The 248,028-nt window shown below is 39.9% G+C and overlaps 1 protein-coding gene across 3 annotated transcripts; it reads right to left on the reverse strand.

Annotated features, from left to right (window-relative positions):
• Positions 1–21,871: 21,871 nt before the first annotated feature.
• tafa3a (TAFA chemokine like family member 3a) lies at positions 21,872–241,602 on the reverse strand. 3 transcript variants are annotated; one of them, XM_057847170.1, is made up of 5 exons: positions 241,162–241,602; positions 144,917–145,029; positions 86,333–86,482; positions 85,736–85,860; positions 21,872–22,376 (listed from the first exon to the last, which is right to left on the reverse strand). In XM_057847170.1, exons 2-5 carry the CDS (start codon positions 145,026–145,028, stop codon positions 22,323–22,325), a joined length of 441 nt encoding a protein of 146 aa, XP_057703153.1. In that variant the 5' UTR covers position 145,029; positions 241,162–241,602; the 3' UTR covers positions 21,872–22,322. The 3 variants fall into 3 exon arrangements, with proteins under 3 accessions (XP_057703153.1, XP_057703152.1, XP_057703154.1); XM_057847169.1 differs by having other exon boundaries at positions 21,880–22,376; positions 144,917–145,032; XM_057847171.1 differs by lacking the exon at positions 21,872–22,376 and adding an exon at positions 66,675–67,772 and having other exon boundaries at positions 144,917–145,032; positions 241,162–241,597.
• Between the last annotated feature and the right edge of the window lie 6,426 nt (positions 241,603–248,028).

The raw sequence follows: 248,028 nt of genomic DNA on the forward strand, positions 1-248,028 counted from the left end.
CACTTCTTGCACCTCCCAAACTATATTTTATGCCACCGGAGTTTTTTGTCATTTCCATGCCCCTGCTTGGAGAGCATAAACAAACCAGGAGGCATGACAGCTAACCGACATGCTAACCCAAACCAAGTGCTGTTTCAGTCTTATTCTCGGCTTTCGAAGCAAAAAAATCACACAAAACTACCCAGGACATGTCACACGGCGGCGGGGTTGTCGATTGTTTTCGCCGATTGGCAACCCACCCGGCGGCAGGCAAGTTACAGCTCGTCGGACTCGTTCCCCTGCTGCAAGCAAGAGAGCTCGTTTGCCGGGGAAGCAGCTGCAGAATGACCGCCGGACAAACCGGCCGACATCGGAGGAGCGCATAGCTGTCACAATGTCAACACGAATATGGCGTAAAATAATGCTTTACTACACGGCGAAGGACGTAAACAGTGTGAGAGCGGCATGCAGTTGTGGTGCAGCTAACATTGCAGGATGTGTCAGAGGAGAGCTTTTCTACATGTCTGTCCATGATCAAACGTAAGTAAATATTCCTTTTTTTAAAGAAAATTTGTAGTGTTTACTTTGTAATCGCTGTACTCGCAGCCATTTTTAACACAAAGTTGCCATTTCTGATGGGGTGGAAAAATTGACAGAACACCGGGCACACGAAGAGGCAATAAGCCGAGTATAGCACTTTCTCGGCGGTGGGGGGGTGTGACAAGCCACTGGTCGTTGGCCGAGTGTCATTCTTGGTGGACAAGGAGCATGTCAGCCACAAAATGCAAGCTACCTTCGTATTAAAACGTGTCCCATGATCCCAGTATTTGACATAATACAAAACATGATATTTACTCACTTCCTCGTAAGTCCAATGGTCCCATAGTTGTCGCACACTTGTTTTGGCCGATCTCGGGGTGAACGAGAACTTTCTGAAACCCAAAAGGCTCATACGCCTCTCCCTGGTGCAGCTACAAAAGCCTGCAGCCATTTGGCTGGCGTGCTGCGAAAAATAAACGAACTAATCCGCAAAATCAGCTGGATCCGCAGTCCATCTGCATGCTATAAAGCAAGGCTGTATTGTGAGAAGCTGACCCGGGTGACGTCACATTCGCATTTGTCCTAAAACCGAGACTGGAGCCGAAGGTAACTCATTTTCATGCCGCGGGATTCAAAAATTGAATATAGAAAACGTTACACACATCCAAGCGGTCTATTTCACTCAGGAGCATAAAACACTGCGTGAAATATGAAATAAACATGCTTTTTGGTGTCATACGCACTTTAAGATAGCTGGGCTAAGCTTGAGCTCTCACACAATCCTAATGAGGACTTGGGCCATAGTAAATAGATGGATTGTAAACATTAATAGTTTTAAAACTGCTTAAAAAAACTGCTATCCATGCAACAGTCAAAATCCAAATCATTGAACCCACTTTAAAGTAATTTCTTCTCTCCAGTGCAATCAAAGTGAGAAGACATAGAAATGTTGTTATAGCAAGGAGACTACAACAATGTAGACTTTACAGTGTGTAGACTTTACAGTGTGTACTAAAGACGTGATGAAGTAAAATGTGTCTCTGTTCCACTGACCAGCAGAGCTGGGTGTGCAGAGGTGATGTGTTAGTGTTTTGTGTGTACTTGTGTCTTTCGCCCATCAGCCAAATTTCCTGACAGTGTGCTTTCCTCCCCTTCCCCATTAGAAGGGGGTACAGCGACACAGTGCTCTTTCCCAGTAAATTTCTTCTAGTGATTTTTTTTGTTGTTGCCGTATTTGTTTTGTTTTCAGCCAGACAGCCGAAGAGAGAAGCAGCGGCAGGTCATCATTCTTTACTGGTGGGCCTTTGTGCTTGTTGGTCCTGCAGTAGCTGCTTTGTTATGAGGGCCAGAGGGGGGGTTAGTGTCAGAGGCCAGTTGGAGTGTTGAGCTGGAACTCCCAGATTCATGGCTTGTTGCTGCAGCCTCTGCGACCTGCATTGTAAGGCTGCATAGGGATAGACAGGGTGCCCAAGGATAGGTAAGGGTTGGACAGGCCACAGTGGAAAAGGTCTCAATACGCACATGCATACATGTGCACTGTGCAGTGCTGGACAGGGATTGACAGTATATTCTGGCGGAGACACACTCCAGGTGAACTGAATGAACAGGACATGCAAGGATAGACTGAGATGGATGTGCAGCACCTGGATGGAAAGGATTCCTAGGAATGGATTGGGTCTAGTAGTATATAGATGAATGGACAGGTTATGCAAGGATGGAGAAGGGTTGACAGACACCAGTACCAGGAAGGAGTGAGAGAAGGAGTGTTAGAGAGAGCTGGAGAGGCTTCACAGATATGGAAACAGTATCCATGGATTGATTAGGTGTACTAAGATGAACAAGGACAGAGTATTCATTGGATGATGTACAAGAAGGGTATGCAGGGATAGGCTCCAGGTACACCAGAATCAAAAAACACAAAAGCAAAGATGGACAGGGATTTACAGGGTGCACTGGGACTGACAAGAATTTACTGGGTGTGGATGGAAAGCTGGACATTTGCAGAGAGGACAGGGCCACAGGTATTGAAAGGGTACGCATGGGTTTACAAAGTATGCAGGACTAGACCGGGTGCACAGGGATTGATCTGTTGTGCTGGGATAGACGAGGATCTACAGCAGGGGTCCCCAAACTTTTTCCTGTGAGGGCCACATAACTTTTCCCTTCTCTGATGAGGGGCCGGAGTCAATTTGTAACAGAAAAAGTGTGACGATTGCAGGAGTGCCTAAATGTAAAAAAATTATTGTTTTTCAGAAAGCCACAATCAAATAACCCTTTCTGGATTCTTCACGGAACAAAAGTAAATAAAATAAAAATAATAATATAATTAGGGGTGTCAAACGATTAAAATTTTTAATCGAGTTAATTACAGCTCAAAAATTTATTAATCGTAATTAATCGCAATTAATCGTAATTCAAACCATCTATAAAATATGCCATATTTTTCTGTAAATTATTGTTGGAATGGAAAGATAAGACCGAGATGGATAATTACATTCAACATATGGTACATAAGTACTGTATTTCTTTATTATAACAGTAAATCAACAAGATGGCATTACCATTATTAACATTCTGTTAAAGCGATCCATGGATAGAAAGACTTGTAGTTCTTAAAAGATGAATAAAAATAATAAATAAAATATATATTTATAAAAATTTATAAAAAATAAATAAAATATAATAACTAGTACAAGTTATAGAAATTTTATATAAAAACCCCTCTTCATCTTTTCGTTTTATTAAAATTTGTAAAAGTTTCAATCAAAAAATAAACTAGTAGCCCGCCATTGTTGATGTCAATAATTACTTACACAATGCTCATCATGGGTGCTGAAGCCTATAAAATCAGTTGCACCCAAGCGCCAGCAGAGGGCGGCAAAACTCCGAAAAACACAACAAGTACACCATTCACTTTGCTGTCCTTTTAATATGTTTGAGCGGGGCATTTGTGCGTTAATTGTGTCAAATATTTTAACAGGATTAATTTAAAAAATTAATTACCGCTCGTTAACACGTTAATTTTCACAGCCTTAAATAAATATAATATAATATAATATAATATAATATAATATAATATAATATAATATAATATAATATAATATAATATAATATAATCACTATTAATTAGATAATAACCAAATAACCCTCTCTGAGTTCTTCACAGAAAAGGCCAGGAAATAAATCACACTATTGAGAAAAAAAAAAATTCAAAATGCTCTCTGGTATTGTTCAGGGGGCCGGACCAAATGTGGAGGCGGGCCGTATTCGGCCCGCGGGCCGTAGTTTGGGGACCCCTGATCTACAGACTAGAAATGGAAAAATAAGGGTTTCCAAGAATGGACAGGGACCAGAGGGACAGACTTGTTGTGTAGGTTTAGCCAGAAATGAACAGACTACACAAGGAAGTAAAGGGTTCCCAGGGATGTACCGGGATAGATAGAATAAGCAGAGATGTACAGACTGTACAGATGTACAGTCGTTGTTGAAACTTTCGAGGGTTCTTTTAACTTTTCTCTAGAAAAAGGGTAAAATAAAAGGGTAGAAATTTTTGACTGCTAGAGCCTTGGCAATGTAAACATGCCACTGCCATTTAAAAGCAATACCTTTCTGGAACCTTGAAGAAGAATAACAATAACGGTAGATGATTGGTGCATTCAAAGCAATGCTTGCATCGTGTGCACCGTGAAGGACGTCCCAGGCTTTTGGGATGGTGACATTTACAAGGTGCCAGGTTCAACCTTTAGAGAGCAGCTGTGGTCGCTTTGAATTCACGTCAGATACCATTTACTGCTACATTTCCAGTCATTACTGCAGGGAAACAAGGCAACCTTGTGGGACCGTCTTTATTTCGCCTCATGCTCTGGTCACAAAAGAATATACCACTAGACGATAGCCTGATTGTATACATGTCGCAGAATAAAATGACAGCTGGTTAAGTATTAACACCTGCATCTCTAACAATGCCCACCACTGCACGGTTACACGGCTACATCACCGCGGATTGAAGGCCCTTGTAATGAATAATTATGACACTGTGGAAAGGACACACACAGCACAATAGAAAACAAAGAGGTGGGTGCGCGGGTGGCTAAGCATGGTAAAAAAAACAGGTGTGCGTCATGAATTATGCATGGAAAAAACTCCACTATCTCCGATGAGCTGGGGAAAAAAGACAAGAAAGGATGTTTTCGAGAAATAAGTTGGATTTAGTGAGGCAGTCCTACCTTAAAGGTGTTTCTTTAGTCATGCTTAGCAGAGATTAATTACCTAGGCTCATGTGCACACACGCACACTCACTCGTGGAGGATTAGCATGCATTCCATTGTCTGTTCACCCTGTCCACTAGTGTTCTACAATCAAGTACGGTCTTGGTTTAAGACTCAGTCTTGGTTTTGTTCTTTTGTCTCTGTCTTGACTCTCTAAAGTCTTGACCTAGACTGGGTCTCAGCAATTTCTAGTTTTGTGCAAGTCTCATCCTGGTCTTGGTCATAGTAATGAGCATAAAAATAACACCATTGTCCAATACAATAACTGAATGGAAGTATTATCTGTAGAAATCTGTTTTCACTTTGACATTAAAAAGGCTTTTCCAATATTTGTTTGTGTTAAAAATGCCAAATTGTTTTGACCATCATTGATTTATGAATGCAATAAAAGGGGAAAACATCCAAGTAGGTGAATACTTATTATAGGCACTTTATTTTTCCTCAGCTGTTTCTTCTTTCGCATCTCCTTCTTTGGTAGCATTCGTAATCGGTGGCCATCTTGGGAAGGGTGACAAGCCCGGCTCCTTTTCAAGCGGAGTTTGTAATTTGTGGCCATCTTGGGAAGAGCCACCAGTGGTTGGAAACTAAATCTCGAAGAGTACCTGTTGTACAGCATTGGCGCATTATTTCTTAGTACTAGTCAATACCGATGCCTTTATTTTCTAGCCGTATCGGGCCCCCTTCTGATACTAGTAGCGGTACACCATACCCAGCACAGGGTCAAGTCTTTTTTTTGCTCCCAAAATTATGACTTTACTCTGTGACGTATTGATTTTGAATAAAATGATCCCTCATACTTAGCCTGGGCTCTATTCAAGGCCAACATGCGCAAAAGAGCCGTACCATGGAAAGTTGGGTAGGGTGTATAGTCGCTATACAAAAATACTATACGTGGGAGCTGTTTTACATGAGTAAAAACAAAGGCACAATATTCTCTTTTAAACTGTATTTGTACCTTCTACTATCTAGAACTGTAATATTTACTGCAAACATTCCACAGTCGCCGCACGACCAAAGCCTCACATTATTGGAATTCAGTACGCCGCTGCCGGGGACATTCCTCCCGCGCACCGCATCTCATCGACCATGAAAATAAACCATCAATTTGATTGACTGATTGAAATTAGTCCTGTAGGCAATTAGAGCCGCTGACACACACTCGGCGATCTGTTTATGAACTCTTACATTAAAAGACGTCCAGCAACTTGTCGTGCAGCCTCCGGTGCCGCAGAATAATTGCGCTGTGCTGCAATGTCACACGCCATTGAAGTGTCGCCTCATCCTCACGCACACCGCAGGAATCGTCAAATGTGTCCGAAGTGAGTTTTTTTACTCACCTCCTCCTCTCGGTAAGTGAACGTGAAAGGTAATGAGTGGTCAATTTAAGGGTTCAGGACATGTAGGAGGATGATCTGTATTCTCTGCAGGCGGCCTAGGCCAGAGACCCTCACAACCACCTTGCCCCCTAACTCTTGGGGGGGGGGGGGGGGGGGGGGGGGGTGTCACATAGATCGCAATCCGCGCTGAGGCTGGAGCATCACTATTAGGTAGGAAAGTGGCGAGGTAGAAGAGTACTAATGTTGTGAAGGCTTTATATAAAAGCTCCATTAACAGGCGGAATTTCTCATCGGGGTGGTTTGCTTGGGAGGAAATGGGCGAGGAAGCTGAAATCATGGCTAAGCATAATGTTCGAGGGAATGGGGCAAAGGAGACAGAAGCTAAATCAATGTAGTTGCTCTGCGCCTCCGAACTAATGCTTGTGTCCCAGCTCCCAGCCACAATAAGTCTAAATACCTTACCTAACGTGACCTGTGGGAGTCTCAGCAGCCTGCAAGTCAACATCCAAAGGAGATTCTTTCACAGTGCCCTGAACAAACTTGACTACGACCCATACATTATTACAAATAACACTTTCAAACTAGAACATGCAATTTCTGGAGAAATTGCGTGAGGTTGCTTTGTTGTATGTATAATTTCCAGTAGATTTTCGGTCACTTCTCATTAATTTTGTGGCGTTTTTGGGTATTTTACTTGTAAACCGGGAGGGCAAATTAATTTGGTCATTCACCCCTCCCAGTCTAAATGGTTTGGACCTCCAGTGGCGTCAATAACACTGAAAGATGACCGTTCATATACAGTTTTTTAAATGAATTGAATGTCTATGGCTGTCAATGAGGTAATTATAGTTGCCTTTTGTACATTTTGCATCGTTTCCTTTTGATTTTGATTGTTTATTTCTGTAAATTTGGGGCTTTTTTAGGTTACTCCCTGTTGATATCGGATCTTTATTTTTTCCCCACAGGAAATGAATAGGGCAGGGTTGTCAAACCGATCTTCAAAGGGCCGCAGTGGGTAATGGGTTTCATTCCAACCAAACGAGATGAATACCTTTTCACCAATCTGGTGTCTTACAAGTGTAATCAGTTGATTGCAGTCAGGTGCCGCTTGCTTTTTGCAGAAACCTAATTGGTTGAACTGTCTGTGCTGGATCTGTTGAAACAAAGACCAGGACCCACTGTAGCCCTTTGTGAAATCGGTTTGACACTCCTGGAATAGGACCATTGAAAATAAAGGGAATGTTTTTTGTCGAATTTTAGTGGAATTGTACATTTTTGGCAAAAAACTTTCGTGAGTCTTAATTTCCCTTTTTTTTTTTTTTTTTTTTTTTTTCCAACGTGTAATTTATCTGGCGTGCCAATCGCAGCCAATGAGTTAACAAGGAAGTGACGCAAAAATGCCCTAAAATTAATAGGAAGTGACCGGAAATCATGGGAGAGCAAAGCATCCCTGCACACTTTCTCCATAAATTGCCCTTTTCTAGTTTAGATATGAATTCATACATTGAGGTGGGACTCTTTAATCACGCGGAATGAGAATGAACGCACAAAAATTACTGCTTTGTCCTATAGGCTTATTTATTGCCTACAATTATTTTTGACCTAACGTTAGTACTACGTTACCATAGGTCGGGGGTTGGCAACAGGTATCTCTAGAGCCGTATGTGGCTCTTTAGCGCTGCCCTAGTGGGTCCCTGGAGCTTTTTCAAAAATGTTTGAAAATGGAAAAAGATGGGGTAGGGTAAGATATTTATATTTTTTTTAATATGGTTTCTGTAGGAGGACAAACATGACACAAACATTATTAACATTTTCCAATGCTGTAAAAATGTGCAGAATAAATTTTAACATTTCAATATTTCTGTCAACGAAGATATGCGTCCTAGCCTGCGACACACGTTTATATCAGCTGGGCGGCTTTTGTAAACAAACCGGCGACTATGTGATGGGCCATGGATCCCAAAGGAGAAAAAGGAAAAATAATCGAGGAGAACAAAGGACTTAATGTTTCTTGGGCCGAATCGATTGCATTCATTGCCAACGGGGAAGGATTTTCTGAATGTTTGCTCTGTAGCGAGAAGTTGTCAAATCACAAAAAGAGTTATGTGGAAAGACATTTCCAAGGAAGGCATACTACTTTTGTAGCAGAGTACCGAGTAAGTGTGCTTGCATTACTTCTGGAGAAATTAGAGGAGCGCAAAAATAAATTTAAGAACGTGCACTGCATGTCCAAACTCCACTACTGCTGCAAGTTTTGTTGCAACCTGGCAGATAATAAAGCGTGGAAAACCGTTCACGGATGGTGACTATTAAATGAAAGAGTCATTCATCAACATATCAGAACACTTATTTGCAGACTTCAAAACCAAAGTTGAGATAATACAGAAAATCAAAGACATGCCTCTCTCCGCTAAGACAGTGAAGGAAAGGGCCATAAAAATGGCAGGCAACATCACCGATCAGCAAATCAAGGACATTAATTCAGCGCGTATGGCGTGATGGATATCGAACGCCCTGAGCTTTTACGCAGGTACGTGAACTCCGATTATATACTTTATCTTTTCAAAAGGCTGCTGACTTATTTTTTTATAAATCAAGGTTGCGTTTTGTTGCACTGTTTGTTCTGCACATTCTATTTTGTTGTTGTTTTTTCAAATCTTCAAAATAAAAATGACATCAAAATTCAGATTCCTTTTTTGCATTTCTTTAATTTCATCAAAGCAATCAAAGTTAAACTTGAGGTGGCATCATACCAGAGTAGTCACGTGGTGCATCATTATCTATAGAATGCACTACAGTGAAAATATACTGGACTGTCTCAGAAAATTAGAATACACAATATTCTAATTTTTTGAGACAGTCCTGTGTATATATACAGGACTGTCTCAGGAAATTAGAATACACAATATTCTAATTTCCTGAGACAGTCAGGAAATTAGAATATTGTGTATTCTAATTTTTATGTCTCTTTCAACATTTGGGTTGCTGACCCCTGCCATAGGTTATGGACTAGATTTCCAAATGAATCTGTGCTACTTTACTGCTGTTGGAAGAGAAACCCACCTTAACCAGAGGACCCCCGTTAAGCACGCGTGTTTCTTAGTTCTTAGGTACAAGGTTCAGATTTTTGCTGTGGAATTTGATCTGGCACTCTTGCATCCTTATTCCAGACATATAAAAACATATTAAAAGACTCTTAAATATCCACAGTACTGAATGTAAGTGCTAAAGTTTTTAAGTTGATACACTAAAAATTATCTGGCAATCAGTCAGGTTTCAAAGTGACCTAAGATAAACTCCACCTCACCGATGATCATAATGAGGAGAAGTGCTGTCAAAAACGGATGGAAGGTTGCTCTGATTTGACCTCTTGGTGTTGGTAATAATCCAAAATCAATACAGCTTCTGACTAAATGCTGTATCACAAGTCTTAAAAGTTTGAAGGAAATCCCTTTGAAATGGAAACTGGCCAAGGTGTAAGAATGTAATTATATATATATATATATATATATATATATATATATATATATATATATATATATATATATATATATATATTTTTTTTTTTTTGGTCATGCATACTAGTTAAAGTAAATCATGTTCTTATTTTCAGTACACTTCCATCACTGAATAAAGCTGAGTGTCAAAACATAATTTGATGACACAAACAAATTTTAATGATCCATGAAGATGATTTAATGAGAGAACAAAATTGTATTAAATCTAGGTAAAGTGCGTTAGAGATATGCGAAACAAACAGAATCTGGAATTTGGTTTTTCACAGGATTTTTCTGCCACCGATGGACAAACGGACCCCCCCATCTGGCTTTGTTGACTTTTTATTACTTTGGCCTCATGGTGAGAAAACATCATCTTACTGAGTTGGTAGACTATTAAATCCGTGGCAGCGTGTTCTCGGGGTCCCCCTTTCATCAGATTTCGTTGATGCTTCACACGCACGTGCCCCTTGATTGAAGAAATTAAATCGAATATATCAGTGTTCAAACGGCAGTGAGATAAAGGAGAATTGATTAAAAAGGGATGGCTGGAATTACTTCGAAAGGCAGGGTGGTGGTTTGGGGGACCTTTGAGGGGCACGCTTAGCATATAAATAGTCAAACGAGCAAGGAACAGGAGCTTAAGTTATCGGTGCAATTATTCAACCCTTCTGGGTTTTGTGGTCTCCAACTTGGTTATCTGTCACTTCGACCATCATGATGATTCCAGGCCACGCCCTCCTATAGCAGACGTTCAACAATGGTTGTCACAATACATCGATATCGCAATACTTTGTATTCCAATAGGTTACTGACATGGTTCCGCGAAGAATTGTTGTTTAAAATATATAATGTATAGTATGTCACTGTTTCATAAATGTCTGGATACCAAAACTTTCTACTAGACCAGGTGTCGGCAACCCAAAATGTTGAAAGAGCCCTATTGGACCAAAACAAAAACAAAAAACAAATATGTCTGGTGTCGCAAATAATTAAAAGCCTTACATAAGCCTTATAATGAAGGCAACACATGCTTTATGTATCTGTATTAGCTATATTAGCTTACTATCAAAATGACTAAGTTGCCTAAAAATACATAATGAGCCTTAATGATTTAGTGTTTATTTTTCCTTCAGTGTATCCAACGCACCACATGACTACTCTGTTGTATCATGCCACCTCCAGTTTAACTTCATTACAATATTAATGAATTGTTTCATTGCTTTTATTAAAATAAAGAAATGCAATAAAGAAAGATTTTTGATGTCATTTTATTTTGAGGTTTTGTAAGGGTTCCTGGATGGGAGAGGATCCCAAAGCAGACAACGGGACGACGGTCTGAGAACACTATATGTTTTTGTTTATTGTTCGAGCATTGCTGGCGAAATCCAGACTGACGAGAGGCAGGCAATGCTCAAGGGGGGAATCAGGCATGGAGAGCCGACAAGGGGCGTGCACAAACAAGTCCTCGGACGAAAGCAAAAACGAGAGCCGAGAATTGTAGACAAAATGTAAGTAAGGCAGGATACAACTGACAGCAGAACTAGACGAGTTGATCTGGCGACGAGGTGAGGCGTCTACAGGCTTTTTAAGGCTGCTCATGGAGATAGCCTGCACCTGTGGCCACTCCACTCATCTGGCATTCAACCTGCAATCAGAAAAATCACGCACATCTGCCCTAGGTGGGCCAAGTCTCAGCATGGAGGGGCAGAAGCCCTAACAGTTTTCGAAAAACAACAAAATGGAACGTGCATAACATGCCCCTTATCTGGGCATGTCTTTGATTTTCTGTACTATCTCGGTTTTGTATTTGAAGTCTGCAAATAGGTGTTCTGATATGTTGATGAATGTCTCCTTCATGTACTCCCTATCTGTGAAAGGTTTTCCATGCTTTATTGTCTCCCGGGTTGCAACAAAACTTGCAGCGGTTGCAGAGTTTGGCGAAGCGATCCACTTCTTAAATCTATTTTGGCGCTCCTCTAAGTTCTTGAGAAGTAATGCAATCACACTTTTTCTCTCACTCACAACTGGGTATTTGGCTGAAAATGTAGCATGCCTTCCCTGGAAATGTCTTTCCACATTACTCTTTTTGTTATTTGACAACTTCTCACCACAGAGTAAACATTCAGGCAATCCTTCTGCATTGGCAATGAATGCAAATGATTCGGTCCAAGAAACGTTGAATCATCAGAAATTTGAATCCTCAGAAATTGTTCTCTTTTTCACTTTCAGATCCATGGCTCATCACACATCCGCCGGTTTGTTTGCAATAGCCACCTGCCTGGCCATCTACCCGCCCTGCTGATAGAAATGTGTGTCGCAGGCTATGACGCAACTCTTTGTTGCCAGAAATGTTGAAATGATAATATTTATTCTACACATTTTTACAGAATTGGAAAATGATAATAATGTTTGTGTCATTTTTGTCCTACAGAAACCATATTAAAAAAAAATCCTTCCCTTTCTTTTTCAATTTTCAAACATTTTTGAAAATGCTCCAGGGAGCTACGAGGGCAGCGCTAAAGAGCCGCATGGGGATCTTAAAACATGGGTTGCTGACCCCTGTACTAGATGAACATTTTCCATTAGAGTAGTGTCTATGTTAACTCATTGGCTCTCATTGCCGGCACTAGATGTCCAATTCATTTTGACCTGGAGGGGGCAAATGAACATTCAGTCTTTCAACACACACAAAAAAAAAAACGTCCTCAATCAGCCCCAAAATTAACCGGAAGTGACCTAAAAAGTACAGGAAGTCTCCCGGTAATGCCCCCAAATCACCAGAAAGTGACTCAAAATCGATGGGAGGTGACCCAGAAATTCCTCAAAATCAATATCTCTCTGCCGAAATGGATTGGACGTATTTAGCCTTCAATGGCAGTCAATGAGTTAATATTTAAAAATAGATATATATTTTTTAAAATGATCTTTTAAACCCGATTCTGATCCTCTGAATTTACCGTATTGGCCTGAATATAAGACGGCCCTGATTATAAGACGACCCCTTCTTTTTCAAGACTCAAGTGTGAAAAAAGACTTTTTGAACACCAAATTAATTTTTAGACAGAAAATAATTACAGTACATCCGAAACAAATGATTATAACAATATATTTGAGAGAAAAAGCATGTTATTTTGCCTCGTTCAAATCTTAATATCTGAACATTTAAATATGTAAACTAAAGTGCAATCACATTCGTAAATGAATGGCTTCTGGTTTTTGAAATGTAAATAAACCACTCTATCGTGATAAAACAACAAAATTGCAATAACTGCATTAACCATCAAAGTGAAGTCTAACTGTAACTGTAGTCTTGAAACAAATCTGAATAAGGAGAAGCATTGCAATAAAATAATGCAAACTGGTTAAACTATAAAGAGTAGCTGAGATCTGTCATGACAGAACATCGCTTCAATGATATCTGGCGCCATCTAGCGTTGTGAATGGGTATAATGTCTAGACCGCGAATATAAGACAACCCCCTCTTTTTCAGTGTTATTTCAATGCAAAAAACACTGTCTTATATTCGGGCCAATACTGTAAATGAGCAGGCCCAATTTCCGATCACGCGATCCGATCGGGGACCAAAACAGGACTATTCTAAGCTTCGACTGCCAACCCTCCTGACTCAAATGGATTGGACATTTACATTAGGCTTTCTTGTCCTTACGGATCTTTGTTAGAACTGTGATGGAATATCCAGTTCCAGAAAAACATGTGACCTAAGTTCAAAGGATTCAAGTGCTTTAGTCTTTAGTGTGTCAAAGGAATCCAAAATCCAAAACACGCACGCAAGAAATAACGCTGCTTCCTTCCCATGTCTGCATCCCCACAGCACATATTGGCCACCATGACACTTTTAAAGGTCCACTGACAACTTATGTTAAGCATGATTTAGCCTCCGGTGTCGGATGTACCACAGAACTCACGCCGCCTTCATCTCTGCTGCTTTCTTGTCCACGCTGGTCCTCAAGATAAATAGATGAGAGTTGCTGATGTAAATTTCAAGCCAGCTCTGTTTTATTCTGGGATTTTTTACCCCCTGCTATTTTAATAGCAGCGAAACGCTTTCATCTTGACATCTCTGCCCGCGTCGCCTCTCTCTCAAAGCAGCTTGCTTGATATAATGCTTCATAGCACCGCCTTGTTTTTCTCACCTCTACCCAAGCCCGCGTACTACATTGGGGTGCCGTGATGGTGTTCCCCCCTCGTCTAACCTCCTCACCGCCAACACAACATCAGCAGTACACAACGTTTTTGCTTTCAAAGTTGATGTTGAGCTTCAGAAATTCATTGGAGTGCAAAAATCTCCACCAAGGCCAAACAAACAATCAAGCACCGAGTTTATCTGACTTATCTCAAAATCACGAGATGCTCTTCCACATCGCCTTGTTGCCTGAAATTAAAACTGCAAAGTGATGAGCTGGTGGATCACAATGCACCAACAGCTACAATATACAGTGGTACCTCTACATATGAAGTTCATTTGTTCCAGGACCTTGTTTGTAAGTCAAAATAGTCGAATGTCGAGCACAATTTTCCCATATGAATACATTATCATTCCATGAATTCATTCCACAGCCCGAAAACCTACACTAAATTCTTAATAAATACTTCTTGTACTATTGCAAATAGCAATTACACAGAGCAAAACAAATACATTATGAATAAAAATTGGAATAATGATATACAGTGGGGCAAATAAGCATTTAGTCAACCACCAATTGTGCAAGTTCTCCTACTTGAAAAGATTAGAGAGGCCTGTAATTGTCAACATGGGTAAACCTCAACCATGAGAGACGTGGGAAAAAAAACAACAGAAAATCACATTGTTTGATTTTTAAAGAATTTATTTCCAAATTAGAGTGGAAAATAAGTATTTGGCCACCTACAAACAAGCACGATTTCTGGCTGTTAGAGAGGTCTAACTTCTTCTAATGAGGTCTAACGAGGCTCCACTCGTTACCTGTATTAATGGCACCTGTTACAACTCATTATCGGTATAAAAGACACCTGTCCACAATCTCCGTCAGTCACACTCCAAACTCCACTATGGCCAAGACCAAAGACCTGTCGAAGGACACCAGAGACAAAATTGTAGACCTGCACCAGGCTGGGAAGATTGAATCTGCAAAAGGTAAAACTCTTGGTGTAAAGAAATCAACTGTGGGAGCAATTATTAGAAAATGGAAGACATACAAGATCACTGATAATCTCCCTCGATCTGGGGCTCCATGCAAGATCTCCCCCCGTGGCGTCAAAATGATAACAAGAACGGTGAGCAAAAATCCAAGAACGGCACGGGGGGACCTAGTGAATGACCTACAGAGAGCTGGTACCACAGTAACAAAGGCTACTATCAGTAACACAATGCGCCGCCAGGGACTCAAATCTTGCACTGCCAGACGTGTCCCTCTGCTGAGGAAAGTACACGCCCAGGCCCGTCTGCGGTTCGCTAGAGAGCATTTGGATGATCCAGAAGAGGACTGGGAGAATGTGCTATGGTCAGAGGCAACCAAAATAGAACTTTTTGGTAGAAACGCAGGTTCTCGTGTTTGGAGGAGAAAGAATACTGAATTGCATCCAAAGAACACCATACCCACTGTGAAGCATGGGGGTGGAAACATCATGCTTTGGGGATGTTTTTCTGCAAAGGGACCAGGACGACTGATCTGTGTAAAGGAAAGAATGAATGGAGCCATGTATCGAGAGATTTTGAGTGAAATTCTCCTTCCATCAGCAAGGGCATTGAAGATGAGACGTGGCTGGGTCTTCCAGCATGACAATGATCCCAAACACACAGCCAGGGCAACAAAGTAGTGGCTTCGTAAGAAGCATTTCAAGGCTCTGGAGTGGTCTCCAGATCTCAACCCCATAGAAAATCTGTGGAGGGAGTTGAAAGTCCGTGTTGCCCAACAACAGCCCAGGAGAGCTGCATGGAGGAATGGGCCAAAATACCAGAAACAGTGTGTGAAAAGCTTGTGAAGAGTTACAGAAAACGTTTGGCCTCTGTTTTTGCCAAAAAAGGGTACATAACAAAGTATTGAGATGAACTTTTGGTATTGACCAGATACTTATTTTCCAAAAATCAAACAATGTGATTTTCTGTTTTTTTTCCCCCACATTCTGTCTCTCATGGTTGAGGTTTACCCATGTTGACAATTACAGGCCTCTCTAATATTTTCAAGCGGGAGAACTTGCACAATTAGTGGTTGACTGAATACTTATTTGCCCCTACTGTATATTAAAAAAATCTAATATCATAAGCAGTGTACTCACAATGTTAAACATTACTTGTGTATTCTTTTCAACAACTACTTTTTACCTGTACTTGAATACATTTTTGGATAACTACTTTTACTTTACTTGAGTAATATTATTTTAAAGTAACACTACTCTTACTTGAGAAATTTTTTTTGCTACTCTACCCACCTGTGTCCGTCGTGTTGCCGCATCGAACGCACCAATTATGTGCATGTGCGAAATGTGCATTATACATTAAAAAAAAAAAATCAAACTCCATAAGCAGTTACTCACAATATTACTCATTACTCGTGTATTCTTTTTACCAAGTATTTTTTTAATTATACTTGAGTACATTTTTGGATGCCTACTTTTATTTTACTTGAGTAATATTATTTTTAAGTAACGCTACTCGAGTAAATTTTTTGGCTACTCTACCCACCTCTGTAATGCCACAATCGAGTCTTAATTATTAAATTTTTACCTGACTTGATATGTGAATCATTCCCATAGTTACGATCGGAGCATTTTGCAACAAATTGCTGAAGGTTTCCTCTAACTTCACCATCAGACCAACCTTTACTGATTTCTTTCTGCTTTTCTTGTTCACCCTTTCAAAACCACACACAATTTATTACATTTACTGAAGGATCTTTTTTAATATTATGTTATAGCTTTTATATTTATTTATTTTACGAACCGTCCACCTTGATGTCACTCTGGAGGAGAGCTTCACTTTAAAGCTGCAGTGTGTCTTTGAGGACGCACCAAGGACGAAACACAAACAACACATCAAAAAGTTAGCATCAACGACTGCACAAAATGCAGGTACTGCATCACCATATGACACCAAAGGGCAAATTGATAAGACTTCCAGGTTACCGAAAACACATGTGCTCTAAAACTTGACCCTTGAGGCAATGGGTTCTCCGTAAGCGTTCAGACATTTGCTGACACTATGCAGAGCTCCGCACCCATAAAGGCCTACCAAGATCGAGTTCGATAGAGTGAGTCGTGTCACCTTAAACAAATAAGAGCTTCTTCCACAGACCGAGCGCTGCCTCCGAGCAAACGAAGCCAGCAAAATGTCATGCAAATGAAGCCGACGCGTGGTGACATCGCACATGCAGCCAAGCGACTGTCACTGAAAAGGCAAGGCCGCATGCGACAAAACATTTTCATTGAAATGTACAGTGTTTAAAACCCTCTAAAATGAATTCAGAGATTTGGTTTGAAATAAAATTGTACATGTTTGAAAATGATTGCTGAATGCATATGTTGCACCGATACCATTTTTTGGCTCCTGATACCAAACCCAGCTGTGTGCTATCGGCTGATACCAGGGTTTTTTTGTTGTTTTTTTGTTTTGTTTTGTTTTGAATATACAACTTAAAAAGTTATTGCTTATTGCTGTCATGGCTTGGTCAGACAATGCTTACCTCATTGCCTGCCAATCTATTTGAAGGAGGAGGGTGGCGAACATTTTTTCTTGAACGTCTATTAGTGATAAACTAATTAGTGAGAAGGTGAGTCTTGTCCAGCATGCGAACATTTTAAAAAAAATTTTTCTGTCATTTGCTGCCATTGACAGTGCTAGTAGTCCAATCCATTTGAAGTGGGAGAGTTGGCAGTGAATGAAAGTTCATTCACTGCCAACCTCCCACTTCAAGTGGATTGGAAGTCTACTAGTGATGAACACATTTAAATTCACACTAGAAGGATGATTGGATATCTCATGATTGGACATGTGTTCTTAGGAAGCACTCCTTTTCTTTACATCGGAGTGCGTAGCTGGCGGCCATCTTGGGTATGGTAACCAGGGACTGGAAACTAGATCTTGAGTGTACAAAATGCGCAACATTAGCATGTTATTTCTTAGATCTCCCCAATAGATACAACGTCATTTAGTGCCGTATCAATGCAAAACTACTGAAAACACATGCAAAGGTCGACCTATGTAGGACTAAATTGTTGCTGCTACTCAAGAGTTTAGGGTTTGGATTGAGCATATATGGCAGTGAATAACAGGCATTGACTTAATTTGTTTTTCAATGTTTCAGTTTTCCTGATGATTTTAAGTATTTTTCATTTCTTCGAGGAAGTGGTTCAGAAGTGTTCAGACCAATTGTACTATTGACCCAAAGATAGGGCGAATCGGCTTAATTTTAGTGGACTGTGTGTGACGTCACCTCCTGCTTTCCTACATATTATAGTACACAGTGTTGTTGAGGTTAATGGCGTTAGAGTATAACAGCGTCACTAACGCCGTTATTTTTTTAAATTAGTGAGTAATCTAATTAATTTTCTCATCTTGGCAACGCCGTTACTGTTACTGAGGATGTAAAGGTGTGCGTTACTATGTGTTACTACGTTGGTTGAATGATGCGAGAAAAGTCTGAGAGACACAGACTCACAAAGACGAGAGCAGAGTGGGAATGGGGAGAAGGGAAGGGAGTTGTGACGCCGTTGCAAACGCGATGCTGGGTGGCTCCAATGATACCTGACTGTAGCCGATAGCCTAGAAACTATGCCCACATGATGCTACGGTAGATATCCAATGTATATAGAACTAGATACAAAATGACAGACACGACGGCATAAGCACATGTATAGAGAACTAGATGCGAAATGACAGACTCGTCAGCGTTAGTAAACAGCCGCCCTCTTAAAGCAGAAGACTTCTCAGGAAGGCTCTGTTGTAGAGAACCTTCCTACCAAACCTAAGTGACTTTTTATCTAAAATAATCCTAAATCAGCAACATCTTGACGTCAAACTATCTTTAAATAGTGAAACAGTTTTAAAACTTTCACTTGTCGAAAGTAAACAGAAGGAAACTTATGGAATAACGGGAGCAATTTTAACAACTTTAATGGTTGATTCACAACATTAAATGACTTCCAAGCATAACAAAGGTTACTGTTTTTTTTTTTTCATTGGAAATAAAAAACATGAAAGGTAACACCAGTTACTTGGCCAAGTAACTAATTACTCTTACATTCAGGTAACTGAGTTACAAACTCAATTACTTTTTGGGAGAAATAATTTGTAATTGTAATTAATTACTTTCTTAAAGTAAAATTAACAACACTGACAGTACATGAACAAATAGGCAAGGAAGGCATTTTACACTCCAAAATTTACAGCATATGTATAGATTTAGCAACAATATTGATTGTGGTAGTTAGCAAGAAGAATGTGTGTGTCATTAAAGCGAAACGTACAGCTGAATACAATTTAGGCTACGGTATATTCACGCTGTAGTGGCAGCTGATTTGACGCAATTTTATATTTTAGCCAACTGTATTTACTGTATATGTGATTGTTGATTATGTCAATTTGCATTGCTTAGCAACACCGAAATAGCGGGTGCTGGGTGAAGTAGTGGGAAATCACAAGAAACATGGAGGACGTAATGAACACAGAGGGAAAGCAAAGCACTACAACTACTACTCTACTACACTACTACAATTAGCACTGTTCTATGTGTGCGTGACACTTTTCGGGCCACTATAGAAAACTAGTCACACAAAAAGATTGGATATGACAAAAAATTATAGTGATGGATTTTTTTCCATTAAGACCTGTGGCCAAATCGTAACCTTAGTCCTAGCTGTGTCTTCCTGCCTACAAGCCATCAAGTAACTTCCATCAGCATCCGGACATGCATCAGTCCCAAAACAACATGACCGTCATCAACAACGACTAATGAATGAATGACTGCAGGGACGGAGAAAAGGATCGAAGAGATCGATCCGCGCCTCGCTATCTCAGCCCCGTTTTTAGCCTCTGTCAAACAGGTGCCGAGGGGAGACAGATTTGGTCTGCCGGTGGAGTGGATTAATGGTGTCGAAGGGGAGTCTGGATGCAGTGGAGGGGCACTCGGCAGGGGTGTCAGAGGTATTATTGACAAGACTCTGAAAGGGGAGGAGATGGGAGGAACTGGGGAGAAACGCTTACTGGAGCTCGTGTGGTCGCATGCCAGAACATGTGCACATCCAGTGTACAAGACTGTATTATAGCAAGCAGTGGAGTAAAAGATTGAAGTGGATTGTATATCAGTAGTTCTTTTGGCAATTTTACATTTAAAAAAAAGGATTGGATTGATTGAACTATCCCTGACAGCAGTCCTAGTTGAAATGGATTTGATGTATATCGCCATCAGTAGCAGCCAGTGAGTAAAACTTAAAAATAAAAATAATTAAATTGATTTTAAATAGCCGTTTCTTTTTCCACCACACCAATTTATCAAACTTGAGAGTGAGATACAACATTGTCTAACTTTGACATGCCACAGAAGTTTTTAGAAGAACCAGTCAAATTTAAATAATTTAAAAAAAGAGAAACGAATATAAAAAATGAGGTTTCAAAATCATACTGAATGTATGAATGGTCATACTTTATTTAGCTCACAGTGAGAAAAGTCATCTTTTCAGTTCGAACACACTCAGAAACAAAAGAACATTTCACTATAGGAGCCCTGGCCCTGGAAAACAAAAGGGTTGATGAAGAAAACAACAACTCCCAACTATGGGTAGGGGTGGCAGACTGTAGAATTGGGAGGAAAAAACACCTCAACAGTTAAACAACGTAATAAAACTATACCCTAAACCTAGTTGAAAATTGGCTCGGTAACTCACAATGGAATGAATTACCACTAGTCTATTTTTTACCCAAGTATCTGTACTACTTTTGAATTACCTTTGCCAGCTCTGTGTAATTGATAACTGCGACCGCACTCCCCGAGCATCTCTCACAGGCACAATGATGGATGGTTGGAGGGCTCAGCCTCCCGTTCACCTTTGTTGGCACTTGCCGTTCTGTGAATTGAGCCTCCTCACTCATGAATATGCATGAATTTCTGATGATGTTCACAAAAGCTCGACACCGGGCATGTAAATTGCCAATTTGCGCGGAGTTAATGACACCAACACAACCCTGTTGTTTAATTCCCGTCGACTTTACGCGCAAGAATTAATCGTGAACCGGCAGATTAGAGCGGACATCATTGCCGTACGAAGATGTTTTCTCGAAATACATTTTGCATTACTCTAATTGAGCGATGGGAAAATGTGTCCAGATGATTGCTGATTGTGTGATGTTTGAGCGAGTGCAGCATACTTGCTTTATTTTCTTCCCACATCAGCTCAATTAGCCACAAGTCAGAGACAGAAAACGCGTAAGTGTAAGTCAATCAAGATCTTAACCACGGTTGAGTACACTTGTTTCTATTTATGTTTTATCTTGTAATCTGTAATGGAGTGTTCTAAGCAGAATGTACAAATAGAGATGTAACTTGACTCATAAGAAGAACTATTGTTGCACTGATACTTTTACTGGTACTTGTACTGGTACTAGAAGGGGCCCCGAATCTTCACTAAAATGTAGGCATCGGTATTAGCGAGTACTTAAAGTAACGCAACGATGCTGTGCACAATATGTACTCTTGGAGATTTAGTTTCCAACCACCGGTCACCTTTCCCAGGATGGCCGCCAATTACAAACGCCGCCTTAAGAGAGAAGAAGAAGAGCTAGGAGTTTTTATTCTAGTAAGTGTAGTTGATTGTGGTCATTTAGCAGTCATATTTTCAACTTATGTTCCTTTACTTTAAATAGTGGATAAATGTACTAGTACATGTCAAATGGGAATACCAGCTAGGAGTTGAGGTTTTATGAACACTGACATTGAACATCTAGAAAGATATTAGCTTTGTTAGAAGGAGGGGGAAACAGGAAGCAGTAGGCTAGTGATCATGTGTCCTCTGCTAGCATAAGTGATTAGCACACGAGCTAAGCTAATTTACCAAATTGATACAAAATTGTAAAAACATGAAATAAAACAACATTTGGGCATTTGAGGGCACCATCCTTTAAGTCCCAAATTGAAAAATAAACTAAAATGATGAAAAAAAAAGTTTTCCAAAAAACGTATCGGTACAGTTCCGGTATCGGCCAATACCACACAGCTAACCACACAGCTACCACAATGTTTATTTCTTGCACCTGTCATGGACAATCTGTCAAAAATTTGGTCTTCCTCACAGACTAGAAGAATATTTCAGTGCAGCATTTCTGTAAATAATCACAGCAACATAATGACATTTAATATTTTTTTCTACAATTGTCTTTTTTAACTCAGTGTCTGTCATTGACAACGATTGATATCCAATTCATTTTGACTGGGAAGGGCGAATGTGCAACCAATGAGTTAACAAAGACATAATTGTAGTAGAAAACACTCAAACACATGCAGTTTACTCACTACTCTTGGCACCACAGTATATTTCAATTAGACATAATAAACTGACATTCAACGTTGAAGCGCTCACACACAATTGGTATTCAAGATAAACTTTGAAGGTCACAGGTCTGGTAGCAGCTTGTGGCTCGTGCACAGCTAGCAACTCTTCTGAATTCACTGGGTGGAGGTGAGGAGGAGGCCCGCAGGCTTGAGAGCAGCTCAGTATGCTGAAGACGTCCATCCTTCCATCTCTGGCTTTGGGGCACTTTCCTCCTGTGAAACATCGCTGATCATTTCTCAGGACGGTAAAAAGTGCTGATTCCCCACCGCCCGACCCCCTCCTTGTTTCGTTTTGTGTGTTTCACAAAAGATGCTCAACAAGACACCTCAGATTAATGAGCAGGCAGATGTAAACAGGCAGCGGTGGAATTAACAAAGTTGCTTTTTTGTTCTCTGAAGACTGATAACTCGTTAAAGAAAACAATTACAAAAATATGTGCCTTTGTGTCTGCTAAGTAGTGGCAATTAAACACACCTTACAAAACAGTCTTGCTGGTGTTTACAAGAGCTATTGTCTATATGAAGTCTGATTATCAAGCGAAGTAATTAATAGTGTTTTTATTCTATGCATATGTGGTTTACAATCCAGATACAGAGGATACTTTACCTCCGAGATTTTAAGCCAATGGTGGTAGAAGCGCGAACATTAGCATACACAGTTAGAAGAACTCATGGGACAAATACGAAATACTTTCAGACAGACTTGGTTCCGACCTCTGGAACCGTTTAATAATTATCTGGTTTCCCACTTGATCAAACACTTTGAATTCAGTAGCAGGTTAACCAGCATCCTGCCTGAAGACACTTTCATTTATGTTCCGGTATTAACTGGTACACTCTCATGTGTAAATGTAATGTGCAGGCTTAGTTGAATCAGACATTAGCCGAAACTTTACCGGCTCTCTACCTAGTCACGAGTCCTGAACATTCCCAGGTTGCGTTATGTCTGAATGTAGCTCAATTGGCTCGGATGTTAGCCAAAACCTTACCAGCTTGTGATCTAGCCACAAGTCCGGAACATTCCCAGGTCACATTCAGTGTTGTCAGTAATGCGTTACTTTTACTGTAACCTGACTACTTTCTTTCAGTAACAAGCAAACTAACGCGTTCATTTTTCTTAACCATTAATCTGATTAAAGGTAGTTTTCTTAGTAACTGTGCGTTACTGTTTTGTTATTGCCTCATTATGTATGTAAAATAAAGCAGTGTTTTTCAACCGGTGTGCTGCGGCACACTAGTGTGTCGTGAGAGATCGTCAGGTGTGCCGCGAGATGTTATCCAATAACGCATTTTTTTTTTTTACGTCGTTGAGCGGAGTTTGTAACAGTCACCTCCTTAAATGGTGTTCCTCCCGACATCCACCACGCAGTGGTGCTGCGTTATTTATTTTGAATATGTTCTTCTTCTGTTGCTGCTTACTTTTATGTTTGAGTTCTGCGAACGCGTGTGTGCGAATCGCTGAGCTCCCGAGTGACGAGTGGTCAAGGTGGATTTGTTATTTTTTTTGTGAATAAATGTGCAGAAGTGGAAGCTTCTCCCCTTTTTGTTACTTTTATGCATACATCCTACTTACCACTCGTTACAAGTTGCAATAGGAAAGGAGGAGGAGGTAGAATCTTGCGGTCGTGTGCAAATGAGCAATATATTGCTCGTGTCGCGTTCAAGAACTGCTCAGATTTTTAGCCATCAGCGACCTTGCTGTCCGCAAAAATGTGGACCCCAGCACGTCTACTGTACATCATTTAATCAGTCGTCAAATGTCAATATACACGGAAGTGTCCTTTCCATTTCATTCATATTTGAGACCGTCAATCCTCCCCCTGTGTTTTATTCCAGCACATTTTTGAGGACAGCAAAGTAGCTGATGGCTAAAAATCAGAGCAGTTTTTGAATGTAACGCGAGCAGTTGCATTTGCTCTCTTTTCAAACCAAGTCGATTGACTATTTTGTTCACCTCCATGAAAACACAGAGTGAAAAAGGCAACTTTTTTTTTTTTTTGAAACACTACAAAGGTAAATGAGAAAGCCCTCAAAGCCAGTTACCTTGTTGCTGAACTTGTTGCTGAATCCAAAAAGAGGCAAGACTACCTGCCTGCAAAGCCATTGTCAGTGAGATGCTTGCGATTAAAGACATTTCTAAAGTCCCTGTCCGACAATTCTGAGCTTTTCAAGCCTAACTGCTATAAAAATAAAAACAGAGAGAAATTAAGGGCTGTTGATGAAGATTCCTGCAAGGATATCGGCTTCATCCATACAGGCACAAGTTATACACTGAGTGAGTATAAATATTTAGAAATTATTTCATAATTAAATATGCTGTACAGAAAGTAATTTTGGAACATTTTTGGTTTGTGGTGTGCCGTGAGAGTTTTTCCAATGTAAAAACGTGCCGTGACACAGAAAAGATTGAAAAACACTGGAATAAAGAATACTGTAGTCATGTACGAAGAGCATTTCGAATAGAAACGTTGCTCTTGAGTTTGGGAGTGACATCACATGTCACGTTTTCTGATCGGGGGGGGGGATGGGTCACGTGTATTACCATTCTGTGTGAGCCATGCCGCTGAGAGTCTCTGGCCAACACAATATAGCCTAGCTACCTTGTCAGGACGCAAACAATGAAAGAGTCAGGAAAGATAACACAAACGGCTGCATTTGCTCACTGATAATACAACCATTACTTCACATATTTGTCCAGTAAAGATAAAAAAAATATCTCCGCGCGTTACAAACCTTGCGCTGGCTCAAGAAGACTGTCGACCGCTAAAAACTCCACATCCAATTCAAGAAACCACTTGGAATTACAGCACAACGTGACAAAACCCGAAATAAAGCCTACAGGTAATGAGACAGCCAGCTCTTCTACTTCTACAGTTTGTAACCAGCCTTTGCGTACATTTTATAGTTACAGTTTGTAACCATAGGCGGAGTTTGACTTTTGTGGGAGGGGGTGAAAAACATGTTGATGACCCTAAAACAAAGTCAAAAGTTTGGACACACTTCATCATTTGTGCTTTTTCTATATTTGCACTACTATTTACATTATTCTTGTTCATTTTGTTAATTTTTGTTGTTCATTTAATTACTGTACAACTTTTATAGACAGCATTTTAATGGCTATATTAATGGCAGTATTTAATGGTCTTAATTTTAAAGGGAAAATTCAGAATATTTAAAATTAGTCTTAATCTTCGAATTAGTGGGGGTTCAATTAGTCGTTTGAGTTGATTTGAACAAATTCTGTGCAGTTTGTCAGTTATTTGTTAGTTTCAGGGCTCCGGAGTAGCTAGCCTATTGCGAGTCAATGGTGTTTGTTCTTTAGTACACCTCTAGGTGCTACTTGGACACATAATCAGTAACGAATCGGAGGTCCTAGGGTCTTTCGTGTGTTTGATCATCAGACACCATCACTCCGGCAACCCAGTCGGGGGTGATCAGCCCCCCGCTTGTGTCCAAGCGGCCTGCTACCCCAAGGAAATATTCAGTTATATGGGATGAAATTTTTCTGTTGTCATTCTTATGTTGAGGCCGCAAAGGGAGAAAAAAATGGTTAAAAAAATTAACGATAAATTAATTTTAAAGTCATTTAGTCACTTTTATAATAAAGTAATCAGTAAAGTAACTAGATCATTTTATTGAGGCCTAATTAGTAATCAGTAATTAAATTAGTTTTTCAAGTAATCTGTGACAACACTGGTCACAGTATGTCTGAATGTAGGGCGTAATGTTCCGCTTCAGAGCGCAGATGTTGATGACCTAGCTATCACGTGACTACATTACAGTTCCTCATTCTTCTTTACAGTAAGATGAAATAAAAACATATGACAAGCAGTAAACAAAGAACTTTAAAGCTATTTTGATGGCAAAAATAGGTTGGACAACTGTTTATCGATCTTAGGGCTAAGGAGAGACTGTTAACTTTTGAAAAGGATGTTGGTTTTATTTTGTAATAAAACTTGTGATTGAGAATGTGTCGTTGTTCAGTCTGGTCTCTTACAAATGAATGGGTCAGATTAGTACAGCAAATTAACCTATATTTTCTGTGGAATCTGTAATTAAAAAAGTAAATAGGTGTGATGTCATGTGCTGGTGGTGTCAGTCAATACGCTGAATGTTTAAAAGCGGCTGAGTAATTTCCACTTCATAGCTTTATGTCTGAAAGCCACAATGCGGGTGGACTGTGGCCAGGGGCGGACTGGTAATCTGTGGGTTCTGGAGGATCACAGAACGGCCGGTGCCCTGGACGGCCGGCGGCCGCCATTCATTATACATCACTGTTTTTGTCCCCCCTTGCCTCTGATTATCTACAGTTCGCATCCAATCCAACAGGTGGCAGCAATGCGCCTGGCTGTTCATCGCCAGTCTAATAGAAGAACGAAAGAAGCACAAAGTTGCCTTCATTGGTTCCTTGTGGAAGCAAAATGGCGACGAGCGTTAATGCACAATATGGATGGTGGTGGCAAAAAAAGAAAAGAGAAGGGTGGCGCGAAGAAGGTTAGGAAGAAAAAAATTAAAGAAACTGGAGAGCGAAGCATCAAAATGTCATAAGTTGACAAATATTTTCGCAAGCAGCAGTCTGGCTGCAACGGCCACGTCGGGTAACAACAGCCCACTCCCGGCGTGAGAGGGGGAGCGGCAGCCGCTCTGACGCGCAGCCGGTTCAGGGAGAGAGAAAAAAAGAGGGAGGGGGTAATGATAAGCTGGTGGAAGTTCGAGAGGGAAGTTCCCCAGACAAGCGCAGAGCAAGTAAAAATGGATGAAGAGGGTCACTTGTTCGGTATACTGGCAATTGTTATCCACCAGGTAGGTACATTTTAAATGAAATAAATGACAATTAAAGGGTTAGTGCCAGCTAGTCGATGTACCCGTTGGCAATCGTGTCAAGTTACAATATGCTAGTCCTACTATCACTCTCCTAAGAAAAAATATTTTAGCTGTAAAACAACGTATGCACACGCAGTAGCAATATTAATTCAGAAGAAATATAACAAAATATTAATAAAATGAATGGTTTTACTTTACAGTTTAGGTAGTTAAATTGATATATATTTTTAATCATTTATATATCGTTTTGTTTTCTGGTTAATACTTTCCAATGAAGGTTATGTATACAGGATTTGTCTTGAAATGTTTATTGTATTTTCATTGAAATTTATTATTTGTATGGCAAGATTAATTATGGCAGGGGTCTCCAAACCGGTCCTCAAGGGCCACTGTGGGGGCTGGTTTTTCTTTCAACCGATCGAGTACCGACAGTTTAACCAATGAAGTTTCTGCTAAAACAAGCAGCACCTGACTGCAATCAACTGATTACACTTGTAAGACACCAGATTGGTGCATAGGTGTTGTCTTGTTTTGTTGGAATGAAATCCTGTGCCCGCTGCGGCCCTATGTGGAATAGTTTGGAGACCACTGAATTATGGCATAAACAATGAAATTGTTTTATAGACAGAGATATATAGAGATATATTATAATCAATCGGATACATGAATGAATGAATTTATTGTCATTGTCATCATCATCATAATCATTGACAGTTTCAGAATGTGGAATTTGCCCGAATACTTAAAACTTGCTTTGAAAAATACATTCTTTCATTTGTTTATTTAGGTCTATCATAGAGCTAGTACAGAAAATGAACCCAACTCCAGTTCAGCCTTGCAGTACTTTGAGCGCCCCAAGTCAGACAGTGACATTCATTCATTCATTTTCCATGCCGCTTTTCCTCACGAGGGTCACGGAGGTGCTGGAGCCTATCCCAGCCAACTACGGGCAGTAGGCAGGGGACACCCTGAACTGGTTGCCAGCCAATCACAGGGCACAAGGAGACATACAACCATTCACGCACACACTCATACCTACGGACAATTTAGAGTGTTCAATCAGCCTACCATGCATGTTTTTGGGATGTGGGAGGAAACCGGAGTTCCCGGAGGAAACCCACGCAGGCACGGGGAGAACATGCAAACTCCACACAGGAAGGCCGAAGCCCGGGATTGAACCCTTGATCTCAGAACTGTGAGGCAGATGTGCTAACCACTAAGCCACCCAGACAGTGACAGTCTAGACATATTTTCTTCATTTTCTCTTAAAGTGCAAGAAATTGATGCATTTTACAATAAAATGTAAAAAAATAAATAAATAAAAATTCTCCCCGGGGTTGGGGGGTTGGGCGGTATGCCCCCGGACACCCCTAGGGGGTCTGTTTCCCTTCGTAAAGCGATTCTTGTGGGCTGGGCTGAGTCAAAGTCCAGGGCTGCTTTTTAGTCCCAGTCCGCCCCTGACTGTGGCTCATATCACATGGTATGTTGCGGTGTATCTGAAAGCAGCTTTAGAGTAGGCCTACCGAGATCTAGATGGTGACTGTTGTTAACATTACCAGTATATAGTCAAATAATAAATGTGAAAAATGCATTAGCATTATGTAGATACGCTACATGAAAAAAAAAAAACAGCAATAAAAGCATTGTTTAGGTGCTTACCACTCTATTGTTGTGGCCAATAAATGAATAAATGATGAACAATGCTTCAATCCCTGCTGCGGTTATCATCAGTTTCATTATTTACGGCATCACAGTCGATGTGGATCAGGCAGAAAAAGACACAGGAAATACACTTTGAATGTTGTTATGAAATCAAACCTATTAAAAGTCTTGCGTGTAGAAAAAAGCTGAGTCTTTAAATGGAACATATGCCGGCTACACCTTCTGTTAGTCACAGCCTGAAAGTGGCCAGCTGGGATGCGACAGGAGTTATGAATATTGATCATTAGCATGCAAAGTAATGCGAGATCAATTTGCAGTGCTAAAGAAGGACCAGCTGCCTGCTGGACGTAATGTAAACTGCTTGAACTCTATTTTAAAGTGACAGACAGAGGTTTTGCCAATTTAGTGATTTAGGATGCGTCCAGACTTGGACGTGGAGTGCCGCCGTGAGCAGGGAAGAGGCAGGAATAAAGTCAGGAGAGACGCGTGGGCGGAACTGGCATTTGAGCACTTGAACACAAGGCGGAGGCGGCGGGGTCAATGGGCGCGCCTGATGGATCGCCTTATCCGAACTGGCGAGAGGACGAGGAGTACTTTTTCTGCCATCCCAGATTGTCCCATTTGTCAGTGTCTCAGCCAAATACAGATGTGCGCGACTGTAAGACAGCAGTTCATTTTGTGAGGAGCACTGGTTGGAGGCACCGCCCCGAAATGAGTGCTTCGATCTGCTGCTTCAATTCCAAGTTCATTGCCGGCTTCACCAGAGGAAAGTTCTTTTGTTTGATTAGAAGACAATCCGTAGTGGAACAATCACTGGTATATTATAACACCAAGGTTTGAAGTTTGGGCTTTTCTGTGTGGGCGTTTTCTTCCACAGTCTATTGAAGGTTTATTAAAGACTCTAAATAAATTCCCTGTAGTGTGTTTCTCAAGGCCGGAGTTGCACTGCAAGTCCATCTATCCGTGTTCTAAGTAGAGGTTAATCCCGGCAGACTTTTAGAAAAAGCCAAGTGGAGTATATCCTGGAATGGTCGCCAGCCATGTGAGAGAACATATAGGAGGATCTTTGAACATCTATCTTGGACGTCTTTCGCTGTCAATGCCAGTAAATACAGTGGGGTAAATAAGTATTTAGTCAACCACTAATTGTGCAAGTTCTCCCACTTGAAAATATTAGAGAGGCCTGTAATCTTCAACATGGGTAAACCTCAACCATGAGAGACAGAATGTGGAAAAAAAAGAAAAAGAAAATCACATTGTTTGATTTTTAAAGAATTTATTTGCAATTCATGGTGGAAAATAAGTATTTGGTCAATACCAAAAGTTCATCTCAATACTTTGTTATGTACCCTTTGTTGGCAATAACAGAGGCCAAACATTTTCTGTAACTCTTCACAAGCTTCTCACACACTGTTGCTGGTATTTTGGCCCATTCCTCCATGAGATCTCCTCTAGAGCAGTGATGTTTTGGGGCTGTCGTTGGGCAACACGGACTTTCAACTCCTTCCGCAGATTTTCTATAGGGTTGAGATCTGAAGACTGGCTAGGCCACTCCAGGACCTTGGAATGCTTCTTGCAAAGCCACTCCTTTGTTGCCCTGGCTGTGTGGGATCATTGTCATGCTGAAAGACCTAGCCACATCTCATCTTCAATGCCCTTGCTGATGGAAGGAGATTTTCACTCAAAATCTCTCGATACATGGCCCCATTCATTCTTTCCTTAACACAGATCAGTCGTCCTGGTCCCTTTGCAGAAAAAAAGCCCCAAAGCATGATGTTTCCACCCCCATGCTTAACAGTGGGTATGGTGTTCTTCGGATGCAATTCAGTATTCTTTGTCCTCCAAACACGAGAACCTGTGTTTCTACCAAATAGTTCTATTTTGGTTTCATCTGACCATAACACATTCTCCCGGTCCTCTTCTGGATCATCCAAATGCTCTCTAGCAAACCGCAGACGGGCCTGGACGTGTACTTTCTTCAGCACGGGGACACGTCTGGCAGTGCAGGATTTGAGTCTCTGGCGGCGCATTGTGTTGCTGATTCTTGTTATCATTTTGACGCCACGGGGTGAGATCTTGCATAGAGCCCCAGATCGAGGGAGATTATCAGTGGTCTTGTATGTCTTTCATTTTCTAATAATTGCTCCCACAGTTGATTTCTTTACACCAAGCGTTTTACCTATTGCAGATTCAGTCTTCCCAGCCTGGTGCAGTTCTACAATTTTGTCTCTGGTGTCCTTCGACAGCTCTTTGGTCTTGGCCATAGTGGAGTTTGGAGTGTGACTGACTGAGGTTGTGGACAGTGGTCTTTAATACCGATAATAAGTTAAAACAGGTGCCATTAATACAGGTAATGAGTGGAGCTTCGTTAGACCTCGTTAGAAGAAGTTAAACCTATTTGACAGCCAGAAATCTTGTTTTTTTTTGTAGGTGACCAAATACTTATTTTCCACTAATTTGGGAATAAATTCTTTAAAAATCAAACAATGTGATTTTCTTTTTTTTTTTTTTTTTTTTTTTTTTTTTTTTTCCTTTCACATTCTGTCCCTCATGGTCTCACGGTTTACCCATGTTGACAATTACAGTCCTTTCTAATCTTTTCAAGAAGGAGAACTTGCACAATTGCTGGTTGACTAAATACTTATTTCCCCCACTGTATATAAGCATTAAAAAGTGCAACAGTAAAGAAAAGTGGAAAATAAGAATTTAAAAGTCGTGACCACAAACCCAAACTTTTTGGGAAACAGAAGTGTTTTTATATGTCAATGCAACAAAACAAACTAGGAACTACCACTTAGAACTTGGGAACAAAATATGTTATAGGCTACATAGCGTTAGCTTTAATATATTACCACAGGTAGGTAAGTCAAGGAAATCTAGACATTCTCTGGAAAAACAATATTGTAGTTGTGCAAAAAGAAAAACCTAAATCATCTTGCATTTCAATGTAAAAGTCGATTTCCCGTGCTCATGCTAACAGAAACATACAGGACAAACATATGGGAAAGTTCCCTTTTGCCTTACAGTTTATATAGTTTTCAGTTGTCGCCTGACCACTCCAAATGTAAAACTAGCACTTACATATATGTCATAATGCAATGACATAATCAAAGAAGTACTTCGATACGTGATTTAATCAATTATTCCATAAATGTCGCAATTACCGCTGTCAGTTCAACTGCAAGCTACTACACCGCTACTTGTGCTTGGAACTACTCACGCGCTACATGAACCACGTGACCACCCGCAGCGAGAACAAAGAGTGTCGTAACCCTATTTCCATGGTGCTGAGATAAATGTAATCCTAGCAGATTTAATAAGCCACACCCAGTTTCAGTCTCCGCTCCTCCCGCTGCTCGTGTGTGTGTGTGTAATATTTTGATTGCAGGATTGGACAGACAAGGGAACCTGGAACGAAGTGCAGACAATCATCAGCCACAGCATATTTAAACTGCTGTTGGTGTGTTCTCCATAGCAACTTGACGCTCCTATTAGTGTGTTCGCGGGCCTAAAGACGTATGGGTCAACTTACAATTCGACTGTAAATAGTTTTGCATATAAATAGGTAGAGTGTGTTTGGTTGAATAAAAGGTGAGTAAAAAGTGAGCCTTATTACTGTGCTTATTTAAGGGATGCGAATTGTTACCTCTCACGAGTTCCACAGCTAGGTACAACTGCTAATTTGCCCCCCTTTGTACGCTCTGGTCCCCTGCCTTGATGACATCACAACGAATATTCAAAATTAATACTCCTATTGTAAGAAAACAACAATTTAGTATTAAAAATGCACTTTCATGTGTCATAAAACAAGAGAGTGAAAAGGAGTATCACAATTTAGTGTTAAAAGTACACTTTAAAGTGTAATTAAACAACACTGACAGTGTCAGATATTTAACACTATTAATGAGTTAAAATATTAGCGCTCTCCAAAGTGTAACTCCGAATCCGTGAGAATTATATAAACGCAGAAAAGTGTTGATTTTAACTCTGAGTAAATTAACATTCATGATTTTGCTGTGTAAATATAAACAAAATCATTGGATGAGACACACCTGAACAACATGAACAGGGCCGACTAGAACAGGTTGAAATGATAAGCTAATCAATAATACTAATTAGATAAAACATTTCCTAGCAACACTATTGCTCTGCCATCTGTAAATGTCGCAGTGCATCTCTTTTGTTTTGCTTAGTTTCCTTGTGTCACTTTGATAAGCTGGTATTGAGCTTCAAACGAAGACTGTGCACCCTTACCAATAATAATAGCATTTACCCTTGGGAGTGCATACCACATTGCTTCTGAGAGCTTGGATTGTGCCACTTGGGAGTGAAACTGTGTCACTTGAGCCGTGTAGTGTAAATCCGCCCAACGAGAGCCCGTGTGTCACTCATACAATTGACTCATGGGCTGTCACCCAAAGGTTGAGGCGTTATGGTCGCATAATGGAGCGCTGTATTTACTCTTAACAGCCTTTCATTTGCGATTCAATGAATCAGTTCACAAATGTGCTTTTGACACTTGACAGCTGAATTGCGCTGCTTGGGAAATGACTTCAATCAGAAGCTAGGGCGGTAATTTGATGCGCAATTTCAACATTCCTATAGCTTGTATATCTACCATTCACACTAAAACGTGTCAATGCCACACACTCTGAAATCCAAGGGAAATATGTCATCTGTTTGTCAAAAGATACCAATGTACTCCTAATATGGTATTACGGCTGTGCAATTTTCAATTTTGTTCCACTCTTCCTTCCCTTCCTTCCACAAACTGGAGGGCTTCATTTTGAAATTCATCTGGAAAAAGAAGGTCCGTAAGCTTCATAAATATTTGCCAAGACAAAGGCCAGTGGTTGGCCTGTCTCTGCCAAACGTTAAGTTGATGTAATATTGGGATACTTTAATATTAGCTTCAATAGGTGGTCTTTAACCTCATTGATGCCTGAATTTACATTTAAATCTTTCAGTACCATTCTTGATACTATATGTCCAATCATGTAGCGTACAATCCTTATGCTGTGAATTAAAATGAGTGTTACGAGTAGATTTCCAATCCATTTGAGCTGTGACTGTATTTTCAATTCGCAAAGCTTGTCACAGTTAACCAATAGAAGAGTATAGGTACTTCTACGGTACAATTATGGTTGTCAAGTTGAGACTGACACACCAAGCACGCGCCAGCAAGAGATCTAAGCATCTAATCAAACCGCAGAAAGGCAACAACGCACACACAAATGCATGGATCTAATGTATTTGCATGCAAACATGCCGCAGTATGTGTCAGAATCATCGCTCCCTAATGTAACCATCTGTTCTTCTCTTCACTGTGTTATTTCTCGAATGCATTAAATGCCCAAGCAAACCTTGGCAAGGGGAACCTTGCTTCTCGCCACCGTACGTACATCAGCGCAGATTAATGAGTTACCTGAGCGCGGACAGCTTTTGTGGGTCTAATGGGAAATTAAAATGGCTAACTACCCTGAATCAGCCAAACTAATAGGGAGTGCAGCAGAGACCTTTTGCGGAATGACGGTGGGGCGGCCCCGTGCGAAATGAATGCAAGTATGGCCTTATTGCTTGGAATTCAAGTTCGTAATGTGTAGTAAGGCAGGGAAAAAAAACAAAAGATGGTACTGAAGGATGATTATTTTTGGCCAGTCCTCCCAGATTAAATAAATTGGATGTCAATCACTAATGGTAGGGAATGAGTTAGTTTTTGGTCACTTCTTTGTTAATTTTAGGGTACTTATGGGTCATTTCCTGTTGATTTTGGCTTACTTCTGTTCATTTTGCAACTTTTCTTTGTCACTTTCTGTTCATTTTTGGTAACTTTCTGTTGATTTTGGAGACGATTTTCATCAAAAATGCATTTTTTTTTGTGGATGTTGTTATGTGCCTTTGGAAATGAATGGACAGTTGAAAATGCCCTGGAATGTTTCTGTCAAATTTGGGAGGAACTGCAGAGTTTTTCCAAAAACCGGTTGATAACGTTTGGGTGACTTAATTTTTGCAATTTTTTTAATGAATTATGTGAATCGGACACAAAAATGTGGGACAATTTTGGAGCATTCCTGAGTCACTTCTTGACATTTTGGATCATATCCTTTTTATTGTATAGAATTTCCGGGTCACTTCCTATAAATTTTGGGGCTTTTTTCATGTCACTTCCTGTTGATATCGAATTGGAATGATTTGGGCCATTGTATATAAATTGGGATGTGTTTGTCAAATTTTGGTGAAACTGAAGACAATACAGCTTTAGTGTTTCTTGATTTTTATTAATTTTTCAATGTGTGAATTATTTAAAAGGCATAGGAATTGTAGGACGAGATACAATTTGGAAATTTTAAATTTTTAAATATTTTTGCCATTGGAAATGAATGGGGCTTTTTTTTGTTGAGTAGCTGGACCTTTCTTTTTTGTTGACTGATAGAAAGCAAGTGGAAACAAAAACCTATCAAGTAGACGTGACATGAAAAAATGCATTGCAAACATATGACATGAAACCAAACTAAATCTAATTGAAACAAAGTAAAAAAACATAAATCTTTCCATTTCTTACTTTCAAGGGGATCAGAATGATAAAATACATACATTTTAACTAGGACTTATGAAAGTTTAAAATCAAGAAAGAACGAAGACATGTTTTAAAACCACAAAATAATTCAAATGTGACTAATGCTATTCAGTAGGTTCTCCTATTAAGGAACATTTCTTCTCTCTCGTAGTTTCCCCTTTACACCTTCTTCCATCTTTTCTATCAGCCAACATGTTTTAATCAGAAACACGGCCTCGGGTTGTAAAAGTCAGTGCGCATTACATCAGGACAACAGTTTTGACTGCGGCCGTGACCTTCCCGTCCCGCATGGCCCCGATCACTGGGTTGTAATCCACTCCAGTTTCCATTCCAAGGTGCCGCCTGAAGTTCTTTTTGAGATCAAGTGCATTATGGTCCGGAAGGGAGGTGCGAGTGACATATGTAGGACAGTCTAGACATAAGCAAGATTATTTTTTAATGTCGTTCTTTGTCATTTTTTTTTATTTTTTTAAAAAATCTTTTTCATTCGGTTCTACATGGATGCTTGTTATAAACTTCTAAATGCAACATAATTTACAGACTAGTACCTGGACACATTTTTTAAATTAAAAAAAAACATGTAAGATTTGGACATTCATTAAATGGCCTTAATATTTCAATAGACATTAAAGAAAAAATTTTTGGGGGAAATTCTACTAAAACGGATCTCAATGGTTACGCTGAGATTTTCCCATTCTAAAAGACAATTTGCGACCCAAAATGCAGTTTTTTTTTTTTTTTTTTTTTTTTTTTTTTTTTAAATTATGTTTTTTCAATTACGAGATCTTTGTCTTCATCTACGTAGGTTGCCACCGCTCTGTAGGCTATGTAAATTGCTACCATGTTCTCAGTCAGAATTAACAATCTCATGTCCACATAGAGCATAAACATCTAGTTTCGAATGTCAAATCAGTCTAATGACAAATTCAGAAACAAAGCAAGGATATGCATTGTAGATGCCTTCGAACACTAGAGACAGATGATGAGGGAAAAATTGACAACGGACGCCAATGTTGCCCGACTTCTCCTCGAAAAATGATGTACTTTTGAGTTTTCCTGTATTACTCTCCTGTATGGCAAACTGGCAATAGTATTATGAGAAGAGTTGGCATCAGTACAAATTGCATAGCATCTAGGTCCATTGACCATGGCAAAGATAGCATGTTTACGCATGCACGGAACAAAATCATTTTTGTGGATGCTATCAATACATTAATAAAATGAAATATTAATTGGCATTGTGCTGATATCTAGACTCCAGATGAACAATTCTTACACTAAATGCCTCCCAAAATGTCCCACACGTCAATTTTAGACAGTTTAGCCTCTTGGACTATGCCACTTTAACAGAAATTGTATCAAAATTAAAGCCCAAACATGCTGCCTTGACACCCTTCCTTCAAACTTTTTCAAAACTGTTTTTAATTGCATAGCCCCAGACATACTTCAGATTATAAATACTTCTCTCCAAACAGGAGAGTTTCCACAGACTTTAAAAACTGCAGTAATAAAACCTCTTCTAAAAAAAACACTAATCTGGATGCCTCAACTATTAGTAATTATAGGCCAATATCAAATCTGACATTCCTGGCGAAAATGATCAAGAGTGTTGTGTTCGAACAGATCCAGGTTTTTATGATGCAAAAGAGCCTTAAAAGTTAAGTTAAATGTGAAGAAGACAGAAGTGATCATTTTTGGGCCAAAAAAGGAAAGGTCAAAGATAAGCAGGCACCTTAGCACAATGTCACTTACAGCTACAAATCAAGTCAGAAACCTTGGCATAATTATTGAGTCAGACCTAAAATTTGATAGCCATCTAAAGTTCATCACTAAATCTGCTTATTACCACCTAAACAAATATAGCCAGAATTAAGGGGCTTCTGACTCAACAAGACATGGAAAAACTTATGCATGCATTCATTTTCAGCAGATTGGTCTATTGCAACGGTACATTTACAGGTCTTGATAAAAAATCAGTCAGGAAGCTCCAGCTAGTACAGAATGCTGCAGCCAGACTCCTCACAAATACAAGGAAACTGGACCACATTACACCGGTTTTGAAAATCATTACACTGGCTTCCAGTGAGTCAAAGGATAGACTATAAAATACAATGCTTGTCTACAAAACACGTAATGGCCTTGGACCAAAATACATGCTTGATTTGTTAGATTCCTATAAAACATCTACACCCCTAAGATCATCTGGAACCGGTCTCCTGTATGTTTCCAAGAACAAGAACCAAGTACAATGAGGCAGCATTTAGTTATCATGCTCCTCACCTCTGGAACAAGTTACCTGAAGGTCTGAAGTATTCAAACTGTTAGCTCCTTGAAATCAGGGCTAAAAACGCTTTTTTTTTTTAGCACTGCATATCCATAACTGTCTATATATTTCAATCTATTTGCGTTCGATTCCTCTTGTGCTTTATCTCCATTGCTGATATCAATTATTATCAGTAGTCGAAGTATGTAGTAGTATTTCTTTTTTTAAAATTATTATTATTATTCTTTTTTTTAATTATCATTATTATTATTATTTTTTTTTTTTGTATTCGTGATTAAATGTGATTTTTATGTATAACTTTATTTCCTGTTTCGATTGTATTTGTTTTTACGTTCTATTGATTTAATGTGATTTCTTTATGATCTTCATGTGATATAAAGCAATTTGAATTGCCTTGTGTTGAATTTTGCTATATAAATAAATTTGCCTCTGTCTCTGATATGTTGTTGAGGTAAGCACTGTAAATCTTGTCCTGTAATTTGTCCTTCTGTCGTGTGGCGTAAGAAACAAGTTGTGTGGAGCTCGTACCTTGGCTCTCTAACTGTATCTTTGTGTTAATATGGTAAACTTACATTTGAAATATTAATAAACGTTGTGTAGCGTCTGGGTCCATTGACCAGGGCAAAGGCAGGCCTGTACACTAAGCTTTTTCACCAGTATGTAATGATGGGATTACGCGGGTGTGCCAATTTTAGGGTTCGCTCATTTGACCATGGGAACACGAACCTCTGCTGCCTTGACCACAGGTTTCTTCTGCCCTTTGCAATATTTATAGAACGTAAGATTGTCTTGTAGCGTTAGCCAAGGGAAGAGTTTGAGCCAATCTGATCGGAATTTGTATATCTTGCCAGTAGTGTCGCTGCAAACATTGGCTGTCGGCAAATCTTCGGACTCGATTAGGGTGACCACTTCCATAAGTTCAAAATGGAGGACATATTTTTAAAAAAAACTAATAATACATCAGCATTGCGGTGTATTTTTTATCAACAATAAAGATTTGCATGGTTTATAGATCATATTTGTCTAACTAAATAGTAAAAAAATACCATATAAAGGTCAAACTTTTGTTGACAATTTATTGAGTTTACAGTATCGTGTTTTCAAATTGCAACGTGTCCACAAACAAATCTTATTTTGAAATGGTGTTTTGCCAAAATATTCTACATGTCGAAATGTGCTACCACTACACTACACCAAGGGCGTAGGTTTGCATAGGGATGGTAGCGACATAATGTAGCGTACTGGAGGGGGCGTTGCGGACAAGTGTCTGAACTTTTCCCCCCAGGTGCTCCCAATCATCTTGATGAACACTTGGCCGCTATAAATACGGCCTTGGGAGCGCACACGGGGAGGACTCGTTTTGCGGACGGACGCCGCACCAAGGGAAGAGTACTAGAGGAGGGGTGGATGCATTTTTATTCTTCTTTTAATCCAGTTTTATCACTGTTTTTAACTTTTTAGAGACACTTTGAGGGGTGGCCCAGCAGGGCCTTGGGAGGTTCAATCCCTTGGAGGCCTGCTCAGGGGTATCGATTTTGTTTTGGTGGTTTGCAGTGACTTTTCCTCGTTTTGTTTGTTCCGTTGCTGTGCATGCCGAACCATGGAGCAGTGTCCTCCGTCCAGGGGTGAGATGAACGCCACACCACCCTGCCCTAGCTGGGACCGAGGCAACCCTCTTTTAACCTGTGTTTAGCTTGTTTTATTGTGTTTTAAATAAACTCTGGTGTGAACCGAAAAGCCTCGTCGAGCGTCCTCCTTGCCGCTGTCTCAGGGGTGGAACGAATTTCCGCGTTCCTTACAATAACACTACCAACATTTCAGAATGCACCAACTTTTAAGCAACCTTATTTGCATTATATAATGAGTTCAGTTATATAGTTAATTTATATTGTCTTCCTATATGCTGCAAGGATAGAATTGACCCTACCATTATTAAGTGAATTATTTTCATTATGTTCAGACTTTCACCCTCGTTCACTTGCTGAATGTACTGGTCCATTTTTTTCCTACATCGGACATTTGACTGGCTAATGACTTGGTACCCCCCCCCCCCCCCCCCCACACACACACACACACACACATACCCAAACATACCGCACAGACACACAAGCACACACGCATTCACAGTCCAAACAGAAATACTGTACAACATGCCGCCTCCTCCGCCCCCTTTAAAGACAAGGGATAATAGAAGGTTTTTTTTCCAGCTGCAGCCACTGTAAGTAATGTAAAAAGACAATGTTGTGGAGGCGAGGAACACATCACTAATTTTGCTACTGAAAGTCCGACCTGCATCAGAGTTAGCATAACATTAATCGTAGTTCAATTTTCTTTTATCACAGACAAATGTCTTGGTCTGATGAAGGTGGAAGCACAAGCCGAAACATGTCAGGTCAATAGAACAAACCAAAACATTGTCTGTGATAAAGAAAAAATGAATCTATAAATGTAGACAAAATGAATTTACTATAACAATAATCTGTGTGAATTTCTCTAACTTGAGTAGGAAGCTGCTTGGACAGAATTATCCTCTTGTATGTTTTCCATTGTTAACAATAATTAAACTGTGAGAAATGTTGTGAACCGAGGTTTAATAAGTGAAAATATCTGTCAGTGCTTCAAGTAAATTTTACTCAGTTTTCTTGAATTAACAAAATTGCTATCTGAAAATAATCTTAACACTTATTTTTAGGAAAAAGTATATTTAAAAAAAAACAAAAACAAAAAAAAACACTTTTTTCGTCATTAATGCTCTTAATTCAAGAATAGATATTGTTCAAAACATTATTTGAAAGCAATTTTTTCTTTATTTAGGCGAAAAATAACCAACTTTTAGATTTATGGGCTTGATAAGAACAAATGGTAATATTTACCTGTGGAATAATCTGACCCATTAACTATTGTTAACTAGTCTTTAACACTCAAAAGAAGATGGAGAAAATTATTTGCCCAGATTTGAGAAAAATGATGAGATTAAGGGTTTATAAACAGTGTGAACGTTAGTATAAATCAATACAGATTTATTTTGCATTGATCATTTAGCTTATACAGTGCCTTGCAAAAGTATTCGGCCCCCTTGAATCTTGCAACCTTTCGCCACATTTCAGGCTTCAAACATAAAGATATGAAATTTAATTTTTTTTTTCAAGAATCAACAACAAGTGGGACACAATCGTGAAGTGGAACAACATTTATTGGATAATTTAAACTTTTTTAACAAATAAAAACTGAAAAGTGGGGCGTGCAATATTATTCGGCCCCTTTACTTTCAGTGCAGCAAACTCACTCCAGAAGTTCAGCAAGGATCTCTGAATGATCCAATGTTGTCCTAAATGACCGATGATGATAAATAGAATCCACCTGTGTGTAATCAAGTCTCCGTATAAATGCACCTGCTCTGTGATAGTCTCAGGGTTCTGTTTAAAGTGCAGAGAGCATTATGAAAATCAAGGAACACACTAGGTAGGTCCGAGATACTGTTGTGGAGAAGTTTAAAGCCGGATTTGGATACCAAAAGATTTCCCAAGCTTTAAACATCTCAAGGAGCACTGTGCAAGCCATCATATTGAAATGGAAGGAGCATCAGACCACTGCAAATCTACCAAGACCCGGCCGTCCTTCCAAACTTTCTTCTCAAACAAGGAGAAAACTGATCAGAGATGCAGCCAAGAGGCCCATGATCACTCTGGATAAACTGCAGAGATCTACAGCTGAGGTGGGAGAGTCTGTCCATAGGACAACAATCAGTCGTACACTGCACAAATTTGGCCTTTATGGAAGAGTGGCAAGAAGGAAGCCATTTCTCAAAGAGATCCATAAAAAGTCTCGTTTAAAGTTTGCCACAAGCCACCTGGGACACACACCAAACATGTGGAAGAAGGTGCTCTGGTCAGATGAAACCAAAATTGGAACTTTTTGGCCACAATGCAAAACGATATGTTTGGCGTAAAAGCAACACAGCTCATCACCCTGAACACACCATCCCCACTGTCAAACATGGTGGTGGCAGCATCATGGTTTGGGCCTGCTTTTCTTCAGCAGGGACAGGGAAGATGGTTAAAATTGACGGGAAGATGGATGCAGCCAAATACAGGAACATTCTGGAAGAAAACCTGTTGATATCTGCACAAGACCTGAGACTGGGACGGAGATTTATCTTCCAACAGGACAATGATCCAAAACATAAAGCCAAATCTACAATGAAATGGTTCAAAAATAAACGTATTCAGCAGTGTTGTTAATCTTACTGAAAAAAAGTAATTAATTATAGTTACAAATTACTTCTCCCAAAAAGTAATTGCATTAGTAACTCAATTACCTGAATGTAAGAGTAATTAGTTACTTGGCAAAGTAATTGTTGATAATTACTTTTTTTTTTTTTTCCTCAAAAAGAAAAAAAAAAAAAAAACATTGACCACACAAGTTTTTTGTGGAGGTTTTTGGTACAATTGGCCCGAGCCCAATTCTTTACCCTAATTTACCCTTTACCCTGAATCAACTGTTAAAAGTTGTTAAAATTGCTCCCATTATTGCATTAGTTCCCTTCTCTCTACTTTCGACATATGAAAGTTTTAAAACTGTTTCATCATTTAAAGATAGATTCAAGTCAAGATTTTGCCGATTTAGAAGTATTTTAGATAAAAAGTTACTTAGGTTCGCTAGGAAGGTTTTCTACAACAGAGCCGTCCTAAAAAGCCTACTGCTTTAAGATGGCGGCTGTCTACTAACGCATTTAGTGCCATGTCTGTCATTTTGCATCTAGTTATATCTATATACAGTACATGTGATATCTACCATGTCTACCATATCTACCATAACAAGCGGGCGTAGTTTGTCGGCTATCGGCTACAACATGTATTATTGGAGCTACCTAGCATCGCGTTTGCTTGGCGTCACAACTTTCTTGCTTCCTCCCCGCTCCTGCTCTGCTCTGTCGTCTCGGTGAGTCCGTCTCCCTCTGACTTTTCGACCAATATAGTAACGCATAGTAACACATGCCTTTCCGTCCTCAGTAACGGTAACGGCGTTGCCAAGATGAGAAAAGTAATTAATTAGATTACCCACTACTGAAAAAAATAACGCCGTTAGTAACGCCGTTATATTGTAACACCGTTATTAACAACACTGGTATCCAGGTGTTAGAATGGCCAAGTCAAAGTCCAGACCTGAATCCAATCGAGAATCTGTGGAAAGAGCTGAAGACTGCTGTTCACTAACACTCTCCATCCAACCTCACTGAACTCGAGCTGTTTTGCAAGGAAGAATGGGCAAGAATGTCAGTCTCTCGATGTGCGAAACTGATAGAAACATACCCCAAGCGACTTGCAGCTGTAATTGGAGCAAAAGGTGGCGCTACAAAGTATTAACGCAAGGGGGCCGAATCATATTGCACGCCCCACTTTTCAGTTTTTTAATTGTTAAAAAAAGTTTAAATTATCCAATAAATTTTGTTCCACTTCATGATTGTGTCCCACTTGTTGTTGATTCTTGACAAAAAATTAAAATTTTATATCTTTATGTTTGAAGCCTGAAATGTGGCGAAAGGTTGCAAGGTTCAAGGGGGCCGAATACTTTTGCAAGGCACTGTAAATTAATTAGGTTCATATTTGTGAGAAATGTAGCTCTGCTCTTGACCCACGTTACCCAATCTGTTGGGTCTTATTAATGTCCTGTCCTCAGTAAAAAGTGTACATGCAGGTTATGCCGTTATATCGTCCCTACCAATATTGAGACCAAACCTACGCCCTTGCACTACACCGCTTGCGCACACAAGCGCACATCAGTCAAAAGCAGCGAGTACTTATTATTTTTGTTTTTATTGAGTGTTTTCTTAACTTTCCATTGCCTCAAAATCCTTTTGGCGTGTTTTTTCCTCTGATAGCTCTCAAGCATTGTATTTTCATGTAGTAGCTTTAAAGCAGAGTGTTTATCTATTGACCACATTTGTCATGTTGTGTGTTTAAATCACCCTTATTTAATATTCATGCGTTTAAATATTTTCTTAAGGCATTTTTTAGTACGTTCTTCCTGTATGCATCCAAACAAAACAAGCTGAAAGAGCACTGTAGTATTTAGGGTGTCAAATTCGCCATTGGTAGACGTTTGGTAGGTCTAGGAAATTTTGGCAGAACTACGGTATTAACAAGGAACATTTATAGCAAAGAGAATTCTTAACAACAAGATGTATTTTGTGCAAAAACAATGGGAGCATTGAACTGCTCAAAAGAAGTGAATGAATGAATGAATGAATGAATGAATGAATGAATGAATGAATTTATTTTCATTGTCATCATCATCATAATCATTGACAGTTTCAGAGTGTGGAATTTGCCCGAAAGAAAGACGATGACAGACAAAGGAAAGACGGGAAAAAGCAAATGCTTATCGATACCTGTCCCCCAACAGCCCGGGACGCACAGTCAAGCATGTTTGTGTTACAGTCCAATTATTATCAGTTTTTTTTTTGTGTTTTTTTTTTACTCACATATGATTCAAAAGTCATTGATTGCCATGGAATTTCACATATTGTCAATTTGAGTGAACCCTTTATTCGAAGAACTTTTCAAATTTCAGCTGCAATTATCTTTTTAGAACTGCAGGATTCCATTGTCTCCAAATCTGCTAGGCGATCTGAATACAGTAAATATCTCAAATTGTAAAGCCCGTCTTCTACTGGCAAGTTTAACAGTAGCCAAAAAACAATATTGCTGAATTGGAAAAACAAACAAAATATTAACGTGAACCAATGGCTAAATCTAATCATTGAATAGATAACAGTAGAGAAAATATCTGCAAAACAGACAAATAAAATGGACAACTACGAACAACAGTGGGAAACAGTTGCTAGAATGATGAACATACAATAAGGATTCTCTCAAACCTGCGAAGGAATGCCACAACAATAATAAAAATGTATACATGAATTGATATATGTGGGGTGTCCCAGGAAGTTGTATACATCCTACAGCTAAGAACTAGACATGTTCACACCTGAACCGCATTTTCACACTCCATGTAGTCTTTGATATAGTAATAATTTTCTTCCTTCTAAGTTTAGTCAGGTTGCTATCATTGATTCAATGGGTTTAATCTACAAAGAAACCCATAGACAATCTAGTTGCCAGCTGCTGGGAAATGTATGCATTTATCTGTGACACCCTATACTGGTATATAAATTTCCAGATTCAGAGCAATTAAGGAACTATGTTTAAATAATACACTACACTAATAATTCACTGGTCATTGGCACACATCTAAGGGTGTTTGATAAATCTCTTCTTCTGTCAGCTTCACAGGTGCTGGGTGGAGTTTGTTGGCGTCCTGCCCTGTGCTGTCCCATCGCTGGTCCTGGTGCCTAGGTTTTCTGCTTGGGCTTGTCTAGTTGCATCTGGTGGTGCATGGGTCCCTTCGGGCATGTGGTGGTCCCGCGGGCGGGTTGCGGTGCCGCGCGGGTGGTGACCCGGGGCTGCGTCGGCCACAGTTCCCTCCCGGCTCGGCATGATCCGCGTCTCCTCGCACCGGGTACCCGGAGGTGCTCCCTGGTGTCATACCGCGCAACCCTACTGGCCCGGGGGTGGATTGGGGGGTCTCAGCTCCATCCCCTTGGTCTGTCTCCGCCCCTGTCTGCAGGGGCAGAGACGAGTGTCCAGATGGCAGCGGCTGCCGCTGCCCTCCTGTCGGCGGGGTCGGCGGCGGAGCCTCTTGGGGCCTTTGGTGGGGCTTGTTGTCCCCTGCCAGTGGGGTGGATATCCCCTGGTCTCCGCTGCTTGGCGTAGCGCCTGTTCGGGGTGGGGGGCGGGTGCTTCCTCACGGCCGTCTCCGCTCGTCTGCAGGGCTGTCGCATGTTTGATGGGGCTCGCTTATGGCTGGATGTGATTGGGAGCGCTCGGGTGGGGGGTCTCGGTGCCGGGATTGGCGATGGGGCAGCGTAGGGTCGGTTGCCAATGAGCTTACACTCACAAGGGATTCACATGATTGCTGGTTTCTAGATAGCTGATTTGTGTACACTCCACCCCTCCCAATCAGTTGTCTTATAGACCCCTCCCCCTACCCTGGCCAACAGACCTCCCACATGGTGTCAACCGGAAATACATCTAGCTGACAATAGCACCAACATTTTCATAGTTAGTGTAGGCGTTCAATGTATTTCTTGTTGTTGTTTGTGTTTTTCTTTCTTTTCTTCTGTTTTTCTTTTCTTGTGTTCCCCCATTACCCCTTCCTGTTCGGTGCTTTGTCTTAATAAACGAGGTATGTTGAATGATCACAATGTGAGTATGTCATACTCCAATGTGAAACATTAAAACTGTTCAGACCAACCGGACACTTAGACTTCCATTCTTTCTCTGTGTCAAGCAGCTGAACAGGACAGGTTTAAAAAAAAAAAAAAAAAAAAACATCCAAAGGCAATGAGGGTTTTCGTCGACGCTCCTTGCTCGCCTAATTCTTTTGTTTTGCGCTGTCCACGTGAGGTTCTACAGCTGTTTTGCCCCTGCTGCACACATCCATACCGGCAAAGCTTGCAGAAACCCTGGAACGAGTCTCGACTACTTTTGGCGAGGAAATTGTGCTCTTTTGTCCATTCAATGTTAAGAGACGTCTGCCATTTTGGCATGTTTGTTAGCACTGTTGTAAAATCTCCGCAAGGAAATAATTTCCTCAGACAGCCACACGTGAAGCTTTGCTTAAACTTTATTGAACCAATGATAAAGGAGGTTTGTAACTGAAGCCACTTTTGGCTAATCACAGACCAGTTGTGACAACCGCGTGGCTGAGTTGCGTCGGATAAACTGAACAGCGGCCAATTTTCTTTAAAAGCCAGACAATAGACAATGGCTAATAGGTTGTGCACTGAAAAGGCTGGGTGTTCGTCCTAAAACCGGACAGGTGGTCGCCCTGAACTCGATATTTTTGCATTTCTCTCGCTAATTTCCTGTCCCTTCTTGGTTAAAATCATTTGAAAATAGCACTCAATTTTCTTTATTGCCACTGTGCTGCGATTGAAAGCCCGCTGTTTTATATGCTACAAGTGACCAGGCACAGTTGAATTTGCCTCCGTGAATACTTCGTGTATCGTTGTTTATGTTTTAGGCCACGTTTTATTGGCCAAGCCGCCAATCATCAGCCCCATCGGAAGTTTGCAGCATCTGAAGAAATTGTCAGCTCTAAAATAACTAATGATTTGTTGTAAGCTTAAAAAAAAAAAAGGGGGGGGGGGGTCGAAACAGATCTCTTTTATTTTCCAGGAGCAAAATGCGAATTAATGGGGTAAAATTTGTGCTCTCACTCTGGCTTCCATTGTTTTCCCTCTACTCGCGACAAATTATTTTTTGAAAACGCTTGCACTGTACAGCCCTTAAACGTATCGTCGTTACGCATGCACATGTTTTTTTGTAATTTAAGTGGATAGAGGAATATAATGGTCTTTGTGGATGCTATCAATGCATTACTAAATGAAATATTATTTGTCAGTGTCTGATATGCTTTTGAGAAACGCACAGTAGTTTTCTCGTCGTGAGGAAAGAAACAGGTTACGTGGAGATTGTAACTCGCACTTTTTTTGGGGGGGGGGGCTACTTCTCTTTTGTTTTAACCAACCTCAAAAAAGTTTTTTTTTTTTGCGTGTGTGTTCACAAATTTCACCTCAGTGCAATTTGAAACCCTTATGTCTGAAAACCACAGCGTCATGTACTCATTTATTGTTTGGTATGTAACATACAGTACATAGGTTATAGACTAAACATGGTGTATTTTCAAATGATCATTGCAAACGTTAATGTGTCTTATAAAAGTGCAAAATTGATAGGATAATGCAGCATGAATGTCTATAGCAACGCGCATTTCTGTCAAACCGAAAGATGAGAGAGTGGTGAGCGCTCAATATTTTGATCTGGTTGCAGTACCGTTCTAGGCCACCCCTCTTATATAATGCTCCTTTAACTACGAATCATTTGGAATCATAAATCTTTATCCAAGAAGACTTTTTAAACAGACAATCAATGTGTGCATGGATGAGAGTGTTGTGGAAGATCTTTATCAATAACCCTGATCTCTAACCCATCAAACATCTTTTGGATAAATGATGCTCAGATATTGAAGCATGCAGGTGAAAATCTAAGTATTGACATCCCCGGAAAAATGTGTTATCAATTATGTTATCAAAATATCAAAAGAATCAAAATCAGCAATCAAGAAATTGAGGAAATATCATGCAGGTAACTTGGTGGTTAAAATTTTGTGGAATTTTCTTGGTCTACCTTTGATCTTTATTTTCAATTGTAGGTTTGTCAATTTCTGAATTCCGAACTACCGACTTTTTTTAACTTCAACTCATCAATATGAACACAATGTTAAAAGAAAATACTGGCCCAATCTTAATGGGCTTTCTTTAAGACCATAAACATGCACACAGATTTGTCTTATTGTCAGCTTCAATATTTGATATTCACAAGATTTGTCTTTTGATTGGCATTCCTGCAGGTCATGGTCATTCACAAAGGTTAAATAAAGATGACCAGACTGTTCAAATTTATTGAAGATGTTTTCCTTTTTTCAATTCTAATTATGTCTCTGTGGTTCCAGGGGCTCATAAATCCATCACTTCATTTCATTTTGACTCGCTCCACATGACCTCAACCTTCCTGTTGGGCTAAGACAGCACAGCAGCTGTATACTGACAGCGCACCTGGTGATTGCTTCTTACATTTCTCCCTCCCTTCGCATATGGCAAGGTGTGCCCCCAAGTGAAGCCCGGGACAAGGATGTAAAAAAGAAATGACCGGCATCTCTACGGAAGACGCCCGAAGAACTCAGTGCATACTACAACGGATCATTAGTAGAGAACATCTGCTGGAGGAGGTTGTCTTGTAACTTGTTGGTCCTACACATCTTTAATCACTTGTTGGCTCGTGATAGGAAGTGATCCACTTTGATAAGTCATTATTTTTAATCACAGCGGCCCACTTGACGATAGTCCCACAACGCTGACGAACTTCGATGTGCTCAATAAAACACTGTTCACTTCTTGCATCTAAACCCTTCAGGTATTTACCATTTTCTCTGGTGTTGGTCCTGTTTAATGTCAGAGCCTGAAGTCTAAAACCAGGTGTATGCATATCGAAAACCAGCCCCAGATGAAAGTCACTAAAAGCTCATTTATTCACTGTCCAGAAAGATTGTCCTGAGTGATGATGCTGCAGCGTGTTATTGATTTTTTTCCCCCTCTCTCAGATTTGCTCACAAAATGTTCGGTTAGTTGAATGTTCATCATGACATTACGGGTCATAAATCTGTATAACAACATTTCTCTGACCTTATGGCATCATATGTAAATTCATCATACTTCCTGATTTATCTTTCTTAGCAAACAAAATTGTTTTTTATAAAACTGGTTTGTAGTTCTAACCAGGCTAACATTGTTTCATGCTTACAACAATGGCGTATTTATGGATGATTTTTCATCCTAAAACCGTCAACGATCTTAAATGTTTAACATGTTCAATGTTTCAGTAAAAAAAAAAAAAAAAAAAAAAAAAAAAAAACATCTTAACATCGAGTGGTATATGGCACAATTTAAGTAAAATATATGAACCAATATGGGTAAGGTTAAACTTATTAGGGATCAAAAACTTTCTGCCCTTCGGTGTTTTGACATCAGTTGAAATAAATCAACATTATCTTTTAGAAAAGAGCATTTCTATTACCTTAAAGTTATTAAACTTTCAACTAAAATGTTCATGGTAGGTGAGGCAATCTAAAAAAAACAATCCAGAAATCACAGCATATGATTTTTTAAAACAATTTGTATGTATTAAGCTGCTGAAAATAATTATTTTAACACCTGAGAAAAATAAATGTCAATATTTGTTAATGTCAATATTTGGTACAGTAGCCTTTGTTTGCAATCAGAGGTCAAACATTTCCTGTAACATTTCACCAGATTTGTGCAGACAGCAGCAGGGATTTTTTGCACCACTGCTCCACACAGATTTTCTCTAGATCAATCAGGTTTCTGGACTGTCGCTGAGAACATCTGAGTTTGAGCTTCTTCTAAAGATTTTCTATTGGGTTTAGGTTCTGGAGACTGGCTAGGCCCTCCAAAACCTTGATAGGCTTTTTACAAAGCAACTCCTTGGTTATTCTGGCTGTCTGCTTCGGGCCATTGTCATGCTGGAAGACCCAGTCACGATCCCATTTCCATGCTCTAACTGAGGGAAGAGGTTATTCTCCAAAATCTCACAATACACACAATAGCCCTGGTCTTCGTCTCCTTAATACAGTTCAGTCGTCCAGTCCCATGTGCAGAAAAACATCCCCAAAGCATGATGCTACTGCTTGACAATAGGGATGGTGTTCTTGGGATGGTACTCATCATTCTTCTTCCTTCAAACACTATGAGTGGAATCAAGACCAAAAAGTTCCATTTTGATCTCACGTGACCACATTACTTTCTCCCATGAATCCTTTGGATGATCCAAATGGTCGTTGGCTAACTTAAAGCAGGCCTGGACATGTGCTGGTTTAAGCAAGGGAACCTTCCGTGCCATGCATGTTTTTAAACAATGATGTCTTAGTCTATTACCAACAGTTACCTTGTAAATGGTGGTCTCAGCTCTTTTCAGCTTATTGACCAGCTTCCTCCTGTGTAGTTCTTGGCTAATTCCTCACCATTCTTAGGATCATTGAGACCCTACGAAGTAAATCTTGCATGGAGCCCCAGTTCGAGAGAGATTGACAGTCATGTTTAGCTCTCGTTCATTTTCTAATAATTGCTCCAACAGTGGATCTTATATCACCAAGCTGCTTGGCAATTGCCCTGTAAATCTTTCCAACTTTGTAGAGGTCTACAATTCTGTCTTTGATGTCTTTGGAGAGCTCTTTCAGGGTGTGTGGGGTGGACAGGTGTTTATATGCAGCTAACCGGCTCAAACAGGTTAAAAAGTCACACCTATTTAGGAGAATAAGTGGAGTGGAGGTGGACTTTTTAAAGGCAACTAACAGGTCTTTGAAGCTCACAATTCTAGCTAATAGACATTTGTTCAAATACTTATTTACAGCAGTACAATTAGGATTGGGCTCATTTGAAATTGAACGATTCCGGTTTCATGTTTCAATTCCGGTTCGGAATAATTCTCGATTACGATTCTTTTAAGAGGCAGGGTCAAAAAAAAAAAAAAAAGGCAGGGTCAAAAAATCTATAGTTTAAACATTTATTAGTTCATATTAATGTCTTAACTTCTTGATTTTTAAAATATTATATGGATTTAAAATGTATTATTATTATTTATTATTAATACAATTAATATGAAATTTATGAATTATATGAACTTCTCTCAGGGTTATTTTTAAATTGTATATAAATATCAGTCTTTAAACTTGAATGACGTTTCTTTCCACAGCAGTGCACTTTCATAAAGATGTTTGTTTTTCAAAAGGTCACGTAGAAAACACCGTATTTACCGTATTTTTCGGACTACAAGTCGGACCTGAATATAAGTCCTACCAGCCATAAAATGCCCAACGAAGAGAAAAAAAACATGCATAAGTCGCACCGGAGTATAAGTCGCATTTTAGGGAAAATTTACTTGATAAAATCCAACACATAGAAGATGTCATCTTGAAAGGCAATTTAATATAAAAATACAATGGAGAACAACATGATGAATAAGTGTACAGTGTACAGTGCGTGAACAATGAAATCCGAATATACTGTCCTCACCAGGATGCTACGGTTCGGTCCTGGCTATACAGCGAGCTAAACTCCCAAATCACGATGCTTGACGTCCGTATAATTTGCTGAATCAATTTCACCCACGATACCAAACCGGTTCGCATCAATGTAAATAAATCATAATTAGGTGCTATTACAGCCATGACAAAAACGGTTAGCATGGATTAGCACATCGTTCAAACAACCACACAACTGGCTCTAAGTGTCCGATCACGGGTGGAAAACACACAACAACAACAGAAAAGATGATACACACAGGCGTTCCCTCTGTAGAGTTATTTTACAAGCATAAACAATGAACGTACGTTCACAGCCGTGTCTCTCTCTCTCTCTCTCTCTCTCTCACCCACTCACTCAGAGACAATGAGTAGCTGTCCATCTTCTTCTGCCGTTTGAGCGCTCTTCTTCGCGTAAATAAGTGCAAGTGCGCCCCCATGTGGGAGTGAAAGCGCCACAAACTAAAAGCATGCATTTCAATTTAAAAAAAGTCAATAATACAATTGAACACACATTGCCAAAGGCAGAACGCGAACGTGGCCATAGCTATTGAGAGTTATTCAGATAACTATAGCATAAAGAACATGCTAACAAGTTTACCAAACCATCTGTGTCACTCCAAAACACCAAAATAACATGTGAAATGATATCATAATGTGTTAATAATTTCACACATAAGTCGCTCCTGAGTATAAGTCGCACCCCCAGCCAAACTATGAAAAAAACTGCGATTTATAGTCCGAAAAATATGGTACTTATATTCTTTTGTCATACATGTACCTCAGCTGGGAGCTACAACGAAGCATTAGTATAAATTCCTCTATTTATTATAATTTGATGTAGATGAGGCAAAATAATAAGTTTTCCTTATTTGTAAAACTGATTCTGTTGTGTTTACAGACACATGCAATGTTTATGTTGTGACAATACCAGTTAGGCCAGTGAGTGGCGCTGTAGGAGTGTGTACGTATAATGCGGAGAAGAAGAGATCTGTCATATTTGTGTGTGTTCTCAGTTCTTTTTTCTTTATGCAGCACCTGATTGAGCCAGATTGGCGGGGTAATGCGACACACCTGTGCTTGATTAGGAAAGCTCAGTATTTAAGGAAGCCTGTCACCATATGCAGGTGTCGGACTATTGCTTGCTACTTGCCTTGCTTACCGCCTCGTCAGCCTTCGAGTTTCCCGACGTTCTACGGTCGTATTTTGGTTTGGTCATCTTTACGTTAGTGCTCTTTTGGGCTTTGTAGTTAGATTCTTGTACTCTGTTATATTCATGCATTCTAGCGTGCTCTCTTAGTTGTACTTGTTAAACTCGCGTTTGTTAGCGTGCTCTCTTAGTTGTACTTGTTAAACTCGCGTTTTTTTAGCGTGCTCTCTTAGTTGTACTTGTTAAACTCGCGTTTGTTAGCGTGCTCTCTTAGTTGTACTTGTTAAACTCGCGTTTGTTAGCGTGCTCTCTTAGTTGTACTTGTTAAACTCGCGTTTGTTAGCGTGCTCCCTTTGTTGTACTTGTTAAACTTGCGTTTGTTAGCGTGCTCCCTTTGTTGTACTTTTTAAATACAAACATTTACTCTACTGATCTCCTGGTCTGTGTTTTGGATCCACATTAACGGCTTGCCGTTCATAACAAGATCAGAGCATCTGGGTAGGATGCTTTGTGATGTGATTTCACTGCTACGAGTTCATTAAAAAAGTAATCGAATGCTTTATATGGTTGCCTCTTTCTAAATAAACAACACAACAGATTCAAAAACAAAAATCCTTTTAATACTGTTGATTTTAACGGTGGCGTCTACTGCTTTAAGATGGCAGTTGTTTACTAAACACAGCGAGTCTGTCATTTAGCATCTAGTTCTATATACCTGATATCGACTATAGCCCGACGTAATAATACGACTTATTCTCGTTCTATTTTCTATCCATCTATCCAACATCTACTGCTTAATCCGAGGTCGGTTCACGGGAACAGCAGAAGACAGACCTAATGTATTGTTTTACTTACCTGGTTCTGACGGTGCAGCGTGTCAACTACGTAGCACTCAGCTAGCTTTGCACTTGGCACTTAGGCTTTATTGCATGAAGCCGGTCGTGCATAATTGGTCGTGCAGCCATCTTTGCATGATATAGTTGTTTCAAATGCTGCACTGAGCTGACTGGTCTTTTTTTTTTTGGAAAGTTAAGCCAAACTTTCGAGCGCCCCAGCACCGTGTCCGTGGTTGTAATCAAGTTGCAGTGCACAAACATGCGCTTCTTGTGGCTTTTTCTTCGTGGTTTTCGGCAGCATTTGTTTTCCGCTCGGCGGTCAGGGCATCGAAACATGGAATCGAAATTTTAAAATTCAAACGGTTCCAGGAGAACCGGAGTCTTGGAACCGGGTCCCATCGGTGCTCAATGCTCGATGCCCAACCCTAAGTATAATACAAATACATTGTGAAAAACTCATACACTGTGATTTTGGGATTTTTTATTTTAGAGTGTCCCTCACATTTGACAAGCACCTATCATGAAAATTTAAAACCCACCCATCATTTTTAAGTGGGAGAACTGTGTACCACAGTGTGTATATATATATATATATATATATATATGTATACATATATAGCCCTGCAACATGAAGCAATTGTCAGAGAATCCCAAAATTTGAAAAATAAGGTCTCAATGGAACCTTTTTTTTTTTTTTTTTGTGTAAAAATGAAAAATCAAAATGAATATGTGTAATAAGCGCTCTAATATCTATAACCCTTGCTAAATGTTGCATAAAAGTTGCATTATTACGTAGGGCTAATTTAGCTGAAGAAGCATCTACGTACTTTATCTAAGAGCGTTGCCGCCTCCGTTGGGCTAATATAGATGAATAAGCAGCTACGTACTTTACGTAAGAGCGTTGCCACCTCTGTTAAAATCAACAATAATGAAGGCATCTTGTGAATTAAAATCGGTTTTACAAATAAGGAAATCCTTAATATTTTGCCTCATCTGCATCAAATTATTATCCATAGAATTATTTATACTAATGATTCGTAAAGTAAAGTGAGTAGCGGTTTACAGCTTCATTACCCCTACGTTATATAACGACTTCTTTCTCGTAGCAATAGTACGACTTTAATCTCGTAGTCCTTTTATTTTATTTTATTTTTTATTCGGCCCTTATACCCCATCATAAATGTAGACCGTACGTCCCGAAATATTCCATTAGCCTCGTTAATTAAATATTTCAAATAGATCTTTGTTATGATTCTTCCTGGAAAAAACAGATGTTGTTAAAAAGAATTCTCATTTGTAATGAAATGAAGCAATTTTGCTGCGGCACGGCATGGTGGGGCTGTCAAACTCAGATGCAGCCCAACAGCACCACAGCTTAAAAAAATCCTAGGGGGAACCCCGATCATTTGATACATTTGGCAATAAAAGGGTTAAATATATGCATGGTGGTTTTAAGTGGGGTCATATGCCGTCTCCGTCCTTTGATTTTTGCCTGTTCATTGATTTTGTTTGTTGTTTTGAGAAGTTAGAAAAAAAAATGGTAGAATACATGCTAATGAAAACACGGGTCATAAACTCAAACTGTTTCTTCCACTATTGTTTGGCAGTCATACTGGTGCATCATGGGTCATGAATAAATCACTTTATTATTCATTAATCATTCAGTAACCATTCCGCCATTTGATTTTTTTCTTTTTTTTTTACAAGAGGGGTCATTACCATCAGCTGCATATTCTTTTTTTTTGTTCATACTGTTGCATCGTGGGTCATAAAGCAACCATGACATTTACTTTGGAAATTTGCAATAATTTTACCATTGTGAGTTATTAATCCTTCTCCCATTTTATCTTTTGACATCAGGGTCATCAAATCCAGATATACAGGACAATTTACACTTGGTTTTATAGTGGGTCATAAATTAATAATCACATTCAATTTGAATATACACTCTCTTTGCCCACAGAAAAACACATTTGTCAGCTCTCACCTGCATACTAGCCAATCAGAAGTCCACACTTTTTATTTTTTATTTTTAACCATTTTAGTATGACTATCAGCCGCCCACTTTGCAGAGGACGCGTTGCAAATGCTGGCGAAAGTACACTATGTCCCGTCGCTGTTGTCGTCAGAAATGTAACTGTGGATATGTGAGTGACTTGGCCGAAGCAGCTGGCGTACCCACGTCATCATTCACGGGCTAATTGCCCCTCGGGCCGAGCCTAGCGTGGAAAAACACGGCGAATTGAAGGCGTCAGGTACACTAGGAAAACTTTGATAGGAGAATTTCCGAGCATCCGTGCTTTAGCCGTGAGCGGGATAATCCCATTATGCCTTAGGATACTGGGAGAGCGGCACAACTCACTTGAAAATAAACTGTTTGGTGAGGCGTAACATTTCAAGCTGCAAGACATAACATCCCGACTCTAACACCAAATGAATTAGAACATTTTTCGGGCCACACAACACATAGAATATTGCACGTTACGTCCAATAATTTTCTTGCCGGGCTCTTGCAGCTCATCTCGGGTGTTTTGGAGATTATGCTGTTTTTCATTAGTCTGTCAGCTTTCATTATGACATGAGAAAATCAAATTAGTTTGGTGTATCTGACAGTTTTTCCAAACTAATTTATTCTGTCAAGATAAATGCAGCAGATGGTGTTTGTGGGAGAGCTTGCTCTTCCATCTGAGTACTTAGGTAAAGTCGAGATCCTTCATGTTTTGGATTAAAATGCTCATTGTTGATTTTTACTGTCTTGTTTTAAAAGGTTATTACCGTAATTCCCCGAATACAACGCACACCCTTGTATAACGCGCACCCAAAATTTACCTGTAAAATCTAGGGAAAATTCTTGTACTCGTGTATAATGCGCACCCTAATTTTACCACCATTTTCTGTGGTAAAATTGCTCATAGTATAATAATTTCCACAAAGTAAGCAGTCAACGTTTTGTTACCGGCATCCCCAAGGGGCCGCCGTCCCGTTTGAATATGACCGGCATTGCCAATTTAGCGTGGAAGAAGCGGGCGAGCAAAGGGGCAGAGAGACAGAGCAGGTGTTGCAGAGAGTTGCGCGGAGAGCATGGTGTTAATCGGCTGTGTCCCCCACTGGTTTCATTTTGTTGTCAATAAAGTATCCGGCAAAGCCATCCAACACGTCTTAAGTGTTTTTATACAACTCGCCTGCACCTGCACTGGACGAAACGACGACGAACGAGCCACATAAATCACCGGTCCACTCCCAACTACGGTCCGGAGTTGAAAGCACCGTAACTTACCAAAACTGCAGAATGGTAACAATTTATACGAAACAGATCGCCGTATAAGTTCTCTTCGAGACAACATGGCCGTGTCACTAAGCCGGCATGTTGCGATAACAAGGTAAGAAAAATGTAAATAATAGACAAATAGTACAACAAAAGCATTTTAATTTTATTAGATGTGAAAAATATCATGAAAACAATTGTTTACAACATTAAAGTTGATTATTATATCACTGTCCTTCAGATCAGGTAATATTGTGCTGCTCCATGCTGACATTGGAACATGAATCATGATGAATCTTTCTGTTTCCATCCCCGTACCTGTGTATTACACGCACCCCATGATTTTACAAATGCATTTTGGGAGGAAAAGTGCGCGTTATAGTTGGGGAATTACGGTAAACTGATTTTTTTTTTTGTCTTTAATTTTTCCTAAAATGTTTGGAAGTCAGAAACCACTACCTTGTGGGACTCCACTGTTCAAGAAAAATGCCCGAAAAATGAATGAATTGTGGGGATTCATCGCAATGGATTTTTTTCATCCACACAGCACAGCCCACACGCTTTGACCGATTCACAATTTTCCAACTTTTAAACAATAAAAAAAATCACGTGATGTGTGCTCTCTTTGGATTCCGCCCCTTATGATCTTATCAAAAACGGTGTCCAGTGTCACATAAAATATCAGCAAAAAGTGTTTTTGTAAAAAAAAAAAAAAAAAAAAAAAAAAAAAAACGGAATTGCCCCAAAATCAACAGGAACTGACCAGAAACGAAGAGGAAGTGGTTAAGAAATGCCCTGAAATGAACAGAAGTGACCCAAAATCAACAAGAAGTGACTGAGAAATGCCCCAAAATCATCAGGAAGTGACCCAAAGTCAATATGATGTGACACATAAGTACTCTAAAATTAACAAGGAAGTGATCCAAAATTAAAGCATTGCCTGTCATTGAAGAAAGATATTCATTTCGTTTAAAGTGGGAGGAATGGCTATGAATGCTCATCTTTTAATGACATTGACCGCGCTAGACGTCCAATTCAGTTTGACCGTGAGGGGCAAATTAACACATTCTTATTCGTACCTATAACGCCCCGTCTAATGGTGTCAATGGAACCCAATGGGTTAAAAGGACGTGACCTGAAAATGCCCCAAGATCAATAAAATGTGACTGAAAATCATTGGATTTAAAAAGATAAACTTCACATCTTACACAAAGTCAAAAAAGTCACCCACATACAATAAAAACTACAAGAAGAATTTTCATCATTTTATTTCCCAATCCACTCTATTTAGTCTGCCATGGAATTCATTTTGGGGCAGGAGGAGTGGGAGGATTTTAATCAACAGCTTGAGAGGCGTCCGTGTATAAAAGCTGCAGTGACACCAGCCATAAACTAATGACCTACACACAGTATCAGAAAGCATGGCAAAGACTTTCATTATCTGGAGCAATACAACACTAGTTGACTGAGTGCTGGTGATTGAAATCCAGTCACTGAATGAGTTTTGGGCACAACATTTGACAGAAGTGGCTGAATAGTGACAACACTGCATCCAATCTGGAGTGTTTTATTGTAAAATAATACAAACAGATTGAACACAAAAACTTGAGTCCTAGTCCATCTTGTGCCTGATATGATTTGTGTAGTTAGTGTTGGATGATTATCCCGCGCCTGAATTGTGATGTCATACTTCAATATTAACCCAAACAAAGCCATTTAATAGATTATTTGATAATAAACCCCTAAAGACCTGCAACATGAAGCAATCATCAGAGAATCCCAAAACTTGAAAAATAAGGTCTTAATGAAATAATGAATAAAAAGAAATGTCAAAATGAATATGTGTAATAAGCGCTCTAATATCTATAACCCTAGCTTAATCCTGTTTTTTTTTTCCTCATGGAACCTGCAGATGCATGTGTTGACTTGCATTCATATTTTTTTTTTTTCCAAAGAGAAATATCAAAATTCTGAATTACTCTCAAAATCATGAAATTTTAGGTGTATCAAATGTGATACATTTGGCAATAGGTTGTTTTTTAGGGGGAGGGACTTACACAGCTTTACTATGAAATTTGACTTTGAAAAACGATAAGGGGGTTAATTTTCATTTATTTAAGACAAAGCATTAAGTAAGAGTCTGTGACTGGCCATCAAGACGTCCGTCAAAATGGACTATGACATGCAGTCAATGCTAACCTCTGGTCCGCACATGAGGTTCTGGGAGAAATTGCGGTTTTCTGTTAAAACTACCTGTGTCATTTTACTGATCTTACTTTAAAAAAGTAATTAATTACAGTTACAAATTACTTCTCCCAAAAAGTAATTTAGTGACTCAGTCACCTGAATGTAAGAGTAATTAGTTACCTGGCAAAGTAACTGGTGTTACTTTTCTTTTGTTGTTGTTGTTGTTGTTTTTTCATTCCCAAAAACAAAACAAACAAAAAAAACATAGGTCACACTATGTAAAGTTCAAAAGGTTTTTAGGACAATTGGCTCTAGGCCAATTCTTTACCCTAAACTTAACCAGACACAGGGGTATTGCGGATCTTGCGATAACTTGATAGTAAACTTTGCTATGTTTGGAAGTCATTTAATAGTGTGAATCAACCATTAAAGTTGTTAAAATTGCTCCCGCTATTGCATTAGTTCCCTTCTGTCTACTTTCGACATGTAAAAGTTTTAAAACGGTTTCATCCTTTAAAAATAGATTCAAGTCAAGATTTTACCAATTTAGCATTATTTTTAGATAAAAAGTTACTTAGGTTCGCTAGGAAAGTTCTCTACAACAGAGCCTTCTTGAGAAGTCTACTGCTTTAAGATGGTGGCTGTTTATTAATGCCGACGAGTCTATCATTTCACATCTCGTTCTCTATACATGTGCTAACGCCGTGGAGTCTGTCATTTCGCATCTAGTTCTATATACATGTGATATGTACCTTAGCATCATGTGGGCGTAGTTTCTAGGCTATCGGCTACAGTCAGGTATTATTAGAGCCACCTAGCATCGCGTTTGCAACGGCGTGACGACTCTCTTCCCTCCTCCCCACTCACGCTCTACTCTCTCCATGAGTCTGTGTCTCTCAGACTTTTCTCGCGTCATTCAACCAACGTAGTAACGCATTGTAACGCACGCCTATACATTCTCAGTAAAGGTAAGGGCTTTGCAAAGTTGAGAAAAGTAATTAATTAGATTACTCACTCCTGAGAAAAATAACGCCGTTAGTAATGCGGTTATACTCTAACGTCGTTATTAAAAACATTGCTGCCAGCCCTCCATCTAGCGCCGCTAGTGGAACTAAAAGATGAGCAATCAAAGCCAGTCCTCCCATTAAATTTGATGTCTATTGCTGTCAATGGCAGTGAATGAGTTAAAGAATGGGGGAAAAAGTAGAAGCAAACTTTTGTTTCTGTCTATTTGTGCTTTTACTTATTTTTTCTTAGTCTTTTATTTTTTTTACATGGTAATGTGCACTTTCAGATTTGTTTTTCAAATGTAATGTGCGTTATAAACAGGGGTGCACTTATTTTTTTGCCCAGGTTCTCAGAGGAGGACCTGGAGACGTGACTTGGTCCTCATTGAGCTTGAGGGCCGACCCGCCTGATGCGATAAAATTATGACAAGCTTTACTTAGAGCCAATTACCTTTCATTAATTATATTAACAATTAATGCTTGATTATCAAATGGCACAACAAAATTGCCATTACTCTGAAGTGAAATGTAAAGAAATAAACATAAAAGCACTAATTCAAAGTAAAGGGCATTATGCAGCTCCCACATTAACTCCAAGCCTTTGTAAAAGTGGGATGTCCTCCTCATAAGAGCTCATTGAACGTGCATGTTAACTTTGTGAAATGCGAGCAAAAACATGTTTTTCAGTGCATGGCGCTGTTCTTCATTAACTTTATTCCGCCACTTGTCCATAGGGCGAGTGGGGTCCTGATAGTTTGCTAAATTGCCACACGCTGTTTTTTTTCATGCTTTTCAAAGTTTGGATGGCTGGAATTCTTTGACCCTACAAAAAATGCGCTGCTCTTATCAGCAACATTGGGATTGTCACGGCAAATTTTGTACCACATTTCCGTGCGAGCATCATTTGCTTCTAGCCATGGTACCTCCTGAAGCCACTTTTCAGCAAAAGTCCTTTTTTCGGTAGCTCCGGGGATGTCTCTGTCGTCTGTCTGTCTTTTGACAGGGGTGGGGGAACACGGAAATAATTACTCAGTGGGGCCTGCCTCTTTGACATTTTGAGAAGTGATTTTCTCGTGTCCGCCGCAAATACAGTGGTCAGCCATCGGTACGCAAAAGCGTATGGAAACCGTTGAGGGCCAGCGCGTTTGTTTATGTCCAGTACGCATGCGCGCATGCGGACCACTTATGTGCACCCCTGGTTATAAATGTATTAACATTAGAGATGTCCCAAGCCGATATTTGGATCGGATCGGACGCCAATATGGGCAAAAAACGCATCGGTATTGGATTGGCCAACACAGAAAAATCCCGATCCAGACTTCCGATCCAGTTTTTTCTAAAGGCCGGTCCGGGTTTTCCAGTGCACCGATTTACATTATCCATTCCAGTTTTTGCTTTGGTTTCCCTAAAATCCGGTCCGCATTTTACGGCACACCTTCAACACACTACATTTACAACACCGTCTCCCAATTTACCGAGAGACTTTATCGGTAAAAATGTCAGCTGTGTGGGATCATTTCACCTTAAAGGACAACAAAGACGAAGAGGCAGAGTGCAACATATGCCACAATAAAGTCAAGTGTCGTGGTAAAGCTGTAAGAAGTTTTAATACAACCAACCTAATCAAGCATTTAGCGAAAAGTATGTTAAGAAAACCGAAGACAAAAAGAAAAGGTCCTACGCAACTAACACTGGCAGAAACTTTTGCTATGCGTGACAAACTGGCACTCGACAGTCCCAAAGCCCAGGGAATAACATGAGTCATTGCCGAAGAATTCATTCTGGATGACGAGCCATTATCTCTCGTGAGTAAAGACGCACCATCCAACACAGGAAATTATGGAATAACGGGAGCAATTTTAACAACTTTAACAGTTGATTCGCAAAATTAAATGAATTGAATGTAGTTTAAAGCTGCTGATACAGAATGGGGACTTGAGTATTTTATTTACTGTTTTAAAATGTTAACTTGATATTGAAATAGTCGTTTATTTAAACCTGAGAGGCTATTTATACAATTTTTGTAACTCATGCATGAAACATTAAAAGCATCTAATAGCTTGGGGGGTTTGTGGGATTTTCCACTGACGTTGTTTGTGTGTTTTGCTTTTTTAAGACAGTTTACAATATTATTTGCACGTTTTACTGACTGACTATGCCATTTCTGTTTGTTATTTATAATGTTTTGTGTTTGTCACTGAATAAACAGGTCAGTTTCTTGTTACCAACCGTTGTGTGTTATTCAAACTCACCTAATTCACCTGGCTAGTTGTTATCTAGAGTACTAAAACCTTTTTCAATATGAGTCTGACAACTAAGTAAGGAGGCTAAATAACTTTAAACTTTAACACATGCTAAGATAGGCCGGTATCTGTATCGGCCAGTATCGGATCGGAAGTGCAAAACAATATCGGTATCGGATCGGAAGTGCAAAAACCTGGATCGGGACATCCCTAATTAATATTGTTATTATTATTCTGATACATATTCAGCAGATACGCCACAGAAGCAACCATTCAATAATATATGTTTATTATCCATCAGAGTCTTACTCGCACTAGCACTGTTATTGGCTAACAGACAATCCATGTTACAAACTATGTCCTGATTTGAGTTTTGCCTCGTTATGTTGTCTCGGAAACCAATAAAAATTGAGTCAATATTTTTAGGACCGTTGGCTCATCAGTCAAAGTGAAAGCAAGGCAATTTCAGACTTACCCGGACTGCACAATCTCCAAACTCAAGTACTCATTTGACTATAGAGGAGCAAATTACTGGAGTCAACAGCATGGCGCGGCATTACAATCAGCCAATTCTCCAAACGCAGCGGATACGTTTCCATTCAAGGTCTTTTATGACAAAGAAACACAACCCAGAGGAGCTTTGCTATGAAGAGGTCTTTCATCATTAATAGAATATTAGCCCACATAAAGGTAAATGAAGGAAGGATTGTGTTTTCCCCGCCATAGGGCCTGTAAAGTGCACAGAGGTTAATTGTCAGATCCAAGGGTAGATTTGCATCAGTATTTGCCAAGAGAAAAGGTTTCTTTCCAGGGGATGGATCACTATCTTCTTACTGTTTCCCCCGCTCTGATTAATCTTAATGAATTATGCAAATAACCTTTATCTCAAATGATTTAGCGATGTTTCTGTATTGTTTTATTAATGCACTTTTGAATTACTCTGTATAATCATCAAGCCTTTCCCGCCGCCTGTTTGTAATTCATCGCCGGCTCTTTATTAAATCCGTAGCGGTCTCGGGTGGCTCGCATGCAGGAATGAGAAATTAGTCATTACTGTAATTTAATGATTTCTAACCAAACAAGCTGGATCGCTAAACACCATCCCGTGCTCCCTCGCTCCCACCCTCACTCCTCCTCTTCAGCGCAGTCCAGTGGGTTGGATTTTTGGGAGTGAGCGTTCATACATTTTTTTTACCTAATTAATTATGTTTGAAATCAGGATCTTTCTGCAGTGAATGTTCATGTTTCAATTACAGATAGAAAGTTAAAGCGGTTCTTCGAGAGTTGAGACTTAATGAAGCTTACCTAAGCATGAGTTGGGGGTCCAAATTTGATATTTTGGCAAGATGTGTTGCACATTTGGGGGATTCGGATACAGTATGCTTGTCTTGAAAGATATACGCTGGATGGGTGGATGGATGGATGAATGGATGAGGCAGTTACCATGGCAACTTGACTTGCGATGGTGTGGAAACGCAGTCCTCAGCAATGAGTCAAAAGAGTGACATCAGGTTTTCATTAGATTCTTTTGCTATCTGGAAATGAGATTAGGAGGAATTCTTGGTCTGATTTTCATGTTAGTTAGTTGTTCACATAACAATAGAACTTATTAAGTCACCCACGACTACTCTTAATCCATTGTCACTCCAACCATTCATCCAGATACTGTATGTTCTTTCATTAGATCAAGCACTAACATTAACTAATCCAGGGGTTTTCAACCCAGTCCTCAAGGCACACTGTGGGTCCTGGTTTTTGTTCCAGCCGATCCAGCAGAGACAGTTGAACCAATGAGGCTTCTGCTAAAACAAGCCACACCTGACTGCAATCAACTGATTGCACTTGTAAAACACCAGATTGGGGAAAAAGTGTTGTCATCTTGTTTGGTAAGAATGAAATCCTGCACCCACAGTGTGCCTTAGTGGAATAGGTTGGGGACCCCTGACAATCCATCCATGCTTATTTTCCATTGATTATTTTTCTATTGATCTCCAACCATCAGAGCATTCTGTTGTTTCAGCTCATTTGTCAGTCTTAGTTTAAAACAATTATTTACTCAATTATATGTTTCTCCCCTTCCCCATTCATCCATCCATCTGTCCATCCAACCACTCATGTGCTTATAGATCTATTGCCCTACATTTTGTCTGTCAATTAATCCGTCCACCATTTTCTCTGTTCATCCATCCACCGGTCTGTTAGATGATCTATCCATCCATCCGTCTACCCACCCAAACATCCATATTTCATCTAGACATCTAATCAATAGAATCTATTCATATTTTCCCTCCAGTCCATCCAAAATCCAACCATCCACTTATAAATCACTTACACTTGGCAATTTTTCCACTAACTCTTCCATCTATCCATTCATCCAGTTGATCACTAATCAATAATTTCTGTTTGTTGCTTTCCTCCAGTTCTTTGAAAATCCATCCTTCCATGAGTACATTTTCCATCCAGTCTACTTTATTATCCACCCATTGATATGGGTGGTTAGAAATCCATTTCGTTTTGACCAGTCAGAATGAATTGATCGTCTCGCGCCGTCAGTGGCAGCCAATGAGTTAACATAGACACTATTCTATTGTAAAATTGTAGTCTAGCAAAAATTGTGGTTGGAACCTGTTGGTTCCATTATAAAACAGCGACAAATATTTCAAACAATATCTTGATTCTTGGTGGGAGCATATCGATAACCTGGCACCCAAAGTATCGTGATAAATCACTACATCGATATGTATATTGTCACACTCCTACCCACTTACCAGTCCAGTTTTTCCTCAGCAAATCCATTCATCCATCCACCAACTCATCAACATACTTTTCCTTCAGTCCATCATCATACATCCACACATCTGTCCCACAAATTCCTTCTTTTCCTCCAGTCCATTTTTTAAATCTACTCTACCACTACATCAGTCCATTCATCCCTATATTTAAATCACCATGCAACCATTCATCATAATCTCTTCATATGTTAGTTTAGTAATCCGGCTAGCCATTCATCACATTTTCATAATCAGAAAAACTATCCATCCGTTTTATAACTATTCTTTCTTCATACAGTACATTTATCTGTTTGCTCATTATAGCCAAACATCTTCCCAATGTTCGCATCCCATCCAACCATTTTCTTCCTATCATGGTGGTATGAAAAAGTATCTGAACCTTATGGAATTTCTCACATTTCTTCATAAAATCACCATCAAATGTGATCTGATCTTTGTCAAAATCATACAGATGAAAAAACAGTGTCCGCCCAAACATTTATAGGTTTTCATATTTGAATGAGAATAGTATGCAAACAATGACAGATGGAGGAAAAATAAGTAAGTGAACCATCACAGTTAATATTTTGTGGCCCCCCCTTTGGCAGCAATAACTTCAACCAGACGCTTCCTATAGCTGCAGATCAGTCGCACATCGACCAGGACTAATCTTGGCCTATTCTTCTCTTCAAAACTGCTGTAATCCAGTCAGATTCCAGGGGTGTGTGACATGAGTTCCTGTTTTAAGGTCATGCCACAGCATCTCGATGGGGTTCTAGTATGGACTTTGACTTGGCCACTCCAGAACGTGTATTTTGTTCCTCTGATACCATTCTGAAACTGATTTACTTCTGTGTTTTGGATCATTGTCTTGTTTCAGCATCCATCCTCTTTTTAGCTTCAACTGTCTGACAGACGGCCTCAGGTTTTCCTGCAAAACATCCTGATAAACTTTTGAATTCATTCTTCCATTAATGATTGCAAGTTGTCCAGGCCCTAAGGCAGCAAAACAGCCCCAAATCATGATCCTCGCTCCACCGTGCTTCACGGTGGGGATGAGGTGTTGATGCTGGTGAGCTGTTCCATTTTTACTCCACACATAACGTTTTGTGTTACTCCCAAACAATTCGAACTTTGTTTCATCAGTTTACGAAATATTTTGCCAAAATCTCTGTGTGGAGTGTCCTAGTGCCTTTTTGCAGACATTTAATGAGCAACAATGCTTTTTTAGACATCAGTGGTTTCCTCCGTGGAGTCCTCCCATGAACACCATTCTTGGCCATAGTTTTACATGTAGTTAATGTGTGCACATAGATATTGGACCTTGCCAGTGATTTCTTCAAGTCTTTAAAAGTCACTCTAGGGTCCTTTTTTACCTCTCTGAGTATTCTGCGCTGAACTCTTGGCGTCATCCTTGGTAGATGAGACACTCCTTGAGAGAGAAGCAACAGTGCCAAACTCTCTCCATTTGTAGACAACTTCTCCGACTGCCGATTGATGAACATCCAGACTTTTAGAGATGGTTTTGTATCCTTTCCCAGCTTTATACAAATCAACAATCCTTGACCGCAGGTTTTCAGACAGCTCTTTTGACTGAGCCATGATGCATGTCAGACAATGCTTTTCATCAAGCCAATTCTTACCATGTGTGTGTTTTATAGTGAGCAGGGCAGCTTTAAACCACCCATCAGTGACTGGGCACACACCTGACTTAAATTGTTAGGTAAAAATTGTTTTACATTGCTCTTTAAGTCTCCTTAGGCAAAGAGTTCACTTACTCATCCCCCCCCCCCCCCCCTTGTGTCATTGTTTGCATGCTGTCCTCATGAAAATATGAAAACCTATAAATATTTGGGTGGTAGTTAAAGCAGACACAGTTTTTTCATCTGTGTGATTTTGACAAAGATCAGATCACATTTGATGGAGATTTTATGCAGAAATGTGAGAAATTCCAAAAGGTTCAGATACTTTTTCATACCACTGTATCGTTCTTGCCCACCAGTCGCTCCCATCGATCGATCTGGTCGTTCATCCATCATTCAACTCACTTGTCCTACACCTCCAAGCTGACACTTTTATTGTCTTTGGACCGACAACTTTTGGCGATGGTGAGACGCAGCGCCCGTTGGGAAATCATTTGGATCCAAAACAACAAAGACGAAAAACCTCTTTGTAGACATCCGGATGAATTATTTCAACTACAGCTCAAAACAAACACAAGGCTTATGAGATGAAGACTACTGGTTGGAAGCTAATCAAATAGGAATCGAGGTGTTTCAGGGTGAGAAATAATTATCACTCTCTCTCTGGGCCGGATTTGGGATGGATTTCTCCCTATTTACTTTTCAGTAGAGAAAAACATAACCTTCAAAAAGTGCTTGAAATGTGGCGACCAAATCCAAACATCATCCATTAAGTTTTTATTTATTGATATAATACTGACATTTGTAATCGATGGTGGTTGTCAGGCTTTCAAAACAACAGGTACATTTCGTTTACGTTTTGGCAAAAAAACAAAAACAATGTTTTTATCGTAGCGCTGCCACCATTTCTACAAGTCTTTGCAAAGACGACTTGATCTCCTAACAACTGGATGAAACATAATGTAGCGTCTTCATAAGGCTAAAAGGAATGAAAATGCTTATCTCACTTGATCTTCAACACAAATATGCATTGAGAGTCTTGGGATCTCTACGCGGTGAGAAGAAACACAAAGGTAATCACATCACATTTTTCTTCTGACGTTTTTTTTCTTTCCTTTTTTTTTTTGTCTGCGTCATTATAATCCACAGTCTTTTCAGCTAATAAATATCTTCATGTTGGAGTCCTCTGGTCCACAGGCGTCAAACTATATTACAAAGAGACATTTGGTGGAGAGTCAAGTTACTGATGACGCTAAAATTGGGAAACACTGCCTTATTTGAAGCCCCATTTCACTGTCCTTTTTTCAGGGACTGGCCGTGACCAAAGTTCTTATTGGTCTCTCGTCTCTGACAATGCTAAGAAAAAAGAAAGTTATATCCGAGTGTCCTACTGTGAAATTAACGACGTCTGGCCCCAAACAGACGACTATCGTGTGACCTAGAAAGAGAGTGAAAGGAGAGAAGAGTTAGAAGGGATTGCTCATAAACAACAGTCCATAAAATGTATAATAAAGTGTGTCTCTGCACCATCAATCATATGTGAAAGTGAACACTGCCTTCTTCAAATGGAAGCTGCTTGTATCGATTGTGTTCGGCTTTGTTTGTTTGTTTGTTTCGTTTTGCTCTAACACCAATATTTAACCCTGAGGCAATCGTTTTAAAATCACACAAATAAATATACAGTTGTTACATGTCTGTTTTTTAATTGATTCAGAATGTAGCCTAGCTTCACGTAATTTACTAGTGCTGCTTTTGGATAGATTCCCTCCAGCCATGTTGCCCACAGGAGAAATGTTTAGCTAATTTTCCATTGAACATTGCTGACTCAGTTTGGGATAGGCAGTTTTCTACTCCAGAATAACACTGCTTGAAGCAAGTTATGCTCAAGCTAATCATGAAATTTGAGCAATGGTTCCCCACTTACGGTCAAAGTCAGCTAAAGACTCATTATCAGATCTCTAAACGGTTATGCTTAGCAATTACCTTCTGTTGTGAGGTTTGTTTCAAATGATTTTTCCACAGCATTCTGGTCGGAAAATCGGAAAAACTATTAAACGTGCAATATTTATAATGGCCAATACTGTTCAATACTAGTTTATAGTTTTGACAGGAAACTGAGAAAAGGGCGGTTAAATACCTGATAAATTGCTTGGTTCATAAAATGTTTTAGCCTGTATCCTTCATTTTCTGAACATGATCTAATCACCTGTTTTCACTGTGAATTTAGTTCAACATTGCGAAACCGCTAACAAACATTTTTAAGGGCTTTTGAAAAAGCTTCCATGTTTTATTCATTTTTTTTCCTCATGAAAATAATATGACCTAGCAGCCCTAAAATAACCCAAAGGCCCAAAGGCAATCAGTTTGCAATCATCGTAAGGGAGAAGAAAAAAAATCCACTTGACATTTGACTAGACTGGAATGGAGAGATACTCCGGAACATTTGATATCATGATGTTTGGCGGAGGAGGAATTTGTGATTTATGCAACAAATTGCGTTGACTAGTGAGTTTATGATCAGTTCAATATCATTATCCTAAAACTGCCATCAACTAATTTTATTAATTAAAAGAAGTTGTTATCTTTGATGAACAGAAACCTTTCATGGAAGGGTATGGTGTAACGTGTCATGATCTGCGTTTGTAGACTTTTGCATTGCTTTGAATTTACAGTGGGGCAAATAAGTATTTAGTCAACCACTAATTGTGCAAGTTCTCCCACTTGAAAATATTAAGACAGGCCTGTAATTGTCAACATGGTTAAACCTCAACCATGACAGACAGAATGTGGAAAAAAAAACAGAAAATCACATTGTTTGGTTTTTAAATAATTTATTTGCAAATTGTGGTGGAAAATAAGTATTTGGTCAATACCAAAAGTTAATCTCAATACTTTGTTATGTACCCTTTGTTGGCAATAACGGAGGCCAAACGTTTTCTGTAACTCTTCACAAGCTTTTCACATACTGTTGCTGGTATTTTGGCCCATTCCTCCATGCAGATCTCCTCCAGAGCATTGATGTTTTGGGGCTGTCGTTGGCCAACACGGACTTTCAACTCCCTCCACAGATTTTCTATGGGGTTGAGATCTGGAGACTGGCTAGGCCACTCCAGGACCTTGAAATGCTTGTTACGAAGCCACTCCTTTGTTGCCCTGGCTGTGTGTTTGGGATCATTGTCATGCTGAAAGATCCAGCCACGTCTCATCTTCAATGACCTTGCTGATGGAAGGAGATTTTCATTCAAAATCTCTCGATACATGGTCCCATTCATTCTTTCCTTTACACAGATCAGTTGTCCTGGTCCCTTTGCAGAAAACAGCCCCAAATCATGATGCTTCCACCCCCACGCTTCACAGTGGGTGTGGTGCAATTCAGTATTATTTTCGTCCAAACAAGAGAACCTGTGTTTCTACAAAAAAGTTCTATTTTGGTTTCGTCTGACCATAACACATTCTACTAGTCCTCTTCTGGATCATCCAAATGCTCTCTAGTGAACCGCAGACGGGCCTGGACGTGTACTTTCTTCAGCAGGGGAACATGTCCGGCAGTGCAGGATTTGAGTCCCTGGCGGCGCATTGTGTTACTGATAGTAGCCTGTGTAACTGTGGTCCCAGCTCTCTGTAGGTCATTCACTAGGTCCCCGCGTATGGTTCTGAGATTTTTGCTCCCCGTTCTTGTTATCATTTTGACGCCACGGGGTGAGGAGGGAGTTGAAAGTCTGTGTTGCCCAACGACAGCCCCAAATTATCACTGCTCTAGAGGAGATCTGCATGGAGGAATGGGCCAAAATACCAACAACAGTGTGTGAAAAGCTTGTGAAGAGGTACATAAAACGTTTGGCCGCCGTTATTGCCAACAAAGGGTACACAACAATGTATTGAGATAAACTTTTGGTATAGACGAAATACTTATTTTCCACCATGATTTGTGAATAAATTCTTTAAAAATTAAACAATGTGATTTTCTGTTTTTTTTCTTCCACATTCTGTCTCTCATAGTTGAGGTTTACCCATGTTGACAATTACAGGCCTCTCTAATATTTTCAAGTGGGAGAACTTGCACAATTAGTGGTTGACTAAATACTTATTTGCCCCACTGTACTTTTGTTTTATGTTATGTCTGGTTTCCCAATGGCTCCTGTTCCTGTCTTGTCAACTCGTTAACATCTCCACCTGCTCTGTGTCAGCCACTCAAACTCCCTTCAGCCAACTGTCCCCTGGGTGATTATTCACTGCCGTCTTCCTCCCAGTCAAAATGGATTGGACGCCTAGCGCCAGCAATGGCAGCCAATGAGTTAAGTTGGCAGAAATGTGATAATTATGACTGTAAGGCTTTTATTAACAATACTTAAATACAAAAAGGCACAGTTTTGGAATATAGTTTTAACAGCAAAAAAAAAAAAAACAACAACAACAAAAAAACTAAATAAAAAAACAAAAATACAATGCGATTAGTGCAATGGTAGCGAGTTTGGACAGCTTTGTTCACATATTGACCATAAGATGTCGACACTGTGTTTTCAACTGAACCTGGTTAATACTTTCATTAAAATATCTCAATTTTCTATACTTCCTTTTGTAGCACTGATTTAGCCTGGTGGGGGCAAGAAAAGCCGGCGACCCACTAGGCTTATAAAGTACTAATTGAAACCCTGCAACCATTTATAGGGCAAGTTAATATTTTTGGTAAATAAAAAGAACTTAAATATGATCAATTATAATTAATTATATTTATTATGAATCTGTATTGTGTATTTTTTTTTATTATTTATGTGTATATTTTTTTGAATAAATACATTTATGAATTAATGAAATGTTACTAAATAAAGGCCTCAAACACTAGTGAGTTTTATGTCATAGTAATTAACTCATTGCCTACCATTAACAAGAATAGACATCCAATGCATTTATCTGATTCGCTGCCAACCCTCCCAGTCAAAATAGATTGGAACATGCCGTAAATGACAGCCTAGAGTTAAATGTATAAGGGTTAAGGGACCCAAGGTTACTTCCATGTCATGATGTTCAAAATTTTTGATAACCAATCCTTCAATACAGCAAACCCGTTTCACGCAGGACTGACATTCCAGACCCATCTGCGAAGAAAATCCACAATTACGGGGGAGGGCGGGGGGCACATTGTAGCATGACCATGATAGGCGAACCTCTGCTTCATTCCACAGATTTGATCCTTTTGCTGCATTCACAGTGCACACAAGAAACACCTGCCAAACGTGGGCCCTTTCCAAGGTGCATTCTCCGCCATCTGGCACCTCCGGATGTCTTTTGCTGTATAAGGATTCATTTGGCAGCCAGAGAAAGCAGACATAATACCACAGTTTATACCTTCCATACATAAGCAAGGGGGATTATCGGGATTCATGAAGGTTTTTACGAGGCTGCTGTTTGTACTGCTCTTAAACCTTACATAAATATTAAAATTCAACCTGTTTTGATATACATTTCAAACACACTAAAATGTGACACATACACTAAAAAAACATTTTTTAAAAATTAATATATAATTAAAGTAAATTTATGTTTGTGTACACTGAGGCTGTTTAAGATCAAATTTTATTTGTGTCAACTGAAACATATTTCTATCACATCAACCTATGGCGAAAAACACACACATGGCTGAAAAAGCAGTTTCTGCTCTTGCACCCCTCTTTAAAATATACTGGTGTACTTTACTTGGCCAAAATAACTGTTGTGTTTGATAGAACAATATGCCTATATGCTGCCATAGCAGTTTCATGGCTCATTATGCCCCCGGACTATTTTTAATTTGTCTTTATCCTGGAGATCCGCTTTTGCAGACACTGTGCAACCACTTTTATTTCAACCCAGCCTTAAAAAGGTAAATAATTAAATTTATTGTTCGAAATATCTATCATTTTTAGCTTAAAATCATTAATTTGTGTCTAATATTTAGTTAAAAAAAAAATTCACTCGTATATTTTAAACTTTTAAACAAATTACGTCACAATAAAAAACAATAGTGTCTGTAAATAGGTCACGGATATCTACCTCATAACTATCGCTTAACTGTATGTTTTTTGTTACTGTCGCATTTTCCCCGATATTTTGTAGGATAGACTGTATAACCGATCCAAACAAAGAAATAAAAATGTATAAAAGGGTCAATATTTGAAAAAGAAAATCTCGACTACTCCTGTTTGTCTGCGACCCTTGTCATATTACCCATAAAATCCCCACAAAGTCTCTCTGCGGCCATTCAAAGCTATGTCTTGACACTCGGTGATACATGCTAGATGGGGTTTTTGGATCGAAACGAAGTAGGTACGCGATAATATCTCATTAAAATCAGCGTGTCTTTAATGATGCTGGCTCATGCTCGCACCTCGAGTTACCCGAAAGCCACAAAAAGACGTACATTGCAGTCCAACGCTAGCGCAAGAATTATGGACATAGCATACTAACTGACTAGCGTGTGATCCATTATCTTTTCGACCGTTGTTGCTGTTTGGATTGCTTATTATGGGATGATATTGATGTATTAGATACATTAGATGCTTAAATCATAAAGCCTAGGCTTAGAGGCTAAATACAATAAATAGATAGTGTTATGTACTCACATTTATATGTCCCCCTTATGCATATGGAGCCTTTTATTCTCAGTATCTCTCATTCACATTCTTTAATCATAATTGATAAAGTATTTTAAAAGCCCACTTCAAAAATGAAAATATTATGGGATTGGAATTTAACCCCTAAAATTCCCATGGATTTTTTTTTTTCTTTGCACTGATTAAAATCAAGCCAAATTAAAAAAAACTGTAGTAAAGTTATCATTAACTATACAGCTAACTCCCCATTTAGCCATGTTTATTTACAAAATAAAACTCAGGGCTAAATTAAATCTTCATTTACTCCCACACCAATTTCCTTTATAGTTGTACATCAGACCACATGTCTGAGTGCGTGCATATTGATTATCAAAGACTTGAGTTGACAAAGGGGTATCATCTTGAAGTGTTGGTTATTTATTATGTACCGGGATGGGTGTCATCTTGAAGTGTTGGTTATTTATTATGTACCAGGATGGGTGTCCAAAACCTTTTTTTACTCACCTGATTTGACCTACTTTTAAGGTGTAAAAAAATGCCCTGTTAGAAAAAAATTTCTTCCCCCAGAAAATAGAGATTTTAAGCTTACCAATTATATATATATATATATATATATATATATATATATATATATATATATATATATATATATATATATATATATATATATATATATATATATATATATATATATATATATACTAGTGGTGTCAAACGATTAAAATTTTTAATCGAGTTAATTACAGCTTAAAAATTAATTAATCGTAATTAATCGCAATTAATCACAATTCAAACCATCTATAAAATATGCCATATTTTTCTGTAAATTATTGTTGGAATGGAAAGATAAGACACAAGATGGATATATACATTCAACATACGGTACATAAGTATTGTATTTCTTTATTAAAACAATAAATCAACAAGATGGCATTACCATTATTAACATTCTGTTAAAGTGATCCATGGATAGAAAGACTTGTAGTTCTTAAAAGACAAGTTATAGAAATTTTATATCAAAACACTTCTTCATGTTTTCGTTTTAATAAAATTTGTAAACTTTTCAATCAAAAAATAAACTAGTAGCCCGCCATTGTTGATGTCAATAATTACTTACACAATGTTCATGGGTGCTGAAGCCTATAAAATCAGTCGCACCCAAGTGCCAGCAGAGGGCGGCAAAACTCCGAAAAACACAACAAGTACACCTTTCACTGTGCTCTCATTTTAATCTGTTTGAGCGGGGCATTTGTGCGTTAATTGCGTCAAATATTTTAACGGGATTAATTTAAAAAATTAATTACCGCTCGTTAACGCGATAATTTTGACAGCCCTAATATATACTAGTATATATAGGACAATTTTGAAATTTGGCCAAAGTGGGGGTCTTAGAGCGGAACTTCAAGTCACCTGAGTGTTTTCCGCTCTAAATATAATCAAAGCCTTACTTGTTGAAGGCAATGCATGAAATTAGCTCTGCAGTTCCGGCTGTGTAAATATTTATTGTTGTTACAGTAACAGATGCTGCCCTTCTGAAGGCAATGCATGTTTCTGCCGTAGTGTGATCATCCAAAGCACAAGACAGAGATTGCTGTGTTGGGAGGCGCCATCTCATTTTCACTTTGGGAACGGTGCGAAAAAAAAAAGAGATGATTTTTTTTTTTCTCCTCCAGCTACACTTGCGACAGAAGGCGGGAGACGCAGCAGAGGCGAGACCCGGCGCGATGGGGGTGTCGTGGGTGTCGCTGTGAGGGTTATCGGTGAGTAATCACACAAAGGGGAAGGGCTGAGAAGACGAAAAAGCTCTTCAGGGTTTGACGCGTCTAAGCTGCTTTGGGAGCACACAAAACACTTTGGACCAGTGGAGATTCAAAGTCTTGACAAACGTCCAACTCAGCATAGGTGACAAAAGTACTGACACTTCTACTGAAGTACAGATAACTGTGTAAGAAAATCAGAATCTAAAATATGCGGGTTCCAAGTCTTGTTGACAAACACCCAACTCACCAGCAGTGACACTGTCTTTTAATACTGTTAAATATTGTCTGAACGTCTCAATTTATATCGCCAATATAAGCCTCCAGCTAAGACTTAATAGGCTATAAAAAGAATCAATGGTGAAAACAAGTATTTTCACTAGCAATTCATCATATGAATGTCACCTCCAAACATGCACACATGAGATCCATTTATTTATTTTATTTTAAAGCGAGACAGATAGAAGAAAAACAATTGCACATTGTGGGATGGTCACAGTCTTTACCTGGTGAGATCATTCAATACCAGCGTAACATTCCAAATGGATTAGGATGATTAATGTCGCCATTGACAGTGAATTAGTTAATCAGAGTTTGTTTTCAGAAAATTGAGTGAAGATAAGACAAACACATTTGTGTTAAACAAGCAGAGGATCTAAGATTGAACCCTGTGGAACACATTTGATATTCTTTAGTCATTAACTAAACTACACTTGGAAAAAAATAATCATGTTAACTAAAGGTTTTAAGTAGACTTAAGTGGAATTCTTACGTTCTATTGAGTAACTTGTTATTTTGTAGTATTCCTAGCTCGTGTTATCAAGTTAATATTGTGAAGTTGATTAGATGAATTAATTTGCATGATCAAGAATATAAGTAAAGTAAGTAAACTGAAATTGAAACGATAAGCTACATGAACTTCACCTTAGACTCCCTCCTGATGCCTTCAAAAGAGCAATCAGTGAGGTTGTTTAGCTCAGTTATCTGTGCACTCCGCTGCTATAGTGGTGACCTGCATTCAATTCCTGGTTGGAGTAACTTATACAGTATTATACTGTATATATATATATAAAAGAATAACATTTCTTAGTAATAAATTTTTAATGTAATTTTTTACTAATTATATTTTATACAGTGATACCTCGACATACTTCGACACATTAGCTTTTCGACATCTGACGTATAATTTAAATCACCATTTGTGTCTACATCCGACGACATGCTCGAAATACGACGATTTATGACAGCAGCAGTTTCTTTGTTTTCCCGCAAGACGGTCTCACGGCAGATTTTCTTGTGAAAGAAATCAACATGGGTTCCAAGAATGTTAGTGCAGGTGGTGAAAAAAGGAAAAGGTGAGGCTTACCATTGAAATATATGAGCATGGTGTGTGCATCCGTGAACAGGTTTGACAATACGGTCGTAGAATGTCTAAAATTTCAATGGTCCTCCTCTGACCTATGTTCGGCAGTCTTTAAAAATTAAGGTCCATCCATCGATCCATCCATCATCTACCGGCTACTCCGGATTCGGGTGACAATTATTATTATTGTAACAAAATAAAAATCACCAGCTTTGTCAGGTTTTTAATAATTTATTTTAGAACTTGTGCAACACAATACGCCTACTGTCCGCCGCAGCTCAACAAAGTGAAGGTAAAAAGTCCTCCCTCACTCACTGGTACGTCAGCCACGCTGTGTGTTCAGGTACACCACGCAAAACACATCCGCCACATTAGAACCCGATTCGTTACATTATTATAGGTATTATTATTATTACTATGTGTCATTGCTATTTGCAATAGTACCAGCAGTATTTATTAAGGATTTAGGGTAGGTTTTCTGGCTGTGGAATGAATTAATGGAATTATAATGTATTCATTCATTCATTCATTCATCTTCCATGCCGCTTTTCCTCACGAGGGTCGCGGAGGTGCTGGAGCCTATCCCAGCTAACTACGGGCAGTAGGTTTCTTATGGCAAAATCCTGCTCGACATAAGACCATTTTGACTTATAAACAAGATCCTGGAAAGAATTAACTTCGTTTGAAGAGGTACCACTATATATAATTAAATAAATACATTTAAAAAATAAAAGAGGAATTTATTAATAATGTCCTTTTTTTTTATTCTTATCCCCCCAACCCCCAGTTTTCCTCTATTCCTTTTCATTTCATTTGGTGTATTTTTATGTTTTTTCAAATTAGGATTTTTCCATTTCGAGTTGTAATTTTTCAGTTTGAGTTTGAATTTTCCATTAATTATAATTATTTTTATGTGATTATGTGTTTCCCCCAATGCATTTTGATGAATATTTTTCATTCACTAACACTAATGACAACAGAAGTCAAAATGGATTTGATGTCTATTGCTGTCAATGGCAGCCAGTGAATTAAATTTAAATTCAGGCATCAAAGGGTTAACCGATAACTTATGTTCTTTAATTATTATTTTTTTAGTTTTAGCTTTTGATCAAAACTTGTAAATTCATGTGTAATTGGTTGACTTGAAATATCAAGTTCTGCCATTTTATTTTATTTCTTCTTACAGAGTAAACCTAAAATGTGGGTTTCTTCAACTGGAACTCATTAGCATCCATTGACTGCAGCACACATCCAATCCATTCACTGCCATCCCTCCCAGTTCATCACGTGCAAGCACATTTGTTTATGAAATAAAACCAGAAAGTTTCAACATGAAAAGTCACCTAAGCTCAGGATGATCTTGCTTCCAAGGTGTGAGCGCGTGCACCAAAAAGGCCCCTAGTTGCCTTCACTTCTTGTTAATATTCCTTCCGAACCCAAGGCAGGTGTGAGAGTGTTGGGGGCACTATTTTTTTTTTTCATCACTTAATAGCGAAAAGCAATCATTTGGGAGCATCCACACTCGGTGAGCGTCATCATTGCAGTTGTCAAGTGGGAAGAACTTGAAACGTCTTTGGCCTTCTGTGCTCTGATTGATAGGGAGCGAGCAGTAGGACATGACATCATTGCCGGCGGGACTGAGAATGATGCACAAAGCAGGCGGGAAGAAGGAAAATGTTGCTTTGAGAACATTCCATAGTGATTCTTTTACATTAGGTAAACGGTTAATTTTGGGCGAGCCCTTCACTCTAACATCCGAGCCTAACAGAGACTACATTTACAAGGAGATTTTTTTTTTAAACCTTATTTAGTTTTTTACTAATTGGTGGAAAAACGTAGGTTTGTTTCACAGACAAAAATAGAGGGAATGGCAGGACATATATATTTTATGCACAATGGTGACTTTGACAAAAATATTTTATATTTACAGAAAGTGATACCTAAAACATCTTATCACCGCATTTCTTAAAAAAAAAAATGATAAAGTAATTAATCAATGGTGTGTCACATTTTCACACTGGATGCAACAAACACTAATCAGAGGACTACAGCGTCAGCTTTCAGTCAAGCAGCAACAGTGTTTTAATCATCAAATTTATGACGCCACACCATTTTCTATTCCTCTTTTTCTGAAAATATCCAAAACAGAACCAATGCTAGTGGTAGTTGTGTATCATTTCAAAACCTTCCTAGTCTTGTTGACAGAAAATTTATTCACTTGTACCTAGGCCTGAAACACATAGGGAAAAAAACTATTGTTGCGGTTTTTCGGGGGTTTTATTGCAATATTACCGTATTGCCCCGAATATAAGATGGCCCTGATTATAAGATGACCCCTTCTTTTTCAAGACTTTTCAAGAAAAGAAGTTTGAAAAAAGAATTTTTGAACACCAAATTATTTTTTATACACAAAATAATTACAGTACATCAGAAACAAATGTTTATAACAACATATTTGAGAGAAAAACCGTGTTATTTTGCCTCATTCAAATCTTAATATCTGAACATTCAAATATGTAAACTAAAGTGCAATGCACATTCGTAAATGAATAGCTTCTGGTTTTTGAAATGTAAATAAACCAATCTATTGTGATAGAACAACAAATTTGCAATAACTGCATTAACCATCAAAGTGAAGTCTACCTGTAACTGTAGTCTTGAAACAAATCTGAATAAGGAAAAACATTGCAATAAAATAATGAGAGTAACTGAGATCTATCATGACAGAACATTGCTTCAATGATATCTGATGCCATCTAGCGTCGTGAGTGGGGAGAGTAGCTGAGATCTGTCATGACAGAACATCGCTTCAATGATACCTGGCGCCATCCAGCGTCGTGAATGGGTATACTGTCTAGACCGCGAATATAAGACGCTTATTCAGGCTTATTTCAATGCAAAAAACACTGTCTTATATTCGGGCCAATACGGTATATTGCGATATTAAATTAGAATAATTTTCACCAGATAACCTGAATAGCTCTCTTAGGGATAAGCCTGAACGATATTGTAAAAATTTAACATTGCGATATATGTACGTATATTGCCAAGGCTCCGCACTTGCTTTTTGCATTGGTTAAATGTTAGTATGAGTTATAATAATTTGATATTAAAACCCCTCTTAATGTTTTCTTTTTAATGCAATGCACTCCGGGCGATGAAGTCACTGGGCTTCCACAATGTCACTCTTTAGCTACATAAACATGTCGTCGGTCCTGCCCTTCCAATTTGAACCCTAGCGGAAAAGTGATGAGCAGGAAAGCACTATCGGTCATTCACAAGACGAGCAGCAAAGGCAAAATGCAGAGCAGGAAAGACAGGATGAGACAAGAGTTGGGCAAAACTGGTGTAGTACTTGCGGCAAGTGCGTCTCAATGACAACAAGCAAGAGTGTGGTGTCGAGAACTCCGGTTTTTATTGGCAGATCTTTACGTTAAGCTTTTGTGTAATTAAACTTATTCCAATATAGTTATGGAGATTGTTAGTATCTAGAGCTGTTGTGTGCTTTACATACTGTACGTACTGTATGAGTAGGATATACAGTGAAAAGCAGCAGTTTTATTATTTTTGCAGATATCCTGTGCAACACAGCACACGAAAACTTTGATGCAGTTTGCTTGCCTGGTATACCAGACTCACCGCTGTTCCAGCTATTGAGTCTGGCCACCATTCAGCGGATACAATTTCCAGGGCGGAGCAAGCCACAGCAAACAGAGAGCGGAGTGGACCAATCAGCGACAGGCAGACGTGACGTTAGTAAAATGACGAGGGCAGGACGAGGGACTTGCGCGCGGAAGTAAACATTTGCCTAGCACGGCCAGACTGTTCTCCCTGTATTTTTCAAACACTGAGAGAAAAGTCTGGGAACCAGCCCATTGACGGCCTCTCGAGCAGATACAAAATGAATCGACAAATCAGATTCGTTAATTTACGTGACGTGTTCTTAACGAGCAATGTCACTCTTGCGCGTCGGAAGTCGTCTCCACAACAACACAGATGGTGAACAGGAGAGCCGAGAATATGTTCCAATCCACGGTAAAATCAGTTTTAAATTACCAAAAACACATCGACACGATTCATTGACAACAGTCTGTCTCGCGCTAGCCATGTTGAATAAACTCCGCTCTCCTCGTATGTTTACTTCCGCGTGCAAGTCCCTCATCCTGCCCTCGTCGTTTTACTAACATCACGTCTGCCCGTTGCTGATTGGTTCACTCCGCTGTCTGTTTGCTGTGGCTTGCTCCGCCCTGGAAATTTTATCCGCTGAATGGTGGCCAGACGCAATAGCTGGAACAGCGGTGAGTCTGGTGTACCAGGCAAGTAAACATACGAAGAGAGCGGAGTTTATTCAACATGGCTAGCGCGAGACAGACTGTTGTCAATGACTCGTGTCGATGTGTTTTTGGTAATTTAAAACTGATTTTACCGTGGATTGGAACATATTCTCGGCTCTTCCGTTCACCATCTGTTTTGTTGTGGAGACGACTTTCGACGCGCAAGAGTGACGTTGCCAGGCAAGCAGTTTGCCTCTACTGAGACATCTAATGGGCTCCGCCTCCATGACAAAGAGAATGCTACGCTACCCGATCGGAAACAGTGTTCAGCAATTCCTTCCTACGGGTCACCAACCATCGTATTTTTGACACGTAAAAACGCAGTCCAGATTGATGAACGTCCTGCCGGTGTTCAGATTTTGCACCCTAATCCGATGTTTCTCTCGAAGCTTTCATGACGGTGAATAAGCCCTTTTTACATTCAGTTGGACTCTCACCCAAAAGGTGATAAATAAACAAGTTGCATCATAAACATAGCTATGCAACATGACTACGGCGTAAATAAATGCTGAAGACTGATTAGCGACACAGGAAATCGAATGAATAAATCTATTAAACTTCGTTTGATTGCTGGCTATTTGTATAATTTTCTGCCCAACATATTATAATGATGCCTTATTTTGCACATTGAGATATAAGAGGACTGTTGTGTACTTTATTTGTACTTAAAGCATGTTTGCTGCATGCAGAGAGCGTTTAAGACCACACTGTTTAGTAACATTAACGAACATCACAAGTACTAGGAGTGGGAATACTCTTGGTACCTCACGATACAATATGGTTTGCGATACAAAGCTCACGATAACGATGATCTGACGATACGACGATACAGCGATTATCGATACATTGTTCAGGAAATCATTCTACGATATTCTACAAACAACTAATAAACAGAAAAACAAGCTTCTGCTGTGAATTGGAATGAGTTTATCACTAGTAGACGTCCAATCCATTTGAACTAGGAGGGTGGCAGCTGCCATCTCTCCCACTTAAAATGGATTGAACGTCTATGGCCGTCAGTAGCAGCCAATGCCAGGCAATGTGGTAATTTTGGGCCATTTAAGGTCATTTACCTGTTGATTTTCAGTTACTTCCTGATGATTTGGGGGTATTTTATGGGTCACATCCTGTTCATTTTGTGCTACAAAACAGGAAGTGACCTGGCAATCACCCATATCAATTGGCAGTGACTCAAACTCAACAGGAAATAACCTGGAAATGGCCTAAAATGAACATCAAGTGATATATAAATGCCCCGAAAATCTGACGGAATGAATGTGAATGCTTTGGTTTCGAATGAACGAACGTTCCCAGTCTAAATGGATTGGTTGGGTGTCGAGCACCGTCAAAGCAGCCTTAGAGTTAACTGTGACACTATTATGGTGGAAGATTTTGGTAGCAATTTGTTGGTTCCTTTTTCTTTTTAAGAAACTGACACCTTGTTAAAATGAGATCTCGATTCTTGCAGGAGCATATCGATAATCTTTTATGGATACAAAGTATCACGATATATCACTATTTCGATATTTTGTCATATCCCTAACAAGGACCATGTTATTATTTTTTTTTCTACATCGATAGTATTTGTATTGTTTATCGATCTATTAGCTGCAATCAGAAACTGAAGTCCTCAGATGAAAATCAACAAATATGTTACTGTCCGCGAATGCTGAAGCAAGATTGAACCCTCAAAACAGACAACAATAACACGGGATTGCATACAAGGGTTTATTGAAAACACACAAAAAACACGCGATCGTGAAAAATGGAGACAAAAAAAGGGTTTGTGACAACAGGTCAGGAACAAAACAAACAAAAAAAACGCCGCAAAAGCAGGGTGAAAACAAATAATGCATTTAAATATCTGCACAAGGTAGAGGATTCCAAAAATGAGGGCAGCAGATGAACGAAAAAACCAAGGCAAGGATGCCACGAGCAACGAAGGGATCGAGAATACAAACTGTCAAATAGCAGCACGTCAATATCTCGGCAGCCCGCCTATGATCAGTTTAAAGACACTGCTGATGAGCTGAAATTGGATGCAGGCACGATGTAGGGAACTCATCCCACAGCTTTGTGACAAAAAAATCTGACCAGTAGCAGAATGTGACAAAATCATGCAAGTCGTCATTCTAGCTTCGCTAGTATAATGCACAGCTATTCTCCCAGCACCGCCCAACCGCGTCATTACCCCAAGCGTACATTGCGTGCGTAAAACATGGCGCCCTCCGTAGGTCAAAACATGTACTAAATATGATAGATTTTTAAATCAATAGCAATATTTTATGTGTTTCTAATAACATATTTTAGTAAAAAAGGACAATGGTGTCTTATTAGAGCTTACAAGTCTTTAAGTCCGTGGTTCTCTAAAAGCTACTGTCACGGAAAGAATTAAAAGAAGTTGTAGTCAGGTGTTGCCTTCATTTCACATTTTTTCTCGTCAGTATTAGACCACCTTAGTATTGTTTTGAAAACCTTTTGAAAAGTACTGTAACGATTTCGTACTGTATTTTTTTTTTTTTTTTTTAAACAATGAAAATGGTTCTTCAATTTCAGATAGGCTTTAACGAACAACCACTCCCTTTAGTAGGCCGATAAATTGAGGTCTGTCTGCACGTGGGTCTGGAATGTATCAGCCACATAAAACAGGCATCAATAGTTTACATACTGTACTGTTGATCAAAGTTGGATTTGGCCAATAAACATAAAAAAAAGCCTTGATTTGGACCATTGTAAAGTTCTCGTCTCTTGATCAGTCCTTGAAAATCCTAAGTAATAATTCAGTCATTCGTTCATCTGCTGGAATCTATCCCATGTAGGTAACAATGGGCAGGAGGCAGGGAACACCCTGAACTGGTTGCCAGCCACTCACATGGCACATAGAGACAACCAACCATTCACATTCACACTCAGTCAGCCTACCATTCATGTTTCTTGGAATGTCGAGGAAACTGCAAAACCCATGCAGGCACAGGGAGAACATGCAAACTCCACACAGGGAAGCTGGAGCTGGGATTTGAACGAACAATCTCAGAATTATGAGGCGGTCCTGAAAATGTCAAATCAACGGCATTTCTGTCTGCCATTTTTGAAAAATGTCCAGCACGCTCACTAAGTCATTGTACTTGTGATGAGTTCTTCTCGGGCCACCTTGCTTGTCTCCACCTGTGTTTCTGCTTTCCCCCCGTGGCGGTGTGGGCGAGCCTGAATTATTAACCCGGCTAAAATAAAAGACTCGGCTTCGTCCGGGTCTCCTGTAGACATGAATAATGGACGAGGCGGCTTGGTGACACAGCGTTTGGCGAGTCAAACACGGAGCGGAGCAGTGTGGGAGGGGTGACGAATTGCTAACACCAGCCTGGCCCTCAATCTCCGTCCTAATTCCACTCCAAGTCTCAGTCGCACCCTCGAGTGCTTCCTGATACGTGATAATTGCCTTTCCGTTTAGGAACTTCTCGAGTGTCGCGTGCTTCCACATCTCATTTAACACTCAAAACACCTTGTAAAAGTTGTGATGGGGTCGGAAACAACTCAATTTCCACTCTTCTTTTCGATTTTGTAAAATTATACACTGCACTCCTCCATTGCAAAGGTTATGCTATTTTTGATGGGTGAGGCGAGGTGTGCCTTGGTGCCTTCAGTGAGAAACTATCAATGTTAGGCGTTTAATGATGCATCAATCTGGACAACGATCAAATCCGCTCAATCGAAATACAAAACATCAATCATGTCTATAGCTATCTGATGCCTCTGCAATATGACATACAATATGGTAACACTATCCATAGCCATCCAATCTATACGTCATCAACTAGTAAAATATGTCACCATTGTTCAACAAAACTGTTGACACTGCTAGAGTGTCCCCGTGATTGCCCATTGATTTCACCTGTTCTGCCTGCTCCTTGTGTATCCTCCAAACTGCACCATCCTGTGTCATCCATCTGTTCCTCGTTGCCTCATTACCCCTTGTCTCTGTGTGTATATAAAATCCAAATTTCTGTTCACTACTTGTTGAGTCATTGTCAGTGTTGATGTCCTGTCCAAGCCCTCGTGTACCAGTCCCTCTGATTAAGTAAGTTTTGCTTTAACATTGCCTTTTTGATCCACAGTCCTATTGGTCGTACTTTGTGTTTTTGTTAGTTATTATTAAAACATTTTTTGAGTTCACCGCCACCTGCCTTGCTGCGTTTTTGTTTACCTACCTTTGGGTCCACACCACCTGCCTGCCCGTGTTTTCCGTGACAGCATGGGTTGTTGCGTCATTAAAAAATAAACAGATGTGATTGCGCAAAAGTGGCCGAAGGCATAGAAAATACCTTTTCTTTATATCACATGCTATCAACTATTAGGTTAAGAAAACATTAGTTTTGTTAGCTTAAGATCCTTAAATTTGCAACAAAAATGTGATGGTGATGGGACCATATCTGTTTCTGTAAACTCTGAGATGTTATAATATGCGTATCAGGTCATGGATGCATTCTGTTCCCCTAGAAGTCACATTTGTGTTTGCTATATGAGCGGCTACACACACAAAAAAATCTGAAATACGAAAAAAAAAAAAAAAAATGAATTGGGCATCACTCCCTGTGATGTGAATGTAAATTTATTATACAGTTTTGTTTAAAATAATGTTTCTGATTCAAATGTTTGAAATGATTCAGCAACAAAATTGTCAAAAACATAACAATTGCATTGTATGTTTAAATGCTCTATGTTGTGTACTTAATATCTTATTAAATTGACTGAAGTAATCAAGTTGTGGCAAACTTCGATCATTGAACATCGTATTGTTTTGTATGTTATGAAATTGATGATTTCATAATATACAATACAATAGAAATACAATACTATTGTATTGTAATGCCTTTCAATAGCAATACAATACAATAAGCAATACAATACAATAGCAATTGAGCAACAAAATTGTCAAAAACATAAACATTGGGTTGTATGCTTAAATGCTTTATGTTGTGTACTTAATATCTTATTAAATCGACTGAAATACGGTAATCAAATTGTGACAAACTTCGATCATTCAATATCGTATCGTATGTTATGAAATTGCAGATTTTATAACATACAATACAATAGCAATACAATGCTAATGTATTGTATTGCCTCTCAATAGCAATACAACACAATACAATACAGTACAATACAATAGCAATTCAGCAACAAAATTGTCAAAAAACATAATAATTGTGTTGTATGTTTGAGTGCTTTATGTTGTGTACTTAATATCTCATTAAACTGACTGAAGTAATCAAATTGTGGCAAACTTCAATAGCAGTGAATAAGTTAATGTTTGCAGAAAATTCTTTAATGCTTATATACAGTCCACACAAAAAGCTCACCTTGGTGGTCTTCACTTTGTTGCCCGTACTGCAGCTCCATCCTTTAAAGTCTGGCAGCACTTTGCACTCTTCACCATCCATGCAGGGATGCATCTGGCACCACCACTTCTGTGCAACAATGGACGCTGGACCGAAAAACGTCAGATGTAAAGCTTTTTTCAATAGCTTTCTTGGCCAACACATTGTCAGGCACATAATTTTTTTGGGTCAAATTTATTTAAATGTGCAGCAAGGGTCGTAAAGGAAAGCAAGCCATGTTGGCTGCAAGCCTCCAAGCCTGTCAAAGTGCTTCCCAGAGCGACTAGACAAGTGTCAACACGGAGGAAGCTGCTGTCATAGGCAAGTTGAGTTATAGATTGATTCAGTTGCAACAGAGGCCACAATTGACGTGATATTAAATGACCCAGTCTGGGTGCTGTCTCCTCCGGTGGACCGCTTGAGTTTCAACGAGCCAGTGCTGAGTGAATCAACTGATTTGATCTCTATTTATGGCCCAAGGCCCAAATAATCAAATCAAACTGCATCACTGCACAGAGTTTTTTTCCCCATTCCAAACCTTATTTTTCAGCAAGAGCTAGAAAATAGTCTGGCTCTTACCATCCACACAAGACGGAGCCGCCCTCGTGGTTCCAGCCACTTGTCCCGGGAAACAGGAGCATTTGACGGTCTGCGACCGCTCCTCAATCTTGTTCTTGTTGCAGCATCGGTGTGCCGCGATCACCTCACAGGTTCCTGCCTTCACGTGAACTAGAAGTATGACAAAAACACGTCACGTATGTTAGGATTCATGTTACAAAGCCAAAAAATAGGGAGCATGTCAGCAGTCAGAGGTCATTTTTTAATGTAAAAAAAATCTCTTGCAAACCCATGTTTTTTTTGTTTTTTTTTTTAATCAAAGAAAGTATACAATTTCACACATACATTCACATGCACATTCAACCTGGCATACATTCACATGCACATTCAACCTGGCATATTGACAATGCTTATTTAGTTCTCATTGTCACACATTATTAAGAATTTTTACATTCACTCTGACTGACTTACTACTCGGGACCACCCAAAAAAAAATCTCCATTGGTGGACCCACAAAAATCTGGTAGTTGTCATTTTTTTTTTTTTTTACCCAAAAAATCAACAGGAAATGACCCAGAAATGACCCAAAATCAACATGAATAGACCTAGAAATGCCCTAAAATTAATAGAGAGCAACCTAGAAAATGCCCCGAAATAACAGGAAGTGACCTGGAATTGCCCCAAAATCAACAGTAAATCACCCGAAGTTCATGGTAGTCTACTGACAGAAATAAAAACATTTCAATGCAATTTACAGTATTTGGACATTCATTTGTAGTCAACCCTTTAGGAAACAGTGGTCACTAAAGTGAATAGCTATTCAAAAGTTGACGGTTGAGATAATTAATCTTTTACAGAGCGAGTGACTATTTTTGGTCATAAAAAATTTTAAATTTCGAAATTTACATATTTTTTAATCATTATTTATAATCATATCATTAGTCAATATTGTATTTTTTACATTACAGTATTTTCATATAATACGCATACAGTGCCTTGCAAAAGTATTCGGCCCCCTTGAACCTTGCAACCTTTCGCCACATTTCAGGCTTCAAACATAAAGATATAAAATTTTAATTTTTTGTCAAGAATCAACAACAAGTGGGACACAATCGTGAAGTGGAACAAAATTTATTGGATAATTTAAACTTTTTTAACAAATAAAAAACTGAAAAGTGGGGCGTGCAATATTATTCGGCCCCCTTGCGTTAATACTTTGTAGCGCCACCTTTTGCTCCAATTACAGCTGCAAGTCGCTTGGGCTATGTTTCTATCAGTTTTGCACATCGAGAGACTGACATTCTTGCCCATTCTTCCTTGCAAAACAGCTCGAGCTCAGTGAGGTTGGATGGAGAGTGTTTGTGAACAGCAGTCTTCAGCTCTTTCCACAGATTCTCGATTGGATTCAGGTCTGGACTTTGACTTGGCCATTCTAACACCTGGATACGTTTATTTTTTAACCATTCCATTGTAGATTTGGCTTTATGTTTTGCATCATTGTCCTGTTGGAAGATAAATCTCCGTCCCAGTCTCAGGTCTTGTGCAGATACCAACAGGTTTTCTTCCAGAATGTTCCTGTATTTGGCTGCATCCATCTTCCCGTCAATTTTAACCATCTTCCCTGTCCCTGCTGAAGAAAAGCAGGCCCAAACCATGATGCCGCCACCACCATGTTTGACAGTGGGGATGGTGTGTTCAGGGTGATGAGCTGTGTTGCTTTTACGCCAAACATATCGTTTTGCATTGTGGCCAAAAAGTTCAATTTTGGTTTCATCTGACCAGAGCACCTTCTTCCACATGTTTGGTGTGTCTCCCAGGTGGCTTGTGGCAAACTTTAAACGAGACTTTTTATGGATATCTTTGAGAAATGGCTTTCTTCTTGCCACTCTTCCATAAAGGCCAGATTTGTGCAGTGTACGACTGATTGTTGTCCTATGGACAGACTCTCCCACCTCAGCTGTAGATCTCTGCAGTTCATCCAGAGTGATCATGGGCCTCTTGGCTGCATCTCTGATCAGTTTTCTCCTTGTTTGAGAAGAAAGTTTGGAAGGACGGCTGGGTCTTGGTAGATTTGCAGTGGTCTGATGCTCCTTCCATTTCAATATGATGGCTTGCACAGTGCTCCTTGAGATGTTTAAAGCTTGGGAAATCTTTTTGTATCCAAATCCGGCTTTAAACTTCTCCACAACAGTATCTCGGACCTGCCTGGTGTGTTCCTTGGTTTTCATAATGCTCTCTGCACTTTAAACAGAACCCTGAGACTATCACAGAGCGGGTGCATTTATACGGAGACTTGATTACACACAGGTGGATTCTATTTATCATCATCGGTCATTTAGGACAACATTGGATCATTCAGAGATCCTCACTGAACTTCTGGAGTGAGTTTGCTGCACTGAAAGTAAAGGGGCCGAATAATATTGCACGCCCCACTTTTCAGTTTTTTATTTGTTAAAAAAGTTTAAATTATCCAATAAATATTGTTCCACTTCACGATTGTGTCCCACTTGTTGTTGATTCTTGACAAAAAAATTAAATTTCATATCTTTATGTTTGAAGCCTGAAATGTGGCGAAAGGTTGCAAGATTCAAGGGGGCCGAATACTTTTGCAAGGCACTGTACATTTACAAATTGATCTAGTATTTTTTTTAAATGAATTAATATGAATAAAAACATAAATATGCACTGGTTACGGCCACAAATGCGTTTTGTGTTTTTTTCCCCAACTTATTTCATGCCATTGACGGCTATACACATCCAATTCATTTAAACTGGGAGGATGCTTGAACTGGCCGTTGATTCTCATTTTCCAGTGCCGTTGACGGTGTTAGACGTCCAGTCCATTTGAACTGGGCGAGGATAATGAACAAACGTTTATTCGCCTCTCACAGTATAAACGGATAGGATATCTAGCGCTGTCCTGAATGCCCCGTCAGGGTTAAAAAAAGAAAAAAGAAAAAAAAACATGATTTGTGCATGAAAGAGTTAACGAAGGGAATTGCATAAGTATGATAGGAAAAATAAAATATTTGACATTTTCATTAAGCAAACAAATACAAAATTATCAGTCACATCAAACTAGCAGTTCTTGTTGTAATAGTCTTAATAATTACAGCAATAGTATAAAAGTTGTGGTTATAGAAGAAGTTGTAATAATTTAAATAAATGTTGTATTAGCAGTAGTATTGGTGCCTTGAAAAAAATACAAAAGCACTAGTAGCAATGGCAATATCAACAGTTGTAGTGGTATTGGTATAGGGAACTGGTGGCAATAAAAATAACATTAGGAGTAGTTATATTACTTGCAGAATTATTAGCAATAGTAATCATAGCAGCAGTATTTGTAATGACAGTCATGGTATTAAAAAAAAAAAAAAAAAAAAAAATGCATTAGTTGTAATAATACTTATAGAAGTAATAGTAACATTGATAATCGTACCAATTGTAGTACTGCATTAGTAGTGGTAGTATAATTGTATTTATAATTGTACTAGAGATTATACTAGCAAGGGTAATAGTAATGGCAAAAATAGTGCATGGTAAGAATAGGATTGGTGCAGGTTCTGAGGTCAACAATAATTTTGCAATGCAATAGTAAATTGAAACAACTCCTCTTTCTACATTATCAAAAGTATCTTTTGTATGTATCATTTCTTGAACACGGCAGTTTTAGTATGAAAGGTGTTATCTTGCCCCCGCCCAGAATTGGAGATTAGTGTTGGCTTTGTCGTCATATACTGTACGTATTATCCTGCCAGAGCACCTCTGCTATCAAATCACACTGAGATGCTGACCAAGCAGCAGCATTTGGATCAAGAATAAAAAGAACTGACTGTAGTGCTCATCTCCCACATGACTGTGCAATGCTTTCATTGTTGAATACACAGAACCTTGCTCAGCAAGGCCTCATGTATTATGCATGCGCACCTGAGGAGTTCACACGGTGCACCGCAAACACACGTCGAGGAAATGTTCAATACAATTGCACCATTGAGGACCGATTTGTCTGTCGACGAGCAGCTGGCACTACTTTAATCCGGTCTTGTGAAGTGAAGGAAGGTCGAACTCCGACCCCTTTTGGTATAGAGACACTCCATTGAGGGCCTCCAAGTAATTTCTCAGTACAGTTTCGCCTCAAACATCCGAACATCACAACTGGTTGGAATCCAGGTCATCCCCCGGGCGGGAGAACCCGGTCCGGTCCCGCTTGGCACGGTATCCTTGATGCCGGCTACTCGACTGACCCTGCAACCCTTCCAGCGGACGAGATGTACACTCTCCCCTTTGAGGGAACACACCAAGACGTTAGATGCACCTGCATGGTCTAATTAGATCCATTACAAGAGCTGTATTCACCAGGAAGGCATGACCTTCACCAACTGGGTTATCCAGGACTGGACTGCACAGTACTCCACTTTATATTTGAGACATTTGACTGAAATTAGACACTTGGGTCAAAAATTGAAAGACTAGATCTGTACTTGTCTTGTGCGTTTGTAGAGCTTTACAGAACTGCAAAAAGATTTGAAAACGACTTGGAACTGGTGATGCAATCATATTTTTTCTCTTTCAAACATGAAATTCAACAGGATGAATTTTGAGAAAATGTACAAGGAAGCTATTGAAAGTACTTAGCGACAATCTTCAGTTTTAAAAACGAACTTTGCCACCTGGTTATTGCATTTAGTAGCTGTTGTCGTGAAAGCCTCTAAAAAAATGGCAACTTTGTGTTGTTTTTTTTTTTTTTCTCAGCTGATTTCTCAATGTTTATATTGAATCTGCTTACCCGAGGACGCTCAGCCACAACATTAGGATAAAACATTTATTTGAAGGTTTATCAGGTGAGTGTCGATTCAAAATTCATTTGAAAATATCCCCCAAAGTCTTAACAAAATGTTATACATTTCCTCTAGAGCGGTGGTGTCCAAACTACGGCTCTTCAGCCACTGTCTGTCTTTTATTGGCCCGCAGCAAATTACGAAAATATCATTGAAAGTGATCCGCACAAGAAGCTTAAATTCAGCCAACAATCTGTTGCACTTCCCAGCTTTAACACTAGATGGAGCTAGTCAAACAGTGTCTCTCCATTATTTCCAATCAATAGAGGAAACTGTAGAATTTCAGTATTTGTTTTACATAAATAAATGTCATAATTTGAGTTATCTTGTTGTATTTTACTTAACTCTTGATGTTGCTGGACATTTTCTCTTTGTTCTGCAAAGTTTGTTTCAGTTTGCAATACTCCAATACCTCTAGATTATTTTGTTGCTTGTACACCTTAACTCATTCATTGCTGCTGACAGTTATAGACATAAAATCCATTTCAACCGGGAAAGCTAGCATTGAGTGATCATGTTTCACTGTCTTTGACGTCAATAGACGTCCAATCCAATTTGACTGGGGGGTTGGCAGCGGTCGATCGATTGCTGTCATCCATCCTAGTCAAAATGGATTGGATCTCTGTCGCCGTCAATGACAGCAAATGAGTTGCCATGAGATACGAGTCATAAATGTGTCTTGCTTGAGAATAGCAGATCCTCACCAAGCCTTGTCATGGGTGGGAAAACAGGGTGTAAATGAGCCAACCTGTTTCGTGACAGTCCATCAAAAGTCTGAACAGCTGGCTCACAGACACATTTTTAGGCACAGGCAGCTCACAAAAGATTTACTTCCTTGTTTAATTTCACACTTCAAGGGTGGTCATGCACTCCAGAGACACAACTATTTATATACAAGCAATTAAAAAGTCAATTTTCCATGATATGTTCCCTCTAAAGTTTGCAGCTATGCACAACTTCACTCCATCATACTGAAAACTATTCCAGATGTTTTGTATGATTATATTTGTGATGAAGTGTAGTTTTACATCACTGAAAACAACAGCAAAAACTAGATATCTGGAAATATTTCATGGGATGCTTTTGATGTCATTTCCTGTTTACATCCTGATTATTTTTTAAAGCATTTCTAAGCAACTGTCTATTTTGAGGCATGTCCATGTCATTTTTCTGTTTGTATTTTTTATTTGGAGCATTTCGTTCTTGTCAGTACTGACAGGGCTCACTTCCTAAATGATATTTGGTTACTTCCTGTATTTTTCAGAGCATTTGAATTGTCCAAGTCACTTGCTGTTGATTTTGAGGCATTACCAGCTCACTTCCTTTTGATATTGGTTTAACTCCCTGTTGATTTTGGGGCCTTTATGGGTCACGTGCCATTGAATTTGAGTCACTTTCTGTTGACTTTGGCCCACTTTCTATTTATTTTGGTGTATTTCTGGTTTGACGGACATATCAGTCAATTGGAAAACCCCAAATTCTGATTTTACTGGGTCCATGTTCAAAATCAATAAGAATGAATAGCAAAAAAAGAAAAAAAAAAATTGTGCTAAACGTGTCATTGGAAATGAATGGGAATAAACTGATAAATCATTATGAATAGTGTTCTCTAGATCGTACTGTTTTTTTGTTTTTTGTTTTTTTTTTCACAGTAGGTTGAGTTGATGCCAAATAAGTGAACTTTGCTTTCATCTGACCACAGCACTTTCTCTCGGAGTAATTTAGATGTTCACTGGCAAACTTAAGGCCGACCTGTCCAGAATTTATACATTAAGTTCAAATTTATAACCACATCTCTTCCAGTGGACTAACTGCTGTAGGTGAAATAGCATTACGGTGTCAGTAAGACAAACCTACTCAATGCTGTGTGTGAAATCAAATATCAATACAGCTGTTTTATATTCATTGCAACCCAAGTTTGTTTCCATACGTTGGCACAAAAGGGTAAAGCAAGTCTAAAAAATGTATCTTTGAGACGTTATTCAAACAGTTTAGAGGTTCTTTTTCAGAGGAAACTTAATTACACTTGTAAAGATTTTCAATCGGGATCCTGATTTGAAAGCAAGATTGCGGCGCGTCTCCCGTCTTCCCATTAGCCGCCAATCGCAAGATCTCATTTGCAACATTAAAAACATTTCGCCTCCGATCGATACGCCGCCGTTCACATTCACGCAAAAGGCGGGCGCCTTTCCACCTCGTCGGCCAAGTTGCTGATGCGAAAATAAGTCTGTAAATAAATAAATAAACACCAGGTCAGACTGTTTGCCCTTGCTGTGATTATCTTTCAGCCACTGGCACACCCTCTGGTCAAAGTTAATTTGCCAAAAGTCGCGACGCCATGGAGGGAATATTCAAATGTGATTCAGGGGACCGAGGCAAACGGACGACAGGTGCAGGGAGCAGAGATCGGCGTTGTAAATCACTCGCTGGGGAAAGAAAACAAATGCTGTCATAATGAATTCTTGACATAGACAAAAGAGCCCACTGCAGTAGAATAATAGATCTAGATATGTACTGAAAAAAAGAGAAGGGAGTTGTGAAGACACACTGAGTAAAGCACAGCAGAGGATTAAAAAAAAAACTTGTAAAAGATAAGAGATTCATTAAAAAGCATGAAGACAAATCTGTGATAGTGTAGAATGCTGTGCCGTATCGTTTTGTGGAGTCAAATAGCTAGTGGGAAGTGCCATTTATTTAAATATTCACACATAAAATTCAAATCACTGAAGGCAATTTTGGAGGAAGAAAAGGCTGAGAGAAAGCGAAATAAGATTAATGTTATGTTCTAAAATGAAAGCTATTTGCATTTGCTTTGAGTTTTATGATAGTAAACTTCTTTTGGCTGGAATGAATAAGGGTAAAGTTTGAGCGTGGCAAGAACAGACTATACGAGACCAGGAATTGCCCAGGACCATAACTTGCAGAGACCATGACTTTGTGAAGTCAAGACTGAGACAAGACCAAGACCGCATAAATGCAATTCGTATAACGTTGAAAAGTCAAAGAATTTGATCGTCTTTCCTACTAAATCATGGTGAAAACAATTAATTATTGGATATATTTAATGTGAGATCGTCAGTTTTATATTGTGTTGTTTAGGCTATTGTCAGGGAAATTCAACTTTGAACTCAAAGACGTGTTAACTCGATAGCTCGATTAGAGAAATGAATACGACCCCAACCATGGATTGCTTTTCTTCGAAGGCTTTATGAACAAAAGCTCTCGGGTACAAACCGATGTGACCCAGCCAGGAGCTGTGATCACCAAGAAAGCACAACGAAGTACGGTAGAGGCTGGATATTTATACTGTTGAAAGGGCAGTGCTGAAGCCCACCGTGAAACGAAACTTACTAGGAAACGAAACTCATCATCTCACAAACCTGGGTATTTTTCCATACAAAAACATCTTTGGGCTGAGACCTTGAACACTGGTCCCGGCATGAACGATGATAAGAAACCAGTCCTCCCTTGTATTCATTCAGGGCATATTGAAAAACATAGGAACATAACAGTCCATATTTGGGCATATTGTGATACAGTCTACTATCGTCAAGGCCATGGGAAGGCACACTCAAACAGATTAACAATGACGCTCTATGCTGCAACGTTCTCATGCAAGCATAACAAAAGCATACAAAATATAATGTATGTTGGTTGTGTTTTAAGCATGAATAAAATTCTCTCACAGCTATGGTTATCTGAGTAACTGTTAATATGTTAAAGGGTATGAAAACGCAAAGGGGGTGTGAGATATCAATAGAACCGTTATGTGCCAAGATAACAAATATTGATAAAGTTAACAAAAAAATCAATCAAATTAATGAGAAATTATCGAAAATAGATCGAAAATGACGAACATTTCCGAAAGTGTTCCGGAAACAGCCAAATGGGGCGGCGACGTCACGACAAGTGAATGAAAGTCGAGGCGGAGCCAGGTGCCATTGTTTTTATCGATGAGAGAGTAGCGTTCGGGTTTGTTTGACCAAAACATAACTAAAATGGTTCACAACTGCTGTGCTATGTGGTGTACAAATAGCTATTTATCGGAATACAGTATCCATGAGTTCCCGAACGCGAAAAAAAGAGCTGGACTACGCAGACAATGGGTAAAGTTCGTCCGTGCAAAGAGAGCTAATTTTCCAGACCCGGCCTCCGGCACGGTTTTGTGTGGTGCGCATTTTCCACCTGAAAGCTTCTCGAACTATGGACAAGTGAAATCGGGTTTTGCTAAAAGATTGCTGCTCAAAGCAGATGGGGTGCCCACCATACACGCACAGCCACCTAAATGTCCCAAGACACGAAGGAAGAGGACGAAGGCTGCCACTGATGAGACCACCTCACCATCCCAGGCAAAGCAAAGGAGGGTAGTTGCTAAGCTGGAAATGGCCAGAGTGAGTACTCTTCCATAATAAAAAACATATCATATCCGATGTTTCTTCAGTGTCATTGCTCCACTAATTGACCGTTGCATTACGCTGCATTTGCGTTTGTTTGGGCTGAAATTGGTAACCTAAAACACCAATTAAAGCTTCGTAACTCTCCTCATCACCATTAGATGAACATTCGTTACGTCCTTCCACGTCGGATTCGTCACTGGAACTAGAAACGAAATTGTCTGCCATCATCGCCGCCATTCAGTATTAAAGCACTGAGCCTTTTTCTTGTTGAAGAAACACCCCTCACTGTCAATTCTGAATTCTCTTTAATTGACAACGAGGGGTCTTTCTTCATGAGGGAACCTGGAATATGTGCAGAGCAGGACGAACACAATGCAACAGCATAAACAGCTCAAAACACCCCTAATTCTCCCATCACTAGAAGGAATTATATTGATGCAGACAGGCGCTGCCCCCCTAGTGGCCGGTGGCACTCTCTTCACTTGTAATGACGTCACGCACACAATCTGCCAGATCTCGGGCGCCAGTCGTTTTAGCGTGACAATCGATCCAAATTTCTCTCATTTTCTTGTGTGTAATTACACGAAGTGGTAATATATGAATAGAAAAGGCATGCGTTTATGGATAAATGATGGAATGTTAACATTTCCCCAGGGGTTGACATACCCTTTAAGCGGACAGATTTAGCCTGTTGTTTTCCATTTCATTGTTGTTACCTTAAATTCTTGGTCTCTGATAAAACAATATCCTCCCTCAAAATGTGACTTTTTTTTTTTTTTTTAATCGAAACCAAAAACCAAATAAAAGTAAAAAAAAGGAGCGGGAAACTGAAGCTAATTCTAATTCAAAATATTATCATGTATTTTTTATATTGCTGTCAAATTTATCGCGTTAAAGGGCGGTAATTAAATTTTTTAATTAATCACGTTAAAATATTTGATGCATTTAACATATGCGCGGAATGACCCTCTCATGCATTGCCTCAAACAGATTACAATGATGCCTTTTATTGCATATTGAGAGCTAAGAGGCAGAGAAAGGCGAGTGGACACAGGCGTTCATTGGACCGCGCCGTTTGTTGGCATAAGCTTCGGCAAAGCCTTCACAACAAACATAAGTATCATTTAGTGAAAGCACAACAAAAATAATGTTCCTATCTCTCAAATAAATAATGTTCACAAAAAGAAAAGCACTTCAAACGTTTAGCTTAACAAATACACTGGATGTCAATATTTAGTCACAATATACAAACTATCAGCGGTCTCGTACGTTGTGAAGCCAGCACTCAAATGACCATGAAGTACAATGGAAACAGGGAACTACGGCGTCAGTCGAGGGACAAATCACACTCATTGGCTTGATTTCTAAGTACCTTGTTGTGTATTTCAATCACTACCTTACATAGTTATAGAGTAGAGATGTCCCGATCCGATATTTGGATCGGATCAGACGCCGATATGGGCAAAAAAAATGCGCATCGGTATCGGATCGGAACACGGAAAAATTCCGATCCAGACTTCTGATCCAGTTTTTTTTCAAAATCCTGTCCGGGTTTTCCAGCGCATCGATTTACCTAATCCATTCCAGTTTTTGCTAAGGTTTCCCTAAAATCTGGTCCGCATTTTATGGCACACCTTCAACACACTACATTTACATTACCGTCTCCCAATTTACCGAGAGACTTTATCGGTAAAAATGTCAGTTGTGTGGGATCATTTCACCTTAAAGGACGACAAAGACGAAGAGGCAGAGTGCAACATATGCCACAATAAAGTCCAGCGTAGTGGTAAAGCTGTAAGCAGTTTTAGTACAACCAGCCTACGCAACTAACACTGGCAGAAACTTTTGCTATGCGTGACAAACTGGCACTCGACAGTCCCAAAGCCCAGGGAATAACAAGAGTTATTGCCGAAGAATTCTTTCTGGATGAAGAGCCATTATCTCTCGTGAGTAAAGACGCACCATCCAACACTTATGCTGCATTCCAGAGAAGTGGGAAGTCGGATTTATCCCACTCGGATGGTACCAGTTCCGACCTCAAAGCGTTCCAAGCAAATGTAAACAACAAAGATGGCTGATCGCGACAAGGTGTTTTTTATTTTGGCCATCCAAAGACATTTTGACCTCCAGCGAACCTGCCTTCCTATAAGCGATCAAATGGTAGAGGAAAAACGACGGCTGCGTTATAGCACACACTGTAAACTGCCTTTTTTAGTTACATCCTTTGCTGATAGTCAATATAAAAACATAGCACAACAAAGATAATTCGCTGTATGAGAAAAAAATACATGGCGTCTCAAATAAACTTGATTTACTTCATTAGTGTGTATCATTTAATACGTTTTCATGAGCGCCATTTTGTCCAGTGACGTCAGATTGAAACAACATGGAAGTCGGGGTAGTTATTTATTCTCCTACTTCGCGACTTGGACCTCCCAGTTCGAGTGGCGTTCCAATGATATTTGCCTAGTCGGAGGTCGGAAAAGTCCGACTTTTCTGGAACGCAGCAATAGACCCGGGTAATGCCAATGCTCAACTCACGACTTTAGCTCAACTCATGCCGCTGGATAAAAAACACAAGAATACCTGACTGCTGCTGACAGCCACTACAAACTACGTCAACGTCGTTTTACTGGAGATAATAGATATCATATGTATATAGAACTAGATGCAAAACGACAGACTCGACTGCGTTAGCAACATTGAAGTATTTAAAACAAGATGCGTTAGTAAACAGCCGCCATCTTAAAGCAGAAGGCTTCCCTTGTAGGCTGTTGTGAACCTTCCAAGCGAACCTAATTAACTTTTTATCTAAAATACCCCTAAATCGGCAAAATCTTGACTTGAATCTATCTGCAAAACAGTTTTAAAACTTTCACATGTCGAAAGTAGACAGAAGGGAAATTATGGAATAACGGGAGCAATTTTAACAACTTTTAACACTTGATTTGCAAAATTAAATGAATTGAATGCAGTTTAAAGCTGCTGATACAGAATGGGGACTTGAGTATTTTATTTACTGTTTTAAAAACGTTAACTTGATCCTGAAATAGTCGTTTATTTAAACCTGAGAGGCTTTTTATACAATTTTTGTAACTAATGCATGAAACATTAAAAGCATCTAATAGCTTGGGGGATTTGTGGGATTTTCCATTGAGGTTGTTGGTGTGTTTTGCTTTTTTAAGACAGTTTACAATATTATTTGCACGTTTTACTGACTGACTATGCCATTTCTGTTTGTTATTTATAATGTTTTGTGTTTGTCACTGAATAAACAGGTCAGTTTCTTGTTACCAACTGTTGTGTGTTATTCAAACTCGCCTAATTCAGCTGGCTAGTTGTTCTCAAGAGTATTAAAACCTTTTTCAACATGAGTCTGACAACTAAGTAAGGAGGCTAAATAACTTTAAACTTTAACACATGCTCAGATAGGTCGGTATCGGTATCGGCCAGTATCGGTATCGGATCGGAAGTGCAAAACAATATCGGTATCGGATCGGAAGTGCAAAAACCTGGATCGGGACATCCCTATTATAGACACTGTGGAAGAACGGCAGGGAGTCCATGTGACAACAATGGCGAGCTACTAGATTATTTTTTTTATTGAAAATTTGACAAATTTTATTGAAACGAAAACAGTAAGAGGGGTTTTAATATAAAATTACTATAACTTGTACTAACATTTATCTTTTCAGAACTACAAGTCTTTCTATCCGTGGATCCCTTTAACAGAAAGAATGTAATAATGTTAATGCCATTTTGTGGATTTATTGTTATAATAAAAAATACAATACTTATGTATAGTATGTTGAATGTATATATCAGTCTTGTGTCTTATGTTTCCATTCCAACAATAATTTACAGAAAAATATGGCATATTTTAGAGATGGTTTGAATTGCAATTAATTACGATTTATTAATTTTTAAGCTTCGATTAACTCGATCAATAATTTTAATCATTTGACAGCCCTAATTTTTTATATTGATATAAAAAAAACACAATTGCAACAGTTATTGTTCAGATTTTTATCCAATCCTTCATTCATCTCCTGAACTGCTTATCCTCACGAGGGTTGCGGAGCATCCTGAACCGGTTGCCAGCCAGTCGCAGAGCACTAAGACTACGTTCATACTGCAGGTCTTAATGCACAAATCCGATTGTTTGTCATATCGGATTTTTTTGGTGTGCCCGTTCAGGGCCTTTGTCCATTGAGACCGTTCAAGTATTACGCATGCACACTAATTCGTAGTCCGACACACACTGAGCAAGAAGACCCGCATGCGCAGAAGCATCAAAACAAATGACTACACATGCTGGCTGTCATCTGTCATTCCAGGGCGCTCATATTTTGATTTCCAAAAAGACATAACAGACATAAATAATCCCCGTTTAGGCTTACATATAAAGTTTCCGTGGATCGATAGCATGCACGCACTGTCCGTGCATTTCACACACACATATGGGCAGTTTGCCCTGACTCTCGGCCGTGTAAGCAATCTTGAAATATTGCTCACATAGAGATGGGAGAAAACCAATCATTCTCAGGCTTGTCCTCAACCCATTTTTGTTTTTTATATGACTGTTGCCAAGCCCGACCCTTCCCCAAAAGCCTGTCCAAGGCAAGCTAGGCGCTAACGGACTGTAGCGCGCCGTCTCTCTCGCTCTCTGATGACGTAATTGCTCCATGAATTCCGATTCAGGAGACTTGCCAGTTCAGACCGCTGCGACGTTCTGAAAAAATGTGGCCCAGATCGGATTTTAACCACACAGATCGTATTTGAAATGGTTCACTTCAATGCGGCTGGTCCCATTCAGACCGTCAAGTTAAAGCCTCACTTGAGTCGGAAAAACACGAAAAAATCGGATTTGTGCATTAAGACCTGTAGTATGAACGTAGCCTAAGACCTTTTACGCACACACTCACACTTACGGACAATTTGGCGTGTTCAATCAGCCCACCCCATGCATATTTTTTGGGATGTGGGAGGAAACCACAGTACGGGAGAAAACCAACACAGGCACGGGTATAACATGCAAACTCCACAAAGGGTGACCAGAGCCGCGAATGAACCAGCAATCACAGAACAGTCAGGCCAACTGCTCTGCCACTCTGCCGCAGATTTTTCTGTCTCTATGTTATTATTATACTTTTAAATTATTATACTGTATAAAACCAATTCAAGGTGCCCGTAGTTAGCTGGGATAGGCTCCAGCACTCTTGCGACCCTTGTGAGGATAAGCGGCATGGAAAATGAATGAATGAACGAATGAATGAATGAATGAATGAATGAATGAATGAATGAATGAATGTACTGTATAATTGTACTGTATACACTGCCGGCCAAAAGTAATGGCACCCCTGCAATTCTGTCAGATAATGCTCAATTTCTCCCAAAAAATGATTGCAATTACAAATGCTTTGGTAGTAATATCTTCATTTATTTTGCTTGCAATGAAAAAACACATGATCATTTTACACAAAACTCCACAAATGGGCCGAACAAAGTATTGGCACCCTTTAAAAAAATCAAGTGATGCTTCTCTAATTTGTGTAATTAACAGTACCTGTTACTTACCTGTGGCACATAACAGGTGGTGGCAATAACTTAATCACACTTGCAGCCAGTTAAAACGGATTCAAGTTGACACAACCTCTGTCCTGTATCCTTGTGTGTACCACATTGAGCATGTAGTAAAGAAAGAAGACAAAAGACCTGTCTGAGGACTTGCGATGCAACATTGTGAGGAAGCATGGGCAATCGTAAGGCTACAAGTCCATCTCCAAAGACCTGAATGTTCCTGTGTTTACCGTGCTCAGTGTCATCAATAAGTGTAAAGCCCATGGCACTGTGGCTAACCTCCCTAGATGTGGACGGAAAAGAAAAATTGACAAGAGATTTCAACGAAAGATTGTGCGGACGGTGATTAAAGAACCTTGACTAACCTCCAAACAAGTTCAAGCTATCCCGTAGTCCGAGGGTACAACAGTGTCAACCCGTACTATCCGTTGGCGTCTGAATGAAAAGGGACTCTACGGTAGGATACCCAGGAAGACCCCACTTCTGACTGAGAGACATAAAAAGCCAGGCTTACCTGAGAAAGCCAAAAACGTTTTGGAACAATGTTCTCTGGTCAGATGAGACAAAAGTAGAGCTTTTTGGGAAAAGGCATCAACATACAGTTTACAGGGAAAAAGAGGCTTTCAAAGAAAAGAGCATGGTCCCCACAATCAAACATGGCAGTGGTTCCCTGATGTTTTGGGGTTGCTTTACTGCCTCTGGCACTGGACTGCTTGACCGTGTGCATTACATTATGAAGTCTAAAGACTACCAACAAATTTTGCAGCATAATGTAGTGCCCAGTGTGAGAAACCTGGCTCTCCCTCAGAGGTCATGGGTCTTCCAGCAGGACAATGACCCAAAACACACTTCAAATTTTACATATAATATATAAATTATATTTAAATGTTAATTATAGCGCAACATTACACAACATAAACTAAGAATAAACACATTATTAAGTCATTAGCTGCGATAGACAGCGCTAGTCATCCAATCTATTTGAACTTGGAGGGCTGACAGCGAATGAATAAATGTTCATTTGCTGCCAACCTTTCCAGTTCAAATGGATTGGTATTCACAGCATAAGGATGAAAAAAAATGATTGAGCGTCTGGAATCGTCAATGGCACAATTTTTAAACTTGATCTACTGTAGAGTAAATATCAAGTTCAAAATGTTGATAATAATCTTGTTTTTGAGTCAAAGACCTCCACTTTGTATTTTTTTTTCCCACTATTTGTATTATATCCTGGTGTTCAGTCCCTTTCATTTACTTCTTGATGGTAATTTAAGGCATCATTTTGAAACAGGTTCCTCTGAGTTGCTCTTTGATGGCACCCTGTAATGCAATCAAATCACTGTGATAAAAGAAAGCTTGCCTGCACACGGGAATAAGAGCAAAACAAGTTTCCAAAGCTGGAAAGACAACATGGTATCCCCATTTTAGCTGCTCAAAAGGGGGAAAAAAAGAGATGATCTAAAAGTGGGATGTGAATGCTATGGGCGCTGTTCCACTGTAAGTGCTAATTCCCAACACACATGCTCTCACCTTTCACATTTTTAGTACCGTTTTGAAAGAAAATTTTCCACGCATCCGTTTTTTTCTTCATTGTGCATTTTTTAGCCGGCATGACCTATACTCAGGTGCGAGTTATTGTCAGAAAATAGTGTTTTTTTGGCAGAATGAATTTGTAGCCAACACAATCTAACAAAATGAGAGCATCACATGCAACAGCATTTTGCATCCTTGTCAATATTTACTGTCACAAGGCCCTTGCGACAATGTTCGACTACAAGAGGCATCAATTATTGACACGTCTCCCTTGTTTCACATACACATCTTTTGTTCCTTTTTCACATGACCTTCCGTGAAACATGCATGCAAGACAACATACGCTCATCGCTAAGCTCCATAAGGAAACTGATAGGTCAATGTATTCTTCAAGGACACTTTGACAAAGCATGGAAGAAAGGTGTGTGTGCCTCAAAGCGCCACGGTGACCCTGTCAAACTGATAAAGAACAAAGTGCCTTCATTCGCTATCAAGTGTGAACGTATAGCACCAGGAGTGTAGATGGGTGAAAGGTCTGGTGTGTGTGCGAGTGTGCGTGATCAATACATTTCTATTAAAGCACTTAGGCCTGCCGTGAGTTAGAATCACATCAGCAGGAAGGAGATGGGACACCACGTAAGGCGAAAGGACAGAGACCACTAACGAGGACTGGCGTGACGCCCAGCGCCCCCTTCAGACGATCGATAGCACTCACTGCTGCAAAGTGCGTGTTTGGAAACGCTGATTAATGAACGCAACGAGCTGCGTGCGACTGGGCCTCGTTCATTTCGAACCTCATTATAAACTTTAACGAAACTGGTACAACTGGACAATAATAATACCGAGTAATTAATTTAATTTGTATGGTGCCATTAAAGGCAATGTAAGTTCAATCCATTTTGAGGGAATAATCGTTGCCAAACTTCCCAGTCAAAATGGATTGGACGTCCATCACTGCCAATGGCAAACAATGTGTTATTCATTCACTACCAGCTATTAAAGTTTTATGGAAATTATGCCAGTTTTTTTTTTCTTTTTTTTTAATAGTACAACAGCAAAATCCTTCTCCATACATAGTCGTGTGACTATTTTCCTTTAACTACACATGTTTTCCCTTTTCCACCTAAAGAATCGGGGCCCCACTGAAAGCAAATGTGAATGGCAGTATTTTCTGTAATAATACAAGAGCAAAAATATTGCTCCATACATAGTCATCTTTTATTTTCTTCTTTTTTTTCTATTTTTAAACTTCATCCACCATCTTGTTTTCCCTTTTCAACCTAAAGCAGAAGTTCAGGATTTTTGACATTAGGCTTAATCTTCGAGTTAGCAGGGGTTTAGTTGGTTGGTGGAGTTGATTTCAACAAATTCCGTTCCATTTGCAAGTTATTTGTTAGTTTCAGGGCTCCGGAGTGGGTAAACCTCAACCATGAGAGACAGAATGTGGAAACCCCCCCAGAAAATCACATTCTTTGTGTTGCCCAATGACAGCCCCAAAACATCACTGCTCTAGAGGAGATCTGCATGGAGGAATGGGCCAAAATACCAGCAACAGTGTGTGAAAAGCTTGTGAAGAGTTACAGAAATTGTTTGGCCTCCGTTATTGCCAACAAAGGGTACATAACAAAGTACTGAGATGAACTTTTGGTATTGACCAAATACTTATTTTCCACCATGATTTGCAAATAAATTCTTTAAAAATCAACAATGTGATTTTCTGTTTTTTTTTTTCACATTCTGTCTCTCATGGTTGAGGCTTACCCATGTTGAGAATTACAGGCCTCTCTAATATTTTCAAGTGGGAGAACTTGCACAATTAGTGGTTGACTAAATACTTATTTGCCCCACTATATGCAAACATGAAAATCATTGATGACCCAATAGTGTTGGCTATGTTTTCAGGATAAAGTTATTGAAACTTACTGTTGCATGTCAATAATTGCAGTATGAACAGCAACATTTGTAATCCAGAAGCATTGCAGAGGAGCGGGGCGGAGAGATATCTTTTTTTTTTTTTTTTCACCGCTGAATTGTTATGTTGTAGCCAGCAGCAAGTGACCAGTTTATATGTTTTTATTTCTTCATAGTGAATTTGTGGAAACTTTCCTTTGCCCGTTTCTTCTGTATATTTCCACAGCCTCTAAATGTACATTTCCCCATGTTTTGCCGGCCGTCAGTTAACCCAGCAGACTGATGCTGCATTCGAGGAAGGTGGGACGACAGAGTTTCCAACCTCTGATCTGGGAAAACATCATCCTCCACTATTTGATCGCTTATGAGAAGTCAGGTTTGCTGGAGGTCAAAAAGTCTTTTAAAGGCCAAAATAAAAAACAACTTGTGGCGATCAGCCATCTTTGCTGTTTACATTGACTTGGAATCCTTTAAGGTCGCAATTGGTACCCTCCAAGCAGGATAAGTCCGACTTCCCACCTTCCTCAAAAGCAGCGTGAGAACGAGTGACCGAAGCAATCCTCTTTATTGGGGTCGTATTACGCATCTAAAAAAATAGTCCTGCAGTATGAAATGTATTTCGGCAGTTTGGTGTGACATTGTTTTGGCCGCATGGGTGTTTTGAAACAATAATCTGTGTTTTGAATTTATTTGACTATGTTGGATCTGTTAGTAGATCTGTATCTTATTTCTTCTTTTTTTTTTTTTTTTTTTTTTTTATTGGCATGCCTTTGACTCGCGCTAGCTCAGCCACTCCGGAGCCCTGAAACTAACAAATAACTTGCAAACGAAACAGAATTTGTTGAAATCAACTCCACCAACTAACTAAACCCCTGCTAACTCGAATATTAAACCTAATGTCAAAAATCCTGAACTTCCACTTTAAGTCGGATTGCAGATTGTGAATCTTGATAGAAGCCAATGAGATACTTGAAGTTTTATAGAAATTATGCAGGTGTTTTCTATTTGTTCTGTTTGTTTACTTCCTTGATACACCATCTTGTTTTCATTTTTCTACCTTATGAATATCGGTGACGACGGTGAAAGTTGATGTCGGGCCTGTCTCTTAGGAAAGTAAAATTATTTTAGTATTTTCGGTAAGGTAAATTGTTATAGTTCCCCCCGCCATCTACCTTTCTGTCTGCCCTTTCCACCTGAGAAATCATGAAAGCTGATAGTGTGTTACACAGCAAATAAAGCTGCATTTGGGTTTAAAAAGCAGATTTCAAATTAGACAAATGTGTCAGCCTTCTGTGTCACTGTTAAACTAACAAGGGTCAATTTGACCTGCAACATAACAGAAGGGTTTTAATAGGGTTCTGGTGTTGGAAAGCTTTACTGGATCAACTCCCCTGTGCGTCGTCCTCTACTAAATGAGGTCTCAGATGGCACTGGCGACGGGCACTGTTGTTTTGATTGCCATTCCACGGCTGTATCTTTTTCCCGTAGTGGCCAGGTGAGGCTGACAGATTCAGTTGTGCGACTGACAGCTGGGACACGCTTGTTAGCGATACCTCCCCACCTGCATGTTCAATCAATTGTTTGATTGTAACCCTTGCGATTAGCGCAGACAATAGGAGCTGGGCGAGTAGGAAGAATATAATGATATAATCAAGGATATACTGCCCCCTCAATACTGAGCCCCAGGAGAGCTGGACTTGGATTTATTGTGGGTCAGGATGATTTGCATCCTAATTAGAATGCATGTGTAGTCTGAGAAAGACGCTGACAAACGTTAAGCGCGGGGGTGTGCGACAACCAAGTTGGGATGAATTCCGCAATTGCATCAAACTTCTTTGTTGTTCAGTGAACTCTCCATTGAATTCAAAGATGTGCCTTGTCTTACTTCATGACAGAAAAAAGGAAATATAAGGCATATCATAGAAATAAATTCCCTATCAAAAGCATTATTCACCCACTAGACTATATTAACAACTTATGTTTTTCCCCTTGTCTTGTATCATATTGGTTCTGTGAAAAGTGAGCACAATCAAAGAAAGTATGACAGCTACAGTACGAATAAGTGGGTAAAATGAAAGTAATACATTTCTTCACTTGTATGCTTCAGTTTAAAAGACTTCTAGTGGAATGCAGCAGTTTAAGTAAAAATATTTCATTCGATGCTATTTTTTTTTTAGTTATCTGTACTTTTATTGTGTTTTCCCTATTTTTGATTTTGAAACGTCATCTTTGTTTATATCTCTCTACTCCAATATTTTACAAGATATTCTTCGTATCTAAGTATTTTTTCCCCAATTGCTAAATAAATTGGATGGTCATCATGAGAAATAACAGTCTTGTGCTAAATGGAATGTGAAATATTAAAAATGCATTTATTCAGTACGACAGGGCTAAATTACTGCAAAATGGTCAAAACTGCTGACTTTGTAAACCTCCGGAATAGTATTTTGTGCCTCCGGAGTTAGTCCGGCTCTTCTCATTTCCCTGCGGGGACTCGGAGACTTGGAGCTAGGCCACATGCTAACCCGAACTGAGTGGCTCTTCCAAGTCTCTTACTTTTCTTTCGAACACGAAAACTCACACAAAACTACCCCGACTCATGTCACACAAGGCAGCGGGTGTGACTGTCTTCAACGATCGGCCAGCCCCCGCTGGCGAGCAAGTTTCGGCTCGTTGTTCCTCTGCTGTGGCCCCGGCAGGCAGGCAGTGCTCGTCGCCGGGGAAGCAGCAGGGGAATGAACGCCTAAAATGGCGCATTGCGGAGCGTGTGGCTGCCCGAGCCCAAGCTGAGTATAGTGCTCTCTAGGCGGGCACGTGAGGAGGGCCGAGGAGGGTGGAAGTTTCGATACAATCGAGAACCGGAGACGAGAGCGGGGGGCTCCCCAGGCCCAACCTGAGGATAGCGCTCTATATGCAGGTAGCAAAGAGGGCCGAGGGGGGTGGAAGTCTCAACACAATTCAGAACCGGAGACGAGAGTGGGTGCTCCCCGGGCCCAAGCCGAGAATAGCGTTCTATACACAGGCACGAGAAGAGGGCCGAGGGAGGTGGAAGTCTCGACACAATCAAGAATTGGAGACGACAGCGCGTGGCTGCCCGAGCATGGACGCTCCCGCCTACATCTGCCAGTGACCATGGTGTGCGGCAAGCCAGCGGTCGTCGGCCGAGTGAGGCGGCCACTCCCGCCTTCTAGGTGGACAAGGACCATTGTCACCCACAAAATGCAAGCTACCTTCTTATGAAAACGTGTGCCATGATCCCAGTATTTGACATAATATAAAACACGAAGCTTACTCACTTCCTCGTCCGTCCAGTGGTCCCTCGGTTGTCGGACTTGTTTTGTCCATTCTTTACGGTGAACAGGATCTTTTGGAAATCCAAAAAGGAAACCCAAAAAGGCTCACACCACTCTTCCTGGTGTAGCAACAAAAGCCTGCAGCACATTTGGGCTGGCGTGACGTGTAAAATAAATTAATTAATCTGCAAAATCAGATGAATCCGCAGTCCATGTTTATGCAGTAGTATGGCTGTAAGGTGAATATGATGTCTCCCGTTAACGTCACATCCGCCTTCTTCCTCAATCAGAGACCGTGGCCGGAAGTCTCTCATTTTCATAGTTCGGGATTCAAAAGATTGAATAAATATATCGATCACTCCTGCACACATCCAAGTGGTCCATTTCATTCAGGAGCATAAAATAAGGCGTGTAATATTAAATACACATGCTTTTTTGTGTCACAGGCACTTTAAGTGAAAAAGGGAAAACAAGTCGGTGGATGAGAGGGAAAAAACAGCACTACAGTACTTCATGACACTTTTCAGCTCCAACTGTTAGGTTTTGTGTTGGTTCCCTCCTAGTGTGTCCTTGTAATTGCCATTGATTTCACCTGGTGTACCGCTTATTGTGTATCCTCCAATCTGCGTCCACCTGTGTCACCCATCTGTTCCTCATTGTCTCGTTACCCTTTGTCTGCGTGTGTATATAATCTCCCAGTTTCTTTTCAGTCCTTGTTGCGTCATTGTCAATGTCAATGCCCATGTGCTTGTCAATGTCAGTCTCCGTCAATGTCTATGTCAACGCCACTTTCAAGTCCTGTCCAAGCCCTCGTGTTCGTCTCCGTAAGTTTTTGATATCCAGCCTTTGTTAGTGACCTGAGTTTCGTTTGCTGCATTTTTTGGGATCTCCACATTATTTGTCGATACTTTGTTTTTGCTAGCCTTAATTAAATCGTTTTTGCATCGTCTACCTGCCTCCTCTCACTTTCCCTGCATTTGGGTCCACACACCACCTGCCTGCACCGCACTACCTGACACCAACCTACCCAACAAAACATAAAAAGAGTGACACATATGGTGGAGACAGCCTTTCACTAACAGTGTCCCAGTTACTTAGGTGGAAAAGGGAAAACAAGAGGGTGGATAATGGAAAAAAAAGACACTTGACTATGTATTTAACCAGAAATACTGGGATATTTTTAAGTAAAGTTTCAAAAACTGGCAGTACATAATCGGCTACCACTGATAACAGTAGATGTCCATTTGAACTAGTGTTACAGTGAATGGTTAAATTTTTTTTTTGCATGTGAAAATTATGACATTTAGGAATAGCAAATTTCTCTTTAGTATGTGCAATGGCGTATGATTATGCTTCCATTCTAAAAATATTGCACTTTATGAAATTCTTGATGGTTATACATGATACAAGAGAAATGAAGAAACAGTATCATGACGTTTGAAATGTAGATATCCCCCCCCAAAAAACGAGCTTAGAGACAAGAGTCACATCAAAGACAGTGGTGAAACCACCCGTAATGACGTTCAAGTGACAGACGACAACCAAGTCAGCGTGACAAATATGACCACAAGGGAAATCAGATAACATCAATACGCCAGGCGAGTCCTTATTAAGGAAACGAAAGATGACGAAAAGATGAAGGAGCGACGAAACGGCGATCTCTCATGTTAAGTCACAGTAATTGGTATTCTTTGGATGAGACTGCATTCAAATCTACGGCATAAAATTAGAAACTGAAGACGTCGTGAAAGTCAGGCCTGAATATCAATAGACCAGTTATATAACATGACACGGGAAGATCGCGCTCGCATTAGTCTGTTTTATGGCTACATAACGACACTACTGGGATGCTGAGTCATGCACATCCAAGCAACAAAAGGCCAAAAAAGGCTCTCTCCTTTTTCTCGTCTTATAATGAAAGGAGCGAATTTAGACGCATACACACTCAGATGAACTCATCATCTAAGGACTCCTTGTAAAAAGAAGAAAACGACTATTTTATGAATCTTTATTTACAAATACTGATTTGAACCTACAATAATCTGCAGAATTATCAAAAGAACTGCTGTAATAATACAGATTGGGTACAAATACAAAGTTGCAACAGCATTCTTGTTTTGTTTATTTCAGACAAAAAAAATAATTCATTCATAATTTGCCTTGAGCTACAGGTTCCATTCATGTCATCCCATAATCACATTCATAACTCAAAACAACTGTAATCTAAGTTTTTTTTTCCCATCTTTTCTCATTGATGTGACTGGAAATGCTATTATTTTTTATGCAAATACTGTAAATTAGTAATGTATATATCGATACTAGTGTCAGTACCGATGCGGCACTAAGATGATGTCATCGGTATCAAGAAGTACTAAGAATGATGTTGCGCAACATGTACTTTTTGCGATCTATTTTCCAAATGTGGCTGTTCTATCCAAGGCGGCCGCCAGTTACATATACCGGCGCAAAAAAAGGAGCACAGTGTGTCCAAGCTGTGAATTTCAATGACTTTATCATTTAATCCATTTGAAGTGAGATGATGACAGCGAACAAACGTTCATTCCCTCCCCCTTCAAATGGATTGGACATCTAGTGCCGTCAATGGCCTTAAAATAGTTAAATAGTGTCTTACCACACCATGACAACAATTACTTTATAGCAGTGGTTCTCAACTGGGGTTTGACAGAACCCCAGGGGTTCGGTGAGTAATTCTCAGGGGTTCTGTGAAGCTTAAGAAATGCGAAGTCCTATTTTGTACGCTGACTAAATCTAGGCAAAGTGGAGTTTTAAACCAGGTTTTGGACAGGTTTGCCCTCAATTTACAGGCTATATTCCATTTCTTTCAACTGCTAGCCCTCTATCTAATGCAGTACTTCTCAAATAGAGCGATGCCAGGGGTGGCGCATGTGACCTTGGGGAACATTCTTTTTTTTTTTTTTGCCGTACTAGAAAGTGTACTTGCACATCCTCTCAGTGGGTGGCAGTGGCGCTCTCATTTTCAAAGTGCGCGCAGTATTTTTGAAGTAAGCAAGAGCAAACAGAAGAGAGATATGAAGAGCTGTGCGCCGTTTTCGAAAGCCGTTTTCCGGCCGGACTCACGCAGCGACCCACTGTCTTCTCCGTTTCTCTCGTGTCCGCCCGAGAAGTGCCATTTTCGGCTTGGGATCGTCACGACGACTGCCCTCACCTACGGTTCTCCCTCGGCCGCCGTGAACGCGCTTTTATTTTTTGGGCCGTTTGCCTTTTGGCTTTGACATTTAATACAGTGGTAGATGAAGAAAGACCACTGTTTACTGTGTCTAAAAATGACCACAGCGGACAGCCGGAAGCCAAATCAATTAAGACGCCACTTAAGGACATTAGACCCCAATCTCATTGATAAGCCGCTTGGTTGTTTTTCAGCGAAAACGTGCCGAATATTGCCAACAATCGTCCCGCTTTGTCAGTGTTATATCAGTAAACCAGTGAGCACTGTTAGCATGCTCAGTGCAAAATAACCCCACACCATCACAAACTGGAGGTGATACTGTGAGCAGCGAGCAGCGAAAACAAAAACTGTGCTGTCCAAAGAGACTTTTTTTTTTTTTTTTTTTCTTCAGTTTTGGTTTTTCGGTCAAATTTTTTGGCATATTGTCCTCATGAGTTAATGTTTCTAATCAATTTGAATTTGTTATTATTTACTGATTTTATTTTTCATTATCAAATGGTCAAAAATGTACCTTGAGTGTATTTTTACAGTTTGGATGTGACTTTTTTTTTTTTTAATTCAGGTAAATTGATGCACGTTAAGTCTTTTCTGTTACAAACAAAACAATGTTAATGAAGTGATACTTTATAAGTTGATCTCTGTTATTTTCTCTAAAAGAAAAAAAGGACACAATGTGAGGCAGCGGCGTACTTGTAATAGTAATATTATAGACAAATGATACTATTTACAGTGGCGGCAGAGTTTGGAGGGGCGCAAAACATTTACGTCTTTCTTGGGGGGGCGTAACAGAATATAATTGAGAAGCACTGATCTAATGGGAGGAGAAATCGGTTTGCTCAGTGGAAGGTTGACTGGCAGTTGGTATGAAGAAGTATAACAGACCTACAGACAATATAAACTGCGTAATTAAAAAACAACATTTGCTTTATTTTACGCCATGAAAATCGTATGTGATGCAAGGATGCGACAATAAAATGAGAACGTAGACATGAAAACACAAAAAGGAACAGTGTAAAATGAAATGAGTTTCATTTTCCAATGTGAAAATCAACATCAGAAGGCGAAATGAATTTTAGTAAATTCGAAGTCGGGAAGAAATTTCAACAGGATTTCACTTAGATGTTAGCGCGCTCGGTTTTGAATTCGTAAAAAAAAAAAAAAAATGGCTTTATTATGAAATTCCGAAGGGTTCGGTGAATGCAAGCGTGAAACTCGTGGGGTTCTGTACCTTTAGCAAGGTTAAGAACCACTGCTTTACAGTCAAGTGAGTATCCAGTAATTTAGTATTGAAAGAAACAAAAGAATCAACAAAACATATTGATCAGTACAGTATCGGCATTGGCTGATACCACACAGAATTGGAATTGGTGTTGGGAGCCAAAAAAATGTTATCGGTGCAACACTAATATATATCAGTGTTGTCAAGTTAAATATTAGTGCAGACAAATTTTAAAGATTTATGAATATACAGTAATTAAATAGAATGTATGTAAGTTTTTACTCCAATTCAGTAGACCATCTCAACTCTCCAACTATGGTTCGAATCTGCATCGTCACCGTGGCAGTTGAGCGTGCCGAGTAGTGAGCCAACAGTCCAGTTAAGTTTCAGCTTTGAAGTTCTTATTGAGCAAGTTTTTGCTAACCTTTTATAATCAAAGCACTCCGTCCAGACAATGTTCATTTGCTTGCTAGTCAGGATGCTTGACTGCCAAGATATGTGAGTGGGTTAAATCCCGGTTGTAAAGGAGGGACAACAAGAAAAGTAGCAAATTCATGTCACCACCACAATCAAGACCAGTTACTTAAGGAGCAGGGTATAAAAGAATTACAATATGATAATTTCTTTCTACTATGTTTTTCTGCTCAGAAAATTCTACCGTAAAATTTGCAGTTACTTGTGTATTTTATGATTTTCAGTTTTTTAGCGCAACCACAGCTGCCAATATTTTACCGTAAATTCTACTTTTTTTTTTTTTTTTTATCTTATCTTTATCATTGTTGCAATACACCAGAAGGATCTCTGAGGTGTAAGGCCAGAAGAAGCATCTCTTTTTCATTCACACTGTAGCGGAGAGGGGAAAAAAAGTTGTTATATCTGAGATATTTATGTATTGGTGAGACATCACACCTAATCAGGGAATTTTCCATCCAACAAAGGAAAGGTAATTCTACAACACGTATATACAGTATACAGTAAATGAGCTTTTCTTGTCTTTATTATTATTCTTTATCACTTAACAACCAGCATATAGAAGAGACTGGCCAAAGACTTCGCAAACTGACTATAAAAGCTTCTGTCTGAACAAGAACAGGCACAGGCAGCAAACTTGTTCATCCTCTGAGGCATGAAGTAATTGCTTTGGCACTCCAACAGCCCGATATAGCGCGAATCCTCAATTCAGTTAGACGCGGCGCACCAAAAATCGTCCTTTTTCCAGGCGGCACATGGAGAACTACATCAAAACGTGAAATACTGAGTGTGGCAGACATAAATCCAGGAGGTCCAGGCCCCTATGAAATTCCAATGATTCATACAGTTTGCTCCACATTTGGGTAATCCACTTAGGTTCAAAGGCGCTATGCTGATCGCAGCTCATAAAAAAGTATATTCCTCAGTTAAAAGCCTCCCAGTGATACTAAAAGAAGCGTAACTGCGGGAGTTAAAAACGCGGGGGTGCATGTCAGGTGGTATTAAATAAAACAGACAGGTAAAACAATTCGCGAAACATTCAAAAGAAAGATGGAACAAAGGCGCTCGCCGTTGTCGACTGCTGAGAATCCAGGCAGACAAATCAGCTTTTAATTGAATTAAAGTTTTCAGAAAAGACTAATTTTGGAGGCTGTAAACCTGCTGAGCCGACAATCAGGTGTGAAATATAAAAAAGAGGCTTCATGAATATTGGCGCAGGGTGAAAAAAAAGTCTCGGACTCCTTTGCATTCAACTTGATAAGCTTTTCTTTATTAGTGTGCAAATTTGGAGTAGAAACTAGGTAGTTTATCAGTAGGAGACGTCCAATCCATTTGAAGTGGGAGCAGGGGCGCTGCCAGGGATTTTGGGCCCCATGAAAAGATATCACTTTGGGCCCCACCACCAGTGCCGGGACACACACACACATTTAGAGTATCAACTACGTAATTTCCTGCATTCTGGTGAATCTTTACACACTAATTTGTGCATTTTCTGCATTCATTTAAGATGAAAATATATTTACGTAAACATACAGCATATAGAGCAATAATGAATAGACTGATAGCATCTTTAAGAAATGTACTGAAGCCCATCTTTTACAATCTAAATATATTTTTATTAGAAATATTCTCAAATACCACAATGAATGACTTAAGTGAAAACAAAACTTTTATTCTAACAATACTACAGCATACATTAACGCCAATCAAAAAAACAATCTTTAGAATGATATAACAAACAAAGCGAACACCACATATACACACACACGCACACACACACACACACACACACACACACACACACACAAGCAATCACACTCACAATTACAAACAAAGCGAGCAGATTGCAGGTTGCTCAGCCTTAAGCCTGAGTTATACTCCCGCGTTGCGGTGACGGCGTAGCGACTACGGCGTCATTCGACATTCGATAGTTCTGCGGTGAGGGAACGCGTTGTTCTGTAATTCACCGCCAAGCCACTAGAGGGATGTGGCGTTATGTTTGTACGGTTTTGGGGCATGCTTGGTTACTTCCGCTAGTCGGAGAAAAAATAAACAATGCAAGATGGAACTCTTGAAAGTAAATATTCTGCTCATCAACACTGAATAAATATTGAACATACAAATGTTGACGGGCAGGCGACGCAGAAGACGGTTTCGAAGTGGTCTGGCCGACTTTTGATGCCGCACAGAGAGTTTTAAAGACTCGGGTGGAGAGAGCTAGCTGTGGCGGCTAGATTCAAACTGGCGTCGAGCACTGCGTTCAAGGTCTGCAAAGCCCTCCAGCCTGATTTGTTTGCCGTGTCCTACAACCAGCCACTGGGAAGCCATAGCAGATTTCTGGCGTCTAGGGAACTTCCCAAACTGTGTTGGGAGGCTTGCTCATAAAAAGCACCGAGGCACTCTCAATCAGTGATGATGTATTGTGTGTGTGAACTGTCTGTTATTGAAAATTAAAGATCAAAACAACTCTTTTGACACCAAATCTGTGCTTTATTCTTCATATACTTGAAACATATGTACACAGTAAATGATGAAGTGCACCAACCAAAAATACGACATAAAGTGATAAAAAGTTGGCAGTTTTTGGCCGACTGGGTCACCGCTTCGTGTGGCCACTCGATTCCGAACACCCACGTCTCAGTGGTTCTTCCATTTTTTTTTCCGATCGCCGACCTTGCCATTTGGCAATCACAATAATAATGTCTTGACGAGACTTGCTCTTCGATGATACTCCCGTCGGCTTGGTGCATTTTTGCGTGTAGAAAATAATGTGTGATTCTATTCTACAATGGCGGTGTTTTCGCGGTAAACCGGAAACAACAGTCTGAGCGGACCAATCACAGTCCGTTTTCGCTACGTCATACGCGTCTACGCGACGCGAAGGTTAGAAAAATCGAGAGGCGCGCGTCAGGCTACGGCGTAGGGTCGTAACTCGATTCTTCCTTGACGGCGTAGGTCTGACACGGAAGTATAGTCACCAAGAGCCCAGCGCCCAGCCTTCTTGATAGCAAAGTCAGTGATCAAATCATTAAAGTCTAGCTTCCTAGCCAACTGACTTTCAATGGACAACATGGCAAGACTAGAAAGCCTGTCCTGACACATAGTGGACCTCATATAATTTTTTATGAGTTTTAGCTTACTAAAAGCTCTCTCGCCGCCTGCAACCGTTACGGGGAGTGTGCAAAATATTCGTAAAGCGATGCACACTTCTCCAAAAATGCTTTGCAGCTGCATCTTAAAAATTGCATTCAGGAGACCAAGAGAGGACAAGTTAGGGGGGAATGTTCCAGTATAAACAGAGTTCAGGTGTCTTACTGAAGATGGTCCTGGCTCTGTGGGAGGGATGACAGGAATAAACGAGTATTCCTCTAGCGCCATCAATAGCAGACAATGAGTTAAGCAGTGTTGGACCAAGCCATGATAGCAATTTACGTTACACACAGTGGTATGAAAAAGTATCTGAACCTTTTGGAATTTCTCACATTTCTGCATAAAATCACAATTAAATGTTATCTGAGCTCTGTTAAAATCACACAGATGAAAAAAAAAACTGTGTCTGCCTTAACTAAGACCACCCAAATATTTATAGGTTTTCATATTTTCATGAGGATAGTATGCAAACAATGACAGAAGCAGGAAAAATAAGTCAGTGAACCAACACATTTAATATTTTGTGGGCCCCACATTTGGCAGCAATAACTTCAACCAGACGCTTCCTGTAACTGCAGCTCAGTCTGGCACATTGATCAGGATTAATATTGGCCCATCTCTACAAAATTGCTGTAGTTCAGTGAGAATCCTGGGATGAATCGCTGTCTTCAGGTCATGCCACAGCATCTCAATGGGGTTCAAGTTTGGACTTTGACTTGGCCACTCCAGAACGTGTATTTTGTTCTTCTGAAACCATTCTGAAGTTGATTTAATTTTGTGTTTTGGATCATTGTCTCTGCAGCATCCATCCTCTTTTTAGCTTCAACTGTCGGACAGACGGCCTCAGGTTTTCCTGCAAAACATCCTGATTAACTTTTGAATTTATTCTTCCATTAATGATTGCAAGTTGTCCAGGCCCTAAGACAACAAAACAGCCCCAAATCATGAAGCTCCCTCACTTATTAGTCCTCCTTCTGTCATTGTTTGCATGCTATCCTCATTAAAATATGAAAACCTATAAATGTTTGGGTGGTTTTAGTTAAAGCAAACACTGTATCTTCATCTGTGTGATTTTGACAAAGATCAGATCACATTTGATGGTGATTTTTTTGCACAAATGTGAGAAATTCCAAAAGGTTCAGATACTTTTTCATACCACTGCACAAGTGAGTATGCAGAAATTTAGTATTAAAATATTTTTTTTAAATAAATGTGGTACCGGAACAGTATCAGCATCGGCCGAGATATATACAGTATATACATACAGGTAGTCCCCGGGTTACAGACAAGTTCCGTTGCTATGCTGGCGACTTAACCCAAATTTCCGCGTAAATTGGAATAAAACCTTTAAGTACCCTTAATTACCACCTAAATTTCAAAATAACTATCCAAAACCATGTACTATACGTCATTGTACTGTACTTGCCAAGATGTTGGAGCCAAGTCCTACCTAGACTGCGAGCTAAGCTCATAAATGACAATGTCAGACATCCGTGTGGTTTGCTGACTTTATTCAGCTGCTCATGACATAGACACATACAGAATGAATAAACATGAAATTAAATCAGTTTAAGCTTCAATAACAACTATTCAAATTTGCATTTATAACCAGTGTTGTTAATAACGGCGTTATTTTTTTCAGTAGTGAGTAATCTAATTAATCACTTTTCTAATCTTGGCAACACTGTTACCATTACTGAGGAGGGAAAGGCATGCGTTACTATGCGTTACTATGTTGGTTGAATGACGCGAGAAAACTCTGAGGGAGACGGACTTACCGAGACGACAGAGCAGAACACGAGTGGGGAGGAGACAAAGGAGTTGTGACGCCGAGCAAACGCGATGCTAGGTGGCTCCAATAATACCTGACTGTAGCCGATACTCTACAAACTACGCCCACATGATATGGTACATATGGTAGACATGGTAGATCTCACATATATATAGAACTACATGCGAAATTACATACACGGCGGCGTTAGCAACATGTACAGTATACTAACTAGATGCATTAGTAAACAGCCGCCATTTTAAAGCAGTAGATTTCTTAGGAAGTCTTTGTTGTAGAGAACCTTCCAAGCGAACCTAAGTAACTTCTTATCTAAAATACTCCTAAATCGGCAAAATCTTGACTTGAATCTATCTTTAAATTTTGAAACAGTTTTAAAACTTACACATGTCAAAAGTAGACAGAAGGTGGTGGTGGTGGTGGTGGTGTTATACTTATGTAGCGCTTTTCCACCTTTTCAAGGCGCTCAAAGCGCTTTACACTATCGGAACTAATGCAAAAATGGGAGCAGTTTTAACAACTTATAACGGTTGATTCAGGGTAAAGGGTAAATTAGGGTAAAGAATTGGGCTAGGGCCAATTGTCCCAAAAACCTTTTAAACTTCACATTGTGTGACCTATGTTTTTTCTTTCTTTCTTTCTTTTTTTTTTTTTTTTTTTTTTTTTTTTTTTTGAGGAAAAAAACAAAACAAAACATGAAAATTATCACCTGTTACTTTGCCAAGTAACTAATTACTCTTACATTCAGGTAACTGAATTACTAACGCAATTACTTTTTGGAAGATTTAATTTGTAACTGTAATTAATTACTTTTTTAAAAGTAAGATGAACAACACTGTTTATAACTAGCTGCTGATACAGCAATAACAATTCACACAAATGATAAGCATGTATCAGTTAGCGTCTGCACATCAACAAAAATAATCACATCAACAATCACATAAACTTGCCCCAAGAATAAACAGTACAAAATGTGTTATACACAGATGTTGTCTCTATGGATGCTTCACAAGCAACAAATGTGAGCACATGCTTGCAGGCTTTCCCCTCTCTCTCTTACTCCGCTGCGCAACTTTTTCATGTGCCACTAGTATGGCTTGCTCAACACTTCCTGTGACAAGATGAAAGCATGCATCACAGAGGTCAAAAAAAGAGAGAGAGAGAGACTCTGGCATTGTAAAGTCGAAATCACGTAAGTCAGGTACGTCGTAACCTGGGGACTGCCTGTATTATAAAAAAAGAAAGAAAATAAGACAAATGAAAAGTGAATAGGAAAATATTTAATATTACAAGGCTCAAAAAAGAGGATTCGGATGATTTTTGGAATAATAATGTTTATCAAAAACTTCTGTTATTTCCTGACTTTAAGCTGCTACCTTTTCCCCTTGTTTTAAATCCTGCGGTTTATGTACTGCATCTATTCCTGGATTTATACCGGCTAATATTTTTTGGTTTGAGTATCACATGATACAATGTGGACAGCTGCGGTTTATAATCCAGTGGGCCAAATTTTTCAGTTTTCTGTGTGAAATTTTGTGGGTGCCACTTTTTATAGTCATGTTGGCCCTTCTGTCCGAAAACAATCATAATCGATTCTCAAAATAGTTGTTGATACATTTGATTATCGATTAGGTTTGTCAATAAATCTTGGCAGCTGCAATTGGCAGTTGTGCCCCCCGACAAAAACGAGTTTTACACGCAATAATGTTAAGAACTATTAACTCATTGGCTACCTCTATCTCCATCAATGGTAGCCAATGAGTTACTGAAACCACTCGACGTGAGTCTTATTTTCCCTTTGAGGGAGACAAATAATAGTTTGCGAGTACTGCTGGCTCATCAGGCTGCTTATCCTCCCAGGTCAGATTGCTGGTTGACAGAGCTGAAATTAGTTTTCTTGTTTCGCCCGCTTAAGATGATCTTTAGAGAGGCAGCGTATAAAAACAGATAAGTATGCTCTCCCATCCTGCCATGCATTCGCACTCTTGACAAACTGGTCATCTAGCCATTCAGCGATCCAATACAAGGACGAGTGCGCTGTCCAGGCTCTTTAAACGTAGTACTTGTGTTCACAAAAGCACCCCTGTGTGTTTTTCCTTTTGTTCACATGCAATTTCCCCCTCTTAACAGTGTGAGACACCGGCGGCGTTTGTCACCATCTCATTTTCTACTGAGCGCACTTGCAGGCATGTTAGTCGTTTTGCTGCTGATTTACTGAAGGTACTTGAATGACTACTCTTGACTGTTTCATACTTGCCATAGTCTAACAAGTCCAATTCTGATGAAAATTGGTTGTAAGCCATTTAGTTGTCGTTCAGCAATGGTGTCAAGGGAGAGAGAGAAAAAAAAAAAAACAACAACAAAAAAGAAAATAATTCAAGCCTTCACATCCTGTTTTACTGTATATTCCAAATCTCGGAAATATTCATCAAACTTTGAAACCACATCTGTCAGTTAAGAAGATGATTGCCAAAGTACGAACCCTGAAATTCACCCAAAATCGCTGCTTCTGACAAAAATGTTGTCTTAGATAAATCTACCAAATGCTGTTGATCATTAAAACTGGTATCTAGTTTCATTTTTTTCTTCTAACTGTAGAATTATCTAAAAACTTTCATAAATTATACTTTACCAGAATACACTCGCTAGACTTGGGGAAACTAAACATTAGAGTTATTTCTACGTGAAACCTTTTCTTTATCCAGCTTTTCTAGGAACGCTACTGAAGAGGCAATTTGACTGCTGGAGTGGCAGCGATCGAACGATGATTTTAGGGCATTCCAGTGTCAGCTCCAGTTGATTTTTGGTCACTTCTGTTCATTTGAGGATGATTCCTGGTCACAAGTGTTTTGGTCAAAACCGTGAATGTTACGGGTAAAATCATAGGTCCAGGCATGCAGGCTTGTCGTAAGTCAAAAAGTGGAGAGAACAGAAATATGTTACCGTATTTTTCGGACTGTAAGTCGCATCTGAGTATAAGTCGCACCAGCCCAACGTGTGCGCAACGAAGAGGAAAAGAAACATATAAGTTGCACGGGAGTATAAGTCGCATTTTTGGGGGAAATTTACTTGATAAAATCCAACACATAGAACAGATATGTCATCTTGAAAGGCAATTTAAAATAAAAATACAATAGACAACAACATGCTTAATAAGTGTACAATATGATAATGTTACATGATACATGAACAACGAAATGCGAACTTGGCCGGTATGTTAACGTAACATAGCTATTAAGAGTTATTCAGATAACTATAGCATAAAGAACATGCTAACAAGTTTACCAAACAGGGGATGGCGTGGCTCAGTGGTAATGTGTTAATAATTTCACACATAAGTCGCTCCAGAGTATAAATCGCACCCCCAGTCAGACTATGAAAAAAAAAAGCGATTTATAGTCCGGAAAATACGTTATATGTGGGAAGCTTTGTTTTTCAGCAAAATATCGAGTTTTTTTTTTTGTTTTTTTTAACAAAAAGAAAGTCCCATTCATTTTCAATGGCAAAAATATATAAAATTTCACATTTTAAAAATACAACTAATCCTATATATTTTTTGTCCCATTCATATAATTTATACATCAGAAAGGCACATAAAAAGCCCCTTTCACAAATCCCGTTAAATTCCCGAGTAAGGTGACGTGGGATTTACTCGCGTCATTGCTTTTCATGCTTGCAGAGCAATGACGCAGGTGGGACACTTTCACAGGCTTGTTCCATGTTGCCCTCTGGCGCTCTCTGTGCAGGGAGGGCTGCTGGAGCGATTTTATAACCCGGACATTACGTCATTTTTGGTCGGCATCGGCTGTCACAATGTTGGTCAAATCGTGTTTTTTTTTTTTTTTTTTCGACAGAGGCGTTTGTGGGAGCGTTCCCGACGTCATAACTGCAACCAATTTAATCTAATCAAGGCTGCATTCAAGCCCAGACGATCCAAGAGAAGGGTGTCGAGATATTAACTTGCTGGACTCAATTCGACACCTCTGCCACCCTTATTTTGAAATCCCCTACATTGTGCTGGTATTTGAGTGTATTAGTTTTGTTGTCTTATCGGCTCTCTGCCTACTGCTTAGTTTAGTATTATCGATCCTCATCGACCTATTGTCATGGACCCAGTGTGTTATTCCTCCTTTTCCGCGATCGCGTGTATTTTTTTTGTATTTAATAAACTTTTGAACGCATCACTCCGTTGTTTTCTGCTTTGAGGTATGACCTTGTTTCCGCAATTGCAGACCCTAATGTCGGCAACAAAATAAACCACACATTTGCAAAAATGGACGATGGACTCTCTTTCTCGGCTCTACGATCCAGTAGCAATTTAATTTCATTGTTTTCAGTTTAATTTAGCTATTTCCAGCTTGCTATGTTGATAATTACGATGTTTGTTTGCCGCTTTTCGTGTCACTGTATAGAAAAATGAAGTTGAATCGGCCTGCCATGATATTTACATCATCAGCCATCGTGCTGTGACCCGGAAACTTAACACTTGCTTTCACATAAAGCCTCATCGCGGGACTTTCCCGGGAATTACACTAAGACGCGACCCGTGAAATTTCCGCTTAATCTCCGTGTCAGTCGACCCGGGAAATTGTGTTCACATACAAGGCCTGCCCGTTTAAATCCCGGGATTTTCCCGGTGTTTCTACATGTGTGAAAGGGGCTTAAGTTATCAGCCAAGTTTTTGGGAAAAAAAACCTGCAATTCTGCCAAAATTTGACAAAAACTTCCCCATACATTTTCAATGGCCCCATTCATTTCAAATGGCACATTTAACTCCCGCAAAACATGTGAATGTGACCTGAAATCAACAGGAAATGATGCGGAAATCCCCTAGAATTGACAGGAATAGACCTAGAAATGCCCTAAAATCTATACGAAATGATCCAAAATGTACCAGAAGTGACCCCAGACATCGAAATTCATTTAAAATTAGAGGAATGACTGTTAATGTTCATCTTTAAGTGCCATTGATGGCAAAAGATGTCCAATTCCTACAAAAAGATGACCTAAAAATGTCCCAAATTTAATAGGAAGTCACCGAAAATCAACAGGAAGTAACCCAAGGGTTTGCAACTTCTCCAGAAATTGCATTTTCCATTTTTATGTGTAGTACCTAAATGTTTGTACAGTACATTTGAGTGATTTATGCATGCTTGGTGAGCGCAGCTGAGTTGTGGCTCCCAGCCAGTAGAACACCGCTAACGAGTGTGTTCTTGAAAGGCTGTTCAAGGCACGATCGATAGGCCACCACGCAGGGCCTAGCCACACGCGTGCCGGCCTCAAACCGCAGAGCGGGATGCCTCAGTCCGCCGCTCTTTTGATCTTGACACGATTGCGTATAGCGCTTATCTGTCATGTCTGGTCCGTAACGGCTGCCGTCGCCGCACGCCAACTCCATGGCCGAGTTCTTCATCTTTCAACTCCTGCTGGTTTGACTGAGTGACTGACAGAAAGACAGCGTGGGCAGAACGCAAAGACTCTGAGGATGTTAGTTATTGTAGTTGAGAAGCAGGAATGTACCTTAATTTTTCTGCAACTTGGGTATTAATTAACTATAGCCTACATTCATTGCATTTACAGTAGTGTGACTATAGTGCCTTATATCCAAGATGTTTTCAGCATATTTGACGAGCTATAAGTTTGGCTGACCCTACGACTTATAGTCAACGGCGAAATGTATTTTTTTGAAGTTACGTTATGTAGGTTAGGCTATAGTTACTGTATCTGAATTTAGAAACAAATGACACATTTTGTTTTTCTTATAGTCCAAATTGTTTTTTTTCCACAATTTTTTAAAACTTTAAACTAGCTCTTATACAATAGTCTACCATTGTATATTAGCATCAACAGTGTACAACAGTTCTGGCTGCAGGGAACGAAGAAACTCTCGTCCCTCTTGAATTGCATGATTCCATTGTCTCACCATCTTTACCTGCTTGGCAGTCTAAATGCCAATTCGTTACATTACTGTGCTAATTTTTACATTACATGAACCAGAAGTTGTTTGGTTTTGTGGACTTCAACTGTGAACACAAAACCACTTTTAGCGACAAGCAAGGCATTTCCACGCGATGGTTTTAAAGAATGGTAAATGGACAATACTTATATAGAGCATTTATCTGCATGGTTACCATGCCCAAAGCGCTTTACATTAGCACACATTTACCCGTTCACGCAAACATTTACACACCAATGGGGCTGCTGCAAGGAGCTGTCAACCCATTGGAGGCAAATCAGGGTTCAGTGACTTGCCCAAGGGCACTTCGACAGTGGGTAGTCGTAACCGGGAATCGAACCAGTGACCCTTCAGTCCAAGAACAACTCCAGCTACCAACTTTACCACGGCCGAAAGCAGCATATCTTTACCAATGTTCGTCAGTCTTCCCTTTCTCCAATAATTTAATGATGTTAAGCTTTGTTTCCATGGTAATTACTTGTAAAAGCTAGAAAACCCAGCTTTCTTCTTTGGGTCCATCATGTGAAAAAAGGAAGGCGAAATAAAGGTAATGATCCTCCTGGCAGGCCACAAACACAGACAAGCCTATGCACTAGCAAAGCAGAAACATGTGCTGAGGACTAAATGGTGGACAAGGGACTCTTAGTGCGAACTATTCTCAGGTAGTATTGTCCGTATAATATGTTACTTTGTAGCAAATGGCATCGGCATTTTAAAGTGATGAGTACAATTAATTCTCATTAATAACATCTAACCTGAGCAAATGTTTAAAATTTTTAACGGTGTATTAAATCTGGGAGCAATTTGGTAACATTTTCCTCTTCATACTTACTGTTTCACTGTTAAGAAAAAAGGGTTTATCACAATCATGTCAGTGCCTTTCTTTTAAAAGCCTGCGTTTGTCTTCTACTTCTATCACGTAAATCCTAACAGACATTTACGATCGCTCATTTGTATTCAGCGTACGTTTGTCAGCAACTCTGCATCAGGTAGTTTCCTAACTAATCGCGCTCTATCTACGGGCTGATAATTCCTCACCGGAGGTAAGCTGTTGAGCGAAATAAGTGAAATAAAAGCACAGCCTGTGAAACGCTAGCCTCCATCTTTTTCACGCTGCGCTCCATGACTTCCTTGAGAACGGAGCGCAGTGGCAACTTGTCCACACTCGGACCATAAAGTCAACGACCAAGGCGGAGCATCGACTTTATGAGAATGGAGTGCCGGAGAAAATGTAATAGGTTGAACTGCCAGAGTTCTCTTGGAATGACCTTTTTTTTTTTTTTTTTTTAAATCCAAGGTTTGTCGATGTACTTTTTTTCTTAGATAGCCTGTTAAAACGAGGGGCGGGGACCAGTCGCATTGACTTTTGATGGTGGCCTGAGGTGGCTAGCAAATGCATTCAGAGTGTAATTAGAATAAATATTTAACTCGCTGGCTGCCATTGACGGTGCTAGACGTCCAATCCTTTTTGACTGGGAGTAGGTGAATGAACATTCATTCTTGAGTTCCAAGGCTGCCACGAGTGATCGAGCAATCAATTATCAAATAATTCGTCTACTATTTTGATTTAGACATATTGTTGACCTCAAAATTAATAGAAACTATTTTCCTATTCATTTATTGTTTTAATGTGTTTACATATTTTAATACAAATCAAAAACGAAAAAAAAAAAAACATTTTCTTGTTTTTTATTTGTTGAATAGTTAAACAAAAAGAGGAGGGACACATTCGCTTTTTTATATATTTTTTAAATGTTTTATTCATTTTAAAATTAAATTTTTTCAGTTTCATGAGAGATTTCTCTTTATTATTTTCTTGTCTTTAGTGATCTATACAATTCATTATTTCCTCAGTGTTTTAATGTTTGCTAATAGGTATTTGTATGTGAAGCTCTTTGGATTTTTTTGTTTGTTTTTTGATTGAAGGCTTATAAATAAATCAGACTTGACATGTTTTCAAATAATTTTATCAAAATTTTATTTTAGCATGAAACATGAAGTCGATGCATATAATTTACTTTCGTGGGCTACTCAAAATCAACATACCGAGCCGGATTCAGCCCCAAGTCCACGGATTTGACACTTGTGATAATGGACTTGATTTATTTAATCTTGGCTGATCGTAACAGCAAACAAAAATATTAGGAAATATCGATGACGTGTGTTGGTAGCGGCCCTTCTTCCAGATAACTAACACCCGAAAATTAACAAGTCTTGAGCACTGCGGAGGAATTAAGCTATTATGGTCATTTTGAAAAGGGGGCAGCCTTGAATCTCCTCCTAGTGCTCGCTTCCAACCAAGCATGGCCCATTAACAGCACTACAATTGACTAACTTTAAAGGAGGCTTCTCTAATTGGAAGATAAAGGAAGGCTTTTAGTGTGTAAGACCCAATTACTGCCACGCTGTTAGCACTTCTCCGCTGATTGCATTCATTTGCCCGAATCGCTATCATCCTCCTCTCCTTTGGTTTCTATCAAAATCCTCCTCTCCCCCCTAAAAAAACACCTTACGTTCCAGAATAGCTGCAAGTAACTCATAAAGTGTCGAGGGCTAATGGGTCTGCATTTGAATTGCGATTAGAGACTCAGCGCTGGGATTACGGCTAACAGCGGATTTTCTCAGTAACACAGTTCACGTCTAACCAGACACAATAAAACGTGAAAGAATAATAAGTACGGCAGCACTCACCTGAAAACACAATAAAGGCTTGCAGAGTAAACATACTTCATTTCAGGCATGATTGGGTTGAAAATAATTTAAGTAATTCCTTACCATTGACAAGTGAGTTAATCATGTTAAAGGCATTCCACTGGGCTCAATCTTAGAGCCCCTGTTGGTTAAAAATGATCACGTTGTCTAATCATTCAGAAATTTTCTCCAAACTTAAACTCTGATAAACTCATTCACCCAAATGGAGAGAAGCATTAGGATTCCATCCACATCTACACCGTCCCTTCTCGCTCCGTTTCACAAGCGCACACAAAAAGCATCCAAGGCCACACACGGCCACTCTGCACTCATCTATACAGCTGCCATTCACACGCTGCTCGCCCCGGACGTTTGACGGTTTTCTAATCTAGGGAGCTGCCACGGCGAGACGGGGGCCTGCCTCACCTCTGTCAACCCTCCACGGTGCATCTCAAGCAGCATCCGCATCTCAATCTCCGGCCGCTCGTCGTCGCGCCGACACTCGGCAAACAGCCGACTCACTCAGTATAAAATGTCAGGCTGAAGCTGAATGAGGCTTCTTAAACATTCGCCACCATTGACGGTGATGCACGTTGAATCGTGTGGCTCTGTCCATCCTTCTGCTATGAATTTAATTGAGTTTATCCCTGGTTTATCACTAGTAGGCGCCCAATCCAAAACTGGGAGGGTGCGAATGAACGCTTATTCAGTTGTTGGAGGGTGCGTGACGTCATTACTCGAAATTAATATCTCAAAAACGATAGCAGCACAAACAAAAAATTTTACAGCGCAAACCAGCACGAACCAAACATAAATTATTGACACCATTTTTCACAATTTTTAATAAAAATTGGAGACTGGTTGAGCTCAGACTGACCTACAAAAGTAATGTAAATATCTCAAAAAACGATAGCAGCACACACGAAACTTTTTATAGCACAAACTTAGCACAAAAGATAACATCATTGAAATATATAAATTTGCGTTTGATTGGGGGGATTCATCGAGGTGAAGTCTCGTGCCGACAATAGCAGTCAATGAATGAATGCCCTGTAAAGGTTAAAATAACATGATTTGTGTTTGAAGGGCTCAAGTAATTGATTTCTTCCCCCAAAATGGATCCTTCAGTTAATTCATTCATTTTATTTAAAAGTTTTTATATACTTTTTTATTGCCCATCGTAAAATGGGCAACAATAATACTACAATTTGATGTCAAATGGGGCTCGAAAAAAATTGTCCCGTGGGCAGCATTTGACCCCTGGGCCGTGAGTTTGAGACAGCTGTTTAATATGAATGTAATAAAACATTTAAGAAAAAAAGAAAACTAAATCATATTCTGTGCATGAAAGGGTTAAGAAGCCAACGACACGTCCACTGGTGCTTGCTTTTAAACAAGATCAAGCATATAATGTTGGATCCCGCCATTAATTTGGGCTCTGGAGGATCTCTCTTTTCATGCGTTAACACTTTAAAATGAATAAGAGGGCAAAGCAGTCCAATGACATTTGCATATGAAAGCTGAAAAAAGGAGACAAAAGCTCCATGAAGCAAAAAATCTAGCAGGAGCGAAAGCCATTAGGGTGCATCACACACTTTCACAAAGCTTACACCATAAGCAAATATGGAAATATTGCACTGAATTTCAAATGAGAGCTTGTGCACAGTTGCGTGCTATTAATAAGGCCGCTTGGCCCTCGCATGTCTGAGGGTGTGCGCGTCTATGTGCATGTGTGTGTACCTCAATATCAACCTGACAAGTCATTTTGATCACAATTTGCAGGAGCAACCAAGAGCTGCGCTGCCTAATGACTTGTATTTAAAACTGTAACGCGGTTCACGACCTGCAAACGGCTCTGCCGCACATGTATTCCTCTTTTTTTCCTACCCCAGACGCCTCTCGATGCATCACACAACCTCGCCGGGAAAATGTTTTTCTCCTGTCAACATTTCAACGTTTGCCCTCTCAGTCAAAACAAGCTTGAACGCTGTATTTTTTTTTTTTCTTTCTAAATACACACATACAGTACATTCTCGCTGTTCAGGAAAAGAACAACATCCAAGTACAGTTGGCCAGAGTGAAATACCCAAAATTGCACTTTGTTATTTTGTAAAAATATGGCTCAAAATTACGACTGCAATCTTATGAAAATATACTGTACATAACCAGTCTAACATAACCAAATAATCACAAGGTGGCTTTTTAGGTACTGTATAAGCTACTGTATTCTACATTTAGTAGGTCCACATCCATTTCAGTAAGTAATATCTGTGTGTTAAATATGTCTTTAAGAGGCAGGCTTATTGGGGAAATTTTGGCTAATGAGTGATTCATGGTTTCACAGATGTACATTCACTTCTTTTTATGAACATGTACTGTTTGACATTATTGTTTATGTAAGCTATTTCACTAAAAGCAGACATGTGGGCCGAAAATTGAGAAATTATATATTTAACCCTTTTATTCACAAATTATGATTAAAAAAAAAAGAAATTTGTCCTAACTTTTTTTTTTCAAGGGTCTGAAACTTACGGCCTGCGGGACAATATTTTGCGGCCCCCAATTGCCATCCAATTGTAGTACAGTGGTACCTCTACTTACGAACGTCTCTACATGAGGAATCCTTAGGTTAAGACTAAAGTTGCACCGATACCGATACCAGTATCGGCAGGGGGCTCCGATCCGGGCCAAATTGGTGGTATCGGTATCGACGAGTACCAACATTTAGGGCGGCGATACCATCTACTGGCATCACTTGAACACAAATGTTCTGTCCTCCCCACGTGAGCTAATGTCTCAAATCCCGATGCATGACATCTGCATGTCTTTGTCTCGATATTACCAAACGAAATTAATACCTTCACCTTCAATATTAAGGATGAACACTACAACGCATATTTGCAATGTTACGCTGCTCATCTCACATGCGATTAAAATGCGTAAGCTAGCGCCTGCTGTTGTAGCTCAGTTGGGATCAGAAAGCTTAAGACTGTAGGAGACTAAGCAAACTCATGGTTTCATGATGAACAATGAGTGGCAAATTAAGAGCGCCGTGCTTCAAACTCGTCCTATTTCTGAAAGTCGATTGTCATATGCTGGTGTTGTGCATTAATGAGCAGAAGTGACTTCTGTGGCCAGAAAACACTCAAGCGGCGCAGCGCGCACACTAGATATCATCAAATAGGAACCTAGATGTCCTATGTTAGATCCCATGCCAACTCTCTCGCGCACACACTAGATATAATCAAATAGCAACCTAGATGTGCTACATTAGATCCCATGCCATTAGCTGCGTGAGCCCAGAGAGATGCTTAGTCCATATACTACACTGATGAATTAGAAACCGCCATGACTGAATGGAAGTTAAGCAGGCCAAATCAATCCTTACCAGTGACTATAGATAATGCTGCAAATACTGTTAATTCAGTACATGTTACTGATGGACTCGGACCACAAATACGAAAAGATTGTTCTTAGCACTTATATACAAAATTTCTTCAGATCAGTAAGAAGTAAGCACATAAATATTATGCACTAAAATGCTTGTTTATATGATGGCACTGTTATTTTTGCTTGTTAGCAAATAAGTAAAAAAAAATATATATATATATAATTATAATAATAACAGTTGTATTTTCTGTTTCAGAGCATTAAATGTATTGAATTGTATCGAAAATCGTACCGAACCGTGACTTAACTGTATCGTTGCATCCCTTATATGTACATACATATATGTTTTTTTTTTTTTTTTTTTTTTTTTTTTTTTGCAAACAGAGTGGTATCGGAATGGTATCGGTATCGGCCGATACTGCACAGCCAGGTATCTGTATCGGTATCGGGCCCAAAAAAATGGTATTGGTGCAACACTAGTTAAGACACACCTCAACTGGAAAATATTGCCTCTTGTTGCAGACGAAATTTCAGGGGACGAAAGGCAAAAATACAGTACGGGCTTTACTGAACATAACATACTTATAACTGTTCTTCCATTGGCTATTGTCTAGCATCTTCCTGGCATCCAATTGGCTAAGAGGGACCTCTACTTTATATGTATGTTTGTATCCCACTATCATTTGCATTAAAATGAATAAATTAATTGAAGGATACATTTTGAGGAAAAAACTTTTTTTTTAATAATAATAAATAAAAATAAGTAAATCAAGCATGACTAATGAAATAAAATAATGATAATTCAAAATGAAATAAAACTAAAAAAACAATCAAACTTTTTTTTAAAAAATGAATTAAAACAAATTGCAATAAATTGAAAAAAGGAAGAAAAAGACAGGAATTTAATTAACTGTGGCCCATTTTATTTATTTATTTTAAATTTGTTTTGTTTGAACTGCTTTATACACTCCCAACAGCATGTAATAAATAATATTTCTTCCTTCAAAGTTTAGTCGGTCAATGGGTTTAATATACAAAGAAAGCCATACACAATTTGGTTGCCAGCTGCTGGGGAACGTACGCAATTTCTCTGGGACACCCTATATATTAATTACCAGACTCAGAACAATTAAGGAACTATGCTTAAATAATACACTTCACTGGTCCTTGGCATACATCTAAGGGTGTTTGATAAACCTCTTCTTCTGTCAGCTTCACAGATGGAGTTTGTTGGCGTGCTTCCTTGTGCCGTCCCGTCGCCGGTCCTAGCCCCGGGATTTTCGGCTGGGGCTTGTCTGGTTGTGTCGGGTCGTGCGTGGATCCCGTCGTGCGCGTGCCGGTCTCACGGGCGGGTGGGGTAGTGCACGGGTGCTGGGCCGTGGTCCTTCCCCGGCCGGCTGTGGGGTGGAGTGGGGTGGGGGCTGGGTGGTGTATGCGGCGGCCATAATAACCTCCCAGGTCGGCCCGGCCAGATCCGCGTCTCCTTGTACCGGGTGCCGGGGAGGTGCCCCCTGGTGTCATACCGCGCACCCCTCCTGGCCCAAGGGTGGGTTGGGGCGGGGATGAGTCTCCATCCCCTCGGTCTGTCTCCGGCCCTGTCCGCCTCTCTGGACCGTGGTGGCTGACGCTGCCCTCCTGCTGGCGGGGCCTCATGGGGCCCGCAGGGCCTTGGGTGGTGTGTGCTGTCCCATGCCAGTGAAGTGGACGTCCCCTGGTCTCCGGCGCTTGGCGTAGTGCCTGCTCTGGGTGCGGGGTGGGTGCTCGGGCAGCGGGGGGAGGGGTGGGCGGTTGCGGGTGCGCCGTGAGTGGTCTGGGGGTTGATCGGGGCCCCGGCGCTTCGCTCGCCTTGCGGCCGGTGGTTCTGGTGGACGGGGCCACGCCCACGGGAGCCTGCCTCATAACTCACGCACTTCTCACTTCGGCACTGTAAATATCTTTCACCCTGGCACTTACATACTCATTCATTTCTCCAAGGGAGAGTTGGGACGGGGCCATACAGTTCGGCTCCCTCCTGTTTTTAATGCCTCACACACCAAGGTTGTGGGATGGTTGGGACCTGTTGGGGGGGTGCCTCACGGTTACCTCCTCACGACAGGCCCTGCCATCCCCACACCTTTTTTAACGCTCCACACACATTATACTCCACAAGAGAGCTGCGGCAAAGGGTGGTGGGGCGGGCGGCTGGGTAGAAATTCCATGCTGCGGTCCCACTGCCCCAAGCCAAGCTCTCCTATTTTAATGCATACACTGCACTTCCCACCCCTCACAATCCCATCACGGTGCTGGGTAATGGCTGCCAGCCGGGAACCTGGCAGCCACAGTAATAGGGTGGTAGGTGGGTCCCACTTTTTTTCTCTATGGCGTGGCTCACGGGGCGTGGCCTCCCCTCTGCCTGGGCTGCAGGCCGCGGGAGTGGGGGGAGGTCAGGGCTCCAATCTCGCATCGCCACGCGGCGGCTCCTCAGTGTCCTTCTGCCTCCACCTTCACCTCTCTTCTTCGACTGGATGTCCGCCCTGTGCTCCGTCGCGGGTTGCTGTCTGGGCGCCGGTGTTGCCTGCTCCGGCGAGGGACCTTGCCCTGCCCTGGGCTTGGTGGGCCGCTGTGGGTCCCGTGGCGTGCCGTGCCGGTTCGGAGGCTGCAGCTGTGGCTCGTGGGCCGGGCAGGCGGGTTGGGCTGGGGCTGGTCATGGGGTTGGTGGTGCATCCCTTCTTGCCATCCCTGAAGGCCGGTTGATGGGTGAGCGGGTGGCCCGGGGGACCACCCTGGATCCCAGGGGGGACGATGGGTCCTTTGCTGGGCTGCGGGAGGAGGGATGGGCTGCGCTGAATTACCACCCCCAACCGCCCTCCCTCCCCGGGCTGGCTGGGTGGGGGCCGTGGCCCTGGGTTGGTGCCCGTGTGGTGTCTCCACTCGTCTGCGTGGCTGTCGTGTGCTTGGTGGGGCTCGCGTGCAGCTGGATGTGATGGGGTGCGCTTGGGTGGGGGGTCCCGGTGCCGGTATTAGCGGTGGGGCGGCGTAGGGTCGGTCCCCAACGGGCTTGCACTCACGAGGGATTCACACAATTACTGGGTTCTAGAGAAAAGAGCTGATTTGTGTACACTCTTCCCCTCTCAATCACTTAGCTTATAGACTCCCCCACCCCCGTCCCCTTCTTGCCCTGGTCAACAGGCCCCCCACATAGTGTCAACCGGAAATACATCTAGCTGACGATAGCACCAACATGTTAGTAGTTAGTGTAGACGTTCAATGTATTTCTTGTTGTTGTTTGTGTTTCTTTTCTTTCTTCTCTTGTGTTTCTTTTCTTCTGTTCCCCCATAACCCCTTCCTGTTCAATGTTTTGTCATAATAAACGAGGTATGTGAATGATCACAATGGGAGTATGTCATACTCTCAATGTGAAACATTAAAACTGTTCAGACCAACCGGGCACCCAGACTTCCATTCACTGTGTCAAACAGCTGAACAGGACAGGTTAAAAAAAATTTTTTTTTTAAATAAATAAAATAAATCAATCAATCAATCAATAAATAAATACATTTGTTTTGTTTCTCTTTCTTTTAAATCTCTTTGTGGCCTGGAATGATCGCTTCAACCCCCTCGCAGTTGAAATGGATTGGCTGTCTATTGCTGTTAATCGGTATTTTCAATACCAATTTCCCTCTTTTACTTTTTTATCCCATTATCCACACGCACAAGCACATTTTAGGCATTGAATACGAGGGTTTTTTAAAAACTCCGTCCAAATTGAAGATGTGCGAATTCTGCATTTGTAGCGCCACATGTGGACACTGATAACCGAAGATTTAACTGTAGAAACATCATTGACTGCGACAAACTTGTCTCTACGTCACATATGAGAATAATGTTTACATTTGGAGTAAATTAGGTGTTTTTTTGCTTTCATTTATTTTCAAACCCTTGCAGTGCTTCATATTGAAGAACACATGTGAAGTAGGTGGGTATTATGGACAATTATTTTTTGCGCATTGTTATGAATGCACTTAAAAAAGGATAAATGTGATTGGCTGTGGAAGTTTTTTTTTTTTTTTTTTTTTTCTACAAATGTGTTGGTGTAGACATAATTATTTCTTCCGGACGCGTTAGGGCAGGATCTTCGGTTTAAAAAAAAACCCTGCTAAGTGTAGACATGGCCTTGGAAAACATCCATCAATATTTCAGATAGAATTCACACATTGCTTCCAGAGGGTGTCAAATTTCATTCTGACACTGGCTCACATATAAATAGCTTAGACTTCAGTTTGACCCTGTTCGTCAGCCCAAATCACGAGCAAAGCAGACTGTACAGCCAAAAGCTACTTGTTAGCATGCTCGCTTCCTCCCTAGACCACTTTAACCTTCAGCCCTTTCTTCCCTCGCCACTTTTTAATGACTAGCTAATGAATGTAGATGGCGCTCTGGAGGTGGGGGTGTGGGGGGGGGGGGTGTAACGGTTTTTATTAAGGCAGCGATGTGAGAGCGCGCTGAGCTCCGGTCGTGGTCCCGGTGAAAAGTTCAACAGCTTTGGCAAAGACACCGCTTGGGTTAAGAGAGAGGGGGCTAAAGAGGTTTGTTTGTCGGGCCTACCTTGATTTGACCTCGCTAGAGGCGGGCGCGATTAGTGAAATGTGACGCTGTGCCATGTGAGGTGCGGGGGTGCGCTCGCTGCTAATAACCTGAGCGGCAGTATGAATGGACGGGCGAACGGGCGGCGACATAAGCCAGGCGGATTAACTGATTTAGCAAATATGTATGCAGTCATACAAATGGGATTTACAGGAACGCTGTCCCTGGCAAAAGCATGCCTCAATGGTCTTTTTAAGGCTGGATTTATACTGCATTGTTCAAGCAACACAATTCCGAATTTTGGCTCTCTGGTGGGACAAGTCTGATGTGCATCATGGAAGCGTGAATCGAATAAACATAAATATATTAAAATCGGAATCTGCCAATACCAGAGCAGTATGGGAGATATCAGTTTAGGTATTCAGTTTTGACAAGTCAAAATGGAGATGTTTTTAGCTATCCACAGTTAAGCTCTTCCTATTGACAATTGACTTTTCTTACATGTGTGTGCATCAGATGAACACATAGATTATTTATCACCATTTAAATACATTTTCCCATGCTCTTATTAAAACTTATTTAGAGAACTTTTAACACGAAAACGCCAACATTGAATTAGTAACAGCATCACTAACGTTGAGTAAATTTTACCTGCTATATCTCGGATGAAATACATAAATTTTCTTCAATTTCCTTAAAAGTACACTACTGTATACTAAATTGAAGCACTCTCTTCTAACCTAACAATATACAATATCGAATACAATTAATAATAATAACAAGTACATACATTTTTAAAAAGTACCATTGGGGACATTTTAGAATTGCATTAAAATTCTTCACAATTTTGGTCATCTTTCACAGGAAGCAGCAACATGATAAAAAAAAAAAAACTCACATGACAAGAATTATGTGGGTGAAATTCACCTGGCATAAGTGTTCTAGAGTCTAGAGACTTACTGCATCCATCTTGTTTGAATGGCTTTTACTGTGTGTTTCAGCCGTATTTACCTTAAGTATTTCGTAGTGTTGCACCGATACCATTACTGGTATCAGAAGGAGCCCAATTGGCAGGTAAATTGCAAGTATCTGTATTTGTGTGTACTAAGAAATAATGCATCGTTAATGCGCAATATGTACACTTAGGCTAAGTTCAGACCGCACGAATCCGATTTTTTTTGTGTTTTTCCGACTCGAGTGAGGCATTAACTTGAATGTCTGAACGTGATAAGTCGTACAGAAGTGGACCATTTAAAATCCGATCTAGGTCACTTTCGTATATGGTTTAAATACGATATGGGACACATTTTTTCCAGAATGTGGCAGCGGTCTGAACTGTCAAGTCTCAGAAATAGGAATTCACGTAGCAATTACGTCAGCAAAGAGCGAGAGCGGCAGGCAGGACGGCATCGATGTACCTGTGCATTAGTGCCTAGTTTGAACACGGCTTTTAGGGAAAAGCAGGGCTTGACCACAGTCTTAAAAAGATAAAATGAAGAAAAGGATAAGCCTTCTCCGTGAGCCGTCACCTTATCGTGGTGGGGAAGTTTGAGTGCCCTAATGACCCTAGGAGCTATGCTGTCAGGGGCTTTTGCCCCCGCTAGTGTTTCACATGACAGATTGGTCCTAGGCGAAGGGTCAGACAAAGAACGGTTCAAAAGACCCTGATGGACGGTAAAAACAGGAGTACGTGTACCCGGCACGGAGGAGTACCGGGGCTCCGCCCTGGAGCCAGGCCTGGGGTTGGGGCCCGTGTGCGAGCGCCTGGTGGTCGGGCCTTCGCCCATGGGGCCCGGCCGGGCACAGCCCGAACCGGATACATGGGCTCGTCGTCCCGTGGACCCACCACCCACAGGTTGAATCCACAGGGTCCGGTGCTATGTGGATCGGGTAGCAGACCAAGGCAGGGACCTTGGCGGTCTGATCCCCGGTTGTGGAAACTGGCATTTGGAACAGTCACCTCTCTGGCGGGGAAGGAGCGGGAGCTTATTGAAGAGGTTGAGCGATTCCGGCTAGATATAGTCGGCCTCACCTCAACACATAGCTCTGGCTCTGGAACCCAGGTCCTTGAGAGGGGTTGGACACTCTCCTTTTCTGGAGTTGCTCCGGGGGGGAGGCGGAAGGCTGGGGTGGGTCTTTTGATAGCCCCATGGCTCTCTGCCTCTGTATTGGAGTTTACCCCAGTGGACGAAAGGGTCGCTTCCCTGCGCCTTAGGGTTGGGGAACGGGTTCTCACTATTATCAGTGCATATGCACCGAATGGTAGTGCAGATTACCCGCCCTTTTTGGAGTCTCTTGGAAGGGTACTGGAAAGTGCCTCGAGAGGGGACTCCATTGTCCTACTGGGGGACTTCAACGCCCACGTGGGCAATGACAGTGTGACCTGGAGAGGAGTGGTTGGGAGGAACGGCCTGCCTGATCTGAACCCGAGTGGTGTTCAGTTGTTGGACTTCTGTGCTACCTACAGTTTGGCCATAACGAACACCATGTTCGAACATAAGGATGTTCATCGGTGCACATGGCACCAGGACACCTTAGGCCGCCGGTCGATGATCGATTTTGTTGTCGTATCATCAGACCTGCGGCCTTATGTTCTGGACACTCGGGTGAAGAGAGGAGCAGAGCTGTCAACTGACCACCACCTGGTGGTGAGTTGGATCAGATGGCAGGGGAAGAAGCCACGCAGACCTGGTAGGCCTAAACGAATAGTGAGGGTCTGCTGGGAACGCTTGGCGGAGGAACCTGTCAGACTGATTTTCAACTCGCACCTCCGGCAGAGCTTTGACCACGTTTTGGGGGCAGTGGGGGACATTGAGTCTGAATGGGCTTTGTTTCGCTCTGCCATTGTCAAGGCGGCTGCTGAGAGCTGTGGCCGCAAGGTAGCTGGGACCAGTCGTGGTGGTAACCCTCGAACCAGATGGTGGACACCGGAGGTGAGGGGGGCCATTAAGCTGAAGAAGGAGGCATACAGGGCATGGTTGGCCTGTGGGTCTCCTGAGACAGCTGACTGGTACCGGCGGGCCAAGCGGAGTGCAGCTTTGGCAGTCGCCGAGGCAAAAACTCGGACGTGGGAGGAGTTCGGTGAGGCTATGGAGGAAGACTATCGATCGGCTCCAAAAAGGTTCTGGCAAACCGTCCGACGCCTCAGGGGGGGAAGGCGGCATCTTGCCCACACTGTTTACAGTGGGGGCGGGGAGTTACTAACTTCAACTGAGGACATAGTCGGGCGGTGGAAGGAATACTTTGAAGACCTCCTTAATCCCACTAACACGCATTCCATGGAGGAAACGGAGCCGAGGGACCTAGGGTTGGTCGGGTCAATCACTGGGGCAGAAGTTGCCAAGGTAGTGCAATTACTACACGGCGGCGGAGCTCCAGGGATTGATGAAGTCTGCCCTGGGTATCTCAAGGCTTTGGATGTTGCAGGGCTGTCTTGGTTGACGCGCCTGTGCAACATTGCGTGGTCATCGGGGGCAGTGCCTTTGGAATGGCAAACCGGGGTGGTGGTCCCTATCTTTAAGAAAGGCGACCAGAGGGTGTGTTCCAACTATCGGGGGATCACACTCCTCAGCCTCCCAGGGAAAGTCTACGCCAGGGTACTGGAAAGGAGGGTCCGGTCGATAGTTGAACCTCAGATCGAGGAGGAACAATGTGGTTTTCGTCCTGGCCGTGGAACCACGGACCAGCTCTTTACCCTCGCGAGGGTGCTTGAGGGGGCATGGGAGTTCGCCAATTCAGTCCACATGTGTTTTGTGGATTTGGAGAAGGCTTATGACCGTGTCCCCAGGGGCACCCTGTGGGGGGTACTCCGGGAGTATGGGGTGGATGGCCCTCTGCTAGGGGCCATCCAGTCCCTCTACCACAGGAGTATGAGTCTGGTCCGTGTGGCCGGCAATAAATCGGACCAGTTCCCGGTGAGAGTTGGACTCCGCCAGGGCTGCCCTTTGTCACCGGTTCTGTTCGTGACTTTCATGGACAGAATTTCTAGGCGCAGCCGGGTGGTGGAGGGGGTCGAGTTCGGTGGTGGGAGGATCTCATCTCTGCTTTTTGCGGATGATGTGGTCCTTCTGGCTCCATCAAACAGCGACCTCCAGCTCTCGCTGGAACAGTTCGAAGCCGAGTGTGAAGCGGCTGGGATGAGAATCAGCACCTCCAAGTCTGAGGCCATGGTTCTCAGCCGGAAAAGGGTGGATTGCTCGCTCCAGGTCGGGGGTGAGTTCCTGCCCCAGGTGGAGGAGTTTAAGTATCTCGGGATCTTGTTCACGAGTGAGGGTAGGTCGGAACGTGAGATTGACAGGCGAATTGGGGCAGCATCAGCAGTGTTGCGGGGGCTTAACCAGTCTCTTGTGGTGAAGAAGGAGCTGAGCCGGAAGGCGAAGCTCTCGATTTACCGGTCAATCTACATTCCTACCCTCACCTATGGCCATGAAATTTGGGTAATGACCGAAAGAACAAGATTGCGGATACAAGCGGCTGAAATGAGTTTCCTTCGGAGAGTGGCCGGGCTCAGCCTTCGAGATAGGGTTAGGAGCTCGGTCATCCGGGAGGGACTCGGAGTAGAGCCGCTGCTCCTTCATGTCGAGAGGAGCCAGTTGAGGTGGTTTGGACATCTGGTTAGGATGCCCCCTGGACGCCTCCCTCGGGAGGTGTTTCAGGCATGTCCAACTGGGAGGAGACCCCGGGGCCGACCCAGGACACGCTGGAAGGATTATATCTCTCGGCTTGCCTGGGAACGCCTTGGGATTCTCCCAGATGAGCTGGTGGAAGTGGCTGGGGAGAGGGCTGTCTGGGCCTCTTTGCTGAGGCTGCTGCCCCCGCGACCCGGATTCGGATAAGCGGGAGACGACGAACGAACGAACGAACGAACGAACGAAAAGGATAAGCCTGATAATGCTCTGTTTTCTTTCTGTGTGCAATATTAAATAAATATGAGCAATATTTCAGGATTGCTTACATGGCCGAGTCAGGGCAAACTGATGCACACACGTAAGTGCGTCATGCACGCACAGTGCATGTATGGATTCAATCAATCCATATAAACTTTGAATATAAGATTAAATAGGGATTATTAATGTCTGTTATTTGTGTGCTCTTTTGAAAATCAAAATATGATCACCCCAGAATGACATATAGCCAGCATGTGTAGTTATTTGTTTTGATGCGCATGTCGGACTGTGAATTTAGGCTGAGTTATGCTTCTGTGGCAGACCTACGCATCAAAGGGAGACCCGATTTCCGACCCTTCGCTGTAGCCTGACGTGTATCTCCACAATTTTCTGACTTCGCATCACGTCAACGTGTGGAGACATGACACAAATGGACTGTGATTGGTCCACTCAGACTGTTGTTTCCTGTTCACCACAAAATCACCGCCATTTTCAAACATTGTTGTGCTACACGCAAAAATGGACCAAGCCGACGAGAGTATCATCGAAGAGGTCCCCAAGTATGACAACCTCTACAATGTCTCGTCAAGACATTATAAAGATTGCAAAATGGCAAACAATTCGTGGTAAGAGATTGCTGAAATTACGGGGCTGTAGGTCAGCGATTGCATAAAAAAATGGAAGAACCTCCGAGAGAAGTATGTATGTGTTTCGAAGCGAATGGCCACACGAAGCAGTGAGCAAGTCGGCCAAAAACTATCAGCTTTTTATCACTTTGTCGTATTTTTGGTTAGTGCGTTTTATCATTTATCATGTAAATATGTTTGCTGTGAGTGTGACTCATTTACATTTTACAGTTCAAGTATATGAAGAATGAAGAACAGGTTTGTTGTCAAAAGAGTTGTTTTGATGTTTAATTTTCGACTACAGACAGTTCACACACTTGATACATCATCACTGATTGAGAGTGCCTCGGTTCTTTTATGATAACGTGTTTACCATCAAGGCTTCCAATGCAGTTTGGGAAGTTCCATAGCTGCCAGAAATCTGCTATGGCTTCCCACTGGCAAGTTGTTGGACACGGCAAAGAAATCGGACAAAAGGACCTGCGCTTAGTTACAGACATTACAGTAGGATCAACATTTGTTGTTCAATGTTGATGAGCTGGAGATCCACATTCAAGCGTTCCATCTCTGTTGGCATTGTTGTGTAAACGGAAAAAAACTAGAGGAAGTCGACAAGAACCCCCAAACTGTACGAACAGAACGCCACACTTCTCTAGTGGCTTGGCAGTGAATTACAGAGCAACACGTTCCCTTGCTGCAGAATATCATTTTGAAGGACAACATATCAAATGCTCTTTGACACTGTAGTCGCTACGCCATCGCCGCAACGCAGAAGGATAACCTGTAGTGTGCATGCGTAATACTTGAACGGGCTCAACGGACAAAGGCAGTCTGAAGGACAAAAAAATCAGAATTGTGCATTAAGACCTCAAGTATGAACCTATTCTTAGAGATGTGCAAGGGTTGTCCTGCTGAAGATGGCTACCAATTACAAACTCGTCAAAGTAGAAGAAACAAAGAAGCAAATTAAGGAAATCACATTAAAAGAAAAACTTTTTTTTTTTTTTTTTTTTTTAAAGGTGGTCTGTATGTATCGGCTGATACCACATAGCCAGGTAACAGAATCTTATCAGTACAAAACTAGTATTTTAGTAGCGGTAGCTTAAAAGTTTTTTAACTCATTGGTGTTAAACACTCTCAGATGTAACCTGTATATTGACGCTTAGGCATGCTACGCAACTGTATATTCGTCATTATGGTGGGACTTTCATTGCTGCCAACTCTTCATTAAGAAAAGTAGCTATTGGCTGTCCTAGACGTCGTTAGATAGCGTCATCATACAATTTGCATAATTTCCATTTGCATGTAATTTTAATGGATGCTGTAAGAGAGAGGAATAATGTCCTAGGAGAAGCAAAAAGTGAGTTAAAAAAACACCAGAAAAAGTCAATAGATCTGTCGTTAGTCACTTTTGACCCAAAAAAAAAACAAAAACAAAAAAAAAGTAGCCAAGAGGCTCGCGAAAGTCGTCAGATTTAGCAAGAAAGTGCACCAAGTTGGCAACACTGCGTACTTGGAAAGATGATTTTTTTTTTTTTTTACTATACATGTAAAAATAACATGGTTCCAGGGTGCAAATATTTGTAACCTAGTCCCCCCCACCCCATTTTCATTAAATTATACCAAAAAAGGCCATAGCCTTCATTCCAAACCCCAAATTTAACAGCATATTGCTATGATACCACATATGATAGCATGTTGCTCACACAACATAATTAATTATGTACATTTTTTTTAATGTATTTATTTTAGGGCTGTCAAAATTATCGCGTTAACGGGCGTTAATTAATTTTTTAAATTAATCACGTTAAAATGTTTGACGCAATTAACGCAGATTACCCGCTCAGACAGATTTAAATGACGGTACAGTGAAACGCCACTTGTTAATTGTGTTTTATGGAATTTTGCCGCCCTCTGCTGGCGCTTGGGTGCGACTGATTTTATAGGCTTCAGCCACCCATCAGCATTGTGTAAGTAATTATTGACATCAACAATGGCGGGCTACTAGTTTATTTTTTGATTGAAAATTTTACAAATTTCAATAAAACGAAAACATTAAGAGGTGTTTTGATATAAAATTTATATAAATTGTACTAAAATTTTTCTTTTAAGAACTACAAGTCTTTCTATCCATGGATCGCTTTAACAGAATGTTAATAATGTTAATGCCATCTTGTTGATTTATTGTTATAATAAACAAATACAGTCCTTATGTACCGTATGTTGAATGTATATATCCATCTTGTCTTTTCTTTCCATTCCAAAAATAATTTACAGAAAAATATGGCATATTTTATAGATGGTTTGAATTGTGATTAATTACGATTAATTAATTTTTAAGCTGTAATTAACTCGATTAAAAATTTTAATCGTTTGACAGCCCTAATTTATTTCTTTATTTATTTTGTTTTTTTATTTTTATTTTTTTGATGCCACGATCTACCCACACAAGCGTTGCGATCAACTGGTATATCGCGATCAACGTAACAAGCACCTCTGTTTTAGAGTATAGACATGATATCAAAACCAAACCCTCTGCAATCTCATTATCCCGATGGAACAAGAGTAATATTTGTTCATTCTGCTTCTACTATTTTTATTGTTTACTTCATCTGATACACACGCACACACACGATTTTCCTCCAGGTACAGCCTCTCCGGTCATGGATGCAGGCTTTTTGATCGCCCCTCCGATCAAAGTGTTCAGCTGGTGGGGCTTTGGGTTTCAGCGACCGTCGTGCGACGGAAATGAGGCTCATTATTTCAATGTGTAGTCACACTTTCTGCCCATCCGCCCCAGGACCAGGCCATCTATCCATTAAAGGAAATCACTTTCAAAGGGCTTGTCCTTCCTTGGCCAAACACACACAACAGTCACACACAATGATGCATGGTCTCCATTACTGTACTGATGGACTAAAACTTTTTGACTGCTGAACTGTTTAATGTGCACTAACACAACTTTGGGGAGAGCAAACAAAGCTGAAAAAGGGCTCACTGAATGTAAATGGAATACAGCAAACTAGTGCTGCACCGATAGTATTGGTACTGATACGGCACTAAAATGATGCCATCGGTATTGGGGCATATTGAGAGATAACGTGGTGAACGTTCATTCATTCACTGCTAATTCTCCCATTTCAAGTGGATTGGACATCTAGCACTGTCAATGGCAGCGTGTGAGGTAAAAAATGGCCAAGATGCACCCTCCCACCAATTAGTATATCTCCAGCAGATGTTCAATCTATTTGAATTTGGAGTGATAGCAGCGAATGAACGACTTCACTTGACTTCCACTTCAAATGGCTTGGACGCCTGTTTACGTCAGTGGAAGCCAACGAATTGAAGCAGTATCTGACTGAGGCTACGTTACGTCTACACTAGGACGGATAATGGCCTTAAATGTGTTATTAGTTAGACTGTACGGCATGTATGCAACTTATCCGGATTGGTTGTTACACAGATAACGAAGGCGGGTAATATTACCCATCGCTTAGAGTGGACTGCAGTCTCTGTACAACTATCGGATATTAAGGAAGTGATATCATGGACCATGCCATCGCCATTTTTAGTGCTGCATGATGGCGTTGTAAACAATGGAGGAGGAGGATCTTAGGGTTGGGCATCGAGCATCAAGCCTCGATGGGAATCGGTTCTAACACACCGATGCTCCCGGAATCGTTCGAACTTTTAAAATTCTGTTCCTTGTTTCGATGCCTTGAGTGCCAAGCAGAAAAAAAATTGCTCGAGTTCAAAGACTGATATTTATATAAAAGTTAAAATTAGCTTCGTGAGAAGTTCATTTTATTTAAAAAAAAATAAAAAATCATCGAGAAGTTAAGAATTTAATATAAACTGCAATTTTTTTGACCCTGCATTTTTTTTTTTAACTTACCTCTTTAAGGAATCAGAATCGAGAATCGTTCGGAACTGCAATTGAACGTGGAATTGGAATCAGAACCGGAATCGTTCAATTTCAAACGATGCCCAGCCCTACATTCCTGCTCCTCTTTTCATTTCCACAGGCGGGCTCGCTCAACTTGAACCAGCTGTGATGAGCTGATCATGCATTCACACATTTTTCTAGAACCTTCAAATGTACGTCGCTATAATATGTTTTAATTCAGTGCCCATTTGTGGTCCTCCCATCACGGATTAGTTCATCGTTAAGTCTCCGATCAGCCAGCAGTGGGGCTGGCCCCTCCGGACAAAATGCCGGCCGAACTGGAGTATATAAAAATGCGTAGAAGAAAATCAAACCCCGAAAAGTGAACTGTGTGGTACCCAAGTCACAGAGGCGCTAGATCAGTTTCATTTTGATGACATTTCCGCCTCTCAAAACTATCGCCACATCCAGGAGCGCCACTGTTATGCACAAGCCCTCCTGACTGCGGTTTCTACTTCCAGGAAATATACGCAGAGCCACACCAAAAGTTTAGATTTGCTAATTTCCAAGTGGTGAATGCGCAACTGAAACATCCGAAGTAAAAATGTCAGGCTTTCGTTTTTGTTCTTTAATAAAGATTCATTTTAATCACAACTCGGCGACTACTTGTAAAAGCCGAGTGTGCCCTCAGTCCCTTCACTCTTGCGTGATGCGTTGAATTTCGATCACGAAAAAATGTCACGATGACGTAACACATGAGGTTTCTCTTTTCTATGCATGCGTAGTTCGCGCAAATGCAGGCATCCCTTGCAGAAGTGGGATGGGGGGGGGGGGGGGGGGGGGGGCTTAAACGCAACTTAAATGAAGTGCGGACAGGTATAAAAAATAGCAGAATACCCTGGAGAAAATGATCTGTCCTAGTCTAAACGTAGCCTAAGCCATGATAGCAATTACTTGACAGTCAAGTGATTATGCAGTAATTTAGTATTAAAAGAAGTAAACATTTCTATATTTCTTATAAAAATGCGGTCTTGCTGCAGTATCGGCATTAGCTGATACCACAAAACTGGGTGTCAGAATCTGTATTAGGAGCCAGAAAATGGCATCGGTGCAACATTACAACACACTGCAAGTGTTAGGTTGATATTCTCAAAAATTGCCCGTTTTAGAGAGGTAAAAAGTGACTATTACAAGAAGTTGAGGCATGCAGGGACATACCAATGTGGCTCCTGTGTGACGATGCGCTGCTCAGTTGTCCCCAAAGAGACACCATGCAGACAGTCAGCAGCAGCGCCTTTCTGCACATTCCCCGCAGGTCCCGTTCCTTCATTCTGCTACCAAAAAAGACAGAGAGGTCACTCACGGTCAGCTATTCTGCCACAAACTGAACATTCTTCCATCTACAGGCAGCATCAGTTGGAGACTTCCTGTGTCAACAGTTCAAAGAAAAAAATTGCAATGTTTTGATGTATTGTAAACACATACACAGACACTCTCAAATTGTAGGTGTCTATCTTTTGAAACGATGTGCACTGTAAAAAAATCAAATAAAATAAAACTTCCTGTAAGTCATGCTAACTAAAGATTCTATTTCATCCCTGCTGACTGCCAGAGAGCGGCGCTTTCAGCAGCACCCCTGGCGTTCATACAGGATTCACACATTTACATCGTAACTTTCGTTTAAAGTAGACATAATTCAACTTTTTAAGTTCTCCTAATATAGTTAGTTAGTTAGTTAGTTAGTTTTATCCCTAAGTCATTGTATAAAGTTAATATTGTGGACGTGTGAGTTGAATTAAAATGAGTTATTGCTTAAATTTCTGAGTAAACTGAAATGGAAATGATACGTTTTGTGAAATTAGCTACGGTGTCTCACTCAAGCTGTCTGCAAGCTTCACTGCCGCAGTGGCAATTAACTTGTTCGGAGCATTGTTATACATTTACTTAAACTACAGTCCAGTTTACTTAAAATGCTTAGTTCATACTTTTTAACTCAAGTCCAGATTAACATACAGCATTAACTTGATTATTTTGAGTTTTCCAATTTGAAAATTCAAGTGAAATTACAGGCGGCACGGTGGCTGAGTGCTTAGCACGTCCGCCTCACAGTTCTGAGATCAAGGGTTCAATCCCAGGCTTCGGCCTTCCTGTGGAGTTTGCATGTACCTGCGTGGAACTCCGGTTTCCTCCCACATACCAAAGACATCCATGGTAGGCTGATTGAACTCTCTAATCTAAATTGTACGTAAGTATGAGTGTGTGCGTGAATGGTTGTGTGTATCCTTATACCCTGCGATTGGCTGGCAACCGGTTTAGGGTGTACCCTGCCTACTGCCCGTAGTTAGCTGGGATAGGCTGCAGCACATCTCACATCCCTCGTGGGAAAAAGTGGCATGGAAAATGAATGAATGAAAAAAAGTGAAATAACTTTACTTTAAATTTCATGTTCAGCTGACTATTTTCATAGTGTAGGTAGGGCTGGGTGTTATGGCAAAAAAAAAAAAAAAAAAAAAAAAATTGGGATGTCGTCTAATATCACAATTTTTTAGAACCTAAATTTTCAATATTGTAGTTGTTAGCCTCATTTTTATGGTCATTTTTGAAAGGAAATTCCAGGTCAAGGCTGTCTTCAGATGAGCACTTAGCCATTTACTTTATGTCCGCTTTGCTCCTCAAATTGAATTGGCGCAGGGCAAGGTAGACCCTGATTGGTTGCTCTCATTTCCGCCACGTTTGAGTTGAGCTGATCACCGAAATCAATATAGGAATTTTCACCATTAATAATCACGATCATGTACAGTATCATTTTCTTCATCTTTCATACTAAGATGCGCCATTTGCGTGACACATTTAACTCATTTACTGCTAGCCAGGGCACCTCTTGATTTTGGCCTTCCTGGGTTCCGGGACTTATTTGAGCAGATCCGGCACCTCTCATCTATAGAAAATAATAAAACTATAAAAACATTTTTAAAAAATGTATTGTAACAGCCCAAAATGGGGGGAAAGATGGAAAGGAGTAGTTGATGGCTTTCTCCACTTTATTGTGGCAAGAAAAAAAAAAAAAAGCAATAAACAAAATAACAGCGGACTGCCGCCACATTCGACCGCTAACTTTTGCTTCTCGCTTGTCTCCCCCTTGCTTCCTACTACCTCACAGCTTTCCAGTCCCAGCATGTCTTAGACGGACCGTGCATACTTACTCACAAAAGAATGGGTTTGTGTTATGTATTGTAAACTCTTGTAAATATTGTTTTATTTATGTTTTACAAGTTAGACTGTACGTTACTGTAAGTCCCACCTGTGGTTATGTGGGCAATTGCCCGTGCTGTGCAGTGTATAGCCTAAATAGTTGTAAATTGTTGTCATAATATTTATACCAGGGATATTATCTGAAATTGAAGCTTGTAAGTCCCACAATATGGCGAGTGGCTATTTGCGTGTTGTTTTCAGTCCCATTTTCTGCGTGTGTTCCGGGACCTGTGCCCGTCTCATCATCACTGCTCTGTCATATGTACTTTGTGTTCCGGCACCTTATGATTTACAAATTAAGCACTGTTGCTAGCCCTCCCGCACAGAACAGGACTGCCGCGAGGGATGGTAATAGAGGCCTTAGTGTTAAACAACGCAGCCCCTGTTGTACTGTACTTAAGACAAACCAAGACTAACCCGAGACTAAGACCTTGAAAATGTGTTAATGGCAGGCTCAAATGTTAAAACACAACTTCATAGTTGCCCTGTGATACCAGAGCTACCCGGGAGTTCTTCAAGTATTCTCAGTCTAGTTTGTCTTTGGTCGGTAGTGCACTCCACCCCCGCGCGAGAGGCCCGTGGAGAGCACAATACAAGCGGTCCAATCAGTAGCTTATCTGGCTGCCAACACCGTGGCCCTACTGGACTCCCTCTCTCGTGTGAGAATCAAATCACAGCTCTGACTTTGAACTGCATTCCAGTGCTGCAATTCAAATTAGTCAATGTTTTTCCCTTGCAAGCATGAGCAAATGATGGTATTTTTTTTTCATTTTGTAATTTTTTGCCATGACTGTCTTTGTATTGAGTGCCAGAGAGTTCATTTGGAGTAAGATAAGAGAAATGGTAAATTTTATAGAGAGATTCTTGATCACAGATTTTGGAAATATCACCGTGCGTTACTGGGAGGACAGAGTTGCAGGGTTAGGGTCATTTTGGTGGTAATTTTTAAAGTCAACACACCTATCCTTACTTCAAAAAGTCAGTGAACTTCAAGCCTACAGGTTTTAGAAGAGCTAATCAGTGTCACATCAATAGCTGCGTTTCCATTACTCCAAGAAATTCGACAAAACGAAATTTCACAATGATAAAACTGCCAATGGAAATGCCTGAATTTTGAAAAAGCACTCATATATCGCAAAGGTTTTTACACTTTTTCTTGCGGCATTTTTTTCAGGGGTTTCAAAATTATATTCCAGGACCACAATGGAAACACGTTTTTTCAAATTTATATGTAACAGGATTCGACCTACCTGGTCACATGATCACATCTTCTTAATTATCTTGGACTAAACATGGTGCTGTACAGTATGGCAAAGAGATCGAACTTTTTCAGAAAACAGTTCTCAATGGAAACGCGCCTACGTCACAACTATACTATGCCGAAATTTTTCAAATATTGCTCCCGTAACGAAAACGCTCCTAATTAGACAAGATAGAAAGTATTACTTAATCCTTTTATGCACGAATTATGCTTTTTATTTATTTATTTTTTGACCTTTCAGGGTACTCATTTAACTTACCGCTTGCCATTGACAGCACTAGACTGGTAGGGGCGTTCATTTGCTCCTCCCAGTCAAAAGTGGTACACAAGTGCAAATGTTTTGGTAGCTCAAAAACACACACCAATTCTTAAATTGTCTCTTGTCAAGAAGTGTTGCCGGGGTTTACCAAATATCGCACAAAAGGGCTCTCAGGAGACCTGCAATTAAATACTTTTCACTTTTTAAAGATGGAAAGCATTGCAAAAGTTGACGTTAAGACAATTTGCCTGTAGACAGAGAAAGATGAGCACTGTCCAGCTCCTGAAAAACCCTTTACGTTGGCAGATTGTTTAACACTGTACACCAAGTGTTCAACTTTCCGTCAATTTATTACAGCTTGACACCACCCAAAATTAGGAAATTAAAACTGCCACGCATATTTTCAGTTTGAGCCCAAACAAAATTTCAGTCCATCTGAACATGGTCGTGTTCAGGTGGCCCGACGGACGACGCTTATTAGAGAAATGATTCAGGCAGACACACGAGGCGCGGAGACCAGGTGGCTCATCGAGAAAAACCTAAACTCATTTACTGATACTTCTTCTCCAGCTTGTGAACACTTTGTCATCTCCACAATTAATCAAGCCCCCGGTTGATCAAATTACGCTTCTGCACACAGTCTATATAAAAGTCACAATGTCAGAGCCTTTATGAAAACTCAATGACGTATGTGTTCAATGTGCAACAAAAGAGGATTTTATTCATAATCAGACTTGGAGTAGTATGTTGCTGTCTTTGTGGCATTTCATCGAAAACAAAGGCTAGGCCTTAATCGTCACAGATACAGTGGGGCAAATAAATATTTAGTCAACCACCAATTGTGCAAGTTCTCTTACTTGAAAAGATTAGAAAGGCCTGTAATTGTCAACATGGGTAAACCTCAACTATGAGAGACACAATGTGGAAAAAAACAGAAAATCACATTGTTTGATTTTAAATAATTTATTTCCAAATTTGAGTGGAAAATAAGTATTTGGTCACGTACAAACAAGCAAGATTTCTGGCTGTCAAAGAGGACTAACTTCTTCTAACGAGGTCTAACGAGGCTCCACTTGTTACCTGTATTAATGGCACCTGTTTTAACTCATTATCGGTATAAAAGACACCTGTCCACAACTCAGTCAGTCACACTCCAAACTCCACTATGGCCAAGACTAAATAGCTGTCGAAGGACACCAGAGACAAATTTGTAGACCTGCACCAGGCTGCGAAGACTGAATCTGCAAAAGGTAAAACGCTTGTTGTAAAGAAATCAACTGTGGGAACAATTATTAGAAAATGGAAGACATACAAGACCACTGATAATCTCCCTCGATCTGGGGCTCCGTGCAAGATCTCACCCCATGGCGTCAAAATGATAACAAGAACGGTGAGCAAAAATCCCAGAACCACACGGGGGGACCAAGTGAATGACCTACAGAGAGCTGGGACCAGAATAACAAAGGCTACTATCAGTAACACAATGCGCCGCCAGGGACTCAAATCCTGCACTGCCAGACGTGTCCCCCTGCTGAAGAAAGTACACGTCCAGGCCCGTCTGCGGTTTGCTAGAGAGTATTTGGATGATCCAGAAGAGGACTGGGGGAATGTGTTATGGTCAGATGAAACCAAAATAGAACTTTTTGGTAGAAACACAGGTTCTCGTGTTCGGAGGAGAAAGAATACTGAATTGTACCCGAAGAACACCATACCCACTGTGAAGCATGGGGGTGGAAACATCATGCTTTGGGACTGTTTTTCTGCAAAGGGACCAGGACGACTGATCTGTGTAAAGGAAAGAATGAATGGGGCCATGTATTGAGAGATTTTGAGTGAAAATCTCCTTCCATCAGCAAGGGCATTGAAGATGACACATGGCTGGGTCTTTCAGCATGACAATGATCCCAAACACACAGCCAGGGCAACAAAGGAGTGGCTTCGTAATAAGCATTTTAAGGTCCTGGAGTGGCCTAGCCAGTCTCCAGATCTCAACCCCATAGAAAATCTGTGGAGGGACTTGAAAGTCTGTGTTGCCCAACGACAGCCCCAAAACATCACAGCTCCATTTTGTCTCTCATGGTTGAGGTTTACCCATGTTGACAATTACAGGCCTCTCTAATATTTTCAAGTGGGAGAACTTGCACAATTAGTAGTTGACTAAATACTTATTTGCCTGACTGTATGTAAAATTTTACAGTTCCCACACAGTCAGAACCCTCCAATATGCACAAAAAACCCCTAACTTTTCCACATACTGACAGAAACTATTCCAAGTGGGCCAAAGCAGGAAGCGCGAATGGCAGCTACCAACCACCCGCTATAAATACCATTACATTTACAAGCTTTAGGTCAATGATGTGAAGCTGATGTGATATGAATAATAAAAAAAGCACAATTAGCTCCGGGTTGACGACCCGTGCCGAGGCTTTATTGTAGCTGCTCTGTAATTGTGCTTCCATTTCACGATCTCGTTTTATTTTCAATTTATGCTTTGTAAATGTGTGCTTTATGTCGCCTGTTGTGCGTTCTAATGCATTCAATGTCTAGTAAAGAAGCATTTGCCTGCTTTGTTATGCGCAAGGGCTCAATTTTTATTTTTTACTTAATCCACTTTGTTATTTTGGGATAACAAGCAGGCACAGGACTGCTTGCTGGAACGTTGAACGTCAGGGCGGAAAAAAGCCATGCTTTGATCGCGACCTGTTTTTGTTAAGAGAATTCTCAACGGTACTCATTATGGATAACTCGTAAGAGAATATATTGTATTTTGTAACAAAACTAATTTGTAGCTGAGTAAACTTCGTGTAAAAGTAACTTGTAATATTAAAAAAAAAAAAAAAAATTGTTGGACTTGTTAAAAGAGCAACTGTTGTACGAGAGAGAAATTATAGCTACTTAGTTTTAAATCGAAAAGTTATGCATTCTAAAAAATACAAGTTGTCAAGCTGAGACACCTACAGCACCCAAAAATGTCCCTTAACAGAAGAAGTGGTGTTGAAACTAAATGGAGTCTCATTTCATATGCATGTTCTTTTCTACAACTCCAAGCTACAGATTAGTTAGTTATATAATGTACTGTATATTGTATATGTTTTATATAAAAAAGTTTATATTTTCTACAAATCGAGGGTATATAGCTAAAGCTACGACTAATATTTTTTACAAATAAAAAGGTATTTCTGTGGCAATTACAAGACATTTTCTACAAAGATATTTCTGCTACAGCTAAAAATGTTTTGCTAAAGCTACTAGTTACATTGTCTACCATTCAAATGCATTCCTGCTACAACTACAAGTTCTATTTTCTCTACACACACATTGCATTTTCGACAAATTGAAGGTATTTTTGCTGCAGGAATAAGTTATGTTACGTTTTCAACAAATCAGAGGTATTTTTGTTACAATTACAAGTCATTTATCAACGGATAAGCAATGCTGTCAGTATGTAATCACTTAGTAACGCGTTACTGTAAACGGATTACTTTCTTTCAGAAACGAGCAATATAACGCGTTCATTTTTCCAAGCCAGTAATCTGTTTAAAGTTAGTTTCGTTAATGCCTGTGCGTTACTATTTTGTTGTTGCCTCATATTGTTTGTAGAATGAAGTATACTGTTGTTATGTACGAAGAGCATTTGAATCATTGTAGTCATGTACGAAGAACATTTGAAAAGAAAATATTGCTCTTGAGTTTGGGAGTGACATCACATGTCACGTTTTCTCATTGTGAAAAACAAAAAAACAAAAACGGGTCACGTGTATTACCATGTGAGCCCTCTCTGCCATGGCGGTCAACAACATAGCCTCGCTGCCTCGTCAGAATGCTAACAGTGAAAGGCAGGAGATATACCACAAACGGCTGCATTTGCTCACTAGACATACAGCCATTACTTCACATTTCTGTCCAGTAAAGATGACAAAAATATCTCTGTGCGTTGCAAACTTTGCGCTGGCTCAAAAAGACTGTCGCCCGCTAAAAACTTGACATCCAATTCAAAGAACCGTTGGAATTACAACACCTCACGACAAAAGTCGAAACAAAGCCTACAGGTGACGAGACAGCCAGCACTTCTACAGTTTGTAACCACCCTTTATGTACAGTTTAAAGTTAGAGTTTGCAACCATAGGTGTAGTTTTACTTTAGTGGGACTGGGGGCAAAACATGTTGATGACGCCGACACAAAAGTCAAGAGTTTGGACACACCTCATCATTCTTGCATTTTATATATTTTCACTACTATTGTAAATTCTTACTGAAGACATCAAAACTATGAGCGAACATGTGGAATGGCAAAAAAAAGTGAAATAACTGAAAACAGGTTTTATATTCGACTGTACATTCTTCAAAGTATCCACCTTTGAGGTGTCTCCAAACTTTTGGCCTATACTGTATATATACACATCTTGACACTCTTCGTGCTTAATAAACTGTTTAAGCTCAGTTGTTGTTGATAGCGTTTAAAACCTTAGGTTTAAAGAAATTCCTAATGTCCATCTTGCCTCCTCAGGTGTAGTTTGGGGTAAGCAAAGCAGAGGATAGTCTCTAAGGTGTTAGTCACGCGATCTGTTCGAAAAATGATTTTGACCCGTTACGAAATATGTTGAAGGATTCTTGTTCATTTCATTAATTTTTGTTGTTTGTTTTATTGCTTTAAAACTTTTATAGACAACATTTTAACGGCTAGGTCTTTATTTTAAAGGGGAAGCTCAGAAAGTTTGACATTAGGCTTAAACCTGGAGTTAGCGGGGGTTTAATTAGTAGTTGGTGTTGATTTGAACAAATTCCGTGCAGTTTGTGAGTTATTTGTTAGTTTCAGGGCTCCGGAGTGGCTAAGCTAGCGCGAGTCAATGGTGGTTGAAATCAACTCCATTGAGTAATTAAACCCCCGCAAACTCAAAGATTAAGCCTTATGTGAAAAATTCACTTACATGCGATGCAAGGACTCTGTTGTTGTTTTTGTTGAGGCAGCAGAAGGAGAAAAATTGGTACAAATTAACTAATAAGTTACTCTTAAAGTAACTTAGTTACTTTGATGATAAAGTAATAAGTAAAGTTACTGGATTACATTTTTGAGGTGTAATCAGAAATCAATAATTAAATTACTTTTTAACTAATCCTTGAAAATTTTGCAAATAAGTTATAATTTTGTTATTCAAGTTACCCTACATTTTCTACAGATGCAGGTAATTTCTCCTACAACTACAAAATGTGTTTCATAAAACTGCAAAGTGCACTTGTTGCAACTACAAAATTTATTTTTAACAACTACAAGGTTACTTGAGCATAAAATTTACGTCCTATGTCTTCAAATTCAGTTCTTACAGTACAGGTATGTAGTAAGTTCAGCTACTTGTGTAAAACAAAAAAGAAGAACTTAGAAAATACATTATATGAGTAATGATTCAACTCTTTTACTTCAGTAGAAAAATGTTTTTAAAAAAGCGTATATTTTCTATAAGCAATTTCAAAACTGTTTAGAATACATTTTTAAAATATATGATTAAATGTCATGAATAAATAATACTAAAATAGCAGCGACGCGCACATGCAGCGGCACACCTACACATCAAATTTAGGTGCGCACTCGTGGGCGCGTGTCAGCCAAAGCATTTCCAGCTGATATGGAATTTGAGGCCGGCTGCAGCTGCGGGGCAAAACAATAATGCTTTTGTTTACGTCTCATCTAAACGCCATCGCACGACTTTGCCGCGGAGACGACGTGAAGTTGACACGCGGCGACGCCTCGGGCCGAGCCGTTTCTCCTTGGCGCTGGCAGCCCGTAACGGCAGCACGCACAATGTGTGACATCACAGTTGGGGGAGCGGAGGAGGGGATAGCGAGCTGAGTATTCTTAAGACTGTGGGGCAAATTAGTGGTGTGCGATACTTACAGACGATATCAATCTGATACAAAGTAGATGTAGGGGCAGACTTTTGAAGACAACATTTCAATTAAACTGGGAGAACTGACCGTTTGGCTGAATGCTCTTCTTTAAATGCTATTGAAAGTTGTAAACGTCCAATCCATTTTGACTGGAAAGGGACAAAGGGAGGAATGTCTAGCGCAGTCAAATATCGCAACATTTGGTATCAATTTGTATTGTCACAAATTAACTAATTGCAATTAATTGATTATTGTAATCAAAGGTTCCCACTATGCGCTTGTTTCCATTGTAACTGCACATAGTTACTTCCTGTTTTGGTCTCGAGTCACAAGTGCTAAGTGTTTTGGGACTGAGAAAGGTGTGACGATCGCGGATGCACATTCGAGCGTAGTGCAGCCACCTGTTGAGATGTGTGCGTCCATGAATGTACGTGAGTATTTTTCCTTCATTATAGAGGGTTCCAGCGATAGGTTGGAGTCGCTGTTCGTAGCTTTGCCATTGCAACGGCGGGTAGTCATCGCTTCTCACCAACATATTCGTGTTGCACATTTATGCCGTGAGGTGACGTGTTTGTTTAGCATCTTTGGGATGTGTTGTCAGTCCAATTGAGTGTAAAGTGTTTAGCTGCTGCCACGTTTTGTGGCCAAATTGACTGCGTGTTTGTTCGGCGTACTTCCGTCTTGTGCGCGCACATTTGCGCCCACCCCCACCTTTGTGTTTATTGCACTGTGCAATTCATTTGTGTGTTGCTGATTATTCTGCAGTCAATTTGCATTATTTTACATTGGCACTGATATGCTGTTAACCCTCACCCCTAAACCCTAACCCGAAGTTCAGATTTTTTTACATTAGGCTTAATCTTCAAGTCACCTGGGTTTTAATTAGTCGGTGGGGTTGATTTTAACAAATTCCATGCAGTTTATCAGTTATTTGTTAGTTTCAGGGCTCTAGAGTGGCTAAGCTAGCGCGAGTCAATGGTGGTTAAAATCAACTCCATGAGCTAATTAAACCCCCGTTAACTCGAAGATTAAGCGAATGTGAATAATTCTGATCTTCCCCCTTAAATTCAGTTATCAGAAAGTCAATTAAATTCAATGAAATGTTTCTGTTGTCATACTTATGTTGCGGCAGCAAAGGGAGAAAAAAAAACGGTAAAAACTAACTGATAAATTACTTTTAAAGTAACTTAATTACTTTGATAATAAAGTCATGAGTAAAGTAACGATTACTTTTTTTTCATTTAAATTTTTTTTTTTTTAATTACTTTTTCAAGTAATCTGTGAAAACATTGGTATTAATCTAGGTAGATTTAGTATTAGAATTAGTGTTTACTGGTGGTCTTTAAGGTAGTGGTTCTCAAATTTTTGTTGCACAGTACAAAAAAAACATGTTTTTGGCGCAACAGTGAATGAGAGGTGCGAAGTCAAAAGAGAGCATGCGTCACGTCTATTTTTGGACCATTTAGTAGTTGGAACGGTGTGCGGTGTGCCTAAAGTTTTTGGGGGTGAATTTTCTATGTAGGGAGCTGTGCTTTGCAAAGCATCCCAATAATATTAATAATGACAGTGTCTACATTTACATGGACACATTTATGCCCCAACCAAGTCCAGTCCGATCAAGATTTTATCCCAAATGGGAGCTGTGCTTTGTCGATTTACTGTATAATCCCATCAACGCATATGAAAACATTTATTAGAAATTTCTAAACAAACCGTCTTTACCGCGCATGTCTATGTTTCTGTTATTCCCAGAAGCTAGCAGAAGCAGAGCGAGCAAAAGACATGGCGGGTGCAAGACTGAACTGGTCTGTATCTGAGTCAAGGATATTAAAAGACCTTAAAATTGTTGTAAGTCCCGACTGTAGAAAAACAGGAAAAATATGTGAAATAACGCTAACGTTTACAGTAGAATTGGAAACTCTTGCCGGTACATTCGGAAAAGAGTGAACTCTGATCGAATTAAAGAAATGTTGTCACTGTGTAACACTGTGCAGGGAAGTCTAGCTTTTAATATGATTACAAAAAAAATTTAGAAATTTTTTTACACTTAAAAAAAATGAACACTAATTGAAGTTTCGGCCCTGCGGCTGGTTCTAGACTTTATTATTCTTTCTGAAGTTTTTTTTTTTTTTTTTTAAATACTAAGCAAATAGACGGTAAATATGAAAAGACCTCGAGGCCGTTAGCGCTGATACCTGTATTATGTCTTCTTTGAAAATGCAAAATATGGTCTGAATCAGATACGAAGCAAACACACATCTGCTGATATGGTCGCCTCTAACTTTGTGTGTTTACTTTGTATCTGAATCACCCATATCGACATACAGTAGTACCTTGTTGACTTTGAGAAACATGAATAGAAAGTACTGTATGACGGTACTGTGCTGAGGAAACTAGTCAATAAAGCTGAATAGATGCCACCTCCCACACTCACATGTCAATAAGTCCAAAGTTGAGTCGAGTTAACATTAGCCGGAAAGCATATTTTTATTTTGTGCGTTTCCATGCGACACTCAGGTATTCAATTCGCTTCATTGACCTTGAGGTTAACTCGTGACGGCTTCTAAAATCAATTTGCCGTCTGCGTTGAAAGCCTTTTTAACATTATAAGGAGTGTTTGCAATGAGATCGCCTTGCCCGAGGGATTGACTGCAGTCGTGCATGTGTGTGTAGAGCTTAAAAACCAGCAATTCATTTAATATTGAACGTCTCGATACACAGCAGTGTAAAAAACAAACACTAGGCAGTCTTTCAATCGCTGCATTCAGCACATTGAATTCTTCCGCAGCTGTACAAGATCCATATAAATAAAATAAACAAAACTGCACGGTAGATTTATGACTAATACATATCTGTCATGGGGGCTCTGTGTTAACATTTTCATTGCTTTGCGCATGGTGTCAATGTTTGATTATTATTTTTAATTCAACGGCTGTTATTGACAGCGATAGACAAATTGGTTCATTCACCCCCTCCCAATTCGAATGGATTCGACGTCTATCACCGTCAATGGTAGAGCGAATATTGAAACTTAGAATCATCCAATGTTGTAAACAAGTGGTCTCGATTTATTGAGGGGCTGCTGGAAATAGACTATGAGTTGCATTCAGGATCCCCCCAAAAACGGACCAATATCGCTAATTCACTTTGGCTCACTCGTTGGTAAAAACACCAGCAAAAGTTATCATTACTGTAGATTGAGCTTCATTTAATGTTAGGACATAAAAAAAATTTTTTTTTTAATTAAAAAAAAAAAACCCACAGCAAAATACACGTGGACCACACCTATTTAAAAAGTTATAAAATTTAATGGTTTTATTTTTGTTGTTGTTGTTGTTGTTTTTTTTAATTATTATTATTATTATTATTTTCATTTATTTAAGTGTGTGCTGGATGTCAGTCCCATTTTTCATTTCATGTTGTCTTTTTTTTTTAACTGGAAATCCATGCACTATTATTGCGAAAAATAAATAGAGATTTTGATTGTAAAAAAAAAAAAAAAAAGTTATTTATTATTCATTTATATACTGTGTGTATAAATATATATATATATATATATATACAGAGTGGGGCACATAAGTATTTAGTCAACCACCAATTGTGCAAGTTCTCCTACTTGAAAAGATTAGAGAGGCCTGTAATTGTTAACATGGGTAAACCTCAACCATGAGAGACAGAAGTGGAGAAAAAAAAACAGAAAATCACATTGTTTGATTTTTAAAGAATTTATTTCCAAATTAGAGTGGAAAATAAGTACCGTAATTTCCCGTATATAACGCGCACTTTTTTCCCCAAAATCAATTTGTAAAATCATGGTGCGCTTTATAAACGGGTACAGGGATCGAGACAAAAATATAAATATATTACATATAGACCGACTTTTTTTTTTTTTATTGACATGGCCATGTTGTGTTGAAGAAACGTATGCAGCGATCCGTTGCCGACCATTACGGTACGTGACATCACCATTTTGTTTCGGTCGTAGCGAGCTAGGGAAGGATTCGGAGGCGAAGTATAAAACAACGGAGCTAATCCGCGTTACTTTATTGACATTTAGGCTGCAACAAAATATGGTAGCAATGTCTGTCTCACATGCAACCCGCGGAATATAACTATCTTTCCGGCTGTTCCCTCAACAAAATACCTCCCCCCGGGAACTATAAAACGTGCCAACATAAGTTCCGCCGGTGAACTCTGTTATAACTCGTTACACGGTAATACTTCACTCTGATTGGGTGAATGATTTCGTCTGTGTTAAATTCAGTTTTTTTCACTCTTCATAAAGCATGTAATTTAGTTTCTTGAACTCATTTGAGTCAACGTTTATTGCGGCTCCGCAACTCGGACTGTAACAATGTAACACAACACAGACAGACTTTCTGTGTCCGTCAACTATATCTGTCCCTCGGGAAACTCAAACCCAAATAACAATAGTTCCTCTTGTTAGTCTACAGCGATGCGCGCTTTCGGTTTTCCAACTTGTAGCCTCTTATTTTACCGTATCTATCCATGGAAGAAACATTTATTCATCATGATGAAAAGAGCAAGTTATATAGCAGGCTTTAAAAGAAAAACCACATCTGTTTTGTTTTCTCCTGGATTCTGGTAAGTTGGAGAAGTTGTCAAATCATATTATTACGTACATATGGTCAGTTTACGGTAATGTTTTGAACTACCAATGTGCTATGCTTGTGCTGTGTTTCACCAGTCAGTAAAATGACATTTGTGTATCTGTACACAAGCTCTGTTTTCTTGTATTCTTCTATTCATTGGTGGTAAAATTAGGGTGTGCTTTATAAACGGGTACAATAATTTTCCCTAGATTTTACAAGTAAATTTAGGGTGCGCGTTATACATGGGTGCGCCTGATATTCGGGAAATCACGGTATTTGGTCACCTACAAACAAGCAAGATTTCTGGTTGTCTTTCTGGCTAACTTCTTCTAACGAGGTGTAACGAGGCTCCACTCGTTACCTGTATTAAGGCACCTGTTTTAACTCATTATCGGTATAAAAGACACTTGTCCACAATCTCAGTCAGTCACACTCCAAACTCCACCATGGCCAAGACCAAAGAGCTGTCGAAGGACACCAGAGACAAAATTGTAGACTTGCACCAGGCTGGGAAGACCGAATCTGCAATAGGTAAAACGCTTGGTGTAAGGAAATCAACTGTGGGAGCAATTATTAGAAAATGGAAGACATACAAGACCACTGATAATCTCCCTTGATCTGGGGCTCCATGCAAGATCTCACCCCGTGGCATCGAAATGAAAACAAGAACGGTGAGCAAACCACACAGGTTAAGTATGCAAACCTTGACATGAAATTTTTCTGAGGTTATAGTCTATTCAAAACTCAATCTATAACATTTTCAGAAAATTCACATTCAGTATTTCCACCAGAAGCTGCCATATCTCCTTTTTAACCTTGCGAGACAAAGTCTCACAAATGAGTCACGTTTTGAGTTTTTGTCTAGAAAAAGCAAACAATATGGAGGATGCTCATGTTCTAGCGGGAGAATACCGCCTTGCTGCCTGCACACACTGCCCTCCTCCCCAGTTTCCTTTTGCCCCTCTTGCAATGATGCATCGGGACAGCTTTCTGATCCATGCTGTGTTGTAGCGCGTGTCCGGTGGCGTGGACCATGCTGAGAGGTCAGCGCATGACTCAAGCAGACCTGACTGCACCGCCATGGAGGAGGGCAGATTAAAAAAAAGAGACGAAAGGGGCAAAATCAGACAGAGGAGCGAGCCAAGTGTGTCAGAGCACTCCAGCGACATCCAAAAAAAATGACCTCTGCCTCTACGCTCCCCCAGGGGTTGTCCTTCCAACAGGTCTGAGCCTAATATTGGCTTGTGGAGCTAAATTCTAGGGCTTTTCTGCTCAACCACCTCCAAAGTAGCAGCGCATCAAGCTACTGCACCAGGGGAGTACAAGAGCCGAGACCCTAACACCTCCTCTAGAGTTCTGTGCTCCTGCCCGCTTCCATTTAGAGCGACCAAAAACGCAATGGGAGGCGGCAAGTCACATGCTTTTGCATTTGGGCCATTGTTGGAACAAGAAATATTGCTACTTCATTTATGTCTAATGTTTAGAGACGCATTCATGCAATAAATGTTCTAAAATCCAATGTTTTTTCCACATGTATACATTAGTGTTGCACGGATACAATTTTTTTGGCGCCCGATACAAATTCTAATACCCGGCTGTTTGGTATCGGCCAGTGTTGATATTGCACCGATTTCATGTTTTGGAATAAATAAGATATAAATATGTAGACTGTATATTGTTTTATTATAATACTATTATTACTGCCTAGTAAAGTTATTACTACCATGGCTTGGTCAGACACTGATTAACTCATTGGCTGCCATTAATGTTAATAGATGTCCAATCCATCTGAAGTGGAAGGGCTGGCAGAATGGATTGGAGTTCTAGCATTCAGTGACACTGAAGCATGAGCATTCAGTCTTTCCGGTTTGAAAGAATTGGACATAGGCACAGGTTTTGTCTCAATATTGGTAGGGACGATATAACAGCATAACCTGCATGTACACTTTTTGTTGTGGACGGGACATTAATAAGACCAAACAGATTCGGTGAACGGGGGTCACCCATATGAACCTCATTCATTGATTTGCTAAATGATTAATGCAAAATAAATCTGTATTTACTTATACTTACTTTCACACTGCAAATTTATAACATCTTAATCTGATAATTTTTCTTAAATCCAGTTGAATAATTTTCTCCATCTTGTTTTGAGTGTTAAAGGCTAGTTAACCGATTACTGCGTAAGATTCTTCCACTTACTTTAAGTAAATATTACTATTTGTTCTTATTAAGCCCATACATCTAAAAGTTGGTCATTTGTCACCTAAATCATGAAAAAAATGCTTTCAAATAATGTTATCAACAATATCTATTCTTGAATTTCTGACAAGTTTTTTTAAGATTAAATATTATGGGTGTAACAGTACACAAAAATCTCGGTTCGGTACGTACCTCGGTTTTAAGGTCACCGTTCGGTTCATTTTCGGTACAATAAGAAAACAAAATGCAAAAGATAAATGTGCTAGTTGTTTATTACACACCTTTGTGCTTTCGACAATAGGAACATTAGCCTATACAAAGCTAGAATTCTGCTCAAAAAGTAGCGGGTATTTAAAGATAATCCAACAACAATTTGCCTTTCAGACCTAGCATATTGGTCAGTTTTCTTTCTGAAAGAAAGAAGAAAAAAGAAGTCCTGTGCTGAAGAGAAAAGCAATCCCAATGACAAAGATTTTAACATGTATTTTAAAAATGAAATGCCTCAATGAATCTTTTTTTTTTTTTTCTTATGAACGGTTTTCAAAAGCTTTATTGGTGGATTTTCTCAAGTTAAAGCGCCACACAGAAATTAATACATTTAATTGTGTAAGCAGGATCTGTGTATTATTCCTATATTTAATTACAGGTGTTATAGCTCATTTCAATTTATTTTATTTAAATGGGCTATTATTTATTTCATTATGTGTTTATATTTTACAAATGTGATGTGGTATTCATTTCTATTGTATATTTTATGTTGTATAACTTTAGTTCCTATGTGAATATTTGTTCCTACTTGTTTTGTTGTGGTAGGAGGGTTTTGTATTGAACACGGGGCCGTGTTGGTTATTATTATAGCAGAGAAAACAGCAGTAAATCAACAAAGACAAGTCAACTGTGCCCCGATCTACCACTCAAAAGATCTGATGGACTCAAAAAGTGGGTTACGATTGCATATTAGTTTGAAAATCGACCGGATCCACCGTATTTTTACACGAGTCACTTCCGGTCTGCCCGATCCTAGCTACCGGTAGTAGTATTGACTTCGCGTCTATTAGCGTCTCGCGTCAAATAATAAACTCTGCCGTTCTTTTCGCGTGCGTCGTGTTGAGCCGCTTCTGGGACGCGTAACACGCGGCCGCACTGTGACTGGTGTGCGTTGGCTAATTGACTTTAACGCCCGCGTTTCACTGCCTTTTCGCGGTGCCACGTTGTCGCGCCGTTGACGTTTCTGGGTTATACTGTCCTACCGTGTTGGTCCTCATTATAGTAGAGAAGACGGAGTAAATATAATCTACACAAAGAAACTGTAACCCGATCGACTCACAGCCTTGAAAAGTATGGGTTACATTACGTCAGAAACTCGTTCGGTACGCATCCGTTCTGAACTGAGCACCACTTACCGAAACGGTTCAATACAAATACATGTACGGTTACACCCTTATTAAATATACAAACTTTTTGCTTAAAATAAGTCTGTAAAGCTTATTTTTAGCTCGCTATTTTTCTTATTTCAAGAATTCTAACTGAGTAAAATTTATTTGAAGCTTTGGCAGATAATTTCACTTATTTCTAGTAGATTTATACTGGAAACGAGGGAATTAAAGTTGTTAATTTGTTTTTGTTTTTTTTCACTTTTTAGGAGGTGGGTTTTTGCAGTGCATATGTATTGGCTCAGGTGATACACTGTTCGATTCAAACCTTAGTTCTCAAAAACTACTAAAGAAGCATTTTGAAAACTTCCAGAATAAATGTCTGGATTCTATTACCAAATTTAAATTGCATTATTTGAACAGAAATTAACATACACGAGAAATACAAACGTGTTCATCATCTCTTCAGTATTTGTCTTAATACCACTCAAAATTGTCTGTCTAAATAAATTAAATATTACAAAAAACTTCTCAGTCAGGGGATAACAAATATAAATTAAAAATGGATCCTTCCTTCAGGTAAAACACTACTGTTTTTGTCCATATCACAGCCAAACTCAACAAAAAAGTGAAACCTCCTTTGGGCTGCTTTAAGACCACATAAATAAAATAAAAATGAAAACTGGGGAGAAGGGGGTAAACCTTGGTTCACTACATTTCTTGCAGTTTAATTAACGTTAACAGTAGAAAACATCCAGGAGGATATTTCTCTCAAACCAGCTTCCTCCTCTAGTTTGAGATATTCGCACAGATTAATGTTATGCTAACTCTGATGCAGGCCGGACTTTCAGTAGCAAAACTAGTGGTGTGTTCCCCACCTCCGGAACATTAATGTCTTTTTCAATACTTACAGTGGTTGCTGCTGACGGAATTCTTTTTAAAATATCTTTTGTCTTCGAAGGGGGTGGAGGAGGCGGCATGTAGTATTTCTGTCGAAGGTGTGAATGTGTATTTTTGTGGGAGTCAAGTCATCAGCCAATCAAACCAGCCTTTGTCAAGAGAATCTAAATTGCCTATATAACTGAAGTCATTATATTATGGAAATAAGGTTGCTTAAAAGTTGGTGGGGACAATTTGAGCACCCTGAAAAGTTGGTAGTTTTATGTCCCTACCGTCCCTATGCAAACCTACGCCCTTGGTCTATTGCCATCAGTGGCATGGAATGCGTTAACAATCAACTTTTAATTTCTGTTTTTACTTGGGGCCCTAACCAGTGTATATTTCAGTTTTTATTTACTTTTTAATAACGTTGTAAACATTTATAATCATGTTTATAACTATAAAACATAAAAATAAAAATGTAATAATGATTAATTATTAAAGATAAAATAAAACAGAAAAATAAAACTTCGGAATAGATGACCACTATAGTGACCACTGTCCCTAAAAGGGTTCAAAAATAAAAATAAATACATTTTAAAAATCAGACAAATTGTAATATAACAAAAGAAGAATTCAAATAACTGTGGCTCGTGAGCAGTTTTGCTCAGGGAATTGTATTTATTTATTTATTCATTTATTTATTTATTTTTGTTTTATAAATCTCTTGTGACCTCACATATCTTAACACTAGCTGCCATTGATGGCAATAGACGTCCAATCCATTTTAATTTGGAGGGGCTGGAAGCGATCGAATAATCCCCCTTCCAGTCCCCATTAATCTTGAAAATTGAGGGATCACTGTATAAATTCTTTCCCTCTTTCACTAACTACCACAACATACTCGGTAAGCTGGACTGGCAGTGAATGAGTTAAGATACTGAGAGCATTTGAACAGATGTCAATTTTAATGATCACTGCCCAATGAGAGGGTTAAATGAAGGACTGTCCTGCATAAATCTGGACATTCCGCCACCCTTCTAGAACACCCTATCAATCAAAATGCTAAGTTTTGATCTGTTGCGTCATATACAACAGATTCTTGCAGATTTTTTGTCTGCTACATTTTTCAAAATTGTGAAAGGATCGGTAAAGCACTCTCCCTATTATGCAATGCTTTGCTTTCCTAATCCTCTTGTCCATATCATGTAGCTCAGGTGCCTCTGCTGTGTGGTCTCCCTTCAGTAGGGACAATATCTGTGATATTTGGCAATTTCAACAATAACGAGCGCAAAACACACACATGCGCTCCGTGGACGAATGATTTCCAGCCGGATTGGAATGACAGCGTGATCAGCAAAGCGTGTCGACTAAATCCCCGGATGAATGCTTCAAGGGAGCGACCATTTCCATAAAGTGATGGAATTTCCCCCCCGAGCATGTTTTTGTACCTCCAAATCCTGTGCAATCCTGCAAGACAGCTGCAGACAAGAGAACAGAGAGGGGGTGGAGGGAAAAAATTCTGTTTCATGCGACGGCCCGTCGTGGGAAAATCGAGCGCGGCAAGGAGCAGATGAGCGACGTGCGGATTTCGTAAAAAAATCACAACTTGGGAGGGAATAGCGTGTGTAATTTGCCGCCTAATTAACAGGGTGGCATATGGCTCGCTTGGCAGTGGGTTTGTACGCAATTACAAAGCTGTCGTACATGCAGGGAAAATGAAGAATTGGAAAACAAAGGTGGACTCATAATAATCCAAACATATTCAAACATCTTGTTGGAAAACTGCATTTATTTAACACATTTATGGCATTGGGTTATCTACTGTGAATTCAAAGCTTGTAGGTAGGGTCAACTCATTAGTTGCTCACTATCGTCTAAAAATAATCATTCAAATGTTCACGCTCGCTTTCACAGAATGAGAAAACAGGTGGCTTCCAGGAACACTTTAGACATTTTGATTTGCTTCAAAGCTATTGTTACCAGTTTTAAAGTGCCTCATCCGGTGCTGCGGCCTTGAGCAAGACACTTATTTTAGTAGCACCTGAGAGCAAGACACTCCACTGTGTTCAAGAGTGCTCGCTGCATTAAAAGCAGCAACCGGTATTAAACACTTGGGAAAATGCTATTTTACCTCAATATCTGATATGCTGTCAATTTGTTGGTGCTACAGCTGTTTGTGTTAGCTTGCTAGCACTTAGCCGCTTGCTATGTTAGATTCTGAAGTAGTCATCCACGCTGGACGTTTTTGTCGTTTGTAAATATTGCGAATACATAAAATATTTTTCTGCACAATATATTAAAAAAAAAAATGTCAGTGGCATGCTGTGTTTGAAACGTTTTGACTTTTTTATTTGCACCACAGTATTTTTTTCCAGACTTGTCAACAGAAAGTAACTCAATATCAACAGGTAATGAGATATGCCCCTAAATCAGCAGGAAGTAACTTGATATAAAACAGGAAGTGGCTTGAAATCAAAAGTACTGACCCAGAATTGAAACGAACATTCATTTGCCCCTTCTAGTCAAAATGGATGGACGTCTATTACCATCAATGGCAATGAAACATAATCACTACCAGCCCTTATAATTACAAAAAAAACGTGTTATATTGACCTATGAGTAATTTTGACAAACACAAAAGGAGCTTTAAGCAAGCTTTCATCGTCACTGAAGCTTTTTATTAATTTTTTCACTTGTCACATATGATGATTCGCTTGCTTTTGATTCATTTACCGGTACATGTTAAATATAAATCAGATTCATTTATTTTGGCGTCACTCTTTGTCCCCGCAGCGGAAAGTCTTTTGGCCCATACGTGTTGCTTCAGCGCAATATTCAGAGGCGTGAAAAGCATCCGACATCAACCGGAGGCCGAGCCAGCCATAAGCCGTAATAAGATCAAAGTAATGCTAAGTGGATCTTCAAGCTTTATTACCGTGTTTTCATCCGACAATGTGTCTGCCGGAGCAGAAAATTATTGGGCCGCTTTAAAGCTATGGAAGTCACCAGAGAATAAACAGTGTTTCACTCGGGGTCCTCACGCTCGTGCAATTAAGCTGCCGTTGACTGACGGCACAGATAAGACGCGCCAAGCTCATCTGAGCTGACTGATGGCGGCGCTAACACCGGCAACACCACTCCACATAACGTCGGCCCTCTGTCCGTTTTAAGACTTTAATTAAAACCCAGCTTTACCGACACAGTCGCTCCTGGCTTGCTGAGGAGATTACCAACACTGCATTAACATGAATGGTTCTGATAAAAATGTTTGTATTCATGTGACTAAAGCAACATTTTAAAAAGTGTGGTGCACGCACTGCTAGTGCTAAGTGGGCTCAAGAAAGAATAACTAAATTATAATATTGTATACATATTTTTTTTTTTAAATCCAGTTCTGTGCATTCATGTACAATTCAATTGTAACGCCTAGTATAAATGACCTTCATGTGAAAGAAAGTTGTTCAAATTATATGTGCTGTGAAATGCTACAAAAAGGGACTTTAAAATGTTAGAAGACCATATTTTTTTACACAAATCCATCAAAAAAAGTGACAGAAAAGGCTTGATAATGAAAGTATATCCTCATTAGGATGGAAAAACTTTGAAATGGTAAAAGACGGTCACTTTCAAGTGCCAAATTCGTTTTCTATATGGAAAATTACATAAGTGCTGTCACTGCAAATGCAGAATTTCTTAGAACTCTAATAATGGAGAAAATCCATTTTAAACAGAAAAAATGACAAAGCTTATGAGTGCAGCCATTTTATAACGACAGTTATATCCACGCACATTAACACTGGCCACGTTTAAATGGACAACATTTCATTAATCCAATCAGCGTTCGAATTAAAATTCTGATGCACTGTTTTCATGGACAATCAGGCAGGAACAAATTATTTAGACATGCGCGGATTGACCAAATATACTGGAAAAATTAGTAGTGCAAGAAGAAGTCATAACGATTTCCGTGTGATCAAGACATTGCTCCATCCATTTCTACTTTAAACGGTAGCGTTATTTTGAATAATTTTCATTTTTTTCTACCATTTAAAAAATCTACGTACATAATAAAGACTAAGTCCAAGTATCGTATCAGAATTAGAGTCGAGTGTATATTAAAGCGGAAGTTCAAAATTTTGGACATTAGGCTTAATCTTCAAGTTAGCGGGGGTTTAATTAGCCAGTGGAGTTAATTTCAACAAATTCCGTGTAGTTTGTTAGCTATTTATTCGTTTCTGGGCTCCGGAGTGGCTAAGCTAGCACAAGTCAATTGTCCTGTCATAGCATGCCAAAAAAAAAAAAAAAAAAACATATTAACAGATCTAACATAGTCAAATAAATTCAAAATGCAGATCATTGTTCAAAATACCCATGCGGCCAAAAAAATATCACACCAAACTGCCGTAATTCCTTTAATTCTGCGGGACTATTTTTTTAGTTGCGTAATACGATCACAATGGAGAGGAGTGCTTCGGCCACTCGTGCTCATGCTGCGTTAGAGGAAGGTGGGAAGTTGGACTTATCTCACTCGGATGGTACCAGTTGCGACCTTAAAGCATTCCAAGTGAATGTAAACAGCAAGACGGCTGATTGCAACAAGCCGTTTTTTATTTTGGCCATCTAAATACATTTTGACCTCCAGCATACCTGCCTTCTCGCAAGCGATCAAATAATGGAGGACAAACGGTTGCTAAGGTAAATAGCACACACTCTAAACTGCCTTTTACTAATGACGGTCTGCTTATCGACGGGCAACGCCATTTTGTCGAGTGACGTCAGATTGAAGTAACTCGTGAAATCGGGGTACTTTTTTTTCTGACTTCGAGACTAGGGCCTCCCAGTGCGAGTGGCGCTCCAATGATATTTTTCCTCGTCGGAGATTGAAAAACTCCCGACCTTCCTCGAGTGCAGCAACAATCTACCGAGTCTTGACAGAAGAACGGTAACGTGGTGAAATGTGCATAGAGGCCATGGAAACAGACAGAAGAAATGGGCAAATGAAAGTTTGCTGCTACCTACGACATAAACACGAAAAAAAATATCACTTCGCTCTGCAGCCTGTTCCCTGCAGCGCTTCTGGTTTACAAACGTTGCTGTCCATATTACAGTTATTGACATGAAATGGTAAGTTTTAATACCTTTATCTTGTAAACATAGCCAACACTATTGATTACATGGGTCATCGGTGATTTTCATGCGTGCATGTTGTTTTTTATTGGCATGCTAAGACGGGACCATTCACCCGCGCTAGCTTAGCCACTCCGGAGCCCTGAAACTAACAACTAACAAACTGCACTGAATATGTTGAAATCAACTCCACCAACGTATTAAACCCCCACTAACTTGAAGATGTAATGTAATGTAATTTATTGTTTAAAAAAAAACACACAAAAAAACACCCCCTTTAAAAATAAAAAAACACTTTTTACTCCATGTAAACGTAGCCGTTTACACTTTTTTCAATCAGTGTAAGCAGTTAACAAATTAGATCAACAACTAAATGTGGGGAAAAAAACTGCAGCGCCTGATCCTCTAGAGCAACACATTCATCAGACAAATACTACAAAGTAAATTACAAACAAACCATAATTAATCATTACAATGTTGATATATACATTATACGATCTAGTTTTATGATGTTTTTAATCAGGCTTTTAGGCAATATACTGCTACTTTTGTTCACAAAAAATGTTTTAATGGTCTGTAATGGAATAGTGGCATTTTTTATTTCATTTCCTTTAGATTGATGTGATTTATGAGTATCGTCATGGAACTTGTAAGTCAAATATCTTTTTGGATTGAGATATTGCTATAATAAGGTACTTAAATGCATGCGTCACCACTACATTCAACTTCTAATAGTCTATGCAGCCCATTAAATCTAATTTTATCACAGAGTTATCAATTATCGCCTTTTTATGATTCAATAATCAACAGCGTGGGCTAACGAATCAGCTAAAAGAGTTCAATACTGCCGAGTGAATAATTCAAGTGTTACTAATTACAGGGCCACATAATGACTGATGGTGTGTGTGTGTATGTGTGTGTGCCAGCAAATAATTACAGCTAACAACTCGGTCGGAGGCGCTGAAATATGCACAGACGAAGCACGTGCGGCGGATTCGGCGCGCGGCAGACTTGATTAATGACGGTGTCACCTGCGCACCTTCAACCTGACACCAATATAAAGCCAGCTTCTGTTTGCATGTCGCAACTGTGACATGAGTTGGCCCGACATCTCTGGCTGGTTTTCTTCTGCTCGGTGGTGGCAAATATAATTGTAAACGTCACTGACCACGTGTGAAAACAAGAGGCAGCATTTTAATTAGAATGTAGCTTGTCAAAATACAGTGGAGTTTTGTGGATTGTTTCTAATTGTTGTGGTCTTTTCTATTGTGCATAATGGTGGTTGACATGAATTTGTGTAGAGTTGTATTGTCCAATCACATTGCAGCATGTGCTGCATATGTAGCCATGTCATTGTAATGTAATATTGTGTAATTCACTTACAAAGGCTGTTAACCATTTGCTGATTTACGCTCATCACGGTTGAGTTTGGGCTAGCAATAGGGTAGGGCTGGGGAAAACTATACCACGAAAGGGCCACAGTGGGTGCGGGTTTCTGTTGCAAACCATCAAGAGGACACCTTTTTACCAATCTGGTCAATAATTCCCAACAGTAGCCCAGAACCAATTGACAGCCGCTATAAACCACGCCTTGTACAAACCACGTCCCTGCAAACTACACCCACATGATGCTACAGTGGTAGCGTCTGATGCGTCTCATAAATATCGCATGTACAGTGGGGCAAATAAGTATTTAGTCAACCACTAATTGTGCAAGTTCTCCCACTTGAAAATATTAGAGAGGCCTGTAATTGTTAACATGGGTAAACCTCAACCATGAGAGACAGAATGTGAAAAAAAAACAGAAAATCACATTGTTAGATTTTTAAAGAATTTATTTGCAAATCATGGTGAAAAATAAGTATTTGGTCAATACCAAAAGTTCATCTCAATTCTTTGTTATGTTCCCTTTGTTGGCAATAACGGAGGCCAAACGTTTTCTGTAACTCTTCACAAGCTTTTCACACACTGTTGCTGGTATTTTGGCCCATTCCTCCATGCAGACCTCATCTAGAGCTGTGATGTTTTGGGGCTGTCGTTGGGCAACACGGACTTTCAACTCCCTTCACAGATTTTCTATTGGGTTGAGATCTGGAGATTGGCTAGGCCACTCCAGGACCTCGAAATGCTTCTTACGAAGCCACTCCTTTGTTGCCCTGGCTGTGTGTTTGGAATCACTGTCATGCTGAAAGACCCAGCCACGTCTCATCTTCAATGCCGTTGCTGATGGAAGGAGATTTTCACTCAAAATCTCTCGATACATGGCCCCATTCATTCTTTCCTTTACACAGATCAGTCGTCCTGGTCCCTTTGCAGAAAAACAGCCCCAAAGCATGATGTTTCCACCCCCATGCTTCACAGTGGGTATGGTGTTCTTCACATGCAATTCAGTATTCTTTCTCCTCCAAACACGAGAACCTGTGTTTCTACCAAAAAGTTCTATTTTGGTTTCATCTGACCATAACACATTTTCTCAGTCCTCTTCTGGATCATCCAAATGCTCTCTAGCGAACCGCAGACAGGCCTGGACGTGTACTTTCTTCAGCAGGGGGACACGTATGGCAGTGCAGGATTTGAGTCCCTGGCGGCGCATTGTGTTACTGATAGTAGCCTTTGTTACTGTGGTCCCACCTCTCTGTAGGTCATTCACTAGGTCCCCCCGTGTGGTTCTGGGATTTTTGCTCACCGTTCTTGTTATCATTTTGATGCCACGGAGTGAGATCTTGCATGGAGCCCCAGATTGAGGGACATTATCAGTGGTCTTGTAAGTCTTCCATTTTCTAATAATTGCTCCCACAGTTCATTTTTTTACACCAAGCGTTTTACCTATTGCAGATTCTGTCTTCCCAGCCTGGTGCAGGTCTACAATTTTGTCTCTGGTGTCTTTTGACAGGTCTTTGGTCTTGGCCATAGTGGAGTTTGGAGTGTGACTGACTGAGGTTGTGGACAGGTGTCTTTTATACCGATAATGAGTTAAAACAGGTGCCATTAATACAGGTAACGAGTGTAGCCTCGTTAGAAGAAGTTAGACCTCTTTGACAGACAGAAATGTTGCTGTTTGTAGGAGACGAAATACTTATTTTCCACTCTAATTTGGAAATAAATTGTTTAAAAATCAAACAATGTGATTTTCTGTTTTTTTTTCCCACATTCTGTCTCTCATGGTTGAGGTTTACCCATGTTGACAATTACAGGTCTCTCTAATCTTTTCAAGTAGGAGAACTTGCACAATTGGTGGTTGACTAAATACTTATTTGCCCAACTCTATATAGAACTAGGTGTGAAATGACAGACTCGGCGGCGTTCGTAAACAGCCTCCATCTTAAAGCAGTAGACTTCTCAAGCAGCTCTGTTGTAGCAAACCTAAGGTTACTTTTTATCTAAAATATTCCTAAATCAGCAAAATCTTGACTTGAATCTTTCTTCAAATGCTGAAACTGTATTAACACCTTCACACGTCGAAAGTAGACAGAAGGGAAATAAAGCAATAATGCAATAATGGGAGCAATTTCAACAACTTTAACGGTTGATTCACAACATTAAATGATTTCCAAACAGAGAAAAGGTTACAATCTAGTTATGTTTACGCACGCCCGTCTCTGCAATACCCCTGTTTCTAGTTAAATCTAGAGTAAGGAATTGGGCTAGGGCCTAGGGTCCCAAAAACCCTTTGAACTTCACATAGTAAACACATTTTTCACGCCACCGTACTAACAGCAGGCGTGGTTTGTAGGGGGCGGGGTTTGTAGCAGCTGTCGCTTGGTTCTGGGCTGCAGTCAGACTGTTTTCATTTTGGCGTCTTACAAGTACAATCAGTTGATTGCTGTCAGGTGCTTCTTGTTTCCCCTGATCCCTCATTGGTTAAACTACCTGTGTTGGATCAGTTATAAAATAAAACACAACCCACTGTGGCCCTTGAATACCGGTTTGACCATCCCTGCTATAGGAGATAGCCGGCAGAGGCACCTTTAGCCCCTTGATGCTTGAATTTACACGAATTAAAAACATTGAAAAAGCATTTTAAAATATGTCTGAATAGGTAATGGAGAAAATGTATACACTATCATAAGTCACTGGCTGCTCATTGGTTCATTCATTCCTCCCAGTAAAAATGAATTGGAGGTCTCACGTCATCAATGGCATTGAAAGGTTTACATTTAAAGCCAATCCTCCAAGTGTAAAGAACTGGACGTCTATCGTTGTCAATCGCAGGTTAAAGATCCTGAATAGTTTACGATGAATTGAGGAAAAAAAAGATGTCACGTGGGCCCACTCATATCACGTAATATGGAAGTAACCAAAAAAAAAAGACAAAGACAAAGCAGCAGTGGGAATGGAAAGTATTTAGACCCCTTAAATTTTCACTCTCCGTGTCATTGCAGCCATTGGCAAAAAAAAAAAAAAAAAAAAGTTAATCATTTTATTTGTCAGTTGTGTACACTCAGCACCCCAACTCAATAGAATAAAAACAGAAATGTGGACATTTTTGCAAATTTAAGAAAAACTGAAATATCACATGGTCATAAGTTTTCAGACCCTTTGCAGCGATATTCATATTTAACTCACATGCTGTCCATTTTTTCTGCTCCTCCTTGAGATAGTGATGCTCTTTCATTGGAGTCCATCTGTGTTTAAATAAACTGATTGGACTTGATTAGGAAATGCACACACCTGTCTATGTAAGACCTTACAGCTCACAGTGCATGTCACAGCAAATAAGAATCATGAGGTTGAAGGAACTGCCCAAGGAGCTCAGAGACAGAATTTTGGAAAGGCACAGATCTGGCCAAGGTTACAAAAGAATTTCTGCAGCACTCAAGGTTCTTTAGAGCACAGTGGCCTACATAATCCTCAATTGAAAGAAATTTGGGACGACCATAACTCTTCCTAGACTTGGCCATCCAGCCAAACTGAGCAATCGTGGGAGAAGAGCATTGGTGAGAGAGGTAAAGAACCCAAAGATCACGATGACTGCGCTCCAGAGATGCAGTAGGGAGATGGGAGAGAGCTCAACAAAGTCAACTATTACCGCAGCCCCCCTACCAGTCGGGGCTTTATGGCAATGTGGCCTGACGGAAGTCTTTCCTCAGTCCAAGACACATGAAATCCCACATGGAGTTTGACACAGTGGCGATTGCTCTAAGACTGCAAAGTAAACTCAGTTTCACCTAAAATGTCAAAAAATAAGTGCTCAAATGTATATTGTTGTGTGTAGTTGTCATTGACTAAATACTGGTAGTCCCCGGGCCACGAACGAGTTTCGTTGCTACGCTGGTGACATAACCCGAATATCCGCGTAAATCGGAATTAACCCTCTAAGTCAGGGATCCCCAACGACCGGGCCGCGGACCGGTACCGGTCCTCGGTGCATTTGGTACAGGGCCGCGCAGAAATAATAAATAATTTATTAACGACCGCATTCTGGCCGACTGACTTTGGCCTGTGCCGCTTAACACACCAATATCCCTGTCTACTCTAGATATACAACTACAGGATATGAGGTCGTCATAGAAATGCATTGATTGGACTGTTAGCAGTACATCTTGTTTTGTATATCTATGTGCGCTTGGCCTCGATAGTAACGTATGATGTAGGTCGTCGCCCATCACATTTGTTCCCGGAAATAATTAGCCCCCACACTAGAATGACTAAAAAACAGACATCTTTGGACAGATGTTTTTACGGGGAAAAGGGAACCTAACGACCAGGAGATGAGCATACAACCTCGAAGATAACAAAATCTACGCTACTTCCCAATCACTAAAGACCCACGAACTGCGAAGGAGTGGATTCGTGACCCTAATGTGAATAAACAGAGTGATTCGAGCATGTCTGTGCAACAGGAATATCAGCTTGTAGAGATCGCAAATCACGGCGACCTTAAACGTACATTTGAGACAACAACTCTACCGAGGTTCTGGATTAAAGTCATTTCGGAATATCCTGAAATCGCTAGGAGAGCACTGCAAACTGTGCTACAATTTCCAACATCGTATCTTTGTGAAGCGGGCTTCTTTCACCCTCCCATCTCGGGACAATCTTGTCGCAACGAAACAAGCTCAGGCCTCCCACTGATTCAGCTGTTGAGTTGTATTTTCCCTGCACTTATCACGACGGGGCTAAAAACAAATGTTATTTTATATTTGCTGTATTTTTCTGCCACACATTTCTGGTGTTCTGACAAATTTGGCATGCGCGTAACGTTAAAAATGACCAGGAATGCAGCAATTCCAAAGTACATACTACAAACTTTCTTTAAAGAAAGGAATATTAACTTACGTTTGCCATGATAGCTGCACACAACAACTGCACGCAGTTCTCTCACTTAACGACTTCGCCGTGTCGTTAAGCATTAATTTACGTAATTTTCGTGTTGCACGTGTATGTTTATGATGTAAATAGTTTTTTAGCACCGTTGGATAACATTGAGAGTCCAACTGAATATAAAAGAGGGATTTTTTCACTGCCACAAAAGCTTTGGGAGCAAAATTTTATAAGGGTGCAAAATTTGACAGAACACGGTCCGTGAAAAAAAGACCCAAATCACAGCGATCCGTGGTGCAAAAAACGGTTGGGGACCCCTGCTCTAACTACCCCTAAATGTCAAAATAACTATCCAAAAATACTGTACTTACCATCAATGCTTAGAGGTGTTACTTTTATGTGACTAAAAAAAGCCCCTTTCAGTCTTATATTACGCAAAATTCCCATGTAATGTGACGCAGGATTTAACCATGTCATGGCTTTCAGACGTGGGGAGATGAATCGGGAATTACCCGGGCTGGACACTTTCAGACTTGTCCCGTGTTGGCAAATTGGCGCTCTCTGTGCGGAGGACTGGATTTTATAACCCGCAACGGCAACAAAATAAACCACACATTGCCAAAGATGGAGGATGGACTGTCTCTTCCGCCGCTCTAAGATCCAGTAGCAATGTAATTTCATTATCTTTCCTGTTTGCTATGTTGATAATTGCTATGTTTGTTTACCGCCTTACGTGTTACTGCGGAGAAAGAGGACATGACGATTGGCCCGCCATGATATTTATGTCATCAGCCCTCGTGTTGTGACCCAGGAATTAACCGGCTGCTTTCATGCATGCCGTGTCACAGTTAAGTCTCGGACATTTTACTAGGACGCGACCCGGGTAATGTCCGTGTCATCTCTGTGTCAGTCGACCCAGGCTAAAATGGCGGACAAGACTCAGGCGTCATATGTCGAAATCACTTAAGTCAGGTACACCGTAACCCGGGGACTACCTGTACGCGCTACAACGCCCTCAATTTTTGTTCAGAATCAGCTTCTTCCTCAGGTTACGACGCGGCTTGCTTTTCAATCATTGCCGCAGCTTCACAGTGCTTTTAGACAGTACGGACTGTGGTGAATCTCCAGAGTTGAGAGTACATTGTTTCACTACAGCGAAAGGAGACGAGTCACTGGCTAAAACCTGCGTTTATACCGCCCATCGGACACTAAGCGTCTCTGAGGGTCTATGAGCAGTGGGAGGGGCTCGGCCGGCCTGGACGGATGATCTGTCTGAGGTTGAATCCCTTTTTGATTGACAATGAAATGAGTGAATCTCAGTTCAACTGGAGACTTCCCTAATTATCCTAGCGACGCTTTCTTTGTTAAAAACGACGAGTGAAAAATCACGCTTCTATTTCTTTTTCTTCTTTTTTTTTGTAGCTGCTTGTATTTGGAGACTGACTTCTATCGCTCGGCACTTTCTGTCCCTACCGTGCAGCGGGTGCCGCTGTGCCTATCCACCATCGCAAAGCACTCAAAGGCAGACACACTTTGAGCTTCCCCTCATTGAAAGTCAAGCATTCACCGCTGGTTTGACATAGACCCTAAACTCGATGTAGCATCTCTGGAGAGACCTGACAATGGCGGTCCACTAAGAATTAATTTCCAAGAAAACTCATGGCTGTACTAGTTCAAAAGGGTGATTCTACGCAATATTGAGCACATAGTCTGAATACTTATAACAATATATTTCACGTTTTCTTTTTTAATATGTTGTAAAAATGTTAACGTTTCAGTTTTTTTCTGTCAAGATGGTGTGCTGGGATGCTGAGTGTGCGTTCATGAAAAATTAAATAACTTTTTTGATTTTGGCAAATGGCTGTAGCGACACAGACAGTGGAAAATTTCAAGGGGTCTGAATACTTTCTGTACCCACTGTAAATACAAGAAGAAAAAAAAAATAAAATTGGCATAAAGTATGATAGCCAAATACTTATTTTCAGGGCCTACCTATTATGTACTTCCTCAAACTAAGTACATTTAAGGCCGAGACTTGAGTGGAACAACTCTTCTTTATTCAGTGTACTTCTCATCACATGTGCACACGACTCATCACAGAGGTTCCTTTATACCGTAATGCCACACCCACAGGAAGCGCACAACTATGGCACAGCAGTGAGACAATGTGTTACACTACCTTCTCCTAAAGCAGTATTTCTCAAATAGTGGGGCGCGCCGTCCTGGGGGGGCGCAGAGCGATGCCAGACCACGGGGAACGTTTTTTTTTTGTATTTTTTTTGCCGTACTGGAATAAAGTGTACTTGCACATCTACTCAGTAGGTGGAAGTGGCGCTCTCATTTTCAGAGTGCGCGCAGTATTTTTGAACTAAGGAAGAGCACTCAGCACACACAGACAACAGATATGAAGAGCAGTGTGCCACCGCCGTTTTCGAAAGCCGTTTTCCGACCGGACTCACTCACGCAGCGACCCACTGTCTTGTCTGGTTCTCACGTCGCCGCCCGAGAAGTGCCATTTTCGGCTTGGGATCGTCACGACGACCGCCCTCACCTACGGTTCTACCTCGGCCGCCGTGAATGCGCTTTTTTCGTGCCGTTTGCCTTTTAGCTTTGACTTTTAATACAGTGGGTGATGATGAAAGACCACTGTTTACTGTGTCTAAAAATAATTATAGTAGACAGCCAGAAGCCAAATCAATTAAGACGTCACTTAAAGACATTAGACCCCAATCTCATTGTTAAGCCGCTTGATTTTTTTCAGTGAAAACGTGCCGAATATTGCCAACAATCGTCCTGCTTTGTCAGTGTTATATCAGTAAGCCAGTGAGCATTGTTAGCATGCTCATTGCAAAATAACTCCACACCATTGCAAAGGAGGTAAATACTTTGAGCAGCAAAAATAAAAACTGTCCAAGGACACTTTTTTTTTTCTTTAATTCAGATTTGTTTTTTCGGTCAAATTTTTTGGCACATTGTCCTCATGAGTGAATGTTTCTAATCAATTTTAATTTATTATTATTTACTGATTTTATTACATTTTATTTTTCTGTATCAAATGGCCAAAAATGTACCTTGAGTGTATTTTTTAGTTTGGATGTGATTTTTTTTTTTTTAATTCAGGCAAATTGATGCACGTCAAGTCTTCTCTGTTACAAACAAAACAATGTTAATAAAGTTATACTTTATTATAAGTTGAACTGTTACTTTTTTTCTTTATTAGAAAAAAAGGACACAATGTTAGGCAGATGCGTATTTATAATAGTAATTTTATAGACAAATGATACTATTTACAGTGGCGGCAGAGAGTTTGGGGGGGGGCGCGAAACATTTACGTCTTCCTTGGGGGGGCGTGACAGAAAATAATTGAGAAGCACTGTCCTAAAGTATGTTTCATTCAGCATATAGAAGAATGTTATAGCTCCACAACGCTTTCTTTCATTATTTTGGTACAAGCTTCCTTCAATCATCTAATTTAATGTTTTTCCTTTTCTTTTTATAAATCTCCTGCAGCGCTCATTCATTGCAGTCTCTCCCGCTGCCATTTTTAGCAGCTCTGATGACAGTTTACGGCACGCAGGTGTTAAAAACACACACAACCATGGCTCCGTCTACTCAGCAACACCACACACACACACAAACACTCAGTTTGCTTCAGAAGTGGTGGAACAAAGTCTTTGCCCGACCCAAATCCGGTGCAGACAAATGCAATAATAACAGCATTTGCATAAAGCGTGCGACTCAGTTATCGTCTCAAGTATTAAATAGGTCAGATTTAAACTTGTGAGCGCCAGTCAAAATAAGATTGGGAATAAAGTTGAAGATGGAAAACAAGTTATTTTGTATGCGTATGATTTACTTCGCTATTCACTGCCACCCTCACACTTCAAGTACATTCGACGTCTCTCCCCGTACGTGGCAGCAAATGTGTTGAACCCAGACGGAGACGCTTTTTGCATACAGCCCCATACCTCTGGAAAATGCGCAAGTTTTTAGCCTTTGCATTATTTACAGCAAAGCAAGGTAGGGTTCCCACGTTCGGCAGAAGCGGCTTTGCATGCATTCATAAATAATAAAAGTGTGAGGAGCGTACATAAAGATGCTCAGCATGAGAGAGAATCAGGAAGGAGAGAGAGGGTAAAAACACACTGTCCGTGCATGTGTGCCATACAGGAAGAATGAAATAAAACGTGCATATAAAATAGCAAATAAATGCATCATTTGCATATTTAAAAAGCAGGAGACTTTTTTTCATGCAGCCTGACGTACGATAACAGGTGCAACATGTGATGGTTGACTGACATCGATGGCTATTAATGGTAGGGGAGGGGCCTATGCATCCTCACTGTGAATTTCAAGTTTAAAAACCATTTTATTACCAAACAACAACCAGCAAATGGCAGCAAAGCACTGCTTTGGATATGAGATTTGCTTAGGATGTGAGTACAATGGGGGCATTTTCATGAAATCACCGTTTTTCTGGGGATTACTAACAATGTTAAACCGATCCTGATACTATTATAGGAGAAGGCCACGATAAAGCACTAAAATGCACTGGCGAGTACTACCAAATAACACGCTGATTAGTACAATACAGTGTAGTTTTTGTCCGAAGATTAGGACCATACAGTGTTGTTTTTGGCAGCCATTTTAATTTTCGTCTTAGTCTTTGGACGAAAAGACTTATTAGTCCAAGTCATATTTTTGCCATTTCAAACTGTGTTCGTCTTCGTCTAGTTTTAGTCAACGAAAACTCAGACATTCCTTCTAGTTTTAGTCAACAATTCTCAAAATGTTTTCATCTATAAACTTCAAAGTTTTAGTCCATGAATAAATACATACATTAATTGATTAATTAAGCAAATAAATAAAAGGTTTCCAACAATTTCAAATGAACATGACAGACGAGTACATAACTGTAGAGTCCACTCTACAAGGACATCACCATTTTCATGATGATAACACACACTCAGCAGGAAAACAGCACATTATTTGCAATTAATTAAAGTCACCTGGACGGCACGTACTGTATATAAAAATGTTTTCCAAGAGTTCAAGACACCGAGTCACCACGCTAAATGCTAATGCTAACACAAACACTATGCTAACACTACAAGTTAGTTTAGTGTGTGATGATCACTCAGCACAGACCTTTAAAGGCTTAAGCAACATGGGATATCTAGCCAAGATAAGAAAGCAAAATTTAGTCAGCAGCACCTGACATGTTTCACAAAATAATCCTGGAATGGGCACAGGTGTACTCACCTGAGCGTGTGTGTGGGGCGGGGGCAGCACGTCACATAAGTGACACGATCAAACATGCTAAATGCATGCTAACTACACATTGGGCTACAATAAGAAAATATCACACATTGTGAATTTATGAAGGAAACTGTGGCGAATTCTTATCTCGTCCTCGTGTCGTCAGATTGCAACTGGCATCCATCTCGTTATGTTTTGTCTCCCAGGACACGTTTTCAGCAAGCCACCGTGACGTAATCGTCATGCAAAAATTGTTCGTTGAAGAAATATTTTCCTTATCGTCATCGTTGACGAAAAAAAACACTGGTACCATATAACTGCCAGCAGATGGCAGCAAAGAAGTATTTTAGATATTAAATTAGCACAGTTTGTTGGTAATTTTTAAAAGTTTTTAATGAAATCAACCTATGCTTCACTTATGACTATTAATAGTGTTGCACTCTTACTGATTATGCGTTTAATCAAACAATTTCATCATTAGACACTATCAATTCTTTGGACAAGGTGAAAATATTTTCCAATATTAATCTCCCTTAATCAATTTGATTTGATTTGATTCAAAGCCTTTGATTATTAATATGATATTATGTGCACATTGAACATTTACATTTCACCTAAAGCAATATAAAATACAACGGATCAGGCCAGATCACGTCATTTTCTGTGAGTCGGAATAGGGTTTTTAAATTGTATTTATTAATTTTTATTTGTAAGTCTTAACTCATTGGCTGCCAATGACGGTGATAGACCTCCAATCCATTTTGACTAGCAGAGGTGGTAGAACCCAAGTCAAATTGGGTTGGACGTCTATCAACATCAACGGCAATGAAACATGATCACTTATGCTAGCCTTCCCAGTTGAAATGGATTTGATGTCTAAAATGGTTACTGGCAGTGAATGATTTAAGGAATGTCAACACACAAAATAAGTTCGATTGCAAATAGGACTGGACGTCTATCGCTGTCAACGGCAGCCATTGAGTTAATATTTAAAAATAAAAATAAGCAAATATATGTTAAATACCTGATCTTTTTTACCAGACTCCGAGCTTCTGAAAATTATGTGATCAAGCCTGATGTCCACTCATGTAATCGGATAGGAGACATCCCTAAAATACTGTATATATCATCGTGTTTAACAAATGAAAGTGGAAAGATTTCAATTTTGCCTTTTTATACTTTGATTTTTCTGTGAGATTACCTCGGAGAAAAAGTTTTGGACACCCATGGTTGATTTTATTTGACTGATTCAAAGTGTACATTTTAAATACATTGCTCAAATTCCACTCAATTGGTGACACTGCACCCTTTTAAAATGGCTGCAGCAATTCCATACAGCCCTCCCAGGGTTAGAAACATCGAAGAACCTCTAGACTGGGATTTGACGTCAACCCGCTGACCTCTAGTCCAATCAAGCCGGAATTTTCAAACGCTTTGCCTTCATTGCTGCAAAGAGAGAAGTTAATGAAGGCCCCAGGAAGCAGCGCACTCGTAACTCGTAATTGGACGTCCAAGCGAGTTGAGTATTTGGACGAGCTAATTGCACAACTGACTTCAAAGTTGAGTTTTGTGACCTCGTCGCGATAAACCCATGTGCCAAGGCTTGAAAGGATAGTGATTAGCCCTAGAGAAGAGATGGAGCTAAATCCAAAGAAACAAACATAACGAGGGTTAAATGGAGGCTAAAATGACATTTATGCGGACATGCATTGACAGTCAGTAAGCAAGTGTTATTACTACGCCGCGTGAGGTTTTCCTCTCTCTTTGCCAGAAGCCTCTGCAATCTGGACTGCAGCATCTTGGCAGGCCCGAATGCATTGTGGGAGCCAAAAAAGAGTCCATTTCTTCTCATACAGAAGCCGGTTTAATTTTTTGACAGCACAGCTTAATTTCCTTTTCAGAGAGCGCCGTCAAAAGATTTTGTTATGCGTCGCTCATCGGTGTATTTTCAGCAGGGAGTCTAGTGTTTGTTGTTGTTTTTTTGTTTTGTTTTTTTTACTTGGCTGGCTTCTGCCTGTTTATGTGAAGTCGTTTAGCAGCAAGACGAGAGGCGAGATTGAAGAGTTGTAAATTCCGCTGTTTATTTGCTTCACTTGCTCTAAATTGTAGTATTATGAAGTGTAATGTACTTTTGAAGCTCACTGATTCTGAAAACATGTTCTGGTCAAAATGAATGTCTTCTGGTCAAAATGAATTTCTTCAAAATGACCGTGAAAGTTAGAAAATGTTTGGCTAGTTTTACCAATCATCATAACATTTGGTTGCCTGGTATACCAGACTCACCGCTGTTCCAGCAATTGAGTCAGGCGACCGTCCAGCGGATCAAATTCCGAGGGCGGAGCAAGCCACAGCAAACAGACATCGGAGTGGATCAATCAGCGACGGGCAGACGTGACGTTGTTAAAGCGACAAGTAATTAGCATGAGCGGAGAATGGAGAAGTTTATTCAACATGGCTAGCGCGAGCCATGTTGACTGTTGTCAATGGCTTGCTTCGATGTGTTTTTGGTAGAGATGTCCCGATCGGGTCCGATCACGTCATTTTCAAAGTATCGGAATCGTCAAAAAAATATCGGCCATGCCTTTATTTAATATATATATATTTTAATTAAATCATTTTCTAATTGTATTTAATGTTACAGACATAATATGTTACACTCATCCAGAGTCTTTAGTTTAGGCTTAAAGTAGGGTTATCAACACTTCCCGATAACGGCGGCAATTAATTTATTAAAAATGTGTCACGTTAAAATATTTAACGCAATTAATATATGCGCTGCACGACCCTCTCACTCATTGCTGTGCTCAATCTGTAATGATGCCGTTACACCTATATAGAGAGATAATAGGCAGCCCAAAATGAGTAGAGTGAATTTTGGCAGCCTTTGCAGCCTTTCTTCCTCTCCCTAAGATTAGTAATATCATGGAAAGCAATGTGGGGAAGCAAAGTGGCAATTGATCTTCGTCTTAACACCTTCAGTTATTCCCCAAAGCAGAGAAGGTATATCCATTGGTAGCACGACGCACAGTCATGGTTTTACTTCGCATCATGGTTCCACTTCCCATCATGCATTGGGGCATGGCTGCAGTATCATTTACTGAAAGCTCAACAAATACACTAGATGGCAATATTGAGTCACAATATACAAAGTCACAAGTCTTTCTACTTGGGATCCCTCTCACAGAAAGAAGGTAATAATGTAAATGCCATCTTGAGGATTTATTGTCATAATAAACAAATACTGTACTTATGTACTGTATGTTGAGTGTATATATTCGTCCGAGTTTTATTCATTTTTTTCTTAATGCATTGCCAAAATTTATATGATCGGGAAAAATTATCGGGAATGAGTGGAATTGAAGCGGGAGCAAAAAAAAGCAATCGGATCGGGAAATATCGGGATCGGCAGATACTCAAACTAAAACGATCGGGATTCGGATCGGGAGCAAAAAAACATGATCGGAACAACCCTAGTTTTTGGTAATTTAAAACTGATTTTACCGCGGATTGGAACATATTCTCGGCTCTCCCATTCACCATCTGTGTTGTTGTAGAGACGACTTTCGGCGCGCAAGAGTGACGTTACTTGCTAAGAATACGTCACGCAAATAAACAAATCTGATTGGACGGTTGATTTTGTACGTTGCTCGAGAGGCTGTTAATGGGCTGGGTCCCAGACTATTTCTCACAGTGTTTGAAAAATACAGGGAGATTAGTCTGGCTGTGCCAGGCAAAAAAATTGGTGGATGTCTATCATAACTGGGTGGGAAAAAAATTCTTTAAAAGTATAAAAACAATAGTTTTCGTCAACCCTAATGTAGGGTATATTCACAGACTCAATCCTCCATTTGTGTACCATACGTTTTTACAGACAATATAAAAATGTGACGTAATGTTATAATATTTCATCATTACAATCACATTTTAAAAGCATGATAAACTGGAAAATGCAATATCTGGAGAAATTATGTGAGGATGCCTCGCTCTGATTAGTAAATTCCTGCAATTCACTTCTTGTGATTTATGGGGCATTTCTGAGTCAAATCCAGTGTTCTTAATAACGGTGTTAGAGTATAACGGCGTTACTAAAGGAGTTATTTTTCTCAGTAGTGAGTAATTAATTAATTATTTTTCCCACCTTTGCAACGCCGTTACGGTAACTGAGGATGTTGAAGCGTGCATTACTATGCATTACTTCGTAAGATGAGTGACAAGAGAAATATCTAAGAGAAAAGGAGAGAGCAAAGCGGGAGAGGGGAGGAGGGAAATGGGGTTGCGACGCTGTTACAAACGCAATGCTAGGTTGCTTGGAGCGTAGCGTAGCATTAGCGTTCTCGCTAGCATTAGCATTTAGAGTGGCGAGCGTCATGTTAAACGATCAGGAAACTTTTTACATGCAGTTCGTGGCGTTCAGTTGAGTACAATTAATTGAAAAAAATGTACTCTTTTCCTGCCGAGTTCGCTTTATCACAACCAAGTTTGTGTTTTCCCTTTAGACGCGTCAATATATTAATAATTTTTTTTTTTTTTTTTTTTTTATTACAAGAAAAGTCCATTGCCCTGAGCTTTTCTTGAACGACATATCCATAAACCATGTGTGTGTTTTTTTGTGTGTTTTTTTGTCAAAACAACTAGAGCAAAGACAGAAGAGAGAAGAGATTCAAGCCTCACCTGGATATTGAAAAATATTTCTATATATACAGGGTGTTAAAATGTTTGACCCCATTTCGTAGGCCAATAATTTTGATCATTTTTGTTAGAATGACCTCAAATTTTCACAGCTTGGGTAGAAACATTTCAAGTTTTTGTGTGTAATGTTTGGCATTCCTATCTCTTCAGGTTAAGAAATGTCGTTCACTTCAAAAGAAAAGGCATTTTGCGTGTTAGCGTATGCTTGGACTCAGTCAACGAATTGCAGCGTGCCTTCTTCACAAATAATGCAAAGAAGGCACCAACTACAAAACAAATTAGGAATTGGCACCAAAAATTTCAAGAAATTTCAACGGGTTTGGCACAAGCTCGAATACCGACTCGACGTGTGCAGAGTCAGAGGCGGTGCTCATAATGAACATTTATGAAAATCTGTCATAGAACCAACAAATATTTGTACTTTTCTTTGTAAATTTAGCCAATAAAACTTATAACCTTCAACATAAAGTGTATTTAGTTTCATTAAGATCCATCAAGTAGTTTCTGGCATATGGGCATTTAGAAAGGGGTCAACCATTTTGGAACACTCTGTATTAGAGGTGTGAAGGTACAGACAAGTCACGCTTCAGTACAACAGTAAAAAGGCTTTTTTCCCACAGCATTTGAAAGTTAAAGTTTTTATCCCATTACACTATAACATAGGTGAAATATTTAAAGTTGTAAAAAGGGTGACTTATGTTTTAATTGGAATGAAAAAAGACAGTTCAATTCAATCAATTTCAATAAACACATTTGATGTGAAAGACGTCATAGAATGGATCATGTAATAATAATAATAGTAGAACATGAAAAGTAACGTCAGTTACTTTGCCGAGTAACTGATTACTCTTACGTTGAGGTAACAGTTAATTGAGTTACTAACTCAATTACTTTCTGGGAGATGTAATTTGTAACTGTAATTAATTACTTTTTAAAGTCAAATTAAAAACACTTGTCACTTGCTATTTATTTTGATTTTCTGTGGATTTTGAAGAAATTCCGGGTGACTTGATGTTAGTTTTGGGGAATTTCTGGTTACTTCCTGTTAGTTTGGGTTACTTCCTGTTCACTCTGGGGCATTTATAAGTCACTTCCTATTTATTCGGTCACTTTCTCTTGATTTCTGCGCATTTTTGTGTTACTTCTAGTTGATTTTTAAGTTTGTTTTTGTTGTTGTTGTTTTTGTCCAGGTCACTCCCTGTTTATCGTGGGGCATTTCTGAGTATTATTGAGAATTTAATTTTTTTTCGTCACACATTTTTACCATATTGGTAGATATGTTGACAGATGTCCAATCCATTTCAAATTTCAGCAATCATTCCCAGCTAGAATGGAATCGACGTCTATCGCCGTCATTCGCATTGAAGCATGCACTGCACTGCAAATCTCCCAGTTTGAAGGGTTATCAGCCAATGATTTCAAACTGACTATGTATGGTTTCTATCCACAGTGCTGTTCTTCAAAATGAAAGCAGAACTTGGTCGTCCTATCCAACCCCAAGCACGGCTTCCTCACTTTTCCGCGTCAGATGGCACCCATAAATCTTCCTTATTGAAAATGTCACCGCGGCCCCCCTGGCCCCGGCAATGAACATCTACCAAACAAACAAAAACAAAAGATAGATATTGTTCCTCCCCCAAACAATGATGAATGTTGCAGAATGACATTGGGAAGAAAATGAGGTCCAGAATTTTATTCTATGATGCTATGAGGTAAAGCTATGAGGTACTATGAGGTAGGCTAGGGGGGATGGGGGCGATTCGGTTAAAATGACAGCGCAGCACATATCCACGTTCACCTGATGTCCGGTAGAACGTCGTTAGAATATTTTGCTGCGCTTTCGCTTCGGACTGAACGCGATGAAAGCACTTTTTTCCCTTTGAGGCTTTACCTCGCCACCAATTATTGCACCAAGCTGACAAGGTTGCCCCCCACTTGCACACCCCTCCCACACAAGTCCGTTTGTAAAGCGGTGTCGAGTGACGTCCAATTGGAAGCATCGTTGGCTGATTAATTAAGCACCCCCCCCACACTCTGGTAAGTTTCATGTGTCCGTAATTCTGTCTCACCTTCGCCACCAGAGACGTGGAATCATTAGCTTCCAAACAGGAAGGCTCACTTATATATAGAATGATGTCATGGATTTCACTGTACATTTACAGATCGTCTGACAGTGTAATTAAAAACAACTCATAGTGATGAATTGAAGACTCCAACACTCTGACAAGCTCTTCCTGTCTGTATTTGGATAAAAAATCTATTTAAACTGGGACGCCTAGCAGGGAACGGCGATTGACGTCCATTCCATTTCAATAAATGGATTGGGAGTCTATCACAGTCAATGGCAGCTAATGAGTCAGAAATTCTCAATAATTAAAACATCTTATGATTTTCATACATCATTGTACTATTAAAAATTATCAGTAACAACAATAACAAAGTGTAATACTGTACATCGCATATTTACTAGTATATTACCTTTGAATACGTACAGTACACATTTACCGTATTTTTCAGACTATAAGTCGCAGTTTTTTTTCATAGTTTGGCTGGGGGTGTGACTTATACTCAGGAGCGACTTATGTGTGAAATTATTAACACATTATGATATCATTTCACGTGTTATTTTGGTGTTTTGGAGTGACACTGATGGTTTGGTAAACTTGTTAGCATGTTCTTTATGCTATAGTTATCTGAATAACTATTAATAGCTATGGCCACATTCGCGTTCTGCTTTTGGCAATGTGTGTTCAATTGTATTATTGACTTTTTTATATTGAAATGCATGCTTTTAGTTTGTGGCACTTTCACGTCCAAGTGGGGGCGTACTCGCACTTGTTTACGCGAAGAAGAGTGCTCACACGCCAGAAGAAGACGGACAGCTACGCAGCGTCTCTGAGAGAGAGAGAGAGGAGAGAGAGAGCGAGAGAGAGAGAGAGAGAGAGAGAAAGAGAGAGAGAGAGAGAGAGAGAGCGAGAGAGACACAGCTGCGAACCTACGTTTATTGTTTATTCTTGTAAAATATCTCTACGGAGGCAACTGCTGTGTGTATCATATTTTCTGTTGTTGTTGTGTGTTTTCCACCTGCGATCGGACACTTCAAGCCAGTTGTGTGGTTGTTTGAACGATGAGCTAATGCTAGCGAACGCATGCTTACCGTTTGTGTCATTGCTGTAATAGCACCGAATGATCATTTATTTACGTTGATGCGAACCTGTTTGGTATCAAAGAAGAAATTGATTCAGCAAATTATACAGATGTCCAGCATCGTCATTTGGGAGTTTAGCTTGCTGTATAGCCAGGACTGAGCCGTAGCGTCCTGGTGAGGACAGTATATTCGCATTTCGTTGTTCATGCATCATGTAACATCATACTGTACCTTTATTCAGCATGTTGTTCTCAATTGTATTTTTATATTAAATTGCTTTTCAAGATGACATATCTGTTCTCTGTGTTGGATTTTATCAAGTAAATTTCCCCAAAAATGCAACTTATACTCCGGTGCGACTTATATATGTTTTTTTTTCCTCTTCGTTGGGCATTTTATGGCTGGTGCGACTTATACTCAGGTGCGACTTATAGTCCGGAAAATACGGTACGCTGAATTGCGTGTAAATATATATGAGGGCTTCCAAATCAGCTATTTTAATACAGTGGTACCGCGATTTGATTCGACACACAATCTTTTAGACATTCGAAGTAAAATTTGACTCGACGTTTGTTTCTACATCTGACGACATGCTCTAAATATGACGATCTATGACAGCTCCGCAGTTTCTTTGTTTTCCTGCAAGACGGACGGACTCATGGCAGATTATCTTGTGAGAGAAATTAACATGGATTCCAACAAGTGCAGGTGGTGACAAAAGGAAAAACGGTGATGCTTACGGTTGCCATTTACATGAAGATAGATATGATAGAAAAATATGAGCGTGGGGTGCACATCCATGGTATGGCTCGTTCAACAATACAGCTGTAGACGGTCTATGACGGTCCTCCTTCGTTCGCTAGTCTTTATAAGTTAAGGTGGCAATTATTATTGAGGCAACGTCTTCAAAGAATCGCCAGTTTCGTCAGGTGTCTAATCATTTATTCTATCAATTTGTGAAACACAACACGCCTAGTGTCCCCCGCAACAACCAAGTGAAACTAAAAAAGGCTCTCTATCAAGTCAGCCACGCGATGCGTTCAGGCACACGACGCAAACACAATCGTCACATTAGAACCTGGTTTGTTACATTATTACAGGTATTATTATTATTATTACTATTATTATATTATTATTCATAATTTTTTTTTTTTTGCTTTTTGTAATTGATATTTGCAATAGTAACAACAGTATTTATCGCAAATTTAGTGTAGGTTTTCAGGCTGTGGAACGAATTAATGGAATCATAATGTATTCTTATGGAAAAATCCTGCTCCATACACGAAAATTTCGACTTACAAACAAGGTCCTGGAACGAATTAACTTCGTTTGTAGAGGTAACACTGTATTTGGGTAATCACCGATTATTTAGTTGGCAAATCATTTCATCTACACATTAATAACATTTTAGCTGGAAACATGCATTGGAACCAAAAATGAATCCCTAGCCTCTTGGACTATACATACCACTTTAACAAACATTGTGTCAAAATTAAAGCCCACATAATGCTGCCTTGACATCCTTCCTTCGAACATTTTCAAAACTTGTTTTTCATTGCATAGCCCCAAACATACTTCAGATTATAAATATTTCTCTCCAAAGAGGAGTTCCCACAGACTTTAAAAACTGCAGTAATAAAACCTCTTCTAAAAATAACCTAATCTGAGCCCCAAACATACTTCAGATTATAAATATTTCTCTCCAAAGAGGAGCTCCCACAGACTTTAAAACTGCAGTAATAAAACCTCTTCTAAAAAAACCTAATCTGGATGCCTCAAACATTCGTAATTATAGGCCAATATGAAGTCTGACATTCCTGGGGAAAATTATCGAGAGGCTTGTGTTTGAACAGATCCAGGTTTCTATGATGCAAAACAATCTTTTTAACTCATTTCATTCTGGATTTCGGCCACAACACAGCACTGAGATCGTGCTTGTCAAAGTCCTAAATGAGATTTATCGGAATACTGTTCTGCTACTATTGGATCTCAGTGCCGTATTCGACATGGTTGATCAGAACATACTACTCAGCAGATTGGAACGGTTGGTAGGGCTCACTGAAACTGTTCTTCAGTGGTTCTTATTTACATGATAGGGATTTTTTTGTGTCAATCGGAAACCATCAGTCAGAACGAACCAAATTCACATGTGAGGTCCCTCAAGGGTTCATTCTTGGACCACTTTTATTCAACATCTACAGTATATGCTTCCCCTAGCTCAGTTTATGGAACAGTATGACATCTATTACACCTATGCAGATGACACACCTGTGTCCCCAAATTCATGATTCATTTGATTAGGTTTTTCTTTGGTCATTTAAAATTATGTATCATAAATACCGTCTATTATAAATGAATAAATAGTTTTTGCTTCTGTAATATGTTATGCAGAATTTTAATAAGAACATATCAATGATAATAAAAATTATAGTACATCATATATTTATATTATTTATGCATACAGTATATGTCATTATGTGGCTTTGAGTGTATACACATACAGTGCTGCTCAAAAGTTTGTGAACCCCCTCAACATTTTGGAATTTTCTATTATTTCAACCTGATTTCCTAATCAATCAATTCAGTAGTTTTTTTTTGTTTGTTTTTTTAACAGTTGTGTTGTCGAGACTAAATTAAAAAGAGTTTTCATCAACTGATGTAGGTGCAAAATTGAACTGTTTGGTCACAACCAAAACCGCCATGTCTGGCGAAAAGTCAACACTGCATACCACCAAAAGAACCTTCTCCCAACAGTGAAGCATGGAGGTGGGAATGTCAAGATCTGGGCTTGCTTTTCATCCTCAGGACCTGGACAACTCCACATAGTCCAGGGAATCATGAATTCTGAGGAATATTGTCAAATCCTAGAACATAACCTGACGCCATCTGTTTTGAAGTTAAAGCTTGGCAGAAGGTGGATCATGCAACATGATAATGATCCAAAGCATTCCAGCAATACAACCAAGGAATGGCTGAAAAAGAAGAAGATTCGTGTTCTGGACTGGCCCAGTCAAAGTCCTGACCTAAATCCCATTGAAATGCTGTGGCGGGACCTGAAGCGAGCAGTTCATGCCAGACGCCCATCAAACCTCTCTCAACTGACTGCGTTCTGCAAGGAAGAATGGGCAAAAATCCCCCAAAGTAGATGTGAGAGGCTGATTAGTCACTACAGAAACCGTTTGGTTGAGGTAATCTCTGCAAAAGGAGGCGCAATATCCTATTAACTGAAGGGGTTCACATACTTTTGCACACATGATATCTGAGTTTTTCTTAAATCAACCACTTTTGTTAAATAAAGAATGACAATATAACTATTTCTTTTGTTTCAGTCCATTATTTGGAATGTCAGTATTGTGGATTTGGGTATAACTTAACATTTAATAAGGTTATTTTAGTTTTTTTTACAAAAAATCTGACCATCGCTGTGGGGTTCACAAACTTTCGAGCAGCACTGTATATGAGTAGGCCTATATTGGGGCAGCCTCTAATGATTACGTTGATAGTTTACTATGAAAATCACAAAAAAGTTGTAGATTTATGAGACCACCGATTTGTTGTAGATTTGTGTCATAATCAATTAGTTGTTGCATTTACAATTAGGTCCAAAAGTATGTTACTTACCATCTGTTATAAATGCCTTTTATATAGCATTCTTTGCAAGCACAAAATCTAATAAAAATAAAAACACATGTAATCTCTCATGTAAATAAATCTTGGTTTTATGTATGTTAGTCCACAAGCTTTTTCCAGACCCTCAAGGGATATGTCCCTTTTAGTGCCAAGATGCTGTCATCACGGCAAATGGATCAACATTTACAGAAGAGAGCGAGAAGGGCTCGTGTCAAAAAAAGATTCTGTAAGCTCATGTGACAACGTTTGGCCTGTGATGGCCTTCTCTTGACCCAAGCCACGAAATGGCCGAGAGGAGGCGGAGTGATGCTGTGTTGCGCTCATTAAATTTGACCCTGCATCACACCACGGCCGAATTCCACTTATTCCCCGATCCCCTCTTCTATCCCTTTTAACCACACTTAACACTCTTTTCCACTTAGCATTGGGCAGCCCCGTGAGAGCCGGTCGTGCACATATGTTCGGGGGGGAGTTGAGCGTGAGTGGACGGAAGAGTATGCGGGCTATTAAACACAAAATCAGGAGTCCACTCTGCCTCAGAGCTGCGCACTAATTCCTCTAACCTCCAATCTGCAAAGGCTTTAGCTCAAAGTGTCATCCAGCCACCACTTTACGCGTTATTTTTAATGTAAGCCGTTAGACTAAACACGCCACCAGGACATACAAATGTGCGTGTTCATGCCAAAACATGAGAATTAGGGATGTTTTACAGTTTAAATGGATTGGACGTCTATTGCCGTCATTGGCAGCCAATGAGTTAACAGAAAAGGAGAAGCAACGTCATGCGCATCTACAAAAATGTATCACACTGTACTTCAATTTGTATTCCTGATTATTATTTTTCTGAGAACTCAATTCCATACTCCAAGATAAAGCCGTACCAGCCTCACTTTCTATTGCTCCTTTTGATGGATAAAAATAGAATCTATTTATATCTCAAAAGACACATGGTAAAAAAAAAGCATTTCAGTCCACAAGGTTTGCTTTGCCATCGTGTCCTCCTAGACATACCTTATTTTGAGTCACCATTAGATAGATAGTCATATTTTAGGTATCAGCACTTCCATGGATGGAAAAGGGAAAACAAGCGAGGCAATAAGGGGAGGAAAAGACATTTTTCCTATCACTGTCCCAATTCCTTTAATGAAAATGGGAAAACAAGAGGGTGGATGAAAGGAAAATAAAAGTATTTTCCATATCAGCGCATTGGTTTCATAGATGGAAAAGGGAAATTGGGAGGGCGGATGAGGGGAACAAACAATGCCTCGATCCCATGGATGTAAAAAGGAAGAAAAAACGTGTATAAAGGGGAAAAAACAACTTTCACCATCAGTAAAACAAGAGGAAGGATGGTAGGGCGTCAGCTTTCGCGATCAGTGCCTTGATTCGTTTGATGGAAAAGGGAAAACGAGGGTGAATGGGGGGGTTGAATGCTATCAGCCTCCCGATTCTTGGATGAAAAAGGAAGGTCAAACAAAAGGTATTATGGGAAGAATGGTGCTCAACTTTTGCTATCAGTGCCTCAAGTCCTTAGATTGTAAAGGAGAAAAGATGATGGAAAAATATAAGGGCAGGTGAATGTGAACAAAACAACTCCCAAATTATGCTTCTGCAATTAGTTTTTAGTGGATTTCATTAAAGAAAAAGAAAAAAACTCTGCACCTAAGTTACATAGCTCAGTGACTTGCACATGTTGGAGTGCACCATGGGTTTAAAATGATTGATTTTCTTTTTTGCACAAAGATTGATGTTACTAAGGACTCAAATTAGTAAATAAATTGTGTGATGGCTCGAAACCAGAAAGACAGAGTGTGTCAAAGAAAAAACATCCAAATTAGATGTCGAAACATTCAGTAGATAGTGATTTTTCCTTTGTTTCCTTGTATGGTTACTCTGTATGTTACGCTGTATTCTGGGATGGCAGCACAAAGTGAGTTAAATGAGAAGAGAGAGGGAAAAGGTGAATTGAAACAGACACAATGGCTCATACAGTTCACATCCTTGAGCTTACTCCTCAATTAGATTAGTTGCCCATGGTTTACATGACCACATCTTGACACTACTCCCTCATTGTGTTACTTTATCAGTTTGCCATGTTGTCTCCAGGTCTACTGTTGCGTCCTCTCTGTTCAACTCGCATGCAGGTGTGAATGCAGCTCAGCAAAATAAGCCTCTTTTCGCACTTTTGAATGCTGATAAGAAAGACAGGGCTCCTCTCTTCACTATGCAGAAGCATTACTCTGGATGAAGTGTATAATCTGAATGTGAATATAAATGATTGACAATGAGGTAGCAGGCCAGGACTACTCAAATTCAAGTGTACAATGACTTTTTTCGACAATTCAAAGGTCCGTGTAATAACTCATTGACTGCCACTGACAGGGATAGACATTCAATCCATTTGAAGTGGAAGGGTTGGTAACGTTTATTCATTCGCTAAATCGCTACCAACCTTCCCACTTCAAATGGATTGAACATCTATGACTGATAAACTCATTTTAATTCACAGCGGGGAGATGAAAATACCCACTCTCTCATTGTCAATGGCATTGAAATTCATTGTATTTTATTTTAATTTTTCCTCTGCTATTGTGTAAAACCCTCCTACACAGACTACAATAAATCTTTTTGTTGATGACAATAGCACAAAAGGCACAAATTATAATTGCATAACTACATTACCACTCCAGTCTGTGATGCAAATAGAACACAATTAAATAGTATGCTAATTGAATTTCATATAATCAAAGCAGACTGCAGGCCCGAGGCTGAGCTGCAGTAAAGAACATTTTGTCATTCAAAATTACAAGTGAAGTAAATGCACCCAAACAAAAAAAGTTGTTCTTTTGTTAAAAATGTGTCACTTTTACCAGCTTGGCATTTGGCGGAACAAATCCCGGAAGAAAGGGACTGCAGAAGTCTAAATAATCACCACAGTTTGATGATTCCCATACTACTAATAAAAAACGGACGCCTCATTCTCGCCCACGGGTGGTTCTTGTCACAACAAAAATAACGCAAGAATGAGATGGAGAAAAATATTCGATGTATTGAGAAGCGGTCGTGACGGGCAGGCTCGCCTCAGGCAAGGCCGCTCTGAAGCTAACCAACCTCGGGTGTGCCTTTGGGGAGCTTCCACTGACTCTGGCTGGAGCTAGCGTAAAACCAGCCTGAAAATTTCATTTTAACAGAGCAATTACTGTATTTTTCGGACTATAAGTCGCACCTGAGGATAAGTCGCACCAGCCATAAAATGCCCAACGAAGAGGAAAACAACATATATAAGTCGCACCGGAGTATAGGTCACATTTTGATGAGAAATTTACTTGATAAAATCCAACACATAGAACAGATATGTCATCTTGAAAGGCAATTTAATATAGAAATACAATAGAGAACAACATGCTGAAAGAGTGTACAGTATGATAATGTTACATGATGAATGAACAACGAAATGCGAACGTTATTCAGATAGCTATAGCATAAAGAACATGCTAACAAGTTTACCGTACCATCAGTGTCTCTCCAAAACACCAAAATAACACGTGAAATTATATCATAATGTGTCAATAATTTCACACATAAGTTGCACCTGAGTATAGTCGCACCCCCAGCCAAACTATGAAAAAAACTGCGACTTATAGTCCGAAAAATACGGTACTGTATTTACAGTATGTCTGAAAGAAATTTTCTAAACGGAAAAAACAACCAACAGATTCCTAACAAATGGCAAAGTTTCATTTTAAAGAAGCCATACAATATGTAAGATTGGTGGCCAATAATGGTACTCTGACCAGTAGCTAAATTGTACAGTATTTTGTTGTTTTATTATCAATGGCGATTGATCTAGTACTGCTTGGGAAACTCAGCTTCCCCCCCATAACTAAGTGATCAAATGTACACTGTTGTGTGTATACGTCATTGACTAAATATGTGCAACAACGTGCTCAACTTTTGTTCAGAATTAGCTTCTAATCACTGATTACGATGCAACTTGCTTTTCATTAATTCACGCAGCTTCACAGTCCTTTAAACAGTGTGGACAATGTGCGTCTCCACAGTTGACAGTGCAGTGTTCCACTACAGCATTGGCTAAAGGCTGGGTTTATCCCGGCAATTGGACGATGTGTGTCTCTGGGAGTCTATAGGCAGTTGGCGGGGCTCGGCTGGCCCAGACGCGCTGCTTCTCTGCATGATCATCTGTCTGAGGCTGAATCCCTTTTTGATTGACAGCGAAATGAGCGAATCAGTGATTTTGTCGTCTTAACATCCACAGGAGGCATTTTTCAATTTTCATTCCGTTGTTCTGAGTTGAACCGGAGACTTTCATAATCGACCCTTGCTTTGTTAAAAATGACTAGTCATGAATTGAGTTTGTATTTCTGGTGTTTTTATTATAGCTGTATGTGTTTGGAGTAGGGCTGGGAAGATGGCATTTTTTTTGCACCTGAGTTCGAGTCCGAGTCACCTGAGTCCTGATCTAATACCATTTTTTTTTTTGTTTTATTTTAGTTTGAACAAAAGCTTCAAACATGTTACAGTACTGTACTTTTTGCAGTATTTTGTATATATAAAACGTATATATTTTTGGGAATGCCATTGTATTTCTGAACTATTTTATTACTTTTTAGCCCTTAAAAAGAAAATATACAGTATATATATATATATGTATATGTATATAAATTAGGCCTAAACGATATTGGAAAAAATTAACATAGCGATATATACTGTATTGCCTATGCTCCGCACTCACTTTTTGCATTGGTTGCACTGGTGCGCCTAACTTTTTTCACAAGGTGCAACAGCACAAAATGTAGGCGCACACACATTTTTCATTGCATCATGTTTAATGCCATACTTTTAATCACTCTCCATAACATTCATATAATTTATTTATTCATTCAGCTTCTTAACTAGTTATCGTCACGAAGTTTGCGGGGATGCTGGACAAAGGTGGGTAGAGTAGCCAAAACTTTTACTCAAATAAGATTAGCGTTACTTCAAAATAATATTACTCAAGTAAAAGTAAAAGTATTCATCCAAAAAATGTACTAAAGTATGGGTTAAAAAGTACTTGGTGAAAAGAATACTCAAGTAATGAGTAACATCGTGAGTTACTGCTTATATTTTTGTTGGATTTTTTGTTTTTTTAACAATCTAAATATCGATCTATGTATCTATCTATCTGTATGGACTGTTGTTATAATGATACTAGACAATAAACCATTACATAACCACATTAAGCCAAAGAAAAACAATAAATAAATAAATCACTGAATTCCGACGAGAGAAAGAAAAAAAAAACCATAAATGAAGCATTATTCGTCCAAAGAGCATGAGTGCCCTCTGGTGGAGAAAATAGTTCATAATTTGAATAGTGAAGACTGAAGAGTTCCTTCATGATTATTATTTTGAAATTAAAAGGATCATATCTCAGGTTTTCCGTGGTCAATCGGTGCCAAATAAAAACTGGGAGAGAGGTTAAAATCCACGCTTTCGAGTCATGTTGAGGACAGCCCTCTATAACAAATACTTCATTTTTACGGTGCTTTAAAGACACCACATGATTGAACAGGCTGGCGTGAAGATAGAACGGCAAGCTCGCGTTTGATTGGTATAATGGAGTCGTGATTATTGTTGCATTGGTGAAGTCAGTAGGGCTACCCCGGCTATACACCAAGCACGTCTCTACTCTTGGCATTGCTGGCAAAAAATAAATAAATCTAATATGTAGAATAAAGAGAAAAAAAGTAATGACTCTTATGTAGCCCAAAGTAGCGGAATAAGAGTAGTGTTTTTTTTTTTTCTTCACAAATCTACTCAACTAAAATAAAAAGTATAGCTTAGTAAACTACTCTTAGAAGTACATTTTTCTCAAAAAGTTACTCAAGTAAATGTAACGGAATACATGTAGTGTGTTACTACCCACCTCTGGTGCTGGACCCTATCACAGCTAACTCCAGGCAGAAGGCAGGGTTCACCCAGAACAAATTCACTCACGCTTGGTCGCTCACGATGCCGAGAACAGTCTCTCAACAACGAAGATTGACTAAATGAGGATTAAGACATTTGTGCCTTTGAATGTAGAGCTACCAAGCCTTTCTCTCGCCAGATCAAAGCTACAAACCTGTCAATCATCATTAACTTTGATTACAAAACACCAGCTGCATTGGTGAGCAAGAAAAACAGCGGGAGGGAGAGTGAGAGGCTGTAGGAGCATGACGCAGAAAAACTTTTTTTTTATATAACACCTGATCCTTTTCACCAGATTCCGATCCAATGAAAAATGGCATGATCAGCCCAATTTCCGATCACGTGATCGGAAATTGGGCTGATCATGCCATTTTTGAAACTTGACTTTTGGCACTCTAGTTTCTTTCCCTCCCGGGCAGCGGGTGCCACAGAGCCCCTCCACCGTCACAAAGCACTCGCAGGCGGACGCAGTTTGAGCAGCATCTGCTAGTAAATTATATACTGTACATATAAATAATAATCCAATAAGAAAAAATGAGATTTCTTGGTCTTGTCTTTATTTTTGTCAACATATGGTTTTTCTTCATTTTGCAAAGTTAGTTTCAGTATTGTAAGCATACATATATATTGCAATATCCTTATACATCCTTTGATTTCTCTATATGGGGCCCTTGAAGAAGAAAAGTTTGGATACCCCTGATATATAGCCACACAATAAAAAGTATTTAAAAAGGACCTTAAGGATTAACTCATTAGCTGACATAGACAACAAACAAGGAAATGAGTTCTTCATAACAAGACACATAAAACAAAAAACTCAAGGACACACCTGAAAGTGAACAGGAAGTTGTCCACTTTGCACAGAAATGGTCACATCGAATCAAAGATAGAAGTGAGAAAATACACAACTGTGAAAAATACTGCATCCAGATTCCTACCGACAAGAAAGAACGGCAGGAGCTCAGCTACCCACGTTTCTCATTCCCGTCTCTACCTGTTATTTGGCAAGTGTAACACCTGCAGACTAACGAGCATTTGTTACAACTGCTCCTTTCTCTCATTCCAAACAGGTTTTTTTCCCAAAATATTTGCCATCATTACCACGTTTATGGACGCCAAGCGCTGCTTGCGCTGTAAACGTTTGATTACAATATCCCGAGCAATTGGTAAGCACACAAACAAGGAGGAAATGCAAGTATTTTTGGAAGTATTGTCGGCAAACTCTACACTTTCCCCTCAGAGAGATGATGTCGTTACACTGCTAATAATAAAATTTGTACACGCTTTCTCTAGGCATGCAAGTAGAGACTGTTCCGTATTCAATGTTGTGATCGATAAAAAGCTTTTATATATTCTAGTATATGTATATATATTTTTTATTCATTTATTTATTTTTAAGAAAATGAGACAGGAGGCTGCATGCCCAGAGCGCATGTGCACGCTGAGAGAGTTATTCCTGGGGGGTGCAAGAGGCAGGCAGGAGCAAACACAGCCACACACTCATTATTTTTAGTCCTGTTTGCTCTGAGCTCAGCACCAAAATGCCCTCTGCTTCCTCCTCATCTTCTTCTTCTTCTCTCAGTGGCAGAGAAAGAAATGGAACGAAGCCCGAAGAGACAACGTAGACATTAAAAATTTTTTTTTTTTAAATGCAATCAACAATCAGACGGTTTGAGTGAGTCTAAATGCTCACTTGGTGAAGGAAATGGGGCACTTGCGTTAAAAGACTTTCCACATTGAACTGCGTTCAAGTCTGAGGCATCCATTAGATGTGTTGTTGTGGCAATGCTTTTATAGGAAATAAAAACAATTGGAATGATTACAAATGTATGCTTAAATCAATCAATTGAAACACAAAGTGATACGATGCTGATTCATATTGTATATATATCTTTTTTTTTTTTAAATAAATATACAGTATATGGGATGATGCGAAATAATGTGGGTCTAAAAGACAGCAACAGTGAACCCTTTAATACCTGGGCCTATTTTGTCCGAATTTGCATGCCTTTGATGTTGCCGTTATATTTCAAAGAAAAAATTGTTCACAATGGGCTGGTCGGGTCCCTTTTTTAGGACACCATAACCTTCATGACCAAACTTTTGTTTTCTTCACTGACCAATAATAATCAGCATTTTGGACCCAAAAAGACACACACAAAAAATCACAGAATTTTTATCAAAATTTGTAATAATGATGTCTCATTGACAAACAAACATGCTTAACGAAACGTTTTGAAGCTTGATAATATTTATTCAACTTGTTAGGATAATCATTTAGCAGAAAAAAAAAATGACTTAAACAGCAGGTATGGTCATCTGCATTTTTTTTCTTTCTACGTAATATGGCAAAAAAAAAAAAAAAAAAAGGTTTTATACACTAGACCAACAATGTAAAATAGGATATCTCTGTGAGGTTACGTATTGCACCCATCACCTAATCAAAGGTACAGTGTATCACAAAAGTGAGTACACCTCTGGCATTTCTGCACATATTTAAGTACTGTATATCTTTTCATGGGGCAACACTGACAAAATGACACTTTGACACAATGAAAAGTAGTGCGCATCTGCATCTGTGTGCAGCTTATATAATAGAGTTAATTTATTTTCCCCTCAAAATAACTCTAAATAAATAAAAAATAGCCAATAATATTTAAACCCCTGGCAACAAAAGTGAGTACACCCCTATGAAAAAACGTACATCCCTAAATGTCCAAATTAAGTACTGCTTGTCATTTTCCCTCCAAAATGTCATGTGACCCGTTACAGGAGTGCTGTCAGCATTGCTGCAGAGATTAAAGAGGTGGAGGGTCAGCCTGTTAGTGCTCAGACTATACGCCGCACTCTACATCAAATTGGTGTGCATGGCTGTCACCCCAGGAGGAAACCTTTTCTGATGACGGTACACAAGAAAGCCAGCCTGTCTCATTAGAACACAGGTGTCAAACCGATTCCAGAAAGGGCCAAGTGGGTGCTGGATTTTGTTCCAACCGATAACGCGCAGAGAGTTTAACCAATGAACTTCCTGCTGAAACAAGCAGAACCTGACAAAGTTTAACTGATTACACATGTAAAAGATCTAATTGGTGAAAAGGTGTCCTCTTCAATGGTTGGAAAGCAAACCTGCACCCACTTGGCCCTTTCTGGAATCGGTTTGACACCTGTACCATAGGACATGATTCCAGTAATCCATGTGCTTTGTTGACATAGTAATGTAATATAAGCTGCACACAGACTACTTTTCATTGTGTCAAAGTGTTATTTTGTCAGTGTTGTATCATGAAAAGATATACCTAAATGTCTGCAGAAATTCGAAGGGTGTACTCACTTTTGTGATACACTGTATATACAGTGGTACCTCTACATACGAAGCTAATTTGTTCCAGGACCTTGTTTGTCAGTCGAAATGGTTGTATGTCGAGCAGGATTTTCCCATAAGAATATATTATATTTCCATGAATTCGTTCCACAACCCAAAAAACTACACTAAATCCTGAATGAATACTGCTGGTACTATTACAAATGGCAATTCCATGTAGTAAAACAAATAAATTATAAATAAAAGTCGGAATTGTGATATAATAATAATAATAATTCCTGTAATAATGTAACGAATCAAGTTCTAATGTGGAGGATGTGTTTTGCGTGCTGTACCTGAATGCAACGCGTGGTTGACGTGACAGAGTAAGCAAGGTGCGGTAGAGATTTTACTTTCTCTTTTAATGTTTTGTTGTTGGCGTCAACTGCGGCGGACGGTAGGCGTATTGTGTTGCACAAGTTCTGAAATAAATGATTAAAAACCTGACGAAACTGGCTATTTCTTTGGCGATGTTACAATCATAATAATTGTCACCTTAACTTATAAAGACTGGCGAACAGAGGTTGAAGGAGGACTTTCGAGATCGTAGACATTTTATGGCCGTATTGTTGACCCAGTTCACGGACGCGCACACTAAGCTTATATTTTTTATATTTATATCTTTTCCATCTTCATTTCAATGGTAAGCGTCACCTTTTTTCACCACCTGCGTTAACATTCTTGGAACCGCGTTAACATTCTTGGAACCATGTTGATTTCTCTCACAGGAAATCTGCCGTTCATCTGTCTTGCGGAAAAACAAACTGCGGCGTTGTCATAAATCGTCGTATTTCGAACATGTAGTCAGATGTAGAAACAAATGGCAGGTCAAATTTTTTCAAAAGATCGTATGTAGAGGTACCATTGTACATCCAATTAAGAGTTTCGAACTCACACATCTATATGGCGGAAAACTCTCAGATGACTTGAAGTTCCGCTCTGAGACCCCCAATTTGGCCAAATTTCAAAATTGTCAGATATGCATGTGTGATACATCATTGGAAAGCTTAAAATCTCAATTTTCTGTGGGAAGAATAATTTTGGACAGGAGGATTTTTTATTTTTTTTTTTTTATGTTTTTTAAACAGCAAAACCTTATATGGAGGTGAGAGCGCGCGAGAGCAGAATTACAGACGCGATGACTTTAACGAGATATTATCGCGTACTTACCTTGTTTCGATTCAAAAACTCATGGTCACATGTATCGCTGAGTGTCAAGACACAGCTGTGAATGGCCACAGCTGGATTTTTTGGGGATTTTATGGGTGAAACATGGTAATTTAACAAAGGCAGCGATGCAGAAATCAAGGGGTGGTCGAGATTTTCTTGTTCATATATTTACCCTTTTTTTTTGCTATTTTTCTTTGTTTGGATCGCTTTATCATCATCTAACATAACGGGGCAAATGCGACAGTACCAAAAAAATACAATTCAGCGATAGTTATGAGGTTGATATCTGTGACTTTTTTACAGACGCCATTTTTTTGTGACGTAATTTGTTTAAAAGTTTAAAATATGCGAGTGAATAATTTTTAAAGTCTTTTTTTTTTTTTTTTTTTTTTTTTTAAACAAAATATTAGACATCAATTAATGATTCTAAGCTAAAAATGACAGACATTTTGAATAATAAGTATAATTACTTACCTTGTTTTCATGGCTGGGTTGAAACAAAAACGGTTGCGCCAAATCTGTAAATGGGGATTTCCAGGGTAAAACGGTCAAATCAAAAATAGTTTGGGGGCTTCATGTGCCATGAATCTGCTATGGCAGCATAGAGATATATTGTTCTATCAAACACAACAGTTGTTTTGGCTTAAAAAGCAGTTTCTCTTAAAGAGGAGTGTAAGAACAGAAACTGCTTTTTCAGTCTTGTCAGTGTTTTTCGTCATATACAAATTGAAAAGATAGTTAAAAAAAAACAAACATAACATTTAAAAAAGTATTTTCAAAAATATTGGCAATAAACTAGTTCAGTTACATATTTTCAGGCATGCCACTCAGTTTCCCTTTGAACAGGACACAGGACTACGTCACACATTAAGTCACAGAGCCCACTCTTCTGCCAGTTGCACACTGCTGTCACTTCACAATCGCCGACTCATCCAAACAAAACAACGACAAATCTGGCCCATCCTCTTCCTCGAGTTGATAAAATAATGTAATAATGCACTAAATTTAGTTTTCCTTTCATTCAGCACGTTTCACAGTCGCTACCTTGCCTCCCTTTCCTTAGGTGGCGCCTCGCTCGGTAATTTATTGAAAATGTTCACATTATGTCCATCCTTCGTGACCTCACAGTGGCTCCTGGGATATGTAGTTTGTCATGGCGCTTTCGTCTTTGAAAAAGGACAAGAAATGATGGAAATATGGACATGGTTCATGGTTCTATGCAGCGTTTTAATGTTTATTTATGAGGGCAATAAAACTATAAAACTCCCGTTTTACCTGGTCGATTGACTTCAGGTAAAAACGGGCGTGGACATCAACTTCCGCACTTTCAAATGAGACCGACCAGTGGCACGTGGGTGACGTAATTACAGCGTGATGAGGCTTTAAAGATGATATGTGTAAATGTGTCGCCGCCGACACATCCGCCGTTAAAGGGTTAAAACATTCATATGCTCCCAGACTATTAGTGAAGAAAATATGATAAGAATTAACGATGTATTAGAAAAAATGAATCAAAATGCAAACAAACAAATAACTTAATGTTTCAAGAAAAATATTTAATAATACACAAATGGTGTTGACAAAAAGGCTGCTACATGATGGAGAAAAAATTTAGATCAGAATATCGGAAAAATTAAACAATGCTAAAAATAATAGTACAATGATACTTTTGTGATTTTTTTGTTTGTTTGTTTGAGTAATACAAGTTAGTACCTGCAAGTTTAACCATACACATACACCAGCAACTATGCAACATACTGTAAACCACTTTTAGGTCACACCTACCAGTTGAGAAGCCCTGATTATCTAATTACATAACGGTTACAGTGATATATCCCCATTTCTTTCCAGACCAAGTTGAGCAGCAGAGTGCAGGACGAGATGAAAGAGAGAGGAAGTTGATTAGCATGAGATAATTGACAATCAACAAGGGATGTCCCAAATTTGATTTTGAATACTGACTGCTGGAATAAAAAAATTTAAAAAATCACTTTTTAACAGAAACCTGTATTTTGGTTTGATTATATATTGTTTAAAGAACTATTTATGAGTCTGTATGATAGATAAGTGATTAAAAAAATTTTTTTTTGATCGCTCGCCAGTGCCCCAGTGTTGTATTAGGTCTAGTGACACCCCTGAGTGAGCGAAACAAAAAAGGTTAAAATCTGGCCCGTTTTTCAGTATGTGTGTGGACTGCTTAATTTATAACAATGTTATGCAGCCGTTCAAATATTGGACATAATAGGTACAATTTTAGGCAAATTTTAGATTTTCTGATGCTACATTATCGTGGCAAACTTAAAACATTTAACATTTACTACTTTTGTTGCGATTCAGAGCTGTGTGGAATGGGCCACCGATACTTTACTAGTACAATGCTGTTTGAAATTATGTACATTTTTTTCATTTGACATAAATTGGTCACCTGAAGAGGAAAGGCTGCTGTCAACGTCCTCATCTGTAAATTTAACTCTTGATCGCTTTGCTTCAATTGGTCATTGGGTCATCATCAGCTAGTAGTACCTTCAAAACTAAACAAGCGGGTGATAAAAAGGTGTTTGTTTTTCAGTCTGGTTACTACCGGTTATATCAGAAACACTATGTTATTGGCACGGTTTCGGTTCTCAACCCTACATACAAGGACAAATCTTCTTGGTGGTGGGAAACGAAATCTCAAAGGGTACTGAAGAGAAAAAGTCGTGGCAAGGACTTCTTTTATTCTCTTCAACGGACAAAAGATGACAAGACAACAACTCCGGATTAATAAAGAAATAAACAACCAAGCTTATGATTTTTAATTAAGAAAAGAACAATTAAAATGTCAGGCCGGCCAGGACCTCGGTTCTTGACTGGCCTAAGGTGTCTTCGAGAAGATTCGGTCTCAACCTTAGAAAATTTTACGTTTTATATTATGGTCATGTCAAACGGCAGGTTGATTCCAGCCCATACTGTATGTTAGGCATGGCATGAACAACAGTGGAAAATCCCTAGAGTGGAAATTTCCTGGATATCTGTGGGGAATGACTGAAAAACAACTTTATCATTTCAAAGCCCTTGGTTGGGAGAAAGGCTGCCACTTCATTATTAAGCCCTTTCTAACACAATAATATGGTCTGCTATAATTTTAAAGACACTTGCTGTAGTATTTCACAGCACCGTTAACATTTTGCATCATCAATTTTATTTTTAATAGATCAGGGAGGAATAATCACCCCTGCTACATCACACATAAAGATGCACAATTATATCGGTTACTGATGATTATCGGCCAATAATGGCAATTATGACGTCACACAGATAATTCAGATGGAAAAAAATTCAAAAGAGAATTCAATTCGATAATTATATGCTTGATTTAGCCTCCAAATGTTTGCAATCGACGTGGTTTTCTCCAATTCTGCACCACCACCTCAACCCCTCCTCCCTCTGAAGCCCCTGTCACATGAGTGATGCGTCACACGACATGCTTGAAGCAGTAGATATCATGGCGGGCCCGTCACCAGTGTGGGTTTACCTTTGCATCTGTGAAACCAATAATGCTCTTGCCATCTGCAAAACATGCAGTAAAGAAGTTCCACAAGCCGGAAAGAAAGCGTCCTCATTCAACACCAATAACCTGATGACCCATTTGAAGCTGCACCACAAAGAATTGTGAAACGCATACGAGACTACCACTAGCGCGAGAGCTAAAGCTAATAGTGGTGCCTTAAACAAATGGGAAGCTACGCTGTGACGATTGGAGATAATTTTCACAAGCAGAGATGTTTTGACCAAAGTTCCCAGAGAGCCAAAGCCATGGATGAAAAAATAATGCAATGTATAGTAGGGTTGTTCCGATCATGTTTTTTTGCTCCCGATCCGATCCCGATCGTTTTAGTTTGAGTATCTGCCGATCCCGATATTTCCCGATCCGATTGCTTTTTTTTGCTCCCGATTCAATTCCAATCATGCCCGATAATTTTTCCCGATCATATACTGTACATTTTGGCAATGCATTAAGAAAAAAATGAATATAACTCGGACGAATATATACATTCAACATACAGTACATAAGTACTGTATTTGTTTATTATGACAATAAATCCTCAAGATGGCATTTACATTATTAACATTCTTTCTGTGAGAGGGATCCACGGATAGAAAGACTTGTGACTTTGTATATTGTAACTAAATATTGCCATCTAGTGTATTTGTTGAGCTTTCAGTAAATGATACTGTAGCAATGCATGATGGGAAGTGGAACCATGACTGTGCGTAGTGCTACCAATTGATATATCTTCTCTGCGTTGGGAAATAACATATGGTGTTAAGAAAAAGATCAATTGCTACCTTCCTTCCCCACAATGCTTCCCATGATACTTCTATTCATAGGGAGAGGGATAGTAAGGCTTTAGGTAAATTAAAAAAAGGCTCCAAAGGCTGCCAAAATTCACTCTACTCATTTTACGCTGCCTTTTATCTCTCTATATAGGTGAAACGGCGCCATCACAGATTGAGCTTGAGAATGCGTGAGTGGCTTGTGCTACGCATGCATTAATTGCGTTAAATATTTTAATGTGATACATTTTTTTTAAAATTAATTACCGATGTTAGTGGGATAAATTTGATAACCCTACCTTAAGCCTAAACTAAACACTCTGGATGAGTGTAACATATTATGTCTGTAATGTTAAATACAATTTGAAAATGATTTAATTAAAAAAAAAAAAAAAGGCATGGCCGATATTTTTTGCCGATCCCAATACTTTGAAAATGACGTGATCGGACATCTCTAATGTATAGCCTTCGGTGACCAGCCGTTTACCATCGTGGAGGACATGCTTTTACAGCATCTGGAGCCTCGCTACCAGATACCGAGCCACACTACTTTTCGGATGCATGCTTACCTGCCTTTTACGACCACCATTCTTTGTGAAAAACATGCTGATCACATCGGTTTCACCGCAGACATTTGGACAAGTGATGTCAGTCAAGTTAGCATGCTTTGCATGACGGCACAGTTAGACGATCATTTCAACATGCACCAAACCCCACTCCACTCACAAGAACTGCCTAGGTCACACACAGCAGAGGCAATTAATGCATTTAGTACATTACAAATTTAAGATGTCTTAATCAGATTATTTTTCTTAAATCCAGTCAAATGATATTCCCCATCTTGTTTTGAGTGTTGAAGACTAGTTAACAGATGAATGATTCAGATTAATCCACTTACCTGAAGGAAATATTACTATTTGTTCATACATCTAAAAATTGGTAGTTTTTCACCTAAATCAAGAAAAAAAAATGCTGTCAAATAATGTTTTGAACCACATTTATTCTTGATTAAAGAACATTTCTGAACAAAAAAGTTTTTTTAGATTAAATATAATCATTTATAGTTTGAAATAAGGCTGTTAAGCTTGTTTTCAGCTAGCTATTTTTCTTAGTTCAAGAAATCTGGCAGATTTTCAATAGAGTTACACTGAAAACAAGAGAATTTAACTAGTTTTAAGGAGGTGTTTTTTGCAGAGTAGTAATTTTATAAATGTTAGGAATGTCTTACTTTTAAAGGCATTTTTTGTGCAATTTAGGTATTTACTCTCTAATTTATACCAAAAGCTTACCATTGCACAATGTCAGACAATCTGTCATTGTTTAGATGTGGGAATTCACTACTTGTTCGCATTTGATATGGAAAAAAAATACTACTAAATTATATTTTTGCACAGTAACATTTGGTGTTGTGTATACTTTAGAATTTTACATACGTCTTTTAATAGAATTATCGGCTTTACATTATTGGTTATCAGCTGGAAGGGAGAGGAAATTCTCAGTATTGGTTGGAAAATGTATTATCGTGCATCACTAATCACACACCACAGAATAATATCTAAAGATAATCTTTTGGTGATTTAATTGGTCAATAGTGAATCGCATATCCAACCTCTACCCACAACCTGATTCTTTCTTCTTTGAATGATGAATACCGCCTGTTCTCTTCGAGTTGACAGCTCCCATCACCTATCACAGTTCATTAGCAGTGAGCCAGAACCCTTTCATTTCAGCCCGACGTGTTCTACTCCTCCCACTTGCCTCAAACATGACCACTGACGTCCTGTCACAATTGCAGAACACGGTCTTCAGGGGGGAGGACGGCCTCCGCAAAATGTGCCGCTTCACGTAACCGACCCTTCACTCCTACTACTGCCCAGAGGCCCTCTGGGTTTGGCAACATATGCCACATTATAATCCAGTAGTGCCCTCTGTCAAATCATTAAAGCGGGAAAGGAGCCACTTCTGTCAAGTTCTTTCCTGTTCCCATCACTCCTTCACTGAATGCAGACTTTATGTGCCGCTACAGTCTTTTTCCCACGTTTTCGTCAACATCAAGCAGCCGCGAGGCATTTATCGACAGATTGCCGACAGTAACGGGGAGTGAGACTAATAGAGTTCTGGGACTCAGTTATGGTGAAGATGAGGGATCAATGAGAAAATTCCAATCAAGAGAGGTCAAATATTTAACTTATGCCTGGAACATTCGTTCATTCGCCGCCTTCTAGTCAAAATGAATTGGACGTCTAGCGCCGTCAATGGCAGTCCTCTTATCTTAAATTATACTATTGAAAGACATTTTTTAAACAAATTTTAAATGATACACAATCCAAATACAAGACATGCAGTTTCTAAGTTTACCTGTCCTGAGAAAAAAGAATGCTTGAAAGTATATCTCACTCTACTTCATGTATCCTCTTATGCACAAAATCAAAATAAGAGCTTTTTATCTTGACTTATTTACATAAGAAGGTTAATCCACTTCATTAGCAGTAACAGCTAACTAAGCAGCTAGGTTCTACTCCTCAGAAAATAACATTAGTGCAGATTTTCAACCCTGGTACTATGATTTTGCATATGATCAGGATAAGATAATTATTATTCTTATTTTTTCTTCACTTATTTAGATAAGCAAGTTTGTCCTTTTGATCAGCAATAACGGCTAGCAAAATAGCTAGCCTCTACTTCTGAGAAAAAGTTAACATTAGTACAGATTTGCAGCCCCGTTACTCTGATTATGCCAAATATTGTAAATATTAGATATCATGTCAAATACGCCCCACGATTCTAGAATGACCCATAAAATTTTCTTAAATACAACATTAGGGAATAAAAGACTTAACACTTGGAAAAATTACAACACAAGGCTGGCAGCGAATAATCGCTGTGAACCCTCTCAGTTCAAATGCATTGGACATGTTGGACTCTATTACATGACCTTTCTTGTTACATTATCGCTCACAAACTGCACGAAATTCATCAGCTTAAGTCGCGTGATGATAAAGCGGGGGGTTGGGGGGGTGGGGGAGTTGTGATTGATCTAAGCTTTCTCACAGGATCTCGTATGACCTACCAGATCCATACCCAGCGCTTTTGGCTGGCTTGATTCTTCGTTTTCGCCTTGGCTCACTTTGCTGCCACTTTGTCAGCGAGTGTTGGACACAAAATAATTGCTTCTATATTTCCTCCATTGATTTCTGGCACAAGGCAGGCTGTTCTAACCCCCCCTCCCCTCTACTCCACCCAACTCGCACACAACATTCCCGCTCTGCCGCTAGAGCCGCAGTTAACACATTTACAACTTGGGTTTTTGTTTATACCACAGCTCGTTATTAAGATAATGTCATCGCAGCTCTTAAATTAAGCGTCGTGTTGCAAAGTTCAAGCCACGAATGCCCTCGAATACGAGTGCCAAGTGATTAAAAGACGAAATAAATTTCGCTTTCTCGTGTTGTGAGATAGTGGCTGTCGGTATGCGAATGAAGCTCGTTCGAATTCCCTATCACTTTCATTGTTTTCATAAGGGCCGTGAGTCAAAATTATTCAGAGACTGCCAATGAGATTTTCCCGCAGGTCCATTTTGATGTAGAAAATTACACACTGGCCCTGCGTCTTCTTTTCTCCGTAATGAAACTCCCTTGGTGTGATTTTCAGCTCTTAATTACTTCACTCTCCATCTGACTTTACCCTCTCCCCTTGGTGTGTCGTCGCTTTAATGAAGCACCCCCAGCTCTCCTGCAAAACACTGCTTATCATTTTTGCTTGCTGCTTTTATAGTCTGGTGTTCCTGAGATGACCAACACAGCAGAAAGATAACAACGAGTGGGCAAAAATATCGATTACCTGACGCGTCATAATATTCCCGTCCCGAATTCAATATTGAGTCACCTGTAGGCCAATGGGGAGCTTATCTCATGGCTTTTGAAGTAATAGGAGTGCACCTGTGGAGGATGATGGCATTTCTGAGTGGTGAACAATGTTGCCTGGCAAGAGAGTTGAAGACCACAAGACCGAGACATGATCGAGTTTTTTGGGAGTCGAGACCAATACTAAGAGAGAAACCAAAGCTAACAAAAAAAAAAAAAAAAAACAGACCAAGACCAACAAAGTACTAAGACTAAAACAAGATCAACTTTGATCAAGACTGAGTCTTATCGGAGACCGATAATGAGACCAGAACTGAAATTGAGGCCAAGGTTAGAGTGAGTCTTTTGGAACTATAGACCAAGCCCAAACCTGACAAAAACCCAGACTGAAACAATGCAAGGACCAACAAAAGAAAAAGAACAATATTGGAATAAAGACCAAGAAAATGACACGTCTTTTGGGATTCAAAACAAAACCTGAAGCCAAAATTTAAAAACTACAAAAAAAAGACTGGAGTCTTTTAGTGCTGCAACAATTATTCCATTAACTCGAGTATTCGATCAGGAAATAAATTAAATTCTGTCGCTTCGAGTATTCGTTTAATTAAAGTGGCGTTGTTCTGGTTTATTTTGAAAGTGTTTGCATTTAGTTTTATTGATTAGGGTGGATACACTGCCCTCTGGTCTGCCTCTTTTCACATGGCTGAATCCAACTGCTCCCCATTAAGACCAACGTAAGCTAAGTTTTTGTTTGAGCTAATGTTTTTCAATGCATTCACAATTTAGTTTATAGGTATATTTAGCCATTTTTGGGGGCAATATGTGTCTGAACCATTTGTTAAGAGCATTGTTAAAAAAAAAAAAAAAATTAGCATTTTATAGCATTCAAGCTAGCGGACGTTTTCTACGTAAGTTACCCAAAGAAGCCAAAGAAAAGCCAAAAGCCACAAAAAAAAAAATTTATACCGCTCGAGGCTAAGATCAGGTAGCTCAGGGGTCCCCAACCTATTCCACTAAGGCACACTGTGGGTGCAGGATTTCATTCTTACCAAACAAGATGACAACACTTTTTCCCCAATCTGGTGTTTTACAAGTGCAATCAGTTGATTGCAGTCAGGTGTGGCTTGTTTTAGCAGAAGCCTCATTGGTTCAACTGTCTCTGCTGGATCGGCTGGAACAAAAACCAGGACCCACAGTGTGCCTTGAGGACTGGGTTGAAAACCCCTGAGGTAGCTTATGTTTCTTATCCGATTACTCGATTATTTGAACTAATTAGTCCATCGATTAATCGACTACTAAGATATTCGATAGCTGCAGCCCTAGAGTCTTTTGGGAATCCAGTCCAAGACAAACTAAATACCAAGATAAAACATAGATCAAAGCAAAACTGAGTGTAATGGACCAACATACACATGGACACTGGTGCTTCAACTTAGGTGAAAATCTAATTTAATATAAGTCACAAAAGAAACAGTTTAACAAAATATCTTGGGCCCAACATAAAAGAGGCCAACATAACAAAAGGCTTCAACTAAACTGACCTCCAGACACATCTCTGTGGCCGTTTAAATCAGGGCAGACTCGACTAACGCCCACCTGAAGGAGGTATGACAAATTAACCGAACATTGTCAACTTAATAAAACGACAACAGATGGAAAATATGCATATATTCAAACAATAATTAACTAATGTGCATTTAAACGAACAGGCAAAATTTTACTCCAAACAGTCATAATTAAATCAACCTAAATATCCCCCCTCCAGAATGGTAGGTGCCAGATCTTACACAGCAGTGGTCGTTACCTCAAATTAGCAAATAAAATTCAGGAAGCATTCAGACAAATACGTATTAACTAAAGTGTGCACCCATTAGAAAATACATGTTCAAAAAAATATCACATAAATAATTAACTAAATCTTGAAACACTAAATTGTGGTGGTAGTGGTAGCCAACAGAGTCTTCTGGAAACAAAACTTAAACAAGAATAAAACCGAACAGAGACCGAATCTAGAACAATGCTCCCTCTAAACTGCGCGCATTCACAATCACCCACCGCTTGCACATACTAAGCGTGCTCAGGGAGCTTGTGTGTCTGCTCAGCAGGGGTGAAAGTGGGCGGGAACGGTCAGGAACGCAGTTCCAGTATAAGATTCAGGGCTGGAACGCAGTTCTGGTATAAGATTCAGGGCCGGAACGTTGTTCCGGTATACGGTGCTTTGACTCCAAAAATATGACGGCAACTGTCTACAGCAATAAGATTTACATACACAAGTGTTGACAGCAAGCATAATAAAGTGCTTGTGTAGAGTAATCCGTTTCCACCGATATTTATTATTTATTCTATTCCATGGACAGCATGGATGTTTCCCCAGCTACTGCAGTTATCTGAGTTTGACCATGACGAGTCACGTTAATGTGCAAATGCACGCAGCAAAGCAAAACGCCTGCACTCATTTATCCATTCAATTGGCTGACATAATGAAATGTGATCACCAGAGATAGTTAGCTCTGATTGGTTCAAATGTGCATGTTTTCTGAAACAGGAAAAAAAAAAAAAAAAAAAAAAAAGGGCAATGCTACAGAAAATGGATCAAATCTTCAAGAGCAAGGAAAGAGTTAAGGTGGCTTATTCATCATATTTAGTTTTATTTGCTCTGATGGGGAGCTTCAGAACATCTTAGCTGTCAATGTGCACTTTGGACTTACCAGTATATTTGTTCATTTATGTTCAGCTACTTATTCATTTCCTTTTGATTTAAAAAAGTCAATTTTTGCGAGATCTCTCAAAATATATTCCATTTCATCCTGCATAATACAAGTCATTTGTACTTGTTTTTCTGAATGTATGTTACTTATACCTTTATTATTAAAAAAACAACAAAAAGTAAATGTTTACATTATCTTCAATTTTAATATACATCTTATGTTCTTAAGTAGTTAAAATTGAGATTTGGCATTTAGTAGGTGAGGAAATGAGGGAAAATAAAAATTAGGAGATGGAGGCTGGGGTTATAGCTATTTTTTTTATTTTGCAAATCATTGAAAAAAATACAATTTTGAATGAAAATCAGTTTTTGTATGTGTTAGAGAAATAACTGACCAAAAAGAGTTTTCTTTGCATTTCAGTAGTTTTACCCCAAAATAAATAAATAAATACAATTTCTGGCTCCGTGGTGACCTTCACGTCGGGGAGTTCCGGCAAGAAATTCTAACCACTTTCACCCCTGCTGCTCAGACACATGAAAAATTAGAGGGAACATTGATCTAGAGTGATTTGGAGCAAAGACTAAGACCAAAACTTGCAAAAGACCTAGACCTAAAAAAAGACCAAGATCAACAAAAGACTCAGTCTTTTAAGGGTCAAGACCAAGGCTGAAAACCATTATTGGTAAAACACAAAGACTGACTATTGCGAAAGACAAACTGAGTTTTTTTGGGAGTTTAGAGAAAGACTACAATACCACAACAAATTAAACAGTATCATGACTGAGACCTGACCTGACAAAACCCAAGACCGGAACAAGACAAGACCAACAAAATACCTAGTACGAAACAGGACCAAAACTGAGACAACACTGAATAAATTTTGGAATCAAGACAGGGACCAAAATTGAATCAAGAACGAGACCGGACCAAGACTGACAGAGAAGTGAGTCTTTTAAAAGTCCAGTCCAACACATGACCAAGATCTTCAATATGTGGTCATTAAACCAAGGCAGCTTGACTCAATCTGCAACACCGTAAAAAGGCCAATTCAGATTTCCTTAAAATTTCCCCTGTGTCAGAGACTTATTTGCCATTTTACAAATTCTTAGTTAATACATGTGAATTCCAATTAAGTAAAATGGGAAGTATCCAACTTTTGTTCCCCTAAATCTGCTTCAAAAGTACACCATCTCCTCAGTGTGAGAGAGTATGCAATTAGTGAGTGCAAAAGACGTCCGTGCAGGCACACCCGCCAGCGGCAGGATGCCCGGGGCAGGGCCGCTGACATGAATTATTGAATATTTGTAAATGAATTAACGCCTAGGGGAGGAGGTTTCACCTGTGAACAGAAGGAGGATTATATGTGCACAGTGCAGGAAGGCTTGGAGAAAGTAAAGAAGTCCACCTGCATCCAAACGCTAATCAGATGACCAAAACAGGAATGAGGCATTTCGGGATTGAGATGTAAGGCCACATTTAAATCACATTCTCAAACAGCGACACCCTTATAGCATCATGAAATGGGTTTTAACTCTTTCATTGTCAGCCATTCTAAGAAGACAACCAACCTATTCTGAGTATTTGGACTGATTTCAAGGCTCACCATGTATTATGTTTTATGACTGCGTAAACACGAAGAATGCTAAACAAAGTGTTACTCTTTCATCGGAGAAAAAAAAAAAGTTTGTTTCTGCCTTATTCCATGTCAACTATAGGTTGACTTCAGCCAATAAACATATTTTGGACCAGCAATTGAAGAAAACAAGTTATGTTGTAAAACTCATAATCATTTTATGTTTTTCACTTTTGTGTCACCTCAAGTACCTAAAGCGGCTTTACAATATGATAATATGTTTTGCGAAAATGATATAAAACACGATAAAGAAATAGATAGAAATAAATAGATCCATGAGTTAAATACTGAGTAGAGCTAGGGATAGCTTGAGGCCGATTGACACTGCAATGGGATATGGAATCCCATCATCGTGCGATAATTGGGTGCCATCTGCTTGCCAAAATATTCACTTTAGGAACAGGTCTATTTATTTATTTATTTATTTTATTTATTTTCATTTATTTTCCCTTCAGGCATGACAAATCCGAACAAACATACAGCATTTATATGTGTTTACAATAAATTCAACCCGAAAAGAAAAGGGCAGACGGGAGAAGCCGAAGCTTATTGAAACCCGCCCCAGTATACCATATAGGACGCACAAATGCGTCCTTCGTCTTCGAGTGTCTGTGTTTGGTAAGAGACAAAATTGTAGACCTGCACCAGGCTGGGAAGACTGAATCTGCAATAGGTAAAACGCTTGGTGTAAAGATATCAACTGTGGGAGCAATTATTGGAAAATGGAAGACATACAAGACCAGTGATAATCTCCCTCGATCTGGGGCTCCATGCAAGATCTCACCCCGTGGCGTCAAAATGATACCAAGAACAGTGAGCAAAAATCCCAGAACCACACGGGGGGACCTAGTGAATGACCTACAGAGAGCTGGGACCACAGTAACAACGGCTACTATCACTAACACAATGCGCAGCCAGGGACTAAAATCATGCACTGCCAGACGTGTCCCCATGCTGAAGCCAGTGCACGTCCAGGCCCGTATGCGGTTCGCTAGAGAGCATTTGGATGATCCAGAAGAGGACCGGGAGAATGTGTTATGGTCAGATGAAACCAAAATAGAACTTTTTGGTAGAAACACAGGTTCTCGTGTTCGGAGGAGAAAGAATACTGAATTGCATCCGAAGAACACCATACCCACTGTGAAGCATGGGGATGGAAACATCATGCTGTGGGGCTGTTTTTTCTGCAACAGGACCAGGACGACTGATCTGTGTAAAGGAAAGAATGAATGGGGCATGTATCGAGAGATTTTGAGTGAAAATCTCCTTCCATCAGCAAGGGCATTGAAGATGAGACGTAACTCGGTCTTTCAGCATGACAATGATCCCAAACACACAGCCAGGGCAACAAAGGAGTGGCTTTGTAAGAAGCATTTCAAGGTCCTGGAGTGGCCTAGCCAGTCTCCAGATCTCAATTCCATAGAAAATCTGTGGAGGGAGTTGAAAGTCCGTGTTGCCCAACGACAGCCCCAAAACATCACGACTCTCGAGGAGATCTGCATGGAGGAATGGGCCAAAATACCAGCAACAGTGTGTGAAAAGCTTGTGAAGAGTTACAGAAAATGTTTGGCCTCCGTTATTGCCAACAAAGAGTACATCACCAAGTATTGAGATGAACTTTTGGTATTGACCAAATACTTATTTTCCACCATGATTTGCAAATAAATTCTTTAAAATCAAATAATGTAATTTTCTGGGGGTTTTTTCACATTTTGTCTCTCATGGTTGAGGTTTACCCATGCTGACAATTACAGTTTGGTGACCATATTTTGATTTCCAAAAAAGAGGACACTCAGCCCGGCCTCAAGATACTTGAATTTTACTCGAAGTTCACTCAAAGATGTCTACATCACTTTAATATATTTAAAGTTTGCCCCCTCACTCTGGAAGGGAAAATGCAGTTTGAAAATAAAAAAATAAATAATAATGACTAAAATATAATATTTATACAGTATATAATGCAGACCCATGGAAATGTAGTCCAGTCAATACACATACACACAGTAGGCTATGTGCCAACTAAACATTTTTATAAATTACTATCACGGCAATTGTCCTTGACAAATTGTTATTCCCATTCAATTGATATTCTCTTTCAATGTTTTAGATTGCACACAAACAATAACCGAGGTAAACTGACAAACTATTCAACCAGCATGTTTCCAAACGTAGCAGTTCAAAACTACGTTTCCCATTATGCCTAGCATGGTTTAGCTAGGCATAATAGCTAGCTGAGGCAAAAATCAAACTTTGCCGGAAAAGTTTACAATCATCAGCAGCGCAACAATGCGACACCAAATGGGATTTTACAGTCAAAGCTCCGATAGAGGTAAACCCTAACCCTGCCATTATTTACGTATTTATCATTAAAAACTTAACAACTGGGCAGGCATTGTGGCCAAATTGTCAACCCAGTAGATGGCAGTAATGCCTCATGATAGGGGTAAACTGCCAACAAAAACAAGAAGAACTACTCCTTCGCTCCCTTCTAGTAAGAGCCATGTCAACTGCTGCCACTCAGCGGCCGGAGGGATTCTCTTCAAATTGGTCCCGTGAAAAATCATAAAAACCGCACATTTTTATGAATTCATAAAACCCGCCCGGACGACGAGGATACTACGTAAAAGTAGGACTTGTCCGGGCAAAAGAGGACGTTCGGTCACCCTAAATTACAGGCCTCTCCAATATTTTCAAGTGGGAGAACTTGCACATTTAGTGGTTGACTAAATAGTTACAGTATTTGCTCCACTGTATGGGGTTTAAATCCGATCTGGCCAACATTTTTCCAGAATGTGGTGTCTGAACTGTCAAGTCTCCCAAATCAGAATTCATGCAGCAATTATGTCAGAAAAGAGCGAGAGAGACAGGGCGCTAGGGTAGCGGTGCAGCTGTGCAATAACGTTAGCTCCTTGCTTGAACGCGGCTTTTGAGGAAGGAGCTGGCTTGACAACAGTCATAAAAAAATAATATGGGTTGAGGATAAGCATGAGACTGTTCAGTTTTCTCTCTGCCCCAAATGAGCAATATTTCAAGTAGTGCTGCAACGATTAATCGATTAGAAAAAAAAAATTCTAATTAAATTTTGTTGCTTCGAGCATTAGTTTAATTGAAGTGGCGTTGTAATGGTTTATTTTGAAAGTGTTTGCATTTCGTTTTATTAATTAGGGTGGATACACTTACACTCTGGTCTGCCTCATTTCACATGGTTTAATCCAACTGCTCCCTGTTCAGACCAACGTAAGGTAAATTTTTGTTTGAGCTCTTGTTTTTAATGTTTTTAATTCTTAATTTAGTTTATAGTTATATTTAGTCGTTTTTTTTTTGTGGGAATATGTGTCTGAACCATTTGTTAGGAGCATTGTAAAAAAAAGTCAGCATTTTATAGCATTTAAGCTAGCGGAATTTTGCTATGAAAGTTAGCCAATTTTTCTTTTGTTGTACATAGATCCTTATTTATTTTATTTTTTTATACTGTTTGTGGCTCAGCTCAGGTATTTTGATTTTTCATGTTTCTTATCCGATTACTCGATTATTCGAACTAACTAGTTCATCGATTAATTGACTACTAAAAAAATCGATAGCTGCAGCCCTAATTTCAAGATTGTATACACGGCCAGGAGTTGGGGCAAACTGTCTGTATGTGTGTGTGTGTGCGTCATGTGTAGTCATTTGTTTTGATGCTCCCGCGCATGCGGGTGAGTTTCTCAGCGCGTCTTGGACTGCGAATTAGTGCACATGCGTGATACTTGAACGGGCTCAATGGACAAAGGCAGTCTGAACGGACACGCAAAAAAAAAAAAAAAAAAAAACAGATGTGACAAAAAATCAGAATTATGCATTAAGAACTGTGGCCTGTACTACAAACGGAGTTCAACCTCCCCAGAAGTAACCCAGGGTACCAACGGAAAACCGAGGTTGACAAAACCTGGTTACCTAGTTTGGGGTCAATCAGTGCAACGACACTGATTATAAGGTTGATTTGTTGAACCTGTGTTAACCCAATCGGCGTTACTGCGCGTTCACGTAAAAGAGGGCGGATACCAGAGTCAAACACAACTTTTGACGAAGGCACAGGCACCTTATTTCACAGACGATGAATGCACGATAATTATGCAGAGTTATGAAAAATTTAAATCCACCCTCACTGGGAAATCCAACACCGCTTTAGCGATTAGAGCGCGACTGGTTTGTTGGCAGCGAATAACAGATCGTGAAAAGAAATAAAGCCTGCTGTCAGGATAATAAAATAAGATTTGGTATGTTACTGTAAGAAATAATTTATTGTATGTGCATCACCACATGAAGCAGGATGAGTATATGTTTAGTACTCCTGACTGTATGAGTATGTATGTCCTTTGAGCATCATTAGAGTAGAGGTTAAATTAGGCCTAAAAAATCCAGCCCAAGCCCAATCAATTAACTTGATATGCAGGCCTGAACCCGAAAACCCCCCGAAATTTTATGTTATCTTTGTGAGGACTCAGGAGAAGAAGGAAATGCGGGGGCACAATGCATGGTTGTGTTTTGTGTGATTACATTTTTGACGATGCCTGTGCATAATGATACCAAATTAAAGCCTGTCTTTTGTAACGAATTCTCACAGTTAAACAAGAATGTAAGATGCATATTCAATAAACATGTATATCTTTTATATTTGTGTGTCTGTTCTATCAGTGGATTTGACATTTATTTTAATCTCTTCGAGTTGGCAGAAAAAAACATAAGTTTTCTCAATGTTTAAATTGCCTACATATTTTCATGATCATTATAAATGCATTTACACAACAAAATAACACTGGAAAAGTCCGTTGAATATATTTCTCGGATGGGAGCAAAGCAGCTCATTCGTTTGCTGTACATTCAGCGAAGCCGACACAGGTTTCTGTATAGCATCTTCAACAATCAATTTGAAGCCTTTCCATACCCCACTCCTACCACTTTCTGAATCACATGGCATACAGTGTTCTTACTCAGATATAGCGCAAGGACAGGCACACATTCTGCTTGATTGTGAGGGCCTGACTTCGGCGGGTTACATTAGCGACGTCTGCCTCTATCAGCTGGCACAGGTAAGAATTCCCTCAGCTGAAAATCTATATCTTTCATTGAGCACATCATCCGGGTATGCCAGCGGATTCTGGCGGTCTCTAAATACTCATGCCCTCCGAAGAGAGCTCGTCACAAGCCGCGCGCCAATGTCGTACAGGTCATCCAGGTACGCTGTCATTGACAAGAGGACACGTCTGCGGAGGAGTGCTGTTTAAATAGAGTGTGGTTAATCAGAAACCTGGGGTTAAGCAAGATTAAATACTGAGATGACCAGGTTTGAGGTGTGGCGTGTGTTGCCATGGCAACATTCCCCGGTTTCAACATATCCACCTTTCGTAGTCCCGGTTGGCCGGGAAGTTAGGATGCACATGATGAAGTTATTCTTAATGTTACCCTGATAAGCCAAAAAATCGGCTTCGTAGTACAGGCCACTGCAGTATGAACCGAGCCTAAGAAGCTAACGTTATAGCTAGCAAGATTTTCGGCCTGTGGGGCTTCTTGTTTTCAATTTGCTAGTGGTAGCATTTCGCCTCGATTATAATAATGGTCTCTTCTCTGTAAAGTTTAATACCATAGACATACCGCTCCACTGGATTCTGCAACCCTCTCTGCTTCTAGATGAAACCCATTTTTAAAGAAAAAAAAACAAACAAAAACATTTCATTAAAAGAAAAACAGGTCTAGAGCCAGCTGTGGTAGGGCAATTTTGAAATTTGAAATCCTGCCATCATCCATGAATCGTTCATTCACTCAGTCACTGTCTCTGAGAGAATCTGACAGAGCCTTAGGTTTTCCGAGTTTTCCAAGAGGCTTAGCGATAGGTCCATTTGCTCCCCCTGACAACCTCACGTGAGTAAACAATTGAAAATAGAAACATTCATTTATTATTGACTCATATATAACTCACTGGCTGCCACTGATAATGATGGACATGCAATTCATTTAAACTGAAAGGAGTGGCTGTGAATGCTCTTCTTTTAGTACCATTGATGGTTCTAGACAGTCAATCCATATGGACTGGGAAGCTATCGTTCGCCCCTCCCAGTCCAAATGGATTCGAGATCTAGTGCCGTCAGTGGCAGCCGTTATACTCTAACACCGTTATTAACAACACTGCTCACGAGTCACAATTACCGTATTGGCCCGAATATAAGAGAGTGTTTTTTGCATTGAAATAAGACTGAAACAGTGTGGGTCATCTTATATTCGCGGTCTAGATGTTATACCCATTCACAACGCTAGATGGCGCCAGATATCATTGAAGCGATGTTCTGTCATGACCGAGCTCAGCTACTCTCAAGTTTAACTAGTTCACATTATTTCATTGCAATGTTTTTCCTTATTCAGATTTGTTTCAAGACTACAGTTACAGTTAGACTTCACTTTGATGGTTAAGGTAGTTATTGCAATTTTGTTGTTTTATCACAATAAATCAAATCAAATCAAATCAAATTTATTTATATAGCCCTTTACAAAAACCCGAAAGGCCCTCAAAGTGCTTTACAACAAAACATGGCTCAAGATAAATAAAAGGCAGGAAAATATTATACAATGACATTTAAAAAATAAAGTAAAACAAAGAGCGCATCACAATAAAAGTCCAGCAAGTAAAACAATAAAACCGATAAAATCGAAAAACATAAAAAAAAGTCCTTAAGCTAATAAAACCAGGCTATCCTAATCTTTGTAAAAGGCGAGTCTAAAAAGGTGCGTTTTTAGCCGAGACTTAAAAAGACCTACATCCGTGGTGGTGCGGATTTCGGAGGGAAGGCTGTTCCACAGCCTGGGGGCAGCAACCGCAAAGGATCGGTCTCCCCACTGTTTAAGTTTTGACCTCGGAACATCTAAAACAAGCTGGCCGGTCGAGCGAAGAGTTCTGCCAGAGTTACGAAAAGTTAAAATTTCCGATAGATATGATGGAGCCTGGCCATAAATAGAATTAAAAACAAACAGTAAAAGTTTGAAATCAATTCTAAAATGGACTGGAAGCCAGTGGAGTGATGATAGCACGGGGGTAATATGCTCACGTCTAGGTGTACCTGTTAAAAATCGAGCAGCAGCATTTTGAACAAGTTGCAGCCGAGAAATCGAGGACTTGGGTAGGCCAACATAAAGTGCATTGCAGTAGTCCAGCCTTGAACTTATAAAAGCGTGAATTGCTTTTTCAAGGTCGTGGCGACTAAGAAAAGGCTTCACTTTGGCTAAGAGACGGAGCTGGAAAAAACTTGCTCTTACAACAGAACTAATCTGCTTTTCAAAGTTAAGCCTGCTATCGAATATCACTCCGAGATTTTTAACGTGCGTCTTAAAAATGTCAGCCGGAGCACCAGAGTTGGGCTCAAGGGCTTTCATCATGGAAGGTGTGCCAAAAGTAATAAATTCAGTTTTGCTCTCGTTAAGGTGTAAAAAGTTTTGTGCAAGCCACTGCTTCACATCAGATATGCACTCCATCAATTTAGCAAGAGCAGTTTTTTTGATTAGGTCTCAGGGGCAGATAAAGCTGCAGGTCATCAGCATAAAAATGAAAAGTGATATTATGTTTTTTTATAATTGATCCTAAAGGTAGGAGATAAAGCGCAAAAAGAACAGGCCCTAAAATAGAGCCTTGCGGTACCCCGCAAGACAGAGAAGATTGTGAGGAGGAAAATTCCCCAATCATTACCGAGAATGTTCTATGTTGTAAATACGATTTAAACCATTTTAAAGCGTTACCACGGATACCTACGAAATGTTCTAAACGAGATACAAGGACTGAATGGTCAACTGTATCGAATGCTGCTGTGAGGTCCAGTAAAACAAGGATAGCCGGGTTTCCATTATCCACAGAAAGAGCAATGTCGTTATGAACTTTTAACAATGCTGACTCAGTGCTGTGTCTGGACCTAAAACCTGATTGGAACTTGTCAAGGGTGGAATTCGTCTCTAAGAAGGTTTGCAATTGAATAAAAACAACTTTTTCTAAAACTTTGGAAAGGAAAGACAAGTGGGAGACAGGTCTAAAATTGGACAGCACAGAGGAGTCGAGATGGGGTTTTTTAAGAAGGGGTCTGACTACAGCCTGTTTGAAGGCAGCTGGGACAGAACCGGAACTGAGAGAGGTGTTTATGAGGGACAGCAGACTTGATCCAAGGCAACTAAAGACTTCCTTTAGAAGGCTAGCTGGTATTACGTCTAATGGACAGTTAGTGGGTTTCATGCCACTAACTATTTCGGCGAGAGTTGACAATGAAATATGCTCAAATTCCTCAAAGGCATTGAGCAGTTCTGAAGGACGTACGTTATCGGATGAGAAACCAGAGTTGCAGACATTTTGCCTAACTGAAGAGACCTTGTTTTGAAAGAAGTTGAGAAACTCTTCACATTTGGCAACTGACACATCAGTTAAAACAGTGGGTTGTGGGTTCAAAACAGAATCAATAGTGTTAAAAAGGAGTCTTGGATGACTGGAGCTGTTATTTATAATGGTAGATAAATAACTAGACTTGGCCTGTTTTATGGCCTCCTGGTAGGCAGCTAAGGTGTCCCTCAGCAATCCCAGAGAAACATGGAGTTTGTCCTTTTTCCACTGGCGTTCAGCACGCCTGCATTTTTGCCTGAGCAGGCGGGTATTGTCGTTAAACCATGGAGCGGCTTTGGGTTTGGAGCTTTTTTGCCGTAGAGGGGCAATGGAGTCTAAGACAGCAGTGCAAGTGGAATGGAAAATGGAGAGAAGACTGTCGGAGCAAAGAGGAGAAGGCAGCGCGGCGCCAGGATGCTGCTGTAAGTCTCCAAAAGCAGCCACAAACTCTCCTGATGTGGATGGAGTAATGCGTCGTCGGTAGCAGGCTGGAGATATTGGCTTTCCGGCAGAAAAAAGGGCAGAAAAGTCGAAAATGATGGGAAGGTGGTCCGAGATAGCAGTATCCACAATTTCTGTGATGGAGACTGAAAGCCCAAGTGAAATCACCAAATCCAGGGTGTGACCTTGCTCATGAGTTGGGGCACTCACAGACTGGGTGAGGCCAAATGAGTCCAGAAGTCCTTTAAACTCATTTGCCAGCTGATTAGCAGAGCAGCAGACATGGATATTAAAATCCCCGCAAATTAAAACCCTGCCAAAATTTGGAATAAAATCTGATAAAAACTCAGAAAACTCCGGGATAAAATCCTTGTTAGAACCAGGGGGGCGATATATTGTGGCACAAAGCAATGGGGGAGAAAGCCCGATAGAGAATAACTGCAGTTCAAAACTTGAATAATTATGAGCAGTTATTGGCCTGCATCTAAAATTGTCCTTGAATACAACAGCCAGGCCGCCACCACGGCCAGTCGCTCGCGGGGTGTTGAAAAAACAGCAGCCGGATGGGAGGAGCTCCGAAAAGGCGCTGTATTCACCTGGTTTCAACCAGGTCTCCGTTAGAAAAAGGAAATCCAAATGATGTTCCGAAAAAAAGTCATTCAAGATAAACGTCTTATTCGTAAGGGACCTTGTGTTAATCAGCGCTGAGTGAACCAGGGATCGCTCAGCCGGGGGGGTGGGGCCGCGGAGCGGGCGAAGGTTCCCCGGCACAGAGCCCCGCAGAGAGAGCCTCACCGGCCGACAACGCGGAAGTAGCGTCCCGAAGTCCCGTTGAGTCGGTTGAAGCCACCGATAACGGAACTCCAAGGAATTCCGTAGATCATATCCCTTGAAGACAGTCGGGGGTCTAGCCGGTAGATGATGGCGATCGCAGCGATAGGACGCCAGGTAGGCTTTCAATTTGACAGCAATTCCTCCACGCTTTCCACGCCTCCGGCGGCGGTAGGTACGTGGCAACCAACAAGGAAGGCGCCGTAAATGTGGTGGTAAAAACGCCAGAAAAGGCGGCGGTGACTTTGAGTGATTATAGCCATTGAACGGCAACTTTTCCAACGTGTCACGGATATTAAAAAGCGTCAGGCGATCGTACACATGAAGCGGTGACACTGTCCGTATGACAAATAGCAAATACAGGGTAAATAACAATAAATCGAGCAGAGTGAGACGGCCAGCCAAACACAGGGGCGCCAATAGATTGGTTTATTTACATTTCAAAAACCAGAAGCCATTCATTTACGAATGTGATTGCACTTTAGTTTACATATTTAAATGTTCAGATATTAAGATGTGAATGAGGCAAAATAACATGCTTTTTCTCTCAAATATACTGTTATAATCATTTGTTTCAGATGTACTGTAATTATTTTCTGTATAAAAATTAACTTGGTGTTCAAAAAGTCTTTTTTCAAACTTAAGTCTTGAAAAAGAGGGAGTCGTCTTATAATCAGAGCCGTCTTATATTCGGGCCAATACGGTATTAGTATACAACTACAAATATGCATTCTACTGTGCTGCTTCTGTTTATACTGGATATTTTTAGATTGCAGCACGACTTGATACTTTTAACATTTGTGGCTAGTCAGTTTAATGTCCATTCAAAAATAAACTGAGTGGTGGAAAATCTGTCTTAATTGTTGTACAATTTTTCACTAGATAAATAAAAATACAATGACCCATATTGTGAAAGATTTTTACCCATATCGCACAGCGGTAAGTGGAACAGTTAGTTTCTTTTGTGAAAAAAATACAAAAACTCAATGACAAAGTGATTTTAATGTAGAATAACTATGAAATGCAAACATTAAGAGGAATCTGAGTTAATCCCTGATTACCTCACTGTCAGAGTTGGGCTGTGACAAAATGTTACACAAGCTCCCAAAAGTCACCTTTAGTGGCATTTCTTTGTTGATTTATCTAAAAAAAATCTCAGTCATACAGTCAGACATAACGCAACAAATATTTTGTTCAAGGGTGAAATGCTTGTAACCTTCAGATATATATAACACCGCCATTTTCTGTTTTTTTCTTTTTTTGATTTATGCTCATTTCTTTTTTTTTTTTGATTTATGCTCATTTCATCCAAAACGCACCCATCAGTTCCTCGTTTTACTATTATCTATTTGACTAGTTCTCTATTTTGCGACTTTACTTGATGTTCAATCCATATAGCAGTGAATCATAATTATTTTTGTTTACACTTGTCACTTGTCAGCATATAAAATCATAAATTCCCATCATCTCCTCTTAATCATCATCAAACATGACTATACAGAAATAAAAATACCTCCAAAATCATTCAGAATTCGTGCGTGAAAGAGTCAATATCGAATCGACTTCATGACAAATATTCACAAGCCTAATATACAAGATCCAAAATCTGATTGAAAATCTTCCGAAAACCAGCAAAGTGAAGCGCATCAGGTTGCAATAACTGTTGCCTCCCTGGTAAACAGATTAGTTATAAAGGTTATAAGGTTTTAATAAAAAAATATTACAGTCAAGCTATTAATCCAAAATGACAATCAGGTCCTCAGAGCCCATTGGAACAAAAACTTCGACACATAATTACCTAGGAAGTACACAACTGAGCAAATAAGTATGGCGACCTCAAACTTTTTATGAAAGGAGGATGCAAAGAGGAGAGAAAAGCGGAAATCAGGCGAGGTGACACATGGCCCGCTTCCCCACAGGTTGCCTTCCCTTTTATTTTCTTGCACCCGCATCCAAAGCCCAGGAGAAATTAATCCCGCCGCACGCTTCTCCTACTGCTGCTGGTGAAATTGTCGGTGAGGGACCTTGTGAGTTTGCGAGCGTGTGTGTGTACGGGGGCAAGACGGAGTGTGAAGACAGCTCGAGAGAACAGCAAGGTCAGGAGAAGTAAATTGTTTTTCCGAGGCGAGGTGTTTAATTCCGCTTTATATGTGAAAAGTGGGAGACTGGCATGCTGCACAGAAAAAGAAGCACAGTGTGTAAACTTAATAAAGTACAGTACTCACAAATTGCTTCAATACTCTTAAAAATATGATAAATATCTGCACATTTCTTTACTAAATTGCGCCAATGGGAGTTGCTTCTGTTTGTGTAGATTTGTAGAATCAAAATTGGAATGCTAAGAATGCTTGAGATCAGGGTAAGATTGAAAAAAATATACATTATGGAAGGGAAGGCAGAAAAAAAATCGTTGAACTAGAACTAGCAACAAAGAAGAAAATGGTCAACCGTAACAGGACAGTCAAGATGACAATGATAAGGTAGATGTGGAAGACCATTGACAAGAAGAAATAGCAGGAGAGGATGAGTACAAAGTAGACGGCATTGATGAGGAAATAAAAAAGAAAACAATAAGGCAGAAGATGAGGAAGCAGAAGACAAAGGTGCAGCATAGTCTTACTATGATAAAGATGGAGAAGATGACATGCATGACAAAAGAAGTTGAATCTAAAAAAGACAACGGCAGGAAAATGGGGTCGTCATGTCTGTCAACTACGGCTGCCAATATTCATCGACATCAAATGGATTAACTAATGAATATTTTGATTGTTGCTGAATTGTTTAGAGACATTGTTGACCTCAAAATTGTTCAAAGCTTTGGAAAAAAATATTTTGAGCCTTTTAATATGAAATGTTCTTAAAAATTATTTAAAATTAAAGGGGAAACTGCATAGGCTAACACATATACACTCAAAACATGCACATGCACTTTTTTAACTTTTAAATAGGTGTTTTTCATTGTTTTTATACACATTAGTTTTGTGTTTTACACATTACTGAATCCATTGTTGTATTTATCATGTAAGAGTGTCAATTAAAACACTTATGAATAAGCATTGCTTAATATATACGTAACGTGATTTTAACATTAAAATAGGTGTTTTTCATTGTATACACACATCAGCTTTGTGTTTTTACCAATTACTGAACCCATTGTTGTATTTATCATGTAAGAGTGTCAATTAAGCCACTAATGAAGAAGCATTGCTTAATATATATGTAACGTGATTGCATAAATTAAATGACATTTGTCACTCTGAGGTTGCCGTACATAGCAAAATCTGTGAAGTGGATTTTTGGTAAAAAATATTTTAAGACAGACTATTTTAGGATAACCATGGCTACAGTGTTGTGAGTTCATTCAAGAAGTCTTAAATGGCAATAGCACTATGTTTTTGTGGTTCAAGAAAGTACCGTCCAATTGTATTGGAAAAATTAAAAACCCGACACGGAGTCGCAGTTTTTCCATTGCATCCATTTCATCAGTGTCTCTGTCTTGGGCTTTATCCAATCTCAGTTATATGTGGTTTTGGGTAAGTCTTGGTCCAGTCTTGGGATTGAGCTCCACACTAAAAACGGGAGAGAAAAACTTCAAAAAAAAATCACTAGGAAAATGACTAACCCTAATGAAGACAAAGATGTTGACAAGTTAGATGACCTACAACTTTGAGACAATGAAGACGAAGCAGAAGAAGTCAACGGCTAGGCCTGATCAATCCTTTTTCCATTACTTCTAATGGGCCAAAAGCTAAATAGTACAATGTTTCTACATTTCCTGCCGTTATTGATTCTTTTATAAAAGTACTGATCTTGTCTTGCGGTTTACACTATTAACACGATTCATCAGGCGGGACTGGAAAAACAACACCAAAGATTGAAATGTTGCGTTTGCACTAAAAGATCATGTCCGCTGGGTAGCAGCTTGAAACGAGGAGGAAGAAGAGGAGGAGGAGGTTGGTTCTAAAAGATGAAAGTGAAGCGTGAACCACCGCCGCCCTAGAGCAGTGGTGGTTCACAGCTTCGACATGATACGAGACATCAAGACTCAAATGCTGGCTGCATCGCCATGCATGTCTTTTTCTCTTGAAGAGAGGATTCATTAAGATGCACCACAGTTGAATAGCGGTGAGCTCTTTTGCTTCACAGTTTGAAGGTTCTAGATAATCTCAGCTCAGGCCTTTCTGTATTTGCACGTTCTCCCAATGCTAGCTCCGGGTAATACGACAGCCTTTCAGGCAACCATTTTGTTTCATACTTACATCCGGGAATTAAACCAAAGGTGACACAGGCAAATTTATTTTTTCCCCCTCCTGTCATTGGAGACAATTCAACAGTATAAAATTTGATAAATGATTAGAGCTATCATAATTTTGCCTTTGAAAAGTCCTTAAGAACTGTACTTTATTCAAATAAACTGAAATCTGAGCCTTTCTGCCACCACCTGACTGCCAAGAGTATTGCATTTACCAACATCTGTAAGACTGTTGATAAGCTAGCAAAGGAGTGTCAAACTGGCAGACCGGACGCTAGATCAGGCTCACTGCATCATTTTGTGTGGCTTGCAAAAGTAAATCATATTCATGTTTTTCACACAACTTAGAATTCCTTAGTCAAGAAATCAGTGAATATTTAACTGTTTTTCCCCTATTTCTAAAGAAATGAATAACCACAGCGGGAGTACGGGGGTACCATAGGCGGAGTTTGACTTTTGAGGCAGGGGGGTCACAACATGTTGATGACCCCAAAACGCAGTGTCAGCAATAAAATTAACTTACAAGAATATTTATAATAATAAGTTTACAATGAGCGTTTTTTTTGTTTCCCATCATTCTTGAGGGGAATTCTATATCAGGCTGCTTAGGACAGCTATACATTTCGTCATCCATTGAATATAGTACGCCCGCCTGTGTCGTGCCAATGTAGTTACCCCAGTCAAAAATTGTATCCCCTGCTCGGAGCCATTAGGAGGTAGATGTGTGTCTTTATTATTCAGTCAAAAAAAGTGTTGCTTCAATTAAAAAAAAAAAAAAAGTTGCTTCAATCAAAATATATATTTTCAATCCATAAAAAAAGTCACTTCAATGGAAAAAAAAAAAGGCACAAATAAATTGCATGTGAAAGCTGTTTTTCTTTTTTTTTTTTTCTTCTTTTTTTTTTTTTATTGGAGTCATTTTTTTTTTTTTTTATTGATTGAAGCAACTTTTTTGATTGAAGTAATGTTGATTTGTGTTTCGGCCACTTTTTGGCTAGGACGTTTTTGTCTTTATTCATTAATAAAAAAATTTTAAAAATCCAAAAGAAAAATCACTTCAATCAAAAAAAGAAAAAATTCAATCTATAAAAAACTTTTTGAATGCAAAAAATATTTGAGATTGAAAAATCTGCATTTGAACACTTAATTTTATTTAAAGTTATTCTTTTTTCTTTGATTGAAGCAATCCCTTTTGTGTTTGGGCCATATTATGGGTAGGACATTTGTGTCTAAATCATTCAATCCCAAAAAGTTGCTTCAATCAAAAAAAAAATATTTTCAATCAAAGCAAAAAGAATTTGAAAAATAGAATTGCCCTCCCCTATTTTTTTTTTTTTTTTTTTGCAAATGACCGTCAAAGGGGCTAGTCACATGATCTGTTCGAGAAATAATTTTGACCCATTATAAATATTTTTTTGTTAATTTCATTCATGTTTGTTGCAGTTTTATTCATTCATTCATTTTCCATGCCGCTTCTTCCTCACGAGGGTCGCGGAGGTGCTGGAGCCTATCCCAGCGAAGTATGGGCAGTAGGCAGGGGACACCCAGAACTGGTTGCCAGCCAATCACAGGGCACAAGGAGACATACAACCATTCACGCACACACTCATACCTACGGACAATTTAGAGTGTTCAATCAGCCTACCATGCATGTTTTTGGGATGTGGGAGGAAACCGGAGTCCCCGGAGGAAACCCACGCAGGCACGGGGAGAACATGCAAACTCCACACAGGAAGGCCGAAGCCCGGGATTGAACCCTTGATCTCAGAACTGTGAGGCAGACGTGCTAACCACTCAGCCACCGTGCCGCCCAGTTTTATTGCTTTACAAATTTTATATATATGTAGGAAAGTCAATTTCATTCAATAACACCTTTCGGCCACCGGGGGGGCCTAGTGGCCCCCCTTAAAATCCGCTTATGGATGGTACCTCTACATACGAAGTTAATTTTTTTCCAGGACCCTGTTGGTAAGTCGAAATGGTCGTATGTCGAGCAGGATTTTCCCATAAGAATACATTATGATTCCATTCATTCATTCCACGGTCCGAAAACCTACACTAAGTCCTTAATACTGCTGGTACTATTGCAAAGAGCAAATCGAATAAATTATGAATAAAATTGGAATATTAATATAATAGTAGTAACAATATTAATAATACCAATAATAATGTAATGAATCGGGTTCTAATGTGGCGGATGTGTTTTGCGTGCTGTATCTGAACGCACCGAGTGGCTAGCGTGACAGAGTGAGAGAGGACTTTGTACTTTCACTTTTCATGTTCAGCTGCGGCAGAAAGTAGGCATGTTGTGTTGCACAAGTTCTGAAATAAATTATTGAAAGCGTGACGAAGCTGGCGATTTGTTGGCGATGTTACAATAATAATAATTGTCACCTTAACTTATAAAGACTGGCGAACGGAGGTCGGAGGAAGACCGTCGGGATTGTATACATGGTACGGCTGCATTGACTGCACACACCACACTCATATTTTTCTACTATTTCCATCTTCATTTCAATGGTAAGCCTCAACTGTTTCCTTTTTTCACAACCTGCACTAACATTCTCGGAACCCATGTTGATTTCTCTCACAAGAAAGTCTTCCGTGCGTCTGTCTTGTGGGGGAAAAAAACTGTGGCGCTGTCACAAATCATCATATTTCGAGCATGTCGTCGGAATTAGAAACAAATGGCCAGTCAAATTTTCATCAAAATCGGACGTCATTAAGATCGTGTGTCAAGCAATCGTATGTCAAGGTACCACTGTATATCAAACTCCCATGTGAAACATTAAAACAGTTCAGACCATTAGTACACTCAGATCCCATTCTCCGCATCTAAGCAGCTGAACAGGGCAGGTAAAAATAAATTTAAAAAAGAAAGAAAGAAAGAAAGAAAGAAAGAAAGAAAGAAAGAAAGAAAGAAAGAAAGAAAGAAAGAAAGAAAGAAAGAAAGAAAGAAAGAAAGAAAGAAAGAAAGAAAGAAAGAAAGAAAGAAAGAGAGAAAGAAAGAAAGAAAGAAAGAAAGAAAGAAAGAAAGAAAGAAAGAAAGAAAGAAGAAATTAAGAAATTAAAAATAAATAAAATATTTAGTTTATTTTTTTGATGCAATCCAAAAATTAAAAAAAAAAAAAAACATTCTTACCTATTTCACCCCCTTTAAAAAAAATAAAATTAAAACATAAAAATATATATAATTCATTGATTTTCCATGCCGCTTTTCCTCACGAGGGTCGAGGAGGTGCTGGAGCCTATCCCAGCTAACTACAGGCTGTAGGTGGGGTACACCCTGAATTGCTCACCAGCCAATCGCAGGGCACAATGAGACTTACAACCATTCATGCACACACTCATTCTTACGAACAATTTAGAGTGCTCAATCAGCCTACCACGTGTATTTTTGGGATGTGGGAGGAAACCGGAGTCCCCGGAGAAAACCCACGCAAGCACGCGGAGAACTTCACACTGGAAGGCCGGAGCCGGGATTGAAGCCTTGATCTCAGAACTGTGAGTTGGACGTGCTAACCACTCACCGTGCCTGGCACACATACACTGCTGGCCAAAAGTATTGGCACCCCTGCAATTCTGTCAGATAATGCTCAATTTCTTCCAGAAAATGATTGCAGTTACAAATGCTTTGGTACTAATATCTTCATTTATTTTGCTTGCAATTAAAAAAAAACACAAAAGAGAATGGGGAAAAAATTAAATCATTATCATTTTACACAAAACTCCAAAAATGGGTTAAACACCCTGTGAAAAAATGTGATGCTTCTCTAATGTGCGTAATTAACAGCACCTGTTACTTACCTGTGGCACATAACAGGTGGTGGCAATAACTAAATCATACTTGCAGCCAGTTAAAAATTATTAAAGTTGACTAAACCTCTGTCCTGTGTCCTTGTGTGTACCACATTGAGCATGGAGAAAAGTAAGAAGACCAAATAACTGTCTGAGGACTTGAGACGCAAAATTGTGAGGAAGCATGGGCAATCTCAGGGCTACGAGTCCATCTCCAAAGACCTGAATGTTCCTGTGCCTACCGTGAGCAGTGTCATCAATAAGTGTAAAGGTCATCGCACTGTGGCCAACTTCCCTAGATGTGGACGGAAAAGGAAAATTGACGAGAAAGATTGTGTCAATGGTAGATAAAGAACCTCATCCAAACAAGTTCAAGCTATCCTGCAGTCCAAAGGTACAACGGTGTCAACCCGTACTATCCTTCGCAGTCTGAAAGATAAGGAACTCTATGGGAGGATACCCAGGAAGACCCCACTTTTGACCCAGAGACATAAAAAAAAGCCAAAACTTACCTGAGAAAGCCAAAATATTTTGGATGAATGTTCTCTGGTCACATGAGACAAAAGTAGAGCTTGTTGGGAAAAGGCATCAACACAGAGTTTACAGGGGAAAAAATGAGGCCTTCTAAGAAAAGAGCACGGTCCTCACAGTAAAACTTCGCGGAGGCTCCCTGATGTTTTGGGCTTGCTTTGCTCTCTCTGGAACTGGACTGCTTGACCGTGTGCATGGCATTATGAGGTCTAAAGACTACAAACAAATTTTGCAGCATAATGTAGGGCCCAGTGTAAGAAATCTGGGTCTCCCTCTGAGGTCATGAGTCTCCCAGCAGGACAATGACCCAAAACACACTTAAAAAAGCACTACAAAATGGTTTGAGAGAAAGCACTGGAGACTTCTCAAGTGGCCATCAATAAGTCCAGACCTGAATCCCATAAAACACCTGTGGAGAGATCTGAAAATGGCAGTTTGGAGAAGGAACCCTTTAAATCTCAGAGACCTGGAGCAGTTGGCCAAAGAAGAATGGTCTAAAATTCCAGCAGAGCATTGTAAGAATCTCATGGATGGATACCGGAAGCGGTTGTTCGCAGTTATTTTGTCTAAAGGTTGTAGTATTAGGCTGAGGGTGTCAATACCTCTGTCCCATTTTTGGAGTTTTGTGTAAAATGATAATGATTTAAAAATTTTTCATTATCTTTTGTGTTTTTTCATTGCAATCAAAATAAATGAAGATATTACTACCAAAGCATTTGTAATTGCAAGCATTTTCTGAGAGAAATTGAGCATGATCTGACAGAATTGCAGGGGTGCCAATACTTTTGGCCAGCAGTGTCTATTATATATTATTATTATTATTATTTATTATTTACAAAAGCAAAAACATAAAAATAAATTAAAACATATAGTAATATCCCTCCAAACTACAATGCGGCCTGCGAAAAAAATGAGTTTGACACTGCTGCCTGAGACAGTTAGCCTTTTAGAGACCGTGCTGCAGTTCAGCTCTATCTCTAACACACGCTCATGCAGTTACTTCCCCACCCTCACCAGCTGACATGCACAGGGCAAATTAGGATGAATAAATAAGAGATGGAGTTGTGCCTTCCTCTCCGAGTCTAATCTCAGAGGTAGGGGGTAGAAACAGCTTGCCACATCAGGCCGCATGAGTGAGCGAGTGGGACACTGCTGGCTTTCAGGAAACCAATTTGTTTGTTTATTGTCTTCATGTTTTTTGTCAGCGGTTACACTTCAGCGCAGCCGGGCCCATCGTGGACATGCTCGCCTTAAATGGCATCTATAAAACACGCCGTGCGCACTTCCTCTACCCCCTCCTCTTCCTCGTGGAGAGAAAGTGCCACAGTGCTGCTTTTGTTCGCTACGGTGGGCCTTCCAATTTCCCCTTAAAACGACCGCTGGATTCACCCTGGCGGTTGGAGATGGCGTGCCGAGAGGTGGAACAAAGTGCTTTCTAAACACATTAGACTAGCCGCCCACTTCCACGCAGTTTCAGTGTGCTTCAAAATCGAGCCTAATCATGTAGATAGATAGGTCCACTTTTTATTGCTCACAACCGCTGTGTGAGTGACGAATACAGTCTTAGGAAGGATGATGATATTCATTTCATATCCCAGTGCTGCTGCTGTGCTCGGTTCAACAAATGGTAAAATGAATAGGGAGGTAAACTTGGTGTCAAAGCAACTTGTATTTGTTGGAAAAAAAAACATTCTTGCAACAAAGGATGATTTGTACAAAATAATTTAGTAGTTGTTAACAAACACAACTTGTAATTGTATAAGAAAAAAAAAGTTGCTTGCAATAAAATATATCTTTGAGGAAAAATAACTCATGAAGGAATTCGGACTCCCAGCCAAGCCGCCGGAACCGCGACAGCCGAACCAGAATGCGTCCCGCTGGCGGAGCTCCAGCAAGTCGGCTGGGAGGCCAAACTCAGTGCGTTAACTCTTGCATTAACCCATTGTACTGACTCCATTTTGAATGGTTTAAAGAAAGCTCACAGGGAACAAGTTGACAATTTATTTGTCGACAGTGATCAAAAAGCAAGGCAAAAACACACGACGGAGAGGCAATACTGGGTCCAGGATAAGCCAAACAACGGATACATCGAAAATGCGACAGTTGTTCGCTAAATGTTCAGTCTTTTAAAAGCTGCAGTGGAGTGGGCCGGGTGGAAGGCGCACCTGGGTGTTGTCTTGGGATAATCCTTTTGTGGCAGGTTTGGGCGGTCAAGTTCGTGTCATCTTTCGTGGCTGGGTCGTGGTTGCCATGGCAACTGACGCATATCTTGACGTCTCAGGCGCCGAGCTATCAACTTGCTATCTTGGTAAGACGAGGGTATTCTGACCCCACCGAAGAGTCGCTGACGTCTTCTCCTTACCTTATCAGGCAAGGGCTGATAAGTTGGTCCACTTTACTGTGTCAAAGGGCATGGAGTATGTCACCTTAAACTATGGTTAAATGCTATACTATATTGAATGTGTTAGACTAATGCAAACAGTTATACAGTGTCTGCGAGAAAGGTAACTATCCCCTTCACTCATAATCCATCCATCCATGTGGTTAATTAAATCCAGTTGTCAAAGAAGATATGTTGTAGTGGTAACAAAAATATTCTGTAATTATTAGGGGAAATTTGATTCAAAAGTAAATTGCAATATGAAAAAAAAGCATTTTAGCTAGAACAACTTCCATCCATCCATCCTTTATATAACGCTTAATCCGGGGTTGGGTCGAGGGGGCAGCAGCTTTAGCAGGGACGCCCAGACTTTCCCTCTCCCCAGTCACTTCAACCAACTCCTCCGGCGAGATCCCAAGGCATTCCCAGGCCAGCTGAGAGACATAGTATGTCTAGTGTGTCCTGGGTCGTCCCCTAGGGTGAGACATGCCCGGAACACTTCTCCAAGGAGGCGTCCAGGAGGCATCCGAAACAGATGCCCAAGCCACCCCAGCTGGCTCCTCTCAGTGCGGAGGAGGGACCAGACAAATTCTGGTTCAAAGACCCCTTATGATGAGTAATACAAATAGACTCAGTTTAGTGCAAAAGTAACTTGTATTTATAGTGGAAATGTGCTAACACTAGCAAAAGTAACTAAACTGTTGTGGTTAATGTAATGCAAAAGGGACATAGTTGTAGCAAAAAATATTGTAGTTGTACCAACTACAAGTTCTCTTTGGTACAACTACAAGTTGCCCTTGCTACAATTGTATTTATTTATTTATTTATTTATTTATTTATATAACTAAAACTGTTGCACCAAATTTACTCCAATAAGGAAGATTGTGTTGAAATTGATGAACTAATTAATTCAGTATTGAGACTCATCAGTTTAGGTTATGGAGTTCATGCACCCGATGTTTTAGACACGCCCGCTAGCACACATACATTACATACACACGCACACACACTTATGTGACGCACTATTGATCTGACAGCGCAAGCTGCAAGCCGACGAAGAACACAATACAGCCCGCGGTGGCTTCTTAAAAACTCCAGACGAGCCTCTTTATCCTCACCGTTCACCTCCTTCTCCCCTTCTGGAAATCACCTGGTGGCTCATGCATTTCAAGCAGCCTGCCTGCCAACAGCGCCCGTTTGTAGCACCAAGGTTGCTTTTTAAAAAAGTGAAAAATGAAACACCCTAGCTAGCAGTCTTTTCTCTCGAAATACTGATTGTTTTATTTATTTCCTTTTTATTAGATGTTTACAATAACTGATTACAGGGGCGTTACCGGGAGGGGGAGGAGTGGGCAGGGCCCACCCACGGACACGCTCTGCCCACCTAAAGAAAACTGGACGTAGTACTAACGGCAGTCTGGGTACCGCGTATGGTATCCCATTCATATAGTACTGATGTGTTCTAACTTTTAACCTTTGCTTTGTTACCTAATCTTTCACCTTAAAAATCAATCAATCAATCAATCAATCAATCAATAAATAAATAAATAAATAAATGCTGGTTTTGTTCCTAGGGGGCGCGACGCAAATTTACGCACATTTCTTTTTTTTTTTTTTTTTTTTTACATTTTATCAAAGTTTTCACCTGTGTTCACCTGGCTGTTGAGTTAGGTGAGTTTTGAAGCATTCTAAGGGGGTCAAAGTACAGCTCAAAGCGTCGGCGGGACAAAGAATGACTGCTAGGGGGCGCTACATAGTGTATTTGGAATTTGTCTTTACATGGTATCAAAGATTGCACCTGTCTTGACCTGCCTGCCGATTTTGGTGCATTTTGAAGCATTCTAAGGGGGTCAAATTGAGCTCAAAGGGGCTGCGGAACAAAGAATAATAATAAAACCGAGGAACCACAATAGATTACCTAAAAAAAAAAACATTGTCACCTGCATGTCTATACTGTTCAGTTATGGATGTGTTCTAAGTCAAATAAAATCAAATCAACTTTTATTTGTTTGGACAAAATCACAACAACAGTTATCTTAAGGAGAAAACAAAACATGTTTTAAGGTGCAGTAGCTCTACGCTGGATTTCGACCTACTTGAGCATTATAGCCCCCCGCCCCAGTAAGACTAATGCCCACCCACACCTGGCATCCTGGTAACACCACTGACTGATTATATGTTGCTAGACAGCAATGATCTGAATACATGTGAGTCCAACCTGCTTTAGGCCACAACCCACGCCCTGACACGCCCACCGAACTGGACTTTTGATGTCACTCGCAATCTGTCACTCATCTTCCATCTCCACTAATCCCTGGGTGGCCTTTGCGCCGCCTGTCAGCATCGGCGGCCAATAACGCAGCACAATAAAAGCCTCCAGGACAACAGCGGTCCGCAGGCAGCTTCAAGGGCTACTGATGGTGATCTATAAAACAATATAATGGCTCTCCTGTCAGCCAAAGGGTGGGGCGGGGGGAGAAAAGGGAAGATCTACGCCTCCTCGGACTCTCTGAGGAGACTTCAATTAATCACCGCTGAATTGCATCAGCCCGCAATAGGCGTGTAAGGTTATTACCATGCGCTCTACGCAGGATGAAATGCGATGATAGCGCTAATTGAGGCGAGAGGAAGAGAGGGGGAAGGGGGAAAAACAGCTGACCGCACAACAGTTGTCATAATGGATAAAGGGCAGTTACAGGAACAAGGCGATCAAGTACATGCGAGACCGGATCATGAAAATCACATGTGTGTCTCAAGAAAACAGTAAAATACTGTCGTTGACAAGCCTTGTAATCATCTGGCCGAGACCCCCAAAATGTATGTCTAAACTGGTGTATTGTGTTCCGAAATGTGTCTAGCGATTGGATGGATGGTGTGAGTCGTTCACCTGGCTAGAGACAAGTGGTCCCCGGGTATTAAGTGTGTAATGATTGTGAGAACCAATTGGACACTGATTACAGGTTACTGGTCAAAGTCAGCAAAGGGACAATCATTAGATGTGTTTGACTGATTATCCTGATCAGTTATCATGTGTGCGGTGCACTGGGAAAGTGTTACGATTGTTTTTTTCCCCATAAGATCTGTTCGAAAAAAGGTGAGTGCTGACTATCATCGATCAACTATGATCAACCATGACAATCATGTATTCTTATGTTAGTGAGCAACAGTAAACACATAATGCTAACCGATTATCGTGTGGTGTGGTTGTTTCAACACTCCTCACATATTTTGGTCACTTAAGCTTGCAAATGCAATACCGGTTCCCTGTCACAGTCAGCAAAGGCCTGGCAAGATGTGTATGAATGATTATTTTGACTTATTTCCTGAGATCTGCTTCGAAACCAGTCGGTGCCAATAATCAAAAACTTTTTAAACATTCACGATCACACACTCATGTGTGTGGTGGTCATCCCTTGAATTTGTAGTGAAATCGAGTGAAGAATGCACACCTAATGATAATCCACCTTACAATCAGTGAACTAAGGCACCCAGATCCCGTTTAATCTATAGTGCATATTTCAAGAGACAAATATCCATAATGGCTATGTTACAATTTCCAGACACTCACACATACATACACACCAACATCAGACCCGACCTCAAAAGGACCCGTCTCTTAAAGGCAGAGAAACGACAAAACATACAATATTTTTTTCTTGTGTTTAAATCTACTGACAATGTCCATGATAGAATATAAAATGTATGTTTTAACAAATTAAAATGCATTTAAAGCATTTTCATAAAAAATTGTGATAATGTATCGTAATTTAACATCATCGGAATGTAATGTGGTTGTACAGTGGTACTCCGACATACGATCGCTTCGACACACGATCTTTTCGACATCCCACGTAAAATTTGACTGCTGATCATTTGTTTCCACATCCGACGACATGCTCGAAACACGGCGATTTATCACAGCGCCGCAGTTTCTTTGTCTTGACACAAGACGGACGCACGGCGGATTTTCTAGTGAGAGAAATCAACATGGGTTCCAAAAAGGTTAGTGCAGATGGTGAAAAAAAGGAAAAAGTTGAAACTTACCATTGAAATGATGATAGAAATGATAGAAAAATCTGAGTGTGGCGCGCATATCCATGAATGTGAACTCCTCCGACCTCCGTTCGCCAGTCTCTATAAGTTAAGGTGACATACTATATATATATATGTATATATACCTCCCTAGATCACAATGGGAAACACCTCCCAAGGTGGTGGAAAATGAGAGGGCTAAGATCCTGTGGGAAGAGCTGTAGAGAGCCTGGAAGGTGAAAGCAACAGTAGTGCCCATGGTCATAGGAGCACTAGGGGCCGTGTCCCCTATACTGGAGAAGTGGCCCCTGCAGATACCTGGAGAAACATCAGGCATCTCCGTCCAGAAGAGCGCAGTCCTAGGAACAGCAAAAATACCGCACTGGAGCCTCAAACTCCCAGGCCTCTGGTAGACGACCCAAGCTTGAGATCTGTAATCTCTCACTTATCGCTGTTAATAGGGACCAAAACCTACAGCGTACAGCGAAAACCGCAGAGTAGTGCACCCCTCCCCCAATTTTTAACATACATCATAATATCTTTCGTCATAAAATCAATAAGTGTATATACTGTAAAACCCTATAAATGCATGTTATCATTCGGCCATTAAAGAATCATTTACAGTACAAACATGTAAACTAATAACAATTAAAATAACTCACATAAAATAATGTATATACAGTGGATAATATTAATAATACATACTGCACACTCATTCTCACTCTCTCATGATTTGCGTATGTCTGGGGGGGTGTAAAACAGAGATGTAACTAAAGTGTACATAAATATGTTTTTAGAACTTTTTTATTCCTATAACAAGATTAGATTTTAAAAGTACATGTTGCACTGACGGCGCGAAAGTTGAGCCGTGAAAAATAAAATAAATTGACCATTTATAGCTATATGTATCTCAATTGATACACTTAGAATTTCATGATTTCTGACTTTAATTCAAAATTTTGATTTTTTTTTTTTCTCAAAAAAATGATGGATGCAAGTCAACACATGCATCTGCAAGTTCCATGAGAAAAAAAAAATCCGAATTTAGCAAGGGTTTTAGATATTAGAGCGCTTATTACACATATTCATTTAGATCTTTTTTTTATTTTTTTTTTTTACAAATTTGAAAAAAAGGTTCCATTAAGACCTTATTTTTTACATTCTTGGATTCTCTGACAATTGCTTCATGTTGCAGGCCTTTAAGGGCACTGGTTGCGGACCCAAGTGACAGTCTAAAGTTGATTTTATTTTCCCATCGTATTCCTAGACGTCCAATCCATTATGACTGGGAGGAGCGAATGCACCATCAGTGGCAGCCATTGAGTTAAATGAGTGCTCTGTAAGAGTTAAAAAAAAACATTCATACATCATAATTCGTTCATGAAAGGGTTAATGAAATTAGATTGAGCGGGAAGATTTTTTTGTTGCTGCTGCTGATGTGAGGCCTCTTTATAAGGCACTTTTCACCAATAAGGAGCTCAAGTCCCCCCTTACATCTACAGAAGGAGAAGAGAGCCCATGAGGAACCAACTACGCCTCTGCATGGTCTTGTGATGAAAGATGTCTAAATGAATGCCATCTTGTGCATCTTCTCATGGTTGACCAAAGCATCTGCAGCCTTTGCTATAGAAACGACGAGAGACGTTGCTGTAAATTGGAGGGGGTGGGGGTCTTTGACACTCCAGCCTTTTGATCTGAAGAGCACGTAGCAACTTCTGCTTTGAATCTACTCAACATTGATGTAGTGCAGGCAAGACAGACGAGGCTTTTCCTGCTTCCAAGGTGCCAAAATGATGCCTATTTTAAAACTAGCAGTGTATCCTTATTATTGGATTCATTATTAGGAGTTCATGTTGTACATTTTCATTTTTATGACAAATTCCTCCCAAAATACCACATTGCAGGAACTTTATATTTCACAATAAAAGAATAAAACGCATCCTACCTGTCGTCGTGATGTCAATTAATCCCGAGATTTCATTTATTCTCCATTTTCAACCACCAAGCCCAGCCAGACATCTTCTTCTCGTCCTTGTTCTAGCAAAAGCAGTTTCCCGTCTGCTCCACAAAACATTACCTACATGTAAAAGACACCCACAGTTTGTGCTGTTTTGTATGATTTCAAGCAATCCACCGGTCGGCGCGAGAATGATGGAGGACTCAAAAGTCGATAAAAGTTGCAGCTCCTCAAGTTCTCATCTTCTGCTGCTCCCGAGCATTTTGCGCACCCGTCGAGCAGTCACGCATGCTTCCTACCATTAGTAATTTTTCGAAACGATACAGGAAAAATCCTCCATCTTGCTCTCAAATTGCGGTTGTATTTTCTCTAGAGCTGCGTCTTCCTCCGCTCGCAAGGATTATTTGGATTGGAGGAGTCCGAGGATTTGGTGAGAGACGCCGGAGTCGTCGCTCTGTGCCGTGGAGACGCATGGAGCGTCTGCGCCAGTATTTTAGCGACTCTTAGCGGAAATTTTGCGGTACTGCAGTTTGGGAGGTTTCATGACCTCACTCGATTTTTTTTTAACATATTGTCACGTTTGACCCTGAAAACTAACACATCAGCATACGCATGATGAAAACAATATTCAAATACATCATATTACCGAAATGGCTGTCATTGACGGTGATAGACGTCCAATCCTTTTTACGGACATCTATCGCTGTCAATGGCATTAAATAATTCAGAACACCTCATAATAGAAGATAATCACTCAGAATCATTTTCTATCCGATAGGCCCCTAATCTTCGCTGACTTTGATTGCAAGGGAAAGAAAATGTAAAAATTGTCACCCCCGCTTTCGGGTTAGCATTGATGTGCTTATCATTTTTATAATTGAAAATTATATGGAGTGGAGCATTTTCAATGTTGTTTCATGCATTGACTGCCTTCTCAGCGGAAGCTTTGTGGTCATCGCTCTCGTCCAGCATTAGTGCCAGGAACTCTTCCCTTCACTAATTTTGTTATCATGGCAATTTTCTGTTCCATTTCTCAAGCAGTCGCTTCGCTCTACGTGCTCAGTGCGGCAACCTCTTAAGGATCAATTAATCTGATTGTATTTTAGACTCCTTTAACGACTAATTCACTGCTAGCTAACATGGATGTTTGACTGGTATTGCCGTCAATGGCAGCGACTTTACCATACCTGTTACTGTAACCCCTCCTTAAATCATTAATTTTTTTCCCCCTTGAACATTACGAGTGGCAAGAAAGGTTAATTTCCATCCATGTAAATTACTTTGAGATTAATTTAATGCATAATGTTTTGTGAAACAAGTTTGATTGATCCATGATTCTTGAATAATTTGTACAACATGACAAACACAATCACAGATTTTGCCATACTTCAACATAACAATTGTAACGTATTGTAAAGTCGGATAGGGCCTATCATATAATATTGCTTCGTTTGATTATCTATCATATTGTAACATGATACAGTGGTATGAAAAAGTATCTGAACCTTATGGAATTGCCCACATTTCTGCATAAAATCACCATCAAATGTGATCTGATCTTTGTCAAAATCCCACAGATGAAAAAAACAGTGTCTATAACTAAAACCACCCAAAAATTATAGGTTTCCATATTTTAATGAGGATAGCATGTAAACAATGACAGAAGGGGGAAAATAAGTAAGTGAACCATCACCTTTTATATATTGTGCCCCCCCTCCCTTTGGCAGCAATAACTTCAACCAGATGCTTCCTGTGGCTGCAGATCGGTCAGGCGCATTGATCAAGACTAATCTTGGCCCATTCTTCACTACGGAACTGCTGTAGTTTAGTCAGATTCCTGGGATATCTGGCATTAATCAATGTCTTCAGGTCATGCCACAGAATCTCAATGGGGTTCAAGTCTGGACTTTGACTTGTCCACTCCAGAACGTGTATTTTGCTCTTCTGAAACCATTCTGAAGTTGATTTACTTCTGTGTTTTGGATCATTGTCTTGTTGCAGCAGCCACCTTTTTTTTTTTTTTTTTAGCTTTAACTGTCTGACAGACAGGTTTTCCTGCAAAACATCCTGATAAACTTTTGAATTCATTCTTCCATCAATGATTGCAAGTTGTCCAGTCCCTGAGATAGCAAAACAGCCCCAAATCATGATGCTCTCTCCACCATGCTTCACGGTGGGGATGAGGTGTTGATGTTGGTGAGCTGTTCCATTTTTCCTCCACACATGATGTTGTGTGTTACTCCCAAACAATTCAACTTTGGTTTCATCAGTCCACAAAACATTTTGCCAAAACTTCTGTGGAGTGTCCAAGTGCCTTTTTGTGACCATTAAACGAGCAACAACATTGTTGTTTTTTTATTAGACAACAATGACTTACTCCGTGGAGTCCTCCCATGAACACCATTCTTGGCCATAGTTTTACATATAGTTGATGAATGCACAGAGATATTTGACTGTGGCAGTGATTTCTGTAAGTCTTTAGCTGACACTCTAGGGTTCTTTTTTACCTCTCTGAGTATTCTGCGCAGAACTCTTGGCGTCATCTTTGGTGGACGGCCACTCCTTGGGAGAGAAGCAACAGTGCCAAACTCTCTCTATTTGTAGACAAGTTCTCTGACTGTCGACTGATGAACATCCAGACTTTTAGAGATGGTTTTGTATCCTTTCCCAGCTTTATAAAAATCAACAATCCTTGATCACAGGTCTTCAGACAGCTCTTTTGACTGAGCCATGACGCACATCAGACAATACTTCTTATCAAGACATTCCTCACCAGGTGTGTGTTTTATAGTGGGCAGGGCAGCTTTAAACCACTCATCATTCATTGGGCACAAACCTGACTTAAAATGTATGGTAAAAATGGGTTTCAATTGCTCTTTAAGTCTCCTTTAGCATAGGGTTCACTTACTTATTTTTAGCCCCTCTGTCATTGTTTGCATGCTATCCTCATTAAAATATGAAAACCTATAAATGTTTGGGTGGTTTTAGTTAAAGCAGACACTTTATTTTCATCAATGTGATTTTGACAAAGATCAGATCACATTTGATGGTTATTTTATGCAGAAATGTGAAAAAATCCAAAAGATTCAGATACTTTTTCATACCACTGTATGTCATAGCATAACATTTCTGTATGTATTGTAACATGTTGTAAAGTGTGTTAATATATTGTAATATATATGATACACGATTGAATCAATCTATCTTTTCAATGAGGTTCAGTTGCTTTTTGTAGCAGGTCATGTAGTAGTGTTTTGTAATACTTTATATCGTATTGTAACATAACATTTCATAATGTAACGTTTTTTTAATGTATCATAACATATTGTTGATGCATTCATCTTCCAGGTCACTTATCCTCACTCGGGTTGCAGGGTTGCTGAAGCATATCCCAGCTAATTTACGTAAACATATTGTAATTTGATATTCTATTTGAAGCTATATATCTTTTCAGTCAGGTTCCACTAGCATATTGTAACATAGTGTACCATATCGTTAAGGAGCATTTGGTAATATAATGTAGTGTAACATTTCGTAATATATGGTAACATGTCGCGATGCACTTAACATTGTAATATTTTTTGCAATTTAAAGTTCATACGATACCGGAAGAGAAGAGGGCGCCGAGCCAGAAGGCGAAGCTCTCGATTTACTGGTCAATCTACATTCCTACCATCACCTATGGCCATGAACTTTGGTTAATGAGCATAAGAAAAAGAAATGAGTTTCCTTCGCAGAGTGGCTGGGCTCAGCCTTAGAGATTGGGTGAGGAGCTCAGTCATCCGGGAGGGACTTGGAGAAGAGCCGCTGCTCCTCCATGTCAAGAGGAGGAGGTTAGGATGGCCCCTGGACACCTCCCTCGGGAGGTGTTTCAGGCATGTTCAACTGGGAGGAGACCCCGGGGCTGACCCAGGACACGCTTGAGAGATTATATCTCTCAGCTGGCCTGGGAGCACCTTGGGATTCTCCCACACGAGCTGGTGGAAGTGGCTGGGGAGAGGACTGTCTGGGCCTCTTTGCTGAGGCTGCTTCCCCCCCGATCCGGATTTGGATAAGTAGGAAACGACGATGACACCGGAAATAGATTTTTAAATAGCATCATTAAGGGAATTAGAATCATATGTTGAAACGATTCAATTATACATAACATCTGGTCATAGCGTGGATGACGAGAAATGCAACTTTAAAGCTGCAGTTTAGCTCCTCCTGTCATCATAGCGGTTCGGCGCCTCCACCATAGGTGAAGTATTTAGCATTGAGCACAATTGAGGAGGAAGCCTTTTAAAGCGATTCTGGTTCAAGTGTGGATTTTTCAAACAATATTGTCAATCCAGAGGAAGTCTGTGACATACAGCCATATATGTTTGAGTCATATTTGGAGGTGTAGGAAGATTCAGAACAAGAAAAATGTGACAGAGACAACAAGCAGGAAGCTGACGACTACACCAGACTGCACGTGTTTTTATCCCTCTACTCAAATACAATTACAGTGTATTCTTTGTTTAAGTATTGATTCCATGACTGCAATATAAATTGTATTTTCAAGAAAAAAAAGAGTGTTGTGCTAAATGGTATATGAAATATTTCAAATGTATTTACAGTATTCAGTATGACAGGGCTATATTACTGCAGATTGGTCAAAACTGCCAACTTATTGTACCTCAAGAACCGTTTTTTATGCCACTGGAGTTTCAGCGGACTACCACGGCTTGTCGTTTCCCTGCTACAGCCTCAAAGACAGGAGACAACGTAAACAAAAGACGAGGAGTGATAGCTTGCCTACATGCTAACCTGAACCGACCGGCTCTTGTAAATTACTTCCTTGCCAATGTGAGATCACCAGCCAACAAAATGAATGAGATTTGGCCATTATCACAGAAAAAATACATTTTGATACACAGTTTTGTCAACACAGACAAATTTGACTATGATGAAATAGCTGACAACAATCGACATCACACCCAGGAACTCAAGTGTGACACTAATTTTGAGTGGAAATCTCCTTCCATCAGCAAGGGCATTGAAGATGAGACGTGGCTGGGTCTTTCAGCTTGACAATGATCCCAAACACAAAGCCAGGGCAACAAAGGAGTGGCTTCGTAAGAAGCATTTCAAGGTCCTGGAGTGGCCTAGCCAGTCTCCAGGTCTCAACCCCATTGAAAATCTGCGGCGGGAGTTGAAAGTCCGTGTTGCCCAACGACAGCCCCAAGCTTGTGAAGAGTTACAGAAAACGTTTGGCCTCCGTTATTGCCAACAAAGGGTACATAACAAAGTAATGAGATGAACTTTTGGTATAGGCCAAATACTTATTTTCCACCATGATTTGCAAATAAATTCTTTAAAAATCAAACAATGTGATTTTCTGTTTTTTTTCCACATTCTGTCTCTCATGGTTGAGGTTTACACATGTTGACAATTACAGGCCTAATATTTTCAAGTGGGAGAACTTGCACAATTAGTGGTTGACTAAACACTTATTTGCCCCACTGTATATGTGGAACATACCCAGTAAGTAAAAGCTCATGAAGACAAAGATATACGAAACTAAAAGCTTTCGAAAATGACACAAAACTGTATACTGCCCCAACTCAGTTGTCATACGGCGGGAGAGCTTGCCCTCACCGGTTGGCCAGCCTCCAACGGCGAGCAAGTTTCAGCGGACTACGACTCTTGTCATTCCCCTTCTGCAGCCTCAGCAAGCAGTCCCGCTGGACCCAGGCCAGTGTCGGGAGCGTCCAGCAGAAGTTCTTGCCGAGCCGAGCATGTTCACCCACAAAATGCAAGCCACCTTCTTATTAAAACGTGTGTCATGATCCCAGTATTTGTCACAATATGAAACACTTAGCTTACTCAGTTCCACTGCCTGCCCTTCTGTCGAAAGGTCTCTCGATTGTCGGACTTGTTTTGCCCATTCATCATAGTGAACGGGATCTTTGGAAACACAAAAAGGCTCACACCTTAAACAACAAAAGTCCAAAGCTCATCAGGCTGGCGTGACGCGAAAAATAGACAAATTAATACGCAAAATCAACTGAATCTGCAATCCTTCTACATACAACAGTACGGCTGTATACATAGTGAAGTTGTCTTCATGCAGCAACGCCACATCCACCTTCTTCCTCAGTTTGAGACTCTCAAAGGAAGACACTCCTTTTCATGGCGCGGAAATTAAAAAGTAACATAAATATATTGATCGCGTCTACACACAGCCAAGCGGTCTATTTCTATTACATTCAGAAGCATAAAATACTGCATGTAATATAAAATAAACACACTTTTTCGTGTCATATGCCCTTTAAATCCATGTATGTTGTCAGTGATGTTCGATTGGAATTAGTCGTATCGTCGTTTCACGTAACACATGGTAACATATCACAATGTAACTTATTGTATTGCATTATTGTTCTCAAATTCTCATAAGAATTGGAGCGTATTTTATTGTAGTGTAACATCATGTGTATTTTGCATTCATGTACTTTGGCTCAGATCCTAACCGAATATCCGGGTTTGTCAGTTTTTCATTGCAACCAAGCAACCAAAAAATGATATGATTACACTTTGATTATGAGTGTATTTCTATATATAAACTTCTCGTTTACAATTAGTTGTAATGTGACATTGATCAAAGAAGTCACAGCTGATTTTATCACAGATCTGCACAGAATATTTTACTTTTGATTCAACCTTTAAAGTGTCTATGCAGGTGGACGGGAGACATTGCCGCCGACAGACCGCATGATAAGGCCGCACTCTACTGGGTATAAATATACCGGTAGATTATTATTCAATACCATACTTTGAAGTATGGATTTGCTTTTGCAAACACCCTATGAGAAGGTAATCATCCTAAATGGA

The sequence above is a fragment of the Corythoichthys intestinalis genome, chromosome 9, assembly GCF_030265065.1.
Source record: "Corythoichthys intestinalis isolate RoL2023-P3 chromosome 9, ASM3026506v1, whole genome shotgun sequence".
NCBI lineage: Eukaryota > Metazoa > Chordata > Actinopteri > Syngnathiformes > Syngnathidae > Corythoichthys > Corythoichthys intestinalis.

Excerpts from the sequence above, each read along its gene's own strand:
- tafa3a (XM_057847170.1), bottom strand. The coding sequence starts at position 145,028 with ATGAAGGAACGGGACCTGCGGGGAATGTGCAGAAAGGCGCTGCTGCTG. Across the intron at positions 86,483-144,916 it reads GTCACACAGGAGCCACATTG|TTCACGTGAAGGCAGGAACC; the intron begins GTATGTCCCTGC and ends TCATACTTCTAG. Across the intron at positions 22,377-85,735 it reads ACAAAGTGAAGACCACCAAG|GAGGAAAGTGCCCCAAAGCC; the intron begins GTGAGCTTTTTG and ends GATGTTTCACAG.